We start from the raw sequence: 288,358 nt of genomic DNA, 5'->3' as shown, positions 1-288,358 counted from the left end.
TGGCCTTTTGGGAATTCTTCACTCAGGAAATTTTATTTAAAAAATTGCAAAAACCAACTTAAAACAAAAGCAAAAATAGAAGTAAAAGAAGCCGGGTGTGATGGCACATACTTGTAATTCCCACGCTTGGAAAGTGGAGACAGGAGGATCGTGCAGGTTCTAAGCCAGCCGCAGTGGCTTAAGAGACCCTGTTTCCAAATAAAAATATAAAAATAGGTCTGGGAGTGTAGCCCGGGGGTAGAAGGGCTTCCAGGAACCCCAGTACCACACACACACACACAAAAAGTGTTTTAAACTCTAGCCTGGGCTAGTGTCAATCCTGGAATCCTGGGCTGTGAATCCAGGTCAGACTGCTGGGTTAAGTACTTCTATGAAAGGTATCAACACCTGAACATAGCATTGTGTAAAAGAACATCCAGTAGTCACTCATAACACACAGGATAATGTCAAAATCTTTCAAAAATAATAACATTTTTTCATGATGTGACCTCTGCCTACTTCTGGCAATATCTCCTTTAGTATTCTTTTACACACTCACATGTCATCAAGGTATAAGATTGCTAACAAGTCATAGCTCTTTATCTCTGTACATTCTGTTACTTATATTTGGTAATCCCTTCTCTTTTTTTTTTTTGAGGATTACTATCTGTTTCCTTGTGAACTAGACTGCAGTTGAATGTAATTTTCTTTTGGTAAATATCATATGTTATATATTGTCTTTATGGACTTTGTCGTACTCTATTGTTATTTTCTTTTTTTTTTTTTTTGGTGGTACTAGGGTTCCTGGAAGCCCTTCTACCTCCGGGCTACACTCCCAGACCTATTTTTACATTTTCATTTTTGGAAACAGGGGCTCCTAAGCCAGCACGCGCGGCTGGCTTCGAAACTGCGTGATCCTCCTGTCTCCGCCTCCCAAGCGCGGGGATTACAAGCGTGCGCCACCACGCCCGGCTCTATTGTTATTTTCTATGGTTTGTGTGTGATCCTCAAATGTGTTTTGGTCATATGAGTGTATTATGGAATTATGGGCGTGAGTTAGTTCTCATGGGAGTGGCTTTGTTATACAAGCAAACACATTATCGTGATCTTTCCCTCTCACCAAGTGAAAACCTCTTCCATACTGTGACATAGCCCGAAGGCCTTCACCATATGTTGAGCAGATGCAGGTGCCATGCACTTGAACTTCTCGGCCTCCACAACCAAATAAACTTGTATTTTTTTAAATAAATTAATCAGACTCGGCAATTTTATTATCAAAATATAAAATGGACTAAGGCACTACTGTTTTATTTTTCTTGTCTTTCACAAGACATGTCTGAGAGTTCTTTGAGGTAAGAAGTATGTCTTCTTTAACTGTATCCATCATAAAAAAAGCACACAGATATTTTATGCATTTTGAATACTCCAGAATTGGTGAATAAATTTGCATATAAATGAGTGGTTTGGGACACAACTGCTATAGAGGATTTTTTTTTTTTTACAGTACTGAGGATGGAACCCAGGGGCATTCTACCTCCAAGCTACACCCCAGCCCTATTTGTTATTCTTTATTTTGAAACAGGGTCTCACTGTGTTGCAAAGGACCTTACTAAGTAGCTAAGGCTGTCCTCTAAGCAGGATCCTCTTGTGTCTGCTTCCCGAATGCTGGGATTATAAGCGTGCACCACCACTTCCTGCTATGTAGAGGTATTTTTTATAGAATCTTTGGAATTGAAGTTAGGTTTTAATGCTTCTGCCTCCTCAGGCTACCTTGATGCCATTCCTCATGTTACATTCCTAAGTATAATACAAAATTTTATATAAAGTGCACCAAAATCTACTGTGTTTACATCCTGCACAATACATACAGTTATTATCACCCTATACCTGAACTTTATTTCCTGGTAGCTATTTTATTATTTCTTTGCTTGCACAGGATATTTTATATGGGCCACATATCTCTTGGAGGAATCTTATTTTGGAAAACCAGTGTATGCTACCCCAGTATATGGCTAAATGGAAAGAAACTATGCTACCCCAAATATACGTCTTTGCAATGAGATATGTTTGAGTTATTTGGGGAAACAGAGGAAAAAGAAGAAGCTCAAAAACCAGTTTATGTTTCCTTTTCCTAGAAGAAATTGACATTTATGAATGAAATCTCTATTTGTAAGGGCCTCTTCTATATCAGGAAGACAAGAATGGCTGTTGATCACATAGGAGGCTAATCAATCAAGAAAGAATGAGTTTAGATTTGTTTAACACACTTTACTCTTGTTTGATGTGCTTTTTCTGACCATCTTCCTATAACTTCTTGCCCTCATAAACCCTCTGCCTTCTTTAGCTGAAGATGATATATAAATCCAAGTTCTTTTTTTTTCTACAGTCAGTAGATCTAAACTTTGCTGATTTTTCTTTTTTTAAAATTTTTTATTAGTGCACTATATTCACAGATCATAGTGGGATACAAAAAAACTTTTGTAGACATACATGCACACATCGCCAGTCATGAAATCAGAAAATATACATCTTCTAAATCCAAGTTCTAATCACCCCTTTGAGTTATTGTTCCCATGAGTCTCCACTTGCTAATCAACTTTTTCTCTTGTTGGTCTGGTTTTTGTCGTACATACCTAGTTTAGAGCCTACAAAGCAAGAGAAATAATCGCCCTTCATTACAGTCTTTAAGAACTAATAACAGAACCAAATTTGAAATAATTGAAGTAATAAAATAGGAATAGTAAACAAATTACTGATATAATCTCATCAAGGAAAACTTTTGCTTTTTTTAACAGAAAAGAATAATATGACAGTAAAATTTTTAAAAATAAACTATTTTGAAATTTTCAAAGTAAGACAGAGATTCAAGAATTTTTATTGGGAACATCTTATAATTAAACTTCTCATTTCAACTTTTGAAATACATATTGATTAATAATATTCTGATATGTGTCCTTTAGAAATAAAGGCTTTAAGAAAGCAAGGGTCGTGACATTGAATTATTTTTCTTAAGAATCTAAAGGATCTATGAATTCCATGGCTACTCAGTATATACATTAATTAATAAATACTGGTCATAATCGATTATTTTGAGAGGGTACTAGGGATTGAACTCAGGGGCATTCTACCTTTGAGCTACAACCCCAGCCTTTTTTCATTTTGAAACACAGTCCTAGCTAAATTGCTAATGCTGGCCTCAAACCTGTGATCCTCCTGTTTCAGCCTCCTAAGTACTGAGTGGGATTAATGGTGTGAGCCACTACATTAAGATTCATTGACTATTGTTAAAGTTCAAAGCTGCTGACATTTAACCTAGGAATTATTGAAGAAAAATAAAATTATCCTTATTAAAACTACTTATTAAAAATTTGTCATAAACATTATTATTGGATCTTAGTTTTTAGCCTATGTTTCTGAAAATATATATCCCTGTTTGTTTCTTTTCCTGAACACCTCAAAGTGTTTCATATTGAGTAATTTTTGATGTGTTTGAAATTTTACTTTGGTTTAATGTCTGATGGAATCTAAAGATGTGCCAAACTATATAAAGAATAGTTTGAATGATTCTGAATATGTAATTATAAATTTTGATAGTCTTCATTTATTTTGGTGAAATAGTTCCACTTTTGTTGAGCTTCAAGGACTAGTTGAAATCATACTATATTCATTTCCTATATTCATTCATTTTCTATAACAAATCATCACAAACTTGACAGCTTAATACAGTAGAAATGTATTCTTTGGCAATTTCAGAGGCCAGAAATTTGTCATTAAGGTGTCAGTAGGGCTGTGCTTTCTAATTTCCTACAGAGGCTTTCTGGGAAAACCATCCTATGCCTCTTCCAGTTTATGATGGGCCTCAGCTTTCTTGGTTTGTGTCCATATCACTAAAATCTCTCCTTCTGTCTTCTCATCGCCTTTAAACTTGTGTCTTTGTTTTCTTCTGTATGTATCTTAAAAGGATACTTGTCACTGGATTTAGGGCCAACCTGGAAAATCCAAGATAATATTTTTATCTCATATAATTTTATCTGAAAAAACCCTTCTTCTAAAAAAAAAGTAATATTTACATTTTCCAGGGATGAAGATGGGCATATCTTTTGGGAGGGTATGGTTCTGCCAGTATACGTGACTTTTAAAAAGTAGTAAGATTATAAGAACAAAAGATCCTTTTTGGCATGAAGTAAGTATGCATGTTTTCTATTTCCTTCCAACTTTTATCTGGTTAGACTCTTTCATTATAAATTATATTGTTAAATTCATGGGTTACATTCAAGATTAATTTTAGAAGTAAATTCATTTTAGTGAAGATATTTCTATTGTTTTTTGTTGTCATTTTGGTTGGATACCTAAGGTAGAAATATGGTCTGCTTTTAAATTAATTGTATTATTTGTAGATAGGCTTTAACATGTAAGGGTGGTCATAATGGAACATTTTCTCTTCTTTTTGCCATAAATTATGGGTCAGTTTATATATTTTTCAATAGTGAAAAGAAAAATCACAAAGATGGAGGTAATTTGGAGTTGGTTTTACTGACATCCAAGATGAACATCTGGAATCCGTCAAAGTGATTTAGGACAAATATCAGCACATGTTTCTTGTTGGATAAGTCTCAGTAGAAGAGGTATACAAACATTTGAAAATAATTCAGTGCTGATTTTTTAAAACAGTATTGTAAAACCATACACATTTTCATTCCTTCCACTCTTTTTTCCTAAATATAGTTCTTGGGTTTGAATCCTCTACTTGGAGAATCTCAAGCCACCAAATATTCCCAAGAATATAATTTCCACACTTCTCATGGCTGTTCTTAGAATATTTCTGATTTACTACAGTTTTATATCTACTCTAAAATATCCATTACTCAAAAATAGGGTGTAAAATTTGACAAAGATCTTTTTCATCATGATGCTTCTATGATTTAGATAAGCTTCTGTGGCTCTATAAAGAAGAAAACATAGTTCAGTTTACTAATGCAGCTGCTCTAAGTAAATAAACAAAGCTCAAGTCAAATACAGACTAGGCTTTGCTGCGCACAAACATACACATGAGAAAAGACAATGAGAATCTGGAGTTCGATGCCACTGGGTGATCAAGAAAAAACGATTTTTGCTTTGATCCTGGTGATGATTTTATTTAAACTAAGCTCTTATTAGTGTGTATGTAATATGACTCACTCCAAGGACTCTGTATCAGTCATTTATTTAAAAAGTCATATTTTCTTTTTAAGATAATCAAAAGATACTCAATTTTATTTCTCTTACTTAAATATCACCTGAGAAGAGGTATGGCTCATATTTTTGTATATTCAAGAATTAAGATCTATTTCTAATAAACCAACAATGCTCTCACCCTACAATTACTTCAGACACTGAAAACACATGTGATTCCAGTTAAAAGGATGCATACACTATTGGGCAATGGCTTTTCCTTTTAAATGATAACATAAATGTAGTGGTTTGTTCACATAGTCTTGTAGTACTTACGGTTCTATAAAGAGAAGCTAAGAGTGATTAGTAGTCCAATGGGCTTTTTTTTATTTTAGTAAAAGGACTATAAAACATTGTAAATCAGCACCAAAAATGGTGCAATTCTTTATATGATGGTTGATAAAAAATGTGATTCAATTGTCTACTGATTTTGCACAAAAATTTCACAGGCAGAGAGACTTTGTTTTGTTCATGACTGTATCCTCAGTAACTGGAACAATTCTCAGAATTTGATTGACTCCGTGATTCAAAGAGTGTTCAAACCATCTGATTCAAAGACCTCTATACTTTAGGAAGGTTTTTTTTTTTTTTTGTGTGTGTGTGTGTGTGTGTGTGTGGTACTGGGAATGAAACCCTTCTACCTCTGGGCTACACTCCGAGACCTATTATATTTGGAAACAGGAATCAATAAATTGCTGAGAGTCTAAGTAGCCGAGGCTGGTTTAGAACCTACGCGATCCTCCTGTCTCAGCCTCCCAAGTACTGGGATTACAAGCATGCACCACCACGCACATCTAGGAAGTTTTAAGGAAGATGTTCCTGAGGTCCTTCATTTTTTGGATTGCAGAGATTTTGCTAAGAGCAAGGTCTCCCTAGGCAAAAACTTAGCTTCATAGAACTTTGGGAAAGGATGTCAAACTTCACTCAATTAGCATCTTTATTTTTAACAGTGAGAAAAAAAAAGCTGGGTCTGGATCAGAAAGCAACTAGTGATCTTCATAATGAGGCAGAACTAAAATTTATCTCTTGACTCTCAGTTCTAAGATCATGAGGAAGAGTGACAATGACATTGTTGGCCTTTGAAGTTAAAGAGGAAAGAAATCATGGCTCTCAGCCTCTATGGCTGAACAAATGCTACTGAAGAACTCTGAAAATGCATTGTATACAAATCATATTATCCATCTTTTATTCTTTATTTACCTTCACCTCTTTCTCTCTCTACTTTCTGATAACATCTGACTCAGGTTCTTTCTTTTAATTTTTTTATTTTTCATTTTTACCCCTTTCTCCTGATGATTCTAATGTTTTTGCTAGATTTAGGCTGTCCTATTCAATTCCAAATATTACCTAATAATCCCCCACTTATTTTGCTCCAGGATCTTTGAGAGTGAAAAGTTACTTGCCAAAATGCTTCAACTAAGGATCGACAGACCTGGAACTGGGACCTCTTGTCTCCTGTTATAGTCTGGATTCTTTCTATTATAAGATGCCATGGAGAAATAGTCATGCTCTGATGAATTATAAGAGTCTCACATATGAAGTGATACTTTCCAAATACTGTTGTTCTTTAAGAAAATCAACAAGCTTGTTACACACACACACACACACACACACACACACACACACACACACACACATCCTAGCTGCTTGTATGTCTATTGTAGAAATCCCAAAGTCCTCTATGATTTTGTTAGCTTCCACAATCATTAGATAGGTTTTATATTTTTCCCTTTCAATAGCCTTGATGTTTTATTTACCATGGCCAGGTCCAAGTCTTCCTTATGCCTTACTTTTATAAGTTGACTCATTTCATCTTTTATTTTATTATTTTATTACTTTTTTGGTGGTACTGCAATTTCTGGAAACCCTTCTACCTCCGGGCTACACCCCCAGACCTATTTTATATATATATTTTTTAAATTTGGAAACAGGGTTTTCTAAGCCAGCGAGGATGGCTTGGAACCTGCGTGATCCTCCTGTCTCCGCCTCCCAAGCACGGGGATTACAAGCGTGCGCCACCACGCCCGGCTCATTTCACTCTTTATGATGCTCCTTCTCTTATTCTCTCTCTAGCAATATTTGGTGTATAAAACTACAACAAATAACTTACTAATATCTCATTTTATGCTAGATATTATATTGAAAGGGTACATGTGGATGATCTAGTAAACTCTCCTATTTGGAGGGGCAGGAAAATAAAATTCTATAAGACTTAAACGAGCTAGTCAGGGTTCCAGGTGCTCAGAAGAGCTAAGGAAAAGGAAGAATGAGAAGGGAGGTAAAACTGCCTTTATATGGTCAAGAAATTATAGATAGTATGTAGTCATGTTTCCATTTTACATCTGGGGACATTGAGAGTGTAGTAGTGATATGAACTATATGAGGCATAATTTGTGGATGGGTATTTGTTTTCTACATCCCAAACCCAAATTCTGAGTCATGAAGTGCAATTACTCCTTAATTTCAACAGTAATAAATTTTGTTCTCTGTGTGTGGTACTAGGGGTGGAACCTACGGGCATTCTATTTCTGAGCTCTATCACCAACCAAATTTTATTTTTTAGCTTGAAAAAGGTTCTTGCTAAGTTTCTGAGGGCCTCACTAAGTTTCTAAGGCTACTTTTGAATGTACAACACTCCTGTCTCAGCCTCTCATGTACTGGGATTACAAGTGTGCACAACCATACTTGGCTAAAATGATTTTTTAAAATTATAATTTTTATATATGATATTTAAAAATCTCTCTGCTTCAGCAAATAAAATATGAACTCTATACAAACTAGCAGGGACATTAAGGATGAGGAGCTTTTCTTTTCTTTCCTTGTGTGTATGTGGTACTAGAGACAGAATCCAGGGGCATTCTACCTCCAGGCTACACTCCTAAACCTATTTTTTAAACATTTTATTTGGAAAGAGAGTATCACTATGTTGCTGAGAGCCTCACTAAGTGGCTGAGGCTGGCTTTGAACCTGCAGGATTCTCCTGTCTCAGCCTCCCAAGTACCAAAATTATAAGTGTGCATCACCATGCCTGGTTTAAGAAGAGTTTTCTGAATTAACCTTTTTTGAAATAGAGGGGACTGTCTACTGACAAAAATCACAAACAAATCTGGGTGTGGTGATGCACACTTGTAACCCTAGTACTTGAGAGGCTGAGACTTGAGGACCAGGGTTCGTGGACTGCCTCAACTACTAGTGAGGCCCTCCGCTACTTAGTGAGACCCTGTTTCAAAATAAAATATGAAGAAATCAGGCTGGGGGTATAGCTCGGAGGTAGAATGCTCCTGGGTTTAATCTCTAGCACCACACACACACACATTCAAAATCACAAACAATGATATTACAGAATATTTGCTTTTCTCACTAAAATAATTATCTTCAAAACATGAGATCACTCTAAAATAATTTGACTTTCCACTTCATTAATAATGAAAAAATTTATAAAGTAAAACAGAGTATGAGGAAAATTAAACACACATACACACACACACACACACACACACACACACACACACACGCTAACTGCATCAGGCTTCAGATAAACAAAACTACCATAAACATTACAATGTCTGACAGCTGTAAAAATAACTAAATGTGACAGTAGCCAATATTACACAAGGATGAAGCATGCAATTTACATCTTAGTGAAATTAAACATACTATAATAGTTTAGCTTCCAAGCAGCAATGCCATTAAGTTTGTAGTAGATTATGACATCATAGAAAACCCCATGATACGCATTTAGAGCTGGCTATTATGGTTTGTAATTTGTACTGCTGTTCTGGTTAGTTTTTCATTTAATTCATTGCCGAATTCTATTTTTAAAAAGACAACAGCAGTTGATGCTGCTTCTTGCAAAGGGTGTTAGGCCTCAGGTGGCTGTGATGTCACATTTCAGAATCAGTAATGATAGCTTATGTTTGAGAAGCATTAAGAGGTCAGAATTATATAGAGCAGCATAATGTTATTAGCCTTTTTATGGTCAGTAAGTATAGTTTCGAGAGAATTTCTAACTCACCTTATTTTCCAAATGTTTCTTAGCTAACTAAACCTGTACGGTGGTGGAGTAACAATAAAAGTGATTGCATTTAGCGGTGGGTTTATATTATAGAGCAGCAATCTCAACTAAATATGTTATATTGTGATCACTAGAAGTTCAAATTCTTTTGGAAGGATGGGTGATATCTATGAATGTTTAAAATTGTTCCCAGAATTTTATGTGAAAATATATTTCTTTGGAGAAGGAATTCATAAGTCATATGTAATTTTTCAAGAGAGCTCATTTTCAAAAAATTATATGAATTTGTTTTATTATAGCAAGGATTGTATAGGGTTGGGGAAGTTTATTAAGATTTCCTGTGGTGGGCCTGAGACAGGATCATACACTTTGAAATATCCCTTCTTTTACCAGATGATTGTAATATTCCTGCCTAAGGGATTTGTGTTATTAGTACCCAACCCCCAACATTGAAATAGTAAAAATTACCTATTTAATACAAGAGTACCTTTGAGTGACAGGGAGATGAAAAACTTTGGCAAAAGTTGTTCAGCTAATAATTGTGAGTTCTGGGATTAGAACCTAAGATTCTTGTCTCTTATTTCAGGATATTTTCTATTTTAAGGAATGACATGAGTAAGCAAAAGAACCATAGAAGATGTTCAATAAGACATAGCAGAAAATATATTTATTACATGAAAACAGAGCAGAAGACTCTTAAAATCTGGCTAGAATATGATTTCATACAGGGCAAGGACTATGTAACCCTGGCTAAAAGATGATTCTTAACAGGGCATTTTTTTTTTCTGGAGATCTGTCTCTCTTGATATACCTAGATCTTCATCTTCCTTAACAAATATATCTACACATCTAAGTGTAAAGCTATAGAAAACTGGAAGTTCAAGTGGAAAAGTTGAACCATATACTCAGAGTCAGTCTAGCCTGAAATAGGTGACGTCTTACATCGTCAAAATTAAGGACATGCATCTGATCCAAAGTAACTCATTAAATCCAAAATATCTCATTGATCCAAAATATCTCAAGAGCTTTAAAGCCTTCCAGAAAGAAGATTAATTACCTCCTTCCAAGATTAATGGTTCTATCATTAGAGATTCTGTCTTTGAGCCAAGATATAAACTTTAGATGATGTCCATTGATAAGTATAGAGTAATAGTACATTTACATCAGTAGAGTGGAGAGAAAGTTCTAGAGAACTGTATACTAGATATACATACCTGGAGTTTTGGGTGATTGAGCTCTGAGTATAATTTCTTATAGAAGGCCATTAGAATTATATAGCATACAGAAAATATAGAACCAGTAAGTGTGACATAAGAAAAGTTTATGGAAATCACCATCAACTTTATATAGCCTTGGTTACACCAAGCTTGTCTTAGTGGAAATATCAGGGAACCATTTATGACACGAATGATGAGAAGGCTTCAAGTCAGAAATGGTCCCCTGATATTTGCCCCAAATATTGAGGATATAATAGTCACACACTTGGAGAAAATACCAGAAAAGTCTATGAGAAACACTATTTTCTACATCGTAAGATAAAATTTTACATAAATGCTATATATGCAAATTAGGTACATAGGTAAATTTATCTGACTTCTGAATTTCAAAAGCGAAAAAGGTAAAAGGAAAAAGCAAATTGACCCAGAATACTGGGCTGAATAAAAGGATATTCCACTGGGTAAAGCCCTGAACCTGAAATATGGAAATTCCAAGAACATCAGAGAGAGACATGTGCTTTTGCCTCTAGAGGCTGCTGTGGAAGGAATATAGTGAAAGTCATGATTCAAACAGAAAAATGAAATTATGCTTATTTAAATTACCTATTTCTACCTCTAGAAATGCTATTATTTTTATATTTTGCCCAGGAATCTTTTGTTCAGGACAGTTTGAGGCCGAAAGTCCAATATGTATAGTAGCATAGGATTATTGAAACTGGGACATATTTGGCTTGCTGGTATTTTAAAGGGCTGAGCCTATATATTACAGTTTTGAACCATGAAAGACAAACAAAAATTATTGGAAATTGCACCTAATAGAATATAGTAGGTGAAATGGACTGGTAGACCACACATGTCTTATTTTCACTGAAAGTCACTCTTCTCCCCCCCTGTTCTCCTTACTTTAGGACACATAGTAAAGAAATAATTGGTCATGATGGTCATAAGCTTTTCCTTAAGGTATTCAAAGCAACAATTATACTGCCCTATACTGCAATCAATAGAAACTCAGAGGCAGCCAATAGATGTATCACTTAGCTAATACTTTCACATTTTTTGCAATTCTCTTTTCCATTGCAGAATTTATTCTTTAATAGCCATCGGTACTGAAACTTATGTTTGCAAAAGCAAGAGAGTTGATTAATAGGTATTTTATACATCTGGTATTTTCTCATAAAAGACTGGAAAACTTATTTCAATTATCATACCACCAACAAGGATGCAATCTGTTCACAAGGCCTGTTTACGAGTGGCTGCTTTGGGTAATGGCTGTTTTCTTAGCACGGGAAATGAAATATAATATTATTAAACAGAGATATGCAGAATGAGGTGTCAACTTATCCATCTTCTTGATGTTTATAGGCTTCATTTTTTAGAATGTTTATTTTATTTTATGGGACCACACGTTAAAATATCTCCTATTTGAAAGGATGTAATTTCTTTTATTCTGGTTTTAATGTCCTTGAATATTAACATTCCCAGACTTATAAGCAATCAACTAAGGAAACCTGTGATAGGTACTCTATTAATTCCATTTAGATAAATGTGCCATAATGAGAGAAAGAGACAATAAAAATGAACATTTTATCTTTGTATGAGGAAAAGAACTGGTCCTTGTCAGAAGAACAGAATAAATGATTTTAGTTTTTAGAGGCTACCTGTGATAATATGGAGAAAGGAGGTAATGGTTGGTGGAAAAAAATCTGTGTGTGTGTGTGCTTGTGCGTGTGTATGTGTGTGCATTCAGGAGGGAGAAGTGAAGATACTAAGATATTGTAGTGAACTGGGTGTGGTTGTGCATGTCTGTAAACTCTATACATGAGAGGCTGAAAAGGGAGGATCACAGGTTCAAGGACATTCTCAGCAATACAGTGAGACTCTCGGTAACTTAGCCTATTTCAAAAGTGAGTGAGTGAGAGAGAGAGGGGGGAGCGAGGGAGAGAGGGAGGGAGGGATAGAGAGATTAGAGAGAGAAAGAGAAAGAGGAGAAAAAGAAGAAAGAAAGAAAGAAAGAAAGAAAGAAAGAAAGAAAGAGGATTGGGATATGGCTCAGAGGTAGAATGTTTCTGGGTTCAATCCCCAGTACCACACACACACAAAAAAAAAATAAATAAACAAATAAAAAGATATTGTTTGTTTGTTTATTTATTTATTTATTTATTTATTTATTTATTTATTTATTTATTTATTTATTTATTTTGGTGGTACTGGGGTTCCTGGAAGCCCTTCTACTGCCGGGCTACACTCCTAGACCGATTTTATATTTTTAAATTTGGAAACAGAGTCTCTTAAGCCAGCGAGGTTGGCTCCAAACCAGTGCCATCCTCCTGTCTCTGCCTCCCAAGCGCGGGGATTACAAGCGTGCGCCACCACACCCGGCTAATAAAAAGATCTTGTAATGGTCAGGAAAGTAATAACTAAATTTTTAAGACTTTAGCAAAATCATTATAAAACTCCATATTTATATCTATATATTTGGAAAATGTGACCCATTATTTCACTAACTTTCATTATTTAAGGAATGGAAATGGGAAAGAATACATTTTAAATGCTTAAATATTGCTGCTTGCTAAACTATAATTATTTATATTTCTAGAATATATATGAGTCATGACTTAAATTTAAATTTTTCTAGTTGATCATTAGAAAGAATGAAAAGACCGGGGCAATTAATTTTAATAGGCTATTTTATTTGACCCAGTATCCCAAAATATAGTATTATATAAACCTGTAACCACCACAAAAACAAAGATGTAATATCTAAATGCTATGTTTTTTTTTTTCAAACTCAGTCTTCAAAACCTGACGTTTATTTTACTTAGACTTATGGCACATCTGAAGTAGGGCCATTCACATTTCTAGTGCTCAGAAGTCACATGTAGCTAGTGGCTCTCAATTGTCTAAAATATGCCTTTTTGAAAAGCAATGAAGTGCAAAATGGGCCTCAGCATAAATGAGTGAAAAAATGCCCTAGTGCAGAAATCAATTAATTCTTGGTGTCATCCCTCATTTACCCAGTGCTTTCCAGAGCTAGGAGATCTATAGCAAGATCAGAGGTACTTTTATAACAGAATATATACATTTGTTTGCTTGTTTGTAAGGATGTTATTCTTATTGCAATCTTTTCTTTTTTATATAGAACACACAAAATGTTCATTAAAGTATTGACTAAGATACCCTTTGACTGGCTGAAATTAAGTCTGTCCAATGATTAATTTCTTTGGCATTGTAATGACAGCTTTTTTTTAAATTGGTGCACTGTATTCATACATCATAATGGGATTAAAAAAAAAAAAACTTGTGTAGACATATGTGCACACATCACCCAGTTAGCTCCTACCCCACACCATTCCCTCCCCTTCCCTCCTTCCCATGCTTGGCTTAGTGGTTGACATCTAATATTATAGCAATTTATCCAAAATTAACAATGATAATCTCACATAATAGATTCATTTGTCTGATATCAAACTTTTGATCACTTAGAAATAACATTTCAATATTTCTTTTTGCTTTCTTTCTTACCAGAGAATATTTTTAAGGTGAAACTATCATACATTTTTTTCCAGAAAAAAATCTATCCTAACATGAAATATGAACTCTAAATACCCAAAACAATCTCGAAAAAGAACAAAGCTAGAATATGTACATTTTCTGATTTCAAACCTTATAAAGCTACATTAATTGAAACAGTGTAGTACTGCTATACAGGCAGATATATAAACCAGTGGAGTAAAATAAAAAGCCTAGAAATAAATTCTTCCATATATGGTCAAGTTATTTATTTTTTATTTAGTTAGTTATTTATTTTGGTGGTGCTGGGGTTCCTGGAAGCCCTTCTACCTCCGGGCTACACTCCCAGACCTATTTTTTATTTTTGGAAACAGGGTCTCTTAAGCCAGCGCGGCTAGCTTCGAACCTGCACGATCCTCCTGTCTCTGCCTCCCAAGCATGGGGATTACAAGTTTGCGCCACCACACCCGGCCTGGTCAAGTTATTTTTGACAAGGTTTCCAAGAACATTTGGTGAAGGAAATAATGATCCTTTCACTAAATATTGTTGAAAAATAATAATTACATGAAAACGAATAAAGTTGGACCCTTACCTAACACCATATACAAATATTAACTCAAAGTAGATAAAAGACCTAAATGTAAATATTAAGACTATAAACTTTTAGAAGAAAACTTGGGTGATAACACTTCACAACATTGAAATTGGCAGTAATTTCTTAGATATGATTTCAAAGGCACAGGCAACAACAGAATAAACAAACTTCCTAAAAAATAAAAAAATGTACATCCAAAGACCATGTAAACAGAGTTAAAAATTACTGATAAAATGGGGTAAAATATTTCCGAATGCTATATCTGAAGGTATAGTAATATTTCAAATAGAAATCCTAAATATTAACAACAATAAAAGCAAATAATACAATTTAGAAATAGGTAAAAGACTAAAATAAATAATGAATCTCCAAAGATTTTAACCAATAAACACATGAATATATTCTTCTTTGCTTAGTTGTCTTCTGGATGGAAAATCTTGTTTCTCTGGTTCTGGTGTGTATTATCTATTTCTTCTTTGTAGTTAATCTCTTTGACAGCTTTTAAAAAGCTAGCCAGCTTAATTACAATTCTTAATTATTATGATGTCATAGACTTGAAACCATTTCTCTTTTTCCCCAAAATGCAAATGCATATGTATATGTAAAATTTGTATACAATTTCACTTCTATGTAATTCTACAGAGTTCACAGACACTCTCTCAGGTTAAAAGAACTGATTGTGAGTTATGTGTGAAAGAAAGAAATGAATGTTTATATACTAAAAACTCAAATAAAGTACAGTCAAAAGAATCTGAGGGCTTTGTTATATTTTGATAGATTCACGAAGTCTTACTGTCTTATATGATCTCAATAAGACATAATAATAAATTGTCATTATAATGCTCCCACTTTTTGTGGTAATGGGGATTGAACCCAGAGGCATTTTGCCTCTAAGTTATACTTTTCAGCACTATTTTGTTTTTTTTTTTAATAGGATCTCACTAAGTTGCTGAGTCTGGCCTTGAATCTGTGGTCTTTTTTCAGCCTCCCAAGTACTGGGATTACAGATGTGTACCATTATGTCTGCCCTCCAATTTTCATTGTATATTTTGACACTTATTATTTTATTTACTTTTTTGCATATTTATTTCCCACAGGAGACCCGAGGGAAGTGATCATGTCCTTTCCTTCTCATTTTCTAAAACATATGGCAAGCATCTTATTAGTTTAGGTTGACTGAATGAGTAGAAATGAACAATTATAGTGCATTTTTCTGCTTTCAGATAATTGTATATCCTATTTGCAAGTAATAATTTGAAAAGACTTGTGTAGTGTTTATATATACTGTAACTTCACAAAAGCATTATATTCTTTTTACCTTTATAGCGCCTGACTCACAATAAAAATTCAATTTTTACTTAATTGATAGATATTGTCTTTCAAGTGATATCCATTTCCATGTAAAGGTGCTATATTGAACTTATCTGTAAATTTGTGATTTATTTTCCTCAAGGACCTTATACTTTGATTTTTCAAGAATTAATTCGAGAAATATGAAGTCATTAGCTACCATTTAAAAATCTTTGTTTAGGCACTAGATATATAATGGTGAACCTATCAAAGTTTCTGTGTTATGAATATTCTATTGTAGTGGAAGAAACATAAATAGTTAAGTAAAGAAGACAGGAAAGAGGAAGTCATGAGCCATGGTTGAGACACAAGCAGCAGCCATCAGATCACAGAGGGATTTGTAGGCTCAGTTGAAGAGATTGGATTTTACTATATCTGAAATGAAAAGCTACTGAAAGTCTTCATCAGAAAAGTGGCTTAAAAAATACCATATAAAATATTACTCTAGAATAAGATGGTGGATTAGGAACATTCTACTGTTATTCCCCTCAGAGAAGCATAATTTTCTAGAAACTATCTAGAGGTGAAAGGACCATTGTTGGATCCAAAAATCTAGCAGAGAACTTCTGCAAGCTTCTGATCCAACAAATATGAGAATAGGGTCATCAAAACTTGAGAACAGCTTTATTTTATGCCAATATCAACCCTCCCCTATGCAGCACAGTTCAGAGTAAGAAAAAAAAGAAATAACATTAGATAAAATTTCTCCTCTGGAAGAGAGTGAATACATAGTGAATGGGTGCCTGGAATCTACAGCCATACAGAATGGTTTCTTAGAGTCCACTTTTTCTCAACATGGCTGAGTAGTTGGGAGATGCTGAGAGCAGCAAATAGGTGGCAGATCCTAATAACTGCTCCATGGACTCCTTCAGGAATTCTGCGCACAAACCATTTGGACCCCAACTGACCCATGCACATCCTGAATACTCCATGTACCTAACTTTTCACATTTTCTATGGTGGCTGCTAGAACATGGCCTTGTCAACAGTGAGTTCAAGCATCCTGGGCAGATAGATGACTTGATGCTTCAGTATTGGGAAAGTGCAAAAGGACTTGAATACTGTGGAGGAACTCTACGGGAAAGACAAGCATAAGGTTCTCAGAACCTGGCTTGGCTTTGTGGAATTGCCCCTGGAGGGCAAGAGATATAAAGAAGGAATATTCATAGAAAATGTCTGAGAGAGACTCAGAAACTCTAGCCAGGCTGTATGGTGAAGGTGTTTCCCTCCTGAAGACTGTCAGTAAAGATGGGAAGAGGTGACTGCTTTCTAAAATGCAAAGACAGCACCAGACATGGTGATGCATGCCTGTAATTCTAATACTTGGGAGGGTGAGAGAGGAGTATCACAGGGCTGAGGCCAGCCTGGGCAATTTAACAAGACCTTGTTTCAAAGTAAAAATTTAAATAGCAATGGGTTTGTACCTCAGAGGTAGAATGCCCCTGGTCTTAATCCCCAGTACCACACACACACACACAAATGGAAAGACAATAATGCAAGCCTTTCATTTTTTAAAAATTTTATATTTATTTATTTATTTATTTATTTATTTATTTATTTATTTTGGTGGTACTGGGGTTCCTGGAAACCCTTCTACCTCTGGGATACACTCCCAGACCTATTTTATATATGTTTTAAATTTGGAAACAGGGTCTCTTAAGCCAGTGAGGCTGGCTTCGAACATACACGATCCTCCTGTCTCGGCCTCTCAAGCGCAGGGATTACAAGATGCATCACCACGCCTGGCATAATGCAAGCCTTTAAGAAATATGAAAAATTAAGGTAACCTGACACCACCAAAGGACAGCAATAATACTCTAGTAACCATCTCTAAAGGATTAAAGACATATGAATTGTTTGACAATTCAAAATTGTTTTAATGGCTCAGTGAACCAAAGGAAAAGACATATAAGTCAATTGAATTGGAGTTCAATAAATGGAAATAATAAAACTAGAACTGCACAGAAATTCTAGAGCTGAAGTATACAATGAATGGAATGAAAAATAGTATGAAAAAAAGTAAAAAATGGAGTTCATAATCAGTAGACCTAAAAAACAAGAAATGCTAAAGTGAATTCTTCAAGATGAAACATAAAGGATACTAGTTAGTATCATGAAAATAATGGAAAGTATAAAACTTGGAAAAGGTAAGGTAAGGTATATAGCTAAATATATAATATCCTAACACTATAATGGTGATATGTAAATCAATTAAAAAACTATGAAAGTTTAAGGTAAAATATTAAAATAGCTCTAACTAAAATAGCTAATGGTTATAACATATAAAATATATAAATTGTGACATCAAAACCAAAATGTGGTAAGAGAGAAAAACATAGTATTTGTATATAATTAAAGTTATTATCAGCCTACAATAGACTGATATAACCATAAAATGTTTTATGTAAGCTCATGGCAACTACTAAGCAAAACATACACACACACACACACACACACACACACACACACGGTAAAGAAAATGGAAAATCATATAACCACAAAGGAAGAAAGAAAGAAAGAAAAAAAAAGCAAGGAAAAAAGGAACAAAGGATATACAAAACAATCAGAACAAATAATAAAAAATGGAAATTATATTTATCAATAACAACTAAATGTAAATGTATTAAGTACCTCAATAAAAAGACAAAGTAGCTAAAGGAATAAATCATGAGTACTGCCTATAATAAATCCACTTCACCATTAGCACATACACAAATAAGGTGACTGTGAATGTGTTGAAAAAATTCTATGCAAAGGAAAAACAAAAACAGAAGAATGGCTATACTTAATTTAAGACAAAATAAATTTAATCCAAACACTAAAAAAAGAAGGTCATTATAGAATGTTAGAGGGGTGAGTTTATCAGACAAATAAAATACTTAAAATATCTAAGTATGCATCATTGGATACCAGAAATATATATATAGAAAATATTAGCAGATATAAAGGAGAAGTAAGGCCAGGCGTGGTGGTGCACGCTTGTAATCCCTGTGCTTGGGAGGCAGAGACAGGAGGATCACGCAGGTTCGAAGCCAGCCACGCTGGCTTAAGAGACCGTTTCCAAATAAAAAGTATAAAATAGGTCTGGGGGTGTATTCCGGAGGTAGAAGGGTTTCCAGGAACCCCAGTACCACCATAAAAAAAAAACCTAAAAAACAAAAGAACACAACTAGCATGACTAAATATTTTTCCAAAAAATGCATTCAAATAACTAAAGGCCTATGAAAAGATTCTCAACATCACTAGTCTCAGCTAAGTGAGTATCAATCCATAATAAGACACCACTTCACACCTGTTAAAATGGATATTATAAAAACGCAAGACACAATAAAGGTGGGGAGAGTGTGGAGGAAACAGAGTACTTAGACGCTATTGGTGGGAATGTAAATTAGTGAAGACATTATAGAAAACACTATAGAAGCCCTTCATAAAATTCAAAATAGAAATATCATGTGATGTAGCAGTCACAAATCTTTGAATATATATCCAAAGAAATTAAATCAGTATGTCAAAGAAATATATGGATATTCATATTCACGCTAGCCAAGATGCTAAATAATTTAGAAGAATGGATAAGTGAATATGGTAAATTTATATATGTATTGGAACATTATTCATCCTTAAGAAGGCGATTCTATTCATGAAAGGATTAATCTGAAGAGCACTATGCTAAGTGAAATAAGCCAGACACATCAAGATGAATACTCTATGATTTCATTTATATGGAATATAGGAGTCTAACTAGTCCAAAAACACATAAAAAGAAGGGCCATTATCTGGGATTAGGTGTTGTGGGGAAAATAAATGTTCAAAGGATACAACCTTTCAGTTGTAAGTAGATTAAATTGTGGAGAACTCATGCACAAAATGGTGACTATATTTAACATTAATGTATTATATATTTGAAATCTGCTATGAGATTCCATCTTATATATTCTCAACACATACAGGTATGTGAGGTGATGAATATGTTAATTAGCTTAATTGTGTAATCATTTCACAAATTATATGCATATCAAAACACCAGGCTACACATCTTAAATATATATAATTTTTATTTGCTAATTATACCTCCTTGAATCTGGGTGGGGAGTAAAAAAATGGGCAAGAAAACTACTGCTGTGCCTACTGCTGTGAGAAGATAAGCAGTGGTGATAGAGCGAGTCACAGGGACAGGAAAGTAAATATATACAGACAGAGAAGAGTTTCAGGAAGAGCCTCTTTGAAGATGTGGTCTTTAAGCCAGTGCTAGAAAAAGTAGTGCCTAAGAAAGGGTGGGAAGAGTGTTCCAGGCAGCAAGAAGCACACATGTCAAAGTTTTGAGGTGGGGAAGAGCTTGGAACATCCAAGGAAACAAAAGAAGGTTGTTGGAGCTGGAGCAGGGTGAAATGCAGAGGGCATAAAGTGTAGAGGGTGATGAACTAGGGAGAATCAGGTCCAAAGGACTCAAAAAAGAATTTGATTCTAAGGGAAGGACAAAGGAGTTATTTAGATTGGGGATCTCATGACCTAATTTATGCTATATCATGATTTCATTGGCCAAGAGGTATAAATATAAAATGGGAGACAGAAATAAGGGGATTCAAAGAGATCACTTGGAGATGATGTCATGAGATGATGGTTTCTTGGGTAAAGATGAAGAAATGTTAACAAATTTTATTTTCTTAATTGGTGCAATATAGTTTCACATCATAATGTAGATAATGTCGACAATGGCATATATTCACAAAATACTTGTGCCTCCCCCCACTTCCTCATTTTCCTCTCTTTCAATATCAAGTGTCAACGTTAATAATGTTATATTCACACGTATACACATAGTTGCAGTAGCATTTCCATTAATGAACCAGCCTTCGTCCTTCCTTACCTTTTCCCTCTGGCTCCACTGAGAATCTCCTCTATAATCTGGAGTCCCTCTGCTATCCCAAATATTCCCTAGCTCATATAAATTGGAGAAAACAAATGTCCCTTCTCTTTCTGTGCTTGGCTAATCTCTCTTAACATAATGTTTTTAAGGACTTTCCATCTATTTGCAAATGACATACTTTTGTTCTTATTTATTAATAAGCAGAATTCCATTATGTGTATTTTCCATAATTTTGTAATCCATTCTTCTGTTGATGAACACCTTGGTTAGTTCCACAGTGTAGCTACTGTGAATTGTGCTGCTATGAACATGGGTATACATATATTACTATAGTTCTCTGATTTCAACTCCTTTGGAAAGATACCCATTAGTGGTATAGCCTGATCATATGGTGTATTCATTCCCGGTTTTCTAAGGAATCTTCACACTGATCTTCATAGTGGGTGAACTAGTTTGTACTCCCACCATCAGGGTAGAAGAGTTCCTATTTCCCCACATTCTCACCAACATTTATTGTTGTTTCACTTATTTATGCTTGCCATTCTGATTAGTACTTGGATGGAAAACAGATTTTGTATACCTTCTACAGGTAGGATCCATAGAACTTATTCATGTAGCAGATACAAAGGATGCAGGAAAAAGGGGAATAAAAAAGTATCCAGGTAGTATGGCTTGAGAATTTGAATGGAGACTGAAGCCACTTGCTAGCATAAGGAAGACTATGAAGTAAAGGCTTTGAGGTTTGGGAGATTAAGACTCCATTTGACCATGTGAAGTTTACATCTATGAGGATATAGGCAGATAAATGAAGGGGAGGGAGTGGCCTATTAATAAGAGCCACCAATAGCAAGTCTAGTACTATAAATAACTGAGCACTATAAATATACTAGAATTAAAGGAAAGGAATGCTGATCTTCAAAGATTAACTGCACATCTCAATTTATAATACTTATCTAACTGAATACTTCATGAGAGCAGCTTTTACAACTTTACTGCAAAGGACTGAAATATATTTCTTTCTCATCTTGAAAAAAATAAAAAATAAATAAAAAAGAGCTCCATCTGTGAACTTTCTCTATTTCCTGAACATGGTGTCATCAGGAAGAATGTGTCCATCTATTTCAAAATGATAACTAAGTCTTTCCATTTTAGTCCAGAAGACTAGATATACCTGAAGGAAAAATATTTTCTCTGTCTTATGTCACATCTGAATAGAAGATAAATATGCTTCACATTCCAAGTTGCACAGCAACATATTAAAAAAAATCTTTTAAAACACACTATGAATTGAATTCATTAAATCAATGGGGTGTAGCAATTTAATGAAGCAAAAAACACTAATTAAATTATTAAAATCTGGATAACAAGTAGTAATTAAAAATACCGTTGCTATGCAACTCAGAGAATTTCTATAAACAGTCTGCAAAAGTGTATTGGTTAAATATGCTGGTATTTCACCTTGACCTTTTGTAATCAAATGCCTTCTCTATCTGTAAGAATATGTTTCTGAGACTTACATTAAATAGCATTAATAGGTTAGAAAAAAAGAGGGAATTAGGAGTTTGATTAGGTTACTTATTTTTGTTATCTTTAAATGTTCAGGGTAACAGTTCAAAACTCCCCAAACAAAAAAAGTTCAATATACATGGTAAATAGTAGTAGTTGTTTCAATTTTTTTTCCTGTTTAGATAGAGATATAAATCTGCTTTTGTTTATTTCTTTTATCAGTGTGGTAGCACTTTATGGTAGATGAAGTTTACTTAATACTGGTAATTTTTTTATGCTGGTAATGAATGCATTTTTTAAATTCTAAACGTTTTTTGATAGAAATTTTTATTTTTCCAGACTGTCAAGAGAATTAAAAGTTGGTCACAGGTTCTTTAAGTGTGCAATGAATTCAGGAAAATTGTTATTGAAATTGCACATTTCCCAGAGGGTTGTTTTTGCAAATGAGAGAAATTACCCTAATATGTGGGTTTTTTAAATCATTTTCTTCAGGCAGATACTGGAGGCCCTGTGAAGCTGGTATGCCAGCACAGTTTAATTTCAAGTATCTGAGTAAGGGCTAAAACAAAATTAGCTTCCCGTAGGAAAAATAAGGATGAGGGTTAAAATCTTCTCTCATGCAATCCAAAATTTTCCTAATATTTCCAAGCTACAGTTTTGCTATAAGCAGTATTATTTGGGGACTGATTTAATAGCAGTGGGGATTTATAAAGATCTCTAACTCAAAGATAACCCTGGTCACAGACACCGAGGTGAATGTGGTGGTATAAGAAAAGTATTTCAGGGTTTCCTTAAATGAGGATAAGAGGGGGATGCTTGAGATCACTAGTCTTACTATAATGGCCAGGGGGAAGAAAAGGTACATACGTACATGCATGAGCCTCCTATAACTTTTATGCTAATCTGTGACCTTCCAATTTCTTTCTAAACATTGTGTGATTTGGAAAAGCATGTCTATCTTCTCCAAGTTTTTAATGAGCTCTTTCTCTTGAAAGAGTATATGTCTATCCTTGGTATGAGCCTCAAATAATTTTTAAAAAAATTTTTATTGGTGCACTGTAGTCACATAACTTAATGGAGTACAAGACAGTAGAGGCATGCATGCACACATTGCTCACGTAGCCCTTCCCCAACTCCTACCCGATTCCTTCCCCATCCCTCCTCATATTTGGCTTAGTGATTGGCTTAGCTATGCTTGTGAATGTACATATGTGGATTAGAGGATTTCCCTCTTCCCCCTCCCATCCCCCTCAGTTAGGTCACCATGTCACTATGATTTTTTTCAGCCTCTATCTCATGGGGCTGCCTCCCTTCCTTTGTTACTGGCTGTTCAGAACTAATTTTCTTGTGCTTTGTTACACATGCTGGTTCCTCTATCACCACCATCACCTGCCATATGCATGTTCACAGCCAGGTGTTCAATAGTAAGCATGATGGCCATCATCCCCAGATTTTGTGCCAAGATGCCATTTGCTACTTCAGGGAGCTCACAGAGGTGCCCTGAAATATTTAGCATTATCCAGGAAATGCATGGGAACGCTGAGGTTATCCATGGTTTGAACATTAGATAGGGCTTCATGCATCCCAGTAATATTGATCTTTTTTTTCCTGAAGCTGAGTCTTCTGTGTTTATAATGTTGAAAAGTAATACCATACAAAAATCAATGTGTAACAGGAAAAATGAGCAGCAGTGCCAAATGTGAATCTAAGTTCTTTTGCAATTCAGTATGTGCAAAATCTAACAGGTGTGCACATCCCACTGTTAAATAATTATGCTTGTTCAAAAATTAAACAGAAATGTTATTCTTTAACTTTGTGGATGTTACTTTTAGAAATCGTTTCCAAGTTGTTAGAAAGTAAATACTTATTAAGCAGTTGGGACCTAACTACTAATTCAATAAAACTATTAGGCATTTCTTTTGGCCTAGCAACACTATGAAATAATCACTAAGATATGAGGAATAAAATTTCGGGTCCCATGCATTCTGATATGATATGGCATCAATAACTATTAAAATTGTGTGAGCTGGGTATGGTGGTGCGTGCTTGTAATACCAGTACTTGGGAGGCTGATACAGAAGGATCTCTGGTTAGAAGCCAGCCTCAACAACTTAGCAAGGCCCTCCACAACTTAATGAGACCCTGTTTACAAATAAGTAATAAAATTAGGCTGCTGGTTTAGCTCAGAGGTATAATATCTCTGGGTTCAATCCCCAGGACCACAAAAAACTGTGTAACTGTGCAATAATTTTTGAGATAACTGTGTGTTTGTGCATGTGTATATGTATATACACACATACACACACCGATGCATATTTTGCAAAACTTTAAAATACATATGGTGTCTTTCATCTTTCTCTTATAGTGTCCACTGAATATAAAAGAGAAATTCAAAGTCTACTTACTATGCAAATTTCATTGAAAATGTATCTGCAAACACTTTGATATTTTCAACAAGGCAGATATCAAAGGTCTTCAAAATGTATAGCATGTTAAAACCACTGTCTACTGAGACTGACTCTATTTCATATAAACAAAATAAATCCAGTGGATTCACATATCTTGGAACAACCCAACACAGATTGGCACTTGAGTTATATTTTATATAATGAGGTTGTTATATGGTTTCAACCTCCACTTTAAATCTTATGAGAAATTGTGCCTCATTCTTCTTCATGTTCACCCCAAGTCTGTCTGTCTGTCTCTCTCTTTTTCTAATATGACCATTCCCTGAATCTTCAGAAGTTTGTCAATACCTATTAAGTAAAATCATCTTTTGTGCCTAGGATGCTCTTCTGTAACTGTGCCACATGCTCCCTAAAGAGGGGGAAAACATTCTCCCAACCTCCTGCTCCTCAGCTTTGGGAATTAATGACTACCATTTCAGCACCATGTTCCATTAGCCAATATAGGCTGTTATGAGCCTACAATTATCCTTTCTGATCTCTGTTGGTCTAGATCACTGGCTACAGAAGTAGAAAGAAGTTGGTCTCTGAGATAAGAGCTACTGCCCCTGGGAATATGCTGACCTTGGAAGGTCAACCCTAATATGTCCTCAAATGACTTATCTGTGTCTTCTTTAAAGGGTACATTTGTATGTGCACTCATTATTCACCTCTGCCTTCTGAACAAATTGCTTCTGACAACAGCGAGTGAACAGCTGTGTGCGTGCAGGTGTGTCTACGTCTTCCTGTGCATGAGCGTCTATAAAAGAACGATTCTCCTACTATACTAGAATGTCCCCAGGGCGTGAAGGAGATTGCACTGTGTAAACCAACTGTGCCTCATGCTCCACGGGGAAGAAAAGAAATGGGGAGAGGACACCTCAACTGAATTTATTATAAAACATTTCTTGGGATAATAAAAGACTCAGCCCTAGAGGGAAAGTAGGTTAGAGCTCAGCTAAATGTCCTTGTCTAATGTTCCTTGACCCTTGCTAACATTTCAAGCCTAAGTAAAGTTCTGACAGTCACACATTTCAGCCTGTTTAGTAATTTTGTCAGGGGCATTGATTTAAATGTATTTTTGAACTTATCTGATGAATACATCAGTCATTTTTAAAAGACATGCCCCTAATGATGTGCTGACCTCTCTTTTCCTCTCTCTTTCTCTCACTTTCTTTTTCTCTTCAGCTAAGAAAGCATAAAAGATGATTTACTGTACATATATTATACTTGGTCGTAACTGAGAACAAATAGTACTAAATGTCACAGTTTCAGGGCAGAGGACTAATAGGGGCTGTTCTGATAGGAGCAAGACAGGTGGTGACTGGTTATGGTGGGAATTCTAGATCAGTTGAGAGACAAGTTGTGGACAAAGGCAAGCTACTCAACAACTTATGCCAATTTCCTGGCTTCCAGCATTCTAAACTCTGCTCCAATACAGAAGCTTGTGGTATACTCGGACCTTTGTCTCATTTTTCTTTTTTGATGCTTTTGTCTGTGTTTGGCTCAAGGTTTCTACAAATATAGAACTACAATTGGGAGGGTGATATTCTTCTAATTTTACATTTTGTTATCTAGGTAGAAGAAATTAGGCCAATATTGTATTGCCATTGTGAAGGAAAAGAAGACTATTTGCAAATTATGGGATGTGCCATGCTCTGTCTCCACTCATGTAATTCCTTTTGCCTAAATGTTCTATTCACAAATGCCAGAAGCACATTTTAAACCTTTCTGTATCTGGAGACTTTTACTATATCCAAGGAGAGTTGACCATCCCTTATTTGGTCAATTTTTTACTTAGTAAATGCCTCCTTTACCTCACTTACCATTATAATTTAATTCTTTTTCTGTATTTTTATATTTTTTAGATGATTTCTAAACTATTATTTATATTTTATGTATTTAGTGTTTATGATGTCTGCCAAAATAAGGATTCATAAATATTTGTCAAATTTAATTGAATATTAGAAATTGATTACATTTGTGAATATTTCCTTTCTTTGTCACTTAATTCAGCACGGGTAAGTCTTAAATCTGTATTTGTAAGTTTGCCATTTTCAGAAAACTGTATATTTTTGGAATGTTACATTTTAATTTCAGATATTGATAGAAATATTGAATAGCATTTGAAAATGAATAATCATATTTTACCACTTGAAATTTTAAAAATACACCTAGTTTTGAATCATGCTAATAAAAGTCTGTTAAGTCAGATTTGTCAGAAATATATTCCTTAAATTTTTATATGTGGTTATACAGAAGGCTCTCTAGAATGAATACTAAAAGTTGTTACTTTATTTGTTGTACACATATATCTGCAACCCTCCCAGAATAAAACTATACCTACAATAAACTATGAAAAATGATGAGCGGTAATGAAAGTTTCCCATCTGGAAAAGACCCTGGTCCAGATGGATTTGCTAATGAATTTTATAAGATGTTTAACCAACCTTTGAAGAATATCCTAGACATGTTTGATTACTTTAAATTACCAACATTTTTGGAACTACTGCTCTGGGTTCTCAAACTAATTTTTATAAACTGCCAAGAAATGCTAAAATTCCAAAATGCACATTTCTTAAGAACTTATATCTTTCACAATAAATGCTAGTAACACATTTAGTTTAAGCTTGATCCTCTACTGAAAGGTCTTCTCATTGAAAGGGTAGTTTTTGATTAACCATGTGGGAGAAATATTTTAGCCCAAATTCATATAATTTATACACATTAACTCTTACCAGTTTTAATAAGTAAAAATTTTATACATTTATTTTGGTACAATATATACCACTAAGGCAGTCGATGCTTTCTGCAATTTGCTACAAAATAGGTATTTTATAAAAAAGTAATGAATAAATAAATGATACATAATAATAACCAACATATGATTCAAAATAATATACGATGTCCTAAATTATTTGTTCAAGCAATTTTCTTTCATATCTGAATCTTGCAATTAGGTATTTATTCCTGTCAATAGAGTTGGGAATCTTTAGAATTTCCTTGTTATTTTAATAACTGTTTAGCTGAATAATATACTAGTTTTATTTTATGGCGAGAAACTCACTATACTGCTGGTTTAAATTTTAAGATTTAAAAAAATAATCCTAGCAAGACAGCATCAAAAAGTACAAACCACTTTTAAAAGTTTATTAAAATGTGGTACTCAATAGTATACTGTTCCAAATCAAGGACATGTATATTTTAATATATGATAGAGGCTTTGAATAAAATCCAAAGGATTGTCACAGAATAAATTAATAGGATGCTCTTGGGGATAGAAATGAATAAAGAATTATTATGACAATTAACTTACCACTAGGGACATAGTGGGTACACATAATAGTGTTTTTTTCACTATTAAATACATACACACAAAGAGTTTTGATTAAAAAGAGATAAGTTTTTGCAAAATAATTTGCTAGATCAGAGGTTCTTTGTTATATCAATTGCTATGTTTATAATTTGTATGACTCACAATAAATACCAGTTTATACTTGAACAACAGCAGAAAAAATATATATGTCTCTCTATATAGGCATATAGAGAGACATATATATTCATTTATTTGTTTGTAAAGTCAAGAGGCTATTTATGACAAATAGTTGCTGAAGAAGTTAATGTTTAATACAAACTTTACTTTGACCAGTTTTTAAAACTATGCACTAAAGGGAAGCTGAAAGTTCCATTTTCAAATAATAGGTTGTTAAGATTATTCTGTGTGTATATATATGTATATGATTAAATATATACTACTAGCAAGAAAGATAGATAGCTGACAGACAGAAAACAGTAGTAAGTTATTCTAAAGAATGCATCCATGCTACTGATAAGATGCAAGAAGATAAAGTCAGCTGCAGTTCTTCATTTTCCCTTTTATTAATGATTTAGGGAGCAATTTAAAGAATATGCCTACACACTTTATTCAAATATTATTTTTTTAACTTTCCTTTTGTAAATGTCATTTCTGCAGAAGACAAAATTACAAAGAATGGGATTTTACTGAAGTGTAAATGGAAAGACTTTAAATTTTTCTCTTTGAAAAAGAGATGCTTAAAATCTAATCATTACTGCCAATCATGGTGGTGCATGCTTGTAATCCCTGCTATTGGGAGGTGGAGACAGGAGGATCGCACAGGTTGGAAGCCAGCCTTGCTGGCTTAAGAGACCCTGTTTCCAAATAAAAGTATAAAATGGGTCTGGGAGTTTAGCCTGGAGGTAGAAGGGTTTCCAGGAACCCCAGTACCACCAAAAAAAAAAATAATAAAAATAATTATACATAACTTTTGTCACTTCATTATAAAATAATATATAAAATATATAAGCTAGGCATGGTGGTACATGCTTGTAATCCCAGTATGTGGGAGGCTGAGACAAGGAGAATCACAGTTTTGGGGCCAGCCTCAGCAACTTAGGTCCTCTTCCATAACTTGGTAAGACCCTGTTAATAGGACTGGGTGGATAGCTCAGGTAGAATGGCTCAAAGTTCAATCCCTAGCAACACACACACACACACACACACACACACACACACACACACAGAATATATAGATATGCCAATTTTTTTCATTTTGTGAGTCTTCAAGTTTAACTAGACATAACTACTGGATTATTGGATTGTTTACAAAGTAGCATCATTAAAATGCTTTAACATGACAAGGATTGTTCTAGGAAGGGCAACACCATAATGAACTTTGTGTGCAGGGGCAATGTGCTCTTTATTGAGCTCTGAGAAATCTTGTATACAGAAACATTCTCTTGAGACTTATGAATTTCAATTATTTCTGTAGGAGTAAGATTGGGAATTAAGCACAGAAACCATGTTGTGAGAATGCATACTAAGAAAGTTGAAGTTATAAGTGCATGCCCCTGTTACTCAGCATGTACTGGTTGAATGTATATATATGTGTGTGTATGAAGAAGATATATATATATGGAATAAGGAATAGGGAATGTCATAATATATAAATAAATGGCTAAAATGTCAATATGTAAAATTTTTAAAAATTACAAAAATGTCATCTTTTCAGAACTAATAAGTAGTTTGCAAGGTTGCAGGATATAAGATTAAAATACAAAAGTCAATTATCTTTCTACATGCCAGCAATGAAGAGTAAAATCTGAAATTTAAAATGTTATCATTTAAATTAGCATCCCCCAAATGAGATGGCTAAGTATAAACTTAAAAATATGTACAAGATATATAAGAGAAAAATTATAAAACTTTGATGAAAGATAAAAAAGGATTACACAAAGGGATATTTTATGTCTATGGGTAGGAAGATTCAATATTGTTAGGATGCCAGTTCTTCTCAATTTGATCTACAGATTCAATGCACAATTAGTCAAAGTATCAGCAAGTTATTTTGGAGATTGGAAAAAAATTAGTTTCTAATTTCATGTAGAGAGGCCAAAGATTCAAAATATCCAACACTATCAGAAGGAGAAGCCCAAAGTTGAAGGGCCAACACTATCTGGTATCAAGACTTACTATGAAAGCAATGATAATCACGGCAATGTGGTAACAGCCAATAAATCAATAAGTAGATTACGGATGCAGAACAGAAAGTATAAAGGTAGATACACACACACACACACACACACACACACACCCCACTGAGGCAACTGATACTTGACAAGAAAGAAGAGGTAAAGATAACTACAGCAAAGATAAATGTTCTTGGTGTTGGAACAGCTGGACATTCATGAGAAGAAACAGAATCGGAACATAAACCTTACACTGCTCACAAATTACCATAAAATGGATTACAGATCTTAAATTGTAGAACTATAAAACACATAGATGATGGCATAGGAAAAAATTGGTGATTTTGAGTATGTCATAACTCTTTAGCTACAACACCAAAAGCCTGATCCATTAAATAATTGGTAAATTGGGCTTCACTAATATTAAAAAATTTTGCTCTGCAAAAATCCCAGTCAAAAGAATAAGATGATAAACCACAGATCATGAAAAAGTATTTGCAAAAATATATCTGATAAAGGAATATTATTTAAAGTATGCAAAGAAATCTTAAAACTCAACAGTAAATAAATGAATAACTTGAATAAAAAATGAGCAAAAGAGCTGAAGAAACACTTCACCGAAGAATATGTGCAGATGATGAAAAGCATATAAAAATAAAAATATTATAACATCAGATATCACTAGAGAATTGCAAATTGGAAGAAGAATGAGATGCTACATACCTATGGAAGTTGCCAAGGTCCAAAATAATATCCATATCAAATGTTGATGAGGATATGGAGCAACCAGGATTTCCATTTATTGTGGTAAGAATTCAAAGCTTGGAAAAACATATTTTTTTAATGAAAGTAAACATACTCTTACTGCATGATCCAAGTCATGTTTGTTGGCATTTACCCAAGTTGAAAAGTTGTGTCTTCATGGAAACTATGCATATGAATGTTTATCACAATGTATTCATAATTACAAAATCTTGGAAGCAACCGAGATGTAGATGAATGAATAAGTAAGCTGCAGTATTTTCAGACAATGAAATATATGAATACTATAAAAGAATAAGCTATCAAACCATGAAAAAAAAACCTTGGAGAAAATTTGAATGCACACTACTGAGTAAAAGAAGCCACTTTTAAAAGGCTACAAACTATATAATTTCAGATATATGACCTTCCAGAGAGGAAAAATCATGCATATGTCAAAAGTACCAGTAATTACCATGGGATAGGCCAGAGGGATGGATAGTTGGGGAACAGAGGACTTTAAGGGTTGGAAAAGCACTCTGTACGATGCTATAATGGGGGACTAATATCATTAAACATTTCCTCACACTCAGGATGTGCAACTCCAAGAGTAAGCCTAATCTAAACTCTAGACTTTGGGTGATAATGATGTGCCAGTGTAGGCTAATTGATGCTAACATATGTGTTAATCTGGTGATGGCTGTTGAAGTTTGGGGAGGATATTTATGTGTGAGCACAGGGGATTTTTGTGTAATCCATCTTTTTCTTAATTCTGCTGAAAAACCTGATATTGCTCTATGAAATAAAGTCTAACAAAGAATAACCAAAAATAATTCAAAATTTTAAATTGAGGAATAAATCTGTTGGTCACTATATCTTAAATACTATAAAATATTTAAATGGTTTACATTTTTCTGTATCTTGTGACTATGTAAATTTGTATAAATTTAGCTTCTACATTTGAATCTGATTGTATAGATGACTTCATGGTTTGTTTTTTTTTTAAGATGACATTTATTACCTTATAACTTTCTTTTTTAACCTATGGAAGCTAGCATGCTTGAGTAAGGTAATTTGGCACTTAGCAGTTCAAAGAGAGAATGAAAATGACAATTATTGTTTGCCTTTAGAAATAGCTGAAGGCAAAAGGTTAAGGCTAAGCTTTGCAAACTTGAGATAGTCAGTAATTAAGGTTGGAACTCCAATAAACTATCCAAGGTGAAGTGGCATACAAACTACAATAAGGTGATTTCAGAATTTTTATTAAGACAACATTCTAATGTTTTTACATTTTAGTACAGTCATTTATGAGTACCTTTCAATATTTTGAACTACACTAATCTGTTCCAAATGTGAGTGTATTTGGAAGTGTTCCTCCACAGGGGACACTATCTCTTCTCATCTGACTCTTATCTTGAGGTCAGAATTAATGGAGTGGAGGTATCTCAATCTTCTCCTAAACTTGGTACAATAACCAAAAAACTCATGTCATGGAAGAATACATAGGAAAGCTATCCCTTTTTTTGCTTCATTTCCTTTTTATAATTGAACCTTTGGGCAGTGAAATAAGACAGGAAGACTTGATCTATGCTTTCAATGGGAAGATGAGGTACAAAACTTCACTTTCTGCTAAGGTTATGCTAATTTTACTTCCAAGACCCTGATAATTCCATTGCACAATTCAGCTTCTATAGTGAGCAATGTGGTAGATAACCCACATTCAGAATTAATTACCATAAATCAGAAGTATATTCATTGTATTACTATGAGATCTTTCATTTCCCAGGAGGAAATGTCCCATCTACAAATGAACCCTTTACAGGTTCAATTATATCTTCTCATTTCTTTTCTCTCTCAGGCTCAGCATACATCTGTAATTTAGTTTTATATTTTCTTTCATACAGAAAGTATCCAACTGCTAGGAAGTAAGCCCAATTATCACTAGTAATAGAACAAACAGGAAAAAAAATTGAGTTCCTCTGAACTGTCTGCTTGGTGAAAGTCTGCAGCTGCCTTTTTCTCATGACCATTTGGTTCATTAAATGAACTCCATTTGAAACTTGTTATTAAATGAAGAAAAAAGTTATACTGAATCTGAAAAACATGGTTTCATTTTACCATAAAATAAATCTTGCCTACAATATATATATATATATATATATATATATATATATATATAATTTGTACTGTATTAATTAATTTTAGAGAACATGGAAGAAACATATTGACCCTGTGTGATATATAGCCAACATGGAAAAATTTCAAGAATCTATTGTTTCTTTGTTCTTACTTACAGAGAGGGAAACTGATAATCAAGCAATAATTTTAATTTAATTTTCTGTATTAAGTATTTTATTTATTTATTTTTGGTGGTACTGGAATTCCTGGAAACCCTTATATCTCTGGGATATACTCCCAGACCTATTTTTATATTTTATTTGTAAACAGGGTCTCTTAAAGCCAGCAAAGCTGGCTTCGAACCTGTGCGATCCTCCTGTCTCCACCTCCCAAGTGCGGGGATTACAAGCGTGCGCCACCATGCCCAGCTTATATTAAGTCTTTTAACTCTTAGGTATTTTCATAAACAAAGATATACCAGATGAAAACAATTCAATGCATGTATCATTTTAACCATGATTTAATTTTTTATTGGCATGTCTTGCTACTTCTCCTGGAATCAATGCATTATCTCTGATAGTAACCAACCTAAATACTTTTGGTGCTCTTGGCTATTCAAGTAATGTCTAAGATTAATTAGAGGAACTAAATATGCAATGTGATTAAACAAAAGACACTCTCTCTTCTTAGGGTTGCATCTTAATTTTCAGATTCCCTAGAGCTGGGGCAACCTTTGACCTATAGGTAACTTTAGCCATTATACCATAGTTGAGATGAAAATGTACATTGGCTCTAGTACTCCCATCATCTGGATTTCAAGGTATCTTTAAGGCTTTTTGTTCTTAACATGATTCTAAAATCATAAATAGATTCCTGCCTGGTTCAGGTCCTATTTCTACCCTCCCCCTTCATTGCCCTGGAATTTTGTAGTCTGTTTTCTTCAGAACTGATCAAAGAGAGAGGGCAAATTAAATAATATTAACATTAGCAACTAGAATTTGTTGGGCCTCATTCACTGTTGAAGAAATGTCTCAGATTTATTCCATCAACAACTTCTTCAGTCATTTCTCTATCAGTCTCACAGATGAGTTTTTAATATAAAATACTAAAGTGATACATTTTCATTTCTCATGAATTTTTTTATAATTTAAACATAAAGGTGATATTGAAAATGATGTTTGTAGAGCAAGGTGGCTTGGTAAATGGCCAGCAGCATTAGAATAACCGCCAGTACTAGAATCTTGACTTTATTATTAATTTGTTATTTGACTACTTGACCTTTGCCCCCAGCAGACTTGATTTTATTGTCTACTACATGTGGTTAGTAATGTTTTTATAAAAGGTTACTTGAAAGTTATATGACAAAAAGGATCTCTGACAAAGAATTAAAGTTCACTGAGTATTAGTTTTTATCTGATTTTATCTTAAGTATTAGATAACATTAAAGTAGCATAGAACAAAATCTGTCAAATCTCATTGCTATAATCCTCAGAGGATGAGAAAATAAATATTTATGGAAAATCATATATAATATTCCACTTTCAGTTACCACTACTTAATGTGTTATATAAAATCTCACATATTTGTCAAAAGTAATACTAAATTTGTTTAGTGACTAGCATTTATTCATTGATTACTTTTTTAAACTATGAAAATCTTTGAATTTTTTCATCATATTTTCTCTCTTCCTCTTTACTACATGAAAACAGTACCTGTCTTGTATCTTTTTAATCTTTTTCTTTTTTCTTTGCAGTACTGGGGATGAAACCCAGGGGCATTCTACCCCCAAGCTACCCCCATTCCTATTATTTATTCTTTATTTTGAAATGGGGTCTCACTGAGTTGTGAAGGGCCTCACTAAGTAGCCGAGGCTGTCCTCGAACCATGTTCCTCCTGTCTCAGCCTCCCAAATGCTGGGATTACAAGTATGCACCACCATGCCTGGCTTTTTTTTTAATCTTAAAGGAAGATGTGTTGCACTTTTTTTACAAAGATAAATCCCATGTTCTTTTTCTTCCTCACCGACAAATCACTTTGTGATTCTACTTCTTTGCAAAGACATCTCTTAATTTAATCAAACTCCGGCTTCTGCTCCAGTTGTACACTACTACTTCTGTCCTTGGTATGGAATTATTAATTGTGCAATCTCTTCCATTTGTCTTTAAGGAACTTGACCCACTATCTACACTTTAATCCTTTCTTACTTAGCTTCCCATGGTACAACTTGTTGATTTTTCTCATCTGTGGTCATTCTCTTTGTTCTCATCATGAGTTTCTTTTATGGAACTTTATTCAATGTTGGTATTTGGCCTCCGAGCTACACCCGCTGCCCTATTTTATTCTTTATTTTGAAACAGTGTCTCACTGAGTTGCAGAGGGCCTCACGAGGTAGCTGAGGCTGTCCGCGAACCGTGACCCTCCAGTCTCAGCCTCCCAAATGCTGGGATTACAAGCGTGCACCCCCCCCCCCGGGTATATTGGTATTTCTTATGGCATTATCTTTGGTCACATATTTTTCTCTCTACATCTCAGGAGATGGGACGTATGTTCTTGTTTACATTCAGAGCTTTTATTTCTCTTTGGAGAATAGTTTTGAAAGTATTATATATCTATAAAATTAACCTTTCTTCTTAGTAAGAAAAAAAGTAAATTTTGACACTCCTGGTCTGCCACAGTCATTTGATATTTAACATGGTCAAAACTGACCTCACTGTAGAGTTTCATTTCCACTCCCATTTCTTATCAAAATCCCCCCCCTACAGAATTCTGTATTCTAAATAATGTTATCAGTCTATACATATTTTCTGTGGGAAAATTTTCTGAGACAGTTCTTCTTTCTCTTATTTTACATTGGTCACAAAAGCCTATTAATTCTACTTCATGAATACAAAATAAATTCACTTTTTTTTTTTACTATTTCCATTTTACGTACTTAGAACTATTTTGCAACTATTAAAACAGGTGCCAAAGAGCTTTACTTCATCTAGCTCTATAATATACTACTATGAGGAATATTTTGTTGCTGTTGTTTTGTGGTTTTGGTGATTGAACCCAAGGGCATTTACCTCTAAGATACATCCCCAGCATCATTTTATTTTATTATTTTAAAACAGGGTCACACTAGGTTGCTGACAGTTTCAAAAAGTTGGTGAGACTAAGCAACTCTGTTATTATTTTATTAAAATAATAAACCTTGTTTATTATTTTAAAATAGTTTCATACTAGGTTACTCAAAGTGTCAGCGAGTTGCCAAGACTGGTTTCGAATCTGTGATCCCTCTGTCTCAGCCTCCTAAGTACTGGGATTATGGGTGTGCACCATCATTCCCACATTTACTATGAGAATTATTGCAGATCTTACTAGGGTCTTTCCCTAACCAAATACATCTACTCCCTATTATATGAGTGAATATATACTTATATTCTCTGATTTGTTCAGGATAGTCCTGTGGTAGACCAGTTATCAGATGAATTCGGGCTGGACTATAAAATTTTGCCATCAACAATAGAGCAAAGGCCTAATCTCTTAGCGTCATCTGCATGATGCTCTCTTTTAATGTTGCCATAACCAGCATTTCAATTTCAGTTTTCTTTCTACCATATGTCCACCCTTAAACTGTATTTGAATTACCATAGAACTCATAGTGACCATGCATAATGCTGAGTTTTTGCACATATTACTTCCTTTGATGAACACGTATTTTTATAGTTACTTTTTTCACTTGAAAAATTCAAATCCATTTCTTGATATTCAAATGAGCCATACTAAATAGAGCCTTTTCTGATCTCCCTAGGACAATTTATTATTTTATTTTTTGAGATTTACTGGCTCCTTGCTTATTCTGTTATTTTAATCTTAATAATTTTATTGTAGTTATTCTGCACATCTTCATCTCAGACTGACCTATAAAATTCTTATACATAAAGACAGTGTCTTATTTTTCTTTGATTCATCTCTTTGCCTAATACAGTGTCTGACAAAATTATGCTTCAAAAATTCTGAGTGAACAAATGAATGTAGCTCAACATAGGCTTGGAGCTACTAAATTTTTTCTATTATTTCAAGTTTTTAAGTATAGAATTTTAGCAGAATATTTATGTGCCAGTCTCGTTTAAAAAAGCTGGGCATGGTGGCATGAGCCTGTAATCTCAGTTTTGGGAGGCTGAAACAGGAAAATTGCAGGTTTGAGGAATACCTCAATAACTTACTGAGACTCTGTTTCAAAATTTTAAAAAAGAGGTGGAAAATGGTGGCGGCTGTGGCCACAGCAGTGAGTGAGGCCACGTCGATGGCTGGCAGCGGACAAATAGTACATATATTTTTCTCAGAAACCCCAGACAACAAATGTTGGTTTAGTATCTGATTGAGACAACATACAGAGACATTTTCAGCCATGTCTTCCTATATATAAGAGAGAAGAGACAGATCAAGATGGTGGCAGTAGCAGCAGTGGAGGTGGTGGCTGCAGCAGCACCCAGTATTCGGGAGAGGCAGACAAATCCATTCCAATCCACTTTGAACTACTGGAGAAATCTCCCCCAAAATAGACTGCTTCTGCTCCATATGGTTAGGAATTCTGGACAATATACTATGTAAGAAAAATGTTCGGGAGGAGAACCAAGATGGATGTAGCAGCAGCCAATATCTGGGAGAGGCAGACAGATTCAATTCAATCCACCCTGAACATTTGAAGAAATCTCCCTGAAAGTAGACTGCACCTGCCCTACTTGCTCAGGACTCTTGGACAATATACTATGTAAGAAAAAGGTTTGAGGTGCATTGGAGGGAGCCCCGTATAGTTGGGTTGGTCAGCACACTGTGCTTCCTGGGAGACAATGGCACTCCTGGCTGCTATGGTCCTCTACGCAGTGCTGGGGGGTCAGGGTGTGCTCAGAGGAGAACCCGCTCTCAATGGTAAAGCTGTAGGCCTCCACTCTTGGTGGGATAATAAATCCCATTGCTGCTAAGTATTTGGGCCCCCAACTTCTGCAAAAGACAAGTACTGTTTTCTTTTATTAAAAAAATATTCAAGAGGGAGGAAGATGGCGCTGGCAGCTGTGGCCGCAGCAGTGATAGCTGGCAGCAGCTGAATAGGACATGCATTCCTCTGAGAAACCCTACAGATTTTGGTTTAATAGCTGATTGGGACAGCATATGGAGACATTTCCAGTCATGACTTCCTATCTGAAATATAGGACATAGACTGGAAATGGCAGAATTAGAGGCAAGATGGCAGCATGGTGCCCGCCACTGCAAGATAAGTGATTTTTGGAGGGACATCCTAGAAGAGATCAGAAGGTAGACTGCTCCTGCCACACATGCACAGGAATTCTTAACAACAACATACTGTGGGAAAGACCAAGAAGGTGGTGTCAGAAGCAGCCAGTATTCAAAAGCGGCAGACAGATCCAATCCAATCCACCTTTAATTTTTGAAGAAATTTCCCCAAAAGCAGACTGCTTCTGCCCCACATGGTTAGGAACTTTGGACAACGTACTATGTAAGAAAAAGTTTTGTGGAGACGGACCTAGATGGTGGTGGCAGCCAGTATTCAGGAGAGGCAGACAGATCAAATCCAATCCACCTTGAATTTTTGGAGAAATCTCCCGAAAGTAGACTGCTCCTGCCACACATGGTCAGGAATTCTGGACAACATACTATTGAAGAAAAATGTCTGAGGCGAGTCGAGGGAGCCCCGCCCACATAGCCTGGCCAGCTCTCTATGCCAGGCATCCCAGGAGACCTTGGTGCTAATGCCCACTGCACTCCTCTGCACTGTGCTGGGGGTGAAGATTTGCTTGGAGCAGCAGATCCCGCTCTCCCTGGTAAAGCTGTGGGCTTCTGCTTTTGGTGGGGAGATAAAATCCATTGCTACTAGGGATTTGAGCTACCAGCTTCTGCAAATAACATATACTGTTTTCTCCTACTAAAAAAAATATGGGAGGCCGGGTGTGGTGGCACACGCTTGTAATCCCCGCGCTTGGGAGGCAGAGACAGGAGGATCGCACAGGTTCGAAGCCAGCCACCCTGTTTCCAAATAAAAATGTAAAAATAGGTCTGGGAGTGTAGCCCAGAGGTAGAAGGGCTTCCAGGAACCCCAGAACCACCAAAAAAAAAAAAAAAACATATATATATATGGAAGGAATAGTGAGAATCTCTGTAGACATCCTGTCCACTATGAAGAGGACCGGAGCTTGTCACATGGCAAGGCCAGGTCTGGAGCCAGGGAGGCCGAGGGTGGGCATGGAGCCTCTCGGTCAGTGGGTCCCTGCAACCACGCGGCCAGGAAGCACTTAGAAGCTGCCACTGCCTAACCTTATCTCTCAGCAGATTCCCAGATCCAAGTGACCGCTATTAAAAAAAAATTGGTTGTAGCTGGGTATGGTGGCACAGGCTTGTAATCCCAGCATTTGGGAGGCTGAGACCAGAGGATCATGGCTTTCAGGATTTCAGTAAGTAGGAATCAGTGTGGAAACTAAAAGGACTTCCAAGTAAGGAAGAAACTGTAACTGATCAGATGTGGAGAAGTTGAAGCTCTAATACATTATTGGTGGGATTTCAAATTAATGCAACCACTTTGGAAAGCAGTATAGAAGACCCTCAGAAGAAGGAAAACAAACTTACCATATGATCCAGCAATACCACCTCTGGGTATCTACCAAAAAGAATGAAAAGCAGAATACCAAACTAATGTATGAACAGACCATGTTCATAGCTGTATAATTCACCATTGTCAAACTATGGAACCAGCCCAGATGTCCTTCAACAGATGAGTGGATTACAAAACTATGGGATGTATACACAATGGAATTTTGCCAAGCCATAAAGGAGAACAAAATTATGGCATTTACAGCGAAATGTCACAAAAAAATAAGAAATTGAGGGGGATGAGGATGCATCCCACTTGGAAGAAGTAGATTAGGATTCCCTCAAGGAAGCCGCACCCTCTTGTATAGAGTCCCCACGGCTCCCCAGCAGCCCAGAATGGCCCTGTCCCACCTGGCTCCCTCTGCTCATGTCTAATGGTTTTCTTTCTTTCCTGTCCTTGTGTCTTGACAGGAAACAAAGCCCTGTAGCCCCGTCCTAGACTTGGCTTGACATGCAGGGTTGGATGTTGTGTTTTTTTTTAATTTGAAATTAAAAGTATGCAAAATAAAGAATGCAGTTTTATAAAAAATAGAAATCAGATGCTTTCCCTAATGTGCAGAAACTAAGGAGATGGGTAACAGGAGGAACTCTAGATGAAGAAGGGATCCTATAGAGGAGCAATTAAGGTGACCTATCTGAGGGGATGGGAGGGGGAAGAGGGGAACTCTTTAAAACATATGATGTGCCTAAACATATCAAAGTCAATCAGGAAATTAAGCATGGGAAGGAGGGGGAGGGAAGGGGTTCGGGATTGGGTAAGAACTGATTGGGTGATGTGTGCATGTATATCTCCACAAGTTTTTTTTTTTTTATCCTATTAAGATATATGACTCCAATGCACCAATAAAAATGTATTTAAAAAATAAAATAAATAAAAAGAAGAAAAGGGGTAGGGGTGTAGGTCAGAGATAGAAAAGGGCAGTGTTTAATCTCTGTCACCAAAACAAACAAACTAAAACAAATAAAAATAACAACAAAAGCAGTGACTCAGTTGTTACATTTCTAATTACTATTTATAGTTTACCTTTCCCCCTTCAGTAACTGCTACAGTTTTATAATTAGCACTATAAAACTTAGTGCTACATTATATAAACATCTGAAGTTTGCAGCTTGGCCAATTGTAGGCTGATTGATAATTTCTCTGTTCAACCAAACTTCATACAGACTACTGTGGACACGTAGGAGGGAATTATTCCGTCTATTATCAGTAGAAGAATTATCTTTAAAACCTTTAATAACTTTCAGCATTTCTTAGTAATTTAGAGTCTAAGTGATCATGGATGCACATAATGGCTAAACATAAATCATATTGATAAAATAGGTAAATAATGGGCCCATTGTGAAATAATGTATGTCTAAAAGCATTACGACTTGCAGTAATTATGAGATGTGTCAATAGCATAATATACAATGCTAAAGATATTCCTGAGAAACACTTTATACAGATTACTTTTCTCATGAAGATGTAGCTAAAATTACCTAAATTTTCATATTTAGGTAGCAAACTATAGTTTAGGGAACAACCTTGACACTTCTCTCCAGTGAGAAGGTGGTAATGCCTCAGTGAAAATGAGTTTATTTACTTGCTCTCCGATGACATTGAAAGCATGACAGTATTACTTTTTTTTTTTTTCAAATTTTACTTTCCTATCTGCTTTCCAAACTTCAAAGTAAAATGTCAGGAGACAAAGTAAGGTTGCCTAGGGGGAGACCTATAATATTCAAATGCAAAAACAGTATTTATTTATTTATTTATTTATTTATTTATTTATTTATTTTTTGCAGATCTGTGGATGGAACCCAGGGGCATTCGACCTCTGAGCTACACCCCCAGCCTATTTTTTTATTCTTTATTTTGAAATAAGGTCTCACTTAGTTGCAAAGGGCCTCACTAAGTAGCTGAGGCTGTCTACAAACTTTGATCCTCTGCTCTCTGCCTCCCAAATGCTGAGATTACAAGCCTTCACCACCACGCCCAGCTCCTATTAAGATTTTAATTTCTCCACCACACTTGGCTTTAGATGAGTGAGTATGAGACAGGAGGAGCTCAGTCAAACCAGTTTGGTTTTTCTCATCCCAGTATTCTGTCAGATAAAAGTAAGGTTTTATGAAGCTACCTCATTGTATTATTTCTTTAAAAGTTGTATATGTACTTTAAATATGATTACTGGAGGTGACTTATAGACATATTTTAAGCCTGTTTATTTGCTAAGCTATACTGCGTTTTATATATGTGTATGTGTTACATATAAAGCCACTTTGTTCTCTATTCTGAACAATCACCATTCATAATATCTCTTTTATCATGCTTTGCCAAACATTTTGATACAGGTTTTCCTTGTACTGTTACCAGAGTGAATATATTAAAAGCAAGTACACGCCGGGCGTGGTGGCTCATGCTTGTAATCCCAGCATTTGGGAGGCTGAGACCGGAGGATCGAGGTTTGTGAACAACCTCACCTATTTAGTGAGGCTCTCTGCAACTCAGTGAGACCCTGTTTCAAACTAAAGAATAAAAAATTGGGTAGGGGGTGTAGCTCGGAGGTCAAATGCCTCTGGGTTCCATCCCCAGACCCTCAAAAAAAAAAAAAAAAAACAAAAAAGCAAGTACAAATCTGAGTATCTTTGTAACCATTAGCTAGTACCTGGTCTATAGCATATAGATGTCACATAAGACTAGAGAAAATATTTATTAACAGGATAATTATCAAGTAATCCAATATTTGCACTTTCAATTCAAATTCAAATTTAATGAATTGGATGAATGTCTTTATTGTTAAAAGTATTGTCTGACAGTAAGACCTGGTATGTTTAAATTTCATAGGTAAGATAAATGGTATTCTTTTGGGAGTCATTGTCATGTAAATAGAATTCACCAAGAAGTACAATGGGCTAAAAATTATCCTCTAGAACTCAAATACAAATGGAATTTTGATTTTCAAATGGTAGTATTTTTTTATTGATTAATCTGACATCTTCCTAGAAATTCATAAGTTTTTGATTTGTGGCACTAGGGATGGAACCCAAGGCATTCTACCTCTGAGCTATACCCTCTAGCCCAACTTTATCCATCCATCCATCCGTCCTTCTTTCCTTCCTTCCTCCCTTCCTTCCTTCCTTCCTTCCTACCTTCCTTCCTTCTTTCCTTCCTTCTTCAGTACTGCGTTTGAACCCAGGGGCATTCTACCTCCGAGTGACAGCCCCAGCCCTATTTTTTTTTATTATTTATTTTGAAACAGGGTCTCACTAAGTTTCAGATAGCTCATTAAACTGGTGAGGCTGGCCCTGAACCTGCCATTCTCCTGTCTGAGCCTCCCAAGAACGGCGATTACAAGCAAACATCACCATGCCTGGCTGAAATTTATAAATTTTCATGACACCCACATACAAGCTGGGCATGGAAAAGCACATCTGTAATCTTAGGACTTGAAAGGTTGAGAAAGGAAGGTAACAGGTTTAAGGACAACCTCAGCAATATAGTGAAACTTTCAGTAACTTGGTGAGACCCTGTTTCAAAACAAAAAATTTGAAAAAGGCTAGAGGTATAGCTCAGGGGAAGAATACCCTTGGATTCAAGCCCGAATTGAAAATAAATAGCCAGGTGTGATGGCACACACTTGTAATCCCAGTACTTGGAAGGCTGAAATAGAAGGATCATGGGTTTGAGGCCAGCCTCAGCTACTTAGTGAACCCCTCTACAACTTAGTGAAAGCCTGTTTTAAAATAAAGAATAAAAATACGGTTGGGGGAAGCCTGACATGGTGGCATACACTTGTAATCCTAGTATTTGGGAGGCTGAGACAGGAGGATTGCAGTTTGCAGACACCCTCAACTATTTAGTGAGGCCCTTTGCAACTTGGTGAGACCCTGTTTCAATATAAAGAACAAAAATAGGGATGGGGTGTAAATTGGAGGTAGAATGTCCCTGGGTTCTATCCCCATACCGAAAAGAAAAAAAAAGATTTGTGGGCGAAGCTAAGAGGTACAATGCCCCTAGGTCCAATCCTCAATACCACACACACACACACACACACACACACACACACACTCACACACGACACAAATAAATGACTAAATAAATAAATAAATATCACTAATTTCCTCATGGGGCCCACCTTCATGAGCTCATCTCTCCATCTCCTCCCTGAAGTCCCACCTTCAAATACCACTAAGGTGAATTCGGGGGTTCATTACATGCACTTTTAAAGGGGCTCACTTGAATTTGAGGATACATCACATGTTCATCACATGTACATGCACTTCAGGTGCCCATTCAAACCACTGCACAGAGATGACTGTTCTAACATCACTCGTTCAAGTGGACAAGGCATTTTCATTTCTAGCACACCTCTTTCCTACAATTTGAAATACAGTTTTCGTTAGGAGTGAGCTTACATGATAGAATTTTAAAATATGAAATGATCACAAAAAAAGCATCTAATACATTTTAATTCACTTCGAGGAATTTGAAAATCAAGACCTTAGTAACCTAAGGTCACACAAATAGCAAAGATGACTCAACATTATATGCTAATGTTTTCAGATTTTTGGTACCAATTCTCTAGGAATTTACAGATAAGGTAAAGATGATATACACTCTCAATAATGTTTAAGAGGTATCTGCATAACTTTTGAATATAGATAACTGTTTGTTATGACAGTATTATCATAACACCGAGTTAAGACCAGTAATGATTTTTCATTCTACAGTAAGAGCCTTTCAGGGATAATCCTTACGTTTATCTCCAAAATGTGGGACCACAAGTAAGTAGGTCCTTGTAAATAGAAAATTTGAGGGACTGATTTTCCTATAATTAAATGCAGATATAAAGAAACTTGGAGATCACATGTTCTTGAAGAGGATGTACCCTACAGAGAAGCAAATAATTTAGTTCCTTGAATAATTATTGGAAAATATTTGAATAGTTAGCCCTGGAAATTCATTTGAAGTTTCTATTACATTTTAACATATAGTAACATAAGCCAACATATCTCAGTGGAAGATAATTGGAAGGCCTGATTTTGTAATATTATCAAATTAATATTTTATTAAATTTAAAATAAATTTTAGGAAGTGACTATGAAATGTATATATTACTTACACTTTTTACCTAAACTTTTTTTCCCCATTGGTTTGCTATCTAAAGGGTAATTTGGAATCCAAGTTTATTTTAGTAATATCAGAAAATATTTTATTTTGAAAAAAAGTAATGCATTTAAATATATCTATAAATGTTCTCTCCTGGTTTTTATATTGTATTCATTTCACAACTTATAGATTTTCTACTTGTAAAACCCTATCTCAAATGTATATGTTTAACATACATATATGTGTATATATAATGTACACATATAAGTATGTTATATGTACATATACATATAAAAGCCTAGTCATATATCATGAATTTCTTGATATTAAATTTATTTAATCTATTCTTTGTGATTACTTTCTATATTGACAAGTTGTTTTGTTCTGTAGAGGTTTTCCAATATTTTAGGCAAATGATTAAATTAAAATAACTCATATTCCTATTCCATCTCAATAGAAGAATTAGAAGCTTTATATTATCCACAGGATGAGGATCTAGTTCTAGTCCAAAATATATCAATATGAGGACATCATGAGATTTTAAAAATAATCAACCTACTTAGATACCATGTAATAAAAATGTAGTACTTTCTTCTTTTCTTTCATCTCATCCCATATCACCTCTTTCACGTGAAATCTAAGTTAACTAAAACATAATTTGTTCTATATATCTAGTATATAATAGGAGATATAAACACAAGACTTTAGAACTGTCTAGGGTCAACTTGGCCATTTTTCTTAGAATGTAGGAACCTTTACAATTTATCATTTAGTTTAATAGGAGGATTTAAAACAATAAACCTTGCGGTTTGGAATAGTTTTAAATTTATAGAAAAGATTATAAAGGTACTACAAAAATTCTTCTCTGCTCCATATTAATTTCTCCTACTATTAACATCTTACATTATTGTGCTGCACTTGTCACACTTAACCGATATTTATCCAGGATACCAGATCATATTTAGCAGTAATATTTCCTCCGGCTTCTCTTGGCTGAACAGTGTCTTGGCCTAACCTTGTTTCTGAAGGCCTTGGCAGTTTTGATGATTGCTGATCAGGTATAATGTAGGATGCTCCTTTATTGAAATTTGTTAGTCTGACTAGAATTTGTTTGTTAGACTAGAATTATGGATTTTAGGATTATCTCACCACATGCGATCAGTATTACTTCTAGTTACTGAGTTTCAACTTGATTAAACTTGCATTGAATTGAGTTTTAACTTGAGTTAGTGTTTGTAATATTTTGCCAATGGAGTAGACAAACTCTTTGAGAGCAGGGCAGCCACATACATAATAATAAAATTACTATTATTAGTAGTAGCAGCAGCAGTAGCATATGCAATTCTGGAGATTGAAACCAGGGCTTCCATGAGAAGCAAGCATCCCACCACTGATATTTAGTCCCAACTCCACAGAAATTATAATTATCATTGTTATTTTGTAGTTGGGGGTTGAATTCAGAGAAATTTTACATCCAAGTCACACCCTAGCTCAATTTACTTTATTATTATTCTAATATTATTTTATTTTGAAACAGGCTGCCACTAAGTTGCGGAGGATCTTGCTCTGTTGCTAAAGCTGGCCTGTCTCAGCCTCTTAAGTATTTGGGATTATAGGCATGTGTTATCATGCCTAGCCCTACGCAAATTCTTTAAACTTGTTTTGTATCCTAAGGGTAGAGCTCTAATCTGACAGAAATAGTACCCTTGTTAAAAAAAAAAAAAAAAAAAAAACAGTAAAAAAAAAAAAAAAACAACAACAGAAAGAAGGCTCTTTTTCTTGGTGTGTGTGCACACAGGTCATGTGGGTTCACAGCAGGATGGATGCTGCCTACTAAGCAAAAGGAGCAGCCTCAGAGTAAAATCTACCTTGCTAGCACCTTGATATTAGACTTCTCAGCCTCTAGAACTGTGAAAAAAAAAATCATCAATGAACATAGTTTAGACCACCCAATTTGAGTATTTTTGTTATGGTAGTTCAATCTGACAAACTCCCAGTGCTTTAATAGGTAAGTATAAGCTTCAAAATCATGGTCTAATAAGATAATCATGAGCCTGAATACTTGTTTTAATGATTTTTTAATTCATCAAAGTAAAATATTTTATTGTATTTAGTTTTTTGGAGGTACTGGGAATGGAACCCTTCTACCTCCAGGCTACACTCCCAGACCTATTTTATATTTTATTTGGAAATAGGGTCTCTTAAGCCAGCAAGGCTGGCTTCGAACCTGCAGGATCCTCCTGTCTCTGCCTCCCTAGCACGGGGATTACAAGCATGCGCCACCACACCCGGCCTAGTAAAACATTTTAAATGAAATATTAAGCAGTAGAGAAAAATAAATTCTAATTGTAAGTACTTGTATTAGTAAAACTTAAAAAAAATTTCAGAATTTTTTTTTTTTTACATTTTCATTGGTGCATTGTAGTCATACATCTTAATGGAGTACAAGATGGTAGAGACTTACATTCACACATCACTCATTTAGCCCTTTCCCAATTCCCACCCCATTTCCTCCCCCCTCCCCCCTTCTTATGTTTGGCTTAGTTACTGACTTTGATGTTTGTGAATATACATCATATATATTAGGGAATTTCCTCTTTCCCCATCCTATCTCCCTCAGGTTACCTTATTTGCTTATTTATAGATTCTCTTTCTTCATCTCAAGTTCCTCCTATGATCCATTTTCTTCCTAGCTTCCGCATTTTAGGGAGATAATCCGATTTCTTACTTTTTGTGACTGAGTAACTCACTCAGCATAATGTTCTTTACTTCAATCCATTGCTCCACAAATCACGTAATTTCGTTCTTCTTTATGGCTGAGTAAAATTCCATTGTGTACATATCCCATAGTTTTGTAATCCATGGGCATGTTGGTTGGCTCCACAGTTTGGCAATTGTAAACTGTGCAGCTATAAACATAGATAAACATGCATTAGTTTGGTAGTTTGTTTTCCTTTTTCTTTTTTGATAGATACTGAGAAGTGGTATTGCTGGATCATATGGTAGGTTTGTTTCCATTCTTCTGAGGATCCTCTATTCTGTTTTCCAAAGTGGTTGCGCTAATTTGCAATCCCATCAACAATGTATTAGAGTTCCCATTTCTCCACTTCACCAGCATTTGTTATTGTTTCTGTTTTTAATGATTGCCATTCTAGTTGGAGTTAGGTGAAATCTCATTAAATTTGAATTCTTTATTATACTAACCAAAAACATTGCTTCAGAATTTTCATTTTCTAAATATAGTCATTGAGATTTACAATGAGACACTGAAGAGGAAGTAAAATAAAATATGTCCTTCAAGCAGAATTTTTGGAAAGCTTTTAACTTTCATTGAAATATTTTGGTTTTAATTATTTTGGGTAGATTCCCAAAACTGGTATTGCTGGATCATAAGATGGAAACCAAAATACCAAACTAATTCATGTTTATCAATGTTCATAGCTGAAAAATTCACAAATGCCAAACTATGGTACCAGCCAAGATGTCCATCAACAGATGAATGTATTATGAAACTATGGTGTGTGTACACAATGGGACTTTACTCAGTCATACAGATGAAAAACATACTTGCAGGGAAATGAATAGAACTGGAGAAAATTATGCTAAGTGAGATGAGTAAGTCATAAAAATAATGTTCTCCTTAATATTTGGAAGCTAAGGTGAAAAAGGGTCATAGGAGGAACTCTAGACAAAAAAGGAGAAACAATCAATGAGCAAATAAGGAGGCCTATCTGGGGGTGATGGGAAGGGAGAAGAGGAAAATTTCCTAATGCACAAACACAAACTTATCAAAGTCAATCACTAAGCCAAACATGAGAAGGAAGGAGGAGAGAGGGAATGGGGTGGGAATTGGTTAAGGGCTGAGTGATGTATGCATGCATGCCTCTACCATCTTGTACTCCATTAAGATGTATGACTGCAATGCACCAATAAATATAACAAAATTTTTTTTGAAATAAATAAGGCAAAGCGTCTCTCTATTGTAAACATACATACCTTTTGTAAAACATATATAAAAAAGAGGTAAAGTTATATCAGATGTAGAATATGTATTCTAAAAATAGCATAAAAAGTAAAATGAGCAAACCTTCCCAGCTCACTCCATGTTTTTTCTAGACAATTTTTTTCCAAAAATTAAAATGGAACTGTCAGTTCTCTCAAACAAGAATTTATCATTGTTACTTAGAGAAATATAGGATGTAGGTATTTTTAAATAGTCGTGGTTGAGGAGAAAACTGCTATTTTAGAAGTATAGAAACAACCAAATGACTTTTTGAAATAGACACCATTTTGTAGGATTAGCTACATTGAAACAAGAAAGATATATTTCAAGAGACTATTGGGAGAATTCTGTCTTTCTTGGATTCATATGAAGAGAAAAAATGTCTTCTCTGAAGAATAGTTACATTTTATTATATATTCACATGGTACTATGTGTCATGACATAAAGTACAGAAAAGCACTTGATTTATTTAGATAGATGTTCATTCTCTGAATCATGTTTTCACCACCAGATTCTATACTGCCTGAGCTTGTCTGAGGCTCTTGTGCCTCAAAGAACTTTGATCATGGCTGCAGAGGGTGGCTCAGGGGCCCATTTCTTCCTAGGCCCTGACTCTGACACTGTCTTATTATAAAGCCCCTCTGATTATCATATTGATGTCTAAGGCTTTACCACTCACAAGATTGTATTAAGATTCTGGAAATTAAATTTCCAAAAGCTCACTAACATCAGCCTAAAATAACCTTGAGGGTTTTTTTTTTGGGGGGGGGGGTTAATGAGGAATCGGATGATCTCATCTGCACATTCTTAGCTTTGAGCTCAATACCTACATTATTAGACGACCAGTCATGGCCAGTTAATGAGGTCTGGAGTTATGAAAGAGAATAAATTCTATGATTAACACAAGGGCTATAAAATCTCTAGACCGCTGGTTCTGCACCATGAACTTGTACTCATATTAGACTTCAGGTTTATATTCTGAGTTTACCATTTTGACTTTATGTCTCCTTGGGACAAATGTTCTCTCCTGACCTTTAATTATTCGACTGTCAGCGGGACTTAGAAAACAGGCAGCATTAGCAGTCTTGCCTGGATAATTAAGAAATAAGTTCAGAGGGATATTGCTCCATCATTATTTCTCTTTATCTTCTGACAGATTCAATTTTTTTAAAAAATGGAGTTGACCATATGTTCAAATCTATGCAATTGACAACTAATTATTTTAATTTAGAAATTTATGCATATATACAAACTATGGTCATTATGTCCTCTACCTTGGGCAGGGGATAAGGGTAAGGTGAGGCTGGCACCTGGGTTATTTAAGTCAGATTCAGATCAGTGCTGTGGTTCTATTTTGTATTCATCTCCTATGATTTACGCTCATGTCAGTGAATGGAGAGAATGGAGAATGGAGAGGATCCAGGCTTTTCAAATATGGTTCTGATTGCCTTTGACGTTTTAAATAAAGAAGAAGCTTTTGTGCTCTCCTGCTGTTCCCTAACGGACTCAGGTAGATGAATCAAGACAATGCAGAAATGAATTTGAACAAATTTTATATTACCTTTGATTGTCCTAGTGGGAGCTCTAAAGCAAAGCTGAACCTAAGTGATATGGGAGGTTCTAGAATACATTAAAGTGGTGAGCATAAGACTGTTACATCTATAGGAATTAGTGTTGAGATCTGAAAGCAGTGGTGGATTAAAAACTCTTAACTCTTCAAACCTGTACACCTTTAAGCAGGCTGACTTTGAGGATGTATTTCTTCTTGAAATAGTTCTGCAAAAGGTAAAGTGCATAACATGTTAAATAGCTCCTTTTGGCTTCAGAATGTAATGGTGTGGCCAAAAGTCAACTGCTACAGCCACTCCAAATTTCTCCAGAAATTGCCCGTTCATCTCCATAGTATCCCCATTTCTTCATTCAAAATTCAAAAAATTAATAATTTCAAGCCTTGAGACAGATTAGAAATTTTTGGTTGGGGAAAATAAGAAAGAATTATTTCTACCTTTTTGTATTTAACTCTGTACATGAAAAGCTGCAGAGATAGGCATATGGTTATCACTAGTATAAACATGATAAAGGAGATGGGAATGAATGAAAAGTCAGAAGAGTGGCAAGACCTAGCCTTCTCCCACCCTCTCAGAATGACCCATTTAAGTCCATGACATGAGTTACAAAAGGTGAACAAAAGATATACACAAAGTCAAAACACATATACCCAAAGATATTCACATATTTGTATTCATTACTAAGTGTTTACCAAGAAGATGTAGACATCTGAAGAGGGAAGAATGAGTGGTAGTTTCCCCAGAAATTTTTAGGTTAGAGTTAGAAATTCATTATTTCTAACCATAAGTTATCAAATACTTCATCATCATAAAATATAATAATAAGGAAATATTAACACTACAGAATTTCTTTATTTTCAATTTTTACTAGACATAATAACTATACATATGGGTTTGAATATGTTATTGGTTTTATTATTAAATATCTTGAATTCTTGGCATATTTTGATTATTAGCCCTTTATCTTATATATGACTTGCAAATATTTTGTTCTATTCTGTAGTTTAGTTTGTTACACTGGTGATTCTTTTTTTGTGTAGAAATTTTTTAGTTTGGTATAATGCAATTTGCTATTTTTGCTTTTGTTGCCTGTGTTTTTGAGGTTTAACCAAAAAGTTTTTGCTGAGATATATATCATGGAGTTTTCCTTATGTTTTTTCTCCAAGATTCATAATTTGGGGAATTAAATCTTTAATCCATTTCAAATTAATTTTGTATTCAATAAAATTTAATGGTCTTTTCTTTTGCACTGGATATCTAAGTTTTCCAGCAACATTTATTGAAGAGACTGTCCTTTCTTCATTGCCCATTCTCAGTACCTTGGTTGAAAGTTTGATTATAAATACATAGATTTATCTATTTTTTATTTTTTATTGGTGCATCATAATCATACATCTTAATGGGGTACAAGATGGTAGAGTCGTACATGCACACATTACTTAACCCTTCCCCAATTCCTACCCCATGCCCTTGCCCCTCCTTCTCATGTTTGTCTTAGTGATCAACTTTGATATGTTTATGAATTTACTTTTGAGCCCTATATCTTGTTCCATTGGTCATTGTGGCTATTTCATTTTTTTTCCTTTTCCTTTTCTCCCTTATTTTTTATTATTTATGTTAAATGGGGTCTCACTAGGTTTCAGAGGGCCTCATTAAGGTTCTGAGGCTGGCTGTGAACCTGTGATCCTCCTGTCTCAGTCTTCCAAGTACTAAGATTACAAGTGTGGGCCACCACACCCAGCTATCCTTGTTTTCTTTTCTTTTCTCGGCCACTGTCTTGCTATCTGTATTATTATAGTATGTGGTTTTATTTTGCAATCCAGTAACCACATACTTCTAGACTTACTCTTTTTTGTTCAAGGTTGCTTCAACTAGTTAGAATCTTTTGGGGTTCCAAATTAATTTCAGGATTCCCCCTTTATCTCTGTGAAGAATGTCACTGTATCTTGACAGAGGTTATATTGAATCAATAGCTTGTTTTGGATAGCATGAGTATTTTGATGTTTATCAATTCTTCTAATCTATGATATGAATTTATTTGTGACCTACTCAATTTCCTCTATAAAAGCTTAATAGTTTTTACCTCCTTAAATTTATTAGTAGCTATTTTAATATGATAATGTAAATGGAGTCATTTTCTTAATTTTCTTTTTAGATAGTTCAATGTTAGTTTATAGAAACACAATTAAATTTGTATATTGATTTTGTACCCCAAGTCTACTAAATTTTCTTTTAGTTCTAACAGTTTGCGGGGTGGAGTTTTTATGATTTTTCTTTCTACAAGTTCACACAATTTAAGTGCTTCTCTTCAGTTTGGATATCTTACTTCTTTGTCTTGCCTAATTGTTCCACCTGATATTTCCACTGCTTAAACAGAAATGCCAAAAAGAGGGCATCATCCTCACTGCCATGGGCCAATCTTAGTGGAAAAACTTTTAAACTTTTCTCTGCTTCATATGGTATTAACCATGGCTTAGGGTGATAACTTTAGAAAGTTTATTTTTTATTAGCAGAATATTGAGAAATTTAAGGCAGAGAGATGAGGATAATCTATTAATGTAATTGTTAAATAATTAAGGTGATCTTAGAAGAGTGGCAGTTGTAACTTCTATAGAACTAACTCTGTAACAATTAGTTTTAAGAGTTTTTATACTAGAAGTCATATAATATTGGCACAGCTATAAGTAATTTTCTATTTTATGGAATTTAAGGACATTTGTAAGCATGGTTTGGACAGTGATGAGCACAAAGTTTGGTTTGTTGAAGGTACTCAGGGAATACAATTAAATTAATTAGTGAACTTAGAATATGAGAAATAATGAATGAATAACAGGCAACTCCAAGATTTTATATTGAGGATATGGGGAAGTTGTAATAACTGAGAGAATGAATTAAGAAGAATAAAGTTTTATTTATTTATTTATTTATTTATTTATTTATTTATTTATTTTATTTATTTTGGTGATACTGGAGGTGGAACACAGGGGCGCTTTTTTTTTTAAACCTCCGGGCTATACTCCCAGACCTATTATTTTTATATTTTATTTGGAAACAGGGTCTCACTAAGTTGCTAAGAGCCTCACTAAGTAGCTGAGGCTGTCTTTGAGCCTGTGAGATCCTCCTGTCTCAGTCTCCCAAGTGCTAGGATTACAAGCATGTGAAAACATGCCCAGAAAGAAGAAAGTTTTAACTTGGGCAATTGGTAATCTTGGTATTAAACATCTTATTAACCTAAAAGATAAAAAAAAAAACTAGAACTGAAGAAAAAAACTCAGCAGGGATTTTTATTTTAATTATTTTAATTCTCCATTAGATTTATAAAACATTGATCATCATAGATGAACAGATTTGAATATATGCTAATTCCTGGATTTGTCTTTTTCTGATCCTCAGCAGAATATCTTTAATTCATAACCTTTTCCTTTTAAACTATATTTAATTTCTTTTGTGCATTTAGCTTTCAGGACAGATAGAATATACTTATAAAGAGTCAAAAGTTGTAATAGGGCAAGATACTGGCTTAAACAGGAAAGAGAAGTTAAAAGAATATTTAATTATAAGATGTCTAATAGCTATTTTTATTGACTTTTTTGGAAGGTTGCAGAGGGAACTTGAAGTGTTTTGCAGTGCTGCAAAGATTATGATAACCAAATCAGTAAAGGTGTAATAAAGAAGCCAAAGCAGGAGGGAACAGATAAGGATTACTGAAGGGAAGACAGGAGCATGCAGGGGAAATTCCCAGAGCAAGGGCTGTCTATATTTAATTCCTCTTCTTCTCAAATTGTCCTGAATTATTTACATATTGAATAATTAGAAGGAAAACCATTATCTGCTCAATAGAAGTTCATTATAAATTTGTATATAATAAAATTTATAAAATATAATTAGACCAGAGCAGTTATTAATCCTGCCAGCAATACCAGCTTAAAAACGATTCCATTGCAATGAATATGGAATTGAAAGGAGTCTATTTTTCTTAATATAAAAGACTTAAATGTGTTTGCTAATTAATATACTTTGAACAAGCTTCATAGTTTTTGTGCCAATTTCATTATTACCCTAATCATTTCAGGTTCGACTCTAATTATAATGTAGATCATGACTATTGGCAGATGAAGATTATGGATGGTGAGAAAAACTAATTGTGTCTTCAGCAAATATAGGGAGGTTTGAAGTAAATTCAATAGACTAGCAAGTGGATGGATCAGCTATATAGTGTGCTAATTTAATGAACAGAAGTTTTATTAATTTAATATTAGTTAATGAGTAAAATTCAAATATGCATAAAGGTAGATTTACAATAGTAATTATCAACCCAGCGTGATTTTATCTTCTGAGAGATATTTGGCAATGCCTGTTGAATATATTTAATAGTGAGTATCACAGTTTGGGGTCCTATGGGTTGCTAGTGACATCTGGTGCATAGAGCCCAGGGATGTTGCTACCTATACTTTAATGCACAGGTCAACCTCATAACATAACATTTCTAGTCCAATTTGTCCATAGTGCAACCTTGAGAAACTCTGACTTCTAGTATGTAGGTCACATAGTTATTTTCTTTAAATTTTTGAGGTTATTTATACATTGCCATAAACTTCAGGCTATCTATTACTCTCAAAAGGACTCCCTCTCCTAGCTAGGTGCAATGGTGCACACCTGTAGTACAAGTTCTTGGGATGTTGAGAGAGGAGAATCACATTTAAGGCCAACTTGATCAACTTAGTGAGACTCTTTCAGAAAACAAAAGCAAAACCAAAAGGGATGGGGATGTGCTCAATGGTAGAGCACGCGAGGGTTCAAACCCCTAAACCATTCCACCAAAAAGAGGTTTTCTGTCTCTTTTTGAAAAGTCACATGGGCAAGTTCGTCCCTACATGATTATAAAATGATGACCTTAGTGACTTGATACGGAAGCATTTTGCTCAAAGATGAATTTACACTAGTACAATCTAATTATTTTCTCCATTTCAGGTTTTTAAGAAGATAAAATGGTGTCAGGGAAAAATACTATGTGTTGTGAGAAGAAACCCATTATCTTTATGTCCTTGAGCAATGAAAGTGCTCATTCATTAATTTTACTTGAAGAAACATTTTAACACTTTTATTCATTTTTATTTTACTTGCTAGCAGCAGGTCTAAATATTTCTACACAACACACTCATAGTTCACCTGTGGTGTTTTCTGCATGTTGTTAAAATTATAAAAATATAAAAGGAACTTCCTGTCTTTATTAGTAACACAATTTTTAGCAATATTTGTTTATAAATCTGCTAATTCTTACTCTGCAGCTATTGTACAATGTCCTCCTAACTAGACATGTTTTGTCCCTTGTCTTCCTCCATTGAGTGTGCCATGTATCAATCTGATGAATTTTTAAAAAAATAATTGAGGATGTCACTATGCTTAAATTATTCAAATCGATTCAGATTGTCCTTGGGATAAAAGTTCAAGAAACTTAAAATGACCAGAGTGTCCTTAGACAATCTGCCCCCTGCTGCTCTAGCACTATCAAGCTCCTTATTCTAGATCTGTATGTTTGATGATATTCACATCATTCATCCTACATTGGAGACTGGGAACATTATGGCTCCTCTCTCTGAAGAGGGTAGCTCCTCTTCATTGCTATAATCTCTTAGCACTAAACGGAATGTGTCTCCAACAAATTCCTATGTTGAAATTTTAACTCCCAATTCAATAGGAGAAGGAGGTAGGGGCTGAGGAAGGGAATTTAGTTGTGATGGTGGAGCTCATGTGAGTAGGACTGATACCTTTACAAAAGAGACCCCAGAGAGTCCTCTCATCTCTGCTATATGGGAATTAAAGAAGATATAACGAGAAGAAGTCATCAGTTTGCAAACTGATAGGTAGAGGGCTCTTACCAGAACCCAAACATGCTGCTCCCTAATCTCAGAATTCCAACCTCCAGGACATGACAATCAAGTTTTGTTCTTCATAAATTGCTCAATTTATAATATTTTTAGAAATACTAGCCTGTGCTAAGCTCACTTAAAACTAGAGGTCTTGCTTTAATATTTTTACACATTTTTTCATTTACAGTCCTTAATCATATTATGACATTATCTACCTGTTTTGTGAATGAATAATATATCTTTTCATATGGGACTGTGAACTGATCACAGTGCCAGTATTAATACTTTTAACCCATGTCTTAACAGAGCCTAACGTATCATATAACACACAGCCAAACCTCAGTGAACATAATAGTCTTTGATGTGATTGAAGATTATTGTGATTAAGTAATTAGCATTTTATCATTTATAACAACTAATATAATCTTTAATCTCATTATATGCTTAAAACATATCTTTACCACTATATTTGTTTTGTTAGTTTACGTTTCTAACTAATACACAAAACATAGACATATTAGTAGAGTACCATGCTATATTTTGATGCAATTATACCTTTAAAAATATATTTATTCATTATAAATTTAATATATATGTATATATCAAATGTATTGATTTGACATATATATCAAATATATACATATTTAAATGTTTCAATCAAGGTAAATACATCTCCTTATATATTTATTATTTTTTTTGCTGAAAATATAAAAAATTCTTTCCTATAGTTTCTTAAAATATTGACTTCATAATTGTTATCTATAGTCACCCTACTGTGCATTAGCATATCTAGAACTTCTTCAACTTCAACTGTAACTTAGTTCCCATTGATCAACCTGACTTTATCCTTCTCTCCCTCTTCCCTCTCCCAAGTGCAATAACCAGCATTCTACAACCACTTCTCTGAGGGAGACTTTATTTACAGTCATGTGAATGTGATCATTTGGTGCTTGTCTTTTTGTCCCTGGTTTTTCTTTTCTTTTCTTTTCTTTTCTTTTCTTTTCTTCTTCTCTTCTCTTCTCTTCTTCTTTTCTTTTCTTTTCTTTTCTTTTCTTTTCTTTTTTTTTTTTTTGGTGGTACTGGGGTTCCTGGAAGCCCTTCTACCTCCGGGCTACACTCCCAAACCTATTTTATACTTTTTTTAAAATTGCAAACAGGGTCTCTTAAGACAGCGTGGCTGGCTTCGAACCTGCGTGATCCTCCTGTCTCCGCCTTCCAAGTGTGGGAATTACAAGCGTGCGCCAGCATGCCTGGCTGTTCCTGGTTTATTTCATTTAACATGATGATTTTCAGTTCTATGTTTTCACAGAGGACAGTATTTCACATTTTTCACTTTTTTTTTTATAGCTGAATGGTTTTCCACTGTGAAAATGTACAACATTTTTTTTTACCCATTCATCATTTATTGAACAAGAATGTTTCTATTTTATGGTGATTGTAAATAGTGCTGAAATTTAAAGAGTAATTTAATTTTCTTTAGATATATTCTCCTTAGAGGAGTGTTCAATCATGTGATAGTCTATTTCTAAGTTAGTAACTTCCATATTTCTTGAATGGCATTGCTAATTTGCATTCATTCCCATGTCCTGCAATGGTTCCAGTATCTCCACATCCTGCCAGCACTAGTTATCTTTAGTCTTTTTTTATTATAGCTATTATTATTAGTATGAAGGGATACTTCATTGTGGTTTTGATTTTTATTTCTTTGATGATAATTGATGGTGAGCATGCTTTTTATAGATCTGTTGGCTATTTTTATGTTTTCTTTTGATAATGACTATTTAGGTCTATTGCCTACTTTTTTTGTTTGTTTGTTTTTTGTTTCGTGGTGGTACTGCGGTTCCTGGAAACCCTTCTTCCTCTGGGCTACACTCCCAGACCTATTTTTATTTGGAAACAGGGTCTCTTAAGCCAGTGAGGCTAACTTCGAACCTCAGCGATCCTGTCTTCGCATCCCAACCACAGGGATTACAAGCGTGCGCCACCATTCCCAGCCCATTGCCTAGTTTTTAATTCAGATATTTATTTCTCTGTTACTGAGTGGTCTGAGTTTCTTATATACCTTTTAAAATTAAGCAGTGTCACATGTATAGTCTGTAAATTTGTTTTTTCTATTTTGGAGGTTGACTCTTCACCCTGTTGATTATTCTTTTTGCAAGATATATTTTGGTTTGATGTGCTCCATTTATCTATTTTTTCAGCCATTTTCTGTTATTTTGAGTTTTTAAAAAATCCTTGTATATTTCAATGTTGTAGGTCTTTCTCTATATTTTCTTATATTAATTTCATAGTTTTGGGTTTTAAATTCAAGTCTTTAACACATTCTCAGTTGATTTTTATAACTGGTGAGAGGTAAGAATATGGATTCATTATTTTGTGTTTGGTTACCTAATTTTCCCCAAACAGTTTATTGAAGTTAGTGCCTATTCTGTAATGTGTGCTCTTAGCATCTTTGTCTGAAGCCAATAGGCTATATTAAGTGTGGAGATACAGCTACTTAGGAGGCTGATGTAGAAGGAACTCTACAGCCCAAGAGTTCAAAGCCAGCCTGGGCAATATAGTAGGACTCTATCTCAAAAGAAAGCAAATCAATTGGCATATTTTGGAGGTATGCAGGATAATTCCTTCAGCTTTGTTCTTTTTTCTTTCTGTTTGAAATTCCTTTGGCTATTTGATTTTTCTCATAGAACCCCACTTTTATAAATATTTCTTTCAGATCACAAAAGATATAATTTTTAAGAGTGTATTGAATTTAGGTGACATAATTGGGAGCTGTCAAAGCAGAAATTACACCTTTTTTTAGTCAGGAATTCTACCAAGTGAGATGCGTTCTGTATCAGTCTTGAGGCAATTTGCTTATAGTGTACATATAGTGAGACACAGACCCAGTTTCTATTCTAACAAGGTCCATCATGAAGACACTAGTGCAGAACTAGACTGAGTATTTAATCAATGAGAAATATAGCAGCAGAGATAACATGTGTATGTGTGTGTGGGATACTAGGAATTAAACCCTGGGGCATTCTACCTCCAAGCTATACTACAGCCCTATTTTCTTCTTTCTTAAGTTGAAATAGGGTCTTACTAAGTTGTGGAGGGGTTCACAAGTTTCTGAGGCAGGCCATAGTCACTTTTGAGTTTTGTTCTATATTTACCTAACTGGTCATTTGAAATTAATCACTGTATTACATTCGTTGAAAATTTTCTTTACTAAATCTTATTTTTATGGCACTTATTTACTTTCAAAATAAATAATAAAAAATAGGGCTTGGGGTATTATTCAGAGGTAGAATGCCCCTAGATTCTATCCCCAGTAACACACACACACACACACACACACACACACACACACACACACACACACATACACACACACAAAGATATCTTGTGATGGGACATAGAACCATTCTAGTTATAAGAGCTACATCTAAGAACTTTCCTATGTCCCTAAATTTGTGAATCCCAGAGAAAATTTATCAATAACAAGGCAAGAATAGCAATAACTAAATTTAAGAAACACATTTGTTTTTTAACTATGCTGATTCATTCACTCCTTTAGACATATCTACTTTACATCAGACTGCTTTGGTCATAACTCAAGATTCATCTTTAGCAAACTGACAAATTATTATAGGGCACGGCCATTTGGGATTGCTCAAGCATAAACTTATGAACATCACAGCAATGTCATGTTTTCTAGAAATCAAGTTGAGATACAGGGATTTATAGCAATTGATAATAATTTATTCTTCTTTGATACCATTTTTTTTCTGAAAATATGCCATGGGGTTTCCTTCTGGCCCCCTTGTCTATGAATTATGTCTGACATCCTTTTGGCAAGGCATGAAAAACCTTGAATGGCAGATACTTCTGCTGTCCCACCCATCCTTCATGTCATACATTTACCCACAATTCATAAGCAGCTTCTCTTAAACTTACTGTAAACTGATGCCTGCACAGTTTACCATTTTTATCTTTCCCTACACTCTGACATGAATTCTGTGTTCCAGTAATATTATTATATCACCACTGTGATCTAGCCTTTGAATTAAATATTCTTGTACCGACTTCAATTATTTTATAAACTGGTTAACTGCTATATACTATTTATTACTCAGCTTTGGCATTTCTTTTCTTCTTTAAAAATCAGCCATAATTCCTTACAGTCATGGGGAATAATCCCTTGCAGATCTGGTACCCTATACATACTCTTTGGCTGAATTTGCCACAATGAATTGGCATTTTTAGTTTATAGATATGCTCCTCTTTTTATATAATATGCTACTCAAGGACATATCTTACTATATTACTTGCCAGTAAATATTTATTGGGCTGATAAGAGTAGATTTTTGTATTTTGTTTTTAAAATCTAATTTTTAGACATTATCACAGAAATTATCTCAAGCAATAGGGGAATAATCTAGAAGTAGACTCTAAAAGAAAGCAAACTGTAATCTTTTCATAGAAGAAATAGACTCTTCTATCCCTACTTTACTATTTTATATACTATATTATACTACTGATAATAGTAATTATCATTATTCTCATCAGTTTGATTTATCATTTTAAGTCCACCAAAGCACATAATTTGTTTCATATAAGATATGAAAGTTTAAGAATAATACGTGAAGAAAATGACATAAACTTAACCATTTTAGTAAACAATAATTTTTTGTGTGTGTGGCACTGGGGATTGAAACCAGAGGAATTGTACATCCCAGCCCAATTTTATTTCTATTTAGAAACAGGGTATCACTAAGTTGCTTGGAGTCACACTACTTGCTGAAGCTATCCTCAAATCTGTGGTCCTCCCTTCTCAGCCACCCAAGTACTGGGACTACAGGCATGCCATGCCCATTTTAATGATCATTAAAATAGCCTATGCATATGTTAAAATGTTCTTTTTCTCTGACTTTTACAACAATTAGTTCTTATAACAAAATTATTAAGTGATAGCTCTGTACAACTCAACCTTTTTATTATTTTAGGAAATTATCTTAAAAAATAAAGAAGCTGCTATGATGTGATTATGTAGATTTCCTAAAAGTTTTGAATAGGTCTACCATTTGCAATTAGATTAAAAAATATGGAGTAGGCAATATGTAGATTGGCCCTGAAATCTAAATGGAAACACAAATATAAAAAGTTTGGAAGCAAATATACATATTTCCTTAGAACTTGGTGTCTGAGAGAATTCCAAAGTAAACTGAAGATACAGGAATCACCTACGTAGTTTCAGACAAAAAGTCAGAATATCGTATAAAATAAGCAAATTAATTACCAATGGTTATTTAAATGCTTTTGTTTGTAGATTGCCTATTAAACATAACATTTAATCTTTCATTATATTTAATGGTTGGATTTATTTTCCTTATAAGGAATACTGATAAAGAGTTTTAAAGGCAGATAGTACTAAATGGCTTATAATAATACCATTTGGTACTACTTATTTTTATGCCTACCCCATGTCTGGCTCAAGGAGGCAACTTCTTTCAACTGCTTTTTTATATCTCTAATATGTCAGCATTGTTCTCAGTACTTGGGATAAATCAGAAATAGAATAAATAAAGAATCCTGCCCTGATGTAGTTTGTAATCTAAAGAGAAGGCCAAAAAAACAGATCTGATGAATTAGTAGATAATTAGTGACATATATAGTAGAGAATTACTATTAATAAAAAAGAAAAAGATTAATAGATTGAAATGAATGGAGAGTACTGGAATAAAAAGCAAGTTGCAGTTTGGGGTAAAAGGATCAAGATAGCCTTTCAAAGAACATGCCATTTGAGTACAGACTTAGAGGAGGTAAGGGAGCTGCCACGTGGATGCTTCCTTAGAGTTTTTCTTTTACGCTTTGTGTGTTTGCTCCCTTAATTCTCTGCTATTCCTATTTTAGTCTTTCCTTAAATGTATTTTGGTCCTTGACAATTCCTTCTGATTTAAAAGTAAGGAGCTCCAAGTATCTTAGATGCTTTTTGTACCCTGGCAAGACTTGTTAATTGGCAAAATTCATTTTATGGTCATAAATGGCAAATTAATCTCTGCTGAAAAGCTCCCACTATTTATATATTTTGAAAAAATATTTCTATATTTGTATATTTTGAAAAAATACACTATTTGTATATTTTGAAAAAGTGTTTAGATTTTTTCCAGAGAAGAAAATATATATATATGTCTTGGGGACAAGTTTGGTTGCTGGTCTTCTAATGGACAGCCTTGGCTACTAGTTAAGGGTTTTACTGCTCACTTACAGGTGTCTACTTCAGCTCAATCCTCACACCTCTCACATGAAAATACTTTCTTGATAACCTTTCCAAGGAGAGAACTTCTGCTTTAGGATACATGAGGTCATAGTCATAATTTGCATGGCTGAGGGCCTGTATCCAAGAATCCTAACTATGTTTAAACAGATTTGTCCATTAATTCTTTTGTTTTCAGGCTCTTACTTTACTCTTCCCTTCCAGGTACATACTCCGATTAGCCTCTCTGGGAATATGCTGGAAAATTATCTTGATTCACATGTTTACCTCTCCTCTCTGCACATTCTTTTTTTCATTAATTTAGTTAGTATATATTTATTTCCATCTTATAAAACTATTCATATATTTTATGCAATTCAAACTTCATTTCTTGTCACAGTAGATATTTATTTTTTATTTCTATATAGTAATGTTGCTAGGTTTCACAGGAAGAGCAGCAACAAAAGACGTATTTAATCTTCCCTGCTTAAGCAGAAGCTAGTACAATTTAATTAAATAACTATTTACTTTAGCTCTAGCATCAGGTACTGTACAAGGTCTTATTGGGAATGCAAAATAAAACTATTAAAACAAGTTCTCTATGATGAAGACAAGTTCAGTAGAGAAGAAAGACATTCACATAACTGAATTCAAACTAGATTGGTAAGTTCCAAGTCAGGTCCTGAGTTTGATATTAGTGCCTCACTATATTATGTCTAGAATCACAGAAGACAGCCTTATTTTGAAATAGGGTCTTTAAAGATACAATTATGTTAAGGGGAAATCATAGTGGATTAGGGTAGACCCTAAATGCAGTGACTAGTAATTTTATAAGATAAAGGAGTGAGATATATGGATGAAGACAGAGAAGATTTGAAATGCGCACCTGGTGGTGGTGGGGGGGATGCTTTGACAACAGTATCAGAGGTTAAAGTAATGTAGCAGTCACATGAAGAAATTCTAACAGGAGGAGTTAGAGGAGCCAAGGCAGGAAGAATTCCTCCCAGATTGTTCTTAGGGAACATAGCCCTGCTGAAACCTCTACTTTGAAATTGTATCCTCTAGAGTATGAGAGATAAGAGAGTAAATTCATGTTATTTTTAAGCCACTTAGTTGGTGATATTCTGTTACAGCATTCCTAGGAATCTAATATATCATCACACCAGCAAAAAGTGTAATGGAAAACCCACACAAAACACAGGTCAGGATATATGAATACCCCAAACAGCAACTCTCTGCACTTATCTTTGATCAAATGAAAACTCAACAATCCAAAATATGTTTGATATTGAATTATATAGCAGAAACTCCTGAATATTTAAGAGCTAGTCCTCCTGTGATAATTGCTAAATAAAGATTTTACCATATCCCTACATTTATATGTTAGAATCACATCCTTTTAAAAGATCATCACTAATATCTTCTGAATATTGGATAAAATAAAGGCACACATTTTAACATCACGTATTCATTATTTCTGAAGGAAAGTGATGCCATTACAAGGCATTCTTGGCTCATGAGTTTCTTTCATATAAGTAGGCATTCCCTCATTATTTTAAGTCAGACTTTCTAACTTCATTAGCCTTAAGAATGACTTTGAAGCAAGGATTCCGTTTTACTACTACATCTCAAATTGCTACCAAGACGATATTAGCTAAACCAAGAGTAATGGATTTGGGCCTATATACTTTAATGTTGTAGACGCAGTGATGAATGTTTAAGAAATGGGAGAGACAAATCTAATTTGACAAATTCTACAGAGATTCTCAAGAAAATAGTGTTTGTGATGTAAGATTCAAATTGTTACTTTGTTCAGCAATTACACACGAGTCATTCCACCCGTCAATATAAAATTAATGCTCCTAAAACATGTCAAATAAGCTCTGCAATATAATGTTTAAACGATAACCAAAAGTTTTAGGGAAGCTACACTGGTAAAACCAGTGGCAGTTACATACAGCGGTTAGCTATACATTGTTTGAAAAGGGAGGAAAATGCTTTCATTCATCAATTCTAAGAACAAACTTTCCCACTTGAATAGCTCACAATATATAGTAAAGTTTGGTTCAGTCCAATTCCATCCCACCCCGCCATGGAGTCCAGGAACATATTAACAATGATCTCTCAAGCTTAGAAAGCAGAGAATGTTTCTTTAATTTTTCTTCCAAAATCATATGACTTCACTCAAGACTAAATTTGAGCTTATATTCAAGCTATGCTACCTTCTGCATTATTCGATTTATAAGATAAAAATGGAGTCTCTCTTAGCTATCATTCATCCCTAACACACAAGCAGTTGCTGATTCTTTGAGTCTTGTGTCTTTGCCTTTAAAAAAATTTTTTTATAAGTGGAACATATTGAAAGTGGTGTACATTTAGATTGTGCTTCATGCCCTTCTGCCTCCATTTCCCTTCCCCCATCCTAAAAAAAGAGTGTCCAGGTTAACCATGTTATATTTATACTATTACACATATTCGTATGTAGCTCCTCCATCGAACAACCTCAGCTTTCTTCCTTTCCTATCTTTCCATTCAGAGCACTGTTGTTCTAGGAAGGATCTCATTATTTTACTAAATTATCCCAGTGGTCTGCAGATAATTCTCTATACTGCCAGAGTGATTGTTCTGAATTACAAATCTGGTCAAACTTATCTTTCAGAATAAAACTTACAATCTTTAGTTCAGCACAAAGGGGCTTTTATTATCTCTTATTTTACTTATTCAGCATTTATTTATCTCTTATTTTATTTATTCAGCATCATTTTCTAAAACCTCATCACACTTCCTCTCCATTAAAGTTGCATTAAACTACCAGATTATAACTTAAGACACATTCTGTTTATGTCCAATGTGTCTGCTCATGATCTCTCCTTGAACAAGAAAGATACTTCTGCATGACTTATAACAGGTGGAGGTTAAGTTGTCTTGTAAAACCCCTGGGATTTTAGGTTGGTCAGCTATCTAGTAGCCAGTAGCCAGTTTAATATTTAAGTCTTCACTATGGAGGAAAATTGAGAACATAAGGAATTATGACTATGTTATTAAGTACATTTTACTCTTACTTTGTGTGATTTCATTTGTGTTAGACTGTGTTTCGTGCAATCTCTAATGAATAGTAGTTAAGAACTTAAGACCATGGTGTCTGGAATCAGACTTCCTGTGTTCAAATCCTAGCCGTATCACTTGCTAGCTTTGTGAATGGGAGTCAACACCTTGCTAAGCTTCAGATGGTGATTTAAGCAGTATATCCAGCCGATGGGCCAGAACTTATGTTCATTTTCAGACTGTCCATGACTTCATGATACAAGTGTTGGAATTATAGCTTAAGGAAATAGATATATGTATATTTATAGATAATCCAGATCACAGATAATGAAAACTGAGATAATTTTGCTGTAACATGTTAGACATGTACTATAACATTAGACTGTCACACACTAAATGTTGCTTATTGAAGCATCTTTTCTCCAGAACAAATCGCTGGAAAGTGAATTAAGGACTAGTCAACTCTGTGCTGAAATTGACTTTTTGTGATTCCTCATCTGTTCTTAGCAGGAGTACAGCCAATCCATTAGAATTTGGTATTTGCTACCTAGGGTTGCTATTTACTCTCTTGGCTTTATCAGTGGAAAGAATCCAGAAAGTAGATTGATAGTAGCTTTATCTTCTATTTGCATGCTCCTAATGAAAATACATATATAATTAGGAGTTTATTTTTATAATCTAAAGACTTATTAAGTGAATATTTTGATGCAATTTAAAAATGTATTCTACAGATGAAATAATATTTTGTGTTGAATTTTGAACACATAAATTTATTTAAAGTACAAAATTCTCAAACACTGTGAAGCATGCTGGGTTAATTAACATTAGAGAGCCAAACTATCATTATATGTTATTTAAAGTAGAGTCTTCAAAGTATTTTGGTGTGCTTTATGTACTAGATATTTTTCAGAAAGATCCTTTAATATTTAAATGCAATATTTAATATCCCATGGTATATGTTAAACCAAATCATTTCATAAGGCACTTATTTATCTTCTCAGCCTTTATGAAATGTCCAAGTTAAGAGGGAAAATATTAATTTACTTGAAAGTCTTTGCTCTTTTTTTTGCAAATAAAAGAGAATATTTCATTGGAAGTTCATACTTTTTAAGATGAAGCCCTTGGATGACTTTTCACACTTTTCCTACCTTGACTGTATGTTTTATATCTCTGCTATATTTTTTTCAATTCTAAGTATTTATGCTGACAAATATTCCAATTTTCTAAAAGATGCAGATGGCCACTCAATAAACAAACTACATTAAAGAAAACAGAAAAAAAAACCCAACACACTTGAAACAGAAAATCAACTTTCAGGAGAATGTCACAAGCCAAAATTAGCTGTAAGCAATGAACCAAAAGCTATTCAGCAACTAGAGTGACTTACTTTATCTCAAGGTCTATGCATTCCTCAAAACACATATTTTAATGTAAATAACATTTGAGTCCTCAGACTAAATAGTTCCTCTTTGTGAGTCTCATAGATTTCGTCTTATAACCTTTCTTTGATGTTGGAGAATTAAAGACAACTCTCTCTTCCTAATCTATTAAATAGGGCCTCTAAGAATACTGCTCAACTTCACACAGCAGCATCATACTCCAAGTTATCTATGGATATCATTTCATAAAACTATAGAGAGACTCTGAGAAAACAATATGGCACAATGTTATTCATCTCATGTACTCTGTCCTGCATCCTGCCATGTCACCTTACATAAAAAGAATTTTAGCATATTTGTAAAAAGAAGAATCTCCAAGCTTATTTTTTCTCTTTCTGGGAATTTGAGAGAAATGGCTTCTATGTACTCAACTGTAATGTGAGGTAATTTAAGTAGGACTCTGTACTGGATCATGAATTTCTCCCTTATACTGGTGAGAAGACTTCTTTTTCCTACATGAGGTTTAATTTAGAATCATGTTATGGGGTTTAGATACTTCTCTGAAAACTTTCCCTACTATTTAAGCCTTCTATAAACTGACTGGGAAAATAAGTTACTATTCTGAAGAGAATCCGTCAACTAGCAGACCCTGTGGGTCTCATTTCTTTCAGACTATCTATACCAAGGTGGGCTACTGTTTGGGTTTTGCTGACATGTATGAAGTGCTGCTTGGGAAAAAGGAGAAAGCATTCATTGATTTAAAGAAGAGACAAGGTAGGATGTGCTGCAGTAAGGGCAAGTATCAAAACAGGATGACTGCAAACACACACGATGCAGTTGTCAGACTTATCTAGCTTCCACACTGGCCAGACCAGCAATCTGCAGTCAAGCAGCATGTTCCTTACTCATTCTTTCTTCTCTGGACCATATTATCTACATAAAATGTATTGAAGGTAAGTAATCAATCCTTTGCATACGTAATTGGGTCTTGCTTTCTTTAAAAGAAATCTACAAATTGAATTGACAATCATGTCTTTAGTAGGAAAAACAAAAAATTAAAGCCTACCCAATGAATTGAATGTCTATCATGTATCTTTCATAATAAGCACTTTCATGCAGGGTATCTCACATTTAATTTTGGGTGGTAGTTCTGTGCTTAATATGAAAATAAATACCCCAAGAGAGTATTCCTTAGCACATAATTATGATTACTAGAATTTGAATTCTTTTTTTATGTGCCAATTAATACAGGGCAAAACAGAAAAAGGAAAAGGCCAGAAATTACTAACATTAATTTTATTTATTAGCTTCTTTCATTAAATTATCTCAAAACAACATAATGAAGTAGATGTTTTTATTGCCATTTTCAAAGAAAATATAAAAGGTTAAGTAAGGTTAACTAACTTGTATGAGGCCACAAAGCAAGGAAATGATTAACAAACATTTAGTCCTATATAAAATACCAAATAATATGCTACATTGTCATATAATAAAAGTTGTATAGAATCTCAAGAGAGGTGTGAATCTTTAGACAGACATGTTAGAATTAAAAAACACAATAATAAAAATTTTAAGCACACTGGATTAAATCACTTCCAAAGCCTTCACAAACAAGGCCTTTCTCTGGTGTCATTCTTTTTGCTTAGTTTCAGGGTTTTTTTAAATCATAAATTATATCAATAAACTACTCCCTGAAACCTCTGTTGTAGAGAAAATAAGTAAAAGTTATTATCATTTTACAAAAGGAGAATTAGAAGAAGGATGCTCTTCCTTGCATGTGATTTTCTAAACTTACCCCATAATTAGCTGTAAAATCAAGATTAGAAACTCCTATCTCTGACAACCAAATTGTTCCTTAATCTAAGCTGTAATCGTTATAGAAATTTAAGGTTTGTAGATCTGCCATTGTTTTAAATAGAATACGAAATCAAAACTCTCATTCTCCATTTGAAAAATCACTGAAACCAATTGACCTGTGTTTTGCAAGCAATTGTGCTCATTGACTAAAGCTTAGGTAGATAAAAATAGAATGTATAAAGCAATTAATTAAACTATAATCAGTAAACAATATTCCTATCCTGGGATATTAACTTTCTATCCCAGTGTCAATAATAGGTTTCAAGAAACAACATGAATGACAGCCAAATGTAGTAAAATTGATTACAACTTTAATTTGATAGTCCTGTTTATACTCAACAATAGAAGCAAAGAGTTATACTCTGAAAATGTGCTTTCAAGTTAAAATATGAATATTAAGTTTAATTAGAGCCTCAGAGATCATAAATATTAAACTTGATTTCAACAAAATAAAAAATAAATTGCATTTGCTTCTTAAAGTAAATAAAATTGCTTCTTAAAGTAAATAAAATTATTTTACTTATTTAATTATTATTATTTTACTTATTTATTATTACTTATTTATTATTACTTTATTTACTAAATAAATTGCATTTGCTTCTTAAAGTAAATAAAATTGCTTCTTAAAGTAAATAAAATTATTTTACTTATTTAATTATTATTATTTTACTTATTTATTATTACTTATTTATTATTACTTATTATTATTTATTATTACTTATTTATTATTACTTACTTATTATTTTACTTATTTATTATTTAAAGTAAATAAAATTTATTTACTTCTTAAAGTAAATAAAATTGCTTCTTAAAATAGATAGTCCTCTATTGCTTTTATTTCTCTTAAAGAAAAAAAGAAAGCTTCAGTGTAATAAAAATAAATTGCATTTGCTTCTTAAAGTGGCTAAATAAGATACATAGGATCAGCTTTACCATGCTCATTTAAGAATTGTAGGATTAGGTTAAAAGAGATTTAATAATTGAGTTGGAATGCTTGAGGATCTGAGAGTACAATGTAAGTCTAACTTCAAAATATGTGAATTTTATAAATAAATTCAAGAAAATGACAGGTTACAGAGGATTTTAGATGCTTAGTCTCCATGCTGTATTTGAGAGGAGATCTAAAGGTCTTTCAATAGCAATGTGCATAGATGATCTCCCTGTTGGAGCACTAAGGGGTAAGGGAAGAGCAAACCCATAAGAAGGAAACTCAGGAATTTGAACAGTTGCATCTGTAAAATAGATAGTTCTCTATTGCTCTTATTTCTCTTAAAGAAAAAAAGAAAGCTTCAGTGTAAGTAAGTAGCAGATACAGAACAGGAAACCAACCTTCAAAATCACCCAGTAAAGTAAGAATAATCTGCTGGTGCAATCGCACCTCCAGTTACTTCTTGCTGCATTAAAGAGAAGCCTAAATCTAGCTGCTCACAGCACAGTGCAATCTCTTTTAAGGTAGTAGAGGTAAGCACCTACCAGGCATACTGATCAGTCAGAGAGCTCTGCTGATAGCAGGGCAGGGCAAAGTGGTGTTTAGATTACTTATCTCTAAAAGGGTTTCCTATAAAAATCGACTAGTGCAAACTAGTTCACAGGCAAAAAACAACAATGTCATCTCATCGCAGATGCATAATTCAAATGGGACTTATTAAATTTTTCTCTTTTTAATCTCTACACAAAATTTATTGAGATTTGATTTTTTGCATTTTTATTTTTATATATGCTGGCACATAAGCATACACAGGTGGAAACAAGACACTTACTAATGTCTTTGTCTATAGACTCTTTCCAAGTACTCAGTACATTTGAATGTTTAAAATTGGGATGTCTTTTAGCTAGTTAAACGAGCAAAGAAGCTGTTTTCCTCTAACAAATAAGAGAAAAATAGTTTATTTCTCAATAACATTTCCTGCCTATTGTCAGTGCTAGCATAATTTCCACCATTATTTGTTTGTTTGAAAGGTGGTGGAGATATTGGCATGTGCAGTATTAAGATAGTCTGAATATGGTAATTTCCATAATGAGATTTATTGTATACGCCTCCTGCAATAAAAAGAGGACTGCTCTATTCTAAAGCATTTAAATTGCTGTGGGATAGTGAGATTCCATTATTTTTAATGGAAGAAAATCTATATTCTGAGTTCATTAGAATACTGAATGAGTTGAAGAAACAAGCTCTATTCTTATATCACTTATGTAATGAGGCAGTATATAAAAAATTCAGTTTTTCTGGTGTCCAAAATATGGATAGAATTTAACTGAATATAAATTAACAGTAAATGCCCCATTAAAGAATGTAGATGATCTTTTAATACAGTACTTCAGAGTTCATGATTTCGTGGCATACATGCCACCTTGACAAAAATTTTGTCAGATTAATATAAAGCGGCAGCCTAATAATTAAAGGGTTAAAAAGGCTATTTTCACTCATTTCCCCAGTGCCTACTGTAATATTTTATTTATGATAGAAATGGAATGCATGTATGTTCAGTTAAAGCAAAATAATTTTAAGTGCAGGGGGAATCAGTTAAAGTGTGATGGAAAAATTTGTCCATAAACTCTGAACCAGTGTCAAAATAAGTGCTTTTATTTTCATTCCCTAATTTACCAAAATGATTCAAAAATCTCTCTAGAGCCACTTGCTCTTTTTCATTTATTTATTTGTATATATGTTTGAAATAGAGTCATGATATAAATAAACACAAAGGACTGTGACAGTTGTCCATTTTGTTTTTCAGTTGTCCTGATACCAACCAAATTTATGACTGTAATTTCTTTTGTCAAGTTTAGCTTCCTGGTCTTGCCTTTTTTCACACTTTTAGCTCTATGTAAAATCTTACCAAAAATATTTATAATACAACTTAGTTGGGCTTTACTGATTTTTACAACTATATTTTAGCTAAAGCTAACTAAACAGAAGTAACTTTTAATTTTTTTTAATCTTGTATTTACTTTACACTGAATATGGTCTTACCTCTTCTTTGTGTGTCTGTGTGTGCTTTTTTAAGTAGAAAAAGCAACAGAACTTAGACGTTACCAAGTTCGCTATATACAAAGATGAAGCTTCTGAAGCATCTTGTGTCTCTGTGTAAGTATTTTCTGATCTTAGATAAAGTAGAAAGAAAATTATAATGCTACTATATCACACTGATCATATAACTTAGAATTTATTTTTCTATAATATCTCTACAAAATAGGTATTGCTACCTTAGAAAATTAATCTAGCAAAAAATTAGCAAGAGTTTACTCTTGTCTGGAATCACCAGATTTTAAAAAAATGTAGACATGATGGGAGGCGGAGACAGGAGGATCACGCAGGTTCGAAGCCAGCCACGCTGGCTTAAGAGACCCTGTTTTCAAATAAAAATATAAAAATAGGTCTGGGAGTGTAGCCCAGAGGTAGAAGGGCTTCCAGGAACCCCAGTACCACACAAAAAAAATGTAGAAATGGAATTTTAGGAACTCGTTCATTACTTAGTCATTCCAAAAGTAGTTTTGAGATATGGTTGAAAACTTAATCTAATGAAATAACCTCCTGTCTTTTGGCTGATGGATTTTTGATTCTCCAAACACAAATGCTTTTTTGCTTTATAGATAATATTACATTTACTTCTATTTTGTTATACTTGTAAACATACTTAATAGAGTAAATATTCCTTACCAGTACAGTCCATAACTATCCAAAAATGAGGGAAGAAAAACATTCCCAAGGACTTTAAATAAAACGAGCCTGGAGCTGAATCAATATGTATGTATGTATGTATGTATGTATGTATGTATGTATTTATTCATTTATTTTTGTGCTTTCCTTAATCATCTTCATTAGAGTTAACAAGTACATTTTCTTACTGCAGCTTCTGAAACTCATACAAGTGAAAACTCACACATAGAACTGAACATACAAATAGCTTTTCTTGAAAATTTCTCCAATGGATGTTTTCATTAGTAGAGCTGTGTCTGTGGCCATGTAAATCTCACAGATGGTCACATTAAAAAAAATAAGGTCTTCTGGTATGCTTTGTGTTTGGTGCACATTTCTAAGTCCATAAGAATTCTGAATAATTACATATTGATAATAAGTTAGGATGTTTTTAATTGCAAACACCCATCAATTGTATTTTTGCCACTATAAAGAATGTTTTAGTTTGAGATTTTCAGATTATGACATTTCTACACAAATAAAGCTCCTTCCTCCAACCCCTCCCTTTCTCTTCCATCCTAAAATTCAGTTTCTACCCTAGAGAAGTAAACCATGTTTCTGATGTTGGATAAATTGGAAAGGAATATACAATTTATTGAATGCTACTATGTCAGACTTATCATATACATGTATGCATATTTTATATATTTTAATGGTTATATATCATATATATTTCACATATATGCATATATACATATGATATATGAAATCTATTTTCCATAAAAAAGTAGATGCTGCTACACTAGACAATTAAGTTAAACCCTTGTCTGGGATCAATAGATTAAAAAACATACAAATAGAATTTTAGGAACTCACCCATCTCTCTGATATTCTGCTTCTCTAGGGAATAGTTTCCCAAATACAAACTAACTGAATTGTGGATGTATTTTTTTAAGTATGAAAGCTTTGAAATTCTACTGCAGTACTATAAAACCTTTTATAGTACAAGTGTAGCTTCTGAAATAAAACTATGCTCAAGTTAAAAACCATTACTTTTATTAAGATGATCTATAGATAAGCTAAACAAAGACATTATTTGACACAAAATAAAGAACTGAGGACATTATTAGCTAAACAGCTCTTTGTGGCATGTATATATGAGGCCCGTTTTTACCCTTTTGTGAATACTTTAATGGGTTTTGTAGAGGAGGAGTAAATTATCAGCAAAATAGCAGAATCAAATATGCTAAGAACTGTAGCATGAAATTAAGTGAGCAAAGTTGGTTGCATGGAATGATGCTCAGCATTACTGACATCTACATAAAATAACATTACAAAAATATTAAATAAAATGGTACAATCCATCACATGTGCATTTACCAAATTACTTTCACTAGAAGGTCAATAATTTCTCAAAGGATCTCAGGGACCACACAGCAATTATTTTGAGACTTTGGTAACTGATTCTGCAAATACTTTTGTCTCTTTCTTTACAAACAATATTGAGGTCAGGAATATATTCTGTCTCTAAAACTCAATTTTTTTGGCATCTCTCTGTAAACCTTTCTACAGTGTTGCCAAAGCAAATGATCCCTCTCTCTTACAAGGAAAATCTCTATTTTAGAGATGAGAAATTACATGAAAAATATATTTTCTCATTCACATATATCAATCTAGAATGTTGGCTCAATGTTCCTTTTTATCATTATAATTTCAGTGTTTTTTATTTTATTTGTTCATGTTTTTCTTTTAATATTTAATATTTCTCATTTGTTTACTCCTTCAAAATTGGTCATCTTTCAGGCTCTCTCCTCTGCTTATTTTACAGACTTTCCAACCAAAGCATTGTTTATCTTCTATCTCTGCCTATTCCTGTCATCAATAATCTTTAGTCCCTTGGCTTGAGCTAAAAACCCAGTCATTCAATCATGTGCTACCTCTTTTTTCTCTTGGAAGTCACAGACATGTCAAACTCAACAACTTATAATTTTCCTCAGAAACTTGCTCTTTCTTCTGAATTTCCTGTTGGCTAACGCAAACTCCCCAGACTTTCAACAAATAAATAATCCTCATAATTTCCTTATTTCAACACCTCACCACCATTTGGAATTAGGTTCTGTCTACCTCATATCCCAAGTGTCATTTCTGCTTTCTCCTTGTAACTCTTTGCTACTACTTTTATAATCTTTACTATTTGTTTTCTAACTCTTCTCTATAACTCTACTCTGTACTCTCTGAAGTTCATGCTCTACAGTGCTGTCAGTGTTATTTTCAGAAAAAAAGTCAACTTTAATCATGTTATTCCTCAATCTTAAATTCTTTAATACTTTCTCATTTTCCATGGATAGATTCAAAACTTTGATGAATAGGCTCTGGATAATTCTGTATTTACTTCAGCCTCTAATTAATCAACAAGGACTCGCCCACCTGCGAAGAACCAACAGATTTCATGGCTTTATACTCTTTTCCCAGGAATGGTTTGCAAAAAAACCAAATGTGTTCAACCAATATTCACAAATCCAACTGCTATGCTGAAGAAAAATGTCGCAGAAAAAACTAATTGGCCACCAAAATGCATGCTTTTCCTTCCTTGGTATAAAGTCTTCACTAGAAAAAAACACCTTGTATCTACTGTGGCTATTCCATAATTCTCATGAGCTGAGTGGAAGTGAAATTGGCATGCCTCCCTTGGAGTCAAATTATTAGAGAATGACTTGTGCCGTCTCTGTTTCTGTTGGCCAGATGCTGAGAACAGTAAGATCCTAGGGGAAGGCAGAGGCATAAGAAGAAAAAAACCCATCCATTCCTGAGGTGTGCATGGAGAAAATCTGCCTGTCAGTAAAGATCATCACATGTGGACTGCTAATTGAGGATGACAAACTTCTGTTGCAGTATGCTTCTGACATGTTGGAGTATTTTTCTTTTTAATGTAACTCACTCTAAGGCAAGAGACAAAAACGAGTCAAGTAAAGTGGGATCCCTGTTATTCTGTCACATAATACAGGTTCTTCCATAATGTTAATCAATGTAATATTTAATAGCTGTGTGATTCTATACTCAGGGTATAACATAGGATTTACTCATTCCATTATCTTTAATTTTTAACTTTTTACAATGATAGAAAGCAATAATCACTACCTTATATTTTATAATTTCCTAATCCCTCTATGTAATTTTCATAGTCTAGTATTCTTGAGTACAATTGTTGGCCAAAAGAGAAAAGATTTAGACGCCTCTAACCTTGATACTATAGTAGTTTAAGATGATCCACTATAAATGTTTGATTTATAAGCATTGGGAGGTTGATTGATTTTAGGAGACTGGCTTTTAAAGGTCATGATACTGACAGACAATACTGGAGAAATAATTTTAATTAAGTGACGATACAGCATCTTCTTTCTAAGCAAACTAAGATATTTTAGACCATCTATTAAGAGATCATTTTATAATTATTTTTCAAGAAGAAAAATTAACAAGTTTACTAGTCTGGATTGAGTCCATTTTATACTGAGGCATTTTATGGTTTGGGTTAAAAAACCAGTGCTTTTTCCTTACTGTTTTTTAGAAAAAGATTTGCCAAGGGCAAAAATCATAATTATGAAACAGCTTTGCAATATGCCATTGAGAGGTAAGGGAGTAGTAGACTTCTTTGTAATGTCTTAATTTACAATAATATGTGGCAAATCAACTGACAAATGGGATTATAAATATCTCAAGAAATAATCAGAATTTGGTGAAATAATAGTATTTTGTCTTTACCTCTAACCTTTTTGTGTTTATATGTGAGATATATATATATATATATATATATATATATATATATATATGAATTACAGAAGTATAAAACACTAGCATAAAATTATTTCAGATCTCTCTTAAAAACACTGCATCTTGATTTCCCCCGCATGTAGACAATTTTAAAGAATATGAAGTAGTATCACAATTTTATATAAACAGACTCAAATCTCAAGATTTGATTAAAAAGAGGCCTCTGATTATAGTCTATATTTAAACAACACAGACAGTAGATAGTTCTTTAATCTCATGGACTCTTGATAATAGTGTAAGATAGAATCTATCGACAGGTGTGTTCAGAAGTTGCGAGTAGAGGTGAGGTCCCTGTTGACTTTCAAATGTGGTGCTAATCAAGGGCATCAACCCCGCTCTTCATCCCACCTGCAGACTTCTGGATTTGTGCATTGATTTATGCCAGCACAATCTTCGAACTTTTCATCAAGATTCTCAATATACAGCACCTTCATTAAGAACTATAGTTTTCTCTATCATTATAAGAAACACAAGTTAAGTAAGCTTCCCTCAAACAGCGGTGATTGCTTTCAAGTTCCTGAACATGCTACAGTAGGCTTGACGAGAAGGATTGATTTATCACTTTTTAAATAGATTCTTAATCTGCAAATCAATAAAAATGTCTCTCTTCAGCAGTGGCACAGGATGAATGACTCACCCTTGAAAGCAGAATGAAGGAATGCTGTCTTTCTTCCTCTTTTTAATATACTCAGATTGCGATTGTGCGTTTTCTTTGCTTGAATTACTTGATAAACTTAAATTTGGGAGTATCTGAGATTTCAGTCGGCTTTTTCCTTCGCATCAGGGACTGAATGTTAATTTGCTCTGGCTGCTTTATTAACCCCATCATTCTCTTTGTTATGTAATAAAAAATTAAGACTCAAAGTTCCTTGAGCTGGTCAAAGATAAAAATAAAAGGTGAAAACATACAGCTGTGGAGAACATGTCCTGCCAAAGTGACACACAATATTTTTAGGTTTAAACAGCATCTGAGAAATTAAATGTTGGACAATTAGCTTGATAAAGTATACTAAAAATTTACATTAAAACATATAGGCTCAATTCCCCATATGCCAATTTACTTTTTGTACTTTACTAAATTTACAGCATATTGTAAACATCTTTGTGTGTGTGTGTGTGTGTGTGTGTGTGTGTGTGTTATGTGAGGTTGAACCCCAGGGCACTGTACCTCTGATTTACATCTCCATCCCTATTTTACTTTTTTTATTTAGAAACAGGATCTCACTAAGTAGCAAAGGGATTTGCTAAATTGCCGAGGCTGGCTCCAAATCTCAGATCCTCCTATCTCAGCGTCCCAAGTACTGGAATTACTGGTGTGTACTGCCACATCCAGCTTAAACATCTCTTCTTATAAACATCTCTTCTTATGTTGTAAATGTTCGAGAATTCAAAAGAAAGGGGCTGGGCGAGGGGAGGGCAGCTCAGTGTTATGGCGTGTGCTTAGCTTATAAAAGGCCCTAAGTTTGAGCCTTAGTACCACAAGGGATATTAAAAAAAAAAAAAAAAAAGGCGGCTGGGCGTGGTGGCGCACGCTTGTAATCCCCATGCTTGGGAGGCAGAGACAGGAGAATCACGCAGGTTCTAAGCCAGCCGTGCTGGTTTAAAGACCCTGTTTCTAAATAAAAATATAAAATAGGTCTGGGGGTGTAGCCCGGAGGTAGAAGGGTTTCCAGGAACCCCAGTTCCACCAAAAAAAAAAAAAAAAAAGCCTAAGAATTTCAGAAAGAAGACACTTTAGTTTTACATTCATCATTTTTTTTCTTTAAAATATAGTAGCACTGGTGACAAAACAAGAAAAATCAAAGAATTCCAAAACAGCCCGCAGATGTGCATTAAGCATTTTTGAAATAAGCTTACTTTTGACAGTCTTCATAATAAATTTTATTTCCAAACAATTTGAATTACATAGCTGTGTGGTTTAAAAAGTTCTTAAAAATAAGGTAAGCTTAAATAATACAACTTTCACTTGACATACCATTGATGCCAAAAAATGAACTTTAACGAAGAAATTTGAAAAAAACTGTGTAAAAAGTGTGAAAAAGTTGGAAAAAATGGCCTCATTCTTTGTTTAGGAAAATACTTATGTTTTCTTTGAAAGAGAACAGAATAGAAATTAACTCAAATTTAGGCAAATACATTTTGTTGTATTTCATTTTAAAATATCTTTTTGAGGCTAGACTCAGAGGTGCCATCTTTTGTTTTCTTCTGCCTTTTCTTCTCTTCTTTCCCCTGGTTTTAATAAAAAAGGGCACCTCTTGATGTTCTACTTATTTGCCAGTCACATATCAATATTCATACAACTCATAAGGACAAAGAAGGTGAGAATGGGGAGTAGGCTCTTATTTCAAAGCCCCATTCACTGGGGATAAAAAATATTTAAAATGTTAATCTATTCTTGGGGTTCCTCATTTTGAAATGTATTCTCTGTGTAACAATTCAAATAGAAAAAAGAGGAGAGAAAAGTGAACCCTGTTACAATTGCTTGTGAGTTCCCTGGTCACACTTTAGTGACTTCACCCTTCACAGGGGCATTTTGAGGCACAACTATCACTGTCATGCACTGCCTTTCTGATCCATTATAATACAGGAACTGGGTAAACTATTCTAGTGGCCATTGAGCAAGGATATTTGAACTAGGGGCAATTCATCCGTATATGTCCAAGCCCCAAAAGGTAGTAAATAGGTAGGGGTATAAGGATTTTAAATAAATTAATAAAGAAAAATCTTTATTGATAAAATTTTCAAAGTAGATGAGCAAATATTTATATATTTTATATAATATATGGGCTCAAAGTTATTCCACAAAGAGTTTACAGTTTGTAGTAAAAGTAAACTCCATGTTATTATATCACTGTTATAATTGATGAGCCAATTGATTGACACTAATGACCACTGTATTGACCTTACCAAAACAGCCAAATGATGGTTTGGTTGACCCTAACTAGAAATACCACTGAATTGATCCCAAAAATATAGATAAACCACTGAGTCCTGTTTTATTACAAATCTTTTTAGTCCAATCTACAACTAGAGAAACATGTTCATGGGATGCCACACCATTTTGACTTTAAGGTTTGAATTTTTACGTTCACATCATACCCTTTTGAGAGAAAGAATGGAAAGGTTCTAATTTCTTTTCAACTACCCACATTTTAATTTTACTGAGAAGTTTTATTTTGTTCAAGTCTAAAAGTATTTCAAATAAGACCTCTGTCCTTTAAGATACCTAAAGAGGCTTCTTCATTAACCAAGAAAGTAAAAAAACCTTGCCTGTCTTTAATATCTGTCAATAAAACAATCATGAGGTCAATGACTGCTCAATAAATTAAAGCTTATGATTATAGTATCAGATAAAGGATTTAACATTAATTTCTGAGTCCAATGTTGAGTTAAAAACTATCCCTTCATGTTCTACATAACTTTTTAAAAACATATATGTGATATAAAATATTCTACATGATTTTTTTTCATTATTACAAATAAAAAATTAGTAGTGGTAATGTAATAATTTGTAAAGTGCCCAGTGTGGTAGTGCAGGCTTGTAATCCCAGCGCTTGGGAGGCTGAGACAGGAAGATTACACAGGCTTAAAGCCAGTCTAAGCTACTTACTGAGGCTCTCAGCAACTTAGTGAGACCCTGTTTCCAAATAAAGTATAAAATATTTCTGGGAGTATAGCCTGGAGGTAGAAAAGCCCCTGAGTTCCACCACCAGTAACACACACACACACACACACACACACACACACACACACACACACACGAAAGACATAGAAATTTAAACCATATTTTTCAAAGCCAAGAATTTACAAAAGGGTATTACATAGCCAGGCGTGGTGGCACACACTTGTAATCCCAGTACTTGGGAGGCTGAGACAGGAGGATTTGGGTTTGTGGCCAGCCTCAGCTACTTAGGCCCTCCGCAACTTAATGAGATCCTGTTTCCAAATTAAGAATAAAAAATAGGGCTGGAGGTATAGCTCAGAGGTAGAATGCCCCTGTGTTCAATACTCAGTCCTATAAAACAAATGAAGATATAAGCATGTGATTCTTCCATAAAATCATAATAAGAAAATACAATGTTAAAACCTTAGTTCAAAAGATCTATTATTTATATTCACATCCAGTTTACCAGTATCTAGTAGCTATTTGACATTAGCAAATTTATTTATTTTCTTTCTCTCTTAGTGTATACATTGGTACAATGGTGATAATAGTGAGGCCTCTCTAATGTAATGGTTGAGAAGATTAAATGAGATAATTCATGTAAGATATTTAGCACACAGTAAATGCTAAATATCTGCTATTTTACTAACTTCGTGGTAATAGCTAATTAACTTGATTTTGATTGAGGTACTTTATTGTCCTCATTAAAATATACATTAATCCATCATCTAATATTTATAGGCCAGGCACTTTGGTCTGGTAAGTATTACAGTCTTAAATGTATTTGCCGTAAATAATTACCAAATCACTGGAAGTTTATGACTTCTCAAGGCCTGAATAGTTAAGCAGTTATTCTAATTATGTAAGACTAACTGTACAGATAAACTCATGACCTGGAAAATGGACATGCTTCTAGTTCAGTCAACAAAATGATATAAAGGTACTGTAGCTTAAAAATACTCTTCAACACTGCATACCAGCAAAGTCCTGTCATTTTCATCACTGAAGTCTGTTTTCTTCCATTCTACTAAAATTTGAAATGACAGAAACTACCAGTTAAGAGGTATTTAATACTCAGGCCAGAGATTGTGTTCATGCTTTACATACATCTTTGCACTTAATGCACAACTATCCTATGAAAAGAGTATAACCACTACTGCACAAAAAGGAAAAAGTCCAAAGAGTTTAAAAAAGAAGTTCTTAAGTTATGGAGCTGGTAGCAAAAGGAGAAATTTGATATTAGTTTACTACACCTTAGATATGTCACTATCTCATATCACTATCTTTTCAATTAGGTATAGGTATCCCGTTCTCGAATAACTATACCTAATTGAAAAGAGACCATTTCAATTGGATATAGGCACATTCTACAGTGGCATATAAATAGAGCAGGAAAGGTCCCAGAGGAACACATATGCATGTCAGGATTTCAGGTTTAAGGCCATGTGACTTATGTGACTTGGATTGCTGCCCTGTTTGGTTAAATATGTAAGCCACTGCAATGTAAAATTAATACTCTAGGTCTTTGGTGTAAGAAAACCCAGCAATTATAGTTGCAACTTTTATAGAAACTTCAACACTATCTATGACATCTAATATATTGTTTTTTTTTTTTTTTTTTTTTGCGGACTGGGGGATGGAACCCAGGGGCATTCAACCTCTGAGCCCCGAGTCATTTTTTAATTCTTTCTTTTGAAACTGGGTCTCAGCTTCCTAAATGCTGGGATTACAAGTGTGAGCCACCACGCCTGGCTTTAATATATTGTAATTTTTTGAGGTAAAAATTTGAACATATACTGCCATATTAGTATATAAAAATGAAAGCCTTGGTCATGGTAGATACCTCGTCCAAACTAGCATCCATATCTTGACATATTTTACGTATTTCTGTGCATAGTTACTTGTATAAAATGATTTTTAAAAATTTCCTATTTTTAAAACATCCAGAAAGCCTAGATGTTTCCAAGTACTTATTTCCCATTACCCATACTGTAGCAATAAATAAAGTGCACACACATACTTGACAAAGGCTATCATTTGATCTCACTTAACATAATGTTCTCCAGATCTTTCCATCTTCTTGCAAATGACATGATTATATTCTTCTTTATAGCTGAACAGAATTCCATTGTGTATATTTCCCATAATTTTGCAATCCATTCATCTGTTGATGGAGACCTGGGTTGGTTCCCTATTTTGGCTGTTATTATTCGCAAGAAGATGAAAAGATCTGGAGAACATTATGTTAAGTGAGATCAGGCAAGCACAGAAAAAGGAGATATATGTTTTCTCTACTATGCCCAAACTAGGGAGTATTAGGGATACCAGAGGGACTCCAGATAATGGGCGGGGAACCTCAGCAAAGCTAGAATGAAAGGACAGGAGAGGAAGAAGTCTGAGGTTGATTAATGGAGGAGCTACATCTGAATATGTGTAAAAGAATGAATATAGCATGGTTAACCTGGACACTCCTTGTTGGGAGGGGGGAAGAGGAATGGATGAGGCGGGGGGAGAGGGCATCAAGCCCAGTCTAAAGGTATACTATTTTCAATATGTTCCGCATATAAATAAAATTTAAAAATCTAAAAATTAATAAAATCTAGGAAAATGATGATAAGATTATGAATTTATCATTTATTAGCAGCAATGTATAAAAATAATATACATGAAAATATGGGAGGTATTTTTTTGTAAGTGAGGAGACAGGATAAAGGCAAATTAGCCCCGAAATGAGGCAAATTAGAAAACAAGTAACAGGGGAAAAGGGTGTGGTGGCACATGCCTGTAATCCCAGTACTTGAGAGACCGAAACAAGAGAATCATAGGTTCATGGCCAGCCTCAGCGACTTAGTGAGAGAGACCCTGTTTCAAAAAATTAAAGAATAAAACAGGGCCAGGGGTGTAGCTCAGAGATAGAACTCTAGAAGCACCTAGGGTTTAATCCCCACTACCACAAAAAATAAAAAAAGAGAATAAATATTAGAAGGAGAAAGTAAAAGAACCTCAAACAGAAATGTGTAGGCATCTCTAAAGGTGGAGAAAACGTAAAATATTATTTTTTTGTTATGTATATGACTTACTAAAAAAACAACAACCCTGATTTATCTTAAGGAGACTTGCAAAGATTTTGAAGCCTCTAGCATAGGAGTTAAAGGCCATTAGCGTGTTAGCAGCCATCTCATCCTCTCCTGTCCCAGAAGCCAATGACATTGTATAAAGGGCCTTCCCCAAATAGCAGTGGTTCAGTCACTCTCAGGCTGGAAAAAGTGAAGTGCAGATCTTCCTGAATAAACCACAGAACTAAACCAGCAAAGCAATAGGGACTGGGCCTGTGTTTACTGACGAGGTCACTTGATTTCAAAGCACACAGCTGTTCTATAGTTTAACTGAAACAATCTTATATAGAAAGCCTGGCAGAGAATGCTACCATTTACTGAAATTCTTGGTAAATTATTAAACGCTTGGCACAGACTCACTTATATTGAGTAGAAGCAAAAAGATTAAAAACAGAAATTCTACAAGTATATGGCAAAAATGTAAATTAAACCTGCCTCCAGAAGATTCCTTCAATGCTGCTACTTCTTTTAGAATTTTTCCCGTTCTGGCCCATTTTCCTCGATAAGCAATCAAAGGATTAAATATACTTGTAGTAGTATGTAATCAAAATGGAAACTTATTTTATTTTTGCCCTAGTAATTTTTTCATCTTGCTCTTTATTATTAAAAATGTTGAATCTCATTATGATGTATAATTACAATGGAACCACTTAAGAAAAAAAAAATTTACACCTGTAGTAGAACCCAAGACACTAGAAATTTACCCAAGACACTATAAAAACAAGTTGATGAACATTTTTACAGAAGTTTCAAAGAAGTTCCTGAAATATATGTAACAAAGTTCAGACTAGGAAAGAGAATACATCAAAACAGTCATATATACATAATAGATAGTAATAATATCTTAAACTTTCTCTAATTTTGTTTTTACTGAAAGAGCTTTAATGTAAGGCAAGGCAAAAAAGGAGAAATGTAGGCAATATCAGTAATAATTATGAAGAAAATAAGAATAGACTCATATGATTAATAATTCAAAGAGTCCAAAATTAGTATTATTTTTTTACCAGTAAATTCCTTCAATTGAATCTATTTAAATAAAATGATAGACACATCATATTTTTGTTTATATTTTAACAATAATGATGTTTGATTATCATTATTACTCTAAAGTCTCTGGATTTTAGGTTCTGTGGAATTAATCCCACATGACCAATAAAAAATGCATTACTTAAAAATATTGAGTTTTTTAAAGTATAATTTTTCTATTCTGTTTTATAAGAGTTAAGAATAATTATGCTGACTGGTAAAATTTTGAGGAAAGAGAGATGTTAGCAAAAAGTAAGATGAAGGATCACGTATCCTAAAGTCTTTGTGAAGATAGACAGTAAAGACATATTCTGTCTACAAGGTTTAGTCTTAGTTTGTGGCTATTGGTCCCTATAGAGTTCTTTAATGGCAGAGACAGTGTAATTGATTATTTGCATGAAAAGAGAAGATTCCCATACCATTCTACAGTTACCATTACCATTTTTTTCAAACTAAATTTCTGTTCTGTTTTCTGGATGGTTCAACATGGCAATGGCTTTGAATCTGTCAAATTTGGATATGTGCTCATATTATAATATCAGAGGAAGTATGAGCCCAACTTTCTCAATTTTCCTTTGTAAGCATTTTGGCTAAAATGAGGCACAAGGCTTAATAATATGATAAAAGTCAATACTGTGAGGATAACATGAATGTTTTCTTTATCTTTGTTTTTTGAGATCATACTTCAGATAGTACGGAACAGCGGCTCTGGAAAAACTCAGCCATGCTCTTCTCAAAATCTCCCCCAACTGTACAAGAAAGCATTTCAGCAAAACCTGATAACAACAGGAAGAAGTCTCCTAGTTTGAAATTACACAGATAGGGGAATAGGGCTGGCGATATACTTCTTTGTAAATTCACGGCAAGAAAAAGCATTGCCAAATCTTTATTCTCAAGATAAAAAGATTCACTGATTAATAACAATTTGTAAGATACCTTCTCATGTTTTCATAACTGAGTTTTTTTAGAAAAAAAATCTTTGTTAATGCCAATAGAACACAGATTCCATGCTTTTACTTTGAGATAACATTAGATGGTAGGTTAGGACTTTAAAAAAATACTTTGGATGATGGCATTTGTTTTAACTACAATAATTCAATATGATTGCAATTACTGCTATGCTCTGGCTGGATCGGCATCAAGACTTAAACATGATTAAAGACATCCCCTCTAATCCCAACTCCATGGCCTGTTACTGACATTAAAAATAAAAGAAAACAAATCCCTTTTATCTTTTGTTTGAGAATCAGTGAGGAGAGAGCAAGTGGAAGAACAGTAGACTAGTACTAAAAATGAATAGTTCTAAAAATGATCTCTAAAGCAAACTGGCTCACTGTCTAGAGTGTCCCAGTAGAGTTTAGAAGCTTGCTTCTTCATAGCTGTTAGTTACATCTTCAGATAGGACTTCTCATCTAAGGTTCAGGCTGCATTAATACAAATGAGTTATTATGTAAGATTCCTTTGGCCTCTGAGATTTAACTATGTGTTTTGAACTCAATCAGAAATACGCTATATCAGCTAAGTCACCAAGAATCACTTCCAGCTACTAATCTTTTCAAAAGTAAACGATGTGGACTTTCCCTGATTTCCCCATCAATTCTGACAAAGGAAATGTGTCTACTAAGCATACTTTACTGAAAATTTATAGCAACAGAGTAAGTTTGCATCACAGACACACAAGCTACAATGGGACATCGGGTTCCCATGTCATTCCAACTCTTTATTCATGGTGCTACTTAGAATCACTCATGAATCACTTTTTGCCTCAAGTTGCCCCATTTTTGCTTTTGATTCCTCCTTTCTCTCTTATCTGCTGATACCCAAGATACATGTTCCTTCCATATATCAGCTTTCTTATTGTCTTTTCCAAAACCACTTGTTGAAGGTTTATATTTTATCTTTAAATTGCTCTCCTTATAAAAAGTAAATAAAAATTGAGCCTGGTGTAGTGGCGTAGGCTTGTAATCCCAGTATTCAAGAGGCTGAGACAGGAGGATTACGGTTTGCAGACAGCCTCGGCTTCTTAGTGAGACACCACTGCAAGTTAGTGAGACCCTGTTTCAAAATAAAGAATAAAAAATAGGGCAAGGGTTGTAGCTCGGAGGTCGAATGCCCCTGGGTTCCATCCCCAGACCCACAAAATAAATACATACATACATACATACATACATACATACATAGAAAAATTAAATTTCTAAGAGGAATTTCAAATAGCACTTGATTCAGTCTTTCATAAAAATATTCCTTTCAATTAAATTAAGTACAGTAACCATCTGTGATTTATATTCTATACATATAACTGGAATTATGATTTCATATCAAGAAACTGTAATGTATGACTATATTAAGAAAAAAGCTTATATTCAATGTGGGAACTAATAGTCAAATAGTAAATACAATATAGTATTATTAAAAGTCTAATTTGTTCATCATTAATCTTTAATTGTATGAATGTATAATGGGGCTATTAATAATGCACATTGACCCATTTTTATTACATTTTGACAAAGAATTAATTTTGCCCTAGGATAATCAATACCTTTAAAAGGAATAAGATTCATATATGATATTGATTTGACAAAGGGGAAAGTCATTACATTTTTTGCTTAGGGGAATAATTAAAATTATTCATAACATGAATATAGAAACATATGAATTCACTTTTTTCTAGAAATAAGGAGGCATGAGAAATTTCCAGTAATATTGATGTATAGAAAATCTCATGAAGGAGAATTATTTTGGAGAGACAAAGGACTTTTAAAAATATTTGACATCTGCTGGACATGGTGGCACATGCTTGTAATCCAAGCATTTGGGAAGCTGAGACAGGAATATTGTGGTTTGCACACAGCCTCAGCTATGTAGTGAGGCCCTTTGTAACTCAGTGAGACCCTGTTTCCAAATAAAGAATAAAAAATAGGTCTGACACCACTCTGATAGGGGGCTAATATCCAGAATATACAAAGAGCTCAAGAGACACTACACTAGCAAAACAAACAACCCAATCAAGAAATGGGCAATTGAACTGAATAGACACTTTACAAAAGAAGACACAATAGATACATGAAAAGATGTTCTACATCATTAGCCATCAGGGAGATGCAAATCAAAACTACTCTGAGATTCCTTTTAACCCCAGTCAGAGTGGCAAACATAAAGAAATCAAATAACAATTGCTGGCGAGGATGTGGGGATAGAGGAACTCTTTTACATTGTTGGTAGGAATGCAAAGTAGTTCAGCCACTATGGAGATCTGTGTGGAGATTCCTTTGAAAACTGGGAATAGAGCCACCATATGATCCAGCTCTACCACTCCTGGGTATTTTTCCAAAGGGGTTGAATTCAGAGAACTATAGCAACATATGCATACCTATGTTCATAGCAGCACAATTCGTAATAGCCAAAATATGGAACCAACCCAGGTCTCCATCAACAGATGAATGGATAGCAAAATTATGGGAAATACACACAATGGAATTCTATTCAGCTATAAAGAAGAACAAAATCATGTCATTTGCAAGAAGATGGAAAGTCCTGGAGAACATTTTGTTAAGTGAGATCAGCCAAGCATAGAAAGAGAAGATACATATGTTTCCTCTAATATGCCCAAACTAGGGAACATCAGGGATACCAGAGATACTCCAGATTATGGAAGGGAAATCTCAGCAAAGTTTGAATAGAAAGATAGGAGAGGAAGAAGAATGAACTTGATTAATGAGGGTCTATATCCAAATATGTGTAAAGTATGAATATAGCATGGTTACCCTGGACAATCATTGGTGGGAGGGGGGAAGGGGAAATGGGGGTAGGGGGGAGAGGGCACCAAGTACAGTTTAAATGTATACCATTTATTTTCAATAAAAATATGTATAAAAATAGGGCTGAGGGTGTGGCTCAAGGTATAATGCCCCTGAGTTCTATCCCCAGTATTGCAAAAAAATAAAAAGTTGACATCTTTGTAGTAATTAATAGAATGTTTTTCCCATACTAGGTACTAAATAAATACTAATGAATGGAAAAGTTTGATATCTTGGTTGCATTAAATAAAAACTTTGCTCAAGCTGGCTCAGATAACAATGTAAGATAACAATGTCAGAAAATTTGTGGACTGTCCAGGTGTGGTGGCACACACCTGTAATCCCAGCACATGGGAGGCTGAGACAAGAGGATCACCGGTTCATGGCCAACCTCAGCTACTTAGTGAGGCCCTTTGCAACTCAGTGAGAATCTTTTTCAAAATAAAAAAATAAAAAATAGAGCTGGGGGTATAGCTAGGAGGTAGAATGCCCCTGGGTTCCATCACCAGTACCCCAAATAGAAAAGGTAGTTGGGCAAGGTGGTGCACACATATAATAGAAGGATCACAGATTCAAGATCAGTCTTCTTAACTTGGCAAGAGTTTCAACAACTTAGCAATATCCTGTTTCAAAATAAAATAGCATTGGTGGTATAGCTCAGAGGTAGTATACCCCTGGGTTCAACACCACATACACGTGATATAATTTCCTGACTCATTTATTTTTTAAGTGTTTTATAATTCATAGGTAGGCCATGGGAAAGACTATGTATACATTGACCTGAGATGAACTATAAGGAATCAAGCTCAGTTTTTTGGAAAAAATCTCCCTAAAGAGAGTGTTGCCGGAACAGGTAGTATATGACAAGAGAAGAAATAATTATGGTTTGATCTCTGGCCAATAAAAGGAGTATGTCTTACAAATCAGAAAACAGAGAATATCATCTATATCATCTTGCTCAGATTTTTTTATTTTCTTTTGGTGGTACTGGGTTTCCTGGAAACCCTTCTACCTCTAGGCTACACTCCCAACCCTATTGTATACTTTTTTATTTTTGGAAACAGGGTCTCTTAAGCCAGCCTGGCTGGCTTCGAACCTACGCGATCCTCCTGTCTCCGCCTCCCAAGCATGGGGATTACAAGTGTGTGCCATCATGCCCGGCCAGATTCTTAAACTATACCCAAACACCATAACTATATAATACATGTGGATAACATTTACAAAACATAATTCTCCTCTTGTACCCTGCATCCCACCTCTTTCTGTCAGTCACTGAATCAACTCTTCTTAAAATAGTAGGAGCAGTGACACAGCAGACAAAAGGCATGGCCAGCAAGGGCTATACTGGGGTTGGGAGAGCATGCATCAGGTTACACCTGCATCCTCATGACTTCATTGTGGTATGCCTAGCATCATAGCAACTTCTTCTGGGGTAACAGGAGGAGGGTTCAGGGAAAGTTAATATGACCTTTAGTTGTTGTTTAGAGAACATATCCCTCCCCCCTTTCTTCCTATCAATGAAGGAGATAAAAGGTCATGCTAATTACAAATTTTTTCCTTCTCTATGGATTTATGCACAGCTAGTGTGGTCACGAATAGAGGTAGGCAGGTTCATTAAGGAAGATGACATAGAACCATAAGCAGAAGAGAATTCCAATCTAAGAACACCCATATATGTTTGGGTCAGTCACTTATTTGTTTTTCTTTCTGTGAGATCATAGAAGCTAACTTTTTGGTACTTGAGTCTGGCTCATATGAGGGAGTATCTGATTGAGCTAAAGCTGACCCAATAGAAGCTAATTTGGCAATTGAAGGGATGATCACAGAATAATTAATCTATAAAATTGCAGGTAAAGGATGCATTTTTTATAGTCACATATATACACTCATGATGCAGATGTCTTGGGAAAATATTTCTTAGAAATAAAGATTGATCTGTAGACCACATAGTTATATCCTTTTATCTAGCTGTTATCAAAAACTAAAAACAATCACCAAATATATTCAAATTGAGATGCAAATCAGTATAAGTATAGAGAGTATAGAGAGTAAATGTAAGTATAGAGTGTAAATGTGGTAGTATAGGTAAGAAATTGTGTCCCATTTGTGCTGAAAATGAAAACAAGAACATGTAAGGAAAAAAATATATTCTTTGTACAGAGCCTGGGAGTCTCTCCCTAGGATTACATTCAACATTTTCTAGTGATGCTAAGGATAGAAACAACCAGCTCTTGAACTTTGAAGTAATTGGTTCACAGCTGTGCTTATACTGAGATGGAAATATGGAAATACATTTGTACAGAGGAAGGGATTTTTTTTGGTAGTTGTAATGAGAGAGTTGTCAAATTAAACCCAAACTGCTGTAAGTAAAATAAATTACATGTGGAAATTCAATTCCTGATACTTTCATTGGGTACCCACCAATGAAAGTATGTGACATTTTTTCCCAAAGAACTGTTATGTTAATTGTTTTTTTAAAAACAACACCTCTTTTGCTGTTACTCTTTTATGTTATTATTAAGGAAGCAAGTGACTCAAAATGATTTTTTATTTATTTTTGTATCATAAAATAAGGCCTAAGACACGAAATCAATGCAACATAGGGCACTTCAAGCATTTATTAAATGTATGAGCCCTTGGGGATGGACACAATTGATGTAAAGACCATAGTTTTGGCTGCAGAGACATTTAAAATATATGTGGGAAGGCAAGATTAGCACATTTGAAAGCGAGTAGTCTAGAATATGGTGATAATCAGAAGAAAAATCCATGGGAGCTGAAATAATAAAAAAAGGCTTTGTAAGAGAGGTAGAGTAAGGGCTTAAAATAGTGGATGTAGAGTAACAGTAAGACAGAAGGAAAGGATTTTAGGGGGTAAGTGTATATTAAGTCATGCAATGGGAATGTTAAAGGATGCATGAGGAGGAAAGAGTGAAAAGTCAGGAAGTGAAAAGACAAGGAAAGAAAGGTTTGTTTATGGAGAATAGAAGAAATTTCATTGGATTATGCTTGAAGAAGGCTAGCATAAGTAGCTCTTTGTATTTAAATGGGCTGCTTGGAGACCTGGAAATACACACACACACACACACACACACACACACACACACACACACACTCACACACATTTTAGAAATGCAAAAACACCATGTGATGAGAGACATGACTTACTGCAGCATTGATGAAAACTGAGAGCTCTCAGGATGTGAAAATCTGGGGCTTTATTCCAGTGACATGATTAATATGCTGGATAATCCTCAACATGTCACTTGGTTTCATGACATCAATTTGATGGAAATTTCTAACTCTAATAATTATCACTGTTCTAAAATACATTAATATGAGGCCAAAACATATTAAAATTATTTTACACTTTTACTGGTACATTCTAATTACACATCATGATGAGATTTAATGAATACTTGGTGAATTTCCCTCCCTATCCCATCCTGAAGCCAAACCTTTAAAGGAAATATGAATTTATTGATGTGGTTAGAAAGTAGTCACTGTAAATAGAATAATTAAGAAGTCCAGTGTGTTTTCCACGTGTATCTTGTACAAGAAGTGACACACAAGAATTAAATACGTAGGCATCTAATGGTGAACGGGAAGACATGGTGAACTGGAATATCTCACAGTGCGTCCAGTTCTCATAATTATTCATTTCTCCAGATCAGAACCTCTGTGAGGTAGAGGAATTGTGATCACCCTAGTCTCCGTTTCTAATTATTCCTGGCTCACATAAACGCTGAAAATTGTCAGTGTTGAAAACATAGGCTTAAGTGTACTGCCATAATGCATAGTACGATTTGTGTTTCATTATAATCAAAGAAGAAACAGACATCCTTGACAACTAAAAATATTTACTTCCACTCACTCCAAAGTGATAACTGAATACTAGTTGTTTAAAACAGACAAGGTCTCAGGAACCTAAAAGTAAAACAGCTCATATATAAATTATCCAAAAGACACACAGAAAACCAATAGAACTGATACACAGTCTATGTGAGGAACATGTGATAGTCAAAGGCAGGTGTGCAAATGGGAAGCAGGCATCAGCTGATGATTCTAACACTTCTAGCTTCACATGGAAGCATCTGCTAAGTATCTAACCAACTTAGCTCCTGGAAGTTTAACAATAGTTTAACTTCTACATACATAAAAATGATCAAGTTCAATTTGGTGGGGAAAGAAATGATTTGATGGTTAGAAGATTGGGAAGCAATAAAAGTTCAAAGAAATGGTTATGTCATGTTCTCTTTGTAGGATTTATATATACTTATTCCTTATTCATTTATTTTTGCATTTGTTAATTCAATTTTTAAAATGGATCTAATCCTGATATCTTTCTCATGGATACATATAAGAAATAAGATACCTGAATCTCTAAGCACGCTGCCTGTTAGAGAGAAAGCCATCAACACTTATTAGCCTTTATTATCGTTATTACTTTTCTCATCTCAGCTATGTTGCTTTGCTCAGAATGGCAGATGAAATATAGATATTTAGGATAAGTAAACGTTATGAAGTGAGAAATCAACATAGATGCTACCAATAAGTCAAAAGAGGTAACATTTTTTTTTTCTTAAATCTTGTGAAGGTAGAGTAATTGGAAATGTGATCTTTTGCTTCAGCTTACATAACTACTAAAAAGCATCTGTTTTAAAAGCAAAGCTTCCACTAGTCTATAAGCTTTAAATGTATGCTCATCTTGCAGTCAACTGTAGCTCAGGTTAATATTAATATTCCCCAGATGACAAAATTGCATCAACTGGAAATTTGGTTTCTGCCTGATACTCTGTGTAGCTTTGCTATTTTAGACTCAAATAAGCAGTTTGAAAAAGCCTTAAAAAGTCATTGTCATTCCTGATCATTGCTCATATTACATTACCTGTAGAGTTTCATCCCCAGCTGAATTACTCATCACCAATCTGATCATTCTTTCATAATTAGACTCTTTTGGTAAAGGATAAACTCTGAATATTAATAACAGAAAACTAGATTTAGAACAAAGAACTGGATAGAAGGCAATTTTGGAATCTATCATTGATTGAAGTTTCTTAGCTTTAGAGTCAGATAAATTATTCCTCACCTTGTGTTTTAATGGGTATTTTATAATAGATATAAACAAACTTCTATTTTCTCTTATTAAATTAAGACATTTTCCTACTAAGTCTCCTTGAATTGGCCTTCCCTGGAGGAGTTAAGTAAGGCATTTAAGTTAAATATGTAATATTGAGGCCATAGAAACTTAACAGAATTGAAGTAAAATAATAAGTTAATTTGACCAAGTTAAATAGCAATCATGTTTATTATTTCTTTCTTTACCTTATTAACCATTTTTATCTCAAAAAACATAGAAATAAACTTGGTCTTGGAGACAACTAAATTCTATCCACTCCTTTTATAAATAAGGCCCCATAAATGTAAAAAAAAAGTAGATTCTTAATCTTCTGGATAATTTAGACTGTTGTTTTCTGTAATAAATATATAACTCAGCATCCAAAAATTTGAATGTATCCAAATCTATGTTTTAGAAGAATTATGATAAGATATTGGGTTATAATAATAGAGAAGACTACAGCCTTGGGTTCAAAGCTCTTTCATAAAAAAAATCAAATAATTCTCAACATCAAAAGAAAAAAATAGAAACTCAGTAACAAAATATTTTAAAATAATATTATCAATTTGATACTAGAGGCCCTGCTTGTAGTCCAGCTTAAATTAATTTAAAGCTTTAAAGTGAACTCTAGACAAAGCATGGATGTTATAGTAATTTTATTTTAGCAAAGATAATAGGGATTAGTAGAGGTATAATAGTAGTGATATGTCACAGGTTAAATCTATAACACACACACACACACACACACACACACACACACACACACACATATATATGTATATATATAATCTTATGTGATTTTCATTACCACAGGAGAATTGTAAAGATATAACCTCTATAACTTCTCCATATGGAAAACTAGTCAGGATTTTTATCTATCTTTATAACATGACTTCCTTATATCTCTTTCTCTGGAAAGTTACTCACAATTGGCTTTGTTGCTTTCTCTGGAAAGAAGGTGGGAAGTTGGTCATAAAGATATGAGAATGACACCCACATTTCCTCAAGAGTAAAACCCCTTGCCCATGGGATCTGGAACCCAGGAAAGAATAATGCTCTATTTACTTGTGGATGCCTACATAGAAACTGACTTAAAATTCTTTCATGGGCCGGGTGTGGTGGTGCATGCTTCTAATCCCCGTGCTTGGGAGGCGGAGACAGGAGGATCGCGCAGGTTGAAAGCCAGCCATGCTGGTTTAAGAGACCCTGTTTCCAAATAAAAATATAAAATAGGTCTGGGAGTGTAGCCCAGAGGTAGAAGGGCTTCCAGAAACTCCAGTACCACCAAAAAACAAAAATTCTTTCATGGGACATATGTCCAGATTTGTACATTAACCTTGAGGTCCAACCAGGTGATTATGGAGAATAGGCTGGCTGCAGATTTTATGCTAGCACTAATTTCTATGCTTTCTCTTTGAAGAATAAAATCTATTGGTTCAGCCTGTATTTGTTAAACCATACTCTACACTGGTAGGGAAGTTAATAACCATTATGAAGATAATCATGCTGTATACACAGGGCTAAATGTGTGATGGGTGCATGTATGTCTCTACCATTCATGATGATGTATGATTACAATAGATCAATAAATAAAAAGTGAAATAAAAAGAAAGTATACATGGTCAATATAAAAATATTTCAACTTTTTAAAAAATCATAAATATGTATGAGATATAATTGCTTTATCTTACATATGCCTATTAATTTTTTAAATAAGCTTCCTTTTAAAATATCAATATACATTTTTATTCTTATGTCATAAATTATGATTAATGAGATATATAAGTTTAAACCTCATCTTTATGATAGCTTAATGAAATAGTTTTCACTGATAATTCTCTTTTGTGAACAACTATAGCTATTATTATATTGTTCACTTGAAATTTAAAATATGTTTTAATGACTATACTATTTTTATAGCCATTTTACATAAATTAATATATCTTTGAGTCATTTTAGTTCATGTTTTTAAAAGTAAAACAAGCCAGGCATGGTGGCGCACGCTTGTAATCCCTGCGTTTGGGAGGCTGAGACAGGAGGATCGCACAGGTTCGAAGCCAGCCTCAGCTACTTAGTGAGGCTCTCGGCAACTTAGTGAGGTTCGAAGCCAGCCTCAGCTACTTAGTGAGGCTCTCGGCAACTTAGTGAGACCCTGTTTCCAAATAAAATATAAAATAGGTCTGGGAGTGTAGCCCGGAGGTAGAAAGTCTCTGGGTTCCACCCCCAGTACCACCAAAAAAAAAAAAAAAAAAATAGCTTGTAAAAAATATCTATTAAATAGAGTGCATGCACCCCTGGGAATCACCAGAAGTCATTTTCCCCTGTCCTTTTCTCAAACTTGGAAATAGGAAAAGAAAAATATTTTCTGAGAATAAAACTGTGAAATAAATATGAGATTAAATGACAAAAATGCAGTGTCATCACTATCCTATGTAACTGTAGAAACAGTGTTTGGTCAGCAATGGAAGGGAAAATGAAAAGGGAAAATCCAAGAGACAGGTCTTGATGGTGTCTTTTCCTCCTGTGGGAAGGGGTGATGCAGGTCTATATTCACAAAGGTGGTCTTATAGAACAGTAACACTACCATACTAATGAACTAATTGTTTTCTTATTTTTGTCCTGAGATTATGCACGGCAAGTAAACTACTAATCAGAATTTTTTCTCTATATAGCCAGGGGATGTTTTTCCTGGTAGTGCATTTTAAGTTAATATTGGATAGTGTTGGTTTTATATATTGATCTCTATGCATTTGAATCTACCTATAAGTGGTAAAGTCAAATGTCTAAACCGGCAAATTTAAAGGTCAAGACTTGTCCTATGGTAACTTTGCCAAGAAAAGGCCACTCTCTGGGGAACTTTCTGAGCAGCAATTCATTTTCATCAAGGACAAGTAACTTCTTGGATGATGGCCCTTTTCATTCAAATGTTACATATACAATATTCCTTGCCAACTATAAGTTTCTCCATCAAGGATAAAGATTGTTTCATACTTTGCATTTCTGTTCCTAACAGCTTGTAAATAAGCACATATTGTTATGATATAGTAAAATGCAACCTATAAGAAAATCTAAAATTGCAAGATTTTACTTTTTAATATATTTTTCTTGCCAAATCAAAAGCAAAAACTAGATACATTAAAAGTAACATTTATCGAAACAATATCTTATGCACTAATTCATAGGATACACAAATGTCTCCAAATAAAAATGTATATCAGATGCCGGGCATGGTGGCACACCCTTGTAATCCCCTCGCTTGGGAGGCGGAGACAGGAGGATCGCTCAGGTTTGAAGCCAGCCGTGCTGGCTTAAGAGACCCTGTTTCCAAAAATAAAAAAGTATGAAATAGGTCTGGGAGTGTAGCCTGGAGATAGAAGGGCTTATAGTATATCAGAAAGAAAAAAAAAATCTCGAAATAATAAAAAGTCATTTTAAAAAGCCATTAACTTCTTTTTTTTTTAGCATTCATTAAAATCTATAGAGAGAGGTTAGGAGCTAGTGTGAGGAATTATTTTTATGTTCAATTTCTTGCCACATCATATTTAGAAGGCAAAGTTCAATAGTATGTAGTATTAGCATTCTCTTCCATGTTAAGAATTTTATTCTTGCCAGGCGTGGTGGTGCACACTTGTAATCCCAGCATTTGGGAAGTTGAGACAAGAGAATCACAGGTTTGTGGTCAGCCTCATCTACTTAGTGAGGCCATGTTTCCAAATAGAGAATAAAAAAATAGGACTAGAGGTATACCTCATAGGTAGAATGCCCCGGGGTTCTATCCCCAGTACTGAAAAAAAATAATTCCATTCTCAAAAATATAATGTCCCAGCTGGGCGTGGTGGTGCATTCTTGTAATCCCAGCAATTGGGAGGCAGAGATCAGAGGATCACAGGGGTTCGTGGCCAGCCTCAGATACTTAGCGAGACCCTTTACACTCAGTGATATCCGTTTCAAAAAAAAGAAAAAAAGACTAGAATGACTAAACTATTAAATGGAACTACTTTAGAAAATGCTATTTTTCTATCCTTAGAATAACATGTTTCTTTTCAATTCTAATGTTTTATAAAATTTTTATACTTCAACTGGAACATCATAGTCTCACATCAAAATGCACTTCAGAGTGATGACACACATGCACAGAGCACTTGGTGAGCTTTCCAGCTCCCTCCCCACTTCCCCATTTCCCATATAAGATGATGAGATAGGCATTGGCATTCTCATATAAGTACCTAATGTCTGTGGAAGCGACTCATTTGTTCTCTCTCCCTTCCCCCAGAATTTTCCATGATCACCTCCCTGGCTTCACTGGAGTTTCTGTATTATCTAAATTCCTTTGTGTATGCTAATTACTCCCTAGATTCCACATATTAGAGAAAATATTTGACCTTTCACTGTCTGTGACTGGCTAATCTCACTTAACATAATACTCTCCAGGTCCATCCATTTTCCTGCAAAGGACATAAGTTTATTCTTTATTATTGAGTAGAATTCCATTTTGTGGGTCTCCAATTGTTTTTTGAATCATTCATCTCTTGATGGACACTTGGCTTGGTTCCATAACGTGGCTATTATGAACTGTGTTGCTATAAACATGGGTTTGCAGATTGTTATGATATTCTGATTTCAGTTCCTCAGAAATACTCAGAAGTGGTAGAGCTTGATCATATAGTGGATTCATTCCTGGGGAATCTCCACACTGATCTCCATAGCGGCAATCCCACCAACAGCATAATAGAGAATTCCTGTTTCCCCAAGTTCTCACTAGCATTTATTGTTGTTTGATGTATTGATCACTTCCATTCTAACTGGACTTAGATAGAATCTCAGTGAGCCAGGCATGGTGGCACATGCTTGTAATCCCAGAATTTGGGAGGCTGAGATAGGAGAATCACGGTTCAAGGATAGACGGCATTTAGTGAGGCCCTTTGCAACTCAAGTCATATACTGTTTCAAAATAAAGAACAAAAAATAGGGCTGTCAGTGTAGCCGGTGTAGCTCAAAGGTAGAATGCCCCTGGGTTCCATCCCTAGTACCTCAAAAAAAACCAAAACAAACAAACAAAAAAACCTCAGAGTAGTGTTGATTTCCCTTGATTTGCATCTCCCTGATGGCAAATGATGTTGAACATTTTTCCATGTATTTATTGGTCATTTATACTTCTTCTGTGAAGTGCCTGCTTCATTCTATTACCCATTTCTTGATTGGGTTATTACATTTTTAGTGTTAAGTCTTTTAAGTAATTTGGTAATTTGTATATTCTAGATAATAATCTTCTACCAGAGGAATGTTAGCTCATTTAGAATATGCATTTTGGAAAAAACTGGTAGAACATTATAGAAAAATCACATTGCCTAAGATTTCCTGCAAAATCATTGGTATAAAATTAGACTTCCAAGTTTTTAAAATTTTATTTAAAAATTTTAAAATCTAAAATCTTCTCATTATTGGAATGTTTGTTTTTGAAATTTCTTATCAAGGTTGTTTGGTTGAGAATGATATTTGAAAAAAGGCAAGTTTCCTGCCACTTTAGAGATGACATATTGTGCTGAAGAAGCTAATGAGAAATGATCACCCTTTTTGATGAGATATAAATGGAAAATACACTTTAATTTTGTCAATTGCTAGTACCATTGGAACTGCTTCTTCATAGGCACAAAGAACACAATGAACTAAAAGAAAGTGAACTGAAAAGAATGTTTCTTGTAATAGAATTAGCATATAAAATTTTAAATATCAGGGCTTGGAGAGGTAGCTCAGTGGTTGAAGGCTTGCCTTGCATGCATGAGGCCCTGGGTTTAATCTCCAGTAGGAAAAAGTAGATATCAGTATCTGAATATATTCAGGAATATAATAAGAGTTCATAAATAAATATGTAAATATGCTCCGTATCAGTCTTTACAAAAAACTGCAAATTGAAACTATGAGATAGCATTGTCCCAGTTAATAAAATCAACAAAAAACCCCTCAAAACCCCAAAAGCAAAAATAACAAATATTGGCAAAGATGTGGGAAAAAAGTAGCTCTCATATATTGGTAGTAGGAATGTAGGTTAGGATAGCCACTATGGAGACTAGTGTAGAGGTTCCTCAAACAACTAAGACTAGACCTATCATACCATCCAGGTGTTCTACTTCTAGGCATATATACAAAGGAAATAAAATCAGCATAGCTGAGAGATATCTATATACTCATGGTCATGGTGACACTATTCACATTGGCTAAGATATGGTATCGACCTAGGTGCCTGCCAAAAGATGAATGGTTAAAGAAAATGTGGTGTATATATACACACAATGGAATATTATTCATTTATAACGAAGAATGAAATCCCGTCATTTCTAGCAAAATGAACAGAACTGAAGAACAGTGTGTTAAGTGAAATAAGTCAGACACAGAAAGGCAAATACCGTGTGTTCTCTCCCATATGGAGATGCTAAGCAAAGTTGAACTGAATGTAAAATAGTAATTATTAGACGTTAAGAAGGGTGTGCCGGTAGTGGTGAATAAAAGGATGTCGGATTTGATCCAGAGCATGCCAATGCTTGTATCAAAAGAAAGATTACACAGAATTGCATCAATATATAAATGAACACATTTTACTAAAAAGGTAAAATTACAATAATAAAAATGGTTACATACATTATGGAATCCTCATTTGATAATTTGTAGTCAAACACGTTCTAAACTTAAAGAACATTTTTAAGTCTTTTCTATCTCTTAAAACAAGGGATAAAAGTAGTCAGCTCTTAAATGCCAACAATTCTCCCTTGGCCTCAGAATATTTGCTGTAGCTAATACCAAATGATAAAAGGAGAGTTTTATGGTTTCTTTTTCAGCTATTAGTGAAAAGGATAGCCATGTAAGTGCAACTTTCAGGCATTCTTCAGTTTTTCCACCTTATATTTTATGATCACTTTAACTCAAAATATGTAAAAGAAGCTAAAGGTATATTATTTTAACAATTGTGTTTTGGTTTTGAAATAATGGCTTATATTAGAATTGTCCTGTTGACTCATTTTATTGGTTAGACTAATCATTTTTATTGCAGTCACTTGATGTGTCTTCCAATAAAATCTGGTTTAATAAGTAATCACTTGGTCAATTCCTCCAAGCTATTTCTCAGAGTGTTTTCTGTATTATCTAATAATTATATTTATTCTTATCTTTTTCCCTTGTCTTCCTTCTCTTTCTATTATTCTTCATTCTACATCTTTGAACACATGTTTTTCCATTAGGAAGCTGGAGTTAATTTGAGTAGCTTTTAGTCTTGTTCTTCTCTCTATCCTACATTGAGTACCTAGTTTAGTCCTTGTTTATGCTTTTTGTTTAATAAATGTTTGTTGAAAAAGTTATGTACTTGTTTTGAAGAGTCTTGCAGTTTTAAATCATTATCTGTGTCAACTGGATTGATAGGGATACATAATAAATACTTTACTTTCCTAATTAATTGTATAAATGCTTTCCAAAAACCTTAAGATCATTCTGTATTATCACCCTAGCATTAAAAATACTAACTACTTTGAGGGCCTAACAGTGTGGGATATTATGAAGACTTTTAGTATCAAAGCACAATACAGTAGATAAAATATAGATAAAGAATAAAACCCATTTGTTTCATGTCAGTTTATACCAATATATATGAGCCATAAATATGAAGATTAGAAAAAGAAACAACTCTGGTAACCTATTGTGAAAGCTCTTTATCATTCAGCAACAAATATACTTTAATTATGTAGGCTGTATGTAAATTTATTTCAAGATGGGAGAGACTGTGAGAAGTCATTAGCAACACAAAGTCTCAGTAAGAGAGAGATAAATGGCTCTGTAAGAAGAAATGAAAAAGTAACAGATTGAATTTGAGCTAAGGCTCTCCAGAAACCAAGAAAAATGGTGAAGTGATACAGGGATGACTGATGGAGACTGAAGGAAATTTTCAGCTAATAATCAATACAGGGATAAATGTCTCCCATTCAAGAGAGGAATACATAAGTTACATCAAAAATTTCATGGTACAACGTGCAAATAAGAAAAGGAACAAAAACCAAGACAGCAATAAGAATAAATGGATTTCTTTCCTCAGCGTATTGAGGGCTGTTTTAGAAGGGGGTTATGTTATTCTGTGACTTCCTAATTTTTTCTGTCTAATTATACTTATTATGTATGGATAAAATATCACAAAGAACTGGTTCAAATGTAAGAATGTCACAGAATGCTGTAAGTAGTAGTTAACCTGAAATGCATTATCCAAAGTTGTTCAGTTAATGGGATCCATGTAATATATTAATTACTACTAGAGACTTAGTGGGTGTCTGATCACACTGTGAGTGAATACATGGTACAGAATTCAATATCTGTTAAGATGAAAGAATTATGAATTAAATAGAGTTGGCCTCAGCTGGAAAGCTGTTAGACATACTGTGGGAAAACAATTATATTCCCCTACACTAAGAATTAATGCCAACAGAATAAATGAAAGTCTGTTGTAGAAATACTAAGCAGCAATATATATATATATATGTATATGTATATGTATATATGTATATATGTATATATGTATATATGTATGTATGGATTTAGGATTAAAAATGTTAACTGCTTTGCGGGCCTAGGAATGGAACATTATGAAGACATTTAGTATCAAAGTACAATACAGTAGATATAATATTGATAAAGAATAAAACCCATTTGTTTTATATATAAATAAAACATATATGTTTTATATATAAATATATATATGTTTAAAGTAAAGAATAATTTAGCTTACAAACAAGTGATGTTTTTAAGCTTGCAGTTTCTTGGATAAAAAATACTTTTTATTTTTTTTCTTGCTCATCATGAGAGTAAATCACTAATGACAAAATCAATATTAGGAGCAATACTTTAGGCTAAATAGATACCACTCTTCTAACAATACATAGTATGCAAGTTTCACTCTTTATCATATAGAATGAGGCATGCGTATGGAATCTTTTCTTATTAATAGATGGATATAAATATGTTTATAAAGAAGCAAACTGCGACCACAGGAGGACTGCAGGTTTGCAATCAACCTTAGCAACTTAGCAAGACCCTTGGCAATTTAGTGAGAACTTGTTTCAAAATTAAAAAGCCAGGCATGGTGGTGCACATTTGTAATCCCATCATTCAGGAGCCTGAGACAGGAGGATTGTGGTTTGTGGCCAGCCTCGCTATTTAGTGAAGCCCTTTGCAACTCAGTGAGACACTGTTTCAAAAGAAAGAAAGAAAGAAAGAAAGAAAGAAAGAAAGAAAGAAAGAAAGAAAGAAAGAAAGAAAGAAAGAGCTGGGGGTATAGCTTGGGGGTAGTATGCCCCCTGGGTTCTATTCCCAATACTGCAAAAATAAATAAATAAATAAATAAATAAATACACAAATAAGAAAATGAGGGGATTAAAAAAAAGGGCTGGGGGCATAACTCAAAGGTAGAATACCTTTGGGTTCAATCCTAGTACCAAAAATAAAAAAATAAAAAATAAGAAACACATGCAATGTTTTTTCCATTGTTTTTTGGACTTAGAGAGATGATAAAGTTGTACTATCAAGTGTGTGTATATATATATAATCATAATGATAATTATAATGATATAAATACAATGAACATATACTATATATGTTCATTGCTATATATATATGCTTTTTACTATATATATTTATTACAGTTGTGGATTATGTACATTTATGAAAAAAAGTTGTTTCTGGCTTTGTTCCTGGCCCCACCAGCCTTTCCTCCTGGCAGCTATACCATTTAACCTCCATCTGCGGACTCAGCTTCACCCAGAGGCTTGAAATACGCATTGCTTTTGACAGATGGACTTGAAAAAATGCTGTGTGTCAGAAGCTCTGGATTCAGTTGCTCCTCCACTGTGAATTCATTACCCCCAGGGCTCAGGCATCTTTTGATACCCAATCTTGCTGTGAACCCTGGTCCCCAGTAGCCACATTTCTCTTCAGTGCCCATGCTCAGGGACAGTCATTAGCAGTCCGGTTTTCTGGCACTTGGTCTCTGATACCATTTCAAATGCTAGACAAGCTTCTGCTTAATTCCAGGGTTTTGGAATTCTGCTTACAGTACTACAGACTCACTTGAATTGACATCCTGGTTTTGTACTTTGAGTTTAGATTTTACAATTAACAGTGCTATGCTTTCTCTGACCTTGGACTAAACTCTTGGTTTATAAACTGATTCCAAGAATGATCAGCTTTGTGGATTAAGGGATAAATGCTTGTCCTTGCATACAAAATAACAATATATGTAGACTCAAAAATTCTTCAGCCTACTCTTCAAAATTGGAAAAAATACAGACTTCAGTAGCAGAATGATGATGAAAAGTAATGAATAAAATTCTTCTTAATAAATGAAAAGACTGGGTGATGTCGTGTCCAAGTGATAGTCCAGATAATGTGCCCTACCCTGTAGAACTCACATAGTGTTTCCCTGGATCCCTGACTATTTTATTCCATTTCATTCTTCAGGTATCTTACTATTTTATGCCATTTCAGTTAGAAAGAGGTAGGAATGATGGGAGAAATAAAGTGGCATTTTTCATTTTTCAAAGATGACAATACAGGCATGAAACTAAAAGCAGGGAAAATACTAACTGGAAGAATATTAAGTTTAATGCACATTTGGATCCCTACTTTCTAGTTTGGCGAAAGAAATGGAAGATTCATAATTACTTATATGTGTATGCAGTAGCGGGGGTGGGAGGGATCAGTAACATTAAAGCAGAGCTATTTGGGGAGTTACTGAGTCCTGTGCAAAACACTTCCCATGATTCAGGACATAATATTTATTCTTTGGCAAAATTTGATTCACTGAGTATTCTCAAGGCATATTGACAAATTACACACCTCTGACATTTCTTCAAATGATGTTTGAGTTTGTACAACCTAAAAATGTAAGTAGCGGCACACATCACAGCTTAAAGGTTCCCATGGATAAAATATATTTTTGCAAACAAAAATCAGATAAAACAATGTATCAAGCCAGCAATGCTATGAAGAAATTACACTGGAACATTGTGAAAGTGAAAGGACACTTTTATTTTTTGAGGTCTACTCTTAGAGTGAAATGAAGCAAGCTTTCTTTGAAAGTAGATAAAATGAGAAGGGAAAGGATGTTTCTCTTTGTTGTTGCCTGTGTTAAGTTCTTTGTGGGAAAATACATGTTTTATCTAAATTCCTGGGAGAACATTCCAACTTTCCTCTGGAAACTAAAGTTCTTACTTATTGTTTCAATCACGGAGCTTGTGTACATTAATGATATATATTAGTGTACTATATTTATCATCTGGATAGCCAAGCATGCTAAAAAATACACACACATGTATATATACACACATATATGTGTATATATATATATATATATATCTCAATTGAACAAATGTATCAATTTTATGAAGAATATGTTGTTACATTAGAAGCAGACACAAACGACTCATAGAAGGAATGTTAACTTACATCTATAATGAATGAAACAGGTATATCTGCATTTGGATTTTTTTTCAGCTTGTATTTATGCCTAAAATCACAAATACAAATAAAAGAAGAAATATATAAGGTCTCAACCACAATGTTTTTACATTCTGAAAATAAATTTACTTAACTTTTAAAAAGTTAGTCAAAATGTGTGTGTGTGTGTGTGTGTGTGTGTGTGTGTGTGTGTGTGTGTATTGGGGGGAGAATTCTGGTATTGAACCCAGGAGCATTCTCCCTCTGAGCTACATCCCATCCCAATTTTTACTTTTTGTTTTGAAACAGGGTCTTACTAAATTGCTTTCTCAGTGGCCTCTCTATACTCCTGAGAGTGGTCTCAAACCTATGTTCATTCTGTCTCAGCTTCCCAAGTACTGGAAGTATTGGATGAGCAATCATGCCCAGCTAGTCAAAATATTTTATATGGCTAACACAACCTCATTGGGAAAGAAACCTAGATATTGACAGTTACCTGATATTTTTATTTTGGTAAGGTTTTAAATTATATTCAAGAAGCAGTTTCACACATAAGAAAATTATATTTGAAATATTCTCTAGTTTGGAAAAATCATATGTAATATATGTGATTATTTTTTAAATTAATGTATTATTTGTGGTATTGGGGATTAAACTTGGGGGTATTATACCGCTGAGCTACACTCCCCAACCCTATTTTTTTTTCTTTTTAAAATTTTCTTTATTTGTGTGTGTGTGTGGTACTGCAGGTGGAACCCAGGGTCCTTTCTACCTCTGGGCTATACTCTCAGACCTATTTTATACTTTATTTGGATACAGAGTCTCACTAAGTTTCTGATACTTCACTAAGTAGCAGAGGCTGGCTTTGAACCTGTGCCATCCTACTGTCTCAGCCTCCAAAGTGCTGGGATTACAAGCGTGTGCCACCATGCCGGGCTCTTATTTATTTTAAAACAGGGTCTCACTGACCTGCAAAGGGCCTCACTAAGTAACTGAGGCTGGCCACAAACCTGTGATTGCCACCATGCCCGGCTGTGATTATTATTTATATGGGTAAATGGATGAATTCTGGTAATTCTATTAATGAGAACTTTTTTAAGAATTAGATAAAAGTCAGGAGATATTTGATGTAAAAAAGCTTTGTTTGCCAGGCATGGTGGCGCATGCTTGTAATTCCAGCATTTGGGAGGCTAAGACCGGAGGATCGCGGTTGGAGGACAGCCTCAGCTACTGAATGAGGCCCTCTGCAACTTAGTGAGACCCTGTTTAAAAATAAAGAATAAAAAATAGGGCAGGCTGTGTAGCTTGGAGGTCAAATGCCCCTGGGTTTCATCTCTAGACCCAAAACAAAGGAAAAAAAAAAGCTTTGTTTTCAATAATAAGACTTAGGGGACAGGTGGGGGAAACTTGAAAAGAGCATCATAATATCCTCAGAATCACATATTTGGAGTTCAGAAATGCAGCCAAAACTAACTATGAATGACAGGCGACTACCAATTTTCAAGGCAGCAACATTATCCATTAACGACATAACTTGAGAATTTTGACTCCAAAGCAGGCCTTTACAAAAACTAACTTGTCAATTGACCACTTTCACATAGTCTATCATAAGTGTATTTTTTCCTGATAATAGCTTTCAGCTGGAGATATGTTCTTTCTTTAAAGTTCAAATATTGAAATTAGTAAAATAAATAAAACTATATTTTCTAATTCATAATTGACCTTTTCTGTTGCACAGGCCAGAATTGGCTGCAGTAGGTCTCTATTAGCTGATCATCAGTAGACCTGGAAAAAGGAGCAATGGAAGCAGATCCAGGTGACAGGTGGAAGGGTACATACCAGGAACAGACTTTGGGCTGTCGCTCTGATTTACAAGTTTATAGATTAATAAATTTTTGTTTCCTCTAATACTTTTTTTCCTTTTTTTTTTATTGGTGCACTGTATTCATACATCATAGTAGGATACATACTTTTGTAGACATACATGCACACTTTTCCCAGTCAGCCCCCACCCAATCCCCACCCCATTCTCTCCCTATCCCTCCCTCCCATGCTTGGCTTAATAGTTGACATCTAGTATTATGGCAATTTATCTAAAATTAAAAATAATAATCTCACATAACAGTTTCATTTGTCTGATACCAAGCTTTTGACGACTTAAAGATAACATTTCAATATTTCTTTTTGCTTTCTTTCTTACCAGAGAATATTTTTTTCTATTTTTTAGGTGAAACTATCATATATTTATATATTTATTTTTCAGAAAAAAATCTATCCTAATATGGAATATGGAGTCTAGGTACCCAAAACGATCTTGAAAAAGAACAAAGATAGAAGATATATATTTTCTGATTTCAAACCATATAAAGCTACAATAATTGAAACAGTGTAGTACTATTCTAAAGGCAGATATATAAACCATTGGAGTTAAATAAAAGCCTAGAGCTAAATTTTTCCCTATATTGTCAAGTTATTTTTGACAAGGTTTCCACGAACATTTGGTGGTGGAAATGATAATCTTTTAACTAAATATTGTTAAAAAATAATAATTACATGGAAAAGAATAAAATTGGACCCTTACCTAATCCCATATACAAATATTAACTCAAAATAGATAATAGACCTAAATATAAATCTTAAGACTATAAACTTTTAGGAGAAAATCTGGGTCATAAAACCTCACAACATTGAAATTGGCAGTGATTCTTGGTTATGATTTCAATGGCACAGGCAACAGAGGAGTATACAGACTCCCTAAAAAAAAAAAAAATTTATATCCAAAGACAATGTAAACAGAGTTAACAGTTACTAATAGAATGGGATAAAATATTTCCAATTGCTATATCTGAAGGTATATTAATATTCCAACTAGAAATCCTAAAAATTAACAACAATAAAGGCAAACAATACCATTTAGAGATAGGTAAAAGACTAACATAAATAATGAATCTCCACAGATAACCAATCTTAATTGTCTGTTGGATGGAAACTCTTGTTTCTCTGGTTCTGGTGTGTGTTACCTATTTCTTCTTTGTAGTTAATCTCTTTGAGTATTTTCTCTAGTGCTGGTTTTGAAGACATAAATTCCTTCAGTTTCTGTTTGTCATGGAAGCTTCTTATTTTTCCATCTAATTTGATAGAAAGTTTTGCTGGGTAGGAAATTTTTGGCTGGAAGTTGCTTTCTTTCAGAGTTTGGAATATGTTATTCCAAGCCCTTCTGGCTCTCATGACTTGGTTTGGGAAGTCTGGAGTGATTCTAATTGGTTTGCCTCTGAATGTCACTTGGCCCTTTGTTTTTGTTGCCTTTAAGATTCTCTGCTTGGCTTCCACATTGGTCATTTTGACAATTATGTGGCGTGGGGATCCTCTTCTCCGATCCTGTCTAAAGGGAGTTCTATAAGTTTCCTGGACCTTTGTATCAACCTCTTGCTCTATGTTTGGAAAATTTTCTGCTATTACTTCTTTGAAGAGATTGTTGATCCCTTTGGTTTCACTTTCTTTTCCCTCCTCTATTCCAATTATTCTTAGGTTAGCTCTCTTAAAATGGGCCCATATTTCTTCAATGTCAGATTCCTGCTGTCGGATATTTTTTTCTAGATTAGAAACTATGAGTTCATTTTTGGATTGCTCATCTTCTAAGAGCGAGATTCTGTTCTCCATGTGTTCTAATCGGTTGTTTGTGCTTTGAATTGAGGCCTTTACTTCATTAATTGCATTCTTTATCTCTTTTTGGCTCTCTCTGAGTTCTTTTCGAAGCACCTCTATTATTTCTACAGTTATTTTCCTGATTTGATCTTCTAGAAATCTCTGATTTTCTGTTTTATCGGGTTCTGATGTTGTGGGGTTGTGGGCATTAATTGCTCCAGTATTATTCCTCTTTCCCATGATTTCCGATGTTTGTGCCTTCTCTGGGTTCTTCCCTTGGGTCACTATGACTTCCCTTAAGGTGTTCTGGATCTCGAGTCAGTAGTATCTCGGACCCCACTACTCCTTTACTGGGTTTTATCACAGAGTCTCCGACCCAGAGAGTCAATAGAGGCTGCTTTAGACTGTGGGGGGTGCCAGGTTGCACGTTCTCCTATGGTGTGATATCTCTGCCACCGCCCCTCACCCACTGGGTCAAGTCCCAGGGAGTACAGTACTGGGATTTCTCCTCTGTGGCCCGCAATTTGACTCACTGTTCTTGAGTACACAGATGTAGCTGTACTGGCCTCGCTGAATTCGCTGCTGCTGCCGCAGGTGGCAATATGGCGCCACTGCTACGCCCTCGGCTATGGGGCTGGCGTTTTTCTTCTTGATTTTGATTTCTACTCTGAATCCCTGCAGCATGTGCTGAGCTCGGCCACTGGGAGCTTTAGATGCTCTCTGCGCGGAGAATTCCCACCTAGCTGTTCCGCAGTGGCTCACCTCGGCTTGCTGTAGCCATTCCGTGAATTCGCCGGTGCCTCCGGCAGTATGGCACTGCTGCCGCGTCTGCCGCGTCCTCGGGTGCGAGGCCGGTGTATCTCCTCTGTGGCTCTGTTATCAGTCTGCTTTCTCTCTGGAGCCTGGTGATTTTTTGTTTCACTGGTAATGGTGTTTTCTGGCTATGAAAGGCGCTGATTTTGTGGTAATGGAGATTTGTTGTTAGCGGGGCTCTTAAGCCCCGCTTTTCTCGGTCGCCATCTTCCCGGAAGTCTCCTCTAATACTTTTTGTGTGTAGATTTTTAAAAATTTTCTTCTTTGGAAACCAAAGCTATGCTATAGAACTTGTACCAATACTTATAACTCCCAAAGGTCATCCCGTCTGGCTGAATTCTAAGGCTAAAGCAATCATGAATTTCAGAGGTAGCTTTATAGATCCTAATTCTCTTCTGGATACTCTCAAGTTGTATGATCTTGGAAAAGTTATCTAAAATATCTGTTCTTCAAACTTCTTTAACAAATAGGCACAGTAATGATAGCAACTTCAGAAGAGCATTGAGGAAGTTAATAAGTATAAAGTGCCTGGTATATAAAATATTACATAAGTATTTTTACCACTTATTTAAACAATGGCTCTAAAATATTTCAATATGTTATTTATAATCCTCTTAGTTATTTCTTCAATAGCAGAACTCCTTGAAGTAAAATTTCAGATGAAAGTACAGCATGCAAAAGAAAATCTACTATTGAAGAAGCTAGATTAGGGGTCACATTCTGGAATCTACTATGTATTACTATAGAGTTTTCTGGATTTTCAGAAAATACATAGAAATACAACTTCACACACAAAAAAGACAACTATGAGCTGGGCATGGTGGAAAATGACTGTAATCCTAGTACCTGGGAGGCTTACACAGGAGGCTATCAGGTCTATGGCCAGTCTTAGCAACTTAGTGAGGCCCTGTTTCAAAATAAACAGTAAAATAGGGCTGGGAGGATTGCTCTGAGGCAGAATTCCTCTGAGTTCAATACCAAGTACAAAAATAAACAAACAACAACAATAATCCCTCAAAACAAACAAAAGCACCTGAAATGCAGAATATATCTCCTTATCTATAATTTACTAGGTCGTTCTAGGAAGAATTCAGTGTTCTACTAACATGATGTTTGTATAGATGATTTTTTTTTTGAGGTACTGGGGATGGAACCCAGGGGCATTCTACCTCTGTGTCTCATCCCCAGCCCTATTTTTTATTTTTTTATTTTGAAACAGGGTCTCAGTGAGTTGCAAAGGCCTTGCTAAGTAGCTGAGGCATGATTCTCCTGACTCAGCCTCCCAAATGCTGGGATTACAAGCATGTGCCACCATACCCAGGTGTGAAGATGAAATATTTAATGAAAGAAAAGTTTCTTCCAGATATTTGAGGAAAGACACTATATAGCAGACACAATCTTAATACAAATTAGGAATGTAGAAAAGTCAGCATTCACGACTCATATGTTCAATCTTGAGAGGAAATAATTTTTGGAAAAGCAACCAAAAATTAATTAATGAGAAGGATGTGTGAAAATTTTACAAAGTTATTACCATAATAATTATGAAAACACTAATGCTATTAAACGAGGCTATAATGTAATTACAAGTACTTATTCATTATTGATTCTTATTTCCAAAGTTTGAAAAGATGGAAGACTTATTTAAAGTCACTTGTATTGCCCACTAAACATACCCAACTCTCTCTCACTGTTCTTAATCTGTGTATATTTGTGAAACACTCAAAACTCTTTGTTTTTTAATTGTGTTTTTATGTTTTTATTTTAATATCTTATTGTGCTTATTTCAATCCTGTTATTTTAACATAAGTTTCTTCATAAAACTATCTAACAAGTAGCTTTATTTTACAGATAAACTCTATGCATAATTGATTTATGCAGCTATAAAACTCATTTTATATACTTCAGAGGAGTATCTTTCTGTTGCACATACATGCACAGTGTAACACAGAAAAAAAAAACAGGCAATATCCATGAAGTTACTTTATATCACATGGAAAATATGGCTCTAAGTATATAGTAGCAGTAATGGGGAAGATAGTCAAGATTTGATTCATGGAACATCTATATTTCATTAAAAACTGGTTGAGTTATAATGATTTTTTTTGGATTTCAAAACTATTGAAAAGTGTAAGTAGTGTTTGCTGAAATTCACTTATATTGTGAAATTCACTTATAGTGATCTCAAACTGCAGAGGCACTCCCCAGTGACTTGGATAATCAAAATTATCATCACTTTAGAACACAACTCATTACCATGGCCATTAATAGCATCCTCAGTTAGAGCTTATGTGCCTTTCAGACACATCATAACAATATCTGTAATGATTCATGCCTATAACGTGGGAAAATATAAAGAATGCTTCACCAAATTTTATACCTCTGTTTTAGCATGCATATTAAAATCCATTTTGTTTAAGAAAGCAAAAATTACATCTGAACAATAAAGCTGGAGAGGTGATTGAATATGCTGTTAACATCTTCATTCAGTGTTGCCTCACCAAACAAACTGCACATTCAAATTTGATTTTGTATCTCTAAAAAGAAACTACAACGTTGCCTTTTATATAGGTGGGAATAAATTAGGTATTCTATTCTCTCAATTTACTTACAAAATCATTGGGTAAGATAGTTATAATGTATCTGGCACTGAAAGTTGAAACTAGAAAATAGTTTTCTACTTTAAAAATAAATGTCTTGGCTTTCATTCAACATTTATTTTCAATAAATGCCTAAGCATTTATCTTGCAGCAGGAGACCATTATCCAGTCACAATGCTCAATTCCTTTGACATTATCTCTTAAGTAAAACAGTAGCGTTAAGAATAAAGGACTTGCTGATTGAAAGAGTGTATTAGTATGCTGAGTAGGCGAACAAATACTCTGGGCAAAAATTGCCCCTTTAATCCTTATTTGAAGTGGAAAGGCACATATTTCCTTCTCTTTAGACATGCTTTGCAATAGGGTTTGGGGTCAGGGGTTATGGAAAAAACTTGGCCAAGAAAATACAGATGCTAGCACTTTTTTCTGAGTAATGACATCTCACCCTCTCTCACAGGATTTCATCTCTGACAGTATTTTGGTGTTTTATGTGGCTTCTCTTGAACCTTGAGTTGTAATGTGGCTTAGATTATCTCTGAGGATCCTCATTACCCTAACTAAGGTGTTCTCTCCAGCAAGGTCTCTCTGTAAAATGACAATCCGTGTGCTTCTTCTCTTTACTCAATAATCAGTGGGGATCTTGCTCTTCCTGAATTTTAATCAAATCAGCAGATTATTTTGATAAGACATGTTGAATGAAGTTACTGGTATCTACGTACACATGTTCACGATCAGATTTATTATCTAAATTTTGTAGTCAGTCACTATTACAGTGGAAAGGCATCATAGTATCCTGAAGAAAACAGGATCTATTCTGAAAATCAATAGTTCTGTGAGAGAGAAATGCATTTAAGGCAATTTTTTTCTAGACACAGATCTGCTCATATCATTTCTCTGCTGAAATGTCTCACTTAATGAACGTTATGCCATCTGTTAAATGTCTTCTGAACTCTTTAATGTAGAATGGCAAATAGCTTCTTAATATGGAATATCTTCACATGTCATAGGCTGACATATCTATAAGGATAACCCATACTTTGAGGTTATAGATTATCTGCCACCTCCCTCTCCCCTTCAATCTTGGGCATGAATGGTGAACTGGCATTATTTTTAGTTGTATTTATTTATTTTTAATATTTTTATTGGTGCATTGTAATCATACATCACATTGGAATACAAGACGAGAGGATATACAAGCACATATCATCCAATTAGCCCTCATCTAATCCCCATCCCATTCCTCATCCTCCCTTGATCCCATGCTTGATTGGTGATTATCGCTGATACATTTGTTTACGGACTTCCTGAGTTTTAAAGAGGTTCCCTCTGATTGGTTACCTTAATTGCTTCGCTATAGGGCCCTTTCTATAACTTGACCTCCTCCTGTTACCCCTCTCCTCCTAGTTTTTGCTAATTAGGGGAAGCATCTGGTTTTTATTTACTGTGATATTTCTCTGTGCATGCCGCATTGCAAATTCCGATCCCACTCTTGAAGGCCCCAGTAGTGGCCCAAAGGACTCTGATCCCGACCTTTGCTAGTTCCAGCACTGGCCTTGCCTCATGGGAGGCCCAAATTCTGGCCTCGCTGGCCCACACACAGGCCTAGCCCCTCGGGTGGCTCCGATCCCGGCCTTGGATGACTCAGCACCGGCCTTGCCTCAAGGCAGGCTCCGATCCCAGCCTTGCTGACCCTGGCACTGGTCTAACCCCTCGTCAAGCTCCTATCCTGGCCTTGGAGGCCCAGCACCGGCCTTGCCTCACAGCAGGCTCCAAGATTTTTTCATCTAAGCTTTAAATAAGCTTTAAGAGAATTCCTTTGGATTTCAACAAAATTTCTACTCTAGTTAGAATAGAATTGAGGTATCACCTAACTTGTATAAATCTTAGACTTTGGAACTCCACTCAATATGTAGGACAACTGTCTGTGCGTTGAAACATGGGCCTTTTTTTTTTCTTTTTTTGAATTTCTCTGATTTTTTTCTTCCTGAGAATCACTGACTCATGGCTTTGTATAAGTCCATTTCCCTCACACGGACTATATTCATGCCTTCTAGCATCAATGACCTTTCTCTTTACGAATTTATATGGCAATTTATTTACACCATGTACATGGTAGCTAGTGTATACATGTATGTGCCACAACGATTTGGAAATATGTCTTATGTCCTTTAGGGACAGAACCTCCATCTGTCATAAATTAGCCTTTCTATAGAACATAGTTAGTATCCTGGCACCTTGGAGAAAGCCATTTTATGATCACAGAACAATAAAAGAGAAAGCATTGCCTGTATTCAACATCCAAACTGCAGGGACATTATGAGATCTGGGCTATCCAATATTCCCTTGATGATAGTACCCTGGTCCTTGTAACCAGTTAATCAAATGGCTCTGTTGAGCCAAAAAAATTCATTAAAAAGTAGGGACAAAATAAGGGCCTCAAAACTAAGCTGCCGAACTGGCAGGAATTCTGTGGTGACCTAGAAACATTCGTGTTCACTCTTACTGAAATCCATGTGAAATATGTTTCATTCTAGTATTATGAAAACTACACATCTCCTAGACAATTAATTTTTATATGAAGTTAATTTTTATATGAAGATAAAAAATCTTATATTGGATCTAAGGTTTTCTGATCTTTGAACAATTAGAAAGCTTAGAAAAATGATCAGTCTAACTTTTATAAGTGAATTTGCTATGAATGACTGTGTACTAATTTTATTTCTGGCTCTATTGTTACACTTGCAGTCCCTTACTGGACTTCAAGAATCCCCAAATCCTTTGTGTAATCAGCTGGAATTCAAGTAAACAGCATAATCCCAAATTATTTTCTTCCTCCTTTGTGTCAATAATTTCTTCTGGCTGCTAGGCAAGATGGCATTCTTTTTCTATTTTGGTTCTAACATAAATTGTTCATCAATATCTTTGGTGATGAAACACCATCATATCTATTTTCTACAGGGCATTTTTCTTAGAGAGGAGCAAGAAAACCATTACTGTCTTTCACTTTCACTCTTTTATTTTGAATGTGGGATTGAAAATACATGATTTGAAAAACGAGCTTTGAACAAAGTACTATACTATAATTTCGATTGAGCAGAAATAATTAATTTGAACTAAAATAAATATAATGCTTACACAGAAAAAGAAAAATGTTCCTTTTGGTTACTGGGCTAGGCAGGCAGTCTCTCTCTCTCTCTCTCTGTATGTATGTATGTATGTATATATATATATATATATATATATATATATATATATATATATATATATTTTTTTTTTTTTTTTTTTTTTTTTTTTTTTTTTTGGTGGTGGTGGTACTGGGTTCCTGGAAGCCCTTCTACCTCCAGGCCACACTCACAGACCTATTTTTTTTTTTTTTTTACTTTTTATTTGAAAACAGGGTCTCTTAAGCCAGCGCGGCTGGCTTTGAACCTGGGTGATCTTCCTTTCTCCACCTCCCAAGCATGGGGATTGCAAGCCAGCGCGATTTCAGTATTTTAAGATTTTTTTTTTTTTTAGAGTGCCCAACTATCATAAAAATGAACTCTGATGAACTTTCAACTTAGTAGTTTGGGCAGAATTTACTTTTCCCTTGTGTTTTGTTTTTTCCTTCTATTTTAAATTGCAGTCATTTCTGTGGAACCTCATAGGGCAACTAGTACCTTAAATTCAATTCTCAATTACCTTTGGTATAGGGAATGAAATTATATGAACGTGTGTTGACAATTTCCACACAGGCCTTCCTTAGTTCTCTTTATAAGCCCCACCACCAAGCTTTTGTGCTAGTCACAAAAAGCAGAATGTACAGATTTAACTTGAACCTCATTTCACCCCTGCTAGACTACAGAAGGAATCAGAAATTTCTGAAAGTATTTGGTAGAAAACAGAATGTAAGGGGAGAAAAAAAAAAGATAAACTGAACATTGAATTTCTGGCACCTGAAATTCTGAGTACAGCCTGAACTAGGACATGCAGTAAAAGATTTCAAATTGATTAGTAACCAGCCATTTATTGAACTTGCCTAGAAAAAGGAGGAAACGTTGGCACTTGGGAATTGAGCAATAATTCTATGCATTCAATTTACTCTAATTGTTCCAATCACATGCTGTATCAGCTACTTTCAGGCACTCCTGTGCATCTGATTTCCTGTGGAGGTGGGGGGCTTTATCAATCAAGGAACCAGAATATATAGACTTAGGCAGGTTGGCACAGAAAATATTACTAAGTCACCGGATGAAAGCAAGTAACCTTGAAAAGACACATGTTAGCTGAAGAGTAAAGAGCACTGAAAAGCTTTCCTTATTTTCTTTTCCATTTTAAAAGGATGTATAACCTGTAAACATCTCAAGCATGTGTTTTAATGTACGGATGGCAAAGGATAAGAAGAATGTAGGCTGTGGAGTTGCGTAGCTGTGTGACGCTGCTCACACTGTCATTTTAGGCTAGTTTTTCTGTGCTTCCATTTCTGCATTCATCAAATAAGTATAATACAAATACCCACCTTAATGGGCTCTGTGACGTTTAAATGAATTAGCCTGGTGCACAGGAAGACCTTAATAAATGAGACCCATTTTGTCCACATTAAAATGCTACCTTCCTTGTGACATACGAAAGAAAGAACATAGCCAATAATTCTACTCACAAGATGATGCCTGGTGATAAAACAGCCTACAACAACCAAGCTACAGAACCCCAGCTTTTCATATAAAATGAAAACCATATTGTAATGTGAAAATGAAAGCAATAGCCATTCCCATTATTTCTATCTTTTTTTGTTCCTTTGTTCTCGTATGTATGAGTTTCTACAAGATATTTCATATATATATGACATATATAAACATATATATGACATATATGAAACATTGTTTTACCTAACAAAAGTGATATTTCCTTCTATACATATTTTACACCTTGTTTTTATCCCCCACATAATATATCTTGGGGAGCATTCCCAAGCAGAACATGCGGCTACATTGGGTTTCATAGTTTAGATATAAAACCATTCATTTAATTATCTATGTTGTTGAGAATTTAAGTAGTTTCATAGCTAATAAGCATAAAAATACTCCCCAAAACACACTTACAGGTTACTTATGGTAATTTAAAAAATTCTCAAGACATATTTTTATAAATATTATTTTTTGGTAAAGAATAAACAAGAGCAGCAACCTCGCTTGACCCTGTTTCAAAAACAAAACCCCAAAATACAAAGGGCTGGGGATGTAGCCTAAAGGCAGAATGCTCCTGGGTTCAATCCCCAGTGAGACACACACACACACACACACACACACACACACACACACACACCACAGTTTGAGGAAGAGAGAGAAGTTTAAATAAGGTTATTTCCATATCACTACCAGGCTCACTAACCTGACATTTGCCCTGGGAACTATTCTAATTTAGAATTTTGCCAATCTGATTATGTAATATTTCATTAAAGTTTGATTAACCTGCTACCTTGTTTCTTATGAGAAAACAATGTAATGATTACAATATATTAGTATCTTTAGAATTTTTGTATAAACATAATCATGGTAAAAATGGTAATTATTAAACTGGATTTTTCTTACCTGTGGAAAGAATTTGAAACTTAATTTCCCTATCTTGGACATATTTACAATCAAGATTAGTTTGTACTTTGAATGCACAAATTCTTTTTCATTGCCATTTTAATTTTTAGAATATATATATATATTCTAAAAATTAGAATATATATATATATTATTAGAATATATATAGTCTAAAAATTTAGACTATATATATATATATATATTTCACAACAATAGAAATACACACACACAAACACACACCACATATTACTTCAAGAAGCACTAAGGCAGCCAAATACATTGATGAATTAGAAAAGAGAAATTCCTAATTTGTCTGAGGAGAGCTAAACCACTATAAATTTAAGATAAAAGCTAATAGATACACAAGTGACATTATATTTATCATTCTCAGTAGATCAAACATTTCTCAGATTAGATGCTTTCTGTTAAATTTTCCTAGTGAACTGCATTTAATAATTAAGTAAATTTTTTTTTGAATATTGAAAAGTCATCAGTTGTTTTTATGGAGTTTTGCATCTTCTGGCTTTTGGAGTCAATCCAGAGATGAGCCCTGAACTACTGCCCTCACAAAAGTGGCTGGTCAGGTTTAATTTCTAAGTCCCAGTAGATTTCTAACACAGAGAAAAATAGAGTCAACTTGGAATAATTTACCACATATTTATAAAGAAACTTTCTTACGAACATAGTTGAGTAATGATAACTGTGAATCATATCTGCATATTTACATTAAAATAGTATGGTTTATAGAATTATATTGACTTTTCTCACTATTTACGTGATTGTGACTGGGAGTGGAATCTCACTTTAAACTTGTAGAAAAGGGGTTGAGAGTCAATTATGCATACAAAGGGTAGGAGGTAATTCTATCTGATGATTTGAGTATTCTATAGCTTTATTCACAATAACAAAATTATTATAACTCTAATATATACAAAAAGGTATATGCTCCTCATTATATTTCTTAGTAATATCTTATTGTATCTTCAGTATTCTCATTTCCAATTACAAAATTTGAGTAATTCTTAAAATTGTTAATGTTAGAAAGAATCATGTGGGAGCCCTCTGGTGGCTCAAATTGGTATTATTAAATTTTCACTACAGATGTTCAGTCTTTATGAGAGTTTCCTTAGAATTCTAAATCATTATTTGTCATCTATTTCATATTGATAAAATATAGCAACTAAATTCATTATGCACAACGTACCATATTATTTTAATATTTGTTGCTAAAGTCATAAAGAAATATTTTCACACAGAATTCACTATTTTTATGTATATTTTAAGATCCTAGGGATTGAATGCAGGGCTTTACACGTGATAAGCAAATGCTCTAATACTGAGCAACATCTCTAGCCCTCAATGCTTAGAGTTCATAAAAAATGTTGTATGTCTATATGAATTTATAAATAGTTATAATTTTAAAACCACAGGATTGCTCAATCATAGAATTTTTAGAAATAATTATTAGAGTTAATCTTGTCCAACTTTGCACTTAATAAGAAAAATAGGTCAAATTAGGTTAAACATTTTGCAAATGATCATAATTTTCTGGAACACTGGGGCTTGAGTCTACTTCTACATATTATAATGCCAAATGATCTTAAAATTTTAGTTGTCTAAATCTGCCTTGATATTTTTCTATTCCCCTTACATAGGATTTATGCTTATATTATTTTAGTCTTATTTTCATGCTTTAAAAAACTCTGTTTCTTAAAGATTTTCTAGGTTAGGACATGAGCATTAGGTGATTTATGGTTTAAAAGTAGAGCAGAGAAACAAAAAGTAAAGCAAAACAAAACAAGAATATATTAGTTCTTGAGTGCTGCTCCACTGATCCCTGCAATAACTTTGCAGCTCAAAGCAACACCTTTCATTAACTCAAAATTCTGGAAGTGAGCAACTCAGGCCTGGGTGTGCCTGCATTTTCTCTTCTCAGGTACCACAAGGTGGAAATCAAGGTGTAGCTGGGCTCTATGTCATTGCAAAGGCTTGGGGGAAACTTCCAAGTTCATTTAGGTTGTTGAAAAAAATTCAATGCATTGTGCTGTCATAACTGAGATCCCTCTTGCTTTCTGGTTTTGGCAAGAGGTACCTCTCCATTCCTCAAGAATGTTCTCAGTTCCCTGCCATATTGCCTCTCCATCTACAAAGATAGCTATGAAGATTCCTCTTTTTGTTGGATCCCCTTCACACTTAAACTTACAATTATTTTTTTAAGAACTTGCATACTGAGTGATGTGTGCATGTTTGCCTCTACCCTCTTATAGTCCATTAAGATGTATGACTACAATGCACCAAAAATACATTAAAAAATAACTTGCATATTTGTAAGAGCTGTTCAGTGGTAGTACTCACACATGATAATTTCTCTAAAAGTCAACTGTGCCATAAAATATAACATAGTCATGAGAGTAAGTATCCTTCATATTCAGGGTCCTGGGATTTAGTAGCCTAATGATGGGTATAGGGGGCCTATATTGGTAACCACTTTAGAATTCTACCTACCACAGCAAGGTAAGTTTTCTTATAAAAATATGTCTCAACGGAAAGGAAGGTTTTGCTCAATTTTTCATTCTTCATAATTTTTCTACAATCTCAATATATATTTCAACATCACAGCAGAGGTAACATTAAGATATAGTAACATTAACATTAAAATATACACTTTAAAGTTACAAATTTTTCCAAGAATTCAAATATACACCTACTTATCAAGTTCGTCACTCCTTTAGCTCAGAATTCATTTGTGAATGAAACAAAGATTCCAGCTCCTGTGCAACTTACATTTTAGTGGGAATTGCTAAATTATAAATGATAAAAATAACATAAATAAATTATCTGGTATACCAAGAGGTGAAAAGTAATATGGAATAAAAGTAAAAAATTTTAGAGTAAAAAAATGTTGTATCAGGGAGTGAGTAGGTAGACAAAGTAGCAAGAAATCATGTATCATGAGTGTTCCTCAGGGAGAAGTTGAGATTTGAGCAAAGTTGTGAGCATTGGGCTGCCTGTAACTATATCTGGAGAAAAATAACCGAGTCACCATGGTAACAACTACTGTAATGAGTCTAAGTCAAGACCGACCAGGCGTGGCATTTTCAACAAATAGCAAAAGATGAGCATGTGAGTGCAATGGAGTAGGGACCAAACAGAAAATAAGAGGCAAAGTCACGTGGCAAGTTAGTGCAATATGTGATGTGAGTTTCAGAAGGACCAATCCTACAACTTTAATAAGAGCGGACCACATGCAATATGGTGAGTTTGGACAAAGGTATATAGTGGTGTCACCATCCTCATAATTCAGATAGTAAGCAAAGCTATCATCTTAAAAGATTTCTTTGTGTCTTCCTTTTCATCTAGTTTTTAATACAACAGCTATACCCAAAAAACAATAAAAATAAATATATATTATTGAATGAAAAAAAGTAGTAGATTGTTGACGAGGCAATAATATTTTCAGGAAGATCTCTTAAGAGCCCATTGCTGAAACTCATACTACTGGTGAAGATGGTTTGGCCCATGGTTTAGGAGTAGTGGTGACCGATTCTGGTTAGATTCCAAGTATTTGTTGAAAGCAGAAGTATTAGAATTTCTGGTGTGTTGAAATTTAATGTATGAGACAAATAGTGGAGTTATAAAGAACTTCAGTGTTTCTGGCTTCAGTGGCTGAACAAAAGGAATTGCTATCATTTGAGATGAAAAGTGTGAGGAAAGTCAGAAACTTTTCCAATGTATTACATTTGATACGTCCTTTAGATATGCATATAGATAAATCAGGCATTTGGGTATAGAGGTATAGAATCTATGAGTGGGAAATGGTTTGAGGATTTAAACTTGGACAGCATTGGCCAAGAGGGTTATTTCAAAGTCATAGGAACTGTGTAAGAACACAAGGGACACGAGAGAATCAAGGTAAAAAGTAGAAGACAACAATTGAGATCCGGGACACTTTGTTATTAGACATTAGAAGAATGATGGAAACCACTGAAATAAAAGAAGAGTAAAGTGTGTGGTATTGCAGAAGACAAAAATATATCAAGAAGGAAGTTGTGATCGACTCTATCAAATGTCAAAGGTAAGATTAAATGAAGTAGAATTAAATAAATTTAACCTGAATTGTTAGATTTAATGATGGGGAGTGCATTGGTGACATTGGCAAGTCAAGTTTTGGTGGGATGTTAAGAATAAATTTTTTTTTTGTGGTACTGGGGTTCCTGGAAGCCCTTCTATCTCCGGGCTACACTCCCAGACTTATTTTTACATTTTTATTTGGAAACAGGGTCTCCTTAGCCAGCGCACGCGGCTAGCTTCGAACCTGCGAGATCCTCCTGTCTCTGCCTCCCAAGCGCGGGGATTACAAGCGTGCACCACCACGCCTGGCAGGAATAAAATTCTGACTAGAGCTGTTTTAAGGGAGAATATGAGAAGAGAAATCACATAAAAAGAGTACAAAAATAAATACAGGGCAATTTGCTGAAAAATAAAAGAACCATGATTGGGAAGGGGGGTAGACATCAGAGACAGTAGGATCAAGGAAAGTTCTGTTATATTTTTTAATCTTAGAAAAAAATTTTAGCATGCATGCATGGTTATAAAAACAATATGGTAGCAATGAAACATTGATGCAGAAGAGAAAACTGCTGGTGATTCTTTTTTACTTGTTGGTTAACTAGCACCTAATGTAGATTTTTCTTCTGAGGGAAAACACTAAACTTTCTTTTTAATGCCTAAAATAACCCATCAAAGCCTATATTATAATAAACAAACAAACTAAATACAAACACACATTTAAAACCATCAGAGCATTTTCATTATGAAAATACCACTCTTTACACAGAGATTTGCTAAATAAGCCAACTTCAAGATGTCATTTTCTCTGTTTCAATCTCATTTAAAGATACCAAACTGTGTTAGATGGAATAAGGGGAGAAATGTGAATATATATAACAGCTAATCACTTTTGTCAGAACATGAATTTCAATAAACACAGTTTAATATTGAAGAGACCAAATTTTGGGCTCTTAGGACCATTAACAAGTTTTTCTAAATTTGTAAAGTTAATACTCTCTCAAGGCTTCATAGTCATTACAAAAAATAAATGCCTTCTATAGCATTATTTCCAAGGTTTGCTTTAATAAATTCAATGTAAATACATTCCCTAAAATGCAGGCATAATGGTACATGTTGTTTTAATCCTAGTATTTGGGAGGCTGAGGCAGGAGGATTGCAGGTTTGCGGCTAGCCTCAGCTACTTAGTGAGACCCTTTGTAACTTAGTGAGACCCTGTTTCAAAATAAAAAATAAAATACCTCGTTGTAGTGGCACACGCTTATAATTCTAGCACTTGGGATGCTGAGACAGGAGGATTGCACAGGTTCAAAGCCAGCCTCAGCAAGCATAAAGAAATCAAATAACAACAAATGCTGGCAAGGATGTGGGGAAAGAGGAACTCTTTTACACTGTTGGTGGGAATGCAAACTAGTTCAGCCACTATGGAGATCTGTGTGGAGATTCCTTAGAAAACTGGCAATAGATCCACCATGTGATCCAGCTCTACCACTCCTGGGTATCTTTCCAAAGGGGTTGAATTCAGAGAAATACAGCAACATATGCATACCTATGTTCATAGCAGCACAATTTGTAATAGCCAAAATATGGAACCAACCCAGATCTCCATCAACAGATGAATGGATAGCAAAACTTTGGGAAATACACACAATAGAATTCTATTCAGCCATAAAGAAGAACAAAATTATATCATTTGCAAGAAGATGGAAAGCCCTGGAGAACATTATGTTAAGTAAGATCAGCCAAGCACAGAAGGAGAAGGTATATATGTTTCCTCTAATATGCCCAAACTAGGAAACATAGAGGATACCAGTGGGACTCCAGATAATGGAGGGGAAATATCAGCAAAGTTTGAATGGAAAGATAGGAGAGGAGGAAGGCTGATCTTGATTAATGAGGGTCTACCTCAGAATATGTGTAAAATTATGAATATGACATGGTTAACCTGGACAACCATTGGTGGTAGGGGGGAAGGGGAAAGGGTGGTGGGGGGGAGAGGGCACCAAATATAGTTTAAATGTATACCATTTATGTTCAATAAAAATTTTGTTTAAAAATTAAAAAAATAAAGGACTTTAAAAGCAGTGGAAGGAATTCAAACCAAAACAAACCAAAACAAACAAACAAACAAACAAAAAAAACAAGCCAGCCTCAGCAACTTAGTGAGGCTCTCAGCAATTCAGTGAGATTCTGTTTCCAAAGAAAATATAAAATAGGTCTGGGAATGTAGCCCAGAGGTAGCCCCTGGGTTCCACCCCCATACCACAAATAAAGAAAGAAAGAATAAAATATAAAACTGGGAGTGTAACTCAGGGGTAGAATACCCCTGGGTTTAATCCTTAGTATTGTAAAAAACAAATTCCTGACTTCCGGGTACACATAAGAGTTAAGATATAAAGCTGGTATCTCTACATTCACATGGAAAACAGAATAACAGGATTATGATCAACTAACAGAAAATAAAAGGGAAGATGTCTATAAAGTAGAGTTAAGCAACCAACTCCAAAGAATCCAAAGATTTGGCTTTTAAATGCAATGCTACTCCCCTGTTTTCTCTCATCCCTTTTCCTCGCTTACTAACCCATCCATAGATTTCAATTCTTTTGTATGTACGTTCTGTTCTGATTCTACATCAGAGAGTTTGGGAATTAGAAAGTCTCTATTTTAAACAGTTTTCTAGTAAATGACTGATTTGGACACTACTGTAATCCGGTTCCATAAATGATGTGGGAATATATGGATACCTGGAAAAAATGTCCACAGTGTTTTCTTTCAGTGAAGGTTTGTGGGATGTCAAATAATATTCTTCCATTGGAATAAAAGTTTTTTTTTTATTCTCCTCATGCATTCCTATATTTAAAAAGAGACTTTTTTCAGTTTACTTATTTCACCCCTAAAAGTGTATGGACTTTGTGTGACCTTATGTTAAGTGATTAAATGTAATTCTTTTCATAAAAACGACTGTAATATCATTATTAAATAAGAGGAAATGTTATGTAGTCTTTAAAAATGAAAAAATTAAGGGGCAATAATCAGTCAATTTTATGTCTTAAAGAACTGCAACATATATGATATTATACAAGTAATCGTGTGGAGAGAAAGAAAGATTGTATTTGAGATTCGCATCTCACCCAGCTCTTTTTCTTAATAGGTATGATTTTACCTTCCATAACCACTTCTCTGTTCTCTTATTTCCTATTCAATTACATTTCTGTGATACTTTAGAATTTATACTTTCCTAAGTGGTAAACAATTTATTTGGTATTTGGCTGACCTGACTTGTTCCTTCTTTCTTGGAACAAACTATATAGAGAAAAATATAATTTTCTATAAAGATTTACTTTTAGCTATTTTAAAAACAATGGTTTGAAACCATACCTACTAGATCTGTTGTTTAAAGAGCTTTCTCAGTGAGTGCATGCTCTTATTATTTGTATGGTTGTTCAACAGCATCTGTAACATTTTGAAAAATACATTAGACATGATTATCTTTCTCCCATTTACTTCTGATCAGTTTGTGCTCTTTACTGTCTATTTATATACAAAGATAGGGCAAAATTATTTATTTTATAACATTTACTTATTACTTTTTTAGGTGCTAAAGTGACTTGATTTTTAAACAACATGTATTTTGGGGTTGATTAAAATATAATTTTAATATGAGATTATAGGTAGGAATACACACAGATATGTTTATATATTTATTCATATTTGTATCTGTAATATTTAATAAATATTCTTAGAAACCCTTTAGTCTCATTTTATCCAGGAAGAATTTGGAAAAGCTGCTTCAAAATACTAAACAGCTCAGAATTGAAATGAATGTCAACATTTTGCTTTCAGAGAGAACCTTTCTAGTTGCACTTCTGAGAATATGCTTGCTAACCACGTCAATTGTCACAAAAGAACTGATTGGCACGCAGGCTGCAGAAAACCGATTTGTCCACAAGCTTATCCAGGCCACATCTCAGGAGTCACTGCAAAGACCCAGAGAGACTGGTAAAAATAAAATGTATGTAGTGACAAAGCCCATGCCTGAATCATTCTCAGACTTGGTGATTAATCCAACACCTTTGTGTTCTGAGTACCACTCATTAACATCATTAAACTGCTTGTTTCTTAATTGCATTCCTGTGTAGGGGACTCAAGGCAAAAAACGCACCAGCTCCAAGAAGCCCACAATCAAAGTTGATTGCGTCCAACCTTACTGCGGCACCTCTATTAACCTACAAGCGGTGTGGGCAGGACTTACAAAAAGCACTGTGGCAGAAAAATTGTCTCCTTCAGATTTTGCTGCACTTGCATTTATTATGAATTTTCTAGAAGTTATGAGGTAGAATTGCTAATGACCCCATCATAGACAGCCATTATCTCAAACTGTGAATACTGGTTGTCATTTTCAGAGTCAACAGATGTTGACCTTAGGGTGGCAACTTTTCCTTCATTGTATGAACCTAATCAACATTATATCCATCAGTTTTCTATAAAATGCACTATCCAATTAGAAAGTAAGCTTTTAAAAAAGAGAGGTCTAGGGTTAAAATCTCATTTAAGCTGCATTAGTCTAAATGTGGCTTTGGGCTATTTATATTAGCGGAAGCTATTTATGATTTCTCTAAAGCAGAAGAAAGGACACTTTGGGGACTACAGATAAATTGATTTAATGGTATGCATGACTTCACATTCAATTTCTATAAAAGTGGTCCTTCATGTGAGTTTCATGGGAAGGTGTTTGACAATGTCTCCCTTTTCATCTCTGTCCCGATCTTTGTAGCAACACTGTTTGCAAATACACATCTAAATTGGCAAAGACACAGCTAAAAGATATTTTGAAGGCTGGTTGGGATGCAACAACTATTACCTCCTAAAATTAAATTGAACATGAGAAACCCACAGAAGCTCATCATTATTCACACTGAGATGTGGTATGAATTACTGATTCCAGTCTACTTTGGGTAGAATTATATTCCTGATTTCAATGTGATTTTGAGCTAAATTTCTTCAGATGGCTTTCTCAGACTTTATTTGATGCTGATTGGATGCATTTAGTTAAGGGCATCTGACTCAATTGATTTTCAGGCATATATTAATTCATTAAATCATTAATTCATTCATCATTCAGTAAGTATACTGAATGCTTACTATGGAGAGGCAGTGTGTTGGGCACCAGTGAAGAACTGAAAGGAGAATCAAAGACCCTTCTGTTCTCAGCTCTTACAGGCTAAGGGAACAATAGACAGAATTCCATTTTAACAGAAGTACAACTGTTTAAAAACATATTTTATATATCTTTACAGATAGTCACTAGCAAGAATGCTTCGGTGATCTAGTTATGATTCATTATATGACCTAAATAGTCTGTGTATTTTCATTGTTGCAGTCAGGTTTCATAACAATATGATAATATTTCCAAATTCAATATTTATGGTAAGTATACAGTGTTTTGATTTTAAATTTTCCTTTAGTAGAAGTGATTCTAGGAATCTGACAGTTTGACATTTTTCATTTTGGGCATTGGACAGCTGAAGAAGACTATTTCCTGCAGATTGAGAGCTATATGATAGAAGAGGGAAATGGATGATTGGCAAAGCCATAAGAAGAAAATTTAAAAAAAATAGGTCATTTACCTCAGTTTAATGAGAACAAATAAAAGATACATTATCTGAATATATTTTTTTAGTTCAAATGTAGGCAAGATTAGGCGAGTGATGTTTTAAATCCTAAGAGAGTATATTTGGAAAGTTTGAACTAAGCTGTTTTTCCTGAAAAATGACTACTTGACATACTTATTTTATTAGACCAAGTTTGTGACTGGGCTATTGGGAGTGTGAGTGCAAGTTTGTTTGCATACCTAAAATGGATACACCTGGGTATCATTTAGAAGGAAAATTGATAATGGGAAAACATTGAAAAAACAACAATTTGAATATATGAGATGTGATTTAAGTATAAATAAGTAAAATTATAGTTTAGCCATGAAAGAAAACCCTAGCTAAGGTTTCAAAATTATTATAAAAGGTAATATGTTACTTAATTACAGGTTCTTTTTTATTATTGTTTATATTTTCTGTGAATGATGGTAAATTGCTATTTGATTATGTGTAGCTTTAGTATATTTAATAGATATGCTTAAGAGAATAAGGTACCCAGTTGTATTTTATGAGGAAGTAGATTTAAAAAGTCAGCAGCACTATTCTTAAACACTGTTCACTTACTGGCAGAGAAATGCAGATGAAGGCAAAGAACGTAAGAAATATAATTGTTAAAATTACCTTAAATTTTAATAAAATGACATAAACAGGAAGAATTATACTGTTAAATGGAGATGACCTGGTTAGTATGTACATACATTTTCAATATATTTTTTATTCTTGAGGTTACAAATTTATTTTATATAATGAAACCATTTTTTAAAATTATGGTATGTTGGAATGTGCAATATATTTAATCCTGTTTTATTTGAATGGCACATCATTTGTGGGGCACCACCATGGGTAAATGCTTACAATGGAATTATGATAAGAACTGAAGTACATACAGCATCCTTTATTTATATAATCCTAATTATATAAAATATACAACTCTCTCCCTTCAATTCATTCTCTATATTATCACCAGGGATTATCAATCAAACATAAACATTTGGTCATTTTTTTTGTCCCTTTAGAATAAATAAATAGGCATATGAAACACAAATGTTACATTGGGATGCTAGAAATCTCTATGAATTTTCTTCATGCTTTACAAAGATAAAATAATACAGTGTAAAAATATGAACTATGAACAACAATGTGGTATGATATCTGTAGCTCAAAGATGATATGGTTCAAGGATGACATGTTTGAGAGGAAGGGGTCCCTCATGACACTTCATCGTCAATACTGTTAGAAAAACATCAACTAATATGTCTTGTTTAACTTTATTTCTAAAAGATGTATCCCAAGAGAATAAAAAAAGGCATATTCTCTGTTCTGTTCTTGAAATTTATATATGCCTAGGAATGATTTTTAGTTAATTCTTAATGGGCCAATACATGCTCACAGTTTGTCAATAGTTTAACTACTCATCATTTTAAAATTATACTTTAAAAGTATATATATATATATATATATATATTACTATTTCTATTATAGTAATTAATAACAAATGTAATATTAGTTATCAGGCTTAACATACTGTCTTTTGAAGGTATTATTACAAATCAGATATACATTTAAAAGGGAGTTTACTGTTAAAGAATAGGTAATGAAACTAAGGATAAAAATTATTGGAAATAAAAAGAGGTCAGTAGTGGAAAGTACATTTTTAGGAAGCCCTTTTATTAAATATTTAGGAAATTTTTAAATTAAAAAGAGCTAGCTCTAGTTTATTAAGTGCTACGAACTCCCAGTTTATGACCCTTTTCCTTGGGCATTCTGGGAGTGAAGTAATAAAGGGAAGAATAATTATTAGTAAATCATCCTTGATTTTTTATTTTACTACCATGCCTAAAGCTACATTAGAACAGGATACAAAACGTATATGCTTCTTTTTATTGTTGTTTTTCAAAATGAGGGATTACAAGGCCAGTATAACAGCTATTTATTTATACCTCAAGAAACATCTTAAATACACTAGAGAATCACAGCAAAGTCTGATGTTGTAGATACTTGTAATGCATCTGGATTTAAAAATCTTTATATATAAGCTGGCACTGTACCCCTCACAGTGAACATATTTGAAACGTACCAAATCTCAAAAGTCCCTGCCTTTCACGATTTTTCTCAAGAATTATATTTTGTTAACTGTTATAGGGTTTTTAAAATTGTATTTGTTTTTTTATTGGTGTACTGTAATCATATAACTTGTTGAAGTTCAGAGTGATAGAGCATACATGCATATAGTGCTCATTGAGCCATCCCCAGTTCTCTCCCTAATCCCTCCCCCTGCTCTTCTTCTCAGAGTGATTGGCTCTGATAAGTTTGTGTATGTACATCATGACCTTTGAGGTGTTTAAGGCTATAAAAATACATCAATTATAGATTACTAAAACATTGGTATAACTTCAGCTTTTAGGGGAGTAGGGCTGAGTCTCTTTGGTTTAACAAAATTGTAGGTGTCAGTTTAATAAAGAAAACTGAAATAAGAAGGGCGTGGTGTCCCACACTTGTAATCTCAGTACTTGGGAGGTTGAGACAGGAGGATCTAGGTTCTCGGCCAGCCTCAACCACTTAGTAAAGACCCCCGCAACTTAGTGAAACACTGTTTCAAAATAAAGAATAATAAAAAAATAAAGAATAAAAAATATTAGGTGGGGAGTGTAGCTCAGAGGTAGGATGTCCCTGGGTTCAATCCCCAGCACCACACACAAAAAACAAAAAACAAAACCATGAAATATATAGAGCTTTTCTAGTTGAAACAGTTGTCGTTGACATAAAGACAAGGTCATGGCCTAAAGCTCAGCTATTTAGCAGTCTTTTCTATAAGGGATCAAGCCAGATTCTCTACAGAAGTTTTCTGGACCTATAAAAAATCCACAAGCAAAATTTTACAACCTACTGTTATTTCTCAACAAATACATTTGACAGCTGAAGAAACCAAGGCCCAGCCATAATAAACTGCTTCTTTGATGTTGATAGTTAATTATTAATTATGCATCATAGATTTAGGTCTTTAGGTACCTTTTCTAATTAATTTTAAATTATAAGTAAAGACCTTTCTTTTTAGTTCCATTAAGTTTCTACATTGTCTAACACAGAGCTTTTTGTAGTATTTATTGAAGAATAGTTTGATATAAAAGTCTCAATGTACATTTTCAATATGATTTTCCAGCATTTTCATGTGCTAAAATTCAGATGAAGGCTAATGATCTCTCTTAAACTGGCATGGACTTAGCTTTGATAATAGAAATATAGATTTCAAACCAATAAGGTAATTGTTTTCCTTTGTGCATAAGGCCTGTGTAGAAGTAGATCCATTCACAATTTGTATTTCAGGCACCATTTTATATACTAGACTATAGTAGTAAAGAACATTGTCAGGAAAGTCTTCTCTCCACAAAGGTACTTATATTCCACTGGAGAGAATAAGACACAGATTTGAAGTCAAGGAGACAAAGGGAAAGCATGTCAGATGCCATTAACTGTTGGAGAAGGGAATGTATTCTGTGTAGTGAAGAGTTGTGATTTTAAAGATAGCAGTCAGGAAGGCCATGCTGGAAGGTAACATTTGAGCAAGTTCATGAAAAAGATAAAGGAACCCTTATATAGGAATATGAGAAAAGAGGATTCTAGACAGAAGAGGAAAAACCTAGTTTGAGGGAGCATCAGGAGAGGCAGAGGCACAAAGCAGAATATGGCTGGAGTAGAAGGGGCTAGTGAAGATGCTGAGGTGAAAGAGGGAGCGAGGAAGGCAAGTTGGGAGGAAGGAAGAGTAAGAAAAGCAAGGTCCTACTTCTATGAGGCCATTTAGGCTCTCACGAGAATGATGGCTTTATTTTAATGAGACCAGTGGGTTTTGAAATGGGGATTGATATGGTCAGATGTGTTTTCAAATTTTCTGATGGCACTCTGAGCAGGATTTAGTGTGGACACAACTAAGCTAGATGTGAGGAGATTGGATAGGAGTCTCTCTCAAGAATCCAGATGACACTCAATGGTGGCTCAGACTAGTACAGGAGCAGTTGAAGGAATAATAAAAAGTTAAGGCCTAAGAGGTATTTGATTTTGTAACTCACAGGATTCACTGATGGCCTGGATATATGAGTAAGAGAGAGATCAAAGATGACTTTCATCTGGCCAGAGAAAGCAAAAGGATGCTGTTGTCACATGCTATGCTGGAGAACACTAGATGATAGATGTAGAAGTTCAGACAAGTACCCCTGCCAGAGAGGACAAATAAGAAACACTCTATTAGCCGGGTGTGGTGGCGCACGCTTGTAATCCCTACTCTTGGGAGGCTGAGACAGGAGGATCGCGCAGGTTCAAAGCCAGCCGCGCTGACTTAAGAGACCCTGTTTCCAAAAATAAAAAAGTATAAAATAGGTCTGGGAGTGTAGCCCAGAAGTAGAAGGGCTTCCAGGAACCCCAGTACCACACACACACAAAAAAGAAACACTCAATTAAAGATTATCTAAAGTCTTATAGTATAGGGAGATTGCCATTCAGGCTCAGACCACATTATTCCTTGATTATGTGAATGAAGATATTGACTGAGCCCCATATAAAGCAGTCAGATTTAAAATATCCATGTTAAATGTATAAATACAACCAAATCATCATTCATGCATAGTCTATATTAGCCCTCATAAAAACTACAGATTTTTATACCACCAAAAATAATGTTTTCATAACATAATAAAGATATAATTGTTTATCTCGTGAATTCCTTGCTTGTGTTTCCCACTGAGGTTGTTGGCATGCTTTTTAATAGAAGTGGAGGTAGGTCTGCAAAATTCAGTTTATTACAGTGTTGTATGGCCAGTACAACCAAATGGACAGCAGTTCACACTGGGTTTAAATGCATTACAATCAAAAGCTTTTTGTCAGTGTCCATATTTTTTCAAAGCAAAGATTATAGACTATTAAATGGACTTAAATAGACAGGCTAGGAAAAGGTCAGTCAAAGGTTCTGCCTCCTTCCTCATGTGCTGTCACCCTACAGCTTAACCCAGTGTCACTGTGGGTCTCTCAAGCAGACGTCTGCACAACTATGGGCCTCATCCCTAAAGCAATAACTGTATGAACTCTGGGGATACAGGCAGCATTTATAAGTTAATGTGTACAGAGAAATTCATTCATTCATTCCTATTACAGTAACTGAATATAGTTATAATAAAATATTGTCTTTATATAAATCTAATATCATCGTTGACATTGAAATATAATGTTGTAAGCATTAGAAACAAATTTTACATATGATCCTTCTATTGAAATGACCAGTATCCTAGTCATCATTTCTTGAAATAAACCTATTGTATAATAATTTGAATAGATCCTTTGCCTATATCATAACTGCCAGATTGCTAATGGAATGAACCACTATAAAATAATTAGCAATTGAAAATTTTAAAATGAAGTAAAATTAAAATAATTTCATAACTCATTATTTGGTTTAAACCTAAGGCAGTGGTGTTTTTTTTTTAATAGGGATTCTTTTTGGTTAGGATTTATGGGGCGTTTTATTCTCCCTTTGAAAAGTATTGATTTTGAAAGCCTTAGAAACAAACAGCACTGACCTATCTATTTGTGAATCATTGCGAGTAGGTTACTTGTGGACAGCAAATGATTTTTATTTCCTAGAGGTAAATTTTATTGAAGAGAAAGCAAAAGAAAGGGAAAGCCTAATTTATAATGTCAAGTGAGATTACTGAAATTCAGCATTTTAAAATCTTATGCTCTACAGGTTAAGAAAGCAACAGCTCCACAACAAAAACAAATAGCCTGTCTCTGTTTCACTTAGACAAAACTTTGCAAAATGACCACAAAGAGTGAAAATCACATAACATAGAGCCATTTCTCTCATAACCGTACCACTTATATTTCTCATTTGATGATACTAATAAATAGAAATACACAATTTGAAATGGGTCACTTAGGGTATGGAAAAGTTGAGTAAAATTATGTTACGCAAAAGATAAGACAAGGTTTTTATTTCTGTAAATATGCATATGATTAAAATAGAGCTAAATATATGAAGGTTAAAGCAAAGGTCAATTGATCTTTGGTTAAAGGGCTATTCTTTTTTACTTTTGTGTATTTTCTGTATTTATTTCATGACTATTACTTATTTTGAGAAATAAAAGTAAAAATATTGCTATTGTAATTCCTATTTTGGAGGGTACTAGGGATGGAACCCAGGGACATTTGACCTCTGAGCTACATCCCCTGCCCTACTTTTTATTCTTTATTTTGAAACAGGGTCTTATTGAGTTGCAAAGGACCTCACTAAGTAACTGAGGCTGTCTGTGAACCCTGATCCTCTTGTCTCAGCCTCCCAAGTGCTGTGATTACAAGTGTGCACCGCTATGCCTGTTTCGCTATTATAATTTTTAATAATGACTAGATCCTGAATTTGTTCAAATTAAAAAATATCACAATAATTATTCTTATAATTTGTGGAACTTCCTAGAAACATGATGCATCATCTATTTATCAGCTTTCAGTTACAAAATTTGGTGGTAAAGTGAAAATAAAACTAGAATATGGTAACTCATTCAATAATAATTAATTCAAAAGAAAACAAACTATTAAATTATACTACAGAAAATAATATTTTGGCTTATGAATGGAAAGCAATGTTACAATATGCTCCTGTGAGATCATTTCTGTTTATATATCTTTATGCAAAATTTTAGATTCTGATGAAATGTTTTTTAAAGTTTTCACAAGGGAGAACTAGAATGTGTTTGTGTAAATTATAGTGTAGGGAAATTAATTAGAAAGGAAATAGCTAAGATCAGTTCAAAATATCAGTTCAAATATACTAGATTTTTAATGCTTTACAGTAAATAAAGGGGAAAACTTACAAAGATATTTTGAAAAAATGTGAAAGATTCTTGAGGGGAAAGAGAATAAAAAGAGTTCTATTTAACCATATCAACACTTTGGCCTAAAATTAAATTGTTTCTGGTACAACAAACTATCAAATGTAAGTTATCACAGTCAGCTGTGGTGGTTCATCCTTGTAATCCAAGTATTTGGGAGGATGAGACTGGAGGATTGCAGGTTCAAGGCCAGCCTTAGTAACTTAGTTAGGCTTTCCACAACTTAGTGAAACCCTGTTTTATTTTATTTTATTTTATTTTATTTTATTTTATTTTATTTTATTTTGGGTCTAGGGATGTAACCCAGAGGCATTTGACCTCCGAGCTACACCCCCTACCCAATTTTTTATTCTTTATTTTGAAACAGGGTCTCACTGAGTTGCGGAGGGTGTCACTAAGTAGCTAAGGATATCCGCGATCCGCGATCCTCTAGTCTTAGCTTCCCAAATGCTGGGATTACAAGCATGCACCACCACGCCAGGTTGAAACCCTGTTTTTTTTTTTTTTTTTTTATATAACAATTTTTTTATTGAACATAAATAGTATACATGTTTTAAAATAAAAAATAAAATAGGGGTGAGGGTGTAGCTCAGAGGCAGAATACCCCGGGTTTAATTCCAGTAAAATACATACACACACACACACACACACACACACACACACACACACACAACACTCATCAATAAATATGTAATTTTGATAATCATTAAAAATTTGCAATTGGGAAGACATAGTAGAAGATAAATCCTTAGACTTTACTGGTTGGAGCTGTTCCCATTAGAAACACCAGGAAGACTCAAAGGATAGCTCCAATTTCTCATTTATGAGAGGATTATCAGAAGATCACATGTTATAAGCTAATTATATTTTTGGAAATAGTATGAGAAGCACCAACTTGTAGTAATAAGAAAATGTAACATTTGTACCAGCTCACAGTCTTTTCATTCACTTGGAATAGTATAACAGAGGTCCATTGTCTATCTTTCTCCAAACTCTGTCATAAGGGGGAGCTACTAGCATGCCTGAATGCCCAGTAGGCCAAAGGAGATCCTAACCTGAAATGATTAAACCACTCAACACATTAGTAATCTCTACTTAGAACCTGAAATCTATTCAATAGGGATTGTTTAGTTTTGCATTCTGTCTGCAAAACTCTGCCAAATCGGTCTTTAATCAGTTGAAAACTGACTGCATAGAGCATGGGATATAAAGGAATTTTTAGGGATTCATAAACAACTTGTCCAGACATGCCAGAATATAGCTTCAGAAATGAGTTTGTACATGTTAGCATAGGGCTCAGACCCATACTTTTGTGCTGCAGTTGATAACGGACACTTGGATCATAAAAATGCCTTCTCACCTCTGATGGACTTAGGTCATCAATGCATTTGAACTTGTGACAGGAGTCTGGCAGGTTTAATAAGCCTGGATAAGCTTGCCAAAGACACTTGGAAAAGACCTGAAAGTCCTATAAAGACATTGGCCTTCTCATGAGCAGTGTGCTGAGCTTTGCTTAGATCAAGACAGACTTCCCATGCGTATTTCTCTGATCCAGGACTTGCTCTGGTCCTGCTCTTCTCCCTGACAAAGGATTAGTGTAAAGAAGACTTCTGAGCTCTCAATGCCTAGGCGAACACCTGAATCTTTGCTTCCATTCCTGGACTTGGTTTGTTTTCCTTACTCCCTGCTTTAATTGTATTATTTGCTGATTATCTGAAGTGCTCTGAGTCTTAGAATTTATGTGCTGTTTATCACATTCAGGCACCTAAATTGTTAGATTTTCAAGTGTGAGTTGTATTGTTTGATGCTCATTTGTTGCTAATTGGCTTTGGCAAAGCAGCCACCCAGCATCCAAACTTAGAACTTAAATTTACTTAGACAATTCTATAATAAGTTCCTGCATGCTATAAACCTTGAATGTTGAATAAACCTTGAAGCACTGTGGAAAGACACAAATTCTGTGTGTTGTGACTCATTAGTAAATTTCCTTATACAGACATTTTAATGAAGATACCACAATTAAATTTAGTTCAGAAATATTAAGTTCAAAGAAAAGTGAATTTAAAGTTCTATAGGATTTCAGAAGAAGGAGAATATCCTTGGTGACATGAAGAATTAAAAGAGGCAACATATGAGAAGAAAAAATAAAAAAAACAGATTTACCCATATAATGTAGGTTAATATCATATTCCAAAGAGGTAAGGTCCATATTTCAAAGAGGACCTTAGTTTAATAAGACAAGGCTGTTTGAGTGTAATAAGGTTAGTCATGTTTCAGTCAGATGGGTATGTAAGTATAACTCTAGTATTCTAATTATTTTGGGAAGATACCAAGGAACAAAATATTTGGGTCATATGGTGGTTTCACTTTTTCCTTGTATTTTGAGGAACCTCTATGCTAATCTCTATAGTGGTTATAATAATTTGTAATCTCACCAACAGTGTATTATAATTATCCTGTTACCAATAAAATTTTTAAAAGTATAATGTATACAATGTGTAAAAAAAAAGGGAGAAAGCAGGTCAGTGGCTCTTAACAGAGATTAAGGTGTGGGGAGAGGGGGTTGCAAAGGGACATGAGGGAAATTATTTGGGTGGGAACATTTTGCACTTTGATTATGATAGTGGTTGTATGACTGAATACATTAGTCAAAATTCATTAAACTCTAAACTTAAAATGGTAAAGTTTACTATTTGCAAACTGTATTCCAACAAAGGTGATGAATATAAAAAGCCATGCTTAGTGATAAAAGCCAGACAACAAAGGACAAATGGCATGTGATTTGACTTATATAAAGTATATGGAATAGCCAAATTCATAGAGAAAAAATGTAGAATAGTGGTCACTAACAGCTAGGTAGAGTAGATATTAATTACCATAGAATTTTTCTTTAAAATGATAGCAACATTCTGAAGATTGGTAGTAATTGTTATACTATAGTATTGAAGGCTCAAGGCGAACTGCATAGTCAAAATTTGTTAAAAAGGTAAATTTTATATTATGTATATTTTACCCTAATGTGAATGATGTACATTCACAAACATATCAAAATCAACCACTAGCCCAAATATAGGAAGGAGGGAGGGGGGGGAAATGGGATGTTAAGTGAGGAGGGCTAAATGAGTGATGTGTGCGTGTATGCCTCCACCATCTTGTACCTCATTAAGATGTATGATAATGCACCAATAAAAAATGGAAAATAAGTAAAAAATTAAAAAATAAAGTAAAATGTTTGAGAAGACTAAAAGGAGGTTTCCCATGTGAAGAAGGTAACATTAACTCATTTTCATAATATAAAGCATAAGGAAAAAGAAATTGCTCAAAGAAGACCTTATCATTATTAGATCTTAATATTTTATTTTACTGTGATTTATTTTATTATGTTATGTATTTCCGTGATAAAAACATTTGAGTAATTTCTGTTCAGTGCACAAGACTGAAGAAAGGCTACATCTAAATTCCTTTTTCTACTATAATATATAAATATGTGAGATTGATTTCTTCCTGGCAATCACATGGCTAGATAACTGCAATTTGAAGAAGAATTGCTAACATTTGAGCCACCTAAGTTTCACCTGATGCAAAATCTGACAGATATAACCTTATCTGGAATTACTAAAAACCAAACCTCTCTTTATTAATCAAATTATTATTCTTTATCAAATTATCTTTGAAAATAGAAATATATGCAATTATTTCATTAAATGTATTGACCTAACTAGTGTTTAGTATTAAGTTTTATCTAGGGGCCCAATTCAATTAACTCAGTTTAAAAGAAACTTGATGATAGGTATTTAATTACTGATAACCTATAGAAATTGACTTTAAAGATAGTGAAACATTTTCTAATTCTAAAGAGCTTAAATATTTAAAGTGAATAAGTATATGTCTTGAAAATGAATCTAATATTAAAAAGAAAACATTAATAGAGTCATGTTAAAAAATTCTTAATAGGACTGTAAGACTAAAATTGAACCCCTTGGGTATCTCATTATAAAGTAGTATAACATTTGCTCACAATCTTAGGGATAAAAAAGACAAGTTCCAATGAAACACCAAGTTATAAAGAGAAATTAATGTAGAAAACAGACATTATTCAAAATCAGTAACTACCTCAGTAATCTCATGTCAAAAGATAATAAGAAAATTATTAAAACCTTGGGCAAGGAGACCAAATTTCATACCAATATTCCAAAAAAACCCTCAATATGGAAAAGAATACTATAGCCTCTTGTCTGTAGAAACTACAGAAGTTTTACCCCAAAATAATCAAGCTAAAAGTCAAAGAATTTGGCCAGGAAAATTAAGGATTGCTATGTTAAAATGGAAATAAAATGTCTTTAAAAATGAACATAAGCTAGCTTGGAAAACTGATCCATCTGTGGTAACTAATCATGACAATTTAGGTGGACCTATATATTTCATTTCTTTGATTTTTCTATAGGGTTGAAAATGTTATGCCTTAGTGTAGATATTTGGCCATTCATTTAGTGTGACATTCTCTGAGCTGCCTTCATTCTTGGTTTGGTGTTTCAAATTCATTTGAAAAAATATCAGTAATTATTATTTTAAATATTGCTTTTATTATATCTGTATTTTTCTCTCTAGATTCCCATAACATTTACATTATGTTTTTGTAGTTGTTCTGTACCCCTTGGATATTTTATTTGTTATTTTCAGCCTCTATACTCTTTGCTTTTCAGCTTTTGAACTTTGTATTGATACATTCTCAAGCTTTTCCCTTAGCTCTGTATATTTTACTAATTAGCCCTCCAAAGTCATCCTTTATTACGGTATAGTGTGTTTTTGTGAGTTATCTTTTCTTCTTACTTCCTTCTATCCCTCTTCCCTATCTCCCTTTCTTGCAAAACTAAATATTGAACCCAAGGCCTTTGACACACTATATACATGCTCTACCACTAAGCTATATCCCCAAATCTCAAATATATATATATATATATATATATATATATACATATATATATACATATACATATACATATACATATATATATATTTTTTTATAGAGTCTTACTAAACTTTCCCGACTGGCCTCTACCTTGTGATTCTCCTGCCTCAGCCTCCCAAAGAACTGTGATTACAGACTTGTACCACCAGACCCAGCTTTAGCTTTTAGCATTTCTTTTTTATTATTTTGTAGGATTCCAGGTCTTTGTTTATATTAGTCAACTATTCTTATATATGATCTTCTTTGTCTATTAAAATCTTTAGCATATTTTAAATTCTACATATTTAATCTCTGATATTTTATATTCTCCATCTGGTCATTCCAACATCCTGGCCTTGTCTGATTTTAATGTGTTCTTTGATTCTTCAAAAATTTTTCCCCTTTAATATGGCTTTCAATATTTTATTGATAGCCAGACATGAGTTAATAGGTAAAAAGAATATCTGCAAGTAGACTTTAGAGCTATGGTGTTAAATGTGTGAAGGAAGAAAAGTGCTCTATTGCCCTATTATTAAGTCTCAGTTTTTTTCTGAGCATCTGTCTCTGGATTATGAATATCATAAGTAGTTCTCAGTTCTTCTCTCCCCCTTAAGTGGAGCAGGATGGTTAGAGTAGCTATTGTTGGGTATTTCTCTTCTGCTCTGTAGTATAATAGAGCTGGATGATTTTTGCTTTTTGTGTTTGTTATTTTTTTGCTCTAATTTAGTTACACTTTCATATAAAAACAACCTAAATGTCCACCACTAGATGAATGAATAAAAAAAGTGTGACATTCATTCAATAGAATATTATTCAGCCTTAAAGAGGAAGATCTTGTCAATAGTGATAGCAAGGATGGACCTAAAGACAAAGACTGCATGATGTTACTTATATGAAGTGTTTGAGTAGTCAAATTAATAGAAGTAGATCATAGAACAGTGTCTCTGAGGGTGAGGTAGAAGTTGAGGAAGGGAGAAATGTGGAGTTGTTCAATGAGTATAAAGTTTTACTTTTGTAAGTTGAGCAAATTTTAGAGATCTGCTATACAATATAAACCTATGGTTAACAATACTGATTTATATACTTTGTTTCAGTACCTTGAGTGAACACAGGCATACTCTACTACTAAGCAAAATCTACAGATTATATATATATTTATTTATTTATATTTATTTGTGGTTCTGGGGATGGAACAGAAGGGCTCTACCTCCAGGCTATACCTCTAACCTATTTTATATTTTATTTTGAAACAGGGTCTCACTAAGTTGCTGAGAGCCTCACTAAATAGCTGAGGCTGGCTTTGAAACCCTGCGATCCCTCCTGTCTCAGCCTCCTAAGCACTGGGATTACAAGTATTTCCCACCATGCCCGGCTTATATTTTATATTTTGTGAAAGAATAGTACTAACACACTATCACGTAAAATTTATTAAAGGGTAGCTCTCTGATAAACATTCTAACAACTAATATATTAGGTATAAAAAATTTCAGAGGAAATGGATATACCTATAACTTCCTAGATTGTGCTGATAAGTTTTTAAGTATGTACAAACTCATCAAGTTATATATATTACATATGTACAATTTTTTGTTTATCAATCATGACTCAATAAAGTTATTTAAAAAAGAACAGTGTGCTTCTTCATTTGAAATAGAAATATTCTTAGAATTATTGTGCACTAAAGACGGAAGAATAGTGCTTTAAAATATGCAGTGTTTTTTGTTTGCTTTGACCTTTAGAATTCAAAGCTGGCAGGAGAGGAAAGCAATCAGAACTCAACAGAGAAAATACAGTGAAACATGGTGGAATTGGATGCAGAACAAAGAGCAGAGGACTGAAAAGAGTCCTGAACATCTTCTCTGGGATCATCTCTCACTAAACAGATGGTGGCAACAACTTGGAAAGTCGATACTAGGACTGGAGGCTGCTGAAACCCAATGTCTCTCAGAAATCAAATCTAGCAAAGAAGAAGCAGGATCTTGTACATCCAGGGACTGAAGAAAGCCATCATCCAAAGTAAGTGAACTCTTTCATCTCGAATACCTCAAGACATTGACTCCCTTGACTCCTCAGTTAAACCACCCAGTGAATTCCTGGAGCTGCATGTTCAGCTGAACTTGGAGATGGATAAATGACAGGACCTTCCTCCAGGGATCCCACTGTCTACAATCCACCTTGTAAAGAACACTGTGAATCCACAGACCAAGCCAGAAAACTTCCCAGTGAATTCCTGAGGCTGAAGCTGAACCTTTCTCTTCCTATAGGGACTGGAGCCATAACTCTTCAACACCACAAGTTTACACACCACCCCAGTCAGAGCCTTCATGGCTACAGGGTTTGCTTGGCAATGAACAAGCTTGGAATCTGTGAGTTTTTAAATCATCCCTTCGGAAATAAGGCAGGGGCAATAGATGTACACAGCAGAAACATGAACTATCAGAAGTCACTAGAGACATTTAAGTGGGCAGGAGCTAGGGTCAGATGTTCCCCACACCACTTTAGGGTCTTCAGTTATAACCATACAACTGCCAGCAATGGTGTCTGAGGGAATCCGTAACTCAGTCATCTGTGTCGCAGATGCAGGAAGCTATGAACTCATACCTGGAAGTACCACAAGCACCAAGGCCAAAGGCCAACTAAGTCTCAGGTGATCTAAGCTGCCAGGAGCATCAGTGGTATCCCTGGAGCTAAATAATCGAGCCACCCAAAGTCCAGGCTCAGAACAGTACAATCTCTGTCAGAGCTTGGGGTCTGAAAATAGGTCAGTGGTTAGCTGGGGTTCACATTATCACAGCTATAAGCTGAAAATGCAACACTCTGCCCACCAGCAATATTGTGCCTGGTGAATACATTCAAGTAACCAGCAGTGATGCAGTAATCACAACTAGCAAATCAGCAGTGATGTCCCTGGGTCATCAAAGCTCAGCCAAAAGCATAATATTTCTGGGCCTGCTGAGCTTAGACACAATGACTGCAGAGACCAGAGGTCAGCACTATGTATTGTTTCAGGTGTTTGAAATCAGCAGAACCTCTGTGGAGTCTATGGGTCATTATATCCCAATCCAACAAGCCACAGGCTCTAAACGGAACATCAGTCTTTGTCCCTATTGACTTTGAGCCTGGACATCATGGTGGCCTGCAGCCAATCAGAGACAAGTTTACTGCACTGACTAAGATCTATATCTTCTTAAAGAGGTTTGGGGAATAAACTAAAAATCTGATTATAAGGAGACAGATTCACTGATGCAAATATATACCCCTAGTAGAGGCCTTATTATAAAGGAATAACAGATAGACATAGGACTATGACTCTCACACAAGAAAGAAGAGGTTGCCAAGAAAACAGAAATATAAACCTTAGAATTCTAAAAACTGAAGAATGAAGATCATTGAGAAAACAATAAACTCCAACAAATCAATAAGAGACATCACCAATATTGAGATGCAGAAAATACCAGGAGAATTCAGAAATTTGATTTTCAATATGATTGAAAGCCTTAGAAATGAAATAAGAGAATATGTACAGGAAATAAAATAACATATGATTAGAGAAATTGAAGTCCTAAGTTAGGACAAAATGTGGCATTGAATCAATAAATGAATTAAAGACCTCAACAGAAACCATCTGGACAACTAGATCATATGGAAAATGGAAACTCATTCTTGAAAGACAGCTAATTAAAAACTGACATACCATCAAAACTGTAGATGAGAAAATAGGACAAAATTACTACAACATCCAAAAACTAATAGATAATATGAAAAAAACTAACTCATAGATAATAGGCATTGAAGAAGATCTAGAAGCTCAAACCAAGAGAATTATAACTCTTTTCAGAGAAATAATATCAAAGAATGATCCAAATATAGAAAAATAGTTACATATATATAGGAGACATTCAAACCTCCAACAAGATCAAGGAAGTTCTTATGCCACATAATTAAAATGACTAACAGAGGCCACAAAAACATTCTTAAATGCATCTAGAACAAAAGAACAGGTGACATTCATGTGCCAAACAATAAGAATTTCTCTAAAATTCTCAATATAAGTCATGAAAACCAGGAGAAACTTGTACTCAAAATTCTGAGAGAAAGCAACTTCCAACCAAGGCCGCTAACTCCACCAAATATATTATTCAAAATTGGTGAAGAAGTAAAAGCCTTCTGAGACAAACAGATACTGAAGGAATTAATGACAACCACATTGGCACTAGAGAACATAGTTAAAGGAATAAAACAAAAAGAAGAAAAAAGTAAATACCACAATTAGAAAAGGAATGAATAATATGAGATGGGCAACTAACAGAAGGAGGAACAAAACACTATTAATGATAAATATAACTGAAAATGACAGGAAACAAATATCATCTAACAACAATAACAATGAATGTCAAAAGTCTAAACACACCAATTAAAAGGAATAACCTGCCAAAGTAGACTACAGAATATAATCCAACTCTGTGCTGCTTACAAAAAAATACTCATATTACAAGCAAAGATATTTATAGGCTAAAGGTAAAAGGATAGAAAAATATATCCCATGCAAATATAGACCAAAACCAAGCAGGGGTAGCAATGATTTTATCTCACAAAACAGACTTTAAGCTAAAACTTATCAGAAGAGATAAAGTAGGTCACTTATTACTAATAAAAAGAGGAATCCAACAAGAATATTTACACCCCAAGTGTGTGTGTACCTACTTTTATAAAACAAACACTTTGGGACATTATGTCTGAAATAGAGCTAAATACAATAGTATTACTTGTCTTCAACACACAGCGCAACAAGTCCTAGACTGATCTTCCAGGCAAATGATAAGTAAAGATTCTTCAGACCTAATGAATACAATTAATGAAATAGACCTAAGAGACATATACAGAATATTTCAACCAGTAACAGCTGACTACACATTCTTCTTAGCTGCTCATGGAACCGTCTCAAAAACTGAGCATATTCTGGGCCACAAACCAAGTACCAGTAAATTAAAAAAATATAACTTCTTGTATATTTTAAGATCATAATGGAATGAAAGTTGTAATCAATACAGAAAGATCAAAAGAAATTACATAAATACACGGAGACTGAATGATGCACTTTTGAATGAGTGGATAGTAAAAAAATTTAAAAATCTTAGAATTAAATAAAAATAGAGAAACAACATACTAAAATCTATAGGACACCTTGAAGGCAGATTAAGATAAAAATCTAAGTCACTAAATACATACATAAAGATACCAAATAAAAGCCTAGTGTGGTGGCACATATTTGTAATCCCAGAACTCGGGAGGCTGAGATGTGAGGATTGAGGTTTGTGTCTTGCCTCAGTTACTTTGTGAGGCCTTCTTCAACTCTGTTTCAAAATAAAGAATAAAAAAACAAGGCTGGAGGTGTAGCTCAGAGTTACTGTGCCTGGGGTCCATCCCTAGTAAAGCAAAAGCAAAAGCAAAGAAAATATATATATATATATACATACTATATATATATATATATATATATATATATATATATATATATACATACACACACACACACACACACACACACACACAATGATTCCAGGTTTTTGACATGTATAACAACTTTTATAATTATTCTAACTCCTAGAAAATAAATAGCTTCCTTGACATTTTTAAGTTTATTGGGTTTTGTTACTATTTGTTACTATTTCCTGTAACTTGTAGGTGTTGGGTATTTGTCAGTACTATGTACTAAAAGGAGCTATTCTATCACTAGATAGAACTATTGGGTTTTCCATTATGATGTCTTTGCTTTACTAATTTTTTATGTTTCACTATCTTCTTTCAAACTTAGAGTGATGTTTCTAGTTGATAACAGCTAGGGGAAAATCTACCTTGGGTGAGACCTTAAAATAGAAAATCCTATTGATATGTGCATCCTAAAATTCAAATAGTTTTAAAAGTTGTTTATGGTATCTATCACAACTTACTGAACATACATTAATTATATTAGCTTTCTAGATTCAGTGTTTCAAATTTCAAAATATTTCGAATTTTTCTTTAGAGTGTTATCTGAGTAATAAAAATGTTATTTTACAGGTTGAACAAATACAGGTTTTCTAACATAATACCACAGTGTAGCTATATCAACGTAAGAAAGAATTATGGACCCACACATTCTCTTTCTACTTAACAAGCATCCACTTTCTCAAATACCTTAAAATTGTTTGATATTTCCACTTATTTTCCTCATTTTGTTTGGACTCCCAGGCATTGTGAAGATAGCCAGAGGTTTCAAACAAACATTCATTCTCCATAATTTCCCCCACCCCCAGGATATAGATTTTTTTTCTTTCTTTGATGAACAGCCTTCAGACATAGTCCCAGAGAGTAAGATAAATGACAGAAAAGTGAGATGAATGAGAGAGAAGCAAAGTACCAGGCAATCTAACACACGCAGCTGAAAATGCGTGTTGATTCTGCCTTTGCTTTAAGGCAACTCTCGGTCAGTAATCACAGCGGACCAGTTCTTTCACATATATTTGCAGGAGAGCGTGTGAAGTAAGGTTACTGGTTCTTTTAATGAGCACATATGTCACCCACAGGCCTTCCAGCCACTACAGAGCATGTCTATGTGCATGTGTATGGATCCTCAGACTCAACAAACTTTAAAGTGAGTGCAGGCAAAAAGAATGAGTATTGACAGCATGCTAAGTGAGGGAACAAATATTCATCAACCAGGTACCTTTATGCATTGTGTATGTATTAAGTCACTTAATAATTTTGCATTTGGAGTCTTTATTACTTTTAATTTCCATTTTCCATTTGAAATTACATCCATGTTATTAAAATGAACATTCCAGAGAAACACAAAGGTAAGTGGCAGAGGGGAGATTTGATCCTCTAAAAATGACTCCAAATGATGACCACCCACCCACTTGTTTGCTCTGCAGATATACCTATGAGCTTCGGAGACAGCTGCTTTGAGACATTTCAGAAGCCCAATGTGGCCCTCTCACCTTATAAAAAAAAATCTCAAAAATTTATACATTCAGCTAAAAAGAGAAGCAAGTATTTATCTATTTTGAGCTTCAATATAACTGGATTATGTGGGATCTACTCTGTGGCTTGGTTACACTGTTCATTTTCAATATAAGTTTGTAGCACCAACACCTTCTAGATTTCTTATAATTATCTGTAAGTGATTGGTATCAAGTGAGCCTCTGATGGGTGAGTATCTATAGATTCAGACACCACCTGGAAATTTGTAGCCTGTGGTTGCTGACCTGTTGACTTACCTTACAGTGAACCAAAGAAGTGTGGCTCTTAAGCAAGTCAGAACAAAATGTAACAAAAATGTAATTTAAAAGACTCCAGTATCAAAGAGAATGGAAAGTGAGGTTTTAACTAGAAAAACAAATAGTAGTTTTAACATTCTTCCTAGAGGCTTCTAGAGAGCAGTGGTCAGATTCTTGGAGATCTTTCAGTTGTCTGAGAAGACAAGGCATCATTATAAAGACCAAGACATACTTTGTAATAATGGCGATGTTAAGAGTCTGGATAGGAAGAAGAGGGAAGGGAATCATAGTAAAGATGGACTTTAACTAGCACAATATTAGGAAAAATAAAACTTGTTAATTTTCTAAAAGTTAAGAATTTGTATGTAAATATAGGCATACCAATATTGTGATTTATATTTCTGTGTTCATTTACTAGGACCCTTTGAATAAAACATTTCAAAAGATACCATATGATCCAGCAATACCACTTCTGGCTATCTACTCATAAAAATGAAAACCAAACAACCAAACTAATGTGTGTTTATTTATGTTCATAGACACACAATCACAATTGCCAAACTATAGAACCAGCCAAGGTGTCCATCAACAGATGAATACATAAAAAACTATGGGCATGTACACAAAGGAATTTTATTCAGCCATAAAGAAAAACACAATCACATCATTTACATGGAAATGAATGGAATTGAAGAACATTATGCTAAGTGACATTTCAGTCCCCAAAAGTTAGAAATCCATTCCTCTCCCTAATATCTGAAAGCTAGGGGATAAAATGAGTCATAAAAAAAACATTAGACAAAGGAGAAACTATAGATAAGCAAATAAGGTAACCTAACTGAGGGGAATGAGAAGGGAAAAGAGGGAAATTCCCTAAGGTACATGATGTACATATTAAAAAACATATTAAAGTTAATCACTAAGCCAAACATAAGAAAGGGGGAAGGGGGAGGGAAAGGGGAAAATTGGGGAAGGGCTAAATGAGTGATGTGTGCATGTATGCCTTTACCATCTTGTACCCTGTTAAGATGTATGACTACAATGCACAAATTAAAAAATGAAAAAAATAAATAGATGGCAGGAAGTGGGTTACTGTTCTGAAGCTTCAGGGACCACTGACTGTACTCTTTGGAACTGTATGAAATAAAAGGAAACAGGGGGGCTGCTTCAGTTCCTGAGCCCCAACACACATGGACTTCCTTCACATGAAAGGAGATAGAAAAAACCTTACTGTGAAATCCACAGATGTAGTAGTAGTGCAAGAATTTGTGTCCCAACATAGCTAAGCTGAGAAATAACACAAAATCTTCTGGCTGTGTACTAGTTCAATGCCAGAAGGTTCTGAGAACTTTGGTGTGAGTGAAAGTGGTTGGGAATTAATTTGTTCCTGTAGCCAGTGTAGCTAAATACTTATAGTAGCAATGGCTAACATTGGACTGAATTTGGTGGGACAGTAAATGGATAGAGGATTTTAGCTATAGTGTCTCAGGTTTTCAGTGTGTTGAAATCTAGTAAAGACCTAGAGAAATAAATATTTGTCTTTCTAGCAAATACTAATTATTTCAAAAACTCAAGTCATTTTTAAAAATTTGTAGAGGAAATTTCTACTAAACAACTGGGAGCACAGGTCTAATATGTCTCATTTTGAATATCATGTATAACTCTTTTATACTTGACTTGGATTCCTTTTGCAATTAAAGTTCATGAGGGCATTTAGACTTTTATTTATTTCCATTTAGGGTCCAAACTTTTGTTGTGTTTTTTTAGCAAAGCATGTTCTTACTTCAACTTTATTTTGCAGGCTGGTTTCAGTATATATAAGATTTGGGGCTCAGAAAATGGTTGCACTACTTTGGTTTTTCAAACTTTTTGTAAATAACACATATCTGCCTTAAATAGGTGAAAATAATTTATTGTGGATGCTGGGAACTATTGAAAGTAAAGGTGTATGCTATTATTAGTAATATATTTCTCCATAAAGTATATTAACAATTGTACTGGGAAAACAGAAAGAACCTTAGTTTTAAACTAATCAGGTTCCTAGAAAGAAGACAAAGGTGAAATACTGCAAGGTTTCATTCAATCACAAGCTAGTTATTGTACAGGTTTATGAAGAAACATAATTCATAAAAATACATTTTAGAAAGAAGGCCTTAAATAAACCTGGTTAAAAACTGGAGAGGAAGAACTCCAGTGGAGCCAGGAAGGTGGTCTAGGAAAAGTGATAGGGAGAGGGAGAATCACTTCTACTGACATTAATTATATATGTGATAATACCACTGTCAATCTCAATGCCCTGTATCAGGAAGGAGAAGCAGGGAGAAACTTGGGAAAGTCCATTAAGTCCTGTGTGTATATATTTCACCATCAATATAAACTACATTATGATGTAAAATTATCATGCATTAATAAAAGTGTAAAAAACTGCCATAGGATAAGAAATAAAATATTGTTACAGTGACAGATATCTGTCTAAATAAAATATGCAGAATATTACAGTAAAACTTTTGTTAATTCCTCCAGGATAATCCTTCAGACACTCAGAAAAGATAAATTAAAAACAAACTGAGATAATGAGTATGAAATAGATGTAATAATAACGACAGTCTTCTGGAAAAAACATTTTGAAGTGGGAACTTTAATTGGTATCATAAAGGAGAGTTAATATTGTATGATAAATTGAGGTATAAAATATGTATATATATATATTTTATTTTGTAATATGAATTTATAGGCTACTGCTTTGTGACTTTGGGCCAGTAACTTAAATTTCTGCGTCTTAATTTTCTCATATATGCAATACATAAAATAATAGTAACTCCAATATAAGGTTGTTGTGAGTTTTAAATCAGAAAGGATATTAAAAATAAATATAATATGTAGTGAGATAGAGAGCTATTGCATTTAATGCATTGCTAAAATAAAACCTTGATCATATTTTTAATAATTTATCTTCCACTGTAATAACTTTTAATTTTACCTCATTTTGCTTGCCTTATGTAAAATAACATTTAGCAACCACTGGCAAACACGTTTATATATCTTTATGCATGTTATTCTGCAAAAAAGAATTGTGCAGCCCTAACACAGTTATTCTAGAACCTGTTAAAAGGGAAATCTGAGATTTTAGAACTCAACTATTCATCTACTTATTTTTTCCTTCATTTGATTATTCATTCGTTAATGAAACAGCTAGCTGTGCATCACCGACTAGGGAAAGAGCATGGAATATTCTTGACACAGTTACTGACTCATTATAGCTTTCTTAGCTTGTAGCAAGAAGAGTTAGAGAAATTCTAAATAGCTTTAGAAAAGGTATGATAGGTAAGTGCCCTGGAGGTAAATGAAAGTAAATAAAGAGCAGTGAAGTGTGATAATCAGAGGCAGAGTTTGGAGAGGACTGTCCTGATAAAAAGCCACCTGAGTACTGGCTTGTGGTTGCTAGGAGAAGCCACATGCTGATTCCTGGGAAAGCACAGAAGGCAGAGAAAGCAGACACGAAAAACCTAAGAACTGAGGTTGCTCAGTGGCCCTGGGATTTTGGGGGAAAACCAAAAGAGTTTGAGAAATGAAGGGCTAAGAAGCTGGGAGGCCAGGTCAGAGAGAAGCATAAAGACTGGGAACTTTAAAGTCCACAGGAAGGAACTTGGCTTGCATTAAGGAGCTATTAGAAGATTTGGGGCAACATCATGTGAACTGAAATATGGAAGTATATGCACTTTTGTTTCTAATATAGTTTTGAGAGAGAAAAACAGATTTTTGAGCTCCATGATACAATTGCCCACTGTACTAGTCAAAGATAGATTCCATCCTCCAGGTGTTCCTGCTCTTTAAACAGTTTCCTAATGTTTCAGTTTTAACTTTTTAAATATATTATCATTTTGCCTTAGGACAGGTAAATGAGAGAAAAGAAATAGGAGGTAATTCTATCTATATTTGTAGATCTCACCATGGCATTTTAAACAGTCACAGCTTTTTTTCCCTTTTTTTTTTTTTTTTTTTTTTTTTAATCTTGGTGGTACTGGAAATTTAACCCAGGGACATTTTTACCTCTGAGCTACACATCCACCCTCTTTTATTTTATTTATTTTTCTATTTTTGAAACACAGTCTCACTAAGTTTCAAGAAGGCATTTATCAATGTGTCTTGCTAACAAGATGGTCTTTATTGTAGGATGCACCATTAAGTTAAGGGTTGCTTTAAGAATAAAGAAGAGACTATATTAAGCACATGAGTTGATTTTTAAATTTACCTAACTTTCAGATATGTTAAAATGTTAATGAAAATGGGGGGTAGAGAGAGAAGGTTTATACTTAGGTATATTCCACTCGCATTACCGATTTTCTGATTTCTCATTTGCAATAGGCCTTCAATTGAAGGTGATTTAACATATGACATATCATCAGTGTTTTCCAAAGAAGAATTTGTATAGTCAGGTTTTACAATAAGGAACTAAAAATATTATGATTTTTAAATTATATTGGTAAACAAAGAGCAGTTTAATCCTTAAATAATAGTAATGTAATTATTGAAAAAAAGTGAAAATTTTAATATTTGGCAAATAGAAAAACCATCAGATCTACTAGGTGAGACTATTTCTGTTATGAGACTTCCTTAAATTAGACTTCGCTAATTATGTATGCACATGCCAAAATATGACTACTCCAGCAAACGAAAAATTTACATATACAATGATTTTAATCAAAGACACATATTTGATTACACAATTATCTGTTTTGCATACACAACATTTGAATTCTGTATATGTGGTTCTGCATTTGTATATGTGCCCAATTATTTTGTTGGTGCAACTTAGAAATCCCCACTTGGTATATTAGAAAATCAGTTCTCTTTCTTCTATAGTAAAATAGACTCAGTTTTTTCTTGATTAGTAAAACAGAACTCCGTGGGAGATCGTAGGAAATAAGTCCTGCTTCTACTCATAAAAGAGGAGAACGCTACTACCCTTCTATTCTCTGCTAAGAAAGCAAAAAACATGTGGGTTATTTTGTGTGTGTGTGTGTGTGTGTGTGTGTGTGTGTGTGTGTGTGTGTTTGTGTGGCACTGGGGATTAAATCCAGAGGCATTCTATCTCTGAGCTATACCTCAAACTCTATTTTATTTTTATTTATAAACATGGTTTCACTAGGTTATGGAGAGTCTCACTACTTGCTGAGGCTGGCTTCTAACCTGCTATCCTTCTGTCTCAGCCCAAGTACTAGGATTATAAGCCTGTGCCACCACACCTGGCTTACATGGGTTATTTTTTCTGACATTTTTGTTGCTCTCTGTCTTCTTATTTGGAATTTATTTCATAATTTAAAGAAGCCTTTGGTTCACAGGGAGAAACCTTGAGTGGCAATCATACTGAGTTCACTCAATTTTCCACATTGTTAGTCCCTAAATGATGGGAGTAGGTTGTTGATCCCTACTTCTTTTAAGCAGTAGAGAAAATTTAGAGCTGGTAAAAAGTACCAAATTTATGGTCTCAAAGACAGATGTTCTCTCTGGAGTTTCTGAAAAAATGCCTGTAAAGCAGTGAGGCAAAACTCTTTATTTCATTATGGTCTCACTGGACAGTCAAGATTCTCCTTTGCCCTCCACAAGGGCAGAGTGGGACAATGAGCTGGGCACATTGATGACTGCGGTGATGAAGCTCTGGGAAAACAGGATGGTTGTTTTCTAATTAAGTTATCCTGGCAGGCCTGTGGGTTACAAGCCTGTTTAAAATCCAGAGGTTGCTGGGCGTGGTGGCGCACACTTGTAATCCCCGTGCTTGGGAGGCATTGACAGGAGGATCGCGCAGGTTCTAAGCCAGCCTTGCTGGCTTAAGAGACCCTGTTTCCAAATAAAAAGTATAAAATAGGTCTGGGAGTGTAGCCCAGAGGTAGAAGGGCTTCCAGGAACCCCAGTACCACACACAAAAAAATCCAGAGGTATTCACAACCTCACAATAAGAGACTCTTTTACATTATGGCTATATCACTAGGTATATATAGCAGGAAGTTTTCACCTTCTGAATCTTTCAGACTAGTCCTTTCTGACGTTTCTAGGGACAGGACTTGAGGTAACAGTTTGAAAGTCTAAGTAGACACAAATACACTGCTGTTCCTCCTGATGTCTATTTTGTACTTGAGAGAATGGGATCCTACATTAGGGCAAGAGTAGAAATCCAGTAAATATTCACAATTTTGCCAACTTTACCCTGACTCCAGGTGTATGTGCAATCAGTGATCCTTTTAAACCTCTAAATAATTGTTCAACTTTTGAAACTTGCTAACTACCTCAATGTTGAATTTTCCATAACAAATTTCTTCTTTTTTTTTTTTTTTTTTTTTTTGCAGTACTGGGGATGGGACACAGTAGTATTCTACATCCAAGCTGCACTCACAGCCCTATTATCATTCTTTATTTGAAAACAAGTTCTCACTGAGTTGCAAAGAGCCTCACTAAGTAGCTGAGGCTGTCTATGAACTGCGATTCTCCTGTCTCAGCCTCCCAAATTCTGGGATTACAAGCGTGAGCCACCACACTTGGCTCTGTCTCAGCCTCTTGAATACTGGAATTATAAGCATGTGACACCATGCCTAATTTTGTTTGTTTTGAAGTGAGGTCTTGCTAGGTTACTGAGATTCTTGTTTAGTTGCTGTGGCTAGCTTCAAACCTGTGATCTTCTGTGTCAACCTCTCTAGTATTGGGATTACAGGCATGTAGCACCATGCCCAGCTCAATATTGACTTTTAATCTCCTTGAGAGAGAATATATTATATTAATTGAAATACAGTTGTCCTGAAGTGTCTGGGAAGATTGTTTTCATAACCCCTATACTTACCAAAATCCACAGATGCTCAAGTCCATTATATAAAATAGCACAGTATCTGTATATGACCTATACACATTCTCCTATATACTTTTTATTATCTCTAGATGCATAATGCATAATACAATAAAATTTTATGTGAATAGTTGTCCTGCTGCGTTATTTAGAAAATAATGATAAGAAGTGAAAGTCTAATTCAGATGCAATTTGTTTTTTCTTAAATATTTTTGGCCCAGTATTGGTCAAATCATCACATGAAAACCCTGCAGATACAGATGACGGCTATGTACTATAGTGATTAGAGTCAGCCATATCTGGTGTAGTAGACTGAACCTTGCCTCCAGGTATTGTTGTTTTTGTGTGGTCTCTACCTCTATTTAATCTAGATTTGGCCATGTGACTAATTTTGACCAATGGGAACTCTAGCAAGCATGATACAAGGAGAGTCAGAGCAGTGGTGCATATCCTTTGGAATGAACACTCCCTGGAACTGAGCTGTGTGCTCTGTGAAAGCCTAGGATATTCCTCTAGAGACAAAGATCACATGGAAATTCTCTGGAAGTTGATGTGGACTAAGGATGTGGAAAGAGAGGCCACATGGAGGAGAATGTAACCTCATATTAAGCTCCTAGTTGAATGTGGCCACGTGAGTGACCCATCCAACACCAGAGGGCACAGAACAGCTTCCCAGATAATCAGAGCATCATGAAGAGTAACAAATGCTTATTATAAGCCACTAAGATTTGGGGTGGTCTGTTAAATAGCAAAAGACAGTTGATACATTTTGGGTTCAATTCAGCCTCCATTACTTGTTTAGCTCTGTGACTTGGGTTAGTTGTCCAGGCTGTTTTACTCTTTAGATTCTCCAGTTCTACTATTTAGGAAGTAACTGTACTAAATTGAAGCATTGTAGGATGGGTTAAATACAATTTTGTACATAAAGAATTCGGTACAAGCTGGGCTTGGTGGCACACACCTGTAATCCCAGTGCTTAGGAGTCTGAGACAGGAGGATCACACAGGTTCGAAGCCAGCCTCAGCTACTTAATGAGGCTCTCAGCAACTTAGTGAGACCCTGTTTCCAAATAAAATATAAAATAGGTCTGGGAGTATAGACTGGAGGTAGAAAGCCCCTGGGTTCCACCCCCAGTACCACCACCAAAAAAAAAAAAAAAAAGAATATGTTTCAATAAGTGAGGCATAGTAAATATTTAATGAATGAAATTAACTGCTGTGAATTTCACCATCTCAGCCATCTCCACCTAAATATGACAACTGCCACCATTACTAGAACCAGTAGCAACACTAACACCACCACAATGCTTCCAACCTTTCCTGAAAGTTAGTAGCTTCCCAGTATACTTAGTGTCTATAGCCTGGGGGAAGTAATTCTCCTACACTATGACTTTTCTTAAGTCATACATATGCACAGAACCTACTTTGTCTGATCAATGATGATATAAAGTAGGATTGGGCTCAATATGGCTGATAGGATAGACATGAACCTTGGTGAGCTGTAAGAAAATCAACCTGAGGACCTTTCCCTTATCCTTTCTGAGGTAAGCAAGCAATGGGATAAACAAGTAACAACATCTATAACACAGCGATATCGGATCCATAGCAATAGTATGTAGAGATAAAGGCAGCAGGAAGGTGCTGGGCCAGAGGGCCTAGGAGCCATAGCTTGGGCCTATTACAGGATTTTTTCTTCTGCCATTTTCTGAGCCACTGAGCTCTGCATCCCCAAACTGAACTAGAGCTAGTGTGCTGCCCCACAGCATTAGAGGTCAGAGCCAGTAGGCAAGACAAAGTCCATGCACACAAGCCAGCCCTACCCCTTCACACATACACACAATGCTGCCCAGGCACAGGAAAAAGCCTACGCCCCGCACCTTAGAGCAGGGTGGTGCCCTGCAACATCCCCACAAAATCAGATTCAACAGAAGGGACTGAGGTCAGGAGTGAGCCTAGCACAGGCACACTGTGGGAAATGCAGCTTGCTGGCTCCACTTCCTGGCAATCTGACCACCCACAGCAACCCTGGCTCTCTCACTTACATTGACGGCTGAGGGAGTGGCAGCCAGTGCCACCTTCACCAGTGGACTGTGCTGGTCCCAAACATTCTGTCTGGCAAAGGCAGCACATGCCCAGTGACATAGTGGAGGCACTACAATCCCTAGCCAGCTCAGTTGGTCCCACAGAAGCAGACATCCTGACCCTTGAGGCTTGAGCCTCTTTCCACCTTTTCAGACCTGATACTCTTCCTAAACAGCTCATCCTGGCCAGGTTCCTGGTTGCAGGTACTGTGTGGAGCCCCAACCCCTCCCAACCATCAAGTTCCAGCAGAAGCATGGCTGAAAAGAAGATGGAAGAGCTTCCTTGCTTTCGGGCACGTTTTGACAGCCAAACCAGAAGTCTCTCCCTCCCTCTGAGCCAGTACCAGTGCCTATCCACCTTCAACAGGGCTGAGAACACTCCCACCTCCGAAACTGCATGGAGAATAGCCTTTACAGTCTAGAACTCAAACTGCCTAAGGGAGCCAACTCGAACAAATGCCACTACTGGCACAATTTAGCCACAGATGGTGGTCCAGCTTAGACCAAAGAGCACCAGCTAGATGTAGCAAGGCAAGAAATACTAGTTGGACCCCAGATTCAGGGGCACCCCTGAAGAGAACCTGCTAGCTGGCTCTCCTTACAAAACTGTATGCCTTCTGTTATAGACCCAGTGGCAGAAGCAGTAGCCGAAGCTACAAGGGGCAACTCAGGTGAAGAGAAACCAAGATCCACTGTACCAACAAGGCCCACCCCACCACAGACCTGGTACCGGAGGGGTTGGTGCAGTTGGAATAGTCTTCTGGTTCTTGGCTCTAGTACACCCCTCATGAACACTACTGATAAGGAGGGGAGATTCTCCTTCCCCCACTCAATATAGCATCAAAGCTTCCTGGTGCAAAGAAGAAATTACCAACCTTAATCTGAACTAGAAAGGATTTGAGAGAAGATGCAAAAAAGATGAAATAAATCCTCTGAGGTCTTGCCCACTAAAGAGCAAAGGAAACTCAGACTCTATCAAACAAGGGCAATAATCATTTCTGACACAAGATTTTTCCTTTTTATTTAAACATCACTACCAAACAAAATCAATTCTCTGCCCTTAGAGGAAATATATATATATATATATATATATATATATATATATATATATATATATATATTCAAAAATAACTAAAAGGAAAGATTCATCTTCCTTAAAATTTGTATTAATCACAAAAAATTTTTAAATCATTTTAGCACTTTTTATCTATATTTCAAGATTTTCTCTATTTTATTTTTTTTCTTTTATTTTTTCTCTCTAATAAATACTTATTTCTCTATTATTGTTAATGATTTGGGGGGGGTCCTTTTTTGGTTTCACCATTCTGTTTGCTAGTTGATCTGTATCTTCTCCCCTCCTTTATCACCAACACTCATTGTAATTCATTTAATTTAGTTTTGCACTATAGATAGTTTTATGTGCTACTAGTCTTGTCCAAGGTTTCTCTTTCTTAATAGGGCCATCTCTCAATATGGTAGCATCTGTCTACAGGTTGATCAGAAGCCAGGTTCTATCTGGCTTTAACTTTTCTTATACATTTGTTCCACCTCACTCTTCGCTTCTTGAGCATTTGCGTCTTTATAGAATATACCACAGCGATTTTTTCTCTCCTCTTCTTTTTCTTTGCTGTCTTATACTATCTCTGCTATACTCTCTTCTCCCTAACCCTCACTTTATAAAATAATAGTATCCTCTTGAATTTCAAATCTAGAGTGAAAACCACATCAATAAAATAGTTCACCATGACCAAGTAGGCTTCATTCCAGGGATGCAAATCTGGTTCAACATTCATAAATCAAAAAATGTAATTCAGCACATTAATAGAATTAAGAAAATTTAATGTAATTTACAACATTAATAGAGTTTTAAAAAGTCACATAAGTGTATCAATAGATGCAGAAAAAACATTTGACAAAATCCATAGCCTTTTATGAAAAAAAATACTAAGGAAATTAGAAAATGTCTGCCTAGACATTACAAAGGCTATATAGAACAAACTCAAAGCCAACATCATTTTGAATGTGGAAAAATTAAGAGAATTTCCCTTTAGAAGAGGAACAAGACAAGGATACCTACTGTAAAACTCCTATTCAACATAGTACTCAAAATTCTAGCCTTAATGATAAAACAAAAGAAAGGAATCAAAGGAATACATATAGGGAAAGAACTGAAACTATCCTTGTTTGAAGATGACATGATCCTTTACATAGAGGATCCAATAAACTCATTAAGAAGACTTCAAGAGGTAATAAATAGGTTAATGAAAGTAGCAGCCTACAAAATCCACCTATGAAAATTATTAGCATTCCTTTACACCAATCATGAATTCAACTGAAATGGAAATGTAGGAAAAATCCCATTCAAAATAACCTCAAAAATATAAACTATCAGGAATAAATTTAAACAAGGAGGTAAAAGACTTCTATAATGAAAATTATAAATAACTAAAGAAAGAAATAAAGGATTTTAGAAGACAGGAAAGCCTCCCTTGCTCTTGGATAGGAAAAATAAATATAGTCAAAATGGCCATATATCCAAAAACTATCTACACATTCAATGAATCCCTATCAAAATATCATCATCATTTTTCATAGATCTAAAGGTATTAGTTATAAAATTCATATAGAAAAACAAAACCCACAGAATAGCTAAAGCAATTCTTAGTAATAAGTACTCTGCCAAATATATCACAATAACTGAATTAAAATTGTACTACAGCCAGGCATGGTGGCGCACACTTGTAATCCCTGTGCTTGGGAGGCTGAGACAGGAGGATCGCATGGGTTCGAAGCCAGCCTCAGGTACTTAGTGAGGCTCTCAGCAACTTAGTGCGACCCTGTTTCCAAATAAAATATAAAAAAGGCCTGAGAGTATAGTCCAGAGGTAGAAAGCCTCTGGGTTCCACCCCCAGTACCACACACACACAAAAAAAAATTGTACTACAAAGTGATAGTAATAAAAACAGCATGGTACTGGCACAAAAGCAGACACATAGAACAATGGAACAGAATAGAAGTCTCAGAAAGAAAGCCTCATATCGATAGCCAGTTCATCTTTGATAAAGGGGCCAAAGACATACAGTAGAGAAAGGACAGCCTTTTCAACAACTGCTGTTGGAAGAAATGGCTATCCAGATGTAGAAAAATGAAATTACACCAAAGCCTCTTAACCTGAACAAAACTCAACTCTAGGTTCAAAGACCTAGAAATTAGAAATTAGACCAGAAACTTTGAAACTGTTAAACAAGGGTATAGGACCAACCCTTCAACATGTAAGTACAGGTAGAAACTTCCTCAGTAATACCCCAAGATATCAGAAAATTAACAAAACAATTAATGAATGGGATAGCATCAAATTATAAAGCTTCTGTGCAGGAAAGGGAACATGAGCTGAGAGACAGACAGACAGACAGACAGACAACAGAATGGGAGATATTCACCATCTACCCATTGAATAAGGGTCAAACATCTAAAATACACAAAGAGCTTAAAAAGTTTAACATAAAATAAAACAAATAACCCAATTAAAATTGGCAGCTGAATTGAATAGACACTTTTCAAAAAAAGAAATGCAAGTGGCCAACAAATATATAATTTTTTTAAATCATTTTTAGCAATCAGAGAAATGCAAACCAAAACTATATTGAGATTTCCATCTCACTCCAGTTAGGAGGGCAATTATCAAGAACACAAATAATAATAAGTACTGGTGAGGACGTGGGAAACTGAAACCCTATTACACTGTTGGTGGAACTGCAAACTAGCACAACTGTTGTGGAAATCAGTTTTGTTGTGGAAATCAATTTTCTCAGAAGATTGGGGATGGAATTACCAGATAATTCAGTGATAGCACTCTTGGGCATCTTCCCAGAGGAAATGAAATTAAAAAAATATATTTCTACATGCATATTTGTGTTCATAGCAGCACAATTTACAGTAACCAAATTATGGAGCCAGCTTAGATACCAAAAATTAATGAATGGATCACAAAACGTTGGTATAGACACACAATCAAATTTTACTCATAAAAAAGGACAAAATTACACCATTTGCAGGAAAATGGATGGAATCCAATTATATTATGCTAAGTGAGTATACCCAGTCCCAAAGAACACTTATATGTGTGTTATTTCTTATATAATGAAGCTAGAGAGATACTTGACAATAAGGGCAGCATCAAATAGATAAGCAGAGACTCAAGGGGAGTGACCGAAGGTGATTAGGGAAGGGAAGGGTAGAAAAAGCCATAAAGAATACAGTAACAGAAGTAATGATTTAAACATATACAAAATCATCAATTCCAATCTCAAAGAGTTTCAGGGTGATAGTGGGAAGAACCTGGTGGGGAGGGCAACAAGAGTGTGTGCATGAAATTTTCTAACACTCTGAAGCCCTATATTTTGGTAAAATTATAATACACCCAATTAAAAATGGTATAAGGTAATAGAAATAACTCATTTATAGATAGCTTTACATAATTTCTTTAGATTACTAAAGAGATTTGCCAAGATCCCTCAGAAAGCAAATTAAATGATCATACATGAATCCATGAGTTCTTGCTATGAATGCTAAGGTCTTTAAAGTTTTTTGACTGATCTAATAAAGACCCTGTATACCTCACTAGACATCTCTATAAAGAATGTGATCTAATTCTTTTGACTGTTTTATTACTAGTAACTTAAGACTGCCTAGTATATAAAAGTTGCTCCAGAAGTGTTTATTAAATATATTGATTGACAGCTGATTGGCAGTTTAACAAAACACGGAGCATCAAGTCAGAATACCTTAGTTTAAATTCCAGTTTTACCACTTACCAACTATTTGGATTTGAGTAATTTAATAGATTTTTTGTTCCAGTTTCCTCATGTTTAAAACTGATAATAATAGCACATTTTATATAGAATTTTTCTAGTTCATGTGGGACTCTCAGAACAGTGTCTCTAAAATTGTACCACATACCCTTTAGTTATTTGTTATTATTACTATTATTAACATTTTGCATTATATTTAGCTCCACTGATATATATATATACACACATATAGTATATAAGAAATATTGATTTAATAAAGGAAATATATGTGCATATTGAAAGTAGACCAGGTATGTGATCTAAAACAATGGCTTTGAAGTTTCATTTTTGAATAGATCCATCTGATTATTAAAATCCACCTCCCCATTCACTCCACCCTCAACTATTTATCCTTTATAGCAATTACACTAAAGAAATCATGTTTATATAAATTTAGAATTCACTAAAATCAAGTTAATATGAATAATACAAGTTCAAGTACCAAATAATTTAATCAGATGATATATTTTGGTTGCAGGGTTTTCCATTGACCTATGGATCCAATCATTTAGGCAGGCCCTATACCATGTGCTAACTGATGTCTCCTCCCTTCTCCTCTGTCCTCTCACCCTTAGACAGCAACGACTTTCATAAGATACTCCCAGAACATGAGGAGAAACTTATGAAGGCTAGTAGGTTCTCGATACTCAAAAGTGTGGGCCACAGAGCATCAATGTGAACACCATGTGGGAGTGTGTTAAAAATACAGATTCTCAGGAATGCCTGGCAAGTTACTGGTTCTCAAAGTCATTTCCTAAGGAAATTTCCAGGGAGCTGAGAACAAAGTTAGGTGTCAGGTTTCACCTTGAGGAATCCTTCTGTGTGGTATCTGGGTGTTCTCATTTTTCACAGCTTGACAAATCATTGTGATATGCATTCTGGCTTAAGAAACATTCATGTAATGGAAGAACATTAGCAAAAAATTTGCAATTGGTTTTGGAACTTCCATTTCCCTGGCCTTCTTCAGGCTCCTATTGTAGAGAGACTTTCAGATTTTTTGTCCTACTGGGCTTTTTGTCTTTGTGCTCTTTTGTTTATAGTCACCAACCCACTTTTCCTACTCCAGCATCTCTCCTGTTTTTTCACTGCTCCCTTTGAGAAATGAATAAGATGAACAATTCATAGGAAAGGGTGTGAGATCACATTTTCAGGGCCAATTTCTTTTAGGATACATTTTTGCCCACATTTCCGGTACAAATTCAAACACTTTGAAGCATAGCAATGGCAGTATCTACTTGGTTGGTTTTGTCAATTCCCCCCAGATATTTTTCTTGGTTTTTATACTTGCTTATTGTAAGATGATAATATGATTGCCTTTGAAAAATACATTATAACATAAAAAGTTACATTTCATCTACTTTAAAATTACTTAATAAAAGAGACTTTGACATTTTTTTTAATACTTTCTAGTTTACTCTGGATAAATCAGAAAAAAGGGTGGGGGGAGTACACAGGGATATTGTGCCGAAATCAAGACCAGGTCTTTGGGTGTGTGGCTTAACTAAAATTAGGCATTTTTGTTCTAGTATTAAGATTGTTCATTGCACAAGACAGTACTAAAAATAAAGCGCAAAGCAAATATTTTTTGAAACAAATCTCTTAGAAAGAAGACAAAGGTAGAGAATTATCTATATACCTTGCTAGTCAGTAAGTTTCTTAGACAAATAGCTTTGAAATCATTAGGGAGATCACTGAAACTCAGATTCTTGAGCCCTGCATCTCATACCTACCTCAATAGAACCTGTATTTTATAAACAAGATAGCCAAAATAACTGATAGGCATATTATAGTTTGAGAAGCATGATGCAATATACTAATTTCCCTCTAAAATTTACTTTCTCCTAAATTATGTCCGATACAGTTGCTGTGTTTTTTTTCTTATCCCAATTCTATATAAACTTTCTTTAAATTTCCAATCTTCTTAGCTTCCATTCCATATTTTGCCAAGCAGTCTAATCTGAAGAAATGGGTAGGATGTAATACAAAGGTGCTCCTACATAACTTTTTTTTCCTTATTACAAATTAATAAGAGAGAATAATGTTATAACACTTTATTTCAATAAGCTTTGTACTGGTAAACTCTCAAGGAAGCAAAACAGAAAACAATATGGTGCAAAGGATTTATAAGCTGGGTAACATAGAAAAATATCAATTTTATAGCACTGTAAAAGTACAAAGGGTATGTCAAATATACTCTTCCAAGATAACATAAAGGGATGGCAATTCTACTTCAGAGCTGCATTAGACTGAAAAGAACCATATACCTACTCATTTTAGTTTTCACTGTATAATCATAGCAATACAGAGTGATTATATAAATTAAGGCATATGATTTTTTCTTTCTCTTATAAAATTAATAAAGTAAATAAAATTAACTATTGGTGTCTCTAAGTATCTGGTGTACTGTCAACATAAACACTATTCCTGGTAACTACTGAAACAGTAACTAACAAGAGTTGCTTTTCTAATTGGCTGAGAGATTGTGAAAGTTTGAATAAATAAAGCATCTGTGAAAATGAACATCCCTGTTGACAAAATCTGGTAGAGAATAAAGTCTGGGTTTTAATTGGAAAAGGAAAGAAGAAACAAAACACCCCACAATGCCTAATGGCTTGCCTGCAGAAAAATCATTCAACAAACTTAACCAAAGTTAATATAGAAAAAATAAATCCTTCAGAATCACAAAGAGAAAAGCATTTTGTGCAAATTGAAGAACAAAAATAAAACACAACTTACCACAGTTGTTCAGTTAATGGACAGGCACCATCATCTGGAACAAAATATATTTTTGATATTAATATCATTCAAATTTTTCAATTGTCATCAACACATGGCATAAACATATCTAGAGAAGCAAATTTAAACAAGGAAAGAATATACCTTGTCTGATATCATTATGAAAGAAATTCACTATCATTTTAGGGCCAAAAAATTATTGGTCATTTTTCAATTTCTTTTTCATAGGCATACCTGATATATGTGTATTTTATACCAATATATTCTTCTGATACATGTGCTTATAATGTAGGCACTGCCACACAATCCCTGTGTAAAGTTCCTGGTCCTATAATGAACAACATCTTATATATTTATCCTACTATACAGCTCTGATAATCCCATCTCCACCACCTCATCTATACAGAAGATGTCAAAGTAATTAGTATAGTGTTTATGGTCATTAGTTGCTCCTATTCTGATTTTTCTGATTCTCTCCTATAGTCCTTCATGCAAATTTATCTGATACTATTTTATTTTGTACCCTCTACTGAATAAATTCTTCATCCCTCTACCTCTCTTCTTCCTCTCTCTTTCTTCCATTTTACAATTTACTTTGCCCCTTTTACTTTGCTTCAATATTCTTTTTACCCATTCTTTAAGACAAGCCAAATTAACATTTCTTCAGTAAAGCTTTTTTTTTTTGTTGTTACTAGAGAGGAAATTATGCTTCTTTTCAGTATTTCCATTATATTTTGAACTTCTATTATAGTACTTAGATTCTCTCTACTGTTACATATATGAGTGTTTATGTCTGGCCTACCTCAAAGGAATCCCACTATGCCTCTGACAGAGGGGATCCCTAGAGATGTTGGGTGAGCTAAAAACTAAAATAAAAAACCCTGCATTTTTGTTCTATATTTTTCTTTTTGTTCTATATTTTCTTTTTATCTTTTAAGTGAAAAATGTAATTGTATTGCACCCGTTTCTGCTAATAATGCTGGGAATGTGCAATAACAGTACTACTATTATTAATGAAAATTTTTAGTTTCATGATACAACAATATTAAGGAAATCAAGGGGAAATTTTTCTCTATTGGTTAATAAATTTTATGCAAGTTTTTAAAGTTTTTTTTAAACTCTATGGAAATACATTTTCTTTTTTTTTTTTCTTTGTTTTTTAGATCTTACAATACTTTCCTTTCAGGATTAAATTTTATATGGGGAGTTGATAATGCACACTAGGCCTCTGCTGGCACAGCAGGTGTTTTAAATCTATGTTTCAAAGAATAGTGACAAATTGGCCTTGAACTATAAACATGGTCACCTTGGAATTGAGAGTGAAATGAGTAGTGTAATCTGAGTGGAAGAGAGAATATATCTTATGGAGAATGCACTGCTAACACTGTCTGGACTCCTCTGGACTCCTGACTGACTGTGCGTAACGAGGCTCTGGCTACAAAAAACATGTAGGTGTGAACTGCACGTCACCTAGCTCAGCTTTCACTCTTCCCTTCAGCCCAGAAACCACTTTTGATTCCAAATATTTGCAAATTAATTCTGTGGAATTATTTATAGTAGGTTTTATTTTGCTTTGTCTTGTTCATCTAAGTTGCTTATAAATGAACAATTATTTATCTTCATTAAGGGCTTTTCTTTTTTCATGTAATATATTAAATATCAGCAGTACAAATCATTGGACTGAATAGTAAAAAATTAAAAAGAAGATGTAAGAAATTTAACAAGGAAATTTAAGATAATACCAAGACTTTCTTGATTAGTAAAACAAAGAACTTTATTAGGCTCTTTGTACATAGAAATAGAAGGCAATGTCCCCAAATTCAGTTTCTTGGGTTTTGTGCTTTTCATTTCAATCTCCTCCAGTTCTCATAGAAGGAACGTGGTTCTAATGCACAGTTAAGACAAACAAAACTTTTTTAATATTATGATTCAGAGGACCTGCTGGATAAAATGTAAAAAACAGGAGGATTAGCTGAGTGTATAATCAATTGAATGAGAGAAGGAAACAACCTACTATCAAAAACTTTGAAACAAAGTTATAGATTGATAGAAGGAATAAATTCTGGTATTCTAATGAATAGTAGGGAGATTATGGTTAAAAACATTGCATTGAATATTTCAAAATAGATAGAAAAGAAGATTTTGAATGATCTTGTCACAAAGAAATTATGTCTGAGGTAATGATTATCCAAAATGCCTTGATTTATTACACAATGTGCATATATATATTGCAATATCACACTTCACAGCATAAATATGTATATGTATTTCATTGTATGCCAATGAAAAACAGAACAATATAAAAGATATAAAAAATTTTTAAAGCTTTTTTATGAGTCCAGAGATGTTAGCAGGGTATGGGATGGAATCATTTCAAATCAAATCATTTATGGATTACATACATTCTTATGAAATTTTTCCTTTAAAATAAGTTTTCTAAGGACTTTTAAATGAAAATGTATTTAAAAAGCACTTAGAATTAGTCATCTACTTCTCCATCGTTGACCATTTAAATTTTGTAAAGGGTGTCTATTTTCTACAGAAGAACAATCATGTTTGAATGTAGAAACAAAATTCTAAGCTGAATATATTTCCAAAATTTTGATTATATTACTTGGTAAAAATAAATAAAAAATAAATTCAATATATATTACTGCAATATACACATTCTAGGTAGGCAAGTAGTAGGAACAAGCCAGTTATTTTTGTATCAGCTTGCAGAAACAATTACACAAAATAATTATTAAAAATACAATGGGTGGCTACTTGGGACATAGAAATTAATTTTTAATGCAATTCTGAGTTCTAGTAATATTAATGAAATATGTACATGTATATATAACTCATACATTTATCTCTCTCTCTCTCTCTCTCTCTCTCTCTCTCTCTCTCTCTCTCTCTGATACACACACATACATACAAACAACATATAAAACAATGTACACAAATGATTGGGCTGAAAGATTGTACTCTTTTTTAATTGTATTGGAATTCTATTTCCTTTCACATTTTCTCTTCCTCATACCAAAACCGCAGTGCTTATTTCTAAAGTCAGCCAGGGATTAGAGTGGAGACACAGAGTAGTAGTAGGAAAAGAACCTGTGAATGAAGGAGAATTGGTGCCAGACCCTCACTACACACACCCCCAAAACAGCCCTTGTGCCAAAATCCCAGAAGAGTCTTCTCCCATAAAATAGGAGGGCCAGAGTCAAACATTTTAGGTGTTACTTATTTTTATTCTTAAATACAAATAATTCTTTCTTTAACTATAGTTATTTGTGATTATTTTCATAACAGGGTTAAAGTAAAAATACAAATTAAGTTGATAATTTTTGTTAAAAAGATGTATCAGATATTGTTAAACAGCAAGAAATCATCTCATTAAAAATAAATTTGAAATACTGAATTTTTTTCCTTTGGGACTAGGGATTGAATCCAGGGGAATTCTACCTCCAAGCTACACCTTAAACTCTTATGTTATTTTGTATTTTGTAGCAGAGCCTCAATAAGTTTCTGAGGTTGTCTTGAACCTGTAATCCTCTTATTTTGAAAGGCTCCATTTAGAAAAAAAAAATCATAAGCCCCTAGCAGCCAGCTAATAGTTAAAAAGAAAAGTATATTTTACTGCAGCTTACAGCTTAGGAATGTAAAATATGCGATAAGCCCACCCCATCTTATCTATACTGTCTGGGTGAGAGCGCCTTGACTCGGGAGCTTACTGACTACACCTGGTATTTTATTTAACACTTGACTACAGAATGTACTTTTCAAATGATTCTGTAATTTTCTGTAAACGCATGCAATCTAACCCAAACCCCCCCCTAACTAGTGGTCTTTTCCCTATAAATACCCTCAGTTTCAGTGGCTCAGGGCCAAACTCCTATACGAGTCGGCCCCAGTGCACTGGCTCCTTAATAAACCTTTATCTTTTGCTCATTGCATCAAGGACGTAGTCTCTCGTGGTACTTGACGTCGCTTATCCCGAGGTTGATTGAGGGTCTCCCCTCGGCGGGGGTCTTACAATTTCACTGTCCCAAGTACTGAAACTTCCTATGGATATGCACCACCATGCCTGGGTACATTTTTTTTAAGCAAAACTGAAAAACAAATTTGTATGGAAATCTGCAAATGCAAATATGAAGAAAAACTTAGAAATGAATGACATATAATCAGGGTCATTTCTTCTCCTTTGGTCATCTGTGGTTCTTAAAAAAGAAGGGGTTTGGAATTTCAAGGCCAAGAGATACAATGTCTTTCTTTAAAATATTTCAAAAAGAATTCAGGTTTGAATTCATACTATTTCCAAGGATAGAGAAAGACCAAAGGAAAGACTTAAACTAACAAAACGTGTTTGTGTTAGTACTCACACATTCAATCAAATTTCTCAGAGTGCACCATCAAGGATACTTACAGAATTCAAATAAAAGCCTGGTAGGCAGAGCTCTAATTCATGATTATAAAACACACAAGGAAACAGCGACTCTAATCCACAATTTTAAACCATGAGGAAATCTTTTTTTGTGTGTGTGATACTGGAGATTTAAACTCGGTGTACTCTGCCACGGAGCTACATTCAAATTTTTTTTTTTTTTAAGAACAGGGTCTCACTAAGCTCCCCAGACTAGCCTATAATTTAGAAACTTTCTGCCTCAGTCTCCCAAATTGCTGGGATTATATGCATGCATCACCACACCTGGCCAAATGAGAAAATCTTCAGTAAAAGTTAATATATGATATATCAAAATATTCTAATGTTTTCCCAATTTCTTAAGTATTTCAGTTGCTAAGCACAGATTAAAGAGATTTTCTGATATTTCTTCTTCCAGGGGTTATATTATCTTCCCTGAATCACTTTCTCATGTCGTCCCACTGATTTAGTCTTCTCCCAATTACCCTGTAGAACAATCAGTCCCCAAAGCCCTCTGCTGCCCCTGTCTTCTTTTTTCTTTTCTTTTCTTTTCTTTTCTTTTCTTTTTTTTTTTTTTTTTGGTGGTACTGAGGTTCCCGGAAACCCTTCTACCTCCAGGCTACACTCCCAGACTATTTTTATACTTTTTAATTTAGAAACAGGGTCTCCTAAACCAGCTCGGGTGGCTTGGAACCTGTGTGATCCTCCTGTCTCCGCCTCCCAAGCACAGGGATTACAAACATGCACCACCATGCCCGGCCCCCCTGCCCTGTTTTCAAACAAAGAAAACTATGTCATAATATTCCATAGAGTGCTATTTCTTGGAAAACCAAGGAAATATATATATATATGTGTTTGTGTGTGTGTGTGTGTGTGTGTGTGTGTGTGTGTTAAAGAAATATAAACAAGTATCAAATGGGAAAGTCCTTAGTTTTATACAGGGTGACTGACTTGTCCTAGTTTTTTTGTTTGTTTGTTTTTTGTTTGTTTGTTTGTTTGTTTGTTTGCAGTACTGGGGATTGAATTCAGAGGCATTATACTTCCAAAATACACTACCAACCTTATTTTTTATTCTTTGTGTTTGAAACAGGGTCTCACTAAAGTTGTGGAGAGCCTCCTAAATTGCTGAGGCTGACCACAGACCTGAGATCCACTTGTCTCAACATCCCAAGTACTGGGTTTACAAGCGTGGTCTACCATGCCCAGCTTGCCCTAGTTTTAAAACTGAATGTCTCATGTTCAAGGATTCCATTACATTGCTCCTTGCTCCTTTGCATTGTGAAAAAAAATGTCTTAACCATGTGATAAATCCAATGAATCGACAATGGTATGATATCAAACAAATGAAATTGTGGGTTAAAATGAGTAAAGGATAATGTATTCATTATCTTTTATTTAATCTCCCTCACTGAACAAGGGTTTTTAATGTTAATTAAAGAACTAATTCATAAACTACTATGTCTCATGTGCTAGTCTAGGCACTGGGAATAGAGTGGTAACTGTGTGCTTGTGCATGTCTCCTACTTAAATTCCTGTGGTGTGGAGAAAAAAGGGAGAGAAAGACCACAACCAACTAAAAAGTAAAGGAAGACAGGCTATAAGTGAAATGAAAAAGCAAAATAGGTGAAGGGGTTCAGAGGAGGAATACTTTAGATTGCATGGTCAGACTTAAAAAACAAAACCAGCTAGCCAGCAAGATAAACAGCTAACATTTCCTATAGCAACCATTCAACTTTATTTTCTCCCGATTCCTTTTATAACCTCACATGCTATTTCAATGACTATCTGCTATTAATATTCTCTGAATGATGCATATCAAGAAGAGAAGATATGACAGATTTACAATGTAGTTTCCAGTTAATATTGTTCTGTTTGCTTTCTTTGATCCTATTTTTGCAAGTCATGACTGCAAATGGAAAGTTGCAATGGCTTCCTAATTACAGTGATGGACTCTCAGGTTTTTGTAGTGTTACCAGTCATGACAGAAATGGTAGGCAAAGTAACAATGTGTGTTTAACCCCAGTAGAAGAAACAAGGTAAAAGTAAATAAAATCATTAGAATCCCTTTAGTCCTAAAAAAAAGAGGAACATGTATAGCCACCACATAAAACAAATTTTACAGGCAAAGTTTTGCTACAGGGCATGCTTAATAACATTAGCATGAGTACATCTGTTTCAAATTCAATTAAAATTTGTGAATTCAGAATCTGAATTTTAGCAAAAATAAAGCTTGGGTTTTGCACAGTATGAGACTATTCTCTGTTAAGGCAAATAAAGCTGTAAATAAAAATGGTCTATAGAAGATATTATTATGGGTGGTGAAAAATTAAAATTTTACAAAATGTTTTTCCCCAATTACACTACTGTCTTCATATAAATTTTTTCCAATTCTGAAATTATTTTCATGTAGCATTTAGAATTCATATTAATGTTTGGTTTTTCTCTTGAGATAATTTGTTATCTGCTAATATATTGTAAACACCATAGGTTTGGATCATTTCTGAGTATTTAACCTGTTGTCCTAAAAATAAGCAAGTTTTGCACTTAATTTTGCCATCATTTTTCTCATACATTAAAAATGTATTCTTTGGATAACATTTTTTTAGAATATGAAGGACTAATATACAATTTAGTTTTGTATTTTCTTTAAAGGAACAAAGTATATTGAGACCTCACTAGCTAAAATGAGATTTCAAGGAGAATATTTTACATAGTACGATGAGAGCTGGTTTGGAAACATATGGAAATTATCCCCTGAAAATTGCTGCTAAATGGAGGATAATTATTTGGTCAATGTTTTAATTTGGGGTTAGGGACAACCAAAATGTGTTCTTTTTTTTTTCTTCCTTTATTAGAAGCCTTTAAATATTAAACCTGAAGTAAACACTGAGCTGTGGTTCATTGCAATGAAGAAAATGAATTGATTAAATAAAATTAATAAGAGATAAGAAGAAAGAATGATTAGGCTAAAATATATCAGCTTTAAGGAAGACTAAGAGAAATAGTCTCCATCTCTTCTATAAACTTGTACCTTTATACTAAAATCAAGACTTTGCTCACATTTACTCTTTTTTTTTTTTTTTTTCCAATGGAGGTCAATCTCTCTCTTTTCAATTCCAAAGTGATAAGGGGAAGAATTTGATACAGTCTTGAGTTTTTAATAACACTTTAGGAAGTAAGGGGATTAAAGCAATGAGAACATGTTCTGGGTATCAGAAGCTAAATATTGGAGAAAAGAATTTGTAAAAAGGGAGAGCTACTGATGAGAAAGCTTGCAGAGTAGACAAGAGTGGGTATTTTGAGAAAGACCGATCTGGAAATAATATCTGATATTAAATCTTTCTTCTACCCCCCCATCATTTTATTTTATTTATTTATTTATTTATTTATTTATTTATTTATTTAGTTTTATTTTTGTGGGTCTGGGGGGATGGAACCCAGGGACATTTGACCTCTGAGCTACACCCCCTGCCCTATTTTTTATTCTTTATTTTGAAACCGGGTCTCACTGAGTTGCAGAGGGCCTAAGTAGCTGAGGCTGTCCGCGAACCACAATCCTCCAGGTCTCAGCCTCCCGAATGCTGGGATTCCAAGCGTGCGCCACTACGCCCAGCTCCCCTCATCATTTTAATCTAAAAAAATTGAATAAGATTCACAGGGCAGTAAAAATAAATGCTGGAAGTAAAATATTTTAATTATTATTTTAAGTAAAGGTCACAAAGTACCTGTTAGATGGGCTACTTCGAAGTGGTGCTAACGGGGTTAATTTTAAGATATAGATTCTGTAAATCCATGAACAAAACCCCTAAGAATCACATTAACAACACAGAGAAGAAAAAGACAGGCAATTTATGAGATCCTGGGTCTGACTGAATCATTACAGACATGGCTCTCATATTTGTTTTTGTTTCTAAACATTCTTACAGCAAAGGAGATAATTGTGTGTGCCAATTAAGTGCCCCTTTCTTAACATTTTAGATCAGGTAGGAGATGAACTCAATTGAACTGGAAAAATCTAAACAACAACAACAACATACACACACATACATTTTTTTTAAAGACACATTTAAGAAAACTACAAGTATGGGCAGCAATTTTCCTCACTTTCTTATGATTTTTAAATGTGTGTTATTTACAAAGGTATTCTTATTGAGATTCACACCAGCATTAGTTGTTTATCCAGAGTTCTAGAAAATTATAATAAAATATGAACATTCAACATCTCTCTCAGTTTGGGGATAAAAGAATAATTTTCATCAACTTTCATTTATCTTAGCGAATACTATGATAAAAGTAAAAAATTAAGTATCAAATAAAAGAAAATGGAAATTTAGAGTTTTAGAAAGAACTCAGTTTGAAAATCAATACCACTATCTACTAGTTTTTAATTCAGCACTGTTCCTCATGTTTAAAAAGGGATAATTGTGAATATTAGAGAAAATAATTAACCGAAAACATCTTTCACATTTCCTCAGTAATATAATATTATATTTTTCATTCTCTTTTCACTCTCCTTTTAAGCATTTCCTTTTAAGTAATGAGAATTTCTAGTATTTGGTCACATTTTTTATTTATCATTTAATGTATTACAAAATATAGTATGTGTGTGTATGTATTATAAAATATAGTAAGATGTGTGTGTGTGTGTGTGTGTGTGTGTGTGTGTGTGTGTGTGTTTACTGGGAATTGAACCCAGGGGCATTCTACCTCCAAGCGACAGCCCTATTTTTTACTCTTTATTTTGAAACAGTGTCTCACTGCGTTAAAACAGGCTTCACTAAGTAGCTGAGGCTGTCTGTGAATGACAGTCTTTCTGTCAGCCTCCCAAATGCTGGGATTACAAGTGTGCATTTGTATAAACGCCCCCCCCATCCCTATTTTTTTTTATTATGAAACAAGGTCCTACTAGGTTGATGAAAATCTCAGTCCTTGTTGAGGCTGTCCTCAAACTTTTAATTTTCCTCTCTTAGCCTCCCAGGTACTGGGATTACAGGCATAAGCCACTATGCCTGGTTTAAGGTTTTTAAAATCAATATTCATCAAGCAAATAGAAAACTATACTTTTATCAAGAATTATCCACAATTATTCTCATGCACTTTTTCTCAGTGTGTTTTTATTCCATCCCAAAACGTTCCTATTTGACAAAACAGATGAGCATTATCCTCATATTATGCTTTCTGATTTTAATACGAAGGCCAATATATATGAACTGAACTCATCTCAGTATATTATTTCCATAATATTCTTATATAAGTCAGGACTGTTTTATTTATTTTTATTTTATTTTTTATTTTATTTATTTTTATTTTATTTATTAACATTTTTATGTACCTGTCATCTCTACCATATATATATAGTATCTTCAAAATTATCTTATAGTAATTTTTAATTACTTTAATTATTGAATTTATTATATTGAATTTATGCAATTTTTTATGATACTGGAGTGGAACCCAGGTTCATTCTACCTCCAAGATACACTACAGCCCTATTTTTTAGTCTTTTTATTTTTTGAAACAGGGTCTCACTGAGTTGTGAAGGGCCTTGGAAGTAGCTGAAGCTCTCGGCGAACTGTGATCCTCTGGTCTCCACCTTCTGAATTCTGGGATTACAAGCATGCACCACTATGTTGGCTGAATTTATGCCATTTCTAAAAAATGTGTTTGAATGTTTTCCTTTATTTCAAGCTTCTCCAAATCTGGAACCTGTGTGCTTGGGCTACTTCTAGTAATATTGTCCTAATATGGACATCCCTACTATTTCAAATATACAACATTGTTGAATTAAATACAATTTCATATAAAATCAGAAAAATTACCTTTAACTAATTCAAGATAAGTAACAGATTGGGTGAATAAATACAAGCATATTTTAAAGAAAATCTCACTGGGGACCGTCACAACTCAGAGCTCACAACACTTTTACAGGAAAAATAAAACCCACATTGCAGATGAGTTTATCAGATCAAAATTAAAAAAAAAATCTACAATAATGGAACCTATTGTAAGTTAGAATCATCAGCCACAGCAGAAAAATTTATATTCTAGAAAATAATAGAAAAGCTCACGACTGATTATTTTCAAATCCTAATAGAGTACCAGGGGGCAGTTGATTTTCAAATTTACTGGTTGACTGGATCTGATCTCAAAATTTTATTTTGTTCATAAACTTATATCTCAGATAAAAATGTCCTAAGGTTTCAGATTTCTTCAGCATACATAATATAGTTAAACCAAAGAGGAAAAATTTCATCTAGTACTGGTTCCAAATATTTTATTTAAAAGAATGTGAAAGGTTGAAATGTAATTTTTTTTGGCCTGAATGACTACTACCTTTTGCTACCTATAAGAAGAAAATAGGAAATTAAAAAATAAAATATGTTGGAAATCACATTTGAAGATAACATAGTATAGTTAGGTTCACTAAGAAGCCTTATACAAATTCAATAAGTGCTTTTTTTTAAAGGCAGCCTTAGTTGTTTAGATAAATCCAGTGGGTATCTTCACCAGAGGTTACTGGCACAAATCAATATACAATATGCATGTAGTCTACGTTGTATTTCTGTAACAGCTGCTTGAAATTCAGTACACAGTTTTGCTATGAATCACAGACAAGAATTCTATTAAAGGGATGTTCTGTGATTTGAACTCAGAAATCAATGGAAATGTACACCAAGGATAAAATAATTTTAGACATATATCAAAAGAATAATGACTTGTGTCACCATAATTCATCTTTCATATTTTTGTTTACTACATCCAGTTTATGTTCATTTCTCCCTTTTTGTTGCTCACTGAGACAAAATCCACACAAATGGTCCTTAATAAAAATATAAGAAAAGCCAGGTGTTGTGGCTCATGCATATGATCCCAGGACTTGGAAAGCTGAGACAGAAGGATTATAGGTTCAAAGGTAGCCTCAGCAACTTAGCAAAGCTCTCAGCAACTTAGGAAGAACCTGTTTCCAAATAAAAAATAGGCCTGGGGGTGTAACTCAGAGGTAAAATGCCCCTAAATTCAATTGCCAGCAACACACACACACACACACACACACACACACTCACACACGCAATATGTATATAAGAAGAGCCAAAACCCAGAGTAGTTATATCCTGTTTTAAATCCCTTGATTTTCTGGGTAGTGTGAGAAGATATCCTTGGATGTGAAGAGAACTTTGAAACAGAGATACATGTATTAATAATTAGATAAGACACGAAAATGTGTGATTCTGGTTACTGAAAGTGGTATTTTAGTTTTTATTTTATATATAAACACATACTCATGCTAAGATTGAATCATTTTTCAACTGTATATTATAACCGTTATTACCACACATCATGGAACCTCTGATGTGCTTCCTCACATACACACAAATGTGTGCATACATGCAAGAAATGTAGTCAGCAGAGTCCTGCATCCACAATTGATCTGTGAACAGAAGCTGCTGTGGGAAACTGACTGGGTGATGTTCAGTGACCTAAATTGGGTCTAAGATTAAGTGGGTAGGTGCATGCCTTCATCAGATGGAAAATAGGCCACATGTATATGTTTATTTTTTCCATCACAGCTATAATGTAAAACCTGTGTGTGTGTGTGTGTGTGTGTGTGTGTGTGTGTGCATGACTATAAAAATAAATATGCCATTAGCCTAAAAAACAAGTGAACCATAAGATGGGTTTCCATCAAAATAGACATGAAATGGATTAAATATGAAAGCTCAGACTGGGACATACTTCGTGTTTCCTTTCAATTCCCAGTAATATATTAGGATACACAGTAAATTCCCTAAGGGTATAGGGCATTGCCTGTACTGTTCATAATAATCAATGCAGGATGAGAACAAAGATTTTTGTCTTATAAAACTGTGCTTTCTAACATTATCACTCAAATATAAAATAAATCCCAAACTAAATAGCAATGTTATTTTCTTAAAAATTCTGTGGGATTCTACAGAAATGATGTCAGAACTGATAACCAGAACTGTCTAAGCAAAAGAAGCCAAGAGATTCTTTTTCTCTAAATTATGGTAGGATATAATACAATGCCACTCACTACATGGGAATCATTGAAATCATTAAACCTGAAGTGAAAATAGCCTTTTGCTACACATCTCAAAAATAAGAGCTAAATTGTCACATGTTTCAAAGTGTAAAGGGGGTATTTGCCTTGTGACATCTAAGAAAAAGACTTGAACATATGACTTCTATCATATGGCAAATGGTGAGGGTGCCTACATGCTAGGCTGACAGTGTTTCCCTTAATATTTTAAACTACCTAGCTGTGGTAGTGCATGGCTATAATCCCAGTACTTGGGAGGCTGAGACAGGAAAATTACAGATTCAAGGCCAGCCTCAGCAACTTAGTGGAACTCTCAGTCTCTCAGTGAATTGGTGAGACCCTATCTCAAAAAAATAAAAGGCTAGGGGTATACTTTGGAGGGAAAATGCCACTGGATACCACTATATATATATATATATATATATATATATATATATATATATATATATATATATATATATACCAAAAGTTTACAGGAACACAAAGAATCTCAACACTATACAGAAAGTGAACCATAAGGAGTTAACTATGAGATTTTGAAAAAATTCTTTGTGCAAGGAGTTAAAATCAGAGGGACATATGAAATCATTTAAAGCAACATTACCATTTTATAAGTGAAGAAACCAAGGCAAAAAGGTCAGTGATGTACAGGACAGCCATAAAATGAATATAAAACTTCTGAGCACAGTTCAAGGATTATTTCTGCCTCAGTATGGAGAGAATAGAAAGAAAGGGGAAATTAAAGAGTTAAATTTCAGATATAACTCAATTTACCCCCAAATCAAGAGGATATTACATTTTTTTGGGGTGGGGGGAAAATGACCTGGAATCAATTTCTGTTTTGGAAATATAAATTAGATCTAATTTTGTATCTTAATAATACCACCTTATTTTAAATAAAAACATTTTTTTCTCAATAGCTGTGGAAAGGAATGAGCATCATGATTACCACCTGGTATCTCAGACACCAGGGCCCATTGCAATCACTGCTGAATTTTCTCTATATGTGAATTTTCTGTATTTATTTTTTTAAATTTAAATGTGTTTTGGTGCACCTTAGTCTCACATCATGATGTGGTTCAGTGTGATAGTGGCACACATACACACAGCACTTGATAAGTTTTCCCCTGGCTCCCTCCCCATTCAACCTGCCCCATAAGAGAGAATGATATGGCCACTGGTATATGCACATATGCACATATTGTCATTGGAAGGGATTCCTTCATTCATTCTCCCTTTCTCCCATACATCCTCCACAAAACCACCTCCCTGACTCCACAGAGGTTTCTCCTTTGTTATCTGAAGTCCCTCTTGTATCTCAATTACCAGCTTTGGCATTTGAGAGAAAACATATGGCCCTTCTATTTCTGTGACTGGCTAATCTCACTTGACATAATGTTCTCCAGTTCTATTTTCCTGCAAATGACATAACTTTGTTCTTCTTTATTGCTGAGTAGAATCCATTATATGTATATCGCACAATTTTGTAATCCATTCATCTGTTGATGGACACCTACCTTAGTTCCATAATTTGGCTATTGTGAATTGTGCTGCTATAAACATGGGCATGCATGCGTTATTATAATATTTTGAGTTCAGTTTCTTTGGATTGATACCAAAGAATGGTATAGCTGGATCATATTGTGGATTAATTTCCAGTTTTCTGAGGAATTTCTACTAATTTGCAATCCCACTAACAGTGTAGAAGAGTTCCTCGTTCCTCACATCCTCACCAGCACTTACTCTTCTTTGACTCCTTGATGCTATTCTATTCTATAATTGCTATTCTAATTAGGGTCATATGAAATCTCAGTGTAGTTTCAATTTGAACCTTCCTAACTGCTAATGATGTTGAACATTTTTCTTAATGTATATATTAGCCATTTGTATTTCTTCTTTTGCATGTGGCTGAGTCTTTTGGCAAATAATTTCATGTTTTTGGTAAGATAATTTAACAAACTAGTAAATAAAAAAATCTAATAAATCAATTGTTATAGAAATATGATAGCAATCTCTGGGATCACTTTTGAAAGTCTTAAAAAATTCTGAACGTAGTACCTAAAAGCAGAGGAAAATTCAGGTATGGTAGTACATGCCTATATTCCAGTATTTGGGAGTATGAGGAAGGAGGATTTCAGATTTGAGGCCAGCCTTAGCAACTTTGTTGGGCTTTTAGAAACTCAGCAACTTAGTAAGAACTTGTTCCAAAAAGGAGAAGAAGAAGAAGAAGAAGAAGAAGAAGAAGAAGAAGAAGAAGAAGAAGAAGAAGGAGGAGGAGGAGGAGGAGGAGGAGGAGGAGGAGGAGGAGGAGGAGGAGGAGGAGGAGGAGGAGGAGGAGGAGAAGAAAAAAAGTACTTGGAGGTGCTGAAGATTCAGCTGGGAGGTAAAATATACTTGGGTTCAATTCCTCGTTTCAAAATAAAAACAACAAAAAGAGGAAACAATAAAAACAAACCCTCTCTCTCCCCGACAAAAAAGAAAAAAAAAAGAAAAGAAAGAAAAAATATTAAGGGTCTTTGAGTTTGAGAAGTGGTGAGGGATAGAGTTTTGTCAGTGTGACTTAGCAATGCAGCGCAAGTTATATGAAAGGCATAAAATATTCTATCTTAATGTAGGGTTGTTTATTCCATATAGTGATTTTTAATGAGAAAGGTCATTTTGAGCAAAAATTATAAAATATTTTGAAACATTTCATTTTAAATCATTTTTTCATGTAATCAGTTACTAATTACAACAAAATGATATACAAAAATAAAATTAAACAAAATATTATAATGCACTATGTTGTTAGATTTAGTTATTAAAGGTTAATTCATCACTATCTAAAAAAAGCAAACAATAAAAATCATCTCAAATATAGACTCTTTCTGAATAAAGACTCCTGTTAGTCAACTAAATTTAATTTTGGTTTGTAATCTTGATTCTATTTTTTTTTTTTTGGTACTAAGAAATGGATCCAAGGGCATTCTACCTCTGAGATATAACTGCAGCTATATTTTATTATTTTATTTGAAAACAGGATCTCACTAAGTTGCTGGAGCCACTCTCTTTATAATTTTACTGGTTCATTATAGTCCCGAATCATAATGAGCTTTCCCCCAGATTCCTCTCCACTTCCCTCTTCCCCATTCAAGGTAGTGAGATTGGCATAGGTGTTTTCACATATGTAGATAATGTCAGTGGAAGTATCTTCTTCTTTGATTTTCCCTCCCTCCAAATCTCCCAAAAACTCCCTCTTTAGCTCCACTGGAGTTTCTCTTTCCATTATTTGAAATCTTACAAGTATCCTGATTACTTCCTAGCTTCTGCATATGAGAGAAAACATATGACCCTTCACTCTCTATGACTGGCTAATCAGACTTAAAATGACGTTCTTCAAGACCCCTGGAGAAACCGGGCCCAGTAAGGCACTGGGTCTCGGGCGGGGGTCACACTGAGCACGCCAGCAGGGGCTCGGGTCGCGGGACTCTGGGCCCCGGGCCTGACCATGCATAGCACACCAGACCCCTGGAGAAACCAGGCCCAGTACCCTGGGTTGCAGGTGGTGGTCGCACGGGACACGCCAGACAGGGCCTGGGTCATGGGACTCTGGGCCCCGGGCCGGACTATGTGTAGCATGCCAGACCCCTGGAGATGCCGGGCACAGTAAGGAGCTGGGTCCTGGGCGGGGGTCTCGCGGGGTACATCAGCCGGAGCCCCGGTCGCGGGACTCTGGGCCCCAGGCGGAGTAGTGCTGAGCTCGCTGGACCCCCGGGGAAACCGACCAGGTCACAGTGCTACTGAGTGCCTGATTCCACTACCTCCTCAAACCATATATACAGTCATCTCTTATTTATCAAAAAAAAAAAAAGGAAAAGAAAAAGAAAAAATATCGGAGAGGAGTTAAGAAAGCTGTGGCGGATGCCAGGACAATGGAGATGCAGACAAAACTTATCCAAATGCCCTGGAACTATGGAAAAATTCTCCGTGAAGGAGGACTGCTGTTTCTCTATATTGTTAAGAATCTTGGAAATCACCTGTATGGAGAGAGTTTAGCAGAGACAAAGGAGAAAGGCGGTGTTGAAAGCGGTCTCCAGGATGGCGGTGGAGATTTGTATTCAGGAGAAGCAGAAATCGGATCCTACAAACCTTATTTTTTTGGAGAAATTACATCAAATATTGAATGCTACTGTCATGCATGCTTAGGAACACTGGACAAAATTCAGAGTGGAAAAAGAGCCTGGGACGGATTTGAAATGGTGGAGGCAGTGGCAATGGCATTGGCCAGTACTTAGGGGAGGCAGAGATCTGATACATTACATCTGGAACCTTTGAAATAATAACCCCAGAGGCAGAATGTTACCACCACACACCCTCGAGAATGTGGGACAATTGGTTGGGCGAAGAGAGTGCTCGGATGGGAGCCTGGCGAGGGGTGAGGCCAGCGACGGACACAACAAAGCTGGGATTGGAGCCTGCCATGAGGCAAGGCCGGTGCTGGAGCCTCTGAGGCCAGGATTGGAGCCTGCTGAGGGGTTAGGCCAGTGCTGGGGCCAGTGAAGCCAGGATCAGAACCTGCTGTGAGGCAAGGCTGGTGCTGAGGCCTTCGAGGCCAGGATCAGAGCCTGCCAAGGGGTTAGGCTGATGCTGGGGCCAGTGAGGCCGGGATCAGAGCTTGCCATGAGGCAAGGCCAGTGCTGGAGCCTTCAAGGCCAGGATCGGAGCCTGCCAAGGGGTTAGGCCGGTGCCAGGGCCAGCAAGGCCAGGATCGGAGATCACCATGAGGAAAGGCCGGTGCTGGGGCCTCCAAGGACTGGATTGGAACCTGCCGAGTGGTTAGGCCGGTGCCGGGTCCAATGGCCGGCATCGGAGCCTTCCGTGAGGCAAGGCCGCTACTGAGGCCTCCGAGACCGGGATCAAGATTGCCTGCTAAGGGTTTATTTTATTTTTTATTTATTTTATTTTATTTTATTTTATTTTTTGGTGGTACTGGGGTTCCTGGAAGCCCTTCTATCTCCGGGCTACACTCCCAGACCTATTTTTACATTTTCATTTTGGAAACAGGGTCTCCTAAGCCAGCACGCGCGGCTGGCTTCGAACCTGCGTGATCCTCCTGTCTCCGCCTCCCAAGCGCAGGGATTACAAGCGTGCGCCACCACGCCCGGCCTGCTAAGGGTTTAGATCGGTGCCCTCTGAGGCCAGAATAAGAGCCTGCTGAGGGGTTACGCCGATGCCGGGGCCAGCGGCCAGCATCGGAGCCTGCCGTGAGACAAGGCTGGTGCTGGGGCCTCCAAGGCCGGGATAAGAGCCTGCTGAGGGGTTAGGCCAGTGCTGGGGCCTCCGAGGCCGGGATCGGAGCCTGCTGAGGGGTTAGACCTGTGCTGGGGCCAACGGCTGGCATCTGAGCCTGACAGGAGGCAAGGCCGCTTCTCTGGCTTCCGAGGCTGGGATCGGAGCCTGCCAAGGGGTTAGGCCGGTGCTGGGGCCAGCGAGGCCAGGATCGGAGCCTGTCGTGAGGCAAGGCCACTACTGGAGCCTCCGAGGCCAGGATCGGAGCCAGCTGAGGGGTTAGGCTGGTGTCGGGGCCAGTGAGACCAGAATCAGGGCCTCCCATGAGGCAAGGCTGCTGCTTGAGCCAGAGAGGTCTGGATGAGTCCACCAGGTAGCCAGGCCACTACTGGGCCATCAAGAGTGGGAATGGTACTTGCAATACGGCATGCATAGAGAAATATCGCAGAAAATATAAATCAGATACTCCCCCTAATCAGCATTAACTAGGAGGAAAGGGGCAACAGCAAGAGGTCGAGCTATCGAAAGGGCCCTATAATGAAGCAACTAAGGTGACCAATCAGAGGGTATGGAATAGGGGAGGATGGAGCGTCTTTAAAACACAGGAGGTTCATAAACAAATGTATCAAAGTTAATCACCAAACAACCATGGGATAAAGGGAGTGGGAGGGTATGGGATGGGGGCTGGATGAGGGGTAACTGGATGATGTGTGCTTGTATATCCTCTCAAGTCTTGTACTCCAATGGGATTGATATATGACTACAATGCACCAATTAAAATAAATAAATAAAAGAAAGAAAAGAAAAAATCACATTCTTCAAGTCCATCCATTTTCCTACAAATGACATACCATTCTCTTTTATTGCTGAGTAGAATTATATTGTGTACATATCCCATAATTTTGTAACCCATTCATCAATGGATAAACTCCTGGGTTGGTTCCATAGTTTGGCTATTATGATTTTGCTGCTGTGATTCTCCTGTTTCAGCCTCCCAAGTCCTGGGAGTACAGGCGTGCATCCCTGATTCTATCTGATTCTACCCCTTTTTAACCTACTATCTTGGTCTCTACATTACATTTTTCAAGCTCTATTTCCTTATTTGAAAAGAAGGAGGGAATACTTGCCTCTGAAAACAGGAGGAATGAATTAGATAACATTCTTAAAGTAATAAGAAAGTGTCTGGTATATGACAGACTCTTAATAGATGACAGATTTTATTGTATTTATTTCACTAGTTTGTCCCTTACTAGGAATACTGTAATCACTAAGAGCAATGTAATTTTAGCCTTCAGGAGACAGATCCACTTTTTTTTTTAATTAAAAAAGAGAATTTCTAGGGAACAAGCTGAATTTTCCCTTGCAACTCTTTTTCCCTCTCCCTTTTAGAAATGTGTATTTCACAGCTCTATGGAGAATTCACCTCCCATTATTTAAAAGAATGTTTGATTGGATTCAAACTATCTTTAGACATCCTCTCAAAGTACAATCCAAACTCTTCAATTATCTTTTTTTTCCACATAAATCTCAAAAGGTTTTTTGTGTCTGAAAGGCCATAATTCTTTTTCCCTAAAGTTTTGAATTCCATCTGATGAAGTTACTGCACTTCATGAAGTAGTACCATGTCACAGAAACAATAGCTTAAATTAACCTCACACTGCCTTCAGTCAGGTTCTTTCTTTTCCTTCATAAAAGTTAATTTAATGCTTTTGAAAGAAGCAAGATTGGCAGGCATAGGAATCAAGGTCTTTACGTCACAAAATAGGTACTGACTAGAATTAGTGGCAGTGTTCTTAAAATTGTTGGTTGCAGAATCTCAAGTACATTTAAGAAGGGCTGCCTAAAGGGGAGTGGTGGTAATTGAGTCTTCCTGGTACATTCAGTCTGTGGAATCATCCTAGGGATGATAATTAGAGCTATTCAACATGGTAAGTATTCATTTTTAATTTTTTAAAAAATCACTATGACCAACTTTTGGTTACATTGTATGATAGGGATTGGAACCAGCATGTCAAATTCTGTGGAAGACAGAGTTTTTACAGGACAGTTATGTTAAAATTTTCAAAATGTGAGATTCTTCTCTAAAATCATTCTTTCAAAAAACATTTATTAGGAATTTATTATCATCTACCAGTCTTTTCTTCCTCCAAAATACTGAGAGTAAGATAGGAATGATCCCACTGGGCGTGATGGCTCAGGCTTGTAATCCTTGTGCTAGGGAGGCCCACCAGCCTCAGCTGGCTTAAGAGATCCTTTTTCCAAAAGCCCAGAGGTCAAAGGATTTCTAGGAACCCCAATACCACCAAAAAAAAAAAAAAAAAGATAAGAATGATCCCTGCATTGACAGAGTTTATTGGGAAGGGGGAGAGATATAAAAGAAACAAAAAAAACAAAAACACATGAAAATAAAGAAAATTTCAGGATTGCCATCACAGACATATGGTCTGTGCAGTTGCTCAGGGCCTTCCCTTTCATAACGTTCCCAAACATGGTTAATACCATGCTGTTCCCTTCCTGAAATTCTCAGTAATATTTTTTTCTTTATCAAGCAGTTTATGTTTTCATTTTTCACTGGAATCTGCAACTTCTGCAGCCAGTTTTGTTCAGAAAGCAGTGAGCGCTACTAAGGAACTACTACATAGTACCATGATAGAGAAAAATAAGGCCATGAGTTATGAAGCCTTTGAGAACACCAGAAAAGACCTTTCTGATAAAGCTATTTGTAAACCAAGAATTATATTTCCTAAACTAGTTCATTTCACTGTTGTCCTCAGCAAGCAACTGATCTTTTTTGAATCAAATGCAACAGATCTTAATATCTATTCTGTGCAAGAATCCATAAAGTTACTCTTTAGAGATCAGTAGGAAACAATCCTTGCTTCAGTATTTTGAAATACAAAAGAAAGTACTCAGGGAGCTCTCAATCTGCTCATTAAAAGGGACATTGGGAGATATGTCTTCCAGAAGGTGAAGCAACCGTGAAAAACAAAACAAACCTTTGGGACAGTAAGATCAATCTCTAAAGGAGAGGAAGTGGGGTTTCACTACCACAATTGGTTGGTTGGGGTAGAGATGGAGGACTTTTTCTAGGGAGGAAACAGTACATAACTGGAGGGCAGAGGAAAAAAAGCAGGAGTATTTTGGACAGTTTTAGTGACCAATAATATAGGTTTTGACTAGGATGGATGTGAAAACAATGTTTCAAGAATAAAGACTATACCTACTTTCCTCCTGCTTTTCTCACCTTCCCTACCAAATTGCCAAGTCTGCCCATCCTGTCTTCTAAGCATCTTTTGACTGCACTGCCTTGACTTTGCTTCCTGACACTACCATCTCCCTTCTAACATGTTGCCTGCAGGCTCTGGACTCTTCTTCCTGTTTCCAGTTAGGCCCTATCTCCAGATCAGTTCTGTTCAAAATCAGAGGACTTGCTCTAAAATGAAAATCTGATTCTGTCAGTGTTAGGCATGAAATCATTCGCTGCAGAGTGGGGAGTGCGTGTCTTGATTCTGTAACTGGGCAGAACAGGAGTTGTGTCTCAGTGCTCCCATTTCATTGCTGTGTCATTTAATGAGTTCCTTAGTTTCTCTGATCTTCATATTTTATATAGGAAGGATCTGGTGATTAAATAAATTATGTATGACAAATGATAACCCTGCCTGGTTAAACACAGAAAGCAGACAGTGAATGAATGCTGTTGGGACACAGCAGAATTTCTTTGTGTAGCTTTTAAGACTGTTACCTGATTTCCGGTTTCCTCTCTGATGTCTTTCCTGGCTTTTTTCTTCCACAATACTAGGTTACATGACATGTTCTCCCTTTTCTCCAAGACATTAACCTGCTATGCCTTCTACTACGAATGCTTCTATTATTTGTCTCATTTCGATCTATTGCTGTTACTTTAATTGATTAGGAACAAAAACTCAGACACCAGTTGATCCAAAAGCTTTGCTAGGTAATTAACTTGCCCTTTTTTTCAGTTTGTTTATTTATGTATTTATTTATTTGTTCATTTTTGCGGTACCAGGGATGGAACCCGGGGTCATTCTACCTCCAAGCTGCACCCCCAGCCCATTTTTTATTCTTTATTATTTTTTTTCCTTTTTTTTTTTTTTTTGGTGGTACTGGGGTTCCTGGAAGCCCTTCTTCCTCCAGGCTACACTCCCAGACCTATTTTTATATTTTTGAAACAGGGTCTCTTACGCCAGCACGGCTGGCTTCGAACCTGCGCGATCCTCCTGTCTCCGCCTCCCAAGCGCGGGGATTACAAGCGTGCGCCACCACGCCCGGCTTATTCTTTATTTTGAAACAGGTTATCACTGAGTTGCAAAGGGCCTCCCTAAGTAGCTGAGGCTGTCTGCAAACCCTGATCCTCTTGTCTCAGCCTCCCAAGTGCTGGGATTACTAGCGTGTGCCACCATGCCCGGATTTAACTTGCACTTTTTAAATCCTGTGCTCAATTCTTGTACTTTATTTATCCAAATGTTAGATGTTCTCTTGTAAAAGAATAATTTCTTTTTTAATACAATTATAGTATTATCCAATACATATTTTTATTGCTGCCTGGCTCTTTCCTGTCCTTCCCCCTCTATTGAGAATTAAGCACTGACAGTTATGTATGTCAAGTAAAATTGTTGAGAAAATAAATCAATGAATAACAACCTGGACGTATCCTTTCCATTTCCAAAAAGGACTTCTCAATTTTCAGGATGATAGGGTTGTTATTGCATTGTTTGGGGGAAACCCAAGGTTGTGAAACATTTATGTTTCACTTGCTTTCACTATAAAATTGGTGCTACGGAAGCAGACATGTTGATGTTTTTAAGGCATTTAGGGAAAGCTATCACAGATAAAAATTTAATTGGAATGCTAATCTTTTTGGAAAATTAAAGTTTTAATCTTAAGGTCTGGACTAAAGTACATTCAGATTGATATAGATTCACTCTGCAAACATCAATAATTTTCCATTATGTTAAAATCAATCCCAATTTTATAAACAAACAGCAGATTCAAGTAAAAACCTCAGAGCTTTGTGTTCTACTACACACATACTTATTTTTGATCTCTGCAAATCTAAAAACATTTGAAACAGCTGCATGTTTTTCTTGCTAAGGATGGCATAATTTAGCTTTAATGTCTCCAATACTTGATAACTGTAGTTCATACTTTCTAATTAGTCATCACACTTTGTTGGCACTTAGAAACTCAATGTGTGTGTGTGGGGTGGGGTGGGGTGGGTCAAGCAAGTGTGTGTGGGATGCTGAGAAAGGAGGATTCCAGGCCAGATGAGACGAATTAGCAAGACCCTGCTAACAAAAAAAAACATAGGGCTTGGTGTTTAGCTTAGAGGTAGATCACCCCTGACTTTAATCTCCAGTATCACAAATTCAGAGGTATGGTGAAGTGGGGTCAAAAGAATCCTGAGGAAAAGTTGGATTAAAAATTTACTAATTACAAATTGATTAAAAGTACATTGCCTGGAGTGCTGGCGCATGCTTGTAATCCCAGCATTTGGGAGGCTGAGACAGGAGGATCAGATAGGTTCAAAGCCAACCTCAGCTACTTAATGAAGCTCTCAGCAACTTAGTGAGACCCTGTTTCAAATAAAGTATAAAATATAGATCTGGGAGTATAGCCTGGAGGTAGAAAAGCCTCTGGGTTCTACCCCTAGTACCACACACGCGTGCGCATGCACACACACACGCACACACACACACACACACACAAACATGTACATTAAGCTATTTGAAGGAACAAATATTGATAGTGATATCTAATTTGTTATCCTAGTTTACAAAAATAAAAACAGTTGAAGTTTGGAGGTTATTTAACTTCTTCAAGTTCATATCTATACAATGATGTCAACAGGGAAGATTGCCTACTCTTCAACATTTGTTAGAATTAAATAAAACAGTCAGTATAGAAGAACTTGGAACATATACATATTAATCAGAGATACTGTGAGATCATTCATACTGGAAAATAAATATAAACCCTCAACTCTCTTTTTACTGGTTTAAAACAAGGATCTATGAAAGTCTTCCCTTTGATTGTCAGATTTTTGTTTATACCTCATCTGGAATGTCCATTCTTTGTTTCTTGAATATTGACGTCTTCTATGACACATTCTCTGACTCTTGTTTTACCCTCTGATGGTCATGGTTCACATTTATTCCCTTTTATCTAAAAATTCTGGTCATCAGTTTTTAAGAATCTTTATGACTGTGTTTCTTCTGTGCTGGTATTGCCACATGTATCTAGTCACAAGCCCTCTTAGAACAGAGCTATTTTGAACTGCCCCTAGTTACCTGGCACAGTGCTGAGCATGAAGAATATGCCCAGTAGTAAATTTCTGAATAGATTCATTCACCTCTTGGGAAAGCTGTCTAAATTTCTTGCCATATGGATGGTAATTTAAAGTGTATGATTTTTTTCTGCCTAAACTGAACCTGGCCCAGAGCTAGGACTATTAATAGGCATCTCAAGATTAATACCAGAGAAAACAGGTATTGCACTGCTTATGTATTTGTTTAAACTTCTCTTTGACGATAAAAATAAAAATAATTTATTTAAGGGTTAATATTTAGTGATTAATATTAATTAGCTGGGTGTGGTGGCACCAGCTTATAATCCTAGCATTTGAGAGGCAGAGACCAGAGGATGTGGTTTATGGACAGCCTCAGCTACTTAGTGAGGCCCTTCTCAACTCAGTGAAACCCTGATTCAGAAATTTAAAAATAGACAAAAAAAATAGGGCTGGGGGTGTAGCTCAGAAGTACAATGCTGCTGGGTTCCATTTATAAATGTGGGGACCTTGTCATTAGATTGATCTAGGTTAGAATTGAACATTTACTAGTAAGAAGCCACACAATTTTTGGAAGTTATCTAGCTATTTTATGTCCCAACGTGAGATGAGCAGAGATCTGTGGAGAGACTGAGGGGGATTAAGGAAGGAAGAATGGTCAACAAAGTAAAAAAAAATGTAAAAGTTGGAATAATGCTACAAATGTATACAAAACTCCCAAATCCAGTCTCAAGTTCATGTACAGGGAGGGTAAAAGAGGCAGAGGGACCCAGTGGGGAGGGCACCAAGAGCTGTGCACATTTTTCTGACACTCTGTACCCCAATATAATGTAAAATTATAATGTATCAACTAAAAAAATAAAGTTTAAATTTTATTAAAAAACATGTAATGGATAGAGAAAACATTTTCTTTGAGTATCATTAATATCAAGTTAAGCCAGGCATCGTGATGCATGCTTGTAATCTCAGTAATTGGGAGGTACAGACAGAAGGATCACAGGTTTGCGGACAGCCTCAGCTACTTAGTGAGGCCTCCGCAACTTAGTGAGAGCCAGTTTCAAAATAAAAAGTAAAAATAAAAAATTACTGCCAGGCGTGGTGGCGCATGCTTGTAATCCCCGTGCTTGGGAGGCAGGGACAGGAGGATCGCACTGGTTCGGAGCTAGCCTCGCTGGCTTAAGAGACCCTGTTTCCACATAGAAAAGTTAAAAAATAGGCCTGGGAGTGTATCCCGGAGGTAGAAGGGCTTCCAGGAACCCCAGTACCACCAAAAAATAAAATAGAATAAAATAAAATAAAAATAAAAAATAAAAATATTAGGTCTTAGTGTGTAGTTTGGAGACAGAATGCCCCTGGGTTTTATCCCCAGTACTGAAAAAAAAAGATAAATAAATAACATCAAGTTATATACACAATTGAAAAATGTATATCATTAAAATATTCCAAATTATTTGTGATCCAGCCTGGAAATACTTTCATATGTAACATTTTAATGTTGATAGCAATGGAAAGTAGTCACTCCTAGGTTATATAAAAAAGATATTTTACTAAGGTAAATCTGGTTAAAACTAATCTAAATTGATCTCTAAAAATAAATACAGTTTAATCACTATACAACCATATAATACTTTGAACTTATGTAGAAAATTTAAAGAATAGCACAATTTTTCTTCATCCAATTTTAGCTAAGAAAAATAATCAATGTAATAAAATTTAATAACATTTCAAAATAATTGATTTAATAGCCACAAATATAATAAAATATCAATTACTAGGGCTAATAGATCTTATATGTGAACTGTTTTAGTTTCCAGAAATATTATAAATCAAACATATTTGGTAAAATTCTCTAATATAAAGTATATTTTTCTTTGCTGAAAATAAAAAATGAAGTATTTTATTTTTTTTGTTCAGTTAGCTAGTACAATTCCCCTATTTGTTATCATCTAGGTTCTATTACATTTTTATTATGGTTCTTAGAGCAATACTCTAGAACACTGTTATTATGTTTTAAAATGCTATGTTTTAAAATACTGCAAAAAGCCTCACAAATATGAGCAATTTGGGGTCTAAAAACATTTTTAGGTAGAAATTCATCAGATAATTATATAAATATGTGTACACTAATATCTAATGAAATGTATCACTGAAAATAGCAAATAACCCAATATTCATAGACAGTATACTGAGCAAATAAATTATTCACTTCTGCATGCAAAGGATTAAATGCAACATAACTATGAAAGTATTGATGTAACTCAATCAGAAAACTATCATGTTTAATAAACAATATTATACTTGTAAATATTTGATTTATGATGTATTCACAGTTGCTAATGCTTCCTAGAGTGTCCAATGCATAGCCTCTATAGCCATATGGAATATTATTTTTACAAATAAATAAATAAATATTTATTTATTTATTTATTTATTTATTTATTTATTTATTTTTGTGGGTCTGGGGATGGAACCCAGGGGCATTCTACCTCTGAGCTACACACCCTGCCCTATTTTTTATTCTTTATTTTGAAACAGGTTCTAAGTTGCAGAGGGCCTCACTAAGTAGCTGAGGCTGTCCTGGAACCACAATTCTCCAGTCTCAGCCTCCCTAATGCTGGGATTCCAAGAGTGTGCCAATATGCCTGGCTAAAATCTTTATTTTAATAAGCAAAACACTTTTGCTCTAAAAACATCCCTACATAGTGGAGAATATTTTTTTTCAATAAAATTGACTTGATGTTATGCAAGATATTAATAGAAAATAAGTATTGTGAATGACATTAAAGAACAATACATCTATAATTCCAAATTATTTGACTATCCCCTCTTCTCAGGAATCAGGAGAAGGTATCTAAGACATAACTATTTCCGAACATGAGTTGTTAAGACTTGAATGTCATTGTGTGTCTTATCTATGGTACTATCAATTTCACTTGGTAACAAAAAATATTTTTTCATCCTTTGTTCTGGGCAAAAGATAATATGAGCTCAGAAAAATATCCCATGACTCTGGTTCAGCAACACATGGCTAGGGACTTAATGTTCTTTTTCTTACAGGTTTTGTCACATCATTTCATAGTGAACACTGAACTGGCTAAAGGTGAAATGATGCTAACCCAAAGAAAATGTTTGCAAAAATACAATCAGCTAGACTCTTACTGCAAGTTTCCCTTGGCATGGCAACTAAAAGATTTTGACATGGGCTATCCAACTGTTCTGGTACATTCCTGGCCCAAAGTCATTACAGAACAATTTATTCTTCTTTCTCAAAGATTTTAGATGATGGAACAAGGTTCAGGGATCTATTTTGGTGAGAAACAGTAGCCTGATCCAGATCTATAAGAATTATAAAAACTGAAAAATGACTGTAAAGGATGTCGATGTTCAAGCAAAATTAAAAGAGTGGATAATGTGAGAAAGTAATGAAAACATTTGCATTTGTGTGACCTACAGGCATATATGTCACACAGTCAAAAGTACTGCCTGAGAACATTTATTGAGCATGAATTATGTGACTGGCAGTACTGTGCTAAGAGCTTTGTTTGGCTTTTTTTTTTTTAGTGTTCATAAATCTGTGAAAAATACAATTATTATCCTCGTTCTATGGGAGATGAAGCTGAGGCATGAGGAGGATAAGTGTCTTGCCCCAAATCACAGCAAAGTCCCCCGTTTTGTATGTCATAGATTCTTGGTTTTTAGCTGTTATATTATTGTAAACAGAGATTAAGTAGAATCAAAATGACTTGACTCATTTCTATTTCTTTTGTAATATTTGTGTTTTGTGGTATTGGGGTTCCTAGAAACCCCCTATACTCCCAGACCTATTTTTATATTTTTATTTGGAAACAGGGTCTCTTAAGCCAGCGAGGCTGGCTTTGAACCTACGTGATCCACCTGTCTCCGCCTCCCAAGCGTGGGGATTACAAGTGTGCGCCACCACGCCCGGCTCTATTGTAATACTTTTATTGGGGCATTATAGTCTCATATCATAATGTAATTTATAGTTATAGTAATATATATGCACACAATACTTAAAGAGCTGCCGCATAGCTCCTTGCCTAGTTCTCCCCCTTTCCCACACATGATATTGAGATTGCCAGTGGTATTCTCACATATGTATATAATGTCAGTGAAAGTGCCTCCTTTGTTAATTTTTCTTCATTTCCCTTCCTTCCCTTCCTAACTCCATTGGGGTATTTCCTCTATTAAGTAAAGACCTCTTTGCATCCTGACTCATTTATCTTTCTATCCAGGATAGAATATAGAAAATCAAGTCTTCTACTCTTAGAATGAGTTGAAAATCTATATAAGACACACACATACAAACACACACATGAGAGAGAGAGGAAGAGAGAGAGAGAGAGAGAGAGAGAGAGAGAGAGAGAGAGAGAGAGAGGCATGCATCTTTTCAAGGCACTAAAAATTTGTTAGGGCCCCTTAGGGCCAAGATATTTGTCATTGATGGAAAGTCATACATACTGGGGTATTGGTTACTTTTTCCTGTGAAACATTCATTCTTTTATTTATTTATTTATTTTTGTTACAGGTTTGGGGATAGAACCCAGAAGCATTTGACCTCCAAGCTACACCCCCTGCCCTATTTATTATTATTACTTTGAAACAGGGTCTCACTAAGTTGCAGAGGGCCTCACTAAGTAGCTGAGGCTATCTGCGAACCACAATCCTTCTGTCTCAGCCTCCTGAATGCTGGGATTACAAGTGTGTGCCACCACACCTGGCTCGTCTTTATTTTCTTAAGTGGCTTCCAGCAAGTTGATTGCAAGGTGAGGTAGATGCTGTGACCAATGAAAGCTGGCAGAGCTTTCCACATTATTAAATAGGTGAAAGACAAAAATTAAAGAATATAAAAGGACTAGAGAAGAAAGCAATGGAGGAGCTAGTCTGGTGTTCTCAGACGGTTTTCCTCATGGGCCTTTTGCAATTCTTAATCTTTTTAAGACAAGATTATGAAGTCAAATTATTCAGCAGCTAAAAAGCTGAGTGGAACTTCTGGGAGCTTTATATTACTAGGATATAAAACATATATTTGAGAACTGGGTTTGAAGAAGAGGACCTGACCAGCACTTGAGGCTCTTAGTTGGAGTCTTCTTGGCTTTACCCCAAAGAGGGAAAAAATCAGAGTTAAGCTAAGACTTACAAAGTCTACATCCCATCCCCTAGTCTGTGAAGCTCTTGTTTGGAGTAAGGGGCTCTGATCCTCCTCTACCTGCCTGCTAGCAGGTAGGGGGGAAATTCTCTCCTGCTTTTGTGACTGTTCATAGATGTCAAGTGTTATAGACTGAAAGTTTATGTCTTTTTGAGATTAAAACTGTAAGCTTAAATGCAATGAGATGTGGAGGTGGTTGGTGCTTTGAGAGGTAGTTAGGCTTAAATGGGATTAGTGTCTTTGTAAGAGCAGAGGAGGAGAGATCAAAGTATTCTCTCTTTAACCATGTGAAGATGCAGCAAGAAGGCAGTGTTTTGTAAGCAATAAAAGAGTGCTCACCAGGAAATCAACTCATCCAGCATCTTGAATTTGAACTTCCCAGCCTCCAGAATCAGCATGAAGAAACTTTTGTTGTTTAAGAAACCTAATGTGTGATATTGTGTTATGACAATCAGAGTTAACAAATATATCCAGTATTAAATACCATGAGGATAAAACAAACTAAATTTGAAGGTGATCTAGATTTTGGAATTTTCAGAAGTTCAAAGTGTTTGGGATTTTAAGAAATGCAGAATGTTAAGAATGGGAGTGAGCCTATCACATGACCCAGCAATACCATTTCTGGGTATCTACCCCCCAAAAAATGGAAACCAAAGTACCAACCTAATACATGTGTATAAATGTTCACAGCCGCACAATTCACAACCGCCACACTATGTAACCAGCCAAGATGTCCATCAACAGATTAATGGATTACACAACTATAACAGATGAATGGATTACACAACTATGCGTGTGTATACAAATGAATTCTACTCAGCCATAAAGAAGAACAAAATTATGTAATTTGGGGGGGAAATGGATAGAACTGGAGAACATTATGCTAAGTGAGATTGATCAGTCATAAAAAGTAAAAAATTGGATGCTCTTCCTAATATGTGAAAGCTAGAGAGAAAGAGGGTCAGAAGAAGAACTCTAAATGAGAAAGGAGAAGCCATAGATGAGCAAATAAGGTGACCTACTGAGGAGGATGAGAAGGGAGAAGAGGAAAATTCCCTAATGTAGATGATATACATTAACAATATATCAAAGTCAATCACTAAGCCAAACATGAGAGGGAAGGAGATGGGAGAAAATGGGGTGGGAACTGGGGAAGGGCTGAGTAAGTGATGTGTGTGTGTGGACATCTCTACTATCTTGTACTCCATTTAGATGTCTGACTACAATGCACCAATTAAAAAGAAAAGAACAATAAGGATAATTTCATCAAAGAAATGGAATCCATAAAATCAATTTCAAAATTTAAACCATGTATTAACTAAAATTAAGAGCTTAATATATAATTTGAAAGACATACTGTACAGAATAAAAGAGAGGAGTATATACTGGACAGAAATGAAGTGATTATTTGAAACAGAGTGTCATATAAAAGCAGAAACGAAAATCCAAATTTGGATTTGGTTGACTTACCATCTGTTTGTCAATAAAAAATTCATTACTAGGAAATGGATATAAAATGCTGAATGGCACATGGCATGATGTAGAAGTGGACCTGTTCATCCTGTTGAACCAGAAGAGAATGCCAATAGAAGAGGATGCCATTACTTGTGTCACGTGTCAAGCTTTTGAAAAATTAGGAGAACCACTAATTACAAGAATAATAGAATGAGAAGACTCGTGTTGAGTGCTGATAATTCACTGGAGAAAAAATAAAGAAAAGCTAAGGGGGTGGGAATTGGGGAAGGGCTAAATGAATGATGTGTGCATGCATGCCTCTGCCATCTTTTACCCCATTAAGAAGTATGACAACAATGCACTTTCATAATGTATAAGGTGGCATAATTGTCTATCTGAAGAATCTACTAACAAATATTAGAATAAAATAATTCTAGACCAAAGTCAATATGGAATTTATTTCTACAAAGTAGCAAAAAGTAAATATTTTGGAAGTAAAAATTTATATATGTTTGTGTGTATATACACATATACATGTATATGTATGTATGTATGTATGTATGTATATGGATTAGCTACAAAGGCAGCTACCAATGCTTTTTTCATTCTGAATCCCTAAGTCACTTTACCCATGAAGAGGTAGATTAGACTCTCTCTCTCTCTCTCTCTTTTCATTTGGACTGTCTCTATGATTTGGTTTGATCAATGGTATATAGCAGAAGTTTTATTATATGGCTTTTGAGTTTAGGCCTTATAAAACTTTACAACACTGTCTTGAAGTTTGGAAGTAAGCTACCAAATATAGAAGCTTGAGCTATACTGCAGAGTGACAAGCCACATGGAGAGAGTGAGGGGCCAATGAAGGAGAATCAAGGCACCCTGTATGATAGCCAGTACCTTTACCGTATTGTGGTTATCCTGAGTCCCAGAGAAACCACAGAACCTGATATCTTCTGGAAAAAAGACAAATCAAATGAGCTGGCTGAGCCTGGCCCAGGTCTCTGACCTTCAGACTCATGAACAATAACATGGCTGTTGTATAAGACCATCAAATTTTGTGACTCCTTAGTAATGTAGCAATATTATATATGCATATATATAAATACTATATATTTTATAACTAACATTATCATATGTGAATGTATATGAAGTATATCATTTAAAGTATCTAACATACTATCATGAAGCAATATTTACTGAATTACTACTAAATCAAAGTAGAGTATAAAGGGAGTTTGAAATCTAGCAAACTAGCATTAGAAATAAGACTCAGAGAAAGACATTGACTCACTATTTCTCAGGCAGGTCAGGTTCTAATTTATAGTCTTAATAAGCTAAATATTAGGGCACTTTTTCTTTAAGATTAAAACATAGTTCATTTACCTAGTTAGCATGGGAAGACAAAAGAGCCTAAAGCAAACTTGCAATGTTTCAAAAATTATTCTCTTGATATTTTGGTGAATCTCCTATTATCTATAGCTCAGTACCTCAATTTGTAAAAGGGCAATGTTGATCCAACAAGAAGTAGCATAATTTTGTGATTTACTGAAGAGCTGTTTTATTTACTTTTGAGTTCTTACTAAGGATCTTTTTTTTTAAAAAAATTGAAAAATAAACTCAACAGTAAAGACTCATGCCCATGCCGAAGGGGAAAAAAAAAATGTTTGGTTCAAATAGAAATTAACCATCATATGTAGGATTTCACAATGCTAAGTGATATGTATGGAATTTCTAAAGTATCCTTTAATAAATGATGAAGCCACTTTAATACCTAAGAAAATAAGCCTTCAAACATTTCAAAGAATCAATTTAATTTAATTTCTTATATTTTCTGTGGCATAACAAAAAAAGGAGTAGAGCCTCCACTGAATAGAAAAAGCAGAGTTACAGCAAGAACAGAAATTCACTACAATTCCAAGAACGGCAGACAATGCTTTGCTTTCAAAATATTCACTAAGGACATTTCTCAGATTTGGAGGTCATTGCAATGGTCATTTGAATCCAATAGAGGTAGTGTGTATGCCCCAGTGCAATCATGTGTAGGAGAGTGTGTGTGTATTTGTTGGGGAGGGCACACAGAAGATAGAAAGGTAGAAAAAAGGAACCAAGTGAAGAGGGAAAATAATGGAAGAGAAGAACTTTCAAAGCAGATGTATAATCTTTTGTTAGAAATGTTCTTGTATTGCCAGGCCTCCTACTGACAAGTTTGTTTGAAGGACTAAAGATGTATGCATGTTTAAACCAAGTCTGAAAGTCATCAGGAACAACTGAAGCTCATTGCCTTGTTGATCTTGGGTCAATTGAAGACAGTTTTCTCTTCAAAAATGACATTGAGGATGTACAACTGGCCCACTTTAGGGAAATGGTTAGGTTTAAGAGAATTTTATTAAGAAGTTTGAATCACATGGGTTATTTAGAGTGAATAAAAAAACTTTTAAAAAGATTTTGCTTGTTTTGCCTGTTTAACAACCAAACATTTTCTCTGCCATCTTTCCTGTAACACTCATTAATGTTGAAAGAGAAGTCACATTTTTTAAAAAGACCATATGTGTTATTCTTTAAAATTGATATTTCCCTTTAAATACTTTTGAACTTACAGAAAAATTTCTGAAAAAAAAATCTTTTATTATTATTGCTGAGTATTTGCCGGAGGCAAAAGAATATTATGCTATGTTAATATAATGCCAAAATGGCTATTTTGAGGTCATAATACCAAATCATGAAATTGGAAAATTCTGTCTTAAAATTTTAGTATCAAAGTTTGATCTAACGGAAGCCAACTTTGTGACATCCTCAACAATCTTATTTTTAAAGAGCTTCACCATATTTAATAAGATAAAAAAGTAATTCACTTTCCTTTTTTACACATGTCAACTAAGCAAAGAACACTCTGTAGAATTATGTGCTTAGACAAAAGCACTTTTCATTGCAAAAGTCCCAGAATATTGATTTACGGGGGCTTATTGGCAGTCTTTGATTCCATATATTACTCAAACTACACTCTTCAGAATAATGACAAAGGTTGACCTTACAATGTAATATGGGTCCTGAAGAAGATGTGAATCAAGAAAAACTAGGATTAAAGATATTAAGTTAATGTTTATACAAATATTGCCTAGAATTCTGTGATCTTCTTCACTACTGAAATAAGAGCAAATCCAAACATTTGAGGTTCCTGCTTTCAAAATAGCTTCTTTAAAACTTAGTTAAATCAACATTTCATTTGGGTTACCTAACTGGCTGTGGTCTCAGTTACATGAATTACATAACCCAGAATAACTTGAATTATTTTAATGTCTCCTACAAATTTGACAAATTATAAGTATTGCTTTATTTATTTTTGTTAACATATTTTAAATACTAAACATTTGTTTAATTATAATTCATCCACTTTGGCCAATACATGGATAACTTTTAATAAGCTTTCAACTCTCTTTTGTAATAATTTTTCAGCACTCACATGTACATAGAAAATACACATGATAAAATTTCTAGGGATAAATGAGACTCTAATTAAATAACTATTTAATATTTAGTTTTCAATTCTTTAAAACATAATTGCTTACTGAACTTAGGGTCCATATATCATTATTTATTTACGAGTCTGAAAACAATTTTTCCTTGATTTATTTAAAATTATAAAGTTTTACACATAATTCAGATATAAGCCTTTATTATAGATCAGACCATGTGCCATAAGAGGGTCAGTGTACTTGCTCAAAAAGGATAGACTGTAGCTGAGAAGAGGATAACACCTTTATTTTATTTGTCTCTTCTCACTAATCTCTGCTGCCTTAGTTCATTATTCATCTCACTTATAATTCCTTTCTAGGCTGGCAAAGTATTTGAGAGTCAAAACTGTATTCCTGAGAACTAATTACACTTCATTTCTAATATAATTAACTTCTCATTTAATTAGTATTGAATTTTTATTCTGCTTTTATTTCCCAGAGAAAATATTGAATATTATTGTTTAAAAGTAAAAGAAGTCATATTTCAGAAGTCAATATTCAAACAAAAAGTTAACTTTGTATGTGTTAGAAATAACCTCGTTTCGCCAGGTGTGGTGGTGCACACTTATAATCCCAGTACTTTGTAGTCTTAGACTGGAGGATCACTGGTTCAAGACCGGCTTCAGCTATTTAGTGAGGCCCTCTGCAACTTAGTAAGACCCTGTTTAAAAATAAAGGATAAGCTGGACGTGGTGGCGCACGCTTGTAATCCCAGCATTCTGGAGGCTGAGACCGGAGGATCGCGTTTTGCAGACAGCCTCAGCTGCTTAGTGAGGCCCTCCACAACTTAGTGAGACCCTGTTTCAAACACAAAGAATAAAAAAAAATAGGGCAGACAGTGTAGCTCGGAGGTCAAATGCCCCTGGGTTCCATCCCCAAACCTGCACAAATAAAATAAAATATAAAAATAAAATAAAAATTAAAGATAAAAATTGGGCTGGGGGAATAGCTCTGAGGTAGGATGCCACTGGGTTCCATCCGCAGTAATGCAAAAAGGAAAAGAAAATGACCTTGTCCTCTTTCTTAGTCAGTTAGGTCCCTCTTTACTTCATTTTTGCACAATTAACTTCCAGTTGGTATTACAGCCTGGCAGCGTCCCACCTTAGCTCAACTTCTGCCCCTGACTACCCAGTTCTTTCTGCATTCCATAATACACAATTTAGAAAAGCAAGGAATGAGTACTACATTGGATGACCCTTGAACATTAGAAGAGAGTAGTTGATAAAAACTTCTTCTTCTGTACTCTGGGTAAGCAATTCTGAGGTGCAGTTCACATTTAAAAGTCCCAGTTGCCCTACACAGTGAGGAACGACTTAACTCACCATTCCATGAGCTCCCATGCCTTCCTGTGTTTCAGCTCCTTCTATGTGCCCATATCCTGTGGGCCCTAAACAAACTACTTGCACACAAGCCCACTGTTAGGCTGTTTTTCAAGGGAGAAAATAACTAGTAAGAGTTTATAGCTGACACTGGTTAGATGACAATGTACTGGTAAGAATTCAACTCTTTATAATTTCATCCTTGATTTTTAATTGGAGCTTATAAAAGTGTGCTAAAATAATTTCATTCAATTCTTTTGATAAGGTACAAATATTTTAATAAATTCTCTTTTTAACAAAATATTAATTATGACAATTCTTAAAGGAAAGCATAGGTCTATATTGTTTTCTGTTCAAAGATACCAGATTATAGGAATTAAAGAAAAATAACTTTAAATGAAGGAAGCAGAAGTTGGAATATTTTATGAACATTTAAATATTTAGCAGAGTCATTAATTTTACACAGCGCATATGCATACATTTTCAGTCAAGCAAATCTGTGCAGCAGAATTTTCCATGCCAGTTCTCATGGATTTGGGGCTAGTAAATCTGCTCCTTGCTGCCTATACACCAAATAAATGTGCTAAAGCAGGAAAATCCTCTTTGTGACACCTAAAATCATGCAATAATATGTAAAAAGAACATCAGGGAAGCTGTTAATCTTTGTATTGTTTGTCCTATATAGAGAAGGATGTAGATGTTTTCTCTTTTCTTGGAAAACACTGTCTTGCATTTGTAAGACAAAACAATAGAATTCTAGTTTTCTAACCAGCCTCATCTACTGGAATGCCATATTCAGTGCACATTCTGCCTGTAGTTGGCAGAGGGCTGAAAGGGCAATGTTAAAAGTGGAAGGCTAACCTTCAAATACCAGGAAATTATCTCTTCCATATGACAGATTTTATCATATAACTAAATATTACTATTTGAAATTTTTGATTTGTAATTAAATTACTTCCCTTGACAATTTCTCAAAAATATATTATTTATTTTACTGATGCTATTATACATTTATGGTTTTCACTAGATATTATTGACTGAATAGTTGTAATCAAAACCATGTCTTCAGGGACAAGTGAGGTATGTCAGGTTTTTTTCTTCCTGTGACAAAGAACCAGAGACTCTCGGGAATATTTAATAGATGTATTTCAAATATTCATAGTTCTATTCTTTTCTCTATTATGTGACAGTTTTCCCTTATGGTAGTTGTGTTTGAATTTACTCCCTTCTTGGGAATTAGACTACCACTTTTTTTAGAATCTGCTGAATTTCTTTAAAAATGTAAATTATTCACCAACTTCTGATTCATATTTTTATAAAATTCGATTGTGACAAATTTTTTAATATGATAGTGTATTGTGATCCAAGATGAAGACCTGCTGCTCTAGGTTCAAACTTCATTGCAAATCTGAGATTGAGTGCTGGTCCATAAACTCGGCAAATGCCTCTCAGTTGACAAAGACTTGATTACTGATTTACTCATTTCAAGTGTTGTTTCTGCTTCTTAAAGTACTGTATTAGTGGGCTTGTGCTACGTCACAAAGTACCACAAAGTGGGGGGCTTAAACAACAGAAATACTTTGCTTCACAGTTCTGGATGTTTGAAATCTAAAATCAAGATGTCTGCAAAATTAGTGTGGGAAGTGTCTGTTCTAGGCCCTTTTCCTTGGCTTAGATGTGACTGTCAAGGGTCCACATGGCATCTTCATGCATGCATATCTTTGTGCTCAATTTCTCCTTAATTTAGCGTCCATAGTCATATTGAAGTACAGTCCACCATAGTCATTTTTATTGCATTATAAAGATCTTATCTCTAAATGAGATTACATTGTGAGATATTAAGAATTAGGAGTTATCATATGAACTTCTGGAAGACAAAATTCAACCTGTAACTAGTGCCTACAATGAAAGACTACAATTTATTTAACAATTTAAAAAAATAATTTAAGCATTAGTTAGGCACCAGGGACATAAACAAGCAGGCATGTTCTGTACCACTGGGGAATTAAAAATTTATTCAGTTCCTATAAATTATTTACTGGAATAAAGTTTCCTCTAACTTCATTTTAAATTTGTATGGTCATAATCATCTGTGTAGCTCTATTGTTGTAAAAATTATTCATATGGTCAGGCAGTTCACAAACAAGCCTAAATAAATATCTTAGCAAATTACATGAATCAGTCATGTACTGTGACAACTGGACTATCAATACCTCTAGGGCTCTAGACATGAAAATCATAGCTTTATCATAATAATCTTTATTATCCACTGTGATGACCACTAGATATTTCGAGTTAGTGTTCAAACAGTTAATCATTACCTTTACAAGTCTTTCTATGTTGAAATTGCTGATATTAGCATCAAAATTCCAGTCGTGAGTAATAAAGAATATGAACAATAATTTATTTTAAATTATAAATTTAAAATATTGGACATAATAGTATCACATATGTATAAAATTTAAATGTATGTAAACTCTAACATGTACCAAATATAAAATAGGAGTATTACAGGGCAACGTTTAAGTTCAGCTTTGTGATTATTCTTCTTCAGTATTAATTAACTAGGTTAATATAGCATGTAAAATATAATCAAATAAAATTTGAAATAATATTTTTTGAACTAATACATGATTTTTTCACAAAATATAGCTTCTTTTTTCCTTCAAAAAACCCCAACTCTTAAAGGATTATAACTTAGCAATTAATATAAATGGATCCTGAGCAGAAAACAATGTGATTAGTCTAAAAATAAATAAGATTTCTAATGTAAAGGCATTAGAAACTTCAAATTACAATAAATTTGAAGCATAAGAAAGAATTTGTGGTTACTGCATCACAAATATCAGTTTTGGGGGCAAGCAAGGAGTAGTCCTCTCCAATGGAACAACTTTAATTTCCAAGGTAAAATAATTTTCCAAAGGAAAATGAGGATCGAGAGTCTTACCTACTTTCACTAAAAATTTATTGGGTGGAACAACTCTTAAGGTGGAACAATATGATATGGTCCTTAGTATTCATTTATGTTTTTATTTCCTCTGGGAAAGTTTACTAAACAGAGATGGCTGGAAATGAGTCATAGTCCATGTGCTCAGCAATAGCATGTGAGCCAAAACAAAACGGGAGCCTTTCATCAGTTCTTTCCACTCCAGGGGTTAAGAGCTGCATTTGAGTAAAAGGCAAGGAATGCTAAATGCACCTTAGATCCTTTACTCTGATGTCTGCTAAGATCAACTTTTGCACAGAGTTCCTTTGCCAAGCATCAGAGATTCTTACTTCCAATACCCAGAGACCATACTATGAAGATGAAGAGCATTAATGGGAACCATAAAATTGCCACTTTTATTTGGGCAATCTCCTTTTATCATCTCAATAGTTCTAGGAAGTTGGTAACATTATTATCCCATTTTATCTAGATGAGAAAACTAAGTCTCAGAGTGGTTAAATAATTTTGCTGAAGCCATGCAGCAGACTGGTGGCAGAGAGATATCCTAACCCAGGTCTCAGAACCCAGTCTCTTGATGACTATGATCATAGCACAGTAACTCACTACAATAAAGGTCCAAACCTCCGACTCTAGCAAATAGTTGCATTATTGGGCAATCTAGAAATCAGTTTAATCAACTGAATTATGCACTATAATTCAGTTCAATGGAATTATTATATGTAAATATTAAATTAGGATAATAAGCCTGAACAAGTAATTGTGGAAGGAAATACACCAGATAAAGTATGTGCTTATATACTTTAAAGATCACTATGTCATATAACTATAATGTACTAATAAAAGTGTAAAAAAAATAAACAGGTCCCTAGCTTAACTAACAAATATTAAGCCTGGAATCTTAGTTAAATATGTGTGCACATAATTTTATTTTGCTGTTCTTCCTTTGGCTTGTTCTTTTACCTTGTTTTGTTTTTGTTTCTTCTACTACTAGCACTTATTTATATGTAACAAATTACTGGTTGGGGAAGTTAGAAGGTAGAGAAGAAGAATTAAATCTGGTGTGGTGGCACATACCTATAATCCTAGCACTTGGGAAGCTGAGACAGGAGGATGACAGATTAAAGACAAGAGTCAGCAACTTAGTGAGCCTCTTGGCAACCTAGTGAGGCCTTGTTTCAAAACAAATAATATATAAAACAGGCAGGGGTTATAGTTTGGGGTAAGATGATTCTGGGTTCAATCACTGGTAAAACATGTGCATGTGCGCACGCGCGCAAACACACACACACACACACACACACACACACACACACAGCACAAATGAGTTTTATGGTAAGGAAAAGGAGTCAGTGGTTTAGTGTTCAAAGAGGATGTCCAGAAGAGTCAAACTGAATTTATAAAAAAGTCAAGCTAAATATTTCATTCTCATTTTTTAGGCAATGAGTGTGGGGGCCAAGGTGGCAGCTGTCATCAATAAGATAACTTTAGATCGATTTCTAAAAAGTTCCCAGTGAATAATGGATCCAGCAACATCTATTTATCAGGGGTAGAAAATTATTTCCAATGCTATCATCACAAAAATCTGCCTTTGAGAGATTAATTTCTTTGTTAATCCATCCATCAATTCATTCAGTATTTATTAGCATTTATTACGTGATATCTTTCTTCTTCTTATAAAACTCGGAATTGAACCCAGAGGCATTCTGCCTCCAAGCTACACTCTCCAGCCCTTTTTAAATTTTTTATTGTTTGGAATATGGTCTCACTAATTTTCAGAGGATCTCGCTAAGTCATTGAGGCGGGCCTCGACCTTGTGACCCTCTTGTCTGGGATTAAGGTGCTAGTTTTCTTATAACTTATCTCCTGGCATGAAGTAGAAACAAACATATCCATTATATTCTTTTGTAATTGCAATAATATGGCAAGGGCAACGTAAAATTAAATTCAGCATATTGGCTTTGCCGAGTTGGAATTTTGAGCGCAGAATATTGGTTAAGGTGTGCCATGGAAATTAAGCTTAAACTAGAAAGATGGAGAAGAAGAAAGCTGGTAAAATATAAATAGAAACAGGCATGATGGTGCATGCCTGCAATCTCAGTACTTAGGAAACTGAGACAGGGGGATTGCAGGTTTGAGTATAGTCTCAGCAACTTAGTAAGACTCTCAGCAGCCTAAGGAGACCTTGTTTCAAAATAAAAATTAAATAGAGTTAGGGTGCAACTTAGGGTAGAATTCTCCTGAGTTCTATCCCCACTACCTTATACACTAAAATAAACACACACACACACACACACACACACACACACACACACCCCAACCTAGAAAGGTATCTCCAAAACAAAGATAAAGCATGTTCAAAGTATCCTAAAAGAAAGAGAATGCTGTACAGTGAAGAAGTAGAAAGTGTGTGAGTGTAGCTGGAGCACAGCACAGAGCTTCCAGATGTAGAGGGTGATGTTGGTCATGAAGTGAATGGTCAACTCCCTGCTGTTTATAAATAAAACACTGATTTCTCTGGCAAAATATCTGAAAGGATGTGGATGGAGCATTTTATCCTCGAATCTGAGTCTATGGGAACACTCAAACAATTTAGAGTTCAAATTGAAAAAGAAATCCCACTTTCTCAAAATGGGATGAATTTGGCATGAATGCCCCTTTCAAATATCTACGCTAAAAGAATAAGATATCATTATGCATAGTGCTACTAGGCTCCCAGGCTACCACTCAGCTTGGCAGCAGGCCTTAATGTGCCATCATTCTGCTGTCATGGAAGGGAATACTGTAATAAGTGATAAAATTGCTTCTGCTGAAACAGTCACCTACACATCATGATATTTTAGCAATATCAGGGTGTTTTACTTTGCTCGGGATTCTCCTTACCTATTACTCAAAGTCAGTAGTGGAACATATTTCAAAATGCATTTCATTGGAAATGTGCTTGCTTCTAGAGCCTGAACACAGGGCTCTGTGTGTTCCCTCAGAGTTAGGACTCCGTAATGCCACCAAGTGTCCCGTAATTTTATTAGAGCCATAGTTCCTTCTGCCTCAGCTCATTACAGAGACAAATATCCTTTAGTGACAGGCAACTTTTCATTCTAATGTACCGGTACGACTGATGTCTGGGCCTCTGAGATATTCTATTTTGTACCTGAAATTAGTTCCTGTATTACAGCTCTGAATGTATGATAAGAAAACAGATTTAGTAATTTAGATAAACTTCACTAAATGGTTTGACTGAAGTAAAACACAAATAAAGGTGTAAATAGTTGAAGTGATTAAGACTGTCAAGTTCTGTGCATACTGTTACAAAATAAAATTGAAGATGGATTATTACTTATCCATGAATGTGAGTTTGGGGGATTTAATTAAAATTGTTCTATTATAGTTTTCAAAACCTATTTGAACTGTTAATCAAAAGCTGCAGAAACGGAAAATGTCACTGATTAAAATCCACACATCTAGCCACATTGGAAATGCCCCTTTTGAGTGTACTTTTAATGTTTCTATATAGATTTTGTCCTATATATGATTATGAAGAAGTAGAATAAATAGTGTTATAATTATTTGAGGACTATATGAGTCATTGGTATGTTTCTATATTCTCATCCATATACATACTATATGTGTATGTTTATATATGTACCTCCACATACATGTATGTGCTTGTATGTGTATACACATATACAGAGATATTTTTGTTTGCTTAGTAACTACCCTTCTTTCTAAAGTGGCCCTAAAAAATAATACTCGCAGCCAGGTGTGGTGGTACATACCAGTAATCTCAGTACTTGGAAGGATGAGACAGAAGGATCACAGGTTCAAAGACAGCCTCAGGAAGGAGTAAGCTCTCATCTACCTAGTGAGAACCTGTTTCAAAGTAAAAATAAGATAGGGCCAGGGGTGGAGCTCAGAGGCAAATGCCCCTGGATTCAATCCTAAGTAATACTGAGGTTTGTTAATGGGAAAACTACATGTGACTATGTGTACACATGTGAATATAACATTGGTAACCTGGACACTCAGTATTGGGAGGGAGGGAAAAGGGGAAGGAGGAGCAACCAGTACCGTGTGAATATAGGCCATTGTCAACCTGATCCATGTTATGATGTGAGACTATAGTGCACCAATAAAAAAAATTCACTTTAAAAATTTCCAATATGTGCTAAAGTAGAATTATGGCTACAAAATAGATATCACTAGAACAAAACAGTATAATATAAAATTGATTTTCATAATAGAATCATTTTGTATGTTTTAATCCCATTTATTTTTAATAAAACTTAAATTGTTATTAAAATAGTGAAAATGTGATATGAGTTAATATCTTCTTAAATCACATGGCATACATGAGTAAAGAATAGGGATAAACAAATTTTAAAACAACAACTATAGTGTTCTCTCTCTCTAATTATGGTCACTATAGGTACACTGTCATTAAGTCACTTAGTAAAAAATGAGCTACTATTTTGTAGAGGATTAGTGACAGTCACTTTTTATTATTATTTTTGGATTGAAAGGTTAATGTCCATTTTTTCTCACCTTTGACGTGTGATGGCTTCTACCAATGACTGTGCCACAAGTGACCCTGGGTCAGACCAGATGTCTCCTTGGATCTTTTGAAGGCTGCACTGCTATGTAAGAATGCCTATTATGTTGCAAAGACCATATGGAGAGGCCATGGGAAAACATGGAGAGCAACAGAGACGGGGTTTATCTAGCCTTGTAGCTGTCTTCACCAAACTGCCAGGCATATTACAGAAGCCATCTTGACTCTTTTAGACCAGAGTCCCAGCTGTTCCAAGTTTGCCCCTATGGAATGGAGTGTGTGCTGGGCCCTTCCCAAGGCCCTGACCCTCAGGGTCAGTATCAATATATGCAATACTTTAAGTCACTAAGTTTAGAATATATTATACAGTAGTGGATAACTGGAACAATCTTGAATGGAAGACTGAGCATGTACTTATTCTAGTTAAATTCTTTGACTGTGTAGTAACTTTTGTTGTTTACTGCACATTATTCCAATCTCCATATGTAATCATAGGAGCAAGATAAACCATATGGATTGTTTCTTTATTTTATCTTATGGCTTGATTCAAGAAAAATTTTGATTTGACTCTAAGTAAATAGGACTGTTTGATCAAATGCCGTATAACAGACTTGAAACCATTTGAGTTTTCTTTGGTTTGGCTGCTGATTTATACTGCATACTATACCACATAGTCTGAATTTTGCGTGCTTATATTTTTCTTCTGAAAACGTGATGTTGTAGAGTATGAGATAAGAGTGTTTTAATTTTTAATTTTACTTATTAAAAAATAATACATCTCAATGAAAGAACCCAATAAAATTCCTTAAGCAGATAAATGTCTAGCTTAGTTTTTGTTACATCTATTTTACTAAATGTGAATCTTTCAAACCATAATCTTTTCTATCTTTCTATGTGGTCCCATCTCTAATATTTTTTGGGGGTACTGGGTATTGAGTATAGGGGAATTCTAACTCTAACCTATATTCCCAGCCCTTAGTTTTAAATTAACTAATTAATTTGTTTATTGTTCTTGAAGCAGGTCATTGCTTCAAAAATAGGAAGTTTATTTTGGTAGGAAGTTTCACAAGGATGCCAAGGCTGGTCTCAAATCTGTGATCCTCCTAACTCAGCCTCTGAAATACTAAGATTACAGGTGTGCACCACTATACCCGGCTCCAGCTTTAATTCTTAAACCAAGGTCTCAGATATTTTGCCTCATATTATACTCTAGGGTTAATAGATGCTGCATAAATTGGTAGAATGAATTAACTTGATTCAAAGATTGTCTGTGCTCTATTAAACAGACATTTTTATGGATATGAGAGCACTCTCAGCAGTTAGAGTATAGGAGCTATTCATTATACTTGCCCCCACTTTAGTCTTTTCAAGGAGACTTTCTGAATGCAAGTAATTCTGAGGTAGGAGTTAGATATAATTAAAAGAATAAACTTTTGCCTTTTCTTATGACTCTAAGAAGTTCTTGAATATTTGCTTTTAGAAATAGCACATGAACTCCTAGGGATTTTAATAGGTCATATCATATTGGACAATAAAAAAGTTGTTCAAAGGGAAGAACAATTTTCATGTAAAACACATGGATGAATTCAAACATTTAATGTTGTGTTGTGTTTTTTATTTTTATTTTATTTTATTTATTTATTTTTTTTTGGTGGTACTGGGGGTGGAACCCAGAGGCTTTCTACCTCCGGGCTATACTCCCAGACCTTTTTTTATATTTTATTTGGAAACAGGGTCTCACTAAGTTGCCGAGAGCCTCACTAAGTAGCTGAGGCTGGCTTCGAACCTGTGCAGTCCTTCTGCCTCAGCCTCCCAAGCGCGGGGATTACAAGCATGCGCCACCACGCTGGGCTGTGTTGTGTTTTTTATTGTAAAGATTTATAGAAATGTTCCTCAAACTTGTTACTACTGATATTTTACAACAGATGATTTGTGGTAGATGCCAAAACTGCTCTCACAATAAAAAGATTCTCCAAAGAGGTGTCCCTTGGGGCTAGGAGTGGATCCAAAACCTCTAGGGGCTTAGAATCACCATCCTAGAGCTATTGCTAAATGTTGCTATGGTTATGTTTCACAAAATTTGCAAGTGACTGCATTTTATTATGAAATCTATCTATATACTTCTATAGAGAAATTTTAAAAACAAAGCTATACAAAATATCTGTTTATATGTAAATTTTACCTTATCATATTTGCAAATCATGCCATATATAAAGAAGTGTTTATCTGCACAAATGTCAGATTGATCATTTAAAATATACTAAGTTGGAGAGTAAAGACAAGTGAACTGTATTTCCTGATTTTATTTTTTTCTCTCTATTTGGATCACTTGATTACACAATTTTAACATAATTTTCTTATTTTAGTGTATACATTTTCAAATTTTTTAAAAAGTTGTGTTCAAATTAAAGAAAGGAATAAGAACAAACATATACAAAAATAAATTGTTGTACTGTATGATAACTTGAGAAATTTCTGCACTCAGTAGTACTTTATAAGTTTAGTGGAGGAACCATAATTGGTATCAGCTTTTCAAAGAGAGACTATTCTGGATGATAAATGAGTAAGTCAAAGTGTAGTCCATTCTTCTCCTTCTCTATGACAAATCTAGAATCAAGTGTTCATCTCTTACTTAAAAAAAAAAAACTTAACTTCCTTGTCTCATATTTATGTCTGTAAATGGACAATAGTAATTAGCTGATTCTAGTATGCTTTGCATGCCACTGAGGAACCTGGTTCTGGAGATCTGGGAAATACAGTCTTCCTTTTTAAAAAAATGTCCTTATTCTTCTGGTTAATCCTTAGAGGCAGGATTACTCTTTGGCATCATACATGTTGCTTAAGGATTATGGAAAGCAGGAAAGATAGTGTAATAATACTATTTTGGGGGTTAAGAACTTTTGTGCTGTGTAAAGTTCATATGTATAAGAAGTTTTCCTTCATGGATTTGTTCAGAGCATTCTTTGTACATGAAGAAATAATAAGCAAAAGCTCAATATACTCAGCTTCACCATAAAGCTAATTCTACTAAATTTAAAGAATCACCCTTTACTTTACATAATATCCTTTATGCTTACATATTATACTTTTATGTAGGTTGAAGACAACATCATTTTATGATAGAAAATTGTATGGGATTGTAGAGCCTGTTTTGTTTGATGTTTGCACATGGTATCTATAAGATGGTCCTCCAAACCAAACCACACCAAACCAAACCAAACCAAATCACACCAAACCAAAACACTGTATCGAGAAACTCAATGGCTGGGAAAGACTACACTTAAGATTCTTTTAGAGTTGTAGTTAATGTCGACTCAAAATTTTAAAACATTCTGTACATATGCCCTTTTAAGTTTGGGATTGTAATAGTTTCCTAGAGATACTGTCTTTTAGCTAAAATAGAGGAGTTGGAATACTTAATTTTTCCGTTTCATCCATCCCTGTTATTTGCCAACTCAAAATGACTATGAGGGAGGATACTTTCCCTTCAACTATGCCTAGCTGAGTCTCATCCCTCCTGTTTTACATCTCTTTAGCGGGGTGTAATACCTTTGTGGGGCTTCAACACTGAGAATCATTGTGTCCTTGCCTTACCCTGGATTCTATTACTTCATTCACTTATTCTTTCAACGAATCATTATTCATGGCATACAATTGAGTACCCATCCCATTTATTTGTCAGTGGTAACAGAGAAAGAAACACACTAAAAATCTCTGTCCCCAGAGGACTTGCAGTGAAAAAGAGACACATAAAACCTGCTAAAAAAACAAATCCATGCATGTGCCATTTGGTGGCAATTGTGATGGAATGATGGGATGGGGCATGGGCTTGGTTTAGAACATTTGCTATGAAAAGCCTCATTGAAAACGTGGCTTTTAATCAAAGACCATGCATCTGAGGGGCAGGGACGTTGTCTACAGAAAGAACAAGGTGAGTCCAAGGCACGGAGGTTGGGATGTCCCTGCCATGTCCATGAGGCTGCACACACGTCAATGCCACTGAGGCAGGTTAAAGAAAATGCTGAGTGGTAAGAGGTGAGAGCTGGAGGTGCTCATGGGCTAGGGAATAGGACTTACGGACTGTATTAAATTTATTTTTGGCAGTATAAGCTGCCATGGAAAGTTTTGAATAGAAGAGCAGCATGAGCTGACATATTTTCAAAGGCTCATTCTGTTGCTGTGATAAAAAAAAAACTGGCTACAGAGAAGAGAGAGACAAAGCAGGATCCTTTTGTTTAAATCAGGGTGGTAACAATGGGTGGCAGTAAGAGGTGGTAGAATTCTGGGAAAAAAAAAGTGTTGTCTCACATTTATTTATTGAGACAAAAATATTTCATTAGATGAACTGTTCTGAGAGTTAGATATACAGTGGAGAAGAAAACAAGCTATTTCTTATTTATATAGGTCTGCTATATAACCGAGTCCTTAAGATCTGGTAAGCTTTAATATTCTTGGTACAGTTCTAAGATATCTAGAAAATTTAATCCTTTCAGTACAGGATTTAAAGTCACACAGTAGTATAGGTTGTGATTATAAAGCAGAACTGCTAATAGATAGGGTTGCTCATCATTGCCTCCTCTCCCATCAGCATCTCAATAAAAATCCAGTGAAAAAGGAGAATGGTTTATCTAAAAAATGTTAATCATCTGCACAGATGTCTGCTCTTTCTGAAGAATTCCTATTTCCACTTTCAGCTTCGCAAAGCATGTCTCTTTATGGACCATGTTATTAATGAAATGGAAAAGAACGTGCAAGAAAGCCTGCTGTTGTCTGAAATTATCTTTACTTCTATACTGCCACTGGCAATAACTGTCTTTTCTCCAGAATTCCGGAACACTGAATTCTTTCTTCACCAGATTAAAAGCAAAACAATAAAAACAAAACAGAACCACCACCACAGGGGGAAATATAACTTACCAATTGGAATTATACTTTTGTTGCTGTATTTTGAGTTGTGCTGATGAATGTAACTCTTTAGTGACTCAATTTGTTTTCTATAATAAAGATAATTTCAAGGATTATCCACAGATTGTCTGATCATTAAGAGAATCCTCTGCCTTTCATAGTCTTCCAAACTCAGTAAGTTAATGAAAAATTTGAAATACTACCGGTAGTGAATTCCAGCTGCCAGAGAAATTTCACCTGTGTATTAAGCTACCAGTAGTGAATTCTAGTTGCCAGATGGATGTCATTTGTGTAGTAGCATATCACAATGGTGTGGAAAGCTGAGGGAATATATGAAACCTTCTCTGACAAGGCAGAGCCTCTGTGTGGGAAACACTCATCAAAGTTTCAGTGAGGTCCTACAGTAACTCCTTTCTCTCGACTCAGAGTCCTTGTAAATATACAGGCTGAAAGCAGAGGGCTTCCATATTCTCTATTCACATATAGTTCTAAAGCCAAGGGTAGTGTGTGTGGGAGGGTGTATGATGTTTGGAGGCATCAGTGTTTGGGGGTATATTTTAAGAAATAGTCTAAAGTGTATCTTACAGCATATTCATATTCATATTCATTCTCATTCTCCCTCTCCTCCTTCTCTCTCTCTCTCTCTCTCTCTCTCTCTCTCTCTCTCTCCTCTCCTCTCCTCTCCTCTCCTCTCCTCTCCTCTCCTCTCCTCTCCTCTCCTCTTCTCTTCTCTTCTCTTCTCTTCTCTTCTCTTCTCTCTCTCTCTCTCTCTCTCTCTCTCTCTCTCATACTGGAGATGGAACCCAGGGACATTCCACCTCCGAGCTATACTTTCAGCCCTGTTTTCTATTCTTTATTTTGAAGCAGGGTCTCAATGAGTTGCAGAAGGCCTCACTAAGTAGCTGAGGCTGTCCAAGAACCCTGATCTTCCTGTCTCAGCCTCTTGAATGCTGGGATTACCACCATGTGCCACCATACCCATCCAGATTCTCTTAATTAAGAGTATACCTCAGAATTACATTTAAAATTTGTTATATGACACAGGTCAATTTTTATTCTAGATATGATTATTCTGATTCAGTAGATATAGCAAAAGGCCTAATCATTTTTATTTTTAAAATGTACCCTAGGGTTTTGGGATTAGCAGTATGGCATAAAATGCAAACAATCTTTTTGGGGGTGGAAATATACAAAAATGATAAAAATATTAAATGTAAATTAATTATATTTAGATATGTATATACAAATGTACATATACTTACATATAATCATATACACGTGTATTTTAAATTGTCTCACTAACTGGCAAGACAAAAATTCAGGTAAAATATAAGTGGAAGAAAAATCCCAGATGTTCAGTAAATTCAAAAGTCAGCTTTTACCCTCTTAGTATCTCCAAATCTCAGTATACTTGAGCTTCTGTTTAGACAAAGTACAGTATTTAGGAGATAAAGCCTATGTTTTACCCCGTGTGAGGTGGACATTAGAAGACTTCGTATAAGGTTTAGACCAAGGGATAGCCACTCAGTATTAAGTTTAAATAAAACTATACATAGAAGCCTACAAGAAGGGGATTTGTAACTCTCGACAATGAGAGTGAATAGAAAGTTAGAAAAACCAAAGCTGTATCAAGAACAATAAATGTTATGGGGTTTTAATAATCCTATCATGTAATTTTTAAATTTGTTCCAATTTTTATTCTACATGCATGAGAAGAATTTGAAGTAGACTGTTTGGTGTGTTCCACTGGTTACTATGAGAACAATGACAAATTTTCACTCAAGTAAATGTAACTTCAATAAGGCCTCAAATAATTTCCCCAGATAAACATTTCCAAGAAACAGGAGGCTGCAGTGAAAAATCACAAAATAACCAGGAAGCATGAAGGAAGCATGAATGAAATCAGCAGAAATAAAAAGACAAAAAAGCTAAACTTACAGAGACTTTTGATATCAAGCATTAAGAAACCAAATTAAGAAACTAATTATTATATTTCAAAAAATTGAAATGTGAGCAGAGAGCGGGGCATGGCAGTGAATGCCTATAATACCAGTACGTGGGAGGCTGAGACAGGAGGATCACGGTCTGAGGCCAACCTCAGCAGTGTAACAAGACTTTCAACAACTTAGACCCTGCTTCCAAATAAAGAAAATAAGGTTGGGGTTATAGATCAGAGGTTGAATGTCCCTGGGTTCAATTCCTAGACCCCTCCCCTCAACACACACAGAGCAAGGAGCTAGAGAGTATTGAAAAATAAAGCACACTTGAAAAATAACCACAGTATTTTAGAAATGAAAAACAATCCATTTTAGAAATTCAATAGACTGGATTAAACTTGCTTTCTAGAAACAAGTACATAATTAAATAAACGATGCATCCCAATGAGAAGAGATGAAGAATGTAAAAGCAGATAGAATATAAAATGTAAAATATCCAAGGTTTTAGAAGAGAGAAGATAGAAATAATCAAACATGCAATAGAAACAGTTTACATGTAGCAATTTATAATTATAAAGCTGAATTCTAAAAAGAGAAATATTTAAAGTAGCAAAATAGAAACAATCAACTCAATATGAAACTTTTAAATATATAGGTTTCTTTTTTATCAAAATAAAAATAGATGACAGTAAAATATTTTCGCTGTGCTAATGGAGGTAATTTTTAAGATAGAATCTATGCTCTCTGAAAATATCTTTTAACAATGAAAATAAAATAAACTCAACAATTCTCCGAACTTTCAAATGACTTAAGTCATTTTAATACAATATTATAATGATACTTTGAAAAAAATGATTTAAACCATATTTGTTCCTTATAATTCATTTATAAAAGTGGGACATCCAAGAGCATTGGAACATGATCTGGAACATTAAAATTACAGAGCACCTACATTTTCTCAGTTCTATCCCATCAACATTGCTCTTTTACTGATGAAAGCACATCTATACCTGGGGAAATATTCATGCAGAAAAACCACATCAAAGAAACACTTAAGTAGATGCCAGGTTTCTTGATTGGATTATAATCTAAGGGGATTCCTATTAATAAAGACTGTTTACAAAGACTACTATTGCTGATTACCAACGTGAAAAAATTAATATAAGGAAACCATGTTTAGTGTTTAAGTACAGGAATATAAGGTGTATATGTTTATTTTTCTCTTCAAATAGTTTAAATAAATATGGATAGATCTTAATGAAAAAGACCAATATACCCTAAAGGTGATTTTCTTTAACGTGAGAAGGTTTTAAAGACTTTAAGTATTTCTTATAGTGATTCTTATAAAGGGATATAAATGCCTAAAAGACCTTTTAGAAGGAGAACAGTCTATTTGTGTGTGCCACATTAGTCCCTCATTGATCACTGCGCCAGGACCCAGTCCATTACTCTACAGGATGTCCACTGCACAAATGTCTCCCTAGTACCCTGTTTCTCTACGTTTTGATTCCATCTCACTCTCTTTTTCTTACATTTCAATTATGCTGACTTTTCATGTTTTTCTTATCTGTATTTTCTGAAAGACATTCACAACAGAAACTTACAGAAAGACATGTACATGGCAATGATTTTTATGTGAAATATGAACAATGAATGGATCCATTTTTAAAAGCATCCTCAATTTATTAGATATTTTGAGTGGTGAGCTAGCAAAGGTTTAACAGCTGGCTTGCCTTAGGAAAAAAAAAAGCTATGGTTTCTAACATTCTCCCATTTCCACGTGGAAATACTCCCAGTGTGACTGTTTTGTGACTACTGATGTAAGATCACTGAACATGGAACTGGGAAGAGATGCTAACAATTCAGTATTGCAATTCAACAGGACAGTCTTCAGCACACCAGTGCAGTGTTTTTTGTAACAAAATATCTGTGGTTCTGATTATACCCAGGCCAGTGCAATGATATATAAGAATTGAATTATTATGTCTTGAACAAAACATCATAATTAAACTGGTGCAATTATACTGAATTGCCTATAGCTAATCAGAAATTCAAGTGTTCCCATTTATTCAGTAAGAATTCTCAAGATAAGCATTCTAGGATTGCAAAAGGATCAAAATGAAAATTTTCATGTACCCAAACAAACAAATACAACATACTTTACATTATTTTAACTTGCAGTTTACAAGTTCATCCTGGACATATGCATGTGTGATTGTGTTGATGTTTTGCATCATAAATATGTTGTAAAATTCAACAACATTTCACAATCATTTATTTAGCACTTCTTATGTGTTAATGTATTTAGTGTTTTTTTTTCCTGCAGTATTGGAGATGGAACCCATGGGCATTCTAACTCTGAGTTACACCTCAAGCCATATTTTTTATTCTTTTATTTTTGAAACAGGGTCTCACTGACTTGAAAAGGGCATCACTAAGTAGTAGCTGAGGCTGTCCATGAACCAACCACAATTCTCTTGTCTCAGCCTCCCAGTTGCTGGGATTACAAGCAATTACTACCACGACTGGTTATACTTACTTTTTAAAATGGAATAAAAACTCAGCATGGTGGCATACACTAGTAATCTCAGTATTTGGGAGGCTGAGACAGGAGGATTGCAGGTTAGCAGCCAGCCACAGCTACTTAGGCCCTCTAGAACTTAGTGAGACCCTATTTCAAAATAATAGAATAAAAAATAGGGCTGGAGTTATAGATTGGAGGTAGAATGTCATTGGGTTCAATCCCCAGTACCCCCAGAATAAAAAATAGAATAAATTTATCACTAAATCCACCAAATAGTATGCAAAAATTTTAATTCTGACAAATGGTGTATATTTGCCATGCAGTTAAGTACATAACTCCTGCATTTATTGGCCATTTGAATTTTTTCTTTCATGAAGTGTCTATTTAGTTCACTTCCCCATTTTTTGATTAAATTATTTGGTTTTTTTTTAGTGTTGAGTTTCTTTCCCTATAAATGCATGAAAAAATGCTCAACATCATTGGCAACCAGAGAGATGCAAATCAAAACTACCTAAGATTTCACCTAACTTCAACTAGAATGGCAATCATTCAAAACACAAACAACAAATACTGGCAAGGAACTGGCAACAAATACTGGAATAGAGAAGTGGGAACTCTAAAACATTGTTGGTGGGACTGCAAATTAGTGCAACTACTTTGGAAAAAAGAATGGAGGATTCTCAGAAGAATGGGAAAGAACTTGCCATACCACTTTTGGGTATCTAACCAAAGGAAAGGCAAACAAACTACCAAACTAATGCATGCATGTATATGTTCATAGTTTCACAATTCACCATTTCCAAACTATGGAACCAGCCAAGATGTCCATCAACAGATGAATGGATTACAAAACTGTGGGATATGTACACAATGGAATTTTACTCAACCATAAAGAACAAAATTACATCATTTACAGGGAAATGGATAGAGCTTGAAGACATTATGCTAAGTGAAATTAGTCAGTCACAAAAAAGAAGAAATTGAATGCTTTCCCTAATATGTGAAAGCTAAAAAGAAATGGGTAACAGGAGGAAATCTAGATGAGAAAGGAGATCCTGTATAGGAGCAAATATAAGGCGACCTAACTGAGGGGATGGAAGGGGGGAAGAGGAAAACTCTCTAAACATATGATGCACTTAAACATATCAAAGTCAATCACTAAGCCAAGTTTAACTTCTTTGGTTATCACATATAATTATGACATTTATTAATCTTTATTTTTCTATTTTCTCTTTATCTGAACTATAACATCCTTACTTTGTTATTATGTGCTTCAGTGATCTCTAAAGAGTATCCAAAAATATCCTCTGAATTAAAAAGAATGCATGAGTGTAAATATCAGATTTATGAAAGACTTCAAAAAATCTTCTAAATTATAATTCTACCTTCAGGCAACTTTTAGGATTCTTACAAGAAAAAGGAGTTTAGAACTAGAGCTCTAAGATTTTAGTAATTTCTGGCAGTGAGTTATGCAGCCAAGAATGGAACTGACATCCATTTGAAATGTGAAATAATAGTCCTCATTTGTCATAGTCTTGGGTATTCATATTCATGTATGTGTAACTAAAAGATTTTGCAGAAAGGCAATAATGGTTCATCAGAAATCAAGCTTATAAGATTATGTATTTAAAATAGGTAGTATGCATTTACAATTATTTTAGACTTAAGATTTACAAATAAGTTTGATTTTTAATGTTAAATTAATCAAAAGTAGAAACAAAACAAAAACAGTCCAAACAATAAAAAATGAGTGCAATTTTCCAGGGTGCCCTTCTATAAGTTGCCTGTTTTGTAGCTTTCTCCCATATGTTCAAGCTCTTTCTTTCCCTCTTTTCTGATCTTCCTAAATGCATTATTCTTTCAACTTGTGATTTTAAACACCAAATGAGAAAAACAACAGCACTAGTACTTGGTAGTCTAACAAGCAACATGGCAGACAACCAATCCAGATCCATGTTTTGCTGTTTTCCTGAAGTCTGTGAATTATTTTTAAAGATACCTTTTTCTTCTTTTCCTGGTCTTTGCAATAGTTGTCAGTTGTAGCATAAAAAAGATGAAAGAATGATCAATTTTCTTTGTTGTCCTTTTCATAATTTAAATATGATTTTCAGATACTATGCTTTCAGGAACTGACTATAGAAAATAAATAAGACCATTTCTGGCATCTACTTTCCAAGAGATTAAATGGGAACAGAAGCCTCTCTGGCATCTTCAGATTGACTCAGGTACTGATATTAATTCAACTTTCTTTCCTGACTCACCTAATTGTGTAGTGTTTAGGTTGAAGGATTAGAACAATATTTCTTTGGAAATTTCCTTTAAGAATCAGGCAAGTAGGCATTGCAAAATCCTTAAATTTTAAATTAGAGAGACTAACAATAGCTATGGCCACAACAACAACAACAACAACAACACATTAAAAAGAGGCTAAATCTACAAAGTTCCATTATTTTATTTTTCACTTTGTGATATTTCTCTTTCTCCCTGTATAGATAACTCTATTAATCTATCGATCTATAATCTATTTATTTTTTTACCTTGGAGAGTGAGTGGGAAGAATGAATGGTGTGTGATGGTGTGTGTTTGAATTTTATGTAATAGTCAACAACTTATAACTATTTCTATTTAAAATAAAATTTTTTTCATGAAATACCAGAGTGGAACACAACAATAATCATATTTATTAGACTAACTTATTACTTAAATTTATGTAAGTTTCTGTTATTCTAGCTCTGAAATCTGATTAACAACTTAGGAGAATCTGTCAAATTTTATCTGTTAGTTGATTTTCATGCTGGGACTCACATTAAGTAGTCAAATATAAAATCCATCTATAGTAAAAAGGAGTTTTTGGTATTCAGTTGTTTCATTTTTTTTCTGTGATTATTCCTCCAGTATTTGGTCTTTTCTTACCATACCAAAAGATGTAACAAACCTAATCTGAACACTTCTATTTCTTGGGTTTACATGATGAGTTAAGAAGAATTTTCACTTGAGGTGACTAGAGTATTTGTGTAGCAAACATCATGTACTTTAAATATTATAGGGTAGGGTTGCAAAATGCAGATTAAATCTGAGTATGAGGTGATTATGTCTTGGTTATGCTTTCTTTCTTTCTTTCTTTGTTTTTTTAGAACGGTCTTAATTTGATCCCTAGTTTATCTCAGAGATATAACACATTCTTATTATTTTATTCTTAGAGTGAAACAAAAGGGTTACATAAAATATTAACAGTGAAAAATTCTCATAAACTCTTGTATCAAATATTTGGCTGTAAACTGAGCCTCATAGTTCTAGAATACTAAGAACTATACTTGTGGTCATAAAGCCTCTGAAATCTGGCCAGTATTGGGATTCATTGACTCAAATAAGAATTTATTAAAAGTATAAAATACACAACAAAATTTTAAAGACTTAATATGAAAAAATTCACTTAATTTTTAAAGATCCTATGTATATGTTGAAATAAAAGTATACTGGGTTAAGTTACACTAAGTGAATATGTATATAGATATAAATTATTAAATACAAATACAATAAAACAATTTTAAGTTCATAGCATCTTTTATTTTTAAAATGCAGCCTACTGGAAAATTTTAATTATGTATGTGACTCACATGGTCTTTTGAACAGAGCTATTTAGAAAGCATCTGAAATTTTGTTGTTTTCTAGAAGCCATATTCATTTTTATTAGTCCTACTAGACCAGGAGCATTCTAACTCTAAGCTAAACTTTCTACTATTTTTATTTTGAAACAGGGTATCACTAAATTTCTGAGAGCCTGAGTGGCTGAGGCTGGCCTAGAACCTGAGATTCTACTGTCTTGGCCTCCTAAGCACTGGGATTATGGGTCTACTACCACACTTAGCTTAGAAGCCATGATTTTAAGAATTAGTTTGGAAAAATCCCCCATAGACAGAGTTTTAAATGAAAATGGATAATTGGGCCTTACATGGCAGATTATGTTGGTTACTATAAGGCCTGTCTGGGAAGATGTCTCCTGGTTTGGGACACAATCTATCTGCTCAGTATTGGTTTAAGGCAAGAGTATTTTCAGTTCCAAATAATAATGCTTTATAGTAAAAACACTGTACAGTTAATCAATGACAGAAAAAAGGGCCTGTTGATTCTGGCATTTGTTCTGAACAAAGTTCTGTTTTGCAGTATATACCACAGTGGATGTGCCATGAAAAGCAATAGAGTTGATGCTAACTTTTTTAAGTTCATCATGGGTGTGTTTTTGAAGTTTTCAAATGGCCAAGTTTCTGTCTGAATTTATGAAGAAAAGAGTTTCTCCTATTTTGCTGATACATTATATGTAGATTGACTTGTTTAGCTACTTAGGGTATAATGAAAAATCAAATTAAGTGGTGCCATATGTTCAATTAACTTTCAGAACAGAATAGATTCATTAGAAAATTAATCAGGAAGCTGGATGTGGTGGCACACATCTATAATCCCCATATTTGAGAAGCTGAGACTGGAGGATAACAGGTTCAATGACAATCTCAGTCCCTTAGCAAGACTTCAGAAACATAGACACTGTTTCTTGAAAGCAAAAAAAAAGAAAAAGAAAAAGAAAAAAATGAAAAAAGAAGAAAAAAAGGGGGGGCTGGAAGGGTGTACCTCAAAGATAGAGCTCTTAGGCTCAATATCCAGCACTTCTATTCTTGACTAATAATAATACTAACAGTAATACTAATTTAATCATGAACTATTCATTCTCAAACTTTGGGGAACATACTCTGAATGTGTATATAGAAGAAAATTTTGCTATTCCTGACTGTTACTTCCAGTAGAAAAGAAAGACAAGTGGTTGAAAAGCCATTAAAGAGTATAGAAGTGGTAAACAGTAGGGGACACTTTTGTGCTTTATACATTTAGTAAGTATATGTGTTTGTACAAGTTGTGAAGGAAGTCTCAGTGGTGGCCAGACCATCAGATTGTGGTTTGAGTTAGTTCTACTAATAGTGGATCTGCAATAAGCTGAGGTTCTTCAATTGGCCATCATATTTATATAGTAACTTCTAAGTTTTTTTAATTTATAGGTATTTTTATGATGTTTCTAATATTTAGTTTTGACTGTTCCTGAATCCTACCACCTGTCTTTAATTGTAAGGAAATCCAATATATAATCTACTGAAAGAAGTTTCATTGATTTCCAAGAAGTTATATTTCGTACATATTTAAAAGTCATTACCACATTAAATAATCTAGAATATTTTAAGTGAGCAGAAACCTTAAAATCTTTAAGTGCATTAAATATAATTTAAAGCATTTTATTAATTATAGATACTGAAAGGCAATTATTTAAGTCATCTGGTAAAGTTGAAAGGAAAGTGTTTTGCAAGCACTATTCACATTGTATAAATAGTGATACAATTTAGAGATAGGTAAAAGACTAACATAAATAATGAATCTCCACAGATAACCAATCTTAGTTGTCTGTTGGATGGAAACTCTTGTTTCTCTGGTTCTGGTGAGCGTTACCTATTTCTTCTTTGTAGTTAATCTCTTTGAGTATTTTCTCTAGCGCTGGTTTTGAAGACATAAATTCCTTCAGTTTCTGTTTGTCATGGAAGCTTCTTATTTCTCCATCTAATTTGATAGAAAGTTTTGCTGGATAGGAAATTTTTGGCTGGAAGTTGTTTTCTTTCAGAGTTTGGAATATGTTACTCCAAGCCCTTCTGGCTCTCATGACTTGGTTTGGGAAGTCTGGAGTGATTCTAATTGGTTTGCCTCTGAATGTCACTTGGCCCTTTGTTTTTGTTGCCTTTAAGATTCTCTGCTTGGCTTCCACATTGGTCATTTTGACAATTATGTGGCGTGGGGATCCTCTTCTCGGATCCTGTCTAAAGGGAGTTCTATAAGTTTCCTGGATCTGTGTATCAACCTCTTGCTCTATATTTGGAAAATTTTCTGCTATTACTTCCTTGAAGAGATTGTTGATCCCTTTGGTATCACTTTCTTTTCCCTCCTCTATTCCAATTATTCTTAGGTTAGCTCTCTTAAGATGGGCCCATATTTCTTCAATGTCAGATTCCTGCTGTTGGATATCTTTTTCTAGATTAGAAACTATGCATTCATTTTTGGATTGCTCATCTTCTAAGAGCGAGATTCTGTTCTCCATGTGGTCTAATCGGTTGTTTGTGCTTTGAATTGAGGCCTTTACTTCATTAATTGCATCCTTTATCTCTTTTTGGCTCTCTCTGAGTTCTTTTCGAAGCACCTCTATTATTTCTACAGTTATTTTCCTGATTTGATCTTCTAGAAATCTCTGATTTTCTGTTTTATCAGGTTCTGATGTTGTGGGGTTGTGCACATTCATTACTTCAGTGTTATTCCTCTTTCCCATGATTTCGGAGGTTTGTGCCTTCTCTGGGTTCTTCCCTTGGGTCACTATGGCTTCACTTAAGGTGCTCTGGATCTCGAGTCTGTATTATCTCAGACCCTACTACTCCTTTACTGGGTTGTATCAATAGTGATAAACACTTTAAAATGAGGGCAACTGTCCTGTTCTCCAAAGACTTGGGCCTATTTTAATTGAAGTGAATGTATATGGACCCAAATTTCCAATTCAAATAGAAGAATATGATATGGCTGCCTTTTCAACTACCCTATAAATTGCCACAAATATTGGGTTGGTATTTAGGAGGTAGGAGTTGAAAATAAATGCAACAAGAGCCTTATTCATCACTGGTCTGAAGAAACTGGCATGGATATGAAACTGCCATGGGTTCTCAAGTGCTAACTAGCTCAACAGGAGAAAGTTTACAATTAGGCAATATCAAAGTTTACAGATTTAAAATAAATAGGTTTATTCATCTGTTATAAGTGACTGGTCAGATGACATCTTAAATTCTAGTATCTGGATTTTTCTCTCAAATGTTTTTCAAAAAAGGAATTCCTATAGGTTAAGCCATCTATTTTTTTTCCATGGGAAATATCAAGTTGAGGTGTATAGGTCTTAAAATGTACAGGAAGTTTGATAAACTCATTACATTTTAAAGCATTAAGTGCTTTGTGATTAAGTATCTATATATTTTTTATCCTCTTGTAGCTGAAAACAGCTTATCATTGCCATAGTTTACCTCACAATTTGAATGTGTTTCTATTTATCTATATACAAATATTATGAACACACATATGATACTTATATTAATAAAGACCAAATTACACAATCAGAGGTTTCCTTTAGACAAACTCATTTTAGTGTAAATAGTGATGGTAGCAACAGAAATATTTCTCATGAAACCACCTGCAAACCATTCATGTTTCATTTGTGAACCAGAATCATAAAACTTCAAGTTTAAATAATATATCAAATTGTTGACATTTTCCCTAAATCAATACTCTTCCAGTTCAAGGAAAAATAATGAATTCCACATAAATGTTTAAAGAATTTATTGCTTGAATAGAAGAAAATCACAATAAAAAGAAATGTCAAAATTGTTATCTTTTATAATTATCTTTATTTATATGCCCTTATGTTTCTGATCAAATTTTCTAATCTAAGGAATCCAATAAGATTCTGATTTTTAAATTTCATTGTAGAAAACATATTGCTCCAAAGTACTTATTTTGAACAACTCAATACATTTGAATCACTGTATATTTTACCAGATTTGAAACTATATTTGAAAGTTATAGTTTATACAAAAATGCAGTTCATTTAAATATTTTGAGAGCCTTACTTCTGGTACTAAACATTTAAACTGTCGTATTTTATGTTTTGATTGTACAATTATATCTTAGGATTTATGTTTCAATGATATTTTACCACAGTCTTCTAAAATCCTATTTTTCTTAAAAATATTAAAATTATTAGCAAGTGTCTTTCATAGAATTTAGATTACTTACATATTTCTGTGCTACACATTTCTTTTGCCTGTCTGATATACTGAAAGACATAAGATGGTGATCTATCCCTAGACTTTAAATTTTCTATCCTGCTCTATTACTTTAATTAAAGAAGTACATATTTCATTTTCATGTTAAATAATACATGGACATCACAATCTATTTTTATCCAACTTCTTGTCATTTTGAATCTCACTCTTTCAAGGTATTGAAGGCCACAGGCCCAGAATGCAGCCTTCTGCTGAGATCTGTATCATTTAGTAGGAATACACTGGTATATTTCATAATCTTTGAAGTCATTCATAAAGTTAAATGATAATTGCTATAAAAATTTTCACTGTAAAGGAGGTGCTAAACAGCATTCTACACACTCCTGCATAACAACTCAATATTAATCTATAAGAATTTTTCCTTCTAAATTCAAAGACTGATAATCAGCCTAGAATTTTGTAAGTGTTACGCTGAAAGAGGGCTTTTTAGTTCATTTTTGTCCATCTTCTCACTTTTAAGCAGGAAACCATTTAGCCCAGCCAATATAGATGAAATGATGAAATACCAGCATTTGTTGTTATTAAGATTCCTGCTAAAAGAATCCACAACCTTTCCTATGACACCCAGGGTGATCTTGTCCATTTGAGTCAAACAATGCATTCCTTAGCACAATTTCTAAATATTTCTACTATACATCTTATGCTTACTACTTACTTTCTCAACATCTAGAGGAGATAGAAATAGCTATAATAGTGCAAAACTTATATTCCATAAGGCCTGACATTCAAAACATTTAACACAGTATGAAATGGATAATTACTGGACACAAATACTAGAAGATAACTGATTGATAAAAAGACATAACTCTAAACAACTTATATAGCCTTGCTATTTCTGTACCTGCTTCTATAGAAATAGCAGCCTCTGTGGTAGAAATCATACTTCACAAAAAACAAGCAAGAGAGGTTTCATTCATCTGTAAATACCAGACAGTGCTAGCTTCATATGTAACTGGATTCATAGATTAATCAGTCAGCAGGATTCAATTAATATCTCTTTCCTCTCTCACTTCTCTTTCTCCTTCCATCTGTGTCCCTGTTTCTGTCTCTCTCCCAGTATTGCTTTCCTTTTGTTGGATTCATACTCAGAAAGGGTCTCCCAAAATGGTGGCCACGTTTTTGTATTGGAGATTAAATTTAGGCCTACTTTACGACTGAGCTATGTTGCCAGGCCTTTCTTTTAATTAGTTAATTTTTTTTTTTTTGTATTTTGAAACAGTTTTGCTAAGTTTCCCAGGCTGGCCTTGAACTCAACATCCCCCTGTGTCAGCCTCCTGAGTATGCACTAGCACTCAGCTTCAAGTCATCTTCTTTGTTAAGTAAAAGTGACTCCAGTAAAATGCTTAGGACTCCACCCTCTTAGAAGTAGATCAAGAGTTAAAGTATGTTTTATCTGCAATTTGATTTTTATCTAGTTTCAGATATTGTTAGAATGGTCAATTATCAACCCCTGCCTATCAAAATGAATCTGATATAAAATAGGAAGGATGCTCACATTATACATAAAGACACTGGGAAGTTAATTATCTCTCACTTGAATTCATAGGAAAATATTCACACAATTCTTCATAAAGTCTATGTTTCTCTTTATGCTTTTTCTTTCAGAATGTATACTTTAGTCATTACCTTTATAAATTTCTATTTTGGGAATTATTGTTTCTTAAAATAATGCTTATGAAGGTGATAAACAAGGCTCTTTACATACATATATGTGCACATACACACACCTACACCTCATACTAGAATCATGGAAATTTTCTAGCATACGGAATCTCCATTTTCAAAAAATCAAGTCAAAATAACTCAATGACCTTGAGGAAATGTGATAACTAATAAGCAAGAATTTTATATATTCCGTATATTTTATAAAATCTCAGACTTATTTCCAAATACTAATAGTATTTCTTGAGGTCTCAATTTGTGTGTGTGTGTGTGTGTGTTCATGCATTTGTGTGAATATGTGTGCATGTGTCATAGATCAAATCCAGGTGCTTGCATATGCTAAGTGAGTGTTCTAATGCTGAGCTACAGCCCTGGGCCAAACACTTGATTCTTTTTTTTATGTGGGTCTGTGGATTGAACCCAGAGGCATTTGCCCTCCGAGCTACACCACCTGCCCAATTTTTTATTCTTTATTTTAAAACAGGGTCTTACTCAGTTATGGAGAGCCTCGCTAAGTAGCTGAAGCTGTCCATGAACCGCGATCCTCCGGTCTCAGCCTCCCAAATGCCTGGGATTACAAGTATGTGCCACCACACCCGGGCAAAAACTTTATTCTTAATGTGCATTATTTTATTTAATTCTTTAAAAATCATTAAGTGATAAGTAGTATTATTTTGCCAATTTTATAAGTAAAAAAATCAATCAATGAAATTAATGACTTTTTAAATATAAAATTCAAATTTGAGTCAGCATTCTTACTGTTATTGTATACAGTTCTTCTAAAGAAAAAAATATTTGATTCATAAAATTATGTAATCACTATTATTAATTGAATAACTTAAATAACTGAATCAGTGTCAAATTGGAAGATACAATTATTTTTTCTATTTTTCTTTTTTAGAAAGACTCAAATTATTTGTAAAACATTGGAGTTTTATATACCAAGCAAATATAAATTTTTTAATGTTGATTACAGGTTTAGAAAAATTGATAATAAGTAGATATTTAGTATATGCTATATAGTAAGAATAAATCTGACAAGCAACTAACTCCAAAACATCATCATGCCATATATTGCTATATTTTTATTTTATGAGCAAAAATAAAGATATGTTTAATGGTAAAAGAATCTGGGTTAGATTGTCCTACCACAGTATTGTGCTATAAAATTATTATGAAGATATTGTCCCTCTTAAATTTATTCCTGGGCTTATTGAGAGCATAAGAATATTCCCCTGCTCCAGAAATTAAAACCATTAGTCCAAAGGTGCATGAATAAAATTTGAATCATTTAACTGATGGTAAAGGAAATTGTGATTGATAGCATTCACACTTTCCTTAAATCATATGCAGACATTAAAATAAGTATATTTTTAAGTTTTTCTGCTTCAGATGTTTTTCATGAAGGAAAAAAAAATGACAGAATTGTTCCCATAAAAGAGAACATATATTCAATTAAGACTGAGGTATATATCACATATAAGTTTCTTTTAAAATAAAAAACAGTTTCCAGCCAGGCATGGTGGCGCACACTTGTAATCCCCACGATTGGGAGGTGGAGATAGGAGGATCATGTGCTGGCTCAAAAGACCCTGTTTCCAAATAAAACGTATAAAATAGGTCTGGGAGTGTAGCCCAGAGGTAGAAGGGCTTCCAGGAACCCCAGTACCTCAAAAAAGAAAAAGAAAGAAAGAAAGAAAGAAAGAAAGAACAAAAGAAAGAAAGAAAGAAAGAAAGAAAGAAAGAAAGAAAGAAAGAAAGAAAGAAAGAAAGAAAGAAAGAACCAGTTTCCTTTCAGATCTTAAACACAAAGAAAGTTCATAGATTCATCAAGTGATATGCAGTTCATAAAAGTAAACTGAAATGACCGTTCACAGAATGGTGAAACACCTAAAATTTTGAGATTAAAAGAAAAACACATTTAAAGGATTGTATTGATGTTTATAGTTCTTTTTTAAATTTTTTTTTTTTTTTTTGTGCACTGTGGCCATACATCTTAATGCGATAAAAGATGGTGGGGACATACATGTACACATCACCAAATTGGCCCTTACACAATTCCCATCCCATTCCCTTTCTCTCCCTCCTTCCCATGCTTGGCTTAGTGATTGACTTTGATATATTTAAGTACATCATGTGCTTTGGAGAATTTCCCTCTTCCTCTCTCTCATCCCCTCAGGTTGTCTTATTTGCTCCTCTATAAAATTTCTATTTTATCTAGAGTTCTTTCTATGACCCATTTCTCCTTAGTTTTCAGGTATTAGGGAAAGCATCCAATTTCTTATTTAGTGTGACTGACTAATCTCACTTAGCATAATGTCCTCCAGTTCCATCCATTTCCCTGTAAATGATGTAATTGTGTTTTTCCTTATGGCTGAGTAAAATTCCACTGTGTATATATCCCACAGGTTTGTAATCCATTCATCTGTTGATGGACATCTTGGTTATTTCCATAGATTGGCAATGGGAGATTGTGCAGCTATGAACATAGATACACATGCATTAGTTTGGTAATTTGGTTTCCTTTATTAAAGGTAGATACCCAGAAGTGGTATTGCTGGATCAAATGGCAAGTTCATTTCCATTCTTCTGAGGATCTTCCATACTGTTTTCCAAAGTGTTTGCACTAATTTGCAATCCCACCAACAGTGTATTAGAGTTCCCACTTTTAGCCAGGCATGGTGATGCACACTTGTAATCCCCGCACTTGGGAGGCTGAGACAGGAGGATTGCACAGGTTCGAAGCCAGCCTCAGCTACTTAGTAAGGCTCTCAGCAACTTAGTGAGACCCTGTCTCCAAATAAAATAGAAAATAGGTCTGGGAGTATAGCCTGGAGGTAGAAAAGCCTCTGAGTTCCACCCCCAGTACCACCAAAAAAAAAAAAAAAAAAAAGAGTTCCCACTTTTGCACATCCTCGCCAGCATATGTTGTTGTTTGTGTTTTGAATGACTTCCATTCTAGTTGGAGTTAGGTGAAATCTCAGGGTAGTTTTGATTTGCATCTCTCTGATTGCTAATGATGTTGAGCATTTTTTCATGTATTTATTGGCCATTTGAATTTCTTCCTTCATGAAGTATCTATTTAATTCACTTGCCCAGTTTTTGATTGGGTTATTAGTTTTCTTAGTGTTGAGTTTCTTGAGTTGTCCGTATATTCTAGATATTAGTCTAGATATTAGCACAAGAGCCAATTCAAGATGGATAAAAGACTTGGAAATTAGACCAGAGAGCTTAAGGTTCCTCAAAGAGAGCATAGGTCCAACACTGCAACACATTGGCACAGATAAAAACTTTCTCAACAAGACCCCAAAGGCACAACAAACCAAAAGGTGAATCAATACGTGGGATTGCATGAAATTGAAGAGCTTCTGTTCAGCAAAGGGAACTATCAAGAACCTCAATCGAGAGCCAACAGAATGGGAGAATATTTTTGCCACCCAACTCTCCAATAGAGGACCAATATCTAAAATATATAGAACCCAAGAAACTCAACACTAAAAAAACAAATCATCCAATCAAAAAAAAATGGGCACATGAACTAAATAGACACTTCACAAAATAAGAAATTCAAATGGCCAGTAAATGGATGAAAAAATGCTCAACATCATTGGCAATCAGAGAGATGCAAATCAAAACTACACTGAGATTTCACCTAACGCCAACTAGAATGGCAATCATTCAAAACATGAAAAACAACAAATGCTGGTGAGGATGTAGAGAAGAGGAAACTCTAAAACATTGTTTGGTGGGATTGCAAATTAGTGCAACCACTTTGGAAAACAGTATGGAGAATCCTCAGAAGAATGGGAACAAATCTACCATTTGATCCAGCAATACCACTTCTGGGTATCTACCCAAAAGAAAGGAAACCAAACTACCAAACTAATGCACATGTATCTATATTCATAGCTGCAAATTCAGCATAGCAAAACTGTGATACCGGCCAAGATATCCATCAACAGATGAATGGATTACAAAACTGTGGGATATATACACAATGTAATTTTATTCAGCCATAAAAAATACAATTGCAGTATTTTCAGGGAAATGGATGGATCTTTAGGACATTATGCTAATTGAGAGTAGTCAGTCACAAAAAGTAAGGAATCAGATGCTTTCCCTAATATGTGAAAGCTAGGGTGAATGGGGTCATAGGAGGAAATCCAGGTAAAAAAGGAGATCCTATAGAGGAACAAATAAGACAACCTAACTGTGGGGAAGGGAGGTGGGGAAAGGGAAATGCTTTAAAGTGCATGATGTACTTATTCATATCGAAGTCAACCACTAAACCAAGCATGGGAGGGAGGGATGGGGAGGGAGTGAGGTAGGGACTGGGTGGGGGCTGGCTGGGTGATGTGTGCATTTATGCCTACACAAGTTTTTAACCCCATTATGATGTATAAATACAATACACCAAATAAAAATAATAAAAAAATAAAAATAAAATAGAGCTAGGAGTGAGACTGTACCTTTGAGGTAGAATGGCCCTGAGTTCAACCCTTATCACAATAAATAAATAAAATAATAAATAAATAATAGAAAACAAAACTTAAAGCTTCTTAATTTTTAAAAAAAGGAAAACAGATTATGTATATATCAAAGTAGCATTTAAAAATCTATGGAAACAAAATTCTAGGTTTAAAAAAAAAATTTCACTTACAGTCACTAAAATTCAATATTTTATTCCCTTTTTTCTTAAATACCTGTGTGTCTACGTACATAATAGAAAATATTTTTAATATTCCATTTCCATTCCTGTTTTGCAACACCCTAAATCTCCCAAGAGGATCTGACTCTCACACCTTCATCAGCCTGCCTGTACCTGTTAATTGCTTTCTGGAATGTCTTTCTGTGGAGCTGCTAGAAGTAGATGGACATGCTATAAGGTACCTATAAAGCAGTTCACCTCTAAGAAAATGGCTCTTAGGCTTTCCCAAAGACTTACTCCTTTTTTGAAAAATCTGCAAAATTGTTCATTCTATTTTATTTTTCACATATTTGAGTAGATAAATGGCCAGAATAGAGAAAAGAGAATGAAGCACCACAGGTAAACAGGTTTTATCTCATCATGGAAATATATATGGTACCATAGTTAAAGTATTCATTGCTCATTCAATTATCCTGTGGACATTAGCTATAATTAGGAGGACAGCACTTACATAACACATTTATATTTAAACATATTTATTAACAAATAGAAATTACAAATAGATACATAAGCACATTGTGACTATGAAGAAATAATAAAAGCTCCTCTATTGGACAGGATTTTGTTTTGTTCTGTAATTTACAGAAGGGATTTAACTAGCAATAGTATGATTATGCAAATAAGGAATTGCTAACCTACTTTTCCAGGAAGTCTAACTCAGATACTTCTCAAATTCAGATGATATTTGCTTTAAGTAATTTCTTAAGTCAGTAAAATGATTGGCTGCATATGTACAAATTGATTTTTCATCTTCATTTTAAAGAAAGGATTTTATGTTCTGCAATTCTGTGATATGGCAAAAGCAATGCATTCCGTGAGTATTTCCAAATGCTTTCTAATATGTCGATATCTAAGAATAAGATCTGTGCTCTAAAAGCATTGGGGCACAATAAATTCTTTTCTCTTGGTAATCATGCATAGAATATGTCAGAAGAGAGAGCCAGCTGAGGCAAACTCCTTTCATTTTTATTGATATTATGATCTCAGGTGCATTTTTAATTATCTCAGCACACTGTTTCCCCCATCAGCCGTCACTAGTAATTTCATACAGCAAGCATCTTGCCTTTATGACATTACATAATGCAATTTAGAGTCATTTAGGAGGCTTGCAGATTGACAAGGGATTTCACCTTTCTTCAAAATACAACCAAGGGAGTCAATGGACTTAGAAAATTAGATGTCAGTCATCTTTGCAACCTAGAAGGGAGGAGCAACATGAGAAAGATAAACTAAATAATGATAATTTCCAACATTAGTTGAGTGGCTAGTGCAAAAATAAATGTAATCTAAATATCAATTAGACAAAGGAAGCAAGTTGTATTGGATAAAAGATGGGGAGGAACCCTGCCATTTTGGTCTTTGCTTCTGTTACAGAGATTATATATTCACTCTCACTAACTGTATTTGAAGATGATCTCCAGACACCAGATCACTGGGACCAAAAATCAGTGACACATTTCCTATTTTTTTCTTAATCTACTGTAGTTCTGCTTCTCTGGGATTAAAAATTATAAAACAACAAAACAGTATTATCATTTATGTTCATGTTATGTTGAAAATGCTTTTGTTGAAGCACTACTTATAGGCTGTCTGTGTTAACAACAACAAAAAATAATGGTATTTACTATCTTCTATGGATGGATGTTTTTTCTACACCAGCCATCCTATTTCAAACTAGTAGACAGATGCACTTTATATTAGAATTAAAAAGGGTATTTAAGCAATGGAGATAAATAATGGTTTACGGAAATATTAAACAACTCAAGTCTCAATACAAAAATAAAATTTTAAAATAGTGATACAGTCATATAATGTAATATTATACAGCAAAAATACACCTAAGTATATCTATTGATATATACCTACATATATATGCATATATATATATATATATATATATATATATATATATATTATCAGAACTTAAGGTGGTCCAACAAAACATAAATCTAATGATTCTCAAATAAAGTAAGCCAGATATAAAGTACACATACTGTTTGATTACAGTTATACAAAAGTCAAGAACTGAGCTGGGAGTGGTGGTGCACCCTTGTAATCACAACATTTGGGAGGCTGAGACAGGAGGATCCTGGTTTGCAGACAGCCTCAGCTACTTAGTGAGACCCTGTTTCAAAATAAAGAATAAAAAATAGAGCTGGGAGTGTAGCTCAGAGGTAGAATGCTCCTGGGTTCCATCCCCAGTACTGCAAAAAAATAAATAAATAAACAAAATGGATACCTTTCCCTAATTTGGGAGCAAAAAAAAAATCAATAACAAATAATATTAAAATATAGAGGATGTTCTGGGCATACGAGAATATACCATATCTAATATGCATAGTGGTTCCACAGTTGTACACATATGTAAAAAATTGTCACATTGTACTCTTAAGATTCATGTACATTGCTGAATATAAATCATATTTTAATAAATAACAGAAAAATAAACTTCTGCTCCATTTAGTTAACATTCAGCACTTGTGCTTATTCATTTACTCTTCACAATAACCTTATGAGAAAGACACGATTATTAGTTACATTTTTGGATTGAAATTGAGGTACAGGGAATATACACAACTTTCTAAGATTGCAACACTTATGCACTATTGTATGAAGATCAGAACTTAAAGTGGTACTAGAGCCTATAGTTTTAATCTGGCGGTGCTTTTTCTCCCTATTAATGGCTATAGACCTGGTTTTTACAAAATAACAGTTGGGTTATACAGAGAGAGTCATTAGGAGCATCAAGGCAATGAAAACTTAAGGCAGTAACTAGAAAATTCACTGGGTTCCTGAGATTTAAATAATTTTCAATTCATGAATTACACATATAAATGTGTGATGTTTTTAAATATAGACCCTGGGTCCCAGGCAGAGGTCACACGGGGCATGCCAGCCAGGGCCTGGGTCCTGGGACTCTGGGCCCCAGGCCGGACCGCGCGGAGCACGCCAGACCCCTGGAGAAACCGGACCCAGTAAGACTCTGGGTCCTGGGCAAGGATCGCGCGAGGCACGCCGGACCCCGGAACAGCCGGGGGCCCAGGTCACAGGCCTCTGGGCCCCAGGCAGAGTAGTGTGGAGCTCGCTGGACCCATGGGGAAACCGGGCTGGGTCACAGTGCTACTGAGTGCCTGATCCCACTACCTCCTCAACCACACATACTGTCTTCTCTTATTAAAAAAAAAAGGAAAAGAAAAAGAAGAAAAATATCGGAGAGGGGTTAAGAAGGCCGTGGAGGATGCCAGGACACTGGAGATGCAGACAAAACTTATCCAAATAGACCCCTGGAGAAACCGGGCCCAGTAAGACGCTGGGTTCTAAGCGGGGGTCGCGTGCGGGGCACGCCAGATGGGGCCCAGGTCAAAGGACTCTGGGCCCCGGCCGAACTGAGAGTAGCACGCCAGACTCCTGGAGAAACCGGGCCCAGAACAGAAAAAGATAAAGAAAAATATCGGAGAGGAGGTAAGAAAGCCGTTATGGATGCCAGGACACTAGAGATGCAGATAAAACTTATCTAAATGCACTGGAACTTATGGAAAAATTCGCCGTGAAAGAGGACTGCTATTTCTCTATATTGTTAAGAATCTCAGACATCATCTGTAAGGAGAGAGTTTAGCGGAGACCAAGGAGAAATGCGGTGTTGAAAGAGTTCTCCGCGATGGTGGTGGAGACTTGTATTCAGGAGAAGCAGAAACCGGATCTTACAAACTTTATTTTTTTGGAGAAATTACACCAAATATCGAATGCTACCATCACGCATGCTTAGGAACACTGGACAACATTCAGAGTGGAAAAAGAGCCTGGGAAGGATTTAAAACGGTGGAGGCAGTGGCAATGCCAGTGGCCAATACTCAGGGGAGGCAGAGATCTGATACATTACACCTGGAACCTTTGAAATAATAACCACAGAGACAGTGATCAGAACCTGCTGAGGGGTTAGGCGGGCGCCGGGGCCAGTGGCCGACATCGGAGTTTGCTGTGAGGCAAGGCCACTACTGAGGCCTTCGAGGCCAGGATAATAGCCTGCCGAGGGGTTAGGCCAGTGCTGGGGTCAGCGAGGCCGGCATTGGAGCCTGCCATGAGGCAAGGCTTGTTTTGGGGCCTCCGAGGTCGGGTCCTGAACCTGCTGAGGGGTTAGGCCGGTGCTGGGGCCAGCGAGGCCGGCATCGGAGCCTGCCATGAGGCAAGGCTGGTACTGGGGCCTCCGAGGCCAGGATAATAGCCTGCCGAGGGGTTAGGCCAGTGCTGGGGTCAGCGAGGCCGGCATCGGAGCCTGCCGTGAGGCAAGGCCAGTGCTGGGGCCTCCGAGGACAGGACCGGAGCCTGCTGAGGGGTTAGGCCGGTGCTGGGGCCAGTGAGGCCGGCATCGGAGCCTGCTGTGAGGCAAGGCCAGTACTGGGACCTCCGAGTGCCGGGATAAGAGCCTGTCGAGGGGTTAGGCCGTTGCTGGGGCCAGCGAGGCTGGCATTGGAGCCTGCCATGAGGCAAGGCCGGTACTGGGGCCTCTGAGGCCAGGATAACAACCTGCCGAAGGGCTAGACCGGTGCTGGGGCCAGCAAGGCCGGCATCGGAGCCTGCCGTGGGACATGGCCAGTTCTGGGGCCTCCTAACCCAGGAACGGAACCTGCCAAGGGTTTAGGCCAGTGCTGGGGCCAAAGAGGCCGGCATTGGAGCCTGCTGTGAGGCTAGGCCGGTGCTGGGGCCTCCGAGGCCGGGATTGGAATCCTGCCAAGGGGTTATGCCGGTGCAGGGGCCAATGGCCAGCATTGGAGCCTGGCGTGAGGCAAGTTCACTCCTGCAGCCTCTAAGGCCGGGACCAAAGCCAGCTTAGTGGTTAGACCGGTTCAGGGGCCAGCGAGACCAAAACTGGGGCCTCCCATGAGGCAAGGCTGCTGCTTGAGCCAGCGAGGTCTGGATCAGTCCACTGAGTAGCCAGGCCACTTCTGGGACCATCAAGAGTGGGATCGGTACTTGCAACGCAGCATGCACAGAGAAATATCGCAGAAAATATAAATCAGACGCTTCTCTTAATCAGCAATAACTAGGAGGAAAAGGGCAACAGGAAGAGGTTGAGCTATGGAAAGGGCCCTATAGTGAAGCAACTAATGTGACCAATCAGAGGGTATGTAATACTGGAGGACAGAGCCTCTTTAAAACGCAGGAGGTACATAAACAAATGTATCAAAGCAAATCACCAAAGAAGAGTGGGATGGAGGGAGGGGGAGGGAATGGGATGGGGGCTGGAGGAGGGCTAATTGGATGATGTGTGCTTGTATATCCTCTCAAGTCTTGTACTCCAATGTGATTGATATATGACTACAATACACCAATTTAAAAAATAAATTAATAAAAAAATAATAAAAAAAGAAAATGTGACACACACACACACACACACAAAAAAAAAACTTATCCAAATACACTGGAACTTATGGAAAAACTCCCCGTGAAGAGGACTGCTGTTTCTCTATATTGTTAAGAATCTTGTACATCACGTATAAGGAGAGAGTTTAGCGGAGACCAAGGAGAAAGGTGGTGTTGAAAGTGGTCTCAGGAGACAGGAGGATCTCACAGGTTCAAAGCCAGCTGCACTGTTTTAAGAGACCCAGTTTCTAAATTAAAAAAATTATATATATATATATATACATATACATATACATACATACATATATCTATCTATATCTATCTATCTATCTATCTATATATATATATATATATATATATATATATATATATATATCTGGGAGTGTAGCCCAGAGGTGGAAGGGCTTGTACCACACACAAAAAAAATTTATAAATTTCTTAATTTCAACACAGCCCAGCCTCAATATCTCTTGTTCCAATTTTTTATTCTACATTCACTGCATCTTCTTGCAACCACACAATTTTCTTTCTTACTTAGCAGATAATGTGAACTCTTTTATAAGAAAGAAATTAAAATAATCAAGCAATGTTTTTTTCCTCAAATTCCTACCATAATTGCATAAATTTCCCTGCATTCCTCCCTTAATCATTTTCTTCTTTCTTTATCTTAAATTGTGGTATTTCTGGAGCAAGATTTATTTCTCCAACTCTATTTCAGCTCTATCTGATCCTTGTTCAATCAGTGGATTAGTACAAATCTCGAGGCACCACTTTCTCCACTAGGATTCTCTCATTAGCACTGATATGTGATCAAATCTCTCTCCATTTAAAACCCTTCCTTGGCCTCAAATCACTACTGATCTTTTCCCTATCATTTTCTATCCTTTCCCAGTAAACCTTCTTGAAGAAGTTGTATACATTCTTTTTCTTAACATTCTCAAATTCTCAAAAAAAAAAAAAATCTATTCTCATTCCACTTCATCTTCTTTCTCCGTTTGCCACTTCACTAAAAATACTATCCCAAAGCGCCAATGTTCTTATTGCTTCTAGTGGGCTCACTTCATTTCATGTTCTTTTGATCTTCAGCATTATTTGATGATACAGAACTCCCTCATTCTTGAAATTTCTTTCTTTAGTTTTAGGTACAACACCTTCTCCTGGATTTTCTTGTTTATTTCTACAGGACTTCTTCAGTGCTGCTTTTTTATTTCTTATCACTTTCTTCTTCAGTGTTCAAATCTTAATTACAGAGGCAGTGTTCAAATTCTTAATTGTTTGCATCCCTCAGGTAGGCTTTAGAACATGTCTGCATTTACCAACAGGCCATCCTAACACTGAAATCCCCATTCACTTACATAACTTCATTTACTAGAATATCAGATTACATATTCTTTTGAAAGGCAATGTCTGAGTATAGACTGCATACACTGCATAAACCCTCCTGAAATGTTAATATCTTTTCTATGACAGTAATTATATTATCATTTCCTGTACTTTGTTTATATCTGCTATTTTATAAGCAAATATAATGGACAATTGTATGCCAACAAGTTGGATGGGCTAGAAAAATCTTATAAGTGTCTAAAAACAAACAGTCCATTAAGACTAAATTACTAATACAAAATTTTAAGTGGATCTATACCTAGTAAGGTAATTAAATCAGTAATAAAAAATCTCCAGACTTAGAGAAGCCCTGGACTGATAGACTAACAGTTAGATAGACTTCACTGGTGAATTCTATCAGTCATTTAAAGGAAAAATATGAACAATCTTTCTCATACTTTAAAAAAAAACTGAAAAGAGAACACTTTAAATTATGCTATGGAGTAAGCATCATCTTGATGTTACTTCCAGAAAAAAATACTACATGAAAAATAGAATAATATTTCTTATGAACATTGATGCAACAACTTAAAATACTAACAAGCTAAATTCAGTAGCAAATTAATAGGATAATACATCATGAAAAGATAGGTCTTATTCTTGAAATGCAAGAATGATCCAACATAATGGAAATTGATCTACATACTTGTTTGAGTCAGCATTTCATCACTGTGACCAAAACACTGGACAAGAACAACTTAGAAAAGATTGATTTGGGCTCATGGTTTTCGAGGTTTCAGAGCTTCAGTTCAGAGTTGGTTGATTCCAAGGCAGAAAAAGAGCAGTATCATGGCATGGCAGAGACAAACTCCTCAAGTAATGGTGGCCAAGGCAGAGGGTCAGACAACAGAAAGTGGCCAAGGACAGATAGAGTCTCTTCAAAGTGTATCACCCTGCTAGCCATCCACTCCTCCAGCCAAGCTCGGTCTCTGGACCTTGCTGCCCTGCCAACATGTGAGCTTTTCTGGGGAAATTACACATCCAAACCATAAGAGAATTATAGCACATTAAAAGATTGAAGAAAAAATAATCTTAATTGATTCAGGTAAAAACATTTACCAAAATTAAATTCCCTTCCATAATAAAATACCTAACACACAAAAAGACATGTAATATATAGCTATACTAGTATAAAGTACAACAGTTAAAATCATAAAAATAGAAAGAACTGTGGTTGCCAGGTACAGGGGGAGTAAGGAGTGGGAGTTTTGATTAAAGGGTAAAGAATTTCAGTTTTACAAAAAGAAGAATTATGAAGATGGACAGTGGTGATAATTAAACATTATGAATTTAATCAAAACCATTCAACGCTTATAATTGGTAAGTGTGATCAATTTTGTTAGGCATATTTTATGATAATAAAAACAAAATTAAATAAGACCCAGTAGAAAATGATTTAACTATCTGGTCACTAGGATTTAATTTACTAAATTACTTTTCTATTCTCTATTTTGGTAAATGGAAGAGCTCATTTTGAAAGAATGTTTGACATGAAAGAACCTTCTAATTATTTTTTATCAATATCATATTTTCACAGAGTATCTTCTTACCATTTGCCTACAATATAGACATGCATTCATATTAACAAATGAATTAAATTTATTATTCAAATTATTTCAAAATTAAAATAAAAAGCTATCTTGAACAAATATTTCTATTTTGACTGATTGTGGTGGGAGCATTTGTCTATACATCAACTTGATAGACAATTGGTAGAAGTTGCTTCTAAATGGGTAGAAATGGGAAAATTATCTAATTTATAAAGATGTCCATTCCATTTTACTCCATTACCCAGATTTGTAGCTTAGTACAAACTGCATAGCCAATTCTCACTATATTTTACATGTATCACAGTAGCAACAAAGTTTACCCATCACCTTTGAGCGACATGATGGAGTGAAAACACTGAAATGAGCACCATGTTGACTTTTTATTTGTTTTGTTCTTCAGCAAGATCCTTCATCTATCAGGGTCTCAGTTTTCTCATCTGTGAGTGGAGAATGTCAATTCTGATGATTTATAAGTCCCTATTAATCTTTCTAAATTTCTGTAAAATGCACAATATATCTTGCTTGCCTGAGACTATGGTTCCTCCTTTTGCGCTTCTGAAATTATCTTTAGGAGTCTTTTTTTGGAGTACACTATGGAATCAAGAAACCGTTTATTTACTAAGATAAAGTTCATTTTCCTAGCTCCTGATTTGTTTCTTTTCCTTTTTTCTTTTATCTTTTATTGGAACATTGTAATCATATATCTTAATGGAGTGCAAGATGGTAGAAGCGTACATGCACACATCACTCATTTAGCCCTTCCTCAATTCCTACCCGATTTTCTACCCCCTCCTTTTCATGTTCAGCTTAGTGATTGGCTTTGATATGTTTGTGAAAGGATGTCATGTGCTCCTGATTTACACTAGTGCTTATATTTGTTGCATGTTATTTTAGCAGTACCATTGTTGGATTTTAAAATAAAAGTAGGCTATTTAAATGGTGTTCTATGAGAGGAGAAATGATTTTGTTGTTTAAGATCCCTCCCGTATTATTCAATCTCATAAGCCAAGTATGAATGTTGATATAAATGTTGTACTGCCTAAGCACAACTTCACAGAGAAAGCTGTGACTTCTAAAGATTCAGAAAGATGAAAAGTAAATCCATGCTGTAATTTAAATCCAGGTTATAAACTTGGACTCCTCCTGGGGCTTCACTTAGATTTGATAAATAATCATGTCTTAGTTGAGGGAACTTTCTCCAGAGCCTTTCATTCTCACTTCATTGACATTTCAGTAAACAGTGTTTAAGAAGTGGATATGAAATTCTCCCTGTTTGGTCTTTCACGGCAGGCAGATTTACTGGGATTTAAGAAAAACAGAGAAAACTTAAAACAACATGTAAGGTAAAGAGAAAATACTTTGAAGTTGCATAATTTCCTGCAAATGTTTATTGGGACAAATTTAAATATCCCATTAGAGTTGTCATTTGGAAATATTATGCCAGTGATATGAGGAGTAAGATGTTACACAAATAAAATAATGAACATGGGCACACTAGAATATAGTAAGGAATTGCAAGATAGAAATGTCTGTGGTATATACAGATCAACTAGACAAATGGAACATATCTCTGCTTAATTTTAAATATCTTTGTGAAAACCTCACAGTCACAATCAAACAATATCCTCAGATGGACTTTATTTTAGACTGTTAGGCTGATCTTTTTTTCTATCTTATCCTTCTTTGTCAGTTATTCCCTTTTTAGCTCTAAAAAGTAGATACTGTCACTCTTTCTTGAGAATTTGGAAAAGATCACTAGAATCCTTTCTCAAAGTATCATAATAATTTATAATGGACACTGACTAGAAGAAAAATCCTATTGTTTATCTTTTAGAATAACCACAGGCATTCATATTATCTACAGTTCTTGTATTTATCATCACACTCACAGAAAACTGTGATGTTACCAAGATATATGATATTATCTGTTTCTCTAATGTGTAAAGACACAAGTTCTGAAAATCAAATAACATACTCAAATGTATATGCATTAAGTACAACTATAAGAAATCATATATCTTAACTTTTGACACTATCTCATAAATAAAAGATAAGGGAGTAATGTATTTAGCTTTTAAACACTACTCCAAATAATAACAGCTGATTTCTAAAAAATGCAATGAAAAGAGATCCATCCCAAGCAGATTGACACGACAGCAGTAAATATTTTAAAAAAGAACCACACAATAACACCAATTTTAGGACTATCTTTTAAATATTAATTCTTATATACATACTATTTTAGGAAAGATTTTAAAAAGTATTCCTTGAATACTGTAAAAAAATTAAAAATTCAGGTTTGTGATGTAGCTCAGTAGGAAAGTATTTACCTTGCATGTGTGAGACCCTGAGTTTGCCTCTACTACCAAAACAAAACATACAAACAAAAAAGTCAAAGACTGGCTTTCTCTCCATTTCTAAGTTGCTTTTTCATTTATGATATTTTTGCAAAAACTACCTTTCATTCAGAAGCAATTTGATGAATGGAAATTATGGCATCAAATACAACCATCTAAAATCTAAGTTGATTATCTTCTTCCATTTATAATAAGGAAAGGGATACTTAGTTTGCCCTCCCTCCCAGTGCAGTCGACAATGAAACTGCACACAGTATAGGAAGTATAGATTTCATCAAGTGAAAATTATGTAATCCAGGAAAGAGGTTTTTGAGTAACCAAAGCAATAAAGTCTAAGTTTTCCTGGATGACTTCCTGGAAGAATTTCTCTTATAGCAGCACAGGGCAATAGAATGCAAGAATACAGCAGTGTCACTGAATTTGCACTGAGCTGGCTGAACTCGGTTGCAAAGGGTAGTGAATCAGAGGAAGTTCTCTACGTGGTACAAATGAACTTTCTGTGAGGTTTCACTATAGGGCCTTAGGTTGCACAGAAACAAGCAGACCTCTACTGCAAGAGATGCTAAAGGAAATTCATGAGGAAGAGTGATAAGTATCACTTGGAGTTTGGATCTATAAAAAATACCAGGAATACTAGAGATGGTAAATATGTGATAAATATACAAGAATATTTTTCTCACTTTCATTAGAAAACAAGTATCTGTTTAAAGAGAAAATAATTAAAAGGTCACTAAATGCCAGGCGTGGTGGCGCACACCTGTAATCCCCGCGCTTGGGAGGCTGAGACAGGAGGATCCAACGGGTTCGAAGCCAGCCTCAGCTACTCAGTGAGGCTTCCAGCAACTTAGTGAGACCCTGTTTCCAAATAAAATATAAAAAAGGTCTGGGAGTATAGCCTGGAGGTAGAAAGCCTCTGGGTTCCACCCCCAGTACCACCAAAAAAAAAAAAAAGTGACTAAAATAAATATAGAATTAAAACATTTGATCAAAATATAAGGGATAATGGTAAATAGACTTATTAACGTTATATGGTACCTGTGTAAGTTGTTCACTATTCTTGATAAATTAAGGGTATATAAAATAATTCCTAGATCAGCCCTTAACAAACTACAAAGCTCTATGGCTAGAAAGCTTTTTATGGAATGAATGAATTAGCGATATTTGATCAACCAAACCTAAATGTAGAAGGGAGAAAAATCAGAGTAAAAAATATTTGATGGAACAAGAAACAAGAAATATTGAAGTGAAAATATTAAATCAAACCTTAAGAGTAATTACATAAAATGCAAATTAATTGTTTCCATTAAATAACAGATTGTAAAGATGGACAAACATCAGCAAAATACAATGTGTCTAGTAAGATATATCTTAAGTATAAAACCACAGAAATATGCTAAGTAAAAGACTGTAGACACAGACACACACACACACACACACACACACACACACACACACACACACCAGGTAAACAATTAACAGAATTAGAAAAGGTAGGCTTTAAACAAATATTTTCTGAGATTAAAAAAGAATCTGCTAGCCAGGCGTGGTGGCCCAGGTTTGTAATGCCAGCATTTGGGAGGTTGAGACCAGAGGATTCCGCTTCTTGGACAGCCTCAGCTACTTAGTGAGGCCCTTCGCAACTCAGTGAAACCCTGTTTAAAACTAAAGAATAATAAATAGGGCAGGGGATGTTGCTTGGAGGTCGAATGCCCCTGGGTTCCATCCCCAGACCGCAAAAGAAAAAAAAAAATCTGCTAATGATGTATAAAATGATAAAACGATTTTGAATAACTGGTGCTTTTTATGATGCTTATTTATACATTCACTTAATTATGACTCAGCTATTCTACCACTAGATCTTTAAACAAGAAAAATAAAAAAAACATATGTTCACAAAAGGATTATGCAAGAATGTTGATAGCAGTTTTACTCATAATAGCCCCAAACTGTAAACAACCCAAATTTCCATCTGCAAGAAGATAGTTAAACAACTTGTGGTATAGTTATGTAATGTTTATTTAAAAGAAGGCAAGTGACAGTGTATAACAACGTGTATGCATTCTAAAATCTTTATGTTGAAGGAAAGACACCACGTGTAAAAGATACACGTAGTATTATTCCATGTATATGACATTTTACAACAGGCAAAAAATTGTATTATGATGATAATGAGAACAGAGCTTTCTGGAAGGTGGGGGGGTACTGAAAACAGAGTGGAGGAAATTTTCTGAAAGATGGAAATATTCTGTCTTGATGGAGGGTGAGTATATATACTTATCAAAATTCATCATATTGTATCCTTACACTCTCTATATTTCACTCAATGTATTTTTGCCTAAATTTAGATAAATGAATTCATACGTTAAGTCAAAGGAAAAGTTTTGTGGTATTGGTCTTAAATGTACTTTTGCCAAATGTGTCATCCATACTAGTTCATGAAGGTTATTGCTATTTTAGTTATATAGTTCAGTAATATTAGTATTGGGTTTGGGGAAGGCATGTTTCACTTTTGGTTCCTATAAAAATAAATCAAATTTTATTTTATTCCTTATTGGACATATCGAAGTACACTGACCAGTTCAGAAGAGGTATGTGACTTATGATAAGGTAATCTAACCCTAAGTTTTCAGTGACTAAGTGTAATAAAAATTTTCAGATTTCATTATATTCACAATAAAAACTCAAGGGCCTGAGTTTATGAAAGAGGGGTGTAACTCTCTCGAATGCTATTTTGTCTACCATGGCCTTCAGGGATACCAAAGGAAAAAAAAGGGGGGCATGAGGATCCCTAATGCATCCCAGAGATTACACATGTTATATTAAGAGAATTATATGGTTTTCTGGGAAATACAGAGGAGAATGTGGAAATTTGTTCTGTGGTAATATCTCTACCACAGTTTTCATGGTTAATTCAGTGTGTGCTGTAATTACTCGAAGTAGGGACTCAGCTTGACAGCAGCCATCTTTGTTCATAACCATGAGAACCACCCCCACACAGTTGTCCAGGGCTGTTTAATCTGCATAGGTTCTCAGTATACTTTAAGTAAACAAAACCATTAGGGTGATATATGGAGCTTTACACCTGGATTCTGGCACAATCAATGCCAGCATTGTGCCCAACATCTTTGATGCTAGCTTGAGATCAACTGAGAACATGAAGACTAGAAAGAGTAGAACTTAAGGCTTTTTTTCTAAAATGTATGAAGACATTACAAGATAGATGAGCTGCGGCTTTTTGCCAAGTTGTTTTCTAAATTTGTGAGTAATATTTTATATGTTTAAAATTCTTTATGTAGGATGATATTGCTCAAATATAAACACAAGAATTTGGAAATAAAGATTTGCTAGTTCCATTGTACTTTGCAGATAAATCTGTATGGATTATGATTTTCTACAAGACCCTGAATTAAGTGACCCTTGTCTTCTACATACCAAGTCCATCTTTGTCGAAGAGACCCTTAATAGAATCATTCCCAGGAGATTCATGACTTTTTTTTTTCTGACAGACTAGTTCAATGACTACTTAAACTAGATGGCAATCCAGGACAGTTCCCCATATTTTTCTAAATGTTTCTCTAAACTTAAATTATAATTTGATAGCTCTTCTAGACTTCTGATTTCTTATTTCCTTTCATATGTTGATATCATTTGTCCTCTGATAAAATTTTTGCATGTTTAATCCTTTTTGGAGAAACAGTGATTTGACTGAGGGCTAAAGCAGTCGATCCTCAGAGATTATAGGATTTATCAGCAGCGGATCTATTTTTAAATCTTTTTTTATAGATCATTAATATTGTCATATAATTTTAATGCTTTTACTGATTCATTATTACTATATATCACAGTTAGGCTCAAAGTGAAACAAATATATATGCACACATATAATTTTTATAATTTAAGGCTTAAGATGTAATTTTTATTTTGTCAAAAATTTCTGAACTTTCTCTAATAAATCAAAAACAAATTTTATATTTTTATTGGTGTATTGTAGTCAAACATCTTAATGGAGTACAAGATGGTAGAGGCATACATGCACACATCACTCACTTACCCCTTATCCATTTCCCATCCCATTTCCTTCTCCCTCTCTCTTTCTCAAGTTTGGCTTAGTGATTGATATGTTGTGAATGTAGATCATGTACATTAGGGAATTTTCCTCTTCTTCCATCCTATAACTTTCAGTTAGGCCGCCTTGTTTGCTCATCTATGGTTTCCTCTTCTTAGTCTAGAGTTCCTCCTATGACATTTTTTCTTTTGAAAAGGTACCTAAGTTATCCCACATTTATTGCCCAATATAGTGTCTATCAAATATAATTCAGTGATCAGAAAAACCTTCAGCCTGATTGACTTCTGAACCCTAAAATAATTTAATACTGGATTTAGTATTAGAAAACTTTATATCTATTATTTGAGGTACTCAAATATTTCAATAAATTTATTTCTAAAAATCATTCAAGATGCAAGGGACACATTACTTGTCAAGTTAATGGACATTTCCCATTCTATGAAGGGTGACAATGTTTCATCTAGTTATTCTCCTACAGAAATAAACATAAAGATAACATGATTGCTCCAAGGAATTAAGTAAGTATACTATTGTTCTTCTTTTTAGTCTCACTAAGCTAAATTCTTTTCTTAATATATACAGATATATTGCAGTGAACAGGCTTTTAAGTTTTATTGGAATTCCAAGGAATAATTCATTTTTAGGATACATATAACTACTTCCTAATATTGGGTTAAAACAAAAAAAAATGAAATAAACCAAAGAGAAAATGATCAAGAAACCATTGACTTTTAAATTTAAAGTATTTACTCATCTCTAAGTAGAGAAAATGTGAGATTTGATAATCTTACAATTTAAGTGTACTGACCTGATTTCTAGATTCATAGCATAGACGCTTAAATAGTAAAATAAACAAATGAAGATTCATATAGGAAGGATGTCTATAAATGACGATAAACAAAGCAAAGAATAATCAATTCAGCTGTACTTTGATAGTTGACTTGAAAGGATGTCAAATAATATAAAGTATTTACCCATGTAGATAAAAAACACGTGGAAATTTATGCAACTATTTTTCTAATACTTTTTTTTATGCAACATGTTGAAAGTATTTCCATTCCTACTGAAGACAAATGAGATGGTTGCATTTCTACCTTCTAGAAGAAATACTAGAAACTTTATCTTACAGATAAAACTTTAGGACAAAGTGTATTATACAGCAAAAAAAGAAAAAAGCTTTAATAACAATTGGGATATCTTAGTGTGAATTGCTTCTAGTGACATGGGTCCTATCAATCTTGAGAGTCCTGCCTTTTTGCCCTTCCAACTTTATGACTCTAAGATATGTCTTTTACATAGGCCTCTTGATGTGGAAGAAATTATAAATTTTTTTAGATAATGTTTAGAAGATAAGAGAAATGGCCTAGAGATGACTGTATCAGATTGTCTCCAGATACCCTTTTTAAGAATGTTCCTTTAAAAAAATCACTGTTGGAGTGTTCAATATGAAATGGATTCGACTGACATAGTTGGAAACTGAATAAATCCATATATTTTAGTGAAAAGACACATTGAAAAGTTACATTGGTAGCAATGAGAGATACCAGGATCTAACTATGACCTCATCTACCAGTGACGCTTGAAAATATTTTCTAGTTAAGTTTTCAGAAAGGTCAACAAAGTCAAAGAACCTGGGTGGACTGAAATTAAGACTGGAACAAAGAATGAACATTATAAATAGTGACCATATTTTAATAATATAAAATGTTCAGTAACTAAGCAACTTGTTTCTTGTTATTCATAAGAAATTGGTCCCAAGTTCCTCAGTGGAAACCAAAATTAATGGATGATTGAATTCTTTATATAAAATGGCCTAGAATTTACATATGACCTATGTGCATCCTCCTGTGCAGTTTAAGCCCTTGCTGGATTACTTGTTATACCTAATATAAATATTATACTATTTATAAAATAATAATGAAAAATCTGTATATGTTTATTATAAAAGAAACTAGGTGTTTATACACACACACACACACACACACACACACACACACACACACACACGTGGACTCCATTTCCATTATAAAAAAAATAAAATGTAAAAAAATAAAAATAGAAGTAGACTTAAAAAATAGAGATGCTATGGGGATGTAACTCAGAGATAAACCTGCTGTGCAACACTGACAAAGCTGAGGGTGCAGTGCTCCTCAGAGCATATGGGAGCAGTTCATGCCCTGCAAAGGTAGAGGCAGAAAAACTACCGTTTCCAGATGGCGAGACCCTACTCTCCTGGGCTTGGAAGGCAGAGCATCAAGACAAAGATTATTCTTGAACCTTAAGATTTCAGTTCCAAAAATTGAAATGTGATCTTGAAATGGTACTATCTACTTATCAGTCAAAGAACAAAAAGTTAAAGGAAGACTTAAAAAGGGAGCAACAGTGGTTAGATGAACAGCAACAAATATTGGACTCTCTTAATGTACTACAGTGAATTGAAAAATCAGGTCGTGACATTTCCTGAGTCAAGAATCTTGAATGAACTGAAAACCAAGATGCTTAATATAAAAGAATTTAAGATGAAACTCTTGTTTACCATGTGTGAATTTCTTGAAGACCATTTTCCTCTGCCTGATGGAAATGTTAAGAAGAAAAACACTCAAGCAAAAACTACACAGCTGATAATACTGCATGAACTGTTAGAGATTCTTATAGATTGATGTTCCACATGATCAACATATCAAAATTAGTGATTCTTTTTGGCCACCTTATATTGAGCTGCTACTATGTAATGGAATCACCTTGAGACATCCAGAAGATCCAACCCACATAAGATTAGTAAAAGAAGATCATCATTAGTAAAAGAAGATCCACCAGTAAAAGAAGATCTCTCTTCATACAGCAAAGAATCTTATCATTCAAGCATAATGGGAACACCAAACCATTTGAATAAAGAATATTGTTTGCAAATCAAAGCAATAGTAGTATATCCTCTTTTATCCTTAAATGGCAAGTACTGCCATCTCTTCGTTTTTAAAATGGTCCTTTTGATTCATTCAGTGTTTTGGTATTTGTTAAATGTATGGACAACAATGCAATTAAGAACTACTTTAGATTTATAAAGCATTGAATGTACCTTCATTAAATGTTCTTTGAAAAATTTTTAATTTATGTTGTTCTTAAATGGATTTTTCTCTTTATGGTAGTATCTTAGGCATTTTGAGTTCCATTTGGTGCTTAATGCTCTTTAATTTAGGAATTATATGGAAAAGTCATTCAACTTCTAGATTTTGAAACTGAAGAAATATCTAAGTTAAAAAGTGACATTTTAAAAATATTTAGCAAATCTGTTTCATGTATTACTTTATTCCTAAATTTGTTAAAAATTACAATATAAACAGCTAATGAATAAAGCTAGAATGAAACTATTTTAAAAGTGTATTATAGACCAGTGACATTGTATATTAATCTGTTCTTGATTCTGCTAAAAATTGTTTTATGACATTTTATAAATTTTCTGTAAATAAAATTCTCTCAAAATCTCTAAAAAATAGTAGTAGACTTAAAAGAATGTACTCAAATACTATGCCCAAATATATTTCTTCAAAAAATATATATATACATATATACATATATATATATATATTTTAACCCCAAGCACTTAAGTAATCTATTTTTAAACCAAGAATATGGTTAAAAATGGTTTACACAGATGACTAAATTTTGGAAATCATAAAGTTTTAAAAGAAAATGATTATAACATTAACTGATAAAAAGCAGAATTGAAAGCATTATGATCCTAATTTTGAATATATGACAAAGGCAAAGATATACAATGCATATCCATTTGTCTATCCATACATAAAAATACAACAAATAAAAAACAGCATTAAATTTATTACATATTTAAGAGAACTAACTGGTTGATAGGATAAATAGTGCTCTGTATTATTGCCTAAATTGTATTCAATAAAAATAGAAGGCTTTGTAATAAAAGCCCAGCATAATTGTTGCTTTATAAAAATATTTGTGGAAAACAGTCTGCCAAAGAAATCAAGATAAAGTGAATTATAAAAGAATTTAAATTTCTTTCCTTTGAAAAAAGATGTTAGAAACTACAGATGATGATTAAAGAAGAAAGTTATGGATCCTTTGTATTTCATAGGAATTTATTGTATCCAGTCTTATAATTCCATACAGTTGCAAATTTAACAAAGACTCATTAGTAAAGACAACAAGTTCATGTCTGCTTTAACAATGAATGATGAACTGTCATAATGTAAATAATCTTGATGTACACACTATTAAAAGAACTAGATGTAGTTAAAACTATAAAAATGATTTCAGATATGGACTCATTGTTCAGGTTGCTATGGTAACTATAATCCCAATTGTGTCTTCATAAGCCAAAGTCTATTATAATTTGTCATTCTTGTCTAGGAAGAGTGCTATACTATGAGAAAATTTAAAGCTCATTTGGGGATAGGAAATAAGTTCTTAAAATCTAGATTTCCTATTATTTTTATCCATAACATAGCTTAATATTTCTGTACTATCACAAATACAAAGCTTCAATATCCAAGTTATTAAACATTGATATATATTTAATTTATGCAGATATCTAATAATTTATAAGGAAGCTCAGCAAGTTGACACCTCAGTATCAGTCCTGGCATGTTCATTGAGTATCTTGTTCTTTTTCTTTCATACACACGTGTATGCATGTGTATATCACACACGCAAATATATTTCCAGACTTAAAAGTGGGATGTAACTTTTAAAAGTGAGTTATAACTTTTCTTCAGCATGAAACCTTTTCTATACTTTCCTATATTAGCAGAACAATGTTGCAGTGGGCTCTAGTGTTGATGGTCAGTAGGCAGGCACAAAATAAGATGCCAAGACATAACACATTATTCTCTATGTGCCAGTTTTTATAACAACCAGTCCCAACAAATGCCCTTTTGTGAAACCAGAACATACATGCATACATGAATTTTTGATAATAAAATTAAAAGATGTTTGAGTCATGTATACTATAGAGAAGAAATTTGTTAAAATGTCTTTCTGCCCTTTATTTCCCTCATTTCACTTGCCAATTTTACCAATATTTAAGCTCTATCATGACATTCCTCTAAACTTTTTTTGACTTGTTACTGTTTTCCATGTAAGGCCTAAATTTTATGAACTACTCTCTATTTTAATTTTTCCTACCGTATTTTCAATCTTCTTTAAATTCCAAAAAGTACTTTTATGTTTTCGATTTCAAGTTATTGTCCTCAAACTTTCTACTTAGAGAAACTTTCATTCTTCACAGGATTTTCTGATCCTGCATCCTATTCTTCAGGACTGAACAGGATGTAGTGACTTCAGTGATACCTTCCCTGAATGACCCATCAATGGATTTTTTTTTACTTTAGTACCAGGGTAGCCATTCTACCACTGAGTTATTATAACTCCAGTCTTATTTTAACTTTATTTAAAACAGGGTCTAAGCCTCTTCAACAAATGGTATTGGCAAAACTGGAACAAATGCAGAAAACTGGAAATGCAGAAAACTGGAAATATACTTTCTCACCCTGCACAAGAGTCAATTTAAGATGGATCAAACACTTGGAAAGCAGACCAGAGACCTAGAAGCTCCTTGAAGAGGGCATAGAATCCAATACTTCAACCCACAGGAACCGGTAAAAATTTTTGCAACAAGATCCCAAAGATACAAATAATTAAAAGGAGCAATAATACTTGTGATTGCATTAAACTAAAGAGCTTCAGTAAAATGGAAACTATCAAGAACCTTAACAGAAAGCCCACAGAGTGGGAAATAAATTTTCCAACTATTTCTCCAATAGAGGACAAATATCTCTAATATACAAAGAACTAAAAAAAATCACAGCTGAGAAAACAACCCAATTAAATGGGCAAGTGAACTAAATAGACACTGTATAAAAGAAATTCAAATTAATCATAAATGTATAAAAGTTTCAACGTCATTAGCAATCAAAGAGATGTAAATCAAAACTACCCTGAAATTTCATCTAAATCCAACTAGAATGGCAATCATTCAAAACACAAACAACAACAAATGATGGAGGGAATGTGGAAAAGTGAAAATTCTAATACATTGTTGGTGGGATTGAAAATTAGTGCAACTAATTTAGAAAACAGTGTGGAGGATCCTCAGAAAAATGGGAACAAATTTACCATATAATCCAGCAATACCACTTCTGGGTATCTACCCAAAAGAAAGGAAACCAAATTACCAAAGTAAAGTATGAACATCTATATTCATAGCTACATAATTCACAGATGCCAAAATATAGAACCCGCCAAGATATCCATCAACAGATGTATGGATTACAAAACTATGGGATAAGTACACAATGGAATCTTAGCTATAACGAAGAACAAAATTATGTCATTTGCAGGGAAATGAATGGAACTGGAGAACATTATGCTAAGTGATTAGTCTGTCACAAAAAGTAAGAAATAGGATGTTTTCTCTTCTAATATGTGAAAAAGTAGGAAGAAAAAGGGCCATAGGAGGAACTCTAGACAAAGGTACAACCTTAGATGAGCAAATAAGGCAACCTGAGGGGGATAGGAGGGAGGAAAATGGAAATTCCCCAATACATAATGTACATTCATTATAAGGGGAGGAAGGAATGGGGTGGAAATTGGGAGCTCAATGAGTAATAGGTGCAGGATGTCTCCTCTATCTTGAACCTCATTAAGATGTATGACTATAAGGCATAAAACAGGGTCTAAGTCCTTAGGGCCTCACCAAGTTTCCGAGGCTGGTGCAAAATCTGTGAGCCTCTTGTCTCAATCTCTAGTATTAGAAGTTTATGACACTATGGCTGATTCAGGCAGCCCTCTTATGTACTTTCAAATCACTCTGACATGTGCTACTTTTGCATTTATCATGTGTAGCACTTACTAAATATGGTTTCATCTTCCACAGTTTATTAAAACTATCTTGCAAAATACCATTTTAAAAATAAGATTTTTCTGTTTTAATGAATACCCAGATTATTTGAATATTTAGTTTGATATCTATTCTTTCTTATTATCTATTCTATGTTTACTATATAGAATCATTTTTCCTGGTGTTTGCAATAAACCATCTTCCTGATAGGCAAGGACCAGAAATCAAGAACAGTGATAAACCAGAAATATTTCCTGCCCTTTCTGTGTTGGTTAATAAGATGTTTCTGGCAATTGCTATATTTTCTATGTCTCTTTCCCCAAGATCATCCCTCCCTCTGTCGTCCTACCTCATGCTGGAACTTTGTCATGTTGGTCTCCTGTGGGTAGAGTAGCTTTCTGATTTTACTAATCCATGTAGCCCTATCAACTCTATTTTCTTAGCTCTTTCATTTTATACCAAGTTCTTATCTTAAGAACAAGTTCTTAAGTATAATTATTAAAAACCCTACATTAAAATCTTTTCTTTTATTAACAAAATTCTGAAAAACAGAACTGTAAACATCTTTTAGGTAGAATGTCTTGTTCTTTTAGTCTTCTGAACAATGAGAAAAATTATTAGGATATATTAGGAAGTCATTAATGAATAATGAATTAAACTAAACTGTTTTATGAAGCATATATTTCTAAATAATAAATATTTCGATAAAGAGGAATACCTAGTCCAGGAGAAATAATACTGATAATTTCTGTCAATTGAAGTGCCTCATTTTCATTTGAAAATACCCAGTCTCAAAAATAATATCCCTGACTTACTACATGTATGGCCCACTGTCTTGTAATATTTTGCTATTTTCCATTAAGAAAACCCAAAATTACCTCTCCAAGAAAAAAATATTCTATCCAGATATTCTAATCTGTGGAATTATTTTTTAGATACAATCATACATCCTTGATTTATTACTTTCTTAAGAAATAAAATAGAATAACACTGAATTTTTTTTTTCAATTTGAAAACCACCTTAAAAGTTCTAAATTTTCTACTCACTTTCTGAAATTGACAAAAATGTCAATTAAGGTCAAAGCAGAAAAGCTAAGTTTAATCAGTGTTTGGTTTTAATTTCTGCCAATTTATTTTTCTAACTAAAGATGGAGGCAAGCCAGGTGTGGTGGCACATGCTTGTAATCCGAATATTAAGGAGGCTGAGACCGTAGAATCACGGTTCATGGGCAGCCTCAGCTACTTAGTGAGGTCCTCCATAACTTAGTGAGACCCTGTTTCAAAATAAAGAATAAAAATTAGGGCAGGGGGTGTAGCTCGGAGGTCGAGTACCCCTGGGTTCCATCCTCAGACCCGCAAAAACAAAATGATAAATAAAATAAAGATAGAGGCTAAGAGCAGCAAGACCACTGAAAGAGATTACAGACAGCAAATTTCTGCCAAAATTAATAAAGTGAAGCATGATATCCAGCTCAAAGAAAGCCTCTGTATAATAGAATCTATGAACAAAGGCTGTGGCAAGCTTTTCTAAAGACATGTTTGCTTCGGAGATAGCTTTTTATTTGGCTTTTTTCTAAGATTGGACTTGGTTTGAGTCAATTAAAAATATCAAACTGTGTACCGTGAAGAATATTTATGACCGATGGGGCCATTTTCCAAATATCTTCATCCTCTGTGGTATAAAGTGGATGTGCTGGTCGCTACACAGACCTTGACAAATTGATAACATGCAAAGCAGGCTTTCAGTATGAAGAAGAATCTGGGAGGAGATAACCAATACAGCTGTTGTTTGGAAGCACATAGCTGATGGTAGCACAGTGAGTGTAGGCCAAGTTTTCATCAGCCAAGTGGCAAGATCAGTTGTTATCCATTTAATGAATATCTAAGCTGATGAAAATTTAAAATATATATTGTTTTCATAACTGAAAAAGAAAACAAACCAAGATAAGCATCATTCATTGAACAACAAATGAAAGGGAGAATTTTGATGAAAATGTACAAGCATCAAAGGTTAAATAAAGATAAATTCTAACATCCACAAACATCCACAACAAATCCCTTGATTTGCTTTAATTTGATTTGGATTCTCATAAAGAAAACAATCACCAGTTATGTTTTATATATTAAAATTTTCTAAACATTTATTACTTGAAGAGTTAATACTTTTGAATTTGCCATACTAACTGAAATAATTACAGACAATACAAAAGATCCATTCCATTATTTCAGACATTTCTGTAGTACAAGTCAAATGCTCACTGACATTTGACAAAAAGCCAAAGTTAAGTCATTTCCAAACAACTTTAAGTTTTGCTCCAATTATTAGCAATCATATTTTTTCTGAAGATCATAGAATTGTGCTTTCTATTCTTCTGTTTATCCTTCTCTGTCAGACATGTGGTACATAATCTAGAATGAAGATCCTAAGTGTGACATACAGGACACTCCTATCTTGTAGAATATATCATGACAATTCTTGGAAGCAACTCTCAGTCTGTTTTCTGTGGAGCCAGAGATTTTATCTTTCCTCCTATTGCATCTCACTATAAGTTTCCAAAAAAAAAAAAAATAAAACCTGCTAAGGACTTATTGAACTCACGATCTCCCTTATTCAAATGGTCCCAACAGTGTCTAGGAAAGACATAATTACATGATTAGCTATTGAAAACACAAAAGCCATCACTTCAATTAGTATGCAATCTTTCTTCTGACAATAAATGCAGAAATCAAAGATGATTGAGCAGGTGATTATTTCTATTTTTCAGGATATGTGAATGAGAGGGTAAAAGGTTACTTTTAAAAGGCGTCTTAGAAAGAAAAAAATAATCTTTTGAAAGAGATAAACTATTCCTCTGAAAAGGCATAAGGGTTATTCTCCATAAAGCAACATTCTTTTAATCAAGAAAGATACTTTTTTTAGTAGTGTGCCAGTATTTCTTTTAGCCTATAGAGAATATCTAAGGCTTTCTAGTAAAGAAAATATAATTTCTCAATCAAAAAGTTGATAGCTATCTTTCCTTATTTCATGAACCTCCTTTTGGCAAATATGTACAATGGCAATAAAAATCATGGGAGCTTATAGAAGACTCTTTCTTAAAAGTTTAAATACTAGTATACTTATTAGCATTTATTGTTCTTCTTGCCCTCAGGACAGACAAAACTATATTTGAGGCCATGGGGATAACTGAATTGGTTTTCTCAACAGAACCCAAATATCTATACACCTGAAACTTTGGTTTCTGGGCTGATGTGCTATTCACTTTAGAGTGTAAGACTAAATCTCTTGCTTTCTATGATGAAGAAATAAAAGTCAGGTTTATAACTAATAGAAATAGAGATTATATCTAATAGAAATAGAGGTTCAATTTTTAAGTTAGGAAGAGATCTTTCTCTTCTGGAATAAAAGTTACTTCCAGGTAAGGGTACATAGAAACTTCATAAATATGTCACCATGATGAAATGTAAAACTTGATTAAGTGGAAGAATAATGAGGAATTTAGCTGAAATTTTTGATGGGATAAGGGAGTGTTTGGAAGCACAAGGGTTCTGGAAAGTTAAAGTGGTCTGCACCGCTCTCAGTTTGGAGCTGGTTTCTAAACTACCAAATGAACACTGTGATGGAAACAAAATACAATTAATTGCTATTCTAGGTATTGTGATTAAGCTGCTCTTCAAGAAGTAGACATAAAGGGATAAAATTCATCCCAGGAGAAAATTTCCTGACATCTGAAGACTTCTCAGGTGATAAATGTTCATGTCAAAATTTCTAAGTCCCATTAACTTCCTTATATTCTATTTTTGGAAGAAATTGCCACGTCATTGTCCTAAAAAGAATTGAGATATAATTACCTACGTCGATTTCCATTTCTCAACTGACTTTGAAATTAAGGCGTTCTTCTGTCCTTTACTGGTAAGTCTCTCTGAGCACTTTCTTTTGTAGGGACAATTTTTTCGTGTGTGATTTATAGGAACCGTATACTCTGGGTTTCAATGGCCTTTGTGTTGCTGTAAGAAATAAGCCCACATCTGAACAAACGTTGAAGTGTCTAATACCAAGTGCCCTTTGGTAGCTTCTCAGAAAACAGAAAACTGCTTTGCTTCATGCCTGACAAATACTGATTCATAAAGCGCCTAATCAGGGCCTAATTGGGGGCATTTTTATCTGCCAAACCTTCATTGATATAGGCAGTCACAAAGCATTTTCTCATTTTTTACTTCAACCTTGTATTGAGGAGTCAGCTTTCTTTCTCAGTATCTCAGAAGCTATTTTGATCTCCCATTTCCACATAGCCTCACTTAACCAGTGTGGTGGGCTGTTATTGTTTGCTGTGGAGAGTCTGCTGCAGACGTCTTTTCTATACACTTCAATCTTCGCTATAAGTGCAGCTCTCATCAGTGAGGTCCTTCCCACATCCATCATAAAAGCATTACCTGCTTCTTCTGTTTAGGTACAATGCTATTTCTAAACTCCTTTCTTTGTTTACAGTCTAAATAGTTAAAAAATATATATATATGAATTTTGGGAGAATATAATTTTCATACTTTAATAGTACACTGTAATTATGCGTCACGGAGAGGTTCACAAGGATACAAACATATATTCACACAGCACTTGGCGCATTCCTCTCCACATTCCACCTTGCTCCTCCCTCTTCATACATGTTCATGATATTGGTAGTTGTAGCTTCATACATGGAGATAATATCCTTTGAACTGTTTCTTTCCTCAATCCTCCTTTTCCCCTCCCCAGACTTCCTCCCTCATTTCCCTTCCACTAACTCTTCTATGGGTCTCTCTCCTATGTTAATTTAATCCTATTTTAATGAATACTTATTAATATACTGTTTTATTATTAATTTTATTTTAATATTCAATATGAATCAACCATTTTAAATATTTAATAATATTTGGTACTAATGATATATTATTTAATACTAATATTATTTTACAAATACCTGTCATTTGTTTATATCTCAGTTCTCAGTACAATTTTAATCTTTGAGTTCATAAGGGCACGTGTTAAGAACGAGGATTAACTAATTTCTAGCTTCATGTTCTTTTCCTGGATCGACCTTAAGATATATTAAGATGAAGAAAAAAACAAAACTAAATGTCAAAGTGTCCTATGTACCACCATATATAAGAGAAAATGACGAAGATAGAAAAATTATCTTTTCCTAGGGTGGGTATAAAATGAATTAAGTTACATAAACTTTATAATTATATCTAGAAGACATAGAACAACCATAGCTATACAGGTAATTATAAATCTTAAAAACTATAATATAACTAAAATTATATGTATACTCTACTAATACTTATCCAGTATGTACAAATATATTTGTCAAACAAAATAGGAAACAGGAAAAAGTTTGACATTCTAACATGGCAATATAAGAATAGTTTTTGTATGTCCTTTGCTTTTATTAAGATGTTCCTTGTAAGGTAGTTAAGAAACATATTCTTTAAAACTTTGGAAATTACATTACTTGAATCCATTTCATTGAGCAGAGATATATACTCATGTACAAAGATGTTAACATGGTAATATTTCAAAAATACTAATTTGTGATAAATTATGTAACATCTAAACATTCATTCATTTACCTATTTTTATAATTTATAAAGTACTCTTCTAGGTAATTAAAAAATCTCTAAGAAGAGTTTTTACTTAGTTTCTACCCAACTCACTAGATGGTTGGGAAATAAGAAGCAATAAAATGTAATTTTTATACAATTTAATTTGTACATTTGCTCTGGAAATAGTGCTGATTTTGAATTTGAATGAAAGGATAAAGTGTTTCTGTGAAGACATGATAATGTGAGTCAGTCTTTTCAGGCAGAGCAAATAGCCAAGTCAAAACCACTGAGATGAGAAAAAACTAGAAGTGGCTGAAGGTACGCCAATTCATTTTTTACAGCTCCAGCTTCTTGACCACCATATATGGAATAAACTTAACAAAATTTATTCCTATACAAACAGTAACTCTGAAAACATATAGCCTATTGCACTAACATGTGACTTTTAACAGTATAGTATTGCACTATTTGCAAAGGAGAGAGAAAAATCCATGTTGAAAGTAGAGGCAACTATCAAACACAGTATCGTATATTATTTCCAATGGGACTAAGTAAAGACATCAGAAAAGAATTGATGCATATTAACTGGTAATGGCAAATTTCAAAACACTTAAACTTAATTTTGAAAGTATTTCAAATTACCTAGGATCAATACATAATGCTTATACTTGCTATAAAAAGATTTACTAGAAAAAGGAACCTCCAATCAAATTCCTGCGAACAACTGTAGAAATTTTAACCTGTGTTGGATATGCAAATTTGTTAAAATTAAGACAACAATTTATTAATACTTAATATTTTATGAAATATCACTTTATATTAATCATGTCTATAACCATATATATATATGTATATATATTGCTTTCTTGTTTTTCTTGATAAAGATACTTTTATAATTATGAATTAGATATTCTGGAAGGGAATTCCTATAAAAGACTCTGCTCTTAGAACACTGAACATTTTTTTAAAGGGCCTGATTTGAAATGAATACATTATAACAGAAAAATCAGGTAGTAAGTTGGGGACTGTCTGCAAAGCTGTATCGTAAAGTATAAGTTAGGGAAAAAGCAGATTACAAATATAATTTTACATAATTTTAAACTTAAATTTCTCCTTAACACCAGGAAAAGGTTTGCCCATAACATAGCTAATACATTTTTAGGATAATGAAAGATTCTTCTCATATTTCTTATTAGTGAAAGTACAGTAGCATTATCAAAATTTGTTAGATGGATAAATTTATGAATGTCGACAGATAAGAGATGCACAAAATGCCTAATAAACTCACATAGAAACTTTGATACAAATGTAATAAGGAATACATAGTAGCATTGATTATTGCAAAATTGATATTCTGGAAATACAATTAAATTTGAAAATTTGTGTAGCACTGATGTACCTGCCTCTAAAACAGTAGTAGAGGAAAAAATAGGGAGCTAACACAGCACAAATTTTTTTTCTCAGGAATGATAAAGTTCTTTGCTTTAAGTTTAATATGACAGATCTGTATGAAAAAAATTTTAATTAAAGCATACAATACTTACAGCATAAAATTCAGAGGAGGGAAAACAAAATGTCCCACTCATGGTATTATTATAGGGTAAGAAGGAAATGCCTGGCTGGCAGGTAGAAACTTCCTATCATTTTTTTACAAATAAGCTTAAAAGACTTTGATAAAATATGTCCCTTGCTGGGCATGGTGGCACAAGCTTGCAATCCCAGCGCTTGGGAGGCTGAGACAGGATTGCACAGATTCAAAGCCAGCTTCAGCTACTTAGTGAGGCTCTCAGCAACTTAGTGAGACCCTGTTTCCAAAGAAAATATAAAATAGGTCTGGAAGTATAGCCCGAAGGTAGAAAAGCCCCTGGGTTCCACTCCCAGTAACACACACACACACACACACACACACACACACACACACACACACACAAACACACACACACACACAATTAAATATGTTCCTTTCTTTATAATTTGCTATATTTTCTGCTTAATATAAATATGTATTTTTCTCAGGGTGTTCTTTTACTGTATAGATCATTACTTATTTCTCAATGAATTTTAAAAATTGATATAATAAAATTAAAAATACAGTATAATCTAGACATAAATAACCACCAAATCATCTGCATGTGTTTGCAAATGAAGTCACCTTTGTAATACCCACATACCTTAAAGAAGAAATCAAAATGAAACTTTTGAAATATTTTTAACTATATGAGAGTGAAACATTACTTATCATATAAAATGAAGCTAAATAACACTTGTGAGTCTGTTGATGCTGCAATGTCCACATAAAAAATGAAGAAATGCTTAAAATCAATGATCCCAGGATCCATCTCAAAAAAGACAAAAATTCAATATAAAAGCATAAATAAAGCAAATGAAACACAATGAAGTGAAGAAATAAAATAGAGATATAAAAATAGAGATAGAAACAGAGATTAATAACATTGATAAATCCTGAAAAGCTGATCAAAAAAATGAAAAAGGTAAAGGTATATATAATCAATCTCAGGAATATAAAGAGATACTGATATTAAGACTCTAGATATTATATAGATATAAAAGCACAAGAATATATTTTGAACAACTATATTCAAAAAATTTGAAAACTTAGATGAAATAAATTTCTTGAAAAATACAAAATACCAAAACTAAGAACACCTAGAAATAAGCATATTAAAAGATAGGCACACTTTCATAAGTGAAGCTCTAAGACGTCATTGTGGGGAACTGAAAAATATACAATCAATATGGTGTTATGTAAAATGTTTATGTATTAAAACATTACCACAATGTTAGCTTACCTCAAACTCATCTGTAGATTCAATAGAATACAAAAAAAATGGGCAAGTTATTCTGTAATTTATGTAGAAATGAAAAAGGCTGGAAAAGGCATGTTCTACTGATGAGTATAACTTATAAAGATACTATAAATAAAGGAGTATTTTGTTGGTATAGAGGCAAATAAAATAATGAAAAATCATAGTATCAGAAAGTAAGCCTGAAAGTACACATATAGGATTATTTAGAAGAAATTAGAACTGCCAAACCATGTGGAAAGAAAGTAGTTGTAGAGCACATGTATGTCCACATTAAAAAAGAAAAAAAAGAAAACTAGATGCCTATACTAAAACACATAAAAGTTAATAACAGACTATTGGACATCTAGATATAGCAAACAAAACAATACGACATTGAAGCTATCATACAAAACGATTATGACTCAGTGTTTCAGCAGTGATTTCCTAAATAGAACAAAATGAGAAAGAGAGGAAGGAAAATGATAAAATAAACTACCATGAAATTTAGATATTCTGTATTTTAAAAATATAACAGTAAACTAAAAAGAGTAAATGTATTTGTACCTGCAACCATAAAAGGGTGTGTATCTTGACTATAAATCCATAGATGTCCTAATTTTAATATCAGCAAAATACTCATAATACTTCATGAAAGAAGATATACAAATGGTCAATGCTAAATAAAAATGTTTAATTTTTTAAATTTTTTAATGTTGCATTATAGTCAAATATCGTATTAGGATACAAGATGGTAGAGGCATACATATAATTTATGTAGTCCTTCCCCAGTTCCTTATTAGTCATCAGGAAACTGCAAGTTCAAATCGCATTAAAGTATACTAACATGACTATGAGAATGGATTAAAATTGTAAAACAAAATAAAACAATACTCAGTTTGCTGAATGTGGAGAACATCCCCATGCAACTTTGCCAAGTGTTTTGAAAAACCATGTGGCATTATCTACTGAACTAACATATGATACACTTTCAATCATTTCTCTCTAAACAAAACTCTGGCCCTGGTATCACTAGGAGACAAATACAGATATGTTACTTTTCAGTCACATGATCTTGGATCATGTATTTAAACTTTTTACTAGAGTTTTATTACTGACAGGAAGGGAGCTAGTCTTCTACTTTACACTGATTATATAAGAATTGAATGAGGTCAGAAATGCAAAGTATTATCATGATACGAGATATATAAGTATGTCCTCAAATGTGTTAGTTACATTTATTATTGGCAAAAGTTTGAGTTTTTTATGTCTTCAGTTTCCTAAATATGACTGACTTCTTTTCTTATTCAGGATATTATTCAGGAAAGTTTTTAAAGTATTTATTTTTGTACCTAGCCATAAAAGAGATAAAATTGAAGTACAGGTATTTGTTCCCACCTCAATCTACTTTATAAGACAGTTATGGTTTCTGCTGAAATGTAATGTTTAAGTTTATTTTTAATATAATGTTCTTTGCCCCAGAGCACAGAACTTTTTACATTTAAATGTAAAAATAAATTTCTAACAATGATATACAGTGTATAACAAAATTTCTCATGTCTTGGAATGAATTTTGGACATCTACAATTATTATTAAAGGACTCTATACATTGAACCTGCTCAAGCTCCGTACATGAACTTTTAATAACATGAGAAACACATCTCCATTAATCTGAGGAAGAGAGATTTAAATTTAATTTACATATTTCCATGCATCATGCATCTCCTGTGTTTTCATGACTAGAAGAAATACAGGGTCTTTTATTTCACTCAGCTGTTTAAAATTTTATGACTGTTTGATTGCTCCACAAAAAAATTTCAAAGGAACCTAATCATTTTGAAGAATTCTGGTCAACAGTTATCAAGATATAAAGTATTTTCCATTTTTGGTATACTCTACTATTTTGAAAGTAATTGGCAGCTGGTAAAACCTTTTTCATAAGCAGACAACTTCTCTCACTTTAATTGAATGTCAATAAAAATTTCAATGTCAGCATGGGTTACAGAAATGTAGGATTTCATTCAAGCAATCTACAAATCATAGAATCCAGGGTTTATCGCTCTTTAAATAAATCTCAGCAGGCAGCAAGCAGTGTCTCTGATTTGAAGAGGGGAATGTTTAAACCCTTCAGTTTCTTTTAAGTGTAGTCTTATGTCAATGTCACTAAATTTTAGGAATCTTTTAAAAATTATCAATTTATAGACAACAACTAGATCAGATGGGGCTCTGGAATATATGTGTGTATTTTTGGCAATCAGAAATTGAATAGAGAGGCATTTTATCTCTGATCTACACCCCCAAATATTTTTATTTTTATTTTTTTGTTTTCGATACAGTGCCTTGCTAGGTTGCTGAGAGTCTTGCAAGATTGTTGAGGCTGTTTTAGAACCTGTGATCCTCCTGTCTCAGCATCCCATGGAATCAACAATATTAACAAGATTCCCAGGTAATTTGGGGGTTTTTTTGCACACTAAATTCTAAGAATCTACTCCCCCTTAATTTCAAAACTTATTCTCTGGCTGCCTCAGAGATGTTAAAAATTCAGATGGTATTTGATCCCCTAACTCCATTACATGTATTCTGAACAAGGAAGCCGGTTATTGCTGGAAGAGGTGACCAGGGCTGAGTGGCACTTTTCCTCTTAGCCCTCAACTTGTCTGAGTTCCCACTTGCCTCCATCTCATCTTGTCTTTCCACCTATGCCTACTCATTGCTGCCCAGCAAACACTTATAACCCACTCATTGCTCAGTTGATCACTTGTATGTCAACCTTTAATGATAAGAACCTTGGAAAGAAAATGCTAAAGGATTTGTCTCTGATATGTTTGTGAATGTACATTATGCACATTTGAGAATTTATGCAAATATATCAAAGTCAATCACTAAGTGACATATGAGAAGGAAGAAGTGGGGAGAGAATGGGGTGGGAATTGGGGAAGGGTTAAATGAGGGGTGTGTGCATGTATGCCGCTACCATCTTGTGCCCCATTAAGACGTATGACTATAATACACCAATAAAATTTTTTAAAAAGATCCTGTTTCATAGTTACTTTAAAATTTTCTGGGTACAGCATCTGCATCTCATAGCTGGAAGAAATCTTGGTGTTCTTTATATTAATCTATTGGGAAATGGTGCTTCATAGGAATGTTCTTTACCCAAAAGGAAGGAACTGTACATAAAATCACCATTTGCTGGAAAAGAAGAGAAATGTAAATGACAAAGGAAAAATACGTCTCCTTTTGAAAATGAGAGAACTAGGTCTTCTAGTGCCATAAAAGTATACAGTCAAAGAAATTAGTAGTTCTACTAAAACAGGGATTTTAACAGTGAATAGTATGAGTCTTTCTTTTTTTCTTTATTTACTGGTGCATTGAAGTTGTACATCTTAGTGGGGTGCAAGATGGTAGCGGCATACATGCACACATCACTCATTTAGCCCTTCCCCAATTTCTACCCCATTCCTTCCCCTTCCCTCCTTCTCGTGTTTGGCTTGGTGATTGATTTTTATGTGTTTGTGAATGTACATCACGTACATTAAGAAATTTCGCTCATCCATCCTCTCATCTTCCTCAGTTAGGTCACCTTATTTGCTCATCTATGGTTTCTTCTTCTCGTCTAGAGTTTCTCCTATGACCCCTTTTCTTCCTAGCTTCTGCATATTAGGAAGAGCATCAGACTTTTTACTTTTTGTGACTGACTAATCTCACTTAGCATAATGTTTTCCAGTTCCATCAATTTCTCTGCAAATGACATAATTTTGTTCTTCTTTATAGCTGAGTAAAATTCCATTGTGTACATATCCCATAGTTTTTTAATCTTTTCCTCAGCCAGGCACAGAAAGAGAAGGGACATATGTTTTCTCAATTATGCCCAAACTAGGGAGTATTTGGAATACGGTAAGGACTCCAGATAATGGAGGGGGAATCTTAGCAAAGCTAGGGGAAAAAAGGTAGGAGAGGAAGAAGGCTGAGGTTGATTAACTGGAGGAGCTACATTTGAGTATATGTATACGTGTGAATAAAGCATGGTCAACCTGGACAATCATTGTTTGGGGCAGAGGGCACCAAGCACTGTGTGAATGTATGCCATCTTCAATATGAGCCACATAAAAATAAAATAAAATAATCTCATGTGTTGCTTATGAAAATAAAAACTATTTCAGTCAGGTGTGGTGGCACACACCTATAATTCCAATACTTGGGGGGCTGACACAAGAGGATGGCAGAATTATAACCAGGCTCAGGAATTTAGCAAGTCTGTTTTAAAGTAAAAAGGATGGGGGTTATACTTCAGAGACAGAACACCCCTGAGTTTAGTCCCTAGTACAAAACAAATTTATGATCATTCCTAATGATGCTGAGATACTGCCATTCTTGCATTTATATATAATAGACTTGTTAAGTATTCTTTGAGGCTTATAATCAATATGGTAAAAAATCTTTTTGTTCCAAATATATTTGCATGTTAAGAAAAGTTGACAAGATCTATCAGATATTTTACATTTTTTTCCAAATACCTGTTTGTTAATTTTCTGTTTGACTAGCATACAAATAAGCTAAAGGTTAAATTCAGTCTTTAGCAAAAACCCATTCTGGGTGGAAATGTATGAATATATCATTGTGGTGGGGGTCTCTTAAACTTTTCTAAATAGGGAAATATATGAATATGATGCAAAAATAATCTATCAATCAGATAGAAGAAAAACAGGTAAGTTCAAGGACAATAAATACTTGAAAGGAAACCACTGATGTGTTGCTAAGTAACCCATGAGAATTTTACTATTTTACTATTTAAATTTTACTATCAAATAAAAATAGTTTCTGCAGAGTAGATTCTAGAAAATACAAGAATTTGGATACCAACTCTTAACTAAGACAACAGGAGCTCGTATTCTCTCTTTATATAATTTTCTGCCCTATCTTTTAAACTTTTTTATAGGTACATTATAGTCATACATCTTGATGGGATAAAAGATGGTGGGGACATACATGCACACAACAACCATTTAACCCTTACCCAATTACCTCCCCTTTCCCTCCCCCTCCCTCCTTCTCATGCTTGGCTTAGTGAGTGACTTTGATATATTTAAGTACATCATATGATTTAAAGAGTTTCCCTCTTCCTCCTCCCATCCCCTCAGTTAAGTCAACTTATTTGCTCATCTATAGAATCTCCTTCTTCATCTAGAGTTTTTCCTGTTACCCATTTCTCCCTAGCTTTTACATAAGAGGGAAAACATCCGGTTTCTTATTTTTTGTGACTGACTAATCTCATTAGCATAATGTCCTCCATTCCATTCATTTCACTGTAAATGATGTAATTGTGTTTTTATTTATAGCTGAATTAAAGCCCATTGTGTACATATCCCACAGTTTTGTAATCTATTCATTTGTTGATGGACATTTTAGCTATTTCCATATTTTGGCAATGGTGAATTGTGTAGGTATGAACATGGATACATATTCATTAGTTTGGTAGTTTGGTTTCCTTTCTTTTGAGTAGATACCCAGAAGTGGTATTGCTGGATAAAATGGTAAGTTCATTCCCATTCTTCTAAGGATCCTTCATACTGTTTTCCAAAGTGGTTGCTCTAATTTGCAATCCCACTATCAATGTTTTACAATTCCCACTTCTCCATATACTTGCCAGCATTTGTTGTTGTTTGTGCTTTGAATGATTGCCATTTTAGTTGGAGTTAGGTGAAATCTCAGGATAGTTTTGATTTGCATCTCTCTGATTGCTAATGATGTTGAGCACTTTTTATGCATGTGTTGGCCATTTGATCTTATCCTTTATGAAGTGACTATTTAATTAACTTGCCCATTTTTTATTGGGTTATTTATTTTCTTAGTGCTGAGTTTCTTGAGTTATCTGTATATTCTAGATATTAGTCCTCTATTGGAATAGTAGGTGGCAAAAGTCTTCTCAAATTTTGTTTGCTCTTGGTTGAGGGTCTTGATAGTTTCCTTTGCTGTACAGAAGCTCTTCAGTTTTATGAAATCCCACTTATTAATTCACCTTTTAGTTTTTTGTGCCTTTGGAATCTTATTGAAAAAGTTTTTATCTGTGCCTACCAGAATTTACCACAAAATAATAAAATACTTAGGCATAAACTTAACCAAGGAGGTAAAAGACCTCTACAAAGAATATTATAGATCATTGAAAAAGAAATCTAAGAAGACCTTAGAAGATGGAAAGATCTTCCATGTTCATGGATAGGCAGAATAAATACCAAAATGCTCATTCTTCCAAAAGTGATCTACAGATTCAACACAATACCCATTAACTTACCAAGGTCATTCATCATGGACATAGGAAATAAGTACTTAAATTTGTATGGAACAACACAAAAACAGAATAGCCAAAGTACTTCTCAGCAACAAAAACCATGCATGAGGAATTATAATACCTGACTTTAAACTATTTTACAAAGCCATAGTAATAAATTCAGCATGGTACTGACACATAAAAGATACATAGACCAATGGAGCAGAATAGAATATTCAGAAACAAATCCACACATTTACAGCCAAATGATTTTCAACAAAGGGGCCAAAAACATACATTGGAAAAAAAGATAGCCTGTTAAACAAATAGTTTGGCAAAAGTGGTTATCATATGCATAAAAATATAAATAAATCCCACTTTCTCACCCTGAACAAGAGTCAATTCAAGATGGATCAAAGACTTGGAAATTAGACCAGAGTCCTTGAGGCTCATTGAAGAGGGCATTGATCCAACACTGCCCTCTCCTAATAAAAAAAAATTAAAAAGATTTTACTCAATAGTAAATTTCTTAAAGTGAAAAGAAGAGATAATTGCTTTAGTTTTTGAATTCTGAAACATGAAATACTTCAGATTTAGTAAGCATCTAATGTGAACATAAGAAAATAATTGTGAATTAGGGAATTCCTCCAGCTGTGTCACCTCCCTCCAGCTAATAAGCAAATTCTCTGGTATTTATTACTTGAGAACTTAGCAATTTGGGGAAAGAATGTTTGATAGGGGAAGAGAAATAGTTGAAAAGTAGAATTGTTTTTTATTTATGAAGGAGGGTATGTATATGACAGAAAGCAACACTGCTATTTGCTATTTTTAAGAAGTGGCCTAATAACCACTATGTATTTGTGTTATTAAAATCAATCTTAAAAATCATTTCTACAATGAAAAAATATGCAAAAATCCAGAAATAAAATAATAAACTTTGGGCTTAACATTTTACTATCTTAAAGAAAATGGTTATTTTATTATTTTCTTGGAGAACTGAATATCATTATAGGATAATATATATACACTTATATGTTCATAATTGCTACTTTAGGCAAATATTATACTTAATTACTGGTAATTTTTCTTTACTATCCCCTGGCTCTATCCTTCTATATGTTACTGAACAAAACAGTTATTATATACATATGAAAAATCACAATTGCAAAATATTTATGTTTCCTGCATATCAGAATAAAGATAGTTCATTTAATTCAATTACAAACATTAGTTTCATAAATTGAATGCAATTTGCTAAGGGCATTTTGGTACCAAATTAAAAAAAATTAGATTATAGTGAGTTAAATCTTTCCTTGTCACAACATATTTATGTAACTTCTTTTCTATCTATTCAGTTTTCTATAATTCTCAAGATATCTTCTCTGTCCTCTCAAAAGTTTGGCTTCTACCTTCACTGAAAATGCCCTTTTTGAAGCAATTGACTTCCTAAAGCAAACTTTGAGGAACTATTTTATGACTCATTTACTTGAAGCCACTTGACACTTGTAACTCTGCCCTCTTTAAAATTTGCTTTGACTTCTGAGATAATCTACTCATTTCATTTCTCACATCTCTCTAACTTCTACTCTGTTTTCTGTATTTTACTTCTCTACTCATACCTCAAGTCTTGATAGTTCTCAGAAGGATTGTCATTTTCTATTTTTACCTGTCTAAGATTCAGGACCATGTCTTCTGTCACCATCACACTTCAATTCTCAGTCCATGTGCATCAGATAGGCTGAATTCAGGAATGGAAAAGTGACCAAAGATGGGCCAACCAGAGCATTGAATCTGCTTAGCCGTAGTAATCAATCACACACAGGCAGCCAAATAACCCAGCTCAGTCAAGGAGAAACAGGATTGGGCTATTTTTCTGAATTGAGGGCTTCTAATCTCAGTCTACTCTGTGTTACCAAGAGGAAAAAGCCAGTATAAAAGTGCAGCCAGCAAAAGAAAAAGTCCTACTGAGAGATGGAGTCAGTTTCTTGAGTTTAATAGAGGAGCCTTTGGTCACAGTGTCTGAAAGTTGTGCCACAAATTTCATATGCCACTAGTTTCTCTCCCTCTATCCTTTTCTTTTAATTTAGCCATTTGCTTCTCAACTTATATTTTCCTTATTAAAATATTCTTAGTTCCCAAAAATTAAACTATGACGTAATACTGATAACCAACATTTCTATTCCCAACCTCTTCTTTGCATGTATTTCTGCCTATTGGGAGTCTCTAGTTGGATATCTCACAGGTCACTCAAAAGCAATATATTCCAAACTAATAGCAATTTCCTTTATATTTTCCAACATGTTCATCTTCTAGCCACTGTCTTCCTGGATGATCCAATCTATTTTATCTTGGGCAGAAATAATCTTTTAAGCATTAGAATCCCTAACCAGGGCATTTCTTTCTGTACTGATTCAGATAGAAAGAATTTATTAAAAAGTTAATAAATTATTAATAACCATAGAAATGTTGAATAATTAATGTTAGTAACTTCAACCAAAATTATGTTGACAGTGGTACTATTAATTACACTAATATTTATTTTATTTTATAATTCAGAAGTTATTGTTTTAAGTGATTTTCATGTGATATATGATTTAATTTGTGCAAAAGTCCCATGGAGTACAAAACAATTACAAGAAACTGAGTTCAACTAGAAAGACTTTATTCCCTTTGTCAGAAACTGTTTGATTATCCCATAATGTCCCTTAAGGAGATTCCTAGAAACCAAATACCAAACTCATTTTAGACAAATGAAGACAGTTAACTACTACACTTACTACTCATTTGTTTCTACAACTCCTTTTGTCTTCAGTGGTCTTTACTGCATTGTCTTTGATATTTTGCTATAAGCTTAATGATTTTAGGTTGTACATTGGCTATACTTTGTTTTACAGTCTGCTCAAAGAAGAAACTTCATCTTCTCAGTTACTACTTGCTATAGTTTGGAACCTAATTGTCCAATAGGCTAAGATGCTGAATTAGTCCCCAGGGTAGCACTATTAAGGATTTCAAGAGGTGGGACCTAGTGAGAGTTGTTCATATCATTGGGGTGCGTATTTGAAGGGGATTGTGAGAACCTAGGCCCTTTCTCCTCTTCTTTTTCACTTTCCAGCCATGAGGTGAGCAATTTTACTCTATTCTGTGCTCTCTCAACATGATATACTACTGCAGGCCCAAAGCAATGGGGAAAAATGATAATGGATTTAAACCTCTAAAATTTGGGAGCCAAATAAATGTTTCTTCCTTAAAATTTGTGTCATATTTCTATTGCTATGAAAAGAATTCACCTAAAGGATAAAAGAACTATTTAGGTTCAGTTTTAAATATTTCTGTCCAGGGATACTTGGCCTCATTGTTTCTGAGCATGCAATGAGACAATCACCATTGTTATGGTATAGAGCTGTTCATCTCATGATGGCCAGGAAGCAGAGAGAAGAGAGGATGGGGCTGGGGACAAAATATACCCTTCAAACGCATGCTGCCAATGAACTACTTTCTCCAAATTGGCCTCACTTTCTAAAGTTTAGCCACCTTACAATAGTCTGTTAATGGAGTCCATTAGTGGATTAATTCACTGATGAGTTTAGTGTGCCTATGATCCAATCTCCTCCCAAAGCCGTCAATTCCTACCACCACTGTACTAGGGGCAAAGCCTTCAACACATGAGATTTAGAGGGACATTTGAGATCCAAACCATAACAAAGTAGATTATATAAAGTAGTTGCTACAGCCATAGAAAGCGAACACATCACATTTTGGATTGATTCCTGGTTGACAGGAATTACTACAGAAATTGAATGTCACATACTGATGCCATATCATTTCCTTTGGAAGATTTAATAACGAGTCCTCAGTGTGATATGCATCTTCAAGTATTTCATAGTCTTGAGTTTTCTGTCATTTTTCTCTCTAGAGTACATAATCACGAAGCATATAAAGATCCCATTCCTCAGTCTTATATTTCAATCAGGAATGATAAGTGCTTATTGTATATAACAACAGAAATGTAACATGGTCTACTTGCTCTCTTCATAAGGTAAAGAATAAATTACAAAAACATTACTTACAAGCCGGGAGTGGTAGCATACACTTGTAAACCCAGCATTTGGGAGACTGAGATAGGAGGATGGTGGTTTGAGGACAGCCTCAGCTGCTTAGTGAGGCCCTTTACAACTCAATGAGGCCCTGTTTCAAAAAATCAAAGGAAAAAAAATAGGGATGGGGGTGGATCTAGGAGGTAGAATTCCCCTGTGTTGCATCCCCAGTACAGCATACAAAAAAAAGAAAAAATATATATATTACTTACACGAAGTTAGAGCATTGTTTACAAACTGAATGGAAGATGTATTAATAAAAATTATATTTTCTTTCTTAAATTAGAGAGGAATCAATTATATATGGTAATATAAGAAAGCAACACATAGAAAAATTATAGAGCTTCATTTGTTAAATAAATAAAAAAGAATAAATCATAGGATATGTTCAGAAATATAAGAAGAAATAATATCTATTTATCAAATAATAATAATGAGGCATAGAAAGTCAAATATTTAGACACTTGTATAAAAAATTTGAAAACCTGTTATATATCTAATACTGCAAGGCTATGATTCTCAAATTATATCTTTTGTGAATTTGTCAGTCATTTTTTATTATACTATAACAGGGTATTGTAAAGGCAATACCAAGATGAATTTATGCATTCTACTACTGATGAGTATTCACTCCCCCAATTTCAAATTATAAAATGTACAATAATAAATTGTAAAGTGCAATTTTACTCTTTTATAAATATTTATTATTACTATTGTTTTTTTATTATACTGGAGATTCAACTCAGTGGTTTCTACCTCTGAGCCACAGCTCTATTTTTTATTGTGAAACAGGGTCTCATTAACTTGCAAAGGGCCTGGCTAAGTAACCTGTGATCCTCCTGTGTCAGCCTCCCAAGTGTTGGGATTATAGACATGTGCTACCATGCCTAGCTTTTATAAACGTTAGAAAGGTTCATCCACGTATGTACAAACCAAGTCATGATGATGAGATTTGCCTCTATCTAGACACCCTTGGACACAAAGTGTCATAATTATCTGTTTTTTATGCCATCAAAACCCTCTCTTGACTTATCACTTAGTACTCATTTTACCACTTGGCATTTGTGTATTCCAAAGCACAAAATTTAGATTTGCCCATCTGTCTAGCTTAAAAATATATTATTTAACTATATTATTTAACAGAGACCATATTTATATCTCACTTGTTTAGTAAGATATATTGATTAGTATATATACCACTTAAAATATTTATAATCTAGTTAAGTGTGTGGTTATTTTTATTGTACTATAATAGTATATTTTAAAGGCAATACCACAATGAATTTATGTATTCTACTACTGATAGTATTCGGGACCTCCAAATTTCAAATTATAAATGGTTCTTTAATAAATATTCACATTTGAATGCACATAAACATGAGTTTTTCCTAGGACATATACCTAAGTCCTAGGCAAGCTCATTCACACATTAGATTATAGCCAAAGAGCTTCCTAAAGGTTTGTTCCATGGTATTAAATAATTTAAAAATAAGTGTTTTAGTTTAGCTTTATAAATATAATTTCTCTAATTTAAGAACAATATTTAAAAATATAGACAACTTTTTTTGTAGATGCTTTACTATTAGTCAATTTAACCTTAAAGAATGATGGAGGGTTTTCAGAAATGTGTAACCAAAGTCTACACACGTCCAGTGACCTATACTTGGACATGATTTTGATGCTACAATAAATTAGTAAATGTATGAAATGTATTTTCTTTATCTTTGAGATGACTTTTTTCTTACATCTTTTAAAAATGTAATTAATTATTTGGACTATTTCAAGATCTTTTCTTGTGGCATTTCCAAATAGGCTTACACGCACAATTAATCAGTATTCTCAAAATAATTTTATTAGTTCTATGATATCTGATTACTTGAAGTTTGGCAAATTAAGTATAATTTATAATGCTCAAAACCCTGTAGTTTTCAGTATAACTTCTTCATTTTTATCTTCACCATAAAATTTATTTTCAAGTAAACTTTCAAACAAAGTTAGAGTCAAGGATCTATTTTCAGTTTTATAGTATCAAAGATATTCAGCTTTATGCCTTCTTAGTATTTTTATCTAAGTAAAATAGAATTTTATTAAAATTCTTTGTCTTCAGAGCTGATTAACTTTGTTTGCATCACAGTTCAGTTATTTTATATATGCATATGTGTTTAAAAAGAATGAGCTCAGTGTTCAAAGTTTTATGTTTACTTTTATATAATGAATACAGATTTTCTCAAGAATAATTTCTAGTCTACTTAAATCATTTGATTATTTGTAGTATGTTGTAGTATTATTGATATGCTACTTTTGTGTGAAATCTGTGCCAAATTACTCTGCATCAGACAAGGTGCATTTTGTTATACAGAACTTAGTTAAAATAGGAAGTTTGAAATACTCTCTCCTGTCTAGACACCATTTGTATCGTGGGCACTCATAGTGGCACGATGTTACTTCCTTGTCAGTAGGAACAAATGTTTGACACAACTGTCGCTTCATTAGAAAATAATATCCTTTAAAAATTAACTTGAACTTGTTGGAATGATGAATTTCTTTCATTTCCCCCTGAAAAATTATTAAATCACACCAAATTTCTTTAAATTGTTTTGTTTTTGCATAATGATTCTCTATTTTTCTTTTCTTTTTTTGTTCCTAGACATCAAACTCAGAGCAATTCTACATCCAAGATATACAGCCAGCCCTTTTAATTTTGAAATAAGGTCTCCCGAAGTTTCTGACATCTGTGCTAAGTTGCTGAGGCTCTCCTTGGTCCTGTGGCTTTCTTGTCTAAGCCTCCCGATACTACCATTACAGGCACTCACCACATGTCAAGAGTCTACATTTTAATATCCTTTCTTCTCTTACGTGTAAATTCTAAGAAACTGTCTTTTGTCATTTTAAAAATGAATATTCTTTTCCAGTAAAGAGTTTTTAATTCAATAATTTTAGTTACAGAAATTGTTGAGGAATTTTGTATTAAATATAATCCTCTAAGCACAAAGTATGTCTTTCTAAGTTTCTTGCTATCTCATCTACGAAATAAATGCAGTATGATACATCAGAGAAGAGCTTCTGGCTAGAATGAAATAACAAAGACTCTCCTTTTTTAAGCAACCCTACTCCAGGGAAGATTTTTAAGACATTGGGCAATAGTACTATGATCCCTGAGATAAAAAAAAAAAGCATCCCTCAGTTCTAGCAACTAACCCTTTATAGTTTCAAACAAGTAAAAGAAGAAAGACCATAAGTGGTACTGAATCTTGTAAAATTGATGAAATGGAGATCAGATTCTAAGAGAGATGACTGCATAGATCCAGAAGGATTCTAGTAAATCTTTCAATGAATACTATTTTGTGCATTTAGAAAAGGAAATTACCAGCTGGCCGTGGTTGGTGGCTCATGCTTGTAATCCCAACATTTGGGAGGCTGAAACTGGAAGACCATGATTCGCAGACAGCCTCAGCTACTTAAGTGAGGCCCTCTGCAATTCTGTGAGACCCTGTTCAAAATAAAGAATTAAAAATAGGGCAGGAGATGTAGCTCAGAGGTCGAATGGCCTGGGGTTCCATCCCCAGACCTAAAAAAAAAAAAGGAAGAAACAGAGGCTAAGGAAAAAAACACAAAGAGTGATAGATGAAGGAAATGCTATAGATGAGCAAATAAGGAGACCTAACTGAGAGAATGGGGGGAGGGAAATTCTTTAATGCACATGATGTACATTAACAAACATATCAATGTCAATTACTAAGACAAACATAAGAAGGAAGGAGGGGGAGGGAATGGGGCTGATTTGAGTAAGGGCTAATTAGGTGGTGTGTGCATTTATGCCTCTACCATCTTGTACCCCATTAAGATGTATGACTACAATGAACCAATAAATTAAAAAAAAAGAAATAGTCCTGAAGTTCTTATAAGGTTGGGAACACAAGCTCCTACATATCCCAGTGAAAGACCCCACAATACATAGAGCATTAGGAAGATCCTCTGAAGAATCCTCAGAACACTGACTTAGTTTTGAAGCTAAATTGCCTTAGACTAAAGGTTTTTCAGAAATTATCCTACTAGAGCATTAAAAATAAAAGCCTGAAAAAAGTTGATGGAATCTAAATTTATCTCAGTTTTCTTTCTAAAAAAAATATGGAAGAGTGGTGTTACATGCTTGTAATACGAGTACTTGGGAGGCTGAGACAGGAGGATCATGGGTTCATGGACAGCCTCAGCTACTTACTTGAGGCCTGGTTTCAAAATACAGAATAAGAACATAGGACTGGGGATTTAGATTGCAGGTAGTACTGCAAAAACAAAAAAGGAAGCCACAGGAAAATAAACAAAATATTCAATGAAATATATTTAGAATGTATCAAAGTAGCTGGAAAGTATAAATTCACAAATGAAATATTAAAAAGAACATAAACAACAGGGAAGGAAAAAGGGAGGCAAAAAGGAAGAAGGAAGGAAGGAAATAATTATTTTTAATTAGACATTATTTAGCAGATGACAATGGTAAGCTATCTATAAACCAGTCTTAAAAAATTTGTCATTCTAGAATTTATTCCCATTGAAAATGTAAAAATCTATGGAAGAGAGTCTATGTGACTTTGGGAATGGAGATTAATTAAATTGAGCATAAGCAACTTAAACCAAAATATTAATAACATAAACTCATCAAGCTTTAGAAAATTAGTTTTCAAAAGACACTAGTAATAAAAATAATAGATGAGTCTAAGATAAGGTAAAATCAATTTGCAATAATATATTTGATAAAGTGCATATAACTAGAGTATATAAAGAATCTACAACTCAACATAAAACGAACTCAATTAAATTATTTTATTTTATTAGGCTTTTAGTAAAGAAATTACATTAAAATTAAATGCCTGAAAAGATGCTTAACATTGCTAGTTATTAAGGAAATATAAACCTAAACCACGCTAAGAGAATACTACTTGTACAGAAAAAATAATTAAAATTCCTAGGGAAATTAAGAGCAAATCAAACACTCACTTATTGCTAATGAAAAGGAAAAACATCATAGGAACTTTGAAAAATAAATGTTTATAAGTGTAATCATGTTCTGCCCATATAATCCAGCATTTCTTTTTATAGGATTGACAAATCAAAATGAAAACATATGTTCACAAGAAATTTTATTTGAGTGTTTATACAGCTTTATAAATAATAAAAAGGCCTAGGCATAAAAATATGATTTTAACTAAATTTGAAATCAGAATATAACCATGCTATAAAATACTACTGAGGAATAAAAGAATATATTACTGATTTATGCAATAACATGGATGAAGTACAAACTTAGTGGTGGTATATTTCAGCCCATAGAAATAGCACAAGGAAACTGAATAGTGAGAAAATATGTGGCAAAGAGTAATTATTCACAATTAAATAAATACTTGATTCTCTTGTGCGTGAGTGATTTGTTTTTAATGCAATACAGAAGATACCTGCAACTCATTATGAGATTCAGAATTGGATTTCCTTATAGTATTTGAAAAGAATCTTTCAGGGATGGCAAAAATCTCATATTGTGAGGATTATTTGGGTCTTAAATTAGAAGCACTTAAAGCAGTATTTGGGAAAGAGTAATCAGTATATAAAAATTCTTGCTATCATCCTGTTAAGGTTGAACAGATTTGCCTTTGGGAAAGAATGTTTGGCACAGAGCTTGCAGAATGTAGGAGTGGGTGTGATTACACATGGAGAACACTTGGCAAGCTCTTTCTACCATTCATAAAGGAAAACAGGGAAAGCTCCCTCTCTTTTGGTGCTTGAGACTTCTCTCTTCTACAGTATTAGTGTACGTATCTTTTTCCTCCATCGGCATGAGTTTGCAGAGTAATGATCATATTGACACATGAAAAATTCAATGGCAGGCAAATTATTTGTTTTGGAAAAATTAACTATCAAAAAGCATTACATTTCCCATATTTAATAAAAAACTCTTTTTCATATAAGGAAGATATTCATCATATAGTTATATAAATAAAAATAAGAGATGTATGAACTACGCAGGACAGTGAATCATATTTGAAGACAGAATACGTGATTCTGTTATTTACTAAGAGATTTTGATTAAGTTCCCTTCAAAGGTCATTTTGGTAAAACAAGTCATTTAAAATTTAACTGGTAGATGGCCCTAGAAAAGGTAAAATAAGATCAAGATTTTATTTTTTGTTGCGCTCAATGGTGCACACCTATAACTCCAGCTACTTGGGAGGCTAAGGCAGGAGTGCTGGAGCTTAAAGTTAGCCTGATCAAATAAGCCAGATCCTGTCTCAAAAAAAAAAAAAAAATTAAAGGGCTGAAGAAACGAGTCAGTGGTAGAGTGCCCCTGGGAACTCAATGCCCAGTACTGAAAAAAATAAGGTTATTTTTAAAATCAGAAATATATTTTCATTAAATTGTAATTCTGGAACAAATATTTTATTTTGATTAAATACATATAAAATAAAATGTAGCATTTTAAGAATTTTAAAGTGTACAACTCAGTGGCATTTAGTATATTTATAATGCTATGAAAACATCACCTCTACTTAGGTGATGTTACCTCAATAGGAAATGCCTTATCTATTTATGTCCCATTCCCTAGAAACCAAAAATTTGCTTTCTAGCTCTATGCATTTTCCTATATAGGATATTTTATGTAAATAGAATTGCAAGATATGTGATACTTTTTGCATATGGCCTCTTCACATACTATGTTTTCAAGATTCATCCATGTTGGATCATGTGCTTGTACTTTATTATTTTTATAGCTAATAATTTTTGTACACATTATGTCACGTTTTGTTTATTCATTACTTGTTAAACATTTAGGTGGTTTTCACCTTTTGGCTATTGTGAATAATGATATTATGAACATTTGTATATAAGTATTTGAACACTTGTTTTATATATTCTTGGTAAATATGTAACAGTAGAATTACTGGACAATATGGTAAATCTTTGTTGAACTTACTGAGAACAAATATTTTTAAGGAAGATATGTTTTTGTTGTGTTAATATTATGGTAATGATGGCTTCATTTATATATACATATACTGAGTATATGTGTATAGATACATGCGGATAAGCCTTCCATACAATCTAATATATATATATATGTATATTTTACATGATATACTCAGAAAAACACTGTTATTAATAAATATTTTCCCATAATATAGACTAATAAATAAATCTTACATGGTTCTTGCCTTTAAGAAATGAAAAAAATTGTCTGGGCATGGTGGCGCACGCTTGTAATCCCCACGCTTGGGAGGCAGAGACAGGAGGATCACGTAGGTTTGAAGCCAGCCGTGCGTGCTGGCTTAGGAGACCCTGTTTCTAAATAAAAATATAAAGTAGGTTTGGGAGTGTAGCCAGGAGGTAGAAGGGCTTCCAGGAACCCCAGTACCACCAAAAAAAAAAAAAAGAAAAAGAAATGAAAAAAATTAAATTATTATAGGATATATACAGTAGAGTTAGAAATATGAGAGTGATTCAGTGATTCAATTCATCACTAGAGATGAGTAAAACATTATAATGCATTTGAACTGAAAAGGGTAAAATCTATGAGGTTTATAAAATTTGAAGACACTTATATGACAGATATCACATATTTAGACAATTTAGTTGCCAAGTTTCTAAAAGCCAGTACCTGGGCAAGTGAAAGTTGGATTGCTTCAGAACACCCAAGTAAGCTCTCACAACTTGTCTTTACTGAACTTAGATCCAAACTGGCATCCTGCCTGGTATCCTCTGAAATTTGGAACTGGCCTTTCTGCATGCTGGTTTCCAAAATGGAGACATGCTTTGGTTAGGTCCCCACCCAGCTGGAGTCACAGATGTAGTAGAGGCTAAAAGATTCTTCTGAGATCGGTAAGCCAGATATCTTTGAGAATTCAGGATAGCTATGTGAAATGGCTTTTTAACTCATTGCAACTTTTGTTCTGTGCTATTGTTTTTTGTGTACCCGTGACTGTGTGGTTCCATTATTCTGCAGGCTGGTAAAGTTTGAAACTCAGAAAACTGATTTGTGATTGATTTCAGTTAAGACTTTTGTTTAAATCTTTTACCCCAGAAGTCTACATTAGCACCCTTGGGTTCAAACAATGATCAAAGTACCTAAAACTGCAAAATAGCATGAAATGGTTTATAGGACTGACTGTCTATGAAATACTGCAATGCCTACTGAAATGGACATTGTGAAAATGTTGAAATATTTTGGCTTTACCACATTATTCCCTTCAGTTATTTAATAACCATCAAATAACAATAAATAACTGTGAGAAGAGAATGCTGAAGAATTTCAAAGAGGTGGTCAACATCTGATTGTATATAATGAAAATAGGTAGTATCAATGGGTATTTTATTGTAGTTAGATAGCATTAATATCATTTATCCACTTATATTTTTCTTTCTCTTGATAAAGATAACATGTCTTCTTTATTTCTTTACCCCAACTCTCCACAGACATTATACCTAGGGCATGCATAAAGATTAACCATAGGTAAATGAAGTAAGATATAATTGCTAAGTTTATAATGGTTCTCAGTGATGACTTCTTAAGTAGTTTCTAGCTAACTGTTCTTTTCTTTTCAAACAACATGCTCTTCACAATAAGCTCACTCAGCACATTGATAATAGCTTTTCATCAGAATGATCAAAGGAGTGATTCAAATACCTCTTATTACACCATGGGTTCCTTGTTTGATTTTGATGCTCTGTGGCTTTTTTCAGTCTGTATTAATTCCCCCCTAATTAATATTGCCTATTTTTAAATGCATTACTCAGGGTTGCTTTTCCTTTGAACAAAATGAATAAAATGTGAAATGACCTTTAATTTTTATAAAAAATTTATACTTCAAACAACATTTAATTCCATATAATTTATCATATCTAATTCAATTTTCTTCTATTTTTTTGCACTTATAAATTTACTCTGTTAATGATTATGTTATCACTCAGTCATAAATTTACCCTGTGTTAATAATGATGTTACCACTCAGTCAGTAACCATATTAATTCATGATGACCATATCTGAACTGTGAACAAATGATTATGACATTAAACTTTGTTAATATTTATCCATATGATGATTTTCTATGGAGGAAGTGGAGTAGAAAATAAACAACAGATCTAGAATAATTATGTTTAAAAGTTAAATTGCACTTATCTATTCTTATCTTTTTCTTATATCTTTGCTAAAGAATAACTTGATTCATAATAAATAATTATGCTAAAATTTTAAGCTATTTTTAAATAAATTATGACAAATTTGCAAACCCTCATTCTAATAAGAAAACAGAAGTGGACACACATGTACACACACACACACACACACAATTATGAAAACGTAGTTTAAGCCAGAAGAAATGTTAAAAATAGAAACAAAAGGCAGTTCTATTCTAAATTGCTGATCTCATCATACATCTTATTGTTATGTTGGTTGTTTTGCTCGTAATAAAGATCATTCTGACAGCAACAACTTGTTAGTGTTTCTTTATAAAATATGACTAGAAATATTATAGAATATTCCGATGATCTGTTTGACATTTTAACAGTATTATTTATACAATACTGAAAGAATGAGGACACAGTAGTCACTCGTTCGTTCTTCATGTGCCCAAATTAGTCCTTCTCAATTATCTCCACAGAGGCATCAAAGCCATTTCTCATTTGGCTTTGGTAGGGAAGGAGAATCACTCACTCTTACCAACTGCCAGACACACACTGGGAAATATGAGGGTGAGAGAAACCAGATAATGATAATTATTGACAAGGGAAATAGCAGGCCGATAATATAGTTACTACTTATGTGATAAATAAATGTGTTAATATTACATACTAGTTAGAAACAGTTCTCCATCTTTAATACAGGTTCCAAATAACATTGTAAGACATTATACATTTTTTTTTTTTGCAGGTCTGGGGATGGAACCCAGAGGCATTTGATCTCTGAGCTACACCACCCCTGCCCTAGTTTTTATTCTTTATTTTGAAACAGAGTCTCACTAAGTTTCAGGGGCCCTCACTAAGTAGCTGAGGCTGTCCACAAACCACTATCCTCCAGTCTCAGCCTCCCGAATGCTGAGATTACAAGTCTGTGCCACTATGCCAGGTTTCACTTTTTTTTTTTTTACTGTTTTTTTTTTCCTCAGAGCAATACTTTTTTTAAAGTTTGTTGCTGAAAGAAAAACCTGTGATATCTATTAACAGCCAAATCTCAGTTAGTAAACAAGCTGGAGCAAGTGTTAATAAACTTTCTGATAACCATTCTGATTACTCTTACAGAGACACTGTTAAGAGAAACTCAGTTTTCTTTTTCTTTTCTTTTTGTGATACTGGGATTAATCGCAGAGAAACTCTGGTTCTGAGATATACTTCTGTTTTGAAATAGTGTCTTGATAGTTTTTCTGAGAGTCTCAATAAATTCCTGAGGCTGGCCTTGAATCTTCAATCCTCCTGTCTCAGCCTCCTGAATACTGGGATTATAGGCGTGAACCACCATGTCAGGCAACAGATAATTTTTGGCAGCAGTATGATTTTGTTCTCTCTAATGTCTGGCTACACTTCCAGTTTCTTTCCATACTCACAACCCTTCATTATTACTAATTCAGCAAATATTTCTTAGTGGCTCAGATACTAAGATATGATCGTATATATGATAAACAATTTCCCACCCACAGGAGCTGAATAGACAAAAGGCACAGAATATGAACTCAAATGCAGAATATAATTAGAAACGTCAATAAATATTTATTTTTTTATTTTTATGTGGAACTTATTGAAAACAGCACACATTCAGACTGTGCTTGGTGCCCCACACTTCCCTTTCCCCACTCCCAACAATGAGTGTCTGGGGTAACCAGGCTGCTATACTAATACATCTACACATATTCTGATGTAGCTCCTCCATTAATCAACCTCAGCCTTCTTCCTCTCCTATCCCTCCATTCTAGCTTTGCTGAGGTTTCCCCTCCATTATCTGGAGTCCCTCTGGTATTCCTAATACTCCCTAGTTTGGGCATATTAGAGAAAACATATGTCCCTTCTCTTTCTGTGCCTGGCTGATCTCACTTAACATAATGTTCTCCAGGGCTTTCCATCTTCTTGCAAATGACCTGATTTTGTTCTTTATACTTGAGTAGAATTCCATTGTGTGTATTTCCCATAATTTTGCAATCCATTCATCTGTTGATGGAGACCAACGTTGGTTCCATATTTTGGCTATTATGAATTGCGCTGCTATGAATATGGGTATGGGGTTTCATTGTCAGTGTATATAGACTTTGTAAATGTATACAGGCAACGCTCTGGAGTAAGACACTGCTCATGGACTTGAGCCCAGCCTAGAAGTGATTTGCTTTGGGGATTTATTTTCAAACAAATGACACTCAAACATGTGATGCATTTATTTTTTAAAAAACTTTTACTGAAGAGGTAAATGTTCTATATCTTTGTTTGCTTTTAGGTAGCAGCTGAGTAAGTCAGAGTCTATAGATTAGGGGAAACCAAGATTTATTTATTTATTTATTTATTTATTTATTTATTTATTATTTTGGTGGTACTGGGGTTCCTGGAAACCCTTCTACCTCCGGGCTACACTCCCAGACCTATTTTACACTTTTTACTTGAAACAGTGTCTCTTAAGCCAGCACAGCTGGCTTCGAACCTCCGCGATCCTCCTGTCTCCGCCTCCCAAGCACAGGGATTACAAGCGTGCGCCACCACGCCAGTCAAAACCAAGTTTTAAACTATCTCAAGTTGTTAGACTTGATCAAATGCTAGGAAAAGAGAGCATAAGAAAAGAAAGCCAATTGAAAAGATGTCAACCTAATATCATTTTTTATTTGAGTGCTAGTTTGTAGTTTGAAAGTAGTATAAAAAAGTGACTCTTGATTAAATCTTAGAGAAGCACTATTGTGTTACTAAATTACTACCAAAGTGAGATGTTCTGCAAACAATACACAAATTAAAATGGGTCTATTTTTAAAAGCAGAATTTATAGCAAGAAGTTTCTTTTACAATATTTATTGCTTTAAACTATTTAGATGTTTATAATATGTGCTGCTTAAAACTCTCTTTAGCTAGATGTTTATTAGTTTAATGTGGGAAAAGATGCTGAGTAGAAAAAGTATACCCTACCAAAGAGTCTAGGAGTGTTGGAGGAATAAACTACCCGAAAGTATTTCCTTTCTATGTAGTCATGAGAAGAAAGACTGAATTATTTTAGTTCACAGAAAGTTACAATATGTGGATGCACAGGAGAGGGGAGGTGAATGAAGAGAGAAAGAAGTAGGAAAACCAACTTCTCACATATCTCTCCACGGTTCCTACAAGACTCTCCATTTAAATATGCTTTTTCAACTGTTCTTAAGAGAAATTGTGTTCCTAGTCAAGAACATTAATGCCATATCGACGTAAATGTTCAGCCACTCACAGAATCTGCTGATCTGATAATTAGGAACAAGGATGCTGGTTAGGCAAGCACATTTCTGTTATTCTCTTCCTAAGAGATATCAAGATAATTGCTTTTTGCGCTTCAGTAATATTGTACGAGTAATATTTCACATGCTGCATTTTTTTTTTTTTTTTGCAGTACTGGGGATGGAACCCAGGGGCATATTACCTCTGAGCTGTACCCTCAGCCCTGGTTTATTTTTTTTTTATTCTTTATTTTGAAACAGGGTCTCACTGAGTTGCAAAGAGCCTCACTAAGTAGCTGAGGCCGTCTGCAAACCGTTATCCTCCTGTCTCAGCCTTTCAAACGCTGGGATTACAAGCATGCGCCACCACACCTGGCTGTTGCATTATTTAATAGCTGCACATTTCTCTATGTATCTCTCTGCTTGAGGACAGGGACTCTGTTTGTCCATCCCTAGGTCCTATCTCAGGCTCTGGCAGAAAGTTGACACACAATCAATGCTTACTCAATAAATGAGTATATTTACTGGAATGCTCAGGCTTCTCTATGAATCTTCAAGTTGCAATATTCTTTCTAACTACTTCCTAAATATGAATTTCACATTAAAGAGCAAAAATTAATTATTAATTGCTTCTATAAGACATAAGGAGTTCGGGTGACATAAATCTAACGGAATCAGCAATATGCATGCTTTGGCTGAAATGCAATCAGTCCTGTAAAGATTTCCTATTATGATCTCAAATGTAAAAACGATGAGTAGAAGATTATCAAACCCATTTGGCTGGACAGAGCAAGTTGTCAGCACCTTTGCCCGTGGCCGCAGCCTGGAGGTGTTTGAAGGTAAGCAGAGCCTTCATCATTCTGGCATTCTATTTTAGTCTAAGCCTACATCAGAAGTCTGCCAGGGCTCAGTGCTGATAACAAAGCACTATCGCTTTTCAAAGTGACAGAGCACAGTGACATATCAACACAAGAACTTAAACGGAAAGCCCCTTCTAATTTAACTGGGAATCTGCTGAAGCTGTATTCAGCCGGGCACTCTTGTTTTCAATTAAAACTTTCTTGTGGCAAGAGAAAAGTTTGGCATATCCTTTTCTATTCAGAGGCACTGTTGGAATCCGGTGGAAAGGACAATATAGGGTAGAGAAGGCGCAGAAATATCTAAGTACAGATCAGACCCTTTTATAACTAATCGTAGCTCGTGTGGCTTAAAGTCTGACCTACGGACTCATGTTGCTTCAAGGATCATTCCACTCATTACCACTGTCCTTTGAGAATGTTTTTATGCAGTGCAAAATGAACTAAAGGGAACATATTTTATCCAGTATTAAATACTTACTGTGTGCCATATATCATTGCTATGAGAGTAGAGGGCTCTTGCCTGAGATAGTTCGTGTAATTCCTACTTAGGCATTTGATATGATAACATTCTTTTTCTGAGGGAAAAAAAAAACTTACGAGCAAAGAAGTAAATCCTGTAGGGTCACATACCAGGTAAGAGGTATAGCTATGCTATGAATTCACATCTATTTCCTGTTAGCTTTGTATATTATCTATAGTGTTGTTACCATTTTTAAATGGAAAATTATAGGTAACATCAGCACATCAATATTATTAAACATTATTTTTAACTTAATGACATTTTAAACGTTGTATTTTTATTATTACAGAGTTCCTGAGGCATAGTTATCCCATGGTTTTTCTTATCCCTGAAATCAATTTGGGACACATTAGCAAATCACACTTTGAAAACAGATTTACAGTATTTCCTAGAAGCAGTTTATGAGAAGTGCGATTTGGTGCTAGTCCTTGCTCTAAGGCATAGTTCTAAAGAATTCCCATCAAACTTAATGTAGCAATAGGGTTAAAGGTATTCACATAAGACTTGATGTAATCTTTATGAATCCCTAAAACATATTTTTCTTAAACTTCAATGGAAAAAAAGGCCCAAAAAACCTTTCTCAAATGACTGATATTTAAAAACTACATATCTCAAGAATACTGCAAAATGTATAGCTACACTTTCACACTTCTTGTTTTAGCCACTAATAACCTCAGAGCCAAGTTTACTATTTCTGTGACCTTCTAGAATTGGTTTTATACTGCACTTTTAGGTTGATTTTAATTACTTCTGATTTTTCCTATATCTTCATGCTTTAAGCTCATTTATTCCATACTATTATTTGAATTTTTTACAATTACCACTTCTAGTTTTGGGAATGGGAAGAGCTACCAATAACTAAACAATTTAGACTGAATTACAGGAAGGCTGAAGGTCAGATTTCATGGCATTCTTTCAGTACCATTAGATCATAATCAGAGAATCTTTTAAAGTATTTCTCACATTTTCTGGTGGATTTTAAAAATTTCTCTAGTACAACTTTTTTTTTTTTTCCAAATTACTAGCAGTGAAAAGAATAGACTACCCTACTTCAGCCTTCACTACTTCTGATAAAGAATAATTTTAGTCACCCACATGAGCACAGCACTAGTTAAAATTTTGCAAGAAGCATTTCCCTTTAGGGATAACACAAGTTTTTGGCAATTTTATTCTAAGACAACCACTGCGTACAAGAGTATTCATAGATAGATAGATAGATAGATAGATAGATAATAGCTTATATTTCCCCTTGATGTTTGGAGCACATTTTTCTTCAAGAAAATACTTTACTGAATTGGCTTTATATCAAATCTCTGTCTTTTTTAAAATGGCATGAGTCAGTCTGCCATCATTTGATTGATCAAAACTTGGACCAAAGAAGGGCAGCCATATGGACCCAACTCAGGGATGCTATGCTACAAACTGGAGAGTCTGGAATCAGCAGATGCCAAGAAGCAAAATGCATAGTGATGTATGAATTAATGCAGACAGACATGAATAAAAATATTGATGCATTTTAAAATTGTTATTGATGTGTGTATCGGTGAATAATTCCAGGACTGTTTTCATTTCCTGATTAATGTTCTAAATAAAGATTCGTTTAAAGGTTTTGACTTAAAAACAGTCTTCTAAAATTGAATGTACATTTAAATTTATATTTTTGATTTTTTTCTTTTTAAACACTGTAGCAAGACTGACACTGGTGATATCACATGGGTCTGCATTTCAGGCCCTTAGCAAATTATTTACTGAGTGCCTTCTAGTGTCAGACACTTCTCTGGCTTCTAATGATGGAGCAGTGCGTAAGGCAGCCATGTAACCATGATGAAGCATATACTAAATATAGAATATAATCATATAATAGAATATAGAATAAGTATATATTATGAAGAAAAATATGCTCGATTATGTAATAAAATGATGGGTGGAGGTAGAGGTATTGTTACACAAAGCAAGTACTCCAAATTGGCATATTGGGAGAGACCTGGATGGAGAAAAATTAGTTATGAGAAAATATGGGGAGACAAGGTCCTCTGCAAGATCACCAGCAGGTAGAAAACTCCCATAAAGGGAATAAGTTTGGAATGTCTGAATCAGAAGGAAATTTCTGTGGCTTGAACACTGAGACTGGAAAGAGAAGGGGGCGGGGAGATGGAGGAAAGAAAATGTAACTGGAAAGATGGGAGGATTGCTGCAAACAATTTGACTTGGCCCAGCAATACTTAACTTTTCTGGGCATTATGTTTTTCATAAGTCCTGAGCTGACCTGTGGGATCCCTCCAGCTCTAAAATAAGCTAATAAAATAATTCCTAGGGCCTGGTGTGGTGGCACACGCTTGTAATCCTAGTACTTGGGAGGCTGAAACAAGAGGATCATGGGTTTGTGGCCAGCCTTAGCTCCTTAGTGAGGGCCTCTGCAACTTAGTGAGAACCTGTTTCAAAAATAAAGAATAAAAGCTGGGTGTGGTGGTGCATGCTTGTAATCCCAGTACTTGGGAGGCTGAGATAGGAGAATCACAGGTTCGAAGCCAGCCTCAGGAGCTTAGTGAGGCCCTCAAGCAACTTAGTGAGACCCTGTTTCCAAATAAAATATAAAATATGTCTGTGTTACTAATCACTTCATTTTTATAGCACCAGATACAGATATACTTATAAAATCACTTCTCTCAAATTGTTCACTGCCATTAACTGGGAGTGTTATCCATATTTAGAAAATGCATTAAACTCTTAGGATGTTAGGATGCTACCTAGTAAATTGTTGTTTTGGTTCAGCGAATAGGAAAAGCATTTCCAGTTAGCTAAACTCTAACCACATATAGGTGAATATTAAAAAAAAAAGTCAACATTTATTTATTTAATTTTTGGTAGCACTGGGGTTCCTGGAAACCCTTCTACCTCCAGGCTACACTCCCAGACCTATTTTTTATACTTTTTATTTGGAAACAGGATCTCTTAAGCCAGCGAGGCTGGCATCGAACCTGCGCGATCCTCCTGTCTCCGCCTCCCAAGCACGGGGATTACAAGCGTGCGCCACCACGCCCGACCAAACAGTCAACATTTAAGAATCTATGTTTTTAAATCAATGGTTTTTAGACTTTTTCAAAATACCATACCATTCTCATATATATCTCTATTAATAATATTTCACAGAATGAAGAAATTATCCCACCAGGACACATGATTAATTTGATTCTTTGGGGATGAGATTCATCCTAAGGAAGTATATCCCTTCTTTCTTCTTTTCCTTCACAAGAATTGCAATTCTAAAGTTATAAGCTATACAAATTAATTCACTCAGCTAATATATTTCTTTACTACTACTAATGCATATATAGCTTTGCTTCTACAACGTTACCATTTTATTATCACTTGTCTAGTATCTCCCAGCCAACTTTCAGATTTAACATATCAGATGAAAGGTGTGTTATTCACTCAAGCATTTAATTCAGCTTAATTTTGTTGTGTACCCACTAAGTGCTAGACTTTCTTTGGTTCCAAGGATAAACTGTGGGGAACAGAAGCATGATGATTTCTCTCTCATGGAAATCGTGGTCTACTAAGTGTGTGTATACAAAGATATGAGGCATGGGTTGAAGATGGGTTAATAGACAAGCGTAACGTAAAGTGGAAATTTCCATGCTGGAGAAAGCAATGAGTAAAAGAGAAGCACCAACGGATGTTGTCTAGCACATTTAATAGAGAATATCCAGAAGACCCAGACAGAACTTGAGGAAAAAGTAGCAATAGGAAAGAGGAAAAGAGACTTGAGATCTTTTTACATAGAGTGCAAACAAAATAGGTCTGTTGATAAAAAATAAGCCAAATCAGCTTAGTTATAATGGTGGGGATTGTCATTAGTGGGTAACAAAATTATAGAAATCATTGAAAATTTGAGTAAGGAAACTTTTCAGATCCAAAAGGAACAGGAAATTCAAAGGAGGGTCAATATGCTGGATTGCATTAAACTGAAGAGGCTTTGTACAAGTGAAACTATCAAGAACCTCATCAAAGTGCAGACAGAATGGAAGGAAAATTTTGGCAACCATTTTTTCTGATAGAAAATTAATATCGAGAATATACAGAGAACTCAAGAAACTAAGCACTAAGAAAACAAATAACCCAATAAAAATGGACAAATGAACTAAATAGATACTACACAAAGAAAGAATTCAAATGGCTGATAAATGTATGAAAAAATGTTCAACATCATTAGCAGAGAAATTTAAATCAAAACTACTCTGAGATTTCACCTAACTGCAACTAGAATGGCAATCATTAAAAACACAAACAACAACAAATTCTGGAGAGGATGCAAAGAAGTAGGGATTCTAATAAATTGTTGGTGGGACTGCAAATTAGTGCAACCACTTTGGAAGCAGTATGGAAGATCCTCAGAAGAATGGGAAAAAACCTACTATAGAATCCAACAATACTTCTAGGTAGATACCCAAAAGATGGAAACCAAACTAACGCATGTGTATTTAAGTTCATAGCCTCACAATTCACAATTGCCAAACTATGGAACCAGGCAGGTTGTCCATCAACAGATGAATGAATTATAAAACTATGGGATATGTACAAAATACAATTTTACTGAGCCATCAAGAAGAACAAAATCATGCCAAAATTAGAGAGATAGATGGAATTGGAGAACAGTATGCTAAGTAAGATTAATCATTCACAAAAAGTAAAAAAAATCAGATGTTCTCCCTAATATGTGGAAGTTAGGGAGAAAGAGGGTCATAGGAGTAACTCTAGACAAAACAGGAGAAATCATAGAAGCTAAATAAGGCAATCTAACTGATGAGAGTGGGGAAGAGGGAAAATCCAAAATTTATGTGATATTCACTCAAAAGCATATCAAATTTAATCACTAAGCCAAACATGAGAAGGAAGAAGGGGGTGGGAATTGGGTAAGGGTTAAATGAGTGACGTGTGTGTGTGTGTTTGTGTGTGTGTGTGTGCCTCCTCCATCTTGTACTCCATTCAGATGTATGACTACAATTAACCAATAAAAATAGCTAATATAAATAAATTTAAAGTAAAAAATAAAAGGATGTGGTTTCCTTAAGACATTTTTTTTTTTTTTTTTTTTTTTGGTGGTACTGGGGTTCCTGGAAGCCCTTCTACCACTGGGCTGGCTTCAAACCAGCGCAATCCTCCTGTCTCCGCCTCCCAAGTGCGGGGATTACAAGCATGAGCCACCACGCCCGGCTCCTTAAGACATTTTTAATAGAGTAATTTTAAGGGTATTTACGTGAGCCAAATTACTGAACTCAATA

General features: G+C 34.6%; 1 pseudogene across 1 annotated transcript; it reads left to right on the top strand.

Annotated features, from left to right (window-relative positions):
* The first annotated feature begins 85,575 nt into the window (after positions 1-85,575).
* Positions 85,576-246,463, top strand: LOC308272222 (centromere protein K-like; annotated as a pseudogene). The gene is made up of 3 exons: positions 85,576-85,662; positions 125,225-125,418; positions 245,948-246,463. The product of its transcript is annotated as a centromere protein K-like (transcript).
* The last annotated feature ends 41,895 nt before the right edge of the window (positions 246,464-288,358 follow it).

The sequence above is a fragment of the Muscardinus avellanarius genome, assembly GCF_963383645.1.
Source record: "Muscardinus avellanarius genome assembly, chromosome: 13".
Taxonomy (NCBI): domain Eukaryota; kingdom Metazoa; phylum Chordata; class Mammalia; order Rodentia; family Gliridae; genus Muscardinus; species Muscardinus avellanarius.
This window is presented reverse-complemented; position numbering and strand designations above follow the sequence as displayed.